Source organism: Tasmannia lanceolata, unplaced genomic scaffold (assembly GCF_043159265.1).
Source record: "Tasmannia lanceolata isolate RefF3 unplaced genomic scaffold, GAP_Taslan_0.1 ptg000044l, whole genome shotgun sequence".
NCBI classification, from domain to species: Eukaryota; Viridiplantae; Streptophyta; class Magnoliopsida; order Canellales; family Winteraceae; genus Tasmannia; species Tasmannia lanceolata.
This window is the reverse complement of record NW_027518721.1, coordinates 18913875-19165594: the sequence shown is the minus strand read 5'-3', so window position 1 is coordinate 19165594 and position 251720 is coordinate 18913875. Positions and strand designations below refer to the sequence as shown.

At 39.5% G+C, this 251720-nt stretch overlaps 9 protein-coding genes and 3 long non-coding RNA genes across 21 annotated transcripts; 7 read left to right on the top strand and 5 right to left on the bottom strand.

Annotated features, from left to right (window-relative positions):
• The first annotated feature begins 28157 nt into the window (after nucleotides 1-28157).
• LOC143863657 (F-box/kelch-repeat protein At1g57790-like) lies at nucleotides 28158-47575 on the top strand. The gene is made up of 2 exons (XM_077374391.1): nucleotides 28158-29218; nucleotides 47225-47575. The coding sequence occupies exon 1, from the start codon at nucleotides 28265-28267 to the stop codon at nucleotides 29186-29188; it is 924 nt and encodes a 307-aa protein (XP_077230506.1). The 5' UTR covers nucleotides 28158-28264; the 3' UTR covers nucleotides 29189-29218; nucleotides 47225-47575.
• Nucleotides 47576-56624: 9049 nt separating this feature from the next.
• On the top strand, nucleotides 56625-79135 carry LOC143863646 (F-box/kelch-repeat protein At1g57790-like). 5 transcript variants are annotated; one of them, XR_013240923.1, is made up of 4 exons: nucleotides 56625-57365; nucleotides 59114-60476; nucleotides 78481-78629; nucleotides 78846-79135. XR_013240923.1 is itself a non-coding variant. In XM_077374376.1 (3 exons), the coding sequence occupies exon 2, from the start codon at nucleotides 59235-59237 to the stop codon at nucleotides 60444-60446; it is 1212 nt and encodes a 403-aa protein (XP_077230491.1). In that variant the 5' UTR covers nucleotides 56625-57365; nucleotides 59114-59234; the 3' UTR covers nucleotides 60447-60476; nucleotides 78846-79135. The 5 variants fall into 5 exon arrangements, 3 of the variants coding, with proteins under 3 accessions (XP_077230491.1, XP_077230489.1, XP_077230490.1); XR_013240924.1 differs by lacking the exon at nucleotides 78846-79135 and adding an exon at nucleotides 60619-60747 and having other exon boundaries at nucleotides 78481-78831; XM_077374376.1 differs by lacking the exon at nucleotides 78481-78629.
• Nucleotides 79136-88451: 9316 nt separating this feature from the next.
• LOC143863699 (F-box/kelch-repeat protein At1g57790-like) lies at nucleotides 88452-110660 on the top strand. Of its 2 annotated transcripts, XR_013240947.1 has the most exons (4): nucleotides 88452-89190; nucleotides 90939-92301; nucleotides 92444-92572; nucleotides 110305-110660. XR_013240947.1 is itself a non-coding variant. In XM_077374453.1 (3 exons), the coding sequence occupies exon 2, from the start codon at nucleotides 91060-91062 to the stop codon at nucleotides 92269-92271; it is 1212 nt and encodes a 403-aa protein (XP_077230568.1). In that variant the 5' UTR covers nucleotides 88452-89190; nucleotides 90939-91059; the 3' UTR covers nucleotides 92272-92301; nucleotides 110305-110660. The 2 variants fall into 2 exon arrangements, 1 of the variants encoding a protein (XP_077230568.1); XM_077374453.1 differs by lacking the exon at nucleotides 92444-92572.
• Nucleotides 110661-112609: 1949 nt separating this feature from the next.
• Nucleotides 112610-117686, bottom strand: LOC143863603 (uncharacterized). Its single transcript, XM_077374319.1, has 6 exons — nucleotides 117269-117686; nucleotides 116502-116740; nucleotides 115345-115457; nucleotides 113982-114122; nucleotides 113475-113744; nucleotides 112610-112981 (listed from the first exon to the last, which is right to left on the bottom strand). Exons 1-5 carry the CDS (start codon nucleotides 117528-117530, stop codon nucleotides 113492-113494), a joined length of 1008 nt encoding a protein of 335 aa, XP_077230434.1. The 5' UTR covers nucleotides 117531-117686; the 3' UTR covers nucleotides 112610-112981; nucleotides 113475-113491.
• Nucleotides 117687-119014: 1328 nt separating this feature from the next.
• On the bottom strand, nucleotides 119015-131853 carry LOC143863559 (protein ORANGE-LIKE, chloroplastic-like). The gene is made up of 8 exons (XM_077374268.1): nucleotides 131572-131853; nucleotides 128809-128932; nucleotides 128547-128663; nucleotides 128252-128338; nucleotides 125940-126016; nucleotides 125636-125763; nucleotides 124889-125025; nucleotides 119015-119332 (listed from the first exon to the last, which is right to left on the bottom strand). The coding sequence occupies exons 1-8, from the start codon at nucleotides 131766-131768 to the stop codon at nucleotides 119255-119257; spliced, it is 945 nt and encodes a 314-aa protein (XP_077230383.1). The 5' UTR covers nucleotides 131769-131853; the 3' UTR covers nucleotides 119015-119254.
• A 1457-nt stretch (nucleotides 131854-133310) lies between these two features.
• On the bottom strand, nucleotides 133311-146108 carry LOC143863558 (uncharacterized). The gene is made up of 10 exons (XM_077374267.1): nucleotides 145977-146108; nucleotides 141105-141367; nucleotides 140015-140431; nucleotides 139761-139923; nucleotides 139401-139642; nucleotides 135862-136886; nucleotides 135345-135715; nucleotides 134995-135258; nucleotides 134664-134869; nucleotides 133311-134134 (listed from the first exon to the last, which is right to left on the bottom strand). Exons 2-10 carry the CDS (start codon nucleotides 141363-141365, stop codon nucleotides 133427-133429), a joined length of 3657 nt encoding a protein of 1218 aa, XP_077230382.1. The 5' UTR covers nucleotides 141366-141367; nucleotides 145977-146108; the 3' UTR covers nucleotides 133311-133426.
• An 11147-nt stretch (nucleotides 146109-157255) lies between these two features.
• LOC143863382 (uncharacterized) lies at nucleotides 157256-169098 on the bottom strand. The gene is made up of 8 exons (XM_077374058.1): nucleotides 168835-169098; nucleotides 160479-160895; nucleotides 160222-160384; nucleotides 159877-160118; nucleotides 159774-159793; nucleotides 158192-159217; nucleotides 157675-158045; nucleotides 157256-157587 (listed from the first exon to the last, which is right to left on the bottom strand). The coding sequence occupies exons 1-8, from the start codon at nucleotides 169096-169098 to the stop codon at nucleotides 157256-157258; spliced, it is 2835 nt and encodes a 944-aa protein (XP_077230173.1).
• A 43795-nt stretch (nucleotides 169099-212893) lies between these two features.
• Nucleotides 212894-214243, top strand: LOC143864049 (uncharacterized). The gene is made up of 2 exons (XR_013241063.1): nucleotides 212894-213161; nucleotides 213624-214243. It is a non-coding gene; the product is annotated as an uncharacterized LOC143864049 (long non-coding RNA).
• Nucleotides 214244-215968: 1725 nt separating this feature from the next.
• LOC143863751 (uncharacterized) lies at nucleotides 215969-222791 on the bottom strand. Of its 5 annotated transcripts, none has more exons than XR_013240962.1 (5): nucleotides 222598-222791; nucleotides 220235-220346; nucleotides 217588-217650; nucleotides 216516-217134; nucleotides 215969-216350 (listed from the first exon to the last, which is right to left on the bottom strand). It is a non-coding gene; the product is annotated as an uncharacterized LOC143863751 (long non-coding RNA). The 5 variants fall into 5 exon arrangements; XR_013240965.1 differs by lacking the exon at nucleotides 222598-222791 and adding an exon at nucleotides 220482-222466 and having other exon boundaries at nucleotides 216516-217128; XR_013240961.1 differs by lacking the exon at nucleotides 222598-222791 and adding an exon at nucleotides 220482-221174.
• Nucleotides 222792-224603: 1812 nt separating this feature from the next.
• Nucleotides 224604-234706, top strand: LOC143864067 (uncharacterized). Its single transcript, XR_013241072.1, has 2 exons — nucleotides 224604-224786; nucleotides 234540-234706. It is a non-coding gene; the product is annotated as an uncharacterized LOC143864067 (long non-coding RNA).
• Nucleotides 234707-236886: 2180 nt separating this feature from the next.
• Nucleotides 236887-245447, top strand: LOC143863731 (putative small nuclear ribonucleoprotein G). Its single transcript, XM_077374489.1, has 4 exons — nucleotides 236887-237021; nucleotides 237122-237144; nucleotides 244855-244976; nucleotides 245094-245447. Exons 1-4 carry the CDS (start codon nucleotides 236987-236989, stop codon nucleotides 245154-245156), a joined length of 243 nt encoding a protein of 80 aa, XP_077230604.1. The 5' UTR covers nucleotides 236887-236986; the 3' UTR covers nucleotides 245157-245447.
• A 1651-nt stretch (nucleotides 245448-247098) lies between these two features.
• On the top strand, nucleotides 247099-248455 carry LOC143863986 (uncharacterized). Its single transcript, XM_077374798.1, has one exon. The coding sequence runs from the start codon at nucleotides 247286-247288 to the stop codon at nucleotides 248183-248185; it is 900 nt and encodes a 299-aa protein (XP_077230913.1). The 5' UTR covers nucleotides 247099-247285; the 3' UTR covers nucleotides 248186-248455.
• The last annotated feature ends 3265 nt before the right edge of the window (nucleotides 248456-251720 follow it).

Below are 251720 nucleotides of genomic sequence, written 5' to 3'. Positions count from 1 at the left end.
ATTAAATATTCTTTTACAAAGAATAGATATCTAAAGAAACATGATGCACTATGCCACAACCGGTACACCACCAGTACAACCCCTCTCTCTCTCTCTCTCTCTCTCTCTCTCTCTCTCTAAACATGAATCCTGGTGGTGACTAACATCTTTGAACACCCATTTGTACTAAGGATGCAACTCGGGTCTAGCCAAACCCGAGATAGCATTCCCTCAACCCTAACCCGACCCAACCTGAGCCTCGGGTTGAGGATGGTCAACCCAAACCCAACCCACCTCCAAATGGGGTTGGGTTGAATTCGAGTTTATCTAGGGCCAAATAGAAAATACAAAAAAAGCATAATCCTAACAAAATCATAAGAAAATTAGAGGATGGAGGTCGGGTCGGGTCGGGTCAGGTTGCCAAGGGCTCAACCCTAACCCAACCTGAAATTAAATACAGGTTGGCTTTTCCGAACCCGCTTTTCGCAACCCTAACCCAAGAAAATGCCAACCCAACCAGAGCCAAAACCGGGTTGAGCCTGACCGAAGTTGCGCCCCTAATTTGTACTTGTTCTCACAAGCTCTCTCTCTCTCTCTCTCTCTCTCTCTCTCTCTCTCTATATATATATATATATATATATATATATATATATATATATATATAGGGAAAGGTGTGCGTACTCGGTCGAGTAGATAAGCTTATCTACTCGGTCGGGTTAAAAACAGTGGGGGCCCACATTTTTTGGGTGATCCAAACCATTCATTTGAAAAGCCCTTACCTAGATAGGGTGTCCACAAAAAATCAGCCCCATAGGATCATCCTAACCTATGCAACAGTGGAGGGAAAAATGGGGAAAAATGGATAAACACAGTTTCTCCACAAATCTGCCCATTTTCCCCTCCACTGTTGGATGGGTTAAGATGATCCTATGGGGCTGATTTTTTGTGGACACCCTATCTAGGTAAGGGCCTTTCAAATGAATGGTTCGGATCACCCCAAAAATGTGGGCCCCCACTATTTTTAACCCGACCGAGTACGCACACCTTTCCCATATATATATATATATATATATATATATATATTGCGGTAGAAAACAATGGATCTTACTAAGACAATTAGTACAAAAATATAAAATTATACTAACTTGAATGGAGGATGGATAACAAACGATCTTGATTGCAATACTGCCGTACGTCCTTGAACGCCCACCTTAAAGTGTTATTCGGCCCAACTCCAGTGCAAAGATCACACGACCGATCCACCTCCAGGAACAGCAGGAGAATGGATTGTTGTAATGCACCGCTTAACAATCCGATCAGGCCAACATATATATATACACACACACACTAGTAAAAAAAACCCGTGCGATGCACGGGCCGACAAAAAACTGTACTGACCACATCATAGGTTGATCCAAACCGTCCATGTGATGGAACACAACATAAATAGGTTGTGCCCCAAAAATTATTTCCATAGGGCTGATCCTAGCCCTCCAATCTATAGAGGTTTCCATAATATATTGTTCCTCTTAAATCAGATGGTTAAGATCACCCTATAGATTTTTTATTAAAAAAACATAAAGGAGGGGGGTAAGATTGAAATTATGTGGCTTTATAGGTTGATCAAAACTATCCATGTGATGGAACACAACATCAATCGGTTGTGCCCGTAAAATCATTTCCATAGGTTGATCCTAGCCCTCTGACAAAAAACTGTACGGACCACATCATAGGTTGATCCAAATCGTCCATGTGATGGAACACAACATAAATAGGTTGTGCCCCAAAAATTATTTCCATAGGCTGATCCTAGCCCTCCAATCTATAGAGGTTTTCATAATATGTTGTTCCTCTTAAATCGGATGGTTAAGATCACCCTATAGATTTTTTTATTAAAAAAGCATCAAGGACGGGGGTAAGATTGAAATTATGTGGCTTTATAGGTTGGTTCAAACCGTCCATGTGATGGAACACACATCAATTGGTTGTGCCTGTAAAATCATTTACATAGGTTGATCTTAGCCCTCCAATCGATATAGTCTGATCCTAGCCCTCCAATCGATAGAGGTTTCCATAATTGTTGTTCCTCTTCAGGTGCCCGGAATCCGTCAATATTTTGCAAGTGTCGTGCATGAGTAATATAAAGTAGTTCTTTCGTCATTGTCATATGTATTTACCTCTTCTTGGTAATTTTTTTCCGTAATTGTCATAGACAGGCACCCGTGTCGGTACTTTTCGTATGTAGACTATGATTTTACCCTCACATAGATAGTATGTACATATATGTGGGGAGGGCAAAAAAATGGCAAAAATCATCCACATCGACGTGTTAAATGGACAATAATTATCCCTTTTCTCTTATGCTATATAGTATTAGATTAGATTAGATTAGATTATATATATATATATATATATATATATATATATATATATATAGATTATCATCACTACTGTATTTTGATGGGGGCACTCCTCACTTTATTCAAAGTAAGGTATGGCCCGCACCATAAGATGATCCAAACTGTCCATTAGATGGGCCATAGTCTAAATAGGTTGTGCCCCAAAAATCATTTCCCTAGGTTGATCCTAACCCTCTGATCTGAATGTTAGAGGGTTGATCCTAACCCTCTTTAGATCGGAGGGTTAGGATCAACCTATGGAAATGATTTTTGGGACACAACCTATTTAGGACGTGGCACATCTAATGGACGATTTTGATCATCCTATGGTGCAGGAAATACGGTACTTTTAATAAAGTGAGGAGTGCCCTCATCAAAATACAGTAGTGATGAGTAATTGTCATAGACAGGCACCCGTGTCGGTACTTTTCGTATGTAGATTACGATTTTACCCTCACATAGATAGTATGTACAGACATGTGGAGAGGGCAAAAAAATGGTAAAAATCATCCACATTGACGTGTTAAATGGACAATAATTGTCCCTTTTCTCTTATGCTATATATATATAAGATAACGGTTCCTACACATATGTGTAGATAAGTTATCTACACACTAGCTTAAAATACAGTGGGGGCCACATTATTTGGGTGATCCAAACCATTCATTTTTAAGGCCCTCACATAGATAGGGTGTCCATAAAAAGTCAGATCCATAGGATCATCCTAACCATTCGAACTGCGGAGGCAAAAAATGGACTAATTTGTGAAGGTTTAAAGACATCCATTTTACCTCCACAAATCGTAGGGTTGGGATGATCCTATGGATCTGATTTTTTGTAGACACCCTATCTTTGTGAGGGCCTTTAAAATGGATGGCTTGGATCACCCAAACAATGTGGGCCCCCACTGTATTTTAAGCTAGTGTGTAGAGAACTCTCTACACATATGTGTAGGAGCCGTTCTCTCTCTCTCTCTCTCTCTCTCTCTCTATATATATATATATATATATATATATATATATATATATATATATATATATATATATATATTTGTGTGTGTGTGTCTATATGTGTGTGTAGGGATTTGCTAGCATCCATTGCATACGGCATTTCGCGGATAGACTGTTGCATGTGAGAGCAGGAAGACAAAATCTGCTGAAAAGTGAGCCTATGTGGCTGCTCTCACATGCAACAGCCCATCCACGAAATGCCATATGCGATGGCATTTCGCAGGGTAGCTCATGAGAGGAATTGTTGTTGAGAAATCTTAAAGTGGAAAAGAATTTTTGAATTCCTATGGAACCATAATAGTCTAAATGTAACCATAGTATAAAATATGGTCAGTTGACTTGTTCCAATTCATTGGTTTAATCCAGTATAAATCTAAGAATAAGATGGGATCGTCTGAAGAATTTTGGAGATTTTCACTAATCGTGGATGATTTACAATAGAGTTCAAGGTGTGCTTATATTGAGCACATACATGATAAACATAGAAAGAGATCAAGCAGACTATGGAAAGTGATAATGATGGAATATTCTAATCTAATCTACTTACTAATTAAATCTAGCTGCCTATTCTAGTGGGTTGCCTCATTAACCAACTTGCCTAATCTCCCACAAGAAGATCTAACGGTGAGATCTACACCTAATCCAACGGTGGATCTCACATATTCTAACATGCCCCCTCAAACGTATATGGATTGAAAATCGATATACGTTTGATTACATTAAAAATCCCCAATATGAAAAATAAAAACCTCCACTTGAAATTCCCATAGGAAAATAGAATCCTATGATTTGAGCACGCTGACGAATTTTGATGACGAATATCCCTTGATGTTATAATATCCTGATATTGTTGATGAAACGCCACTTGTTGATATGCCGCCAAGAGGGCTTATAAAAGCCAATGGATCATAGATCCTAGAGAAGACTCAAGCCTCGATGGGCGAGTAATAATGAGTCACTACGGACCAGTGCTAGTATGGGCAAGAAATGGTGGGTCACTATGGACCGATGCCGGAATGGGCAAGAAAAGGGTGGGTCACTATGGACCGATGCCGGAATGGCCAAGAAATGATGGGTCACTATGGACCGATGCCAGAATTGGCAAGAAAATGGTCACTATGGACCAATGCCAGAATTGGCAAGATTGCCGGAATGGGCAAGAAATGGGTCACTATGGACCAATGCCGGAATGGGCAATAAATGGGTCACGATGGACTAATGTCGGACCATGGACAAATGCCGGAATGGGCAACAAAGAAGACAAAAAAAGAAGAAGAGATTGGTGGCAATTAATGGCTTACGGCAAATACGAAACTTTGCAAAAAAAAATTGGGACATTGGAGGGAATTTTTTTATTTATTTATCAGGAGCATGTCAAATATGGGGGTATGCATTTTTTGCATATGAGATAAGGCAAGAGGGAAGTAGAAAAAGAAAAGGTACAGGAATAGGTGCCACCATCAAAATCATATGGATTGGAAAAAGGTAAATGATAAGGGAAGTGGCTGCCATCACCAAATCAAGGTTTATTGCATAAAAGCTGTGAATGAAAATACCAGCCATCAAACCCACTCATTTATGTGGGAAGTTGCAGATTTTTTTTAGCATCTAAATGATTTCCATCCTTTACTCTTTTCACATGCCTCATATCATCATTTCTCAAAAAAAAATAAAAATTTGAGGGTTTGCAACGATGGTGGCGGGGAAAGATGGACTTGAAGGAAGAGATCATGCCGTGAGAGGCAGTCCTATCAATTGTTTTCCTTTTTTTTTACAACACTTGGCCCTCTAAGACAGAGAATAGGTGGGCATGCTCTCCTGGGTTTGGGATTCAAAGAGGAATTATGCAAGGCAGTGGCGGAGCAAGGATTTATGCATAAGGTGGGCAAGCTTATACAGGCTTATACATAAGGAAGGCATGTCTTCAAATTTTAAAGGGGGCAAGGCCCAATTGAGTTGGGCCTAGTAAGGATATTGTAGACACCCCATTTTGACCGTGCCCTGCACCTCCATGTTTTGTGCTTAACTTTCCCAAATCAGTGCGTTAGGGTCCCAAATTGCACCCTGAGCTAGCTTAGGATCCCACCAAGGTCCCTGTGAAATTTCGTCAAGATCCGACCACGTTTGCCTAGCGAACGAGCTAAGTGTAGACACCCCATTTTGACAGGACCCTAAACCCGCGTATTCGAATGAAATCCCGAGGTCAGGCGGAAAATGAATGAATGTGGGGCCCGCTGATATGGGACCCGATTGTGTGGGGCCCGCTTGTGTGGAACCCGCTTGTGTGGGGCCCGCTGATGTGGGATCCGCTCGTGTGGGGCCCGCTCGTGTGGGACCCGCTTGTGTGGGGCCCGCTTGCGTGGGGCCCGCTTGTGTGGGGCCCGCTGTTTTGGGACCCGCTTATGTGGTCAAAGAGAGAATAAGGACAGTCATCATTTTCTTGGTTTTAAAAATGGGCGTAATGAGTAATTTTGGTTTTCGTATGGCATCCGATGCCATTTGAAAATTGTTTTTTTATTTTTTTATTTATTTTTTTGCAAAATTTAAGGGAATTTGGGGGGGACAAGAGGGGGACAAAAAATTCTCATTTTCTCCCATCATGATGACTCATGATGGGTCTTCTGATCTCTCTCGAGAAGAAACCAAAAAAAAGAAAAAAAAAAGAAGGGAGAACGGGAGAGAGGACAGTGAAAAAAAACCAGAGAAAGACCAAGGAAAAGAAAAAAAAGAAGAAAAAGAAAAAAAAAGAAAGAGGGAGAGAAAGAGAGAATTGCAGAGGGAGAGAGCTCATCATCTCCGGCAAATCCGCCGGAGATCCAACCTTCATCTCCTCTTCCCTCAACGGCCGCCACCACCGCCTTCTCCGGCAACCTCTACACCTCCAATCCTACGGCTTCCATTTTCTCCGGCCGTGTTCTGATCGTCTTCCCCCATTTTCCTCCGGCCTTTTCTGCAAATCTGAGATTCATTTTTTCCGATCTAAGCTCCGATCTGAGATCCTTCTCTGATACTTCTCCGATCCATCTCCGATTCATTTCCGATCCAAACCTTAGCTCCGATCGTCTTCTCCGATCTTTGTAAAAGAAGGTATTTCCCTTCATAATTCTTCTCATTTTATTTTTATATACTTTCAATGCTTATGCTTAGAACTGGAAATTTAAATCATGTTTTCTCTGGATGTTAGCTTTTCCTGTGTGATTTTTTTTTTTTATTTTTTTTTTATATACAAAGTTTATGTTTCAGTTGATTGTATTTGAGTAGATTTGAATAGGAATCTGCTTTCGTTGTTTTAATGGATGTTCCTAACAATTTGGTTAAAAAAAAATAATAATAATAATAAGAGAAAAAAACTACTGTGAAAGGAAGTCTTCGCTGGATTTTCTGAGATTTTGATATTTCTAGTTATGAGGGCCCGTTTGTGTGGGACCCGTTTACGCTGATGTGGGACCCGCTGTGTGTGGGACCCGTTTGTGTGGGACCTGTTTATGTAGGGCCCGCTGATGTGGGACCCGCTGTGTGTGGGACCCGTTTATGTAGGACCCGCTTGTGTGGGGCCCGCTGATGTGGGGTCCGCTGATGTGGGACCCCTTTGTGTGGGACCCGTTTGTGTGGGACCTGTTTATGTAGGGCCCGCTGATGTGGGACCCGCTGTGTGTGGGACCCGTTTATGTGGGACCCGCTTGCGTGGGGCCCGCTGATGTGGGACCCATTTGTGTGGGGTCCGCTGGTGTGGGACCCGCTCGTGTGGGACCCGCTAATGTGGGGCCCGCTTGTATTCAAAGAGATAAAAAGGACATCATCATTTTCTTTAGATTTTTGCATGATTTTTAAGCATTTAAATGATTTTAATTCATTATTAAATGTGTATGCTTAAAATCACGATCTGCATGAGTGTTTCAAATCCGTTTCGTCCCAAAATTTAATACGATGTTCTACTTGAATAGAGTAAAATAACTGTCAGATCGGATCGGACATTGGATCAAAGGTTTTCAAAAATTTGAGTGAAGAGTGGTATTTTATTTAAAATAAGGGTGAGTCTTAGCCTTGCTTCCCCCTTTGCAAGGGCAATGATAAGGTTACTTGGAGCCCATTTTTGTGTGTGTTTGGGAGACCCGCCCGGTCTCATTCTCTCGTTAGTCCTCTTTGTGTGCCGTTTGGTTTTGGGGAACACCCTACTCGGCTTGGCTTCATACCCCTACCCTTATGGGTATTGGGTTGCACATTTGTTGCACCCTAGGGCTAGGTAGCTGTCCGGCCCGGCTGGGTGTTTTACCTTTGCCAAATATGCACAGGGTCTCTTATTCCTTTTTACGTCATTTGTGTCTCGGAGACAAGCCTCGTCTCATATAGAGAGTTTCCCCTTTAGGAGGCTTACCTAGCCTCATGTTAGAGTGGCCTCTCCTTTTAGAGTTGAGTCTTTAACTCGGTAGTGTTATTAGAGAGTCTCTGACTCATTTGTTCCCCCCCTTTAGTGTTGTTAGTTCGGAGTTTCTCCTTTAGAGTTGTTGATTACTTCGCTCTTATTGGAGACTAACTCAGTCTTATTAGAGCTTTGCTTGCTTGGGATCTTGGATCGTTTTCTCTCTTTTTGGGACACTATCTTTCTTGTTGTGGTTTGTCTCTTTGAGGCGTTAGTTGCTTATTCGGGGTTTCCCCTTTTGGATTTAGGGCTTTGCCCTAGTTTATGGTTGTTCTTGCGTGTTCCCTTTGAGATTGAAAACATTTAAAGATTCTGAGCATTGGAAAAGCTTTAAAATCCAAAAAAACATTTGAAAACTTTAAAAATATCAAAAAAAACATTTGAAAATATAAAAAACCTTAAAAAAAATCTAAAGTGTTGAGTGTTTCTTTTAGAAGCGTAGTTTGAGAGTTCGTTTCGAACTACGTTGGCTTGATCCTCTTCCACGAGGTACGTAGTGCAGCTTGAGATTCTTATCTCAAGTCCAGCCAAACTTTGTAAATAAATGTTTTAACCCTTTTTCTTCAAAACCTTGTTTTCAACAAGATCTTCCTCTAGAGTTAGGAATTTGTCCTAGATAGAGAGTGTTAGAGTTAGGAGTTTGTCTTTTATTTGTTGTGTGCTTGTTTATGTTGTTTTAGAGTTAGGAGTTTGTCTTTTGTTGTGTGTTTGTGTTAGAGTTAGGAGTTTGTCCTAGCTAGGAGCGCCTCCGTCCGGTCAGTTGGCGATTCACATCGCCGACTGATGACTAGGTCTAGGATGCGTTAGTGATCCCATTGTTTTCCTTAGGATACACAGCCTAGTTACACATAGGTTGTAGGAACCACCTGCATTAGCCTAGGGCTAATCTGCATTTAGTTAGGGCATATAGGGTGTCCTAAAATCCACAATTCACTGGAATTTAAATAATCGTACAATAAACTTTAATAACTAGTCCGGTCTTTTAGATCGAGTCTAGGATAGGGGTCTAGGTGTCTTAGGCATCTTAGCTTAGAATAGGCGCGAAGAACTACGTTGCCTTGATTCTCGTGGAGGCGGGGATACGTAGGCTTCTTTGGATGAATACCAGACCATCCGAGGACTCGGGCTAATAATTTAGAGTCTTAGGATTTGTTGTATTGTTATTATATGTTTTGATGTGTTTTCTTACTTTCTTGTACTGATCCTGTACCTTTAGCTATAGCTTGCATGTGTTTGCACATCAGAATTTAGACACCCATTAGGCATGTCACTCATAACCTAGCTATGCTTAGGTGACACATCTTTCATTTCATTTTATGCGCTTATTATTTTATCATCAGGAAATGCATGCTTAGGTAGACGATTCCTGATGATTGTTCCCATTTCACATGATTTTTACCCAAACTTCTTTGGAGTTAATAATAAATGGCATAAGAGACCAGGTGCTTGCACTTGGGCGAATTGGGGGCGCCTAACCCCTTCCCCATTCGTCATCAGGCACGGACCTTTTGTATCTCTGGTTATCCATTGCAAACAGAGCATTTGTTTTGGTTCCATGGCATGTCCATGGATGGCGACTCTGAGTTATTTTTCAGATATGTCTCGGTTTCGAGCCCTGGCTCCGGATCGAGACATATCTCTTTCTTTTTATATCGCCACTCGAGCTATGCTGTGAGGGTGGCATCCGTTCCGAGAGTTCCCTGGTAGAGCTCTCATTCACGTTGTGGAGATCTTAGAGGATCGCAGGAGGGATCTCGCGTCCCTCGGCACCGTCCTCGGATCGGGGTCCACAGGCTGGCGACTCTGCTGGGGACTTCTTGGAACATTGCCTAACTCTATAAAATGCCATTTTTACTAACTTTGGAGAAATTTGAGCTAAAATTATTTTAAATGGGAACTCTATCGCTTAGAATTCAGGGGCACCAGACAGGTGCGTAATTAAAACAAGGGATTCACACACTACACATCATGCATTATCATATTTTTTATTTCTTTCATTGTTTTTTATTGTTTTTCATTATTGGCTCCACGGGATAGATTTAATGCGTGCCCGACTGGGATGTTATTACACCCTGATGGTACTGTTGAATCTATTTCCAAGCTATGCGCCGGTGCTGCAGCCGTAAACACTGGGCGTACTTGTGTTTACAGCAGCCGATGAGCAATGAAGCATACTATGTATAACATTGGGCGTACTTTTGTTATACATATTAAGTATGTTTCATACGCATAGTACCCATTAGATTGAGTCCGGAGCCCTATTTTGTTTTATATATTATGTATATACGTACTGACTTAGTGAAACCCAACTAGGAGGTACCCGTGTTTATATAAGTATATTGCATTCATATGGGGTTGAACATGTGTTGCTCACACATGTGAAGCTTAGAGTTAGGAGCCTTGTCCCATTTGTAGACTAGGGTAGCTCATTTTACATGGCTACAGCGCGGTCCTGGTACACTCACTAGTCTGTCGCAAGTCGAGATTTTCTCGACTCCGTTAGATTAGATTAGGGCTGGTGCCCCTGGTTAGGGTGTGTATATATATATATATATGTGTGTACATATATGTGTGTATAGTGTATTATTCTTAGATTATGGCTTATCCTTTCGAATAAGGTTTCCTTATCTATTTCAGTCATACCATCCTTTCAGACTCGGTCGATGATTCTTGCTCTTGCTTGGTCATCATCCAGATCGCGGTCTACCCTGTCATCTTTATCATATGATTATTCCTGTATCTTGGATTTATATCTGTTTTGTCAGCTGTCTGATCAGGGCCTACTTTCCACTGAGGTTTTCTGGTCTATTATCCCCGATTAGAGTTTGTTCACTATTTCTTTCTTGGATCAGGCTGATGATTCTTGTTCACCACCTTTTATAGCCTGTGTTCATTTCTTGATTCTTTGTTATCCATTCTTCTTGCTAGCTGTTAGACCAGGGCCTGTCTATTAATGAAGTTTTCTGGTTTATCCATTAGCCACATTGTTTCATTCCCCAGCCTTCGGACCTGGTCAGTAATTTTCCTCTATCATTATTCTGACTATGGTCTGCCTTTTGTCTCTCAAGTGTTTAGTTGTGTCGTTCCTTTGTACATAACTTATTTGCTGAGTCGATTTCTAGTTACCTTCTTGTACCTACACCATTTGTTGAGTTGATTGTCTAGATTAGGACCCATTTTCGGTGGGTATTCCTGGTCTAATTCATCATATCTATATTCTCTTGATTTGGTTGGTGTCATTTCCCTTGCCATTGTTGAAACCATAATCTGTCATTTCGTCCTCAGATTGTACATATCTCTTGTGTGTATACGATTATGTCGGTTGATTAGATTAGGACCCATTTCTAGTGGGGATTCCTGGTTTAATCAATTATATGTGCATTCTTTCGGATTCACCTGACGGGTGGCCCGTACTTGTCACTCTCATGGCCACATTCTACTTGCTGCCCTTTTGATTGTATATCCATTCTTTGTTGTGTCTTAGATCTGGTCGATGGCTTGTTCGGTGTCTCTATAGCCATGATATATCTTTTGGTCGCAAATCCAACCCATGACCAAGCGTCGTCATTCATTGCCAGTCTTTCATGTGATTACATCTCCATGGTGACCATATTCTGCTTACTGATTGTGTGCTTATCTTGCCATCATTATTTGAGTGCAAGTATCCTTGCTGAGAGTCCTACATTACTGAGTTTCTATTCATTTACCCTTATGTTGAGTTGTGGGGATCACCCTATATAGCCGTCACGCTGCCGAATTTTGTATAAACACCTTGAGCGTGATCGCTATCTTTTCAGAGTTATCGATAAGCCATGACTTTACTCTACCACGATCCTTTTAGGGACGTCATGCTGCCGGATTTTACTCAACTCATTTTCAGTATGATCGCTATCCTTTAGGATTATTGATAAGTCATGTGCTTACCCTACCATGATCCTTCTTACAGTTCTGCTGTTAGTTTTATTCAAGGGAGAGATGTGTTTGTATTATCTCTTGTTTCAACTTGTGTATAACATTTCCATAAGATTGCCTCATACTAAAGTCAGTGTCTGTCAATTCCATGACATGAGTCTGACCTAATTGACCTCACCCATTTGTTGAACCAGTCTCCTTTCATTTCACCTAATCAAGTCAACAGGACATATATCTGGGTTGAACCCCAAGTCATTGACATCATGGAAGAAGGTGTACTACTCATATTTTCAGTGCCAGTTCATCTGTATCGAAAAAAAAAAATGTCATGTGTTGTTAAGGTTTGTCTTTCATTAAGTTTGTACCAACTTTCTTCTCTTAGAGTTGGTAAGTCTTACTATGTTAATGTCAAAAGAAAAAAAAAAGAGTGTGTCATGTTTGTCAGTCGTGTTCATTCAGAGTCTGTCGTTTACGTCATTTGTCAAGTTTAATGTAGAGCCCATCGAGGTGCGTCCAAAAAACAAAGAAAAAAAAAAGAGTTACTGATGTACTTAAGAGTCTTCAATTCAATAAAGTTGTTGGTTTCGAATCTTTGATGTTCTATGATTCACTCTTAGATCTAATGTTTAAATAACTAAAGACACCCTCTTGGATGAGATTGCAGACGAAATTCCCCTCAAGATCTGAAAAGGTCAAACGAGAGGAAGAGCGTCTAGCATAGCCACTTGAAGAAGAAATCGAAGCTATCGATAGTGGTATCGAAATCCGAAACTCGAAAAAGATGGATTGGCAAAACTTTATCTCCCGAGGAGCGCAAAGAATTGATAAACCTGTTTAGGGGGGTTTAAGGTAGTCTTGCTTGATCCTATAAGGATAAACCAGGGGAATGCCCAGTCGTTGCTCAAAGCAAGATTTCATTGGCTTTAGACATCCAGTTGAAAAGTGAAGATTTTAAAGAGCGAAACATCAGACATCCTTTGGAGCTGATGAAATATTGAGAGAAGAGTTTCTGGCAAGGAAGTATGATAAATTTGAGTCCTAAAAAAAAAAAAAAAAAAAAAAAGAAAAAAAAAAGAAAAAGAAAGACAAGGGGTTGTGAAACCTTAAGCATAAATTCAAGATCTTCGATGTGGGAATGGAGCACAGCGGTTGAAGTTTTGCCTGAAAAACCGCCAGACTCCTCAACAAAAAGATTCAATGCCTTTGAACCTTCTTCACTCAAAAGAGCTTGTACATCAAATATATCAGGAGGCCATCCTTGGGCGTTTGAACCTTTATAGCCAAGATCCCAACGTCGTAAAATCCATTTGTAAACCTTTTGGGCCAAAAGTCAAATCAAACCCTTTCTTTCTAGCCACAATATAAACCAGGGGCATTTTTTTTAAGAAGTTTGAACTACGTTATGACCTGATCCCCACCTCTTCAGGGGTACGTAGGCGTCTGATTAATTCAGATTCGGTCAACCTTGGGGATAAAAGCTGAATGATTCCCCTTTCAAAATTTTGAAGCCTAAAGCTAAACCATCCTTTGTTTAACCCATGGTGAACTACGCGGATCTGATCCTCCATCGTTTGAACTTTAAATATCCCACCCTTTTGAACCTAAGCCCACCTAGAAAGTCCTTCTGGTGAAACAAGCAAAGATTCAAGGCAAATGAAAGCAAAAACAGAAAAAAGAGCGAGAGTCTGAAGACCCACTAGGTTGAAAACCCAAAATGGCGGCCTAAATGAAATCATGTGCTTGCTAAGTCATTAACCAAAGAAGTTGGCTTATGCAAAGGCAAGGGTAGCGGTCTGTTGGATTGAAAATTGATGAGATACCGAAGGAGTTCTTCAGTTGTGCAGAATTTTCAAAGTTTGAGTAGTGACTTCTTTTGAAGAGAGAAATCAAGGAGACGGAGAAGCATTCTCAAACAAGGCAGGATCCCAGAATCCGAGTAGTGTCGGCAAGACTTGCTTTGATACTTTTCTAAACTAGGGGCATTAAGACTGAGCAATCCGAAGGGGTTAATAACCATGACGAAAATCCCGATGACGGAAGGAAGTGCCTCTTGACATAGTTTTCGAGATTACTGTAGGAGTGGCTAGCCTTACCATAAAAAAATAACATATTTTATCTAAAGGTGAATCAAAATGTAGTCGAGTCCCTTAAATAATCTATACCTTCTTTGATAGAGTCCTTGGGAGTCTATTCCTCATTCATATTTGTTTTCTTTCAAGGTTAAAAAGTTGTATGGCACTGGAAGGAAGGGGTGTATACCTTCCAAAATGAAAGATCCTGGTTTAGGTATCCTACTCGGACAGGCTGAATATGTCAAGTTTCATGCAGTTGGTGGTGGAAAGAGCGAACCTCCAATAGTGGTCAATGAAAGGAGAAGTCTTTGAGCTTAGCCATTATCCCATCTTTATTCCAAAGAAAGAACCCATGCAAATCCAAAATTTCTTTATCTATCTTTGTTCTACTCTCCTTGGGACTCTTGTCATGGGAGTACAATGCACTAGGGGCATCTTTTATGACTTACGTCATAAAAGATATCAAGCATACAAAGGCAATCAGTGCCAGTATTTACAACAAGTTGAAGTAAGAGAGATGCGAGCACGTCTCGAGCCAAATCTCCGAGCTCTTCAAATGAGCCCTCTTTCTTAAAAGAGTCAATTCCCAAAGAAAATCAATTTTCCCACCGGAGTTTAGAATTTGCTCCCGCAACCTTCAAACCTTAGCAGAATGCTTTTCACTTGTTAAAGAAGGGTAAACACCTGAAAGCCCCGTCAAGTACTTAAGTCCGATCCTCAGCAAGGAACTCGTACTCCCATTTTTCTTAGCAAGAGACGTTTAATCCCAGAAAAATCAATTCTCCAATCAGTAAGTCTTCTGTGTAGGTCTTATGCATTCTTGGCTCTTCGTGGTCTACCATTCAAGTATACCATGGACCCTTGCTTCCCGAGTGGCTCTTCGTGATCTGCCCTTCAAGTTGTATCATGGACCCACTATCCATACTCATTCTATCCATCTCCAGTGCTTGTCATTATCCTTGTTCATTCTTGGCTCTTCATGGTCTACCGGTCAGGTACACCATGGACCCTTGCTCTATGAGTGGCTCTTTGTTATATATCCTTTAAGGTATATCATGGACCCACTATCCATGATCATTCCATTCATTCCCATTGCTTATCTTTGTTCCTATTGGGCTCTTTGTCGCTCATCGCTGCGGACCCCGGGTTTAATGCTTGGCTCTCCACGGTTTATTGTTGGGAACCCCCGATTCCTTTCCAGCTGGGCTCTTTGTGGTTGATTACCATGGACCTCAGATTTATTGCTAGGCTCTTCATGGTTTATTACCGTGGACCCTCGATTTTTGTCATCTTGGCTCTTCGTGGCATAATGCCACGGACTTTTGATATTCCCTGTGCGGCTTTTCATGGTTATTACTCTGGGCCCTCGATTTCCAGTTTCTTTTCAATTATAAAAAAATAAAAAAAATATAAAATCCTCATTGGAATTTGGAATTCAGATTTGCAATTTTCAAAATATAGGCAGAGTTTTTGGTTTACTTGTTTAAAGGGGCCAGTGCCCGCAAGATTTCATCAAATTTCTTTGAGTTGTACTTTGGGTAAAAGTCATGTTTTCCTAATCGCTTCTAGCTATGCTATGTTTTAACTATTTTTCATCCTCTCTGACCTCTAGGAGGTTATGTTAGGAGTGATCTGACCGTCATTTTCAGAATAAAAAAATTCGAGATATCATCACCCCATCCGGTATCGAAAGTTTGAGTCTCCTCAAACATTCTTTACCCGTTTTGTAATCCGGTAAAGAAAGTTTGAGTCTTCTCAAACATTCTTTACCCGTTTTGAAATCCGGTATTGAAAATTTGGGTCTTCTCAAATATTCTCTACCCGTCTTGTATTCCGGTATTGAAAGTTTGAGTCTTCTCAAACATTCTTTACCCGTTTTGAAATCCGGTATTGAAAATTTGAGTCTTCTCAAATATTCTCTACCCGTCTTGTATTTCGGTATTGAAGGTTTGAGTCTTCTCAAACATTCTTTACCCGTTTTGAAATCCGGTATTGAAAATTTGAGTCTTCTCAAATATTCTCTACCCGTCTTGTATTTCGGTATTGAAGGTTTGAGTCTTCTCAAACATTCTTTACCCGTTTTGAAATCCGGTATTGAAAATTTGGGTCTTCTCAAATATTCTCTACCCGTCTTGTATTCCGGTATTGACAGTTTGAGTCTTCTCAAACAGTCGTTACCCGTTTTGAAATCCGGTATTGAAAATTTGGGTCTTCTCAAATATTCTCTACCCGTCTTGTATTCCGGTATTGAAAGTTTGAGTCTTCTCAAACATTCGTTACCCGTTTTGAAATCCGGTATTGAAAATTTGGGTCTTCTCAAATATTCTCTACCCGTCTTGTATTCCGGTATTGAAAGTTTGAGTCTTCTCAAACATTCTTTACCCGTTTTGAAATCCGGTATTGAAAATTTGAGTCTTCTCAAATATTCTCTACCCGTCTTGTATTTCGGTATTGAAGGTTTGAGTCTTCTCAAACATTCTTTACCCGTTTTGAAATCCGGTATTGAAAATTTGAGTCTTCTCAAATATTCTCTACCCGTCTTGTATTTCGGTATTGAAGGTTTGAGTCTTCTCAAACATTCTTTACCCGTTTTGAAATCCGGTATTGAAAATTTGGGTCTTCTCAAATATTCTCTACCCGTCTTGTATTCCGGTATTGAAAGTTTGAGTCTTCTCAAACATTCTTTACCCGTTTTGAATGATCTGGCTCTCGATTCCAGGATAAAAACTCGATATATCATCATCCTTCCGGTATTGAAAGTTTGAGTCTTCTCAAACGTTCTCTACCCGTTTTGTATTCCGGTATCGAAAGTTTGAATCTTCTCAAATATTTCTTTACCCGTTTTGAATGATCTGGCTCTCGATTCCAGGATAAAAACTCGATGTATCCGGTATTGAAAATGTGAGTCTTCTCAAATATTCTCTACCCGTCTTGTAATCCGGTATTGAAAGTTTGAGTCTTCTCAAACATTCTCTACCCGTCTTGTATTCCGGTATTGATAATTTGAGTCTTCTCAAATATTTTTTACCCGTTTTAGCACCCGATAATTAGCCAAGTGATTCTTGGTTTAAATTGTCAATCAAAATCTTCATTCTTCAATGCAAGCACCGAGTTAAGAGTCAGTGAGAAGTTATCTCCCCTTTGCTTTTAGTCTTTGAGTTTCATAGTGTTACTTTGATATTTTACCTTTGTGAATACCATTTTAGAATCAAAACCCAAAAAAATTATTTTGTTTTGACAATCGGGTCGGCCAAAATGTGTTGTCTTGTCAGCTTTGCCAATCGTGTGACAAGCACACTCTGCCAAAGAGGGGCATCTGTAGACACCCCATTTTGACCGTGCCCTGCACCTCCATGTTTTGTGCTTAACTTTCCCAAATCAGTGCGTTAGGGTCCCAAATTGCACCCTGAGCTAGCTTAGGATCCCACCAAGGTCCCTGTGAAATTTCGTCAAGATCCGACCACGTTTGCCTAGCGAACGAGCTAAGTGTAGACACCCCATTTTGACAGGACCCTAAACCCGCGTATTCGAATGAAATCCCGAGGTCAGGCGGAAAATGAATGAATGTGGGGCCCGCTGATATGGGACCCGATTGTGTGGGGCCCGCTTGTGTGGAACCCGCTTGTGTGGGGCCCGCTGATGTGGGATCCGCTCGTGTGGGGCCCGCTCGTGTGGGACCCGCTTGTGTGGGGCCCGCTTGCGTGGGGCCCGCTTGTGTGGGGCCCGCTGTTTTGGGACCCGCTTATGTGGTCAAAGAGAGAATAAGGACAGTCATCATTTTCTTGGTTTTAAAAATGGGCGTAATGAGTAATTTTGGTTTTCGTATGGCATCCGATGCCATTTGAAAATTGTTTTTTTATTTTTTTATTTATTTTTTTGCAAAATTTAAGGGAATTTGGGGGGGACAAGAGGGGGACAAAAAATTCTCATTTTCTCCCATCATGATGACTCATGATGGGTCTTCTGATCTCTCTCGAGAAGAAACCAAAAAAAAGAAAAAAAAAAGAAGGGAGAACGGGAGAGAGGACAGTGAAAAAAAACCAGAGAAAGACCAAGGAAAAGAAAAAAAAGAAGAAAAAGAAAAAAAAAAGAAAGAGGGAGAGAAAGAGAGAATTGCAGAGGGAGAGAGCTCATCATCTCCGGCAAATCCGCCGGAGATCCAACCTTCATCTCCTCTTCCCTCAACGGCCGCCACCACCGCCTTCTCCGGCAACCTCTACACCTCCAATCCTACGGCTTCCATTTTCTCCGGCCGTGTTCTGATCGTCTTCCCCCATTTTCCTCCGGCCTTTTCTGCAAATCTGAGATTCATTTTTTCCGATCTAAGCTCCGATCTGAGATCCTTCTCTGATACTTCTCCGATCCATCTCCGATTCATTTCCGATCCAAACCTTAGCTCCGATCGTCTTCTCCGATCTTTGTAAAAGAAGGTATTTCCCTTCATAATTCTTCTCATTTTATTTTTATATACTTTCAATGCTTATGCTTAGAACTGGAAATTTAAATCATGTTTTCTCTGGATGTTAGCTTTTCCTGTGTGATTTTTTTTTTTTATTTTTTTTTTATATACAAAGTTTATGTTTCAGTTGATTGTATTTGAGTAGATTTGAATAGGAATCTGCTTTCGTTGTTTTAATGGATGTTCCTAACAATTTGGTTAAAAAAAAATAATAATAATAATAAGAGAAAAAAACTACTGTGAAAGGAAGTCTTCGCTGGATTTTCTGAGATTTTGATATTTCTAGTTATGAGGGCCCGTTTGTGTGGGACCCGTTTACGCTGATGTGGGACCCGCTGTGTGTGGGACCCGTTTGTGTGGGACCTGTTTATGTAGGGCCCGCTGATGTGGGACCCGCTGTGTGTGGGACCCGTTTATGTAGGACCCGCTTGTGTGGGGCCCGCTGATGTGGGGTCCGCTGATGTGGGACCCCTTTGTGTGGGACCCGTTTGTGTGGGACCTGTTTATGTAGGGCCCGCTGATGTGGGACCCGCTGTGTGTGGGACCCGTTTATGTGGGACCCGCTTGCGTGGGGCCCGCTGATGTGGGACCCATTTGTGTGGGGTCCGCTGGTGTGGGACCCGCTCGTGTGGGACCCGCTAATGTGGGGCCCGCTTGTATTCAAAGAGATAAAAAGGACATCATCATTTTCTTTAGATTTTTGCATGATTTTTAAGCATTTAAATGATTTTAATTCATTATTAAATGTGTATGCTTAAAATCACGATCTGCATGAGTGTTTCAAATCCGTTTCGTCCCAAAATTTAATACGATGTTCTACTTGAATAGAGTAAAATAACTGTCAGATCGGATCGGACATTGGATCAAAGGTTTTCAAAAATTTGAGTGAAGAGTGGTATTTTATTTAAAATAAGGGTGAGTCTTAGCCTTGCTTCCCCCTTTGCAAGGGCAATGATAAGGTTACTTGGAGCCCATTTTTGTGTGTGTTTGGGAGACCCGCCCGGTCTCATTCTCTCGTTAGTCCTCTTTGTGTGCCGTTTGGTTTTGGGGAACACCCTACTCGGCTTGGCTTCATACCCCTACCCTTATGGGTATTGGGTTGCACATTTGTTGCACCCTAGGGCTAGGTAGCTGTCCGGCCCGGCTGGGTGTTTTACCTTTGCCAAATATGCACAGGGTCTCTTATTCCTTTTTACGTCATTTGTGTCTCGGAGACAAGCCTCGTCTCATATAGAGAGTTTCCCCTTTAGGAGGCTTACCTAGCCTCATGTTAGAGTGGCCTCTCCTTTTAGAGTTGAGTCTTTAACTCGGTAGTGTTATTAGAGAGTCTCTGACTCATTTGTTCCCCCCCTTTAGTGTTGTTAGTTCGGAGTTTCTCCTTTAGAGTTGTTGATTACTTCGCTCTTATTGGAGACTAACTCAGTCTTATTAGAGCTTTGCTTGCTTGGGATCTTGGATCGTTTTCTCTCTTTTTGGGACACTATCTTTCTTGTTGTGGTTTGTCTCTTTGAGGCGTTAGTTGCTTATTCGGGGTTTCCCCTTTTGGATTTAGGGCTTTGCCCTAGTTTATGGTTGTTCTTGCGTGTTCCCTTTGAGATTGAAAACATTTAAAGATTCTGAGCATTGGAAAAGCTTTAAAATCCAAAAAAACATTTGAAAACTTTAAAAATATCAAAAAAAACATTTGAAAATATAAAAAACCTTAAAAAAAATCTAAAGTGTTGAGTGTTTCTTTTAGAAGCGTAGTTTGAGAGTTCGTTTCGAACTACGTTGGCTTGATCCTCTTCCACGAGGTACGTAGTGCAGCTTGAGATTCTTATCTCAAGTCCAGCCAAACTTTGTAAATAAATGTTTTAACCCTTTTTCTTCAAAACCTTGTTTTCAACAAGATCTTCCTCTAGAGTTAGGAATTTGTCCTAGATAGAGAGTGTTAGAGTTAGGAGTTTGTCTTTTATTTGTTGTGTGCTTGTTTATGTTGTTTTAGAGTTAGGAGTTTGTCTTTTGTTGTGTGTTTGTGTTAGAGTTAGGAGTTTGTCCTAGCTAGGAGCGCCTCCGTCCGGTCAGTTGGCGATTCACATCGCTGACTGATGACTAGGTCTAGGATGCGTTAGTGATCCCATTGTTTTCCTTAGGATACACAGCCTAGTTACACATAGGTTGTAGGAACCACCTGCATTAGCCTAGGGCTAATCTGCATTTAGTTAGGGCATATAGGGTGTCCTAAAATCCACAATTCACTGGAATTTAAATAATCGTACAATAAACTTTAATAACTAGTCCGGTCTTTTAGATCGAGTCTAGGATAGGGGTCTAGGTGTCTTAGGCATCTTAGCTTAGAATAGGCGCGAAGAACTACGTTGCCTTGATTCTCGTGGAGGCGGGGATACGTAGGCTTCTTTGGATGAATACCAGACCATCCGAGGACTCGGGCTAATAATTTAGAGTCTTAGGATTTGTTGTATTGTTATTATATGTTTTGATGTGTTTTCTTACTTTCTTGTACTGATCCTGTACCTTTAGCTATAGCTTGCATGTGTTTGCACATCAGAATTTAGACACCCATTAGGCATGTCACTCATAACCTAGCTATGCTTAGGTGACACATCTTTCATTTCATTTTATGCGCTTATTATTTTATCATCAGGAAATGCATGCTTAGGTAGACGATTCCTGATGATTGTTCCCATTTCACATGATTTTTACCCAAACTTCTTTGGAGTTAATAATAAATGGCATAAGAGACCAGGTGCTTGCACTTGGGCGAATTGGGGGCGCCTAACCCCTTCCCCATTCGTCATCAGGCACGGACCTTTTGTATCTCTGGTTATCCATTGCAAACAGAGCATTTGTTTTGGTTCCATGGCATGTCCATGGATGGCGACTCTGAGTTATTTTTCAGATACATCTCGGTTTCGAGCCCTGGCTCCGGATCAGGATGTATCTCTTTCTTTTTATATCGCCACTCATGCTATGCTGTGAGGGTGGCATCCGTTTCGAGAGTTCCTTGGCAGAGCTCTCCTTCACTTTGTGGAGATCTTAGAGGATTGCAGGAGGGACCTCGCGTCCCTCGGCACCGTCCTCAGGATCGGGGTCCACAGATATGGCCCAACTCAACAGGGGCAACTGCTCCCCTTATGCGACATGTAGCTCCGCCCTTGGTGCCAGGATGGCTCTTTGGTGGCCCCCACCTTGGAGATGCCCTAGCCCCAAAATTTCACATGTGATGAATGGTTAATTGCAACTAGTTTCTTAGAAGACTAGAAAAGTTACCAAACTCTAATGGCTTGTTTGTTTTAGATTATGACAACCGATTGTAGAGTCCCCAACCGATTGCTGGACTGAAAATTGCACTAAATTTGAATCCAGTAATCGGTTGGGGACTCCACAATCATCAGACTGTGGTGGCCTCTAAGCTTGCACGAAAAACACTGGAAAAAAAGATATTGGGATTTTTTTTCTCTATCCATTAATATGATTATGATTAATTTAGAGGGATATCACCATCGTGAGTTTGCATCCCTCTATTTTATTTTTCAAAATAAAAAATAGAAGAGCCATATATTTTTTCTAAGAAAATGATACAGCGTAACGATGGAGAGGCCAGCAATGAGAATATGCCATGTGTGCAAAAAATCTATTTTTCCCTAGCCCAGACTTACGCTGGTTACGATGATGTGGCAACAACCCATTTGTTCGGTAAAAAAGGGAAACGGAAAGGGGATTTCTATAGGGGGAGAATTTATCCCCCGGTAATTATTATTTGAGCAATGATAGATATAAGGGAGCCACAAAAGGACTGGATCCACGTCATTTTCAAGTTACATTTTAAAATCGATTGAAAAAGTAAAATCAGTTACATTTGATGACGTGGATCCAATCAAGAGCCCTTTTTTGGCCTCAAATAGGTAAAATCCTATTTGAGTCCAATAATTGGTTTTGACACTCATAATCAGTTGCAATAATCTTAAACTACAACGGCCTTAAACCTCCTAAAATTCTGACTTTTTAAATTATGTAATGAAATAATTTAAATTCTAACTTTTAAATTTCCTAAAATTATTTTCGTAGAAAGGAACCAAAGACTTTTTAAATTATATAGGGAAATGTTATTAGTATTTTGATGAGAGCACTCCTCACTTTATTAAAAGTATGGTATGGTCCGCACCATAGGATGATCCAAACCGTCCATTAGATGGGCCACAGAGTAAATAGGGTGTGCCCCAAAAATCATTTCCATAGGTTGATCTAATCCTCCGATCTGAATGTTAAAGGGTTGATCCTAACACTATAGTTCGGAGGGTTAGGATCGACCTTTGGAAATGATTTTTGGGGAACAACCTATTTAGGCTGTGGCCAATCTAATGGACGGTTTGGATCATTCGATGGTGCGGGCCATACCGTACATAGATAGGGTGTCCATAAAAAGTCAGATCCATAGGATCATCCTAACCATTCGAACTGCGGAGGCAAAAAATGGACTAATTTGTGAAGGTTTAAAGACATCCATTTTACCTCCACAAATCGTAGGGTTGGGATGATCCTATGGATCTGATTTTTTGTAGACACCCTATCTGTGTGAGGGCCTTTGGATGGCTTGGATCACCCAAACAATGTGGGCCCCCACTGTATTTTAAGCTAGTGTGTAGAGAACTCTCTACACATATGTGTAGGAACCGTTCTCATATATATATATATATATATATATATATATATATGAGGAAAATGATTGTGAGCTTGAAGCTCATATAGCTTATATGAGCTTGAGGGCCCAAACACATGGGTCCCACATTTTTTGTGGTGATCCAAACCATTCATTTGCAAGGCCCCATCATAGACAGGGTGTGTACCAAAAATCAGCTCCATTGGATCATCCTAACCCCTCCAAAAGCGAGGGAAAAAATGGGCAGATTTGTGGAAAATGATGTCTGTCAATTTTGCCCTCCACTTTTGGATGGGTTAGGATGATCCTATGGAGCTGATTTTTTGAACACACCCTACGTAAGGGCCTTTCAAATTAATGCTTTGGATCATCCTAACAATGTGGGCCCACATGTGTTTGGGCCCTCAAGCTCATATAAGCTATATGAGCTTCAAGCTCACAATCATTTTCCTCATGTGTATATATATATATATATATATATATATATATAGAGAGAGAGAGAGAGAGAGAGAGAGAGAGAGAGAGAGAGAGAGAGAGAGAGAGAGAGTGCAACCCGGCTTGTTTGAAGATCCCAACCATTTAGCATGGGTCAACCTAAATATAAATGGGGTTTGATCATGCAAACAGTATACATAGGCCTATTCCCAAAAATCATCTCCACAGGATGGATGATATATTGATCTTAATTATCCAATCCGTAGAGGCTTATATATAGTGTATTCTATTTTATAGATGGTGTTAGAACATGCAAGTCACTTTATTAAAAGTACGGTATGGCCCACACCATAGGATGATCCAAACCGTCCATTAGATAAGCCACAACCTAAATTATTAGGTTGTGGCCCAAAAATTATTTCCATAGTTTGATGCTAACACTCCGATCTATGGTTTGTTCGGATCAACCCTCTAACATTCTGTAGACACCCCATTTTGACCGGACGTAGGTTCTAATTGCTTATACAAAGCCTCGTCAAATCGGTGAGTTGGAGTCCCAAATTGAACCCTGAAGCAGCTTATGGTCCTACCGAGGTCCCCGTAAAGTTTCGGCAAAATCTACCAAGAAATGGCAAATAGGACGAGCCGGGAAAGAGATGTATTATGAATGTATAAGGGGGGTGAGTTATCTGCAGAGTGGAATATTTAGGTGAGAAGTGGGGTGAATTATCCTGTGATGGGCGCGCCCAAGCCGAATAAGACAAATCTGGCGGGCGCGCCTCATCAAGTGGGGGTGGAGATTATCAGCATTTCTATTTTAATATATAAAAAAAATCGAAGAGCAGAAGGGGACTATTCATCTTCGTAAAAAAGGCTCCAGAGAGAGAGAGAGAGAGATCTGAGAAAAGGGAAATCCCTCAAACTCATATTCATCTTCTCCGATTGGAATCTCACCGGATTCCGGCCAAGTCCTAGCCGGAATTTTCACTTTGATTACCCTATTTTCTTTCCTTCTAAGCTTCTCCGGTCGTATCTCATCACTGATACCTTCTTCTCCGTCATTACCTCTGCAATTTCTAACCCTAACTCGTTCCTTCTCTATCACTATCTCTATTTCTTAGATCTATTACAAATTATTTGAAAAATCTCTTAGATCTAAGGTATTGGAGGAATTTCTGAGGTTTGTAAAGAAGATTGAGAGAGATCTGAGAAGAGAAAAAAATAAAAATAAAAGAACAGAGAGAGAGTAGATCTGAAATAGAAACCCTCGTCTGAAACTCTAACTCTCGGTTTTTCTTATCCTCCGATCGATCTCGCCTGAGATCCGATTTAGTTCCGGCCATTCCTCTGTTTTTTTTTCAGATCTAGCTACCTCAGTTGCCACGGCTAGGATCTGACCTCCTTTTTCTCCAAGTGCCGTTTCAAAGTTTCTTCTCCGGCAAGTCATTGTTCTCCGACGAGATCTGTCGCCATTTCCGATCGAGCGCAGAAGAGTTCTTCAACAGTTAGGAATCAAGAGAATTTCAGAGGAGCAATTTCAGATCTAGAATTTTAAAGAAGAAGATCATTTTCTTTTTTTTTTGTTCTTTCTTCAAATCAGGTAAAGTCCCTAACCTGCTCTTGTTTCGATTTGGTGTTCGTGCGGCTGTCTATGATTAGAAGTTGTTAGGTAGATTCTTGAGTTTTGTTTTTAAGGCATGATTATAGTTTTTAATCTCATGATTCCGGTATTTCTTCTTAATTCGTAGTCGGAATATAGATCTAGCTAAATGTGACTGATACAGGTTGTGTGAATAGAGCTGGATGTTTGCTAATTGTTGCAATTTCTTTGAAAAATAAAAGATCTATACTTCATTTCCATTTTAGTTCCATTTTCATGGAGATTAAGATTTCATGTTGTTTTCAGCAAAGTTTTGGCAAGGTTTGTGAAGATGGAATATATGAGATGGTTTCTTTCATTGTTCTGATTTTTCCCTTTACAAAGTTATTTTGGATAATTTGTTTTGAGCTTGTAAAGTTGTATCAGCTTATAAGAAATTCTTATTGTCATTAAATTTGAGTTTAAGGTTAGAGTTGATCCATTGCATGAGGGATTCAACAACATGATTCCATTCCAAAGTACGTTATGCATAGTTCATGTGTGATTCCTATTATTACTTTTTGGGAAGAAATGTTGTCAGTTCATGGCAAAATACTGAAGCATCATAAATTTCACAAGTCATGCCTATCATTTGAATTTTGGAAACATTGACATTTGTTAATGAGAAACTAGTAAGTATAACCTTCTTCAGTATTGGAATTGACATGTGTTAAATAGTCCTATAGGCTGAATCAAATTTCAAGTGGTTGAATAAGGTTAACTGGCAGTTAGAATGTAAGAATTCAAAAGAAAAATCAATTTTTATAAGGTTCTAAAAGTGATGAGATTCCAGATTTTGAATCCATACCATAAATTTTGCCATGTACAGTCAAAACCTGTCTAGAATCATTTAACTGGAGCAATTTAATCATAGACTGGAAAGGTTCTTATCGACACAATTTACAGTTGTAATTTGTATTCTGTTCAGAAGCATCATGCTCCTATCCTATGAGCCATTTTACTCTACAGTTATGATTTGCATTTGATTAAAAAAAAAAAACAAATGTGTAATTGTTTGCCCTCTTTGGAAATGGTATACTACTACTCATGTGTGGCTGTGAATTACATTTCTATGAAATCCCTTAGCAAAGCCTCATTTGATATTCAGTCCTTGGGTAGGAGATACTTGAATGTTCAATTGTGTCAATACCATGTACAAAATTTAAAAAAATGAGGTTAATATGAATGAGTTGTTGTACTTGGAGGAGCATGGTGGTCATAATATTTTCTTTAGGACATTTTCGTAGGAAATGTACATTTTGCAACACAGCTTATGGCTTATGCATAGGGGTGGCAACGGGGCGGGTCGGGGCCGGATGTTGGGGTCCCCTTCCCCTTCCCCTCTGCGGGGAATTTCCCCCCTCCCCTTCCCCTTCCCCTCTGCGGGGATGGTGGGGAATCCCCCTCCCCTCCCCACGGGGAATATCTAATCCCCTTCCCCTTCTCCTTCCCCTTCCCCTCCCCGCATCCTTCGGGGACAAAATCCCTGCCCCGCCCCCTCTTTGGAACCCAATCAAACCAGCAAACAGAGCTTCTTTCTTCTACGTCCATTACAGACAATATTGTGATGAATGCTATGATTCTATTCATGTGATCAACAAACAGATGGACAAAATCAGAAATGCATGGATGAGACAACAAACATAAATAACAACAGGACCTCATCTTTCAGCAATTTTCTGCATAAATTATGGAATGATAAATAGGAAATGAGCACCAGGATTACCTTAATTAACAGGCAGCCAATGTGCAAAAAGTAACTATTTCAGTAGTCACAATGAACTTTAAAAGTCCATAAGTGGGCGCTCACACACGCAAAATAATGTTCATTAGTTCATTCTGTATAGCATGTTAACCCCCAGATGAGCATGAGAAATGAGAATGGAGAAGAGAACAAAATCAACAAATGACTTATTTCTTTAATTGCAATTCAGTCTAGTGCTGACATGAAACAAATTTCTAGTAGCTAAATTTTTCTTGTTGAAAATTAAAACCTGCAATCCAACCCTAAAATTTTGTTGGCACTACGATTTTTTGATAATTGCATACACTCAGCGTCTCAGGCTCTCAGCTTGTCTTTATTATTTCAACATCTGTGAAAAGGTTATTATAGTTCCCAAAATGCTCTCAGAAGCTAATTAAAAGGAAAAGACAAGCTAAGTTTATGTTTGGGGGAATCTTGTAGCCGATCCACAGAGTTTCTAGTAGTTTTCCTTAAAAAAAACACTTAAAAATTTACAAAAAAATGGCATTGATTAGCGGGGCGGGGCGGGGCGGGGCGGGGACAACTCCATCCCCTTCCCCTTCCCCTCCCCGCACCGGGGAATTTTTATAATCCCCTTCCCCTTCCCCTTCCCCTTTCAAATCGGGGAATCCCCTCCCCAAACGGGGCGGGGCGGGGCGGATCCCCGCTTTTTCGGGTGAAATTGCCAGCCCTACTTATGCACTTAGAAAACTGGGTTGTCCTTTAACTTCATGTACAAACTTCTAGAATGGATACAATTATGAGTTATGAACAGATAAGTGTGTTAATAAAGGGAATAGACACTCAATGTATTTATAGGGCTCTTCTCACTTGGCTGAAACCAATTCTAAATATCCAAAACTAATTCATAATATTTTGGGATGTTTCATAATTGAATTGATAGTGGACTAGATTTTTTGGAAAATCTAATGGTGTCCATGTTCTTCCTCTTTTAAACAACAAACATGGGTGAATGTTTATTGCAATACCTAATTTAAAGCCATGTTATTTCCTAATCTGTGCCAATGAATTTACAATTATGTCACCTGTATAATTTGTCCTTATAATATTTGCCAAGCTTTACTGTTGGAGAGAGGTTGCTTACTGATATTCTTATCGACTACAGGTAGATTGGTTCATTTGAAGAAGCAGCGGAAGAGGAAGAATAGAGAAATGCAATGAATGCATAAATTGCCATATTTCTCTTCTTCTTAGCAATTGTTTATGTTTCTGTATTTGATCCATCAATGGTAGGAAACATCTATTTTTATTTATCTGGTGACAAAGGAAGAACAAATATGAACGAGAACTTGTACAAAGGAGAAGAGACGCTTGTAACAAAGTTCCAAAATCTGGAGGAAAATATGGCTGAGGAAGGGGTTAAGAAGACTTCCTTGATGGATCTTCCAGTGGATCTTTAAGAGTTAATTGTGTTAAGACTTTTTCGAGTGGATCTTCTTCGTCTTTCTCCTCTATGTAGAATATGGCGAGAGATCGCCCTTCCAGTCCGTCCCATAGACAACACGCCATTGCTTATGTCCATCTGCGCTAGAAGAAAATTGTGTAGTTTCTTCGATCCTATTCGCAAGATATTTCACAATATACACGACTTCCCAAACTTAAAAGCTTCTACTGTGCATTACTCCAAAGATGGTTGGTTGCTAATGTCTCAATCCAAAAAAGAATACTCCACATACTTCTTCTTTAATCCTTTCACAAAGTCAAGAATCCAACTTCCTGATATGTTTGAAGATAAGGGCTTTCATGGCGTTGCCTTCTCATCTTCTCTCACTTCTTCAGACTGCAAAATTGTGGCATTGGAAGGTAGTGGTTCCACCACGGTTACTATCCGAACTTGTTGTCGTGGGGATGAGAGTTGGACTTCTGATACCTTAGATAGCAATCCATGGTTTGCTGCTTCGCACTGTAACCTGGTTTTTTATGACGACGTTTTCTATTGTTTAGGAATGGATGGACGGTTAGGGATTTTTGATCCTAGGAATGGTGTTTGGTCAGTACTTTCAAAGCCCACTTACGAGGAGTTTTGGGAAGAAAATGATGCCTGGGTAGATTTAATGCAAAACTCTACTGGTCAGAATTTCCTAGTAGAGTGTGGCGGAAAGCTTGTGTATGTGTTTATTGGTTATCATGGAAGGTCAATTAAAATTTTCTGCTTGAATCGTTCTGAGATGATATGGGAAGAAATTGACTCAATGGGAGATCAAACGATGTTCCTTAGTCACAAATCATCTTTCTCAACAATCATTCCCGTGGAAGGAATGCAAAATAAGATTTTTTTCCCTCTATTATGTGGTGGCGAAGATTGTTCCGTATTCTACTCTTTTGAGGACCGCAGATTCTTTCCCTATAAAGATTTTTCTCAGACTAAGGGGTATCGCTTTAGCACCTGGATTCAACCCAGCTGGTCTAAACCTTCGCATGAATTGCTCCACTGGTGAATGGTTGAATTGCCCGAATGGTTTGATAAGGTATGCATACAATGAACATCTTGAATATTATTTTAATTGAACAATAATTTGTTAGAGAAAAAAAGCTTCAGTTTGATATTTAGTACCATTCATTCCTTTTCTATAATCTGCATTTGTATACAATTTTATTTTTTCTACATAGGTGGCGTTGATATTTCCACCCCTTAGTTTTAGTATCTTCCACCATCTCTCCATTGAGAATTTTTTTAGAGGCTGCTACAATCCATACGACTTGTGCCATTCATTGAATGATTTTCTAAGAAAGAGAAGGGTATGAATATCAACTCAATATATTGTTGTATTTATATTTTTGTTATTTAGAAATCATTCTATTTACTTCATAGTAGTAGATAATTAAGATATCATGATTGCAATATCCACTACATCTTACATCTTGGAATTGAGAGAAAAGTGCCTGTAACTAATGATCCTTCGGATGTATTCTGTCCAAACTCAAAGCTGTATTGAGATTTGATGCACTTGTATATGCAATGCAAGCTATGACCTCCCATTAAAAAAAGCTATGACCTCCCATAAAAAGTTTTGTATAAGTCGCCTTTTGAAACACTGACGATAACCTCTCTCTAACTCTCTCACCCTCTTCATAAGGTTTACGAGTAATATTATATACCGTTGGGGCTCTAATGATTAATATTGTTGGTGTTTCTGAAAATCTGGGTCGTTACAGCTAGTGGCCGCATTTTATATAAGGTATTAGCGAGTATTAATTACAAGATAGGTGTTGTCCCTCCCCTACCCTAGCAATGTGTCACTTCTTTTGCCCAACCCTTTGTCCTTGCCCTGCCCACGGAAATGGTGCACCTGGTTTTATACTTATTTGTCAAGCAAGAAAAAACCCCATAACCTCTTACTACTACTGCCAGGAGGGTGTCTCGTCTAGTGTTGCTACCCTTCCTGCATCTTCCATTGGTTCCGTTGCCACTGCCACACTAGATGGTTACTGCGACCACCACAACGACTTCCACTAAAAAGACCAAACAACATTTACTACGTACCTGCATACATCATGTACTTACCTACAGTATGTACCTTAAACAACATTATTGTTCACATGTATGTACTTTAACAACGTTTCCTAAGAAGGTACTCTCATATATCACTGGATTTTTGTTTTAAGTATTAGAAACAATTAGAGTATAAATTATCAGCATAGGAACAATGTTGGTTCCTTGTCTAAGCATTAAGATATACGAGATATGGAGCATTAATTAGTAGAGCCCCAACTATACTTCGGTTTGAGCTAGACCTAAGCCCCCTATCTCTTTTCTAGTCTAACTAGGACACTTGAAAGATGGAACCCATCAAAACACTTAGGAAACAAGAGTATTAGGTGGTGTTTTCAATATCAAAACTAGTAGCTAGAAATGTAAGAACTGCATAAACTTCAAATTTCATAATTAATCAGATATCATAAAAATATTGATTTACCTCTAACAAATATGTTAGATGTGTGTATGTGTGTATGTTGCCTAAGGGCATAGTGGTCATTTTATCTTCTGTCTTTATATAAATACATAATTGAGGGGGAGATACTCCAACTCACTCTTTCTTTCCACTCTCTTCTCTTCTCTTCTCCTTCCACATGGTGTCAGAGCCCTAGGGTTTGGATCCCTAGGGACCAACATCGTTCCTCCTTCCCCTTCTTATTCCTCTTCTTTTTTTTTTCTTCTAAAACACTAACCCTATGCATCTTCTCTCCTCCTCCTCCCTCTCTACCCTCGCTCACCAGCCCCCCCTCCCCTGTCGGGACCTCCACCCGGCCCAAAGTCCCCTTGCCCCTCCCGTAAATAACCTCCCCCCTTCCTTCTGACCTCCACACCCCCTCTCACCCCCCGTAAACCGTCCCCTCCCTCCCCTCTCCTTGTTCCCCTCCCCACCCCCCGTAAATAACCCCCTCCCCCCGACCTCCCTGTTCCCCCCTTGCCCCCGTAAATTACCCCCTACCTCCCCGACCTCCCTGTTTCTTCTCGCCCCCCCACCCCACCCCTCTTGTTTCACCTCCCCTCTCTCTCTCTCTCTCTCTCTCTCTCTCTCTCCCTCTTATCCTCCCTTCTTCTCTTCCCCCTTCTAACCCTCTTCTCATGACCTAAATCCTCTTTACAAACCTTTTTTTTTCTTATGTTTGCGGCTCCGATTTTGGCCCATTCTCTTCGATTCATCTCTCTCATTATGTCTTCGCCGGATATATCTTGTTTTAACATCCCTCTTTATTGGAGCCGCGGTCTTCTTTGCGGACCTCTCGCATGATTCTTGTCTTTTCCTCATTTTCTTGTTCTTTCTTGCTAGTGTGGCTGTGGGTCTCTCTCTCTGATCTTTAGTTATCATAGATCCTCCTGCTCTCCCGGATCCCCATGTTAGCCCGTCCCTGCTGACAATGCCTCCACTCTACCTACGACTCTTTCCTCGAGCTACTCTCCTTCATCCTATTCTCCCTCGTTGGAGCAGTCTTTTCCTCAGATGACCTCTGAGAAATTGGATGGCTCCAATTATCTCAGCTGGCGCTACGCTGTTGAGACCTATTTTCTTGCCAAGGGTTGGGTGTCCCTTATTGAGCGTGATCCTCCTTCCTCTTCAGACCCGTCCTATGATAGATGGCGGTAGGGCGATGCTATAATCCGCACCCTCCTCAGGCAGAGTATGGTTCCTGCTGTTGCACGACTGATGATGAGCCTGCCCTCGGCCAAGGCTATTTGGGTTCACACTGCTCTGCTTTAATCTGTGGTTTATAACCTTACACGTATCTTTGCTACTTATTCACAGTATGTACCTTGAGCGTGGGAATGACTCTCTGCCCACCCACTCTAGCCCTCTTCGCCTCTCTTTGCCAGCAGTTGGACGCTTTCATGCCTCTTACCTCTTATCTCATCGTCCTTGCTCGTCAGCGGGACCAACGCAGGGCTATTCTTTACCTTCACTCCTTGGGATCAGACTTCTTACCTTTTCGCCAGCAGCTCCTTGGACCAGGCCGATCATTGTGTCTTTCTGGGACACTCTCGTACTTAGAAGGGTTACAAGTGTTACAGCCCTGGATTTCGCCGTCTTTTTGTATCCGCAAATGTTGTCTTATCGAGTCTCTTTCCTTCTTCTCTCCTCCTGCGCATGGCGCTCCTATCTCTCCTTCATGTCTCCCTCTCCCCTTTCCGGTTCTTCCTGACCTGGTTTCTCCGGATCTTCCTCCCTTAGATGCCCTTGTCGGAGACCTTTCCTTCCCAGGTTTCGGCAGTTCCTCTTCCGCCCGCTACTACGAGGGTCTATCAGCGGCATTAGCGAGCAGATCCTCCTCCATCTCCTATCGAGGCGTCGTCTCTTCAGCCGGAGATCCTGGCCTCTAACCCTCAGGTACCTTCTCTTTCTTCTGATGTAGCTGTAGATGCTCTTATTGCCTCACACACTCGTTCACGCACTACTGCTCATCTTATTTCATCTTATGTTTCGTATGATCATCTTACCCCTTCATTTCGTGCTTTTGTCTCCTCTTTGTCTTTTGTTTCCTTGCCTAATTTTGGACAGGAGGCTCTTGCTCACCCTGGGTGGCGTTTTGCTATGGACAGCGAGATGGATGCACTTAGGGCCAATCATTCTTAGGATATAGGTTCCCCCTCCTCCTGGTGGTCACCCTGTTGGTTGTAGATGGGTCTCTGCCATCAAATATTTTTCAGATGGGACGGTTGAGCGCCTTAAGGCACGCTTGGTTGCCAAAGGATACGCACAGACCTATGTGATTGACTACCATGAGACCCTCTCTCCTGTTTCGAAGATTCCATCAGTGCGCGTTTTTATTTCTCTTATAGTCAATCATGGCTGGCCATTATATCCGCTAGACGTAGAAAATGCCTTCCTCTATGGAGATTTGGCTGAGGAGGTGTACATGGAGCAACCTCCTGGTTATGTTGCTCAGGGGAAGATGTCCTCCTCCGTATATGGGCTTCGGAAATCATTGTGGTCTCAAACAGTCCCCTTAAGCCTGGTTTGGAGGTTCAGTGAGGCCCTCATGAGATATGGCATGAGGCAGTGTGCAGTTGACCATTCAGTTTTCAGCCATCAGTCGGGGCTGGTCATGTACTCCTTATAGTGTATGTGGATTACATTATTATCACAGGGAGTGACACAATTGACATTCGGTAATTGAAGATTTTTCTGTAGAAAGAGTTCTTCATAAAAGATCTTGGTCATCTTCGATACTTTTTAGGGCATCATGAGATATGGCATGAGGCAGTGTGCAGTTGACCATTCAGTTTTCAGCCATCAGTCAGGGGCTGGTCATGTACTCCTTATAGTGTATGTGGATGACATTATTATCACAGGGAGTGACACAGTTGACATTCAGCAATTGAAGATTTTTTTGCAGAAAGAGTTCTTCATAAAAGATCTTGGCCATCTTCGATACTTTTTAGGGATTGAGGTAGCTTACTCGGTACTAGCGTCTCGCTCTCACATAGGAAGTATGTGTTGGAGGAAAACAAAGAGAGCGATCTCAAGGGGGACGGAAGTCAAAGAACTCCAAGTGGCGGTCTAGAGGCTCCCTGGTGGGCCAGCCGATCAGCCTCAACATCAGCAGACCTCCACACTTGCTGACGTCGTACCCTATGGACCTTCAATCCTCTTGAGGATTTGTTCGATCGCACCGGCACATCTCCATAAGAGAGAGAGAGATCTTAAAGAGGAACCGATCTTTGGAAACCCTAACCATAGAAAATCCAAAATCCCAGAGAGAGGTATGAAAGAGGAACCACGATGGAACCTCCACCCCCCCATCAACACCACCACCACTGCTCTCCTCCACCGCCCCACTACCCCATCCCTAGCTCCAACCCTAACCCGCCTCCATCTCATCTTCCTCCTCCACTGCCCGACCCCCACCCCCACTACCCTACTCCACCGCCACGCCATCCTAACCATAACTCTAATCCTAACCCTCACCCACCTCATTCTCCACCACCGCCCCACCCCCACCTCCACTACCATACTCCTTTGCCCCACCCCTACCAACAGTTCCCTCCTCCGCCATCTCACCATCGTCAGCATAACTTCATCCCTAACCCCACTCGGCACATCTCCAATTTTTGTTGATCTCTACTGCTGGATCACAGTTGATAGGGCGAAGACCTTTGTAAGATATGAGGGGACCAAAAAAAGAATGGCGAGAGGAAAAGATAGTGGCTGGGCGTCGAATATGGTGGGACAGGGGGGATTTGTTGCACATGGATCGACGGTGGAAAATGCGCTGGATAGTGAAACCAGCGCAGAGAGTTTCGAATTACCAGTGCTATCTTGCGTTGATTCAGCCCAGCTGGTAGAAAATGGACATGTGGAGGTGACCTGTCAAGATATGTTGCTAGCTGGTGAGGAGGAGGTGATAGGTGGAGATAAAAGGCCACTTGAGTACCCTGCAAGGTATTTCGAAGATCAAGGGGAAAAAGTTGAGAGACACGTGGATTCGGGTGAGCGGTGGAAGTTGCATAAAGAGGACCTCAGAGCTGGTATGCTAATAAGTAGTGAGGGGACCAATGGAGGGCTATGGGTGGATAGAAATTCAAAATTTTGTTGTGAAGTCAATGGAGAGTGGGAATCAGAAGCATAGTAGTGGTCTGATGATGTTGACTTTGGATTGGCAAGTTTCTTAGTGGGCCATATGCATATAGGAGAGAGGCGATGTGAAGTGTGCGTGGAGAATTTCTCAAACCTTATTGGGCTAAATACCTTTTCAGACAGTACTGGGTTGACTCGGTATCGAAGGGATGTTGGGGGGATAATGTGGGAATCAAGAGGGGAGAGGAATGAGCCCTCAGAAGGAATGACAAACAGTAAAGCTTGTAAAAATGCTCCTCCGGCTTTATAAGAGAGCTTGTCCCTTTCTCTCTACAGTATATAACTCCATGGTCTACCTGCTCAAATTTATGACGAGAAGGAGTCTTTCTTTCGGGAGGTCATGGCCTTCATTCTCAGTTCATTCTCCAGCTAAGGAAGATGCTGTGGTGAGAGTCCCTTCTAAAAAGATTGCTGGTTCATCTTCTCGAGCAGAGATCGAGGTTGCCCATGCTTTGGTCCAATCTAAGTATAATGCGGCAGCTTCTGCTTCAATCAGCAATTAGTCTAGACAGGAAGGGGGGGTTAGTCGCGCTAGACTCTTTTGGACTAGGTTGGACTTTAGGAGTGCCGGGTTAGTCGGGCGCGATTTTCCGCTCCCACTCTCAAATACAGTGTTAGTCTGATGGGTAGGGATTTTGTGTAAAGAATCCCCAAAATACCCTAGCGCTTAGTAAAATCGTTATACGGAAATCCCGTCTGGAAGGGTGGAACTTGAAACATCGACCGAATTGCTCTCTCTTCTCAACCCTTGCAGCCTCTCTTTTTCCACCGAGCAAATAACTTTCCTTCCTCAACCCTAGCAGCCATCTCTCTCAAATCACTCTTTTTCCTCAACCTTAGTAGCCATCTCTCTCAAATCACTCTCCTTGCCCAACCCACTCCGAACAGCACTCAAGGCAGTGGAAGGAGCCTCCCTCTCTCTCTCTCTCTTGCGCTATTTGTGGGGCTTTTTACAGCAGAAATACATATGTATTTTTGGGCCTTTTTCTGTCATCGATCGTTTTGCAAAAGGAATACACAGATGACTCATATGCTATTTGCTGAGGACTTTGGGTTCTTGTTTGTTGAATGGGTTCTCTGTTTTTTGGTATTTTTTATCTTGTTTTGAGTGCTTGTAAATGACGGTTTGGCTTGATTTTTAATAATTTGAAAAAAACATTATCCATGTTGCATTGATGTTTAATAATATGGAAAAATATTGTATCAATAGTTCTGTGGGAAGTTGTGGCCTTATCTTTTTTATTGTTTTTGGTTTGGAGATCAGTAGGGGAAGATACCCACTAGCCGTTTGATGAAATGTCTCAGGGTATTTTAACTCTGAAACAATCTTTTGGCATTAGAGTAACCATCAAGGCTTACACTTTGCTCAACCAAGAACACTGCCTGGCTGTTGCCTTTAACTGGATTCTCTTCAGATCAGTCAGTACAAGAGACTTTGATTGAATTAAATGCAAGAAGATAGGAAACTAGTCGTGCACTGTAATTGTTGGATGGTAGCTATTCTTGTCTTCAATATTATTGAATATTTTCTCCCAATATTTCTATTTGGTCCCCTAATTGGGGTCCACAAACTCCCAAACTCCCTATGGTAATAGTGACAAATGAAAATGTAAGACTTTTTTTAGGACTTAAGAATCCTCATTTCTTCACTCTGAAATCCCTGTTCTAGGAGTCCTAGGCATTCCCAGAGTGACCAACAATCCGCTGGACTTTCCTAGAATTACCAGGAGTCCCAAGTATTCCCAGAGTGACCAAAAATCACGCACGACTAACCCCCCCGAAAGGTACGCATGGTTTATATAATAGCTATCAGTATGGATTGTTTCCTTCGTTGGTGACATGCAAAGTGCAGGTGAAGGCACAAGGATTCCCATTCCCAAAAATAGATTTGATGCCTGAGCAGTTTTAGATCCAAAGCCAGATCCAACAGTTTTCAGTTAACATGAGTATGGGTCTCTGGCAGTGGTAGAGGGGAGCACGGAATCAGAGGATGATGGGGATTTTGACGGATTGGCGATAGTGCCTCAATCGGAGGAAACACTCATGATTGCTTGGTAGAATCCGGAAGAAGACAGTTGATATTTTCGTAAATCATGTTTTGTTAACAAGTAAGATATTGGAGCTAGCTATTGTCGGTTTGGAAGAGTTTTGAGGGGCTTGTTCAGACAGGCAGAAGTAAGAGAATTCCATCAAAGAGACTCGTCGGACTTGAACAACTTGGAAGCGACAAAGATGTTAAGGGAATTAACGAGGTTACAATCAGTGATTAACTATGAGAGGGTAAACCAAAGAAAGTTGAACGCAAAAGGAAAAGAAATGGGAGGCAGAAATTATTCCTAGGGGAAAGGAAAATATAGAAATCGTAATCAGTGAAGATTCTATCTTGGATTGTGAACAGATTGGGCTCTTTAGAGAAAAAAGGTTCATGTCAAGGAGTTGGTTAGGAATTGCAAACCAGAAATTTTGTGCATTCAAGAGACTAAGATGTCAAATTGGAACGGGGCAGAGACCATAGGTCTGGGGTTACAAAGTCACTGGGATTTTGTGGCCTTGGATGAAGTAGGAGCATAAGGAGGAATCCTAGGAGCATGGGATGCATCTACTTTGGAGTTATCTGACTCATGGAATTGTAGCTTTTCTGTGTCAGTTGTTCTAAGAAACCTGTGTAATAATTCATTGTGGACATTCTCAGGTGTTTATGTCCCAATAATAAGGGAGGAAAAACATCTACTATGGGAGGAGTTGGAATCAGTTAGAGAAGCAGTCTAACCCTTGGTGTACAGGTGGGACTTCAATGAAATAAGAATGATAGAGGAGAGGATGGGGTGCAGCAAATTTATCCAATATATGAGAGCCTTTGTCAAATTTATTAGTTTTCATGAATTGATTGATCTTTCTTTAACGGGTGCGCAATTCACTTGGGCCAGAAGTGTTAGTCGTAGTAGAGTAGATCGATTTATGATTTGTCCTTGTTGGCTCGGTAGTTTTCCCAAAGTTTGTCAAAAAGTGGTCCCTCATACTGTATCTGACCATCGACCCCTTGTGTTGGACTTGAGGTTGGAGTCTTGGGGTCCTCATTTCAGATTTGAGATTGCTTGTTTGGAACACCCCAAGATGGAGGAAAGATTATGAGAATGGTGGGAAGAAGATGAGGCTTTTGGACTTGTAGATGTGATAATTGGGATTATGCTAAGAGAAAGTTAAAGGAATGGATTACGGAGAATCAGATTGATGGGGACATCAACAATGGGCGTGGATTAAGGGTTTACAAGCGTAGACGTGGATGAGACTGATGGCGGGGACTCTTGCATGGGTCACATACATTGTCATCTTTTTTTTATTATTATTTACTTTCTATTTTCGTCATTTTATTTGTAGCCTACTTTTTAGGCATCAAATCTCATCCGTTTGGCGTGTTTTTGGTATTATTAGAAAGGTTTCTCAATTAACTATCTAATGGGCCCAAGATCACATGATTTGGATGTGATTTGAGCAAGTTATGAGTGTTTTTAGGAAGTGGTATAGGTCTATTACGGGATTACTATTTAGGTAAGTTTTTATCTTTATTTAGTTTTACTTTAGATCAGATGAATGGTTGAGATTAGTTTTGAACTTTAAGTTATCTTCTAGGGTTTCTTTTCTTCTAAATACATCTTATGAAAGCAATGTAAGAGACTTTTGACTGTTGAATAAGGAATTAAAGTTTTTTTTGCAAAAGAAGCTATTGAAGCTTGGAACTTCTTCTCTTCTCTCTTCTTGGTGGCTTGGAGCCATTATTCTCAATCCCCTCTCATCTTCTCACTTCTCACTTCTATTCTCCTCTCAAATCAGCCATAAACAAGTAAGTCATTAGTTCTTCAATTTTTGTGTGTTCTTGAACCCTAAAATACAAAAACCCAAAATCCAAATATCTCCTACATCATTTAAGATCTCATCTTGAAACTTTGAAGGACTTATTTTGGGATTAAACCTTAGCTATAACAATCAAAATTCATAGTTTTACAACCCCTTTCGAGGCTAATCAAATTTTCACACCTTTCAAGCCCTAAAATTTGCTTTTGGAGATTGAAAGTGTAATCGACCAACGTAGCAGCCCACTAAACCTGAAAATCTCATTTATTTCATCATTTAAACCTATTATCTTTCAACCCACAGCAGTTTACCCAGAATTTCTAGATCTGTCCAAATTACCAAAATACCCTTTTAGCCTAAATTGGACCCATTTGACCCCGTTTTGTTGCTGCAGAAATTTATTACTTTTTTTTCATTGGATTATTGCTGATTTCTCATCAAATTAAGTTTTAGTTCATAGGTTTTGGTACTGTTTTAATTATTCTACTTGGTCGCACGTTTAAAACCCCGTTTTAGCCTAATTTTGCCCATAACTAGTTACCCGAAGGACCCTTTAACTGTCGACTAATTTGTTTAAAGTTTATTTCATGCTAATTGTGTTCTTTCTCATTATTTAATGCAAATTTAAGCCTCAATATTGCTGCTGTCCGCCAATTAATTCTGCCTTAAATCAACCCTAGTTACCCAGTAGGTGTCTTTAGCCTCTTAAGAGTTAGCCCTAAACTTTCCTAGAAGCCATTATCCCATTAGGAGTCTAGGATTTTCCCTCGTTTAGGTATTGTCCTGCATCACAGATGGTTGGGAAGAGAAAGTCGTGGGTTCTTTTTAGAATAAAGGAGATTACAAGTAAAGAGGACGATGGTTCAGCTAGTAGAGAGGATGTGGAGGAGGTTGTGCGCCTGAAAGAAGAGTACAATAATACTCCTCTTCATGAGGAAATCACTTGGAGACAAAAATCAAGGGTGGCGTGGTTAAAAGGAGACAAGAAAAACGACTTATTTTCATGGAATAGCAAGTGCAAGAAGGCGTGGTAACAGAATTGGCTCTTTGGAGGTAAATGAGTCAATAATGGAAAAAAGGAGGAATTAATTGAAGAAATTTTGGATTTTTATAAGCGGCTATACTCATATGAAAAGATAAGTCGCCTTGTTCCTGGGAATGTAAAGTTTGGATGTCTGTGTGAGGATAACAGAATCACACTTGAAAGGTCTTTCTCAGAGGAGGAAATAGAAAAGGGGTATTCTCCTTATGTGGGGATAAAGCTCTGGGACTCGATGGTTTCTACCTTGCCTTCTTTCAAAGCTGACATTTTGTGATTTTTCAAAGAATTTCATGATGGAATGGATCTAGATAAGGGAACGGGTGCTACGTTCATTGCCTTGATTCCCAAACTGAAAGGGGCATCGAAAGTAGCAGATTTCCACCCTATTAGTTTGGTGGGCTGTTTGTACAAGGTTTTAGCGAAGTCCTAGCGGAGTGATTGAAAATAGTCCCCCCCTTGATGTTTTTCCTAGCCAGTCTACATTCATACCACCATGGTTTTAAATTTCGGTTTCGGTACCGGTTTCAGACCCAACCGAAATTGAAATTTCGGCCGAAATCTGGCGAAACCAAAACAATACTATTTTATTCAGTATAAATTTCGGTCGAAATTTCGGAAAAATATTAATTTGATTAAAAAAAAAACAAGTTTTTGCGTGAAATCTCGGGGAAAAAAGAAATTTCGACCGAAATAAAATACCATTTCGGGTATTGTTGATTTTGGTGTCGGTCTCCACCCGAAATTTAAAACCATGCATACAAATCAACTCAACTCAACAAAACCTTTGTCCCAAACTAGTTGGGGCCGGCTAAATGAATCCGTCAGAAAAATTTCATGAAGAAGGTAAAAGGAATCTACCCGGCTCTAATCTCGGCTCTAGTTGGGTTCTTCTACGTGGATCATTTTCTTCCGTTCTATCCTATCCAAGGTCATGTTCTCTGTTATGTTCCTAGCTATCAAGTCTTTCCTCACTATTTCTACCCAAGTTGTTGTTTCTACCCAAGTTGTTTTCGGTCTGCCCCTACCTCTTTTACTCTATCAATTTGGCACGAGCCGCCTCTTCTCACTGGAGCATCCAAAGGCCTACGTTGGATATGTCCAAACCATCTTAAGCGGTGCTCTTTCATCTTCTCCTCAATTGGTGCCACCCCCACCTTTTTACGAATGTCTTCATTTTTAATTCTATCTAACCTTGTGTGGCTGCACATCCATCTAAGCATTCGCTTCTCCTCTACGCTCATCTTATGCACATGTTGCTTCTTGGTGGAGTTAGTGGCCGCACATTCTTTTTACATTAGACCAACTCCTCCTTGTGTGGCTGCACAGGCGGAGTTAGTCTACCTTCATACATGATAGGTAAATTCTTGATTGTTCCCTGGTTGCAAACGAGGTCGTGGATTGTTACTCTAAGTTAGGAGAAAGGGGTAGAGTCTGTAAATTGGATATGGAAAAAGCCTACGATCGACTAGAATGGGATTGCCTCGATTACTTACTAGGTAGAATGGGGTTTGGCAGTAAATGGAGATTGTGGATAATGAAATGCTTATCATCTGCGTGGTTTTTTTGTCATCATCAATGGTGACCCTAAAGGCTTTTTTAAGTCTTCCAGAGGTCTTAGACAAGGAGATCCGTTGTGGTCTTTTCTTTTTGTCATAGTGGCTCAGACTCTGCGTAGGTTGATGGAAAAAGGAAGTGCTAAGGGGCTAATAGATCGGTTTAAGATTGGAGAGAATGGGGCCATTCTATCTCACTTGTAGTTTGTAGATGATACTCTCCTCTTCAGCTCGTCCGATCCGGTAAAGATTATGAATCTCAAATCCATTTTGAGATGCTATGAATTGGTATCCATTCAAAGAACGAACTTTCATAAATTAAGTCTTTGGTATTAACCTTGATTTTGAAGTGGTGCAAGGAATTGCAGGGATTATGGGCTGCAAAGTGGATAATCTCCCTTCCATTTACGTTGGTTTGCCTTTGGGAATGGGGAGACCAAAGAAGGTGTTTTGGGAGTCTATTGTTGGGAGAATTGAGAAAAGACTAGACACTTGGAAGCGAAATTTAGTGTCGAGAGGAGGTCGCATAACTCTAATTAAGGTTGTGTTGGCTAATATTCCAGTGTATCATTTATCCCTTTCCAAATGCCCCATGAGTGTTGTGAACCGATTGGAGCAAATTCAAAGAAGTTTCTTATGGGGGTACCGACAAGAAGGGATTTCCACTTGTCAAATGGGAAGAAGTTTGCAAACTGATCAACTCGGTGGCCTTAGGATCAGAAAGATAAAAGAGATGAATTAGGCTCTTCTTGGTAAATGGCTTGTGAGATTTGGGGAGGAGTATTCTCATCTATGAGCCTAGGTGATCGAAAGTAAGTATAGGTCAACTTTCGGCCATTGGGAGTCTGTGGACAAGTATAGACACAGAGAGGTCAGAGTATGGATGGACATCCTGCGGTTCAAACAAAAATTCCAAGATGGAATTAAATTCAGAGTTTATACAGGGGACCGTTTCAAGTTTTGGCATGATAGGTTGTGCTCGCAAACACCATTGAAGGAGATTTTTCCAGAGTTATTTGCAACGGTTGCTTCGCAGGAGGTGTTTGTAATAGAGTGCTCTGATCGTTGTGAAAATAAGGTAATATGGATGCCGGTGTATAGAAGAAATTTCTTTGATAGAGAGCTCAATCTGGTGGTGGTTAGGTTGCTTGAGGCCTTAGAAGGTTGGTATGTCAAACAACCCGGTCTGGATAAAGGGGTTTGGATCTGGAGCTCCTCAGGGGTTTTTTTTCTGTTAAATCCTTCTACTTCCACCTTGTGTTTTGTCTTCCTCTCTCCAGAGTAGCCAAGGTTTGGACTTTCCAAGCTCCGCTTAGAGTTTGTACCTTCGGGTGGGCTTCTCTTATGGATGGAATTCTAACGGTGGATTTCTAGCGCAAGTGCGAAATGCTGATCATTGATCACCGCACGATGTGCATTGAGGCCGGAGAGACAACCGACAATTTGCTATAGCATTGCAAAATGGTCAAGAGGTGTGTGGGGTGGACTATTGGATAGGTTAGGTATGTCATGGGTGTTTCCAGCCAAACTAGTTGACCTATTGGAAAGTTGGTCTTTGGTTCTTGGAGTAAAAAGGAGGAAATTTTAAGGAATGTATCCTTCCTAGCAACAATTTATGTGTTATGGAAAGAAAGAAATGCCCTGGTCTTCAAAGGGCATGCTTAGAGTTGTGACCATGATTTTAAATTTCGACGAAATCCGAAATTTCGGGTTTCGGTCGGGACCGACACTGAAACGTACCGTACCCGAAACGGTATTTTATTTTGTCCGCAATTTCAGAATTTCGGTCGAAATTTCAGAATTTCGGTCGAAATTTCATTTTTTTCCAAAATTTCGTCCGAAATTCCTAAATTTCACCCAAAAACCTGTTTTTTAAATTAATTAAATATTTTACTGAAATTTTGACCGAAATTACCTAAATTTCGGCTGAAATTTAGTATTGAATAAAATAATGTTTTCATCGTTTCGCCGGATTTCAGCCGAAATTTCAATTTCGGTGTGGTCTGAAACCGGTACCGAAACCGAAATTTAAAACCATGGTTGTGACTATCTTTTTGCCAAAGTGGTAGCTCTCACGATCTCATGGGTGAAGATAGTGCCGTGCTTCATATTTGAGTCCGCTTTCGATCTTTGGCATGGGTGGAGGAGGTTCTGCTTTTGTTCGGATCAGGATCCCATGATTCCGGTTTTTTAAAACTCAATTTTGGTGGCTCCAGTTTTGGGAATCCTGGCCCTTCAGGTATTGTGGGTCTTCTTAGAGACGATTTGGGATCGGTATGGTGGACTTTTCGGGTCCCACAGGAATGGTAGACGCTATTGAAGCTGAAGCGCAAGCCGTCTGTCAAGGGATCAAGCTCCTGGAGCTAGAAAACTTGGACAAGGTAGTGGTGGAAGGGGACTCTCTTAATGTGATCCGTTGGCTTAGTGGTTCATGAAATGTCCCTTGGAGATTTGCTCCTTCTTTGACAAGATCCAAGACATAGTAAGCTGTCATGAGATTTCTTATCGGCATTTGAGAAGGTCTGCAAATAGAGAAGCCGGCAAGCTTGCTAGAGAAGGTGTCTCCAAAGAGGGCTTGAAGCCTTTTGATTTCCTCCCGCCTTGAGCTAGCTGGCAAGCTTGGTGTTGGGGATGCTATTTTTATTTGTATCTTACTTTTTTTATTTTTCTGTTTATAATTTGACCATCTCGGTCATTTATCAATGAAATGCTTTGTCATTCAAAAAAAGAGAGGTTTGGATCACACACTTTTTCCCTAGTTTTAATTTTTATTTATATGTTCTGCTACTTTTGCTCTTCTTGTATCTTTTTTTTAAGTCCGGGATTTATCTTAGCCTTTCTTCGACTTCACCCCCTTCTCTGAACAAGTTCTTGGTTGCACAGCAATTAAATAAACTAACAAAACTGCTACAATGCTCTTCATCTACTTCTTAACCATCTAAAGCCTCCATAGAAGCTTTTATTGTCCATCATTACATGACAGAACCCAATTACAAAAAGTGCACATTTTAGTCAGCATTTGATTACTTTTCATTTTTCAAAATGACCTAGATACCTGCCAAAAACATTTTTTAAATAAAATCTTTAGAAATTGATGAGCTTATTCCGATCTAAACCACAATTATTTAAATAATCATAAAATGGCAATTGCACAAAGAGAAGGAAATATTTACATGTTTCAGCTCAAAGGCCTAATCCACATCCACTATATGAAATAAACGATACAAGATTACTAGGAATTATCCCAATCCTACTACCCGTAACTTTATCATTTTTCAACTCAATGAGGTTACACTGTCTTGTTTCGTGCCCCAAAAGAAGAACAAAGACACCTCCGAGAACCATAGTTTCAAAATTCTTCCGCGTCATTGTCAACTCGATCGAGTTGACTCCCTTTAACCTTTGGTCGCGTTCCTGTCCGAGTTCACGTTTTGCCTTCCAAAGTCAGACAAAACTCCTATTACTCTTCAGAGTTATGCCTGTGTCGACTAAGTACTCATCGTGTCAACCTGGGTAATCAATCACGCTATTCCGAGTCAACTAAAATTTACTTGGGCAGGTTTTACAAGTTATTTTATATAATTAGGTTTGGCCTAAACCTAAGCCGCCCCCCCCCCCCCCCCCCCCCCCCGCGGCCGCCAACACACACACACAAACAACAACACACATGCACGCACACACTCACTTAGTCTAACCAGGACACTTGAAAGATGGACCCTATCAAAACATGTGAGAAACACGACACTAAACCCAACATAATCATAGCTCTAAAATCGAAGCAATGACAAGGAGATATATGAACACTGATTTGAAATGTTAACTGAATTAGATAAACCATAATCAAATCTTTATGAGAAAGAAAACCATAAAGCAGGATTATGTTGAGAAGGGTGAGTTTCTAAAACGAGCAAATCCTCGGTACGTATTACTATAGGGATTAATTTTTGCTTTAGTATCAGTAGGATAGGATCTTACAACCACATGACTCAGAATATTTAAAGGAACAACAATATGATGGGGTGAACAAGAGTATTAGGTAATGTTGCCAGTGTGAAAACCAGTAGCCAGAAAAGTAAGAACTGCATAAACGTCAAATTTCATAATTAATCAGATATCTTAAAAAATAGCGATTTATATGTAACAGGGTTTTTTTTTGTAATCAGATATCAGATATCTTACCGCAGATGCCCTTAAATAATAAGAATAATAATAATAAAACTCCTAGGGTTTTTTTTTTGGAAAGAAGCAGCCTCTAAACCCCTACTATTATCTTAATTTTCATGTTTGAAAGATTTTGGGTTTGCTTGAAGAAAGTAAAAACAACAATGCTAAACAATGGTATGTACTTTGTAGTTGCAACATTGCAAAACAACAGTATGTGTTATGTAGTTCACAAACCAATGTGTTATGAACATTAATTTTTAGAACCCCAGGTGTCTGCTGTTACTTAAGAAAGAACAAAGAGGATTTATTTAAACTCAAAAAAACTACCAATCAAATTTTGTTTTCTGCAGAATAAATGAATTCATATTAACACTGCCATTGCTCTGATATCAACGAGTTTTATATTCAGTTATAACTTTTTCTTGGGATATTCAAGCACTGAGTAAAAAAAGCATACCACGAACTGTGTTATTAATTTATCAAGATAATAGAGTTATGATTTGATCAGAGTGAACTTCATATGATTCAATTCTTTATCTAAAAGGTATTTGCCATGCCCGTCTTACCATTAGTTTCAACTGAATTTGATCATATGTTTTCTCACTGTTGTAGCCTGTGTGGCTGACAGACCATGCTATGCTGATTTATATTACACACTATTTTGTTTGTATTCTTCTATGGGTTAGTCTTGTGTTGCATCCTTCTTGACCTTGTGCTACATTCAATTTAGAGTGGGAGCTAACTTGACTTATATTGAAAGATGCATGTTTATATTTTATCTGTTTTCCATATTTGTACTGATATTGGAGAAAATGAATCTCATGCCCCTTATTGTCAGTCAGCTGTTAAATGCTCAGCATTCAATGACAAGATCGAAACTACAGAGCTTGTTTAGATGTAAGCTGCCCATTTGTAGATGATTTTGTTTTAAGTCAATGTCATATACAAAGAGGGCTGTTCTTGTGCATTTGGTACACACAAGGAGCAAAGTGATTTGAACATGGCTTCATATTAGATAATTTCTTCTTAGAGGAGAAATGATCTCGTTTTCTCATGAATCCATTTCACCTATCGTTCCTATCAGGCAAGTTAATGCCAACTCCATCCTATCGTTGCATTTCTTTTTCCTGTCACACAAGCATCTTACAGCCATCATTGTGTCCCTGATGAACCACCCATTTTCTATTCATCATTGACAACTGTCCGTCAGCCACCCCTTCTCTCCACCGTAATTGCGGAAGCAGCTTTGTTACTCATGTTTTTCGAGTTTTTTATTTCCCTTTTCATCTTATATCAGCTGTGGGGTGATTGCAAAATTTTCAACTTAGTGGTTGTGGGAGATCTTTTGCGATCAAAGGCTTCTTTTACAAACATCTAAACTTAGTGGTTAATTCCATTTCTTGCTTCCCTCTTTCATGAAATTTCTCTACATTCAAAACTTGTTGAGTCTATCATTGACTTGGTCTACCTCAAGTTGACCCAGTTGGCCGTACTTGGTCGATCAAAATTCATTTGATTCATCCAAATTAACCAAGAACTTGTTGGATCAATCATTAACCGAACTAAGTAATGGATTTTGCCCTTAGCGAGTTATGGACCAAAGGTGAGCTTGTAACAGTGATATTCACGACTTCCTCTACCTTGGAATTTAGGATTTCGAAATATATGATATGATAATTTAAGTATGCTCATCTATGAACTCACGAATTTGTAGCTTGCTGATTGCATTATGCTATTATTGATTTGTGAAGTAGAACATGTTGATGAGGTGTTTGTAAATGTCAGGATCAAAAGAAGGCAATCTGGGGATCAAGACTTTCGATCTGGACGAGCTCTACAAGGGTCAAAATTCTTTGTTAGTTTGAGTTTCTATCATCCCAAAGCAAGGCTGCTAGGATGAAGATATTTCAGTTTTTCAGTTTATATTATTTGTAGTAAATTCCTATCCTTTCTGATTTTGAGGCTTTTTAGGAAGTTATTATATTTAAGGAGGTAGAGCCAAAGGAAAAGTTTTATGATAGGATTTATTTTCATTTTTGGTTAAATTATTATTTTGCCATGTTCGGTTTTGTGAATAATATTTTGCATTGTATTTTTTGTTCAGATTCAAAGTTATTTAACATTTTTTTTTCGTGCTCTGCTTGTTTAAGGGAAATGTTATCAGCACTGCTGTATTTTGATGAATGATTAAGGCAATCTGGTAAAAAGTGAGCCTATGTGGCTGCTCTGTCATGCAACAACCGGTCCGCAAAATGCCTTCTGCGATGGTCCCTAGCAAATACCATTAAGATTTTCTAAAGTGCATGGTACCACAATGAAGAGGGAGGAAGGGAGGGAGTGTTACTTGTAATAAGGGAAATTTAGAGTACCAACTTATGTTTCAATTTCTCGAAAGCTTCTCTATGTATTTTTTTGGACCCACGTCTAAAATTACCATAACTTCACTTCACTTTCAAGATCAATCTTCCTTTTGGTTTTCTTCAGGAAATAAGAAATTTTCTATCGTTTGCAATAGTCTTTGAGGAAAGACAGAAATCCCACTTCTAATCTTTTTTCTACCATTTTGTAATAGTCTATGAACATATGATATCACTTCCTATTTTGGTATGATTTGAATTTTACTAGTAATACAAATCATTTTTGTCGTATAATTTTCTGTTATTGATTGTTTTACATTGCAAAAGAGAATTGGGATTTACTTTGATTTGAGTTTTTTTTTCCCATTTCATTAGATTTTGGGCCGTTTTGCTTTCTTTTGGACATAAATGTTTGAAAATCTCTAATTACATCTCCTTAAATCTCTTTAAATTAGAAAATCTCTACCTTTACATTCTCTCTCCTAAAATGTAAATTTATCTTTAAATTAGCCTCCCTCATATCTCCTTAAAACCCTATTAGGAACATCTCTCTCTCTCTCCAGTCTTAAGTTTCCATTCCTTGGCCGGTCCCAGCTCACCATTTTAGTTTAGTCCATTAAATATTCTTTTACAAAGAATAGATATCTAAAGAAACATGATGCACTATGCCACAACCGGTACACCACCAGTACAACCCCTCTCTCTCTCTCTCTCTCTCTCTCTCTCTCTCTCTCTCTAAACATGAATCCTGGTGGTGACTAACATCTTTGAACACCCATTTGTACTAAGGATGCAACTCGGGTCTAGCCAAACCCGAGATAGCATTCCCTCAACCCTAACCCGACCCAACCTGAGCCTCGGGTTGAGGATGGTCAACCCAAACCCAACCCACCTCCAAATGGGGTTGGGTTGAATTCGAGTTTATCTAGGGCCAAATAGAAAATACAAAAAAAGCATAATCCTAACAAAATCATAAGAAAATTAGAGGATGGAGGTCGGGTCGGGTCGGGTCAGGTTGCCAAGGGCTCAACCCTAACCCAACCTGAAATTAAATACAGGTTGGCTTTTCCGAACCCGCTTTTCGCAACCCTAACCCAAGAAAATGCCAACCCAACCAGAGCCAAAACCGGGTTGAGCCTGACCGAAGTTGCGCCCCTAATTTGTACTTGTTCTCACAAGCTCTCTCTCTCTCTCTCTCTCTCTCTCTCTCTCTCTCTCTCTCTCTCTCTCTCTCTCTCTCTCTCTCTCTCTCTATATATATATATATATATATATATATATATATATATATAGGGAAAGGTGTGCGTACTCGGTCGAGTAGATAAGCTTATCTACTCGGTCGGGTTAAAAACAGTGGGGGCCCACATTTTTTGGGTGATCCAAACCATTCATTTGAAAAGCCCTTACCTAGATAGGGTGTCCACAAAAAATCAGCCCCATAGGATCATCCTAACCTATGCAACAGTGGAGGGAAAAATGGGGAAAAATGGATAAACACAGTTTCTCCACAAATCTGCCCATTTTCCCCTCCACTGTTGGATGGGTTAAGATGATCCTATGGGGCTGATTTTTTGTGGACACCCTATCTAGGTAAGGGCCTTTCAAATGAATGGTTCGGATCACCCCAAAAATGTGGGCCCCCACTATTTTTAACCCGACCGAGTACGCACACCTTTCCCATATATATATATATATATATATATATATTGCGGTAGAAAACAATGGATCTTACTAAGACAATTAGTACAAAAATATAAAATTATACTAACTTGAATGGAGGATGGATAACAAACGATCTTGATTGCAATACTGCCGTACGTCCTTGAACGCCCACCTTAAAGTGTTATTCGGCCCAACTCCAGTGCAAAGATCACACGACCGATCCACCTCCAGGAACAGCAGGAGAATGGATTGTTGTAATGCACCGCTTAACAATCCGATCAGGCCAACATATATATATACACACACACACTAGTAAAAAAAACCCGTGCGATGCACGGGCCGACAAAAAACTGTACTGACCACATCATAGGTTGATCCAAACCGTCCATGTGATGGAACACAACATAAATAGGTTGTGCCCCAAAAATTATTTCCATAGGGCTGATCCTAGCCCTCCAATCTATAGAGGTTTCCATAATATATTGTTCCTCTTAAATCAGATGGTTAAGATCACCCTATAGATTTTTTATTAAAAAAACATAAAGGAGGGGGGTAAGATTGAAATTATGTGGCTTTATAGGTTGATCAAAACTATCCATGTGATGGAACACAACATCAATCGGTTGTGCCCGTAAAATCATTTCCATAGGTTGATCCTAGCCCTCTGACAAAAAACTGTACGGACCACATCATAGGTTGATCCAAATCGTCCATGTGATGGAACACAACATAAATAGGTTGTGCCCCAAAAATTATTTCCATAGGCTGATCCTAGCCCTCCAATCTATAGAGGTTTTCATAATATGTTGTTCCTCTTAAATCGGATGGTTAAGATCACCCTATAGATTTTTTTATTAAAAAAGCATCAAGGACGGGGGTAAGATTGAAATTATGTGGCTTTATAGGTTGGTTCAAACCGTCCATGTGATGGAACACACATCAATTGGTTGTGCCTGTAAAATCATTTACATAGGTTGATCTTAGCCCTCCAATCGATATAGTCTGATCCTAGCCCTCCAATCGATAGAGGTTTCCATAATTGTTGTTCCTCTTCAGGTGCCCGGAATCCGTCAATATTTTGCAAGTGTCGTGCATGAGTAATATAAAGTAGTTCTTTCGTCATTGTCATATGTATTTACCTCTTCTTGGTAATTTTTTTCCGTAATTGTCATAGACAGGCACCCGTGTCGGTACTTTTCGTATGTAGACTATGATTTTACCCTCACATAGATAGTATGTACATATATGTGGGGAGGGCAAAAAAATGGCAAAAATCATCCACATCGACGTGTTAAATGGACAATAATTATCCCTTTTCTCTTATGCTATATAGTATTAGATTAGATTAGATTAGATTATATATATATATATATATATATATATATATATATATAGATTATCATCACTACTGTATTTTGATGGGGGCACTCCTCACTTTATTCAAAGTAAGGTATGGCCCGCACCATAAGATGATCCAAACTGTCCATTAGATGGGCCATAGTCTAAATAGGTTGTGCCCCAAAAATCATTTCCCTAGGTTGATCCTAACCCTCTGATCTGAATGTTAGAGGGTTGATCCTAACCCTCTTTAGATCGGAGGGTTAGGATCAACCTATGGAAATGATTTTTGGGACACAACCTATTTAGGACGTGGCACATCTAATGGACGATTTTGATCATCCTATGGTGCAGGAAATACGGTACTTTTAATAAAGTGAGGAGTGCCCTCATCAAAATACAGTAGTGATGAGTAATTGTCATAGACAGGCACCCGTGTCGGTACTTTTCGTATGTAGATTACGATTTTACCCTCACATAGATAGTATGTACAGACATGTGGAGAGGGCAAAAAAATGGTAAAAATCATCCACATTGACGTGTTAAATGGACAATAATTGTCCCTTTTCTCTTATGCTATATATATATAAGATAACGGTTCCTACACATATGTGTAGATAAGTTATCTACACACTAGCTTAAAATACAGTGGGGGCCACATTATTTGGGTGATCCAAACCATTCATTTTTAAGGCCCACACATAGATAGGGTGTCCATAAAAAGTCAGATCCATAGGATCATCCTAACCATTCGAACTGCGGAGGCAAAAAATGGACTAATTTGTGAAGGTTTAAAGACATCCATTTTACCTCCACAAATCGTAGGGTTGGGATGATCCTATGGATCTGATTTTTTGTAGACACCCTATCTTTGTGAGGGCCTTTAAAATGGATGGCTTGGATCACCCAAACAATGTGGGCCCCCACTGTATTTTAAGCTAGTGTGTAGAGAACTCTCTACACATATGTGTAGGAGCCGTTCTCTCTCTCTCTCTCTCTCTCTCTCTCTCTATATATATATATATATATATATATTTGTGTGTGTGTGTCTATATGTGTGTGTAGGGATTTGCTAGCATCCATTGCATACGGCATTTCGCGGATAGACTGTTGCATGTGAGAGCAGGAAGACAAAATCTGCTGAAAAGTGAGCCTATGTGGCTGCTCTCACATGCAACAGCCCATCCACGAAATGCCATATGCGATGGCATTTCGCAGGGTAGCTCATGAGAGGAATTGTTGTTGAGAAATCTTAAAGTGGAAAAGAATTTTTGAATTCCTATGGAACCATAATAGTCTAAATGTAACCATAGTATAAAATATGGTCAGTTGACTTGTTCCAATTCATTGGTTTAATCCAGTATAAATCTAAGAATAAGATGGGATCGTCTGAAGAATTTTGGAGATTTTCACTAATCGTGGATGATTTACAATAGAGTTCAAGGTGTGCTTATATTGAGCACATACATGATAAACATAGAAAGAGATCAAGCAGACTATGGAAAGTGATAATGATGGAATATTCTAATCTAATCTACTTACTAATTAAATCTAGCTGCCTATTCTAGTGGGTTGCCTCATTAACCAACTTGCCTAATCTCCCACAAGAAGATCTAACGGTGAGATCTACACCTAATCCAACGGTGGATCTCACATATTCTAACATGCCCCCTCAAACGTATATGGATTGAAAATCGATATACGTTTGATTACATTAAAAATCCCCAATATGAAAAATAAAAACCTCCACTTGAAATTCCCATAGGAAAATAGAATCCTATGATTTGAGCACGCTGACGAATTTTGATGACGAATATCCCTTGATGTTATAATATCCTGATATTGTTGATGAAACGCCACTTGTTGATATGCCGCCAAGAGGGCTTATAAAAGCCAATGGATCATAGATCCTAGAGAAGACTCAAGCCTCGATGGGCGAGTAATAATGAGTCACTACGGACCAGTGCTAGTATGGGCAAGAAATGGTGGGTCACTATGGACCGATGCCGGAATGGGCAAGAAAAGGGTGGGTCACTATGGACCGATGCCGGAATGGCCAAGAAATGATGGGTCACTATGGACCGATGCCAGAATTGGCAAGAAAATGGTCACTATGGACCAATGCCAGAATTGGCAAGATTGCCGGAATGGGCAAGAAATGGGTCACTATGGACCAATGCCGGAATGGGCAATAAATGGGTCACGATGGACTAATGTCGGACCATGGACAAATGCCGGAATGGGCAACAAAGAAGACAAAAAAAGAAGAAGAGATTGGTGGCAATTAATGGCTTACGGCAAATACGAAACTTTGCAAAAAAAAATTGGGACATTGGAGGGAATTTTTTTATTTATTTATCAGGAGCATGTCAAATATGGGGGTATGCATTTTTTGCATATGAGATAAGGCAAGAGGGAAGTAGAAAAAGAAAAGGTACAGGAATAGGTGCCACCATCAAAATCATATGGATTGGAAAAAGGTAAATGATAAGGGAAGTGGCTGCCATCACCAAATCAAGGTTTATTGCATAAAAGCTGTGAATGAAAATACCAGCCATCAAACCCACTCATTTATGTGGGAAGTTGCAGATTTTTTTTAGCATCTAAATGATTTCCATCCTTTACTCTTTTCACATGCCTCATATCATCATTTCTCAAAAAAAAATAAAAATTTGAGGGTTTGCAACGATGGTGGCGGGGAAAGATGGACTTGAAGGAAGAGATCATGCCGTGAGAGGCAGTCCTATCAATTGTTTTCCTTTTTTTTTACAACACTTGGCCCTCTAAGACAGAGAATAGGTGGGCATGCTCTCCTGGGTTTGGGATTCAAAGAGGAATTATGCAAGGCAGTGGCGGAGCAAGGATTTATGCATAAGGTGGGCAAGCTTATACAGGCTTATACATAAGGAAGGCATGTCTTCAAATTTTAAAGGGGGCAAGGCCCAATTGAGTTGGGCCTAGTAAGGATATGGCCCAACTCAACAGGGGCAACTGCTCCCCTTATGCGACATGTAGCTCCGCCCTTGGTGCCAGGATGGCTCTTTGGTGGCCCCCACCTTGGAGATGCCCTAGCCCCAAAATTTCACATGTGATGAATGGTTAATTGCAACTAGTTTCTTAGAAGACTAGAAAAGTTACCAAACTCTAATGGCTTGTTTGTTTTAGATTATGACAACCGATTGTAGAGTCCCCAACCGATTGCTGGACTGAAAATTGCACTAAATTTGAATCCAGTAATCGGTTGGGGACTCCACAATCATCAGACTGTGGTGGCCTCTAAGCTTGCACGAAAAACACTGGAAAAAAAGATATTGGGATTTTTTTTCTCTATCCATTAATATGATTATGATTAATTTAGAGGGATATCACCATCGTGAGTTTGCATCCCTCTATTTTATTTTTCAAAATAAAAAATAGAAGAGCCATATATTTTTTCTAAGAAAATGATACAGCGTAACGATGGAGAGGCCAGCAATGAGAATATGCCATGTGTGCAAAAAATCTATTTTTCCCTAGCCCAGACTTACGCTGGTTACGATGATGTGGCAACAACCCATTTGTTCGGTAAAAAAGGGAAACGGAAAGGGGATTTCTATAGGGGGAGAATTTATCCCCCGGTAATTATTATTTGAGCAATGATAGATATAAGGGAGCCACAAAAGGACTGGATCCACGTCATTTTCAAGTTACATTTTAAAATCGATTGAAAAAGTAAAATCAGTTACATTTGATGACGTGGATCCAATCAAGAGCCCTTTTTTGGCCTCAAATAGGTAAAATCCTATTTGAGTCCAATAATTGGTTTTGACACTCATAATCAGTTGCAATAATCTTAAACTACAACGGCCTTAAACCTCCTAAAATTCTGACTTTTTAAATTATGTAATGAAATAATTTAAATTCTAACTTTTAAATTTCCTAAAATTATTTTCGTAGAAAGGAACCAAAGACTTTTTAAATTATATAGGGAAATGTTATTAGTATTTTGATGAGAGCACTCCTCACTTTATTAAAAGTATGGTATGGTCCGCACCATAGGATGATCCAAACCGTCCATTAGATGGGCCACAGAGTAAATAGGGTGTGCCCCAAAAATCATTTCCATAGGTTGATCTAATCCTCCGATCTGAATGTTAAAGGGTTGATCCTAACACTATAGTTCGGAGGGTTAGGATCGACCTTTGGAAATGATTTTTGGGGAACAACCTATTTAGGCTGTGGCCAATCTAATGGACGGTTTGGATCATTCGATGGTGCGGGCCATACCGTACATAGATAGGGTGTCCATAAAAAGTCAGATCCATAGGATCATCCTAACCATTCGAACTGCGGAGGCAAAAAATGGACTAATTTGTGAAGGTTTAAAGACATCCATTTTACCTCCACAAATCGTAGGGTTGGGATGATCCTATGGATCTGATTTTTTGTAGACACCCTATCTGTGTGAGGGCCTTTGGATGGCTTGGATCACCCAAACAATGTGGGCCCCCACTGTATTTTAAGCTAGTGTGTAGAGAACTCTCTACACATATGTGTAGGAACCGTTCTCATATATATATATATATATATATATATATATATATATATATATATATATATATATATATATATATATATATGAGGAAAATGATTGTGAGCTTGAAGCTCATATAGCTTATATGAGCTTGAGGGCCCAAACACATGGGTCCCACATTTTTTGTGGTGATCCAAACCATTCATTTGCAAGGCCCCATCATAGACAGGGTGTGTACCAAAAATCAGCTCCATTGGATCATCCTAACCCCTCCAAAAGCGAGGGAAAAAATGGGCAGATTTGTGGAAAATGATGTCTGTCAATTTTGCCCTCCACTTTTGGATGGGTTAGGATGATCCTATGGAGCTGATTTTTTGAACACACCCTACGTAAGGGCCTTTCAAATTAATGCTTTGGATCATCCTAACAATGTGGGCCCACATGTGTTTGGGCCCTCAAGCTCATATAAGCTATATGAGCTTCAAGCTCACAATCATTTTCCTCATGTGTATATATATATATATATATATAGAGAGAGAGAGAGAGAGAGAGAGAGAGAGAGAGAGTGCAACCCGGCTTGTTTGAAGATCCCAACCATTTAGCATGGGTCAACCTAAATATAAATGGGGTTTGATCATGCAAACAGTATACATAGGCCTATTCCCAAAAATCATCTCCACAGGATGGATGATATATTGATCTTAATTATCCAATCCGTAGAGGCTTATATATAGTGTATTCTATTTTATAGATGGTGTTAGAACATGCAAGTCACTTTATTAAAAGTACGGTATGGCCCACACCATAGGATGATCCAAACCGTCCATTAGATAAGCCACAACCTAAATTATTAGGTTGTGGCCCAAAAATTATTTCCATAGTTTGATGCTAACACTCCGATCTATGGTTTGTTCGGATCAACCCTCTAACATTCTGTAGACACCCCATTTTGACCGGACGTAGGTTCTAATTGCTTATACAAAGCCTCGTCAAATCGGTGAGTTGGAGTCCCAAATTGAACCCTGAAGCAGCTTATGGTCCTACCGAGGTCCCCGTAAAGTTTCGGCAAAATCTACCAAGAAATGGCAAATAGGACGAGCCGGGAAAGAGATGTATTATGAATGTATAAGGGGGGTGAGTTATCTGCAGAGTGGAATATTTAGGTGAGAAGTGGGGTGAATTATCCTGTGATGGGCGCGCCCAAGCCGAATAAGACAAATCTGGCGGGCGCGCCTCATCAAGTGGGGGTGGAGATTATCAGCATTTCTATTTTAATATATAAAAAAAATCGAAGAGCAGAAGGGGACTATTCATCTTCGTAAAAAAGGCTCCAGAGAGAGAGAGAGAGAGAGATCTGAGAAAAGGGAAATCCCTCAAACTCATATTCATCTTCTCCGATTGGAATCTCACCGGATTCCGGCCAAGTCCTAGCCGGAATTTTCACTTTGATTACCCTATTTTCTTTCCTTCTAAGCTTCTCCGGTCGTATCTCATCACTGATACCTTCTTCTCCGTCATTACCTCTGCAATTTCTAACCCTAACTCGTTCCTTCTCTATCACTATCTCTATTTCTTAGATCTATTACAAATTATTTGAAAAATCTCTTAGATCTAAGGTATTGGAGGAATTTCTGAGGTTTGTAAAGAAGATTGAGAGAGATCTGAGAAGAGAAAAAAATAAAAATAAAAGAACAGAGAGAGAGTAGATCTGAAATAGAAACCCTCGTCTGAAACTCTAACTCTCGGTTTTTCTTATCCTCCGATCGATCTCGCCTGAGATCCGATTTAGTTCCGGCCATTCCTCTGTTTTTTTTTCAGATCTAGCTACCTCAGTTGCCACGGCTAGGATCTGACCTCCTTTTTCTCCAAGTGCCGTTTCAAAGTTTCTTCTCCGGCAAGTCATTGTTCTCCGACGAGATCTGTCGCCATTTCCGATCGAGCGCAGAAGAGTTCTTCAACAGTTAGGAATCAAGAGAATTTCAGAGGAGCAATTTCAGATCTAGAATTTTAAAGAAGAAGATCATTTTCTTTTTTTTTTGTTCTTTCTTCAAATCAGGTAAAGTCCCTAACCTGCTCTTGTTTCGATTTGGTGTTCGTGCGGCTGTCTATGATTAGAAGTTGTTAGGTAGATTCTTGAGTTTTGTTTTTAAGGCATGATTATAGTTTTTAATCTCATGATTCCGGTATTTCTTCTTAATTCGTAGTCGGAATATAGATCTAGCTAAATGTGACTGATACAGGTTGTGTGAATAGAGCTGGATGTTTGCTAATTGTTGCAATTTCTTTGAAAAATAAAAGATCTATACTTCATTTCCATTTTAGTTCCATTTTCATGGAGATTAAGATTTCATGTTGTTTTCAGCAAAGTTTTGGCAAGGTTTGTGAAGATGGAATATATGAGATGGTTTCTTTCATTGTTCTGATTTTTCCCTTTACAAAGTTATTTTGGATAATTTGTTTTGAGCTTGTAAAGTTGTATCAGCTTATAAGAAATTCTTATTGTCATTAAATTTGAGTTTAAGGTTAGAGTTGATCCATTGCATGAGGGATTCAACAACATGATTCCATTCCAAAGTACGTTATGCATAGTTCATGTGTGATTCCTATTATTACTTTTTGGGAAGAAATGTTGTCAGTTCATGGCAAAATACTGAAGCATCATAAATTTCACAAGTCATGCCTATCATTTGAATTTTGGAAACATTGACATTTGTTAATGAGAAACTAGTAAGTATAACCTTCTTCAGTATTGGAATTGACATGTGTTAAATAGTCCTATAGGCTGAATCAAATTTCAAGTGGTTGAATAAGGTTAACTGGCAGTTAGAATGTAAGAATTCAAAAGAAAAATCAATTTTTATAAGGTTCTAAAAGTGATGAGATTCCAGATTTTGAATCCATACCATAAATTTTGCCATGTACAGTCAAAACCTGTCTAGAATCATTTAACTGGAGCAATTTAATCATAGACTGGAAAGGTTCTTATCGACACAATTTACAGTTGTAATTTGTATTCTGTTCAGAAGCATCATGCTCCTATCCTATGAGCCATTTTACTCTACAGTTATGATTTGCATTTGATTAAAAAAAAAAAACAAATGTGTAATTGTTTGCCCTCTTTGGAAATGGTATACTACTACTCATGTGTGGCTGTGAATTACATTTCTATGAAATCCCTTAGCAAAGCCTCATTTGATATTCAGTCCTTGGGTAGGAGATACTTGAATGTTCAATTGTGTCAATACCATGTACAAAATTTAAAAAAATGAGGTTAATATGAATGAGTTGTTGTACTTGGAGGAGCATGGTGGTCATAATATTTTCTTTAGGACATTTTCGTAGGAAATGTACATTTTGCAACACAGCTTATGGCTTATGCACTTAGAAAACTGGGTTGTCCTTTAACTTCATGTACAAACTTCTAGAATGGATACAATTATGAGTTATGAACAGATAAGTGTGTTAATAAAGGGAATAGACACTCAATGTATTTATAGGGCTCTTCTCACTTGGCTGAAACCAATTCTAAATATCCAAAACTAATTCATAATATTTTGGGATGTTTCATAATTGAATTGATAGTGGACTAGATTTTTTGGAAAATCTAATGGTGTCCATGTTCTTCCTCTTTTAAACAACAAACATGGGTGAATGTTTATTGCAATACCTAATTTAAAGCCATGTTATTTCCTAATCTGTGCCAATGAATTTACAATTATGTCACCTGTATAATTTGTCCTTATAATATTTGCCAAGCTTTACTGTTGGAGAGAGGTTGCTTACTGATATTCTTATCGACTACAGGTAGATTGGTTCATTTGAAGAAGCAGCGGAAGAGGAAGAATAGAGAAATGCAATGAATGCATAAATTGCCATATTTCTCTTCTTCTTAGCAATTGTTTATGTTTCTGTATTTGATCCATCAATGGTAGGAAACATCTATTTTTATTTATCTGGTGACAAAGGAAGAACAAATATGAACGAGAACTTGTACAAAGGAGAAGAGACGCTTGTAACAAAGTTCCAAAATCTGGAGGAAAATATGGCTGAGGAAGGGGTTAAGAAGACTTCCTTGATGGATCTTCCAGTGGATCTTTTAGAGTTAATTGTGTTAAGACTTTTTCGAGTGGATCTTCTTCGTCTTTCTCCTCTATGTAGAATATGGCGAGAGATCGCCCTTCCAGTCCGTCCCATAGACAACACGCCATTGCTTATGTCCATCTGCGCTAGAAGAAAATTGTGTAGTTTCTTCGATCCTATTCGCAAGATATTTCACAATATACACGACTTCCCAAACTTAAAAGCTTCTACTGTGCATTACTCCAAAGATGGTTGGTTGCTAATGTCTCAATCCAAAAAAGAATACTCCACATACTTCTTCTTTAATCCTTTCACAAAGTCAAGAATCCAACTTCCTGATATGTTTGAAGATAAGGGCTTTCATGGCGTTGCCTTCTCATCTTCTCTCACTTCTTCAGACTGCAAAATTGTGGCATTGGAAGGTAGTGGTTCCACCACGGTTACTATCCGAACTTGTTGTCGTGGGGATGAGAGTTGGACTTCTGATACCTTAGATAGCAATCCATGGTTTGCTGCTTCGCACTGTAACCTGGTTTTTTATGACGACGTTTTCTATTGTTTAGGAATGGATGGACGGTTAGGGATTTTTGATCCTAGGAATGGTGTTTGGTCAGTACTTTCAAAGCCCACTTACGAGGAGTTTTGGGAAGAAAATGATGCCTGGGTAGATTTAATGCAAAACTCTACTGGTCAGAATTTCCTAGTAGAGTGTGGCGGAAAGCTTGTGTATGTGTTTATTGGTTATCATGGAAGGTTAATTAAAATTTTCTGCTTGAATCGTTCTGAGATGATATGGGAAGAAATTGACTCAATGGGAGATCAAACGATGTTCCTTAGTCACAAATCATCTTTCTCAACAATCATTCCCGTGGAAGGAATGCAAAATAAGATTTTTTTCCCTCTATTATGTGGTGGCGAAGATTGTTCCGTATTCTACTCTTTTGAGGACCGCAGATTCTTTCCCTATAAAGATTTTTCTCAGACTAAGGGGTATCGCTTTAGCACCTGGATTCAACCCAGCTGGTCTAAACCTTCGCATGAATTGCTCCACTGGTGAATGGTTGAATTGCCCGAATGGTTTGATAAGGTATGCATACAATGAACATCTTGAATATTATTTTAATTGAACAATAATTTGTTAGAGAAAAAAAGCTTCAGTTTGATATTTAGTACCATTCATTCCTTTTCTATAATCTGCATTTGTATACAATTTTATTTTTTCTACATAGGTGGCGTTGATATTTCCACCCCTTAGTTTTAGTATCTTCCACCATCTCTCCATTGAGAATTTTTTTAGAGGCTGCTACAATCCATACGACTTGTGCCATTCATTGAATGATTTTCTAAGAAAGAGAAGGGTATGAATATCAACTCAATATATTGTTGTATTTATATTTTTGTTATTTAGAAATCATTCTATTTACTTCATAGTAGTAGATAATTAAGATATCATGATTGCAATATCCACTACATCTTACATCTTGGAATTGAGAGAAAAGTGCCTGTAACTAATGATCCTTCGGATGTATTCTGTCCAAACTCAAAGCTGTATTGAGATTTGATGCACTTGTATATGCAATGCAAGCTATGACCTCCCATTAAAAAAAGCTATGACCTCCCATAAAAAGTTTTGTATAAGTCGCCTTTTGAAACACTGACGATAACCTCTCTCTAACTCTCTCACCCTCTTCATAAGGTTTACGAGTAATATTATATACCGTTGGGGCTCTAATGATTAATATTGTTGGTGTTTCTGAAAATCTGGGTCGTTACAGCTAGTGGCCGCATTTTATATAAGGTATTAGCGAGTATTAATTACAAGATAGGTGTTGTCCCTCCCCTACCCTAGCAATGTGTCACTTCTTTTGCCCAACCCTTTGTCCTTGCCCTGCCCACGGAAATGGTGCACCTGGTTTTATACTTATTTGTCAAGCAAGAAAAAACCCCATAACCTCTTACTACTACTGCCAGGAGGGTGTCTCGTCTAGTGTTGCTACCCTTCCTGCATCTTCCATTGGTTCCGTTGCCACTGCCACACTAGATGGTTACTGCGACCACCACAACGACTTCCACTAAAAAGACCAAACAACATTTACTACGTACCTGCATACATCATGTACTTACCTACAGTATGTACCTTAAACAACATTATTGTTCACATGTATGTACTTTAACAACGTTTCCTAAGAAGGTACTCTCATATATCACTGGATTTTTGTTTTAAGTATTAGAAACAATTAGAGTATAAATTATCAGCATAGGAACAATGTTGGTTCCTTGTCTAAGCATTAAGATATACGAGATATGGAGCATTAATTAGTAGAGCCCCAACTATACTTCGGTTTGAGCTAGACCTAAGCCCCCTATCTCTTTTCTAGTCTAACTAGGACACTTGAAAGATGGAACCCATCAAAACACTTAGGAAACAAGAGTATTAGGTGGTGTTTTCAATATCAAAACTAGTAGCTAGAAATGTAAGAACTGCATAAACTTCAAATTTCATAATTAATCAGATATCATAAAAATATTGATTTACCTCTAACAAATATGTTAGATGTGTGTATGTGTGTATGTTGCCTAAGGGCATAGTGGTCATTTTATCTTCTGTCTTTATATAAATACATAATTGAGGGGGAGATACTCCAACTCACTCTTTCTTTCCACTCTCTTCTCTTCTCTTCTCCTTCCACATGGTGTCAGAGCCCTAGGGTTTGGATCCCTAGGGACCAACATCGTTCCTCCTTCCCCTTCTTATTCCTCTTCTTTTTTTTTTCTTCTAAAACACTAACCCTATGCATCTTCTCTCCTCCTCCTCCCTCTCTACCCTCGCTCACCAGCCCCCCCTCCCCTGTCGGGACCTCCACCCGGCCCAAAGTCCCCTTGCCCCTCCCGTAAATAACCTCCCCCCTTCCTTCTGACCTCCACACCCCCTCTCACCCCCCGTAAACCGTCCCCTCCCTCCCCTCTCCTTGTTCCCCTCCCCACCCCCCGTAAATAACCCCCTCCCCCCGACCTCCCTGTTCCCCCCTTGCCCCCGTAAATTACCCCCTACCTCCCCGACCTCCCTGTTTCTTCTCGCCCCCCCACCCCACCCCTCTTGTTTCACCTCCCCTCTCTCTCTCTCTCTCTCTCTCTCTCTCCCTCTTATCCTCCCTTCTTCTCTTCCCCCTTCTAACCCTCTTCTCATGACCTAAATCCTCTTTACAAACCTTTTTTTTTCTTATGTTTGCGGCTCCGATTTTGGCCCATTCTCTTCGATTCATCTCTCTCATTATGTCTTCGCCGGATATATCTTGTTTTAACATCCCTCTTTATTGGAGCCGCGGTCTTCTTTGCGGACCTCTCGCATGATTCTTGTCTTTTCCTCATTTTCTTGTTCTTTCTTGCTAGTGTGGCTGTGGGTCTCTCTCTCTGATCTTTAGTTATCATAGATCCTCCTGCTCTCCCGGATCCCCATGTTAGCCCGTCCCTGCTGACAATGCCTCCACTCTACCTACGACTCTTTCCTCGAGCTACTCTCCTTCATCCTATTCTCCCTCGTTGGAGCAGTCTTTTCCTCAGATGACCTCTGAGAAATTGGATGGCTCCAATTATCTCAGCTGGCGCTACGCTGTTGAGACCTATTTTCTTGCCAAGGGTTGGGTGTCCCTTATTGAGCGTGATCCTCCTTCCTCTTCAGACCCGTCCTATGATAGATGGCGGTAGGGCGATGCTATAATCCGCACCCTCCTCAGGCAGAGTATGGTTCCTGCTGTTGCACGACTGATGATGAGCCTGCCCTCGGCCAAGGCTATTTGGGTTCACACTGCTCTGCTTTAATCTGTGGTTTATAACCTTACACGTATCTTTGCTACTTATTCACAGTATGTACCTTGAGCGTGGGAATGACTCTCTGCCCACCCACTCTAGCCCTCTTCGCCTCTCTTTGCCAGCAGTTGGACGCTTTCATGCCTCTTACCTCTTATCTCATCGTCCTTGCTCGTCAGCGGGACCAACGCAGGGCTATTCTTTACCTTCACTCCTTGGGATCAGACTTCTTACCTTTTCGCCAGCAGCTCCTTGGACCAGGCCGATCATTGTGTCTTTCTGGGACACTCTCGTACTTAGAAGGGTTACAAGTGTTACAGCCCTGGATTTCGCCGTCTTTTTGTATCCGCAAATGTTGTCTTATCGAGTCTCTTTCCTTCTTCTCTCCTCCTGCGCATGGCGCTCCTATCTCTCCTTCATGTCTCCCTCTCCCCTTTCCGGTTCTTCCTGACCTGGTTTCTCCGGATCTTCCTCCCTTAGATGCCCTTGTCGGAGACCTTTCCTTCCCAGGTTTCGGCAGTTCCTCTTCCGCCCGCTACTACGAGGGTCTATCAGCGGCATTAGCGAGCAGATCCTCCTCCATCTCCTATCGAGGCGTCGTCTCTTCAGCCGGAGATCCTGGCCTCTAACCCTCAGGTACCTTCTCTTTCTTCTGATGTAGCTGTAGATGCTCTTATTGCCTCACACACTCGTTCACGCACTACTGCTCATCTTATTTCATCTTATGTTTCGTATGATCATCTTACCCCTTCATTTCGTGCTTTTGTCTCCTCTTTGTCTTTTGTTTCCTTGCCTAATTTTGGACAGGAGGCTCTTGCTCACCCTGGGTGGCGTTTTGCTATGGACAGCGAGATGGATGCACTTAGGGCCAATCATTCTTAGGATATAGGTTCCCCCTCCTCCTGGTGGTCACCCTGTTGGTTGTAGATGGGTCTCTGCCATCAAATATTTTTCAGATGGGACGGTTGAGCGCCTTAAGGCACGCTTGGTTGCCAAAGGATACGCACAGACCTATGTGATTGACTACCATGAGACCCTCTCTCCTGTTTCGAAGATTCCATCAGTGCGCGTTTTTATTTCTCTTATAGTCAATCATGGCTGGCCATTATATCCGCTAGACGTAGAAAATGCCTTCCTCTATGGAGATTTGGCTGAGGAGGTGTACATGGAGCAACCTCCTGGTTATGTTGCTCAGGGGAAGATGTCCTCCTCCGTATATGGGCTTCGGAAATCATTGTGGTCTCAAACAGTCCCCTTAAGCCTGGTTTGGAGGTTCAGTGAGGCCCTCATGAGATATGGCATGAGGCAGTGTGCAGTTGACCATTCAGTTTTCAGCCATCAGTCGGGGCTGGTCATGTACTCCTTATAGTGTATGTGGATTACATTATTATCACAGGGAGTGACACAATTGACATTCGGTAATTGAAGATTTTTCTGTAGAAAGAGTTCTTCATAAAAGATCTTGGTCATCTTCGATACTTTTTAGGGCATCATGAGATATGGCATGAGGCAGTGTGCAGTTGACCATTCAGTTTTCAGCCATCAGTCAGGGGCTGGTCATGTACTCCTTATAGTGTATGTGGATGACATTATTATCACAGGGAGTGACACAGTTGACATTCAGCAATTGAAGATTTTTTTGCAGAAAGAGTTCTTCATAAAAGATCTTGGCCATCTTCGATACTTTTTAGGGATTGAGGTAGCTTACTCGGTACTAGCGTCTCGCTCTCACATAGGAAGTATGTGTTGGAGGAAAACAAAGAGAGCGATCTCAAGGGGGACGGAAGTCAAAGAACTCCAAGTGGCGGTCTAGAGGCTCCCTGGTGGGCCAGCCGATCAGCCTCAACATCAGCAGACCTCCACACTTGCTGACGTCGTACCCTATGGACCTTCAATCCTCTTGAGGATTTGTTCGATCGCACCGGCACATCTCCATAAGAGAGAGAGAGATCTTAAAGAGGAACCGATCTTTGGAAACCCTAACCATAGAAAATCCAAAATCCCAGAGAGAGGTATGAAAGAGGAACCACGATGGAACCTCCACCCCCCCATCAACACCACCACCACTGCTCTCCTCCACCGCCCCACTACCCCATCCCTAGCTCCAACCCTAACCCGCCTCCATCTCATCTTCCTCCTCCACTGCCCGACCCCCACCCCCACTACCCTACTCCACCGCCACGCCATCCTAACCATAACTCTAATCCTAACCCTCACCCACCTCATTCTCCACCACCGCCCCACCCCCACCTCCACTACCATACTCCTTTGCCCCACCCCTACCAACAGTTCCCTCCTCCGCCATCTCACCATCGTCAGCATAACTTCATCCCTAACCCCACTCGGCACATCTCCAATTTTTGTTGATCTCTACTGCTGGATCACAGTTGATAGGGCGAAGACCTTTGTAAGATATGAGGGGACCAAAAAAAGAATGGCGAGAGGAAAAGATAGTGGCTGGGCGTCGAATATGGTGGGACAGGGGGGATTTGTTGCACATGGATCGACGGTGGAAAATGCGCTGGATAGTGAAACCAGCGCAGAGAGTTTCGAATTACCAGTGCTATCTTGCGTTGATTCAGCCCAGCTGGTAGAAAATGGACATGTGGAGGTGACCTGTCAAGATATGTTGCTAGCTGGTGAGGAGGAGGTGATAGGTGGAGATAAAAGGCCACTTGAGTACCCTGCAAGGTATTTCGAAGATCAAGGGGAAAAAGTTGAGAGACACGTGGATTCGGGTGAGCGGTGGAAGTTGCATAAAGAGGACCTCAGAGCTGGTATGCTAATAAGTAGTGAGGGGACCAATGGAGGGCTATGGGTGGATAGAAATTCAAAATTTTGTTGTGAAGTCAATGGAGAGTGGGAATCAGAAGCATAGTAGTGGTCTGATGATGTTGACTTTGGATTGGCAAGTTTCTTAGTGGGCCATATGCATATAGGAGAGAGGCGATGTGAAGTGTGCGTGGAGAATTTCTCAAACCTTATTGGGCTAAATACCTTTTCAGACAGTACTGGGTTGACTCGGTATCGAAGGGATGTTGGGGGGATAATGTGGGAATCAAGAGGGGAGAGGAATGAGCCCTCAGAAGGAATGACAAACAGTAAAGCTTGTAAAAATGCTCCTCCGGCTTTATAAGAGAGCTTGTCCCTTTCTCTCTACAGTATATAACTCCATGGTCTACCTGCTCAAATTTATGACGAGAAGGAGTCTTTCTTTCGGGAGGTCATGGCCTTCATTCTCAGTTCATTCTCCAGCTAAGGAAGATGCTGTGGTGAGAGTCCCTTCTAAAAAGATTGCTGGTTCATCTTCTCGAGCAGAGATCGAGGTTGCCCATGCTTTGGTCCAATCTAAGTATAATGCGGCAGCTTCTGCTTCAATCAGCAATTAGTCTAGACAGGAAGGGGGGGTTAGTCGCGCTAGACTCTTTTGGACTAGGTTGGACTTTAGGAGTGCCGGGTTAGTCGGGCGCGATTTTCCGCTCCCACTCTCAAATACAGTGTTAGTCTGATGGGTAGGGATTTTGTGTAAAGAATCCCCAAAATACCCTAGCGCTTAGTAAAATCGTTATACGGAAATCCCGTCTGGAAGGGTGGAACTTGAAACATCGACCGAATTGCTCTCTCTTCTCAACCCTTGCAGCCTCTCTTTTTCCACCGAGCAAATAACTTTCCTTCCTCAACCCTAGCAGCCATCTCTCTCAAATCACTCTTTTTCCTCAACCTTAGTAGCCATCTCTCTCAAATCACTCTCCTTGCCCAACCCACTCCGAACAGCACTCAAGGCAGTGGAAGGAGCCTCCCTCTCTCTCTCTCTCTTGCGCTATTTGTGGGGCTTTTTACAGCAGAAATACATATGTATTTTTGGGCCTTTTTCTGTCATCGATCGTTTTGCAAAAGGAATACACAGATGACTCATATGCTATTTGCTGAGGACTTTGGGTTCTTGTTTGTTGAATGGGTTCTCTGTTTTTTGGTATTTTTTATCTTGTTTTGAGTGCTTGTAAATGACGGTTTGGCTTGATTTTTAATAATTTGAAAAAAACATTATCCATGTTGCATTGATGTTTAATAATATGGAAAAATATTGTATCAATAGTTCTGTGGGAAGTTGTGGCCTTATCTTTTTTATTGTTTTTGGTTTGGAGATCAGTAGGGGAAGATACCCACTAGCCGTTTGATGAAATGTCTCAGGGTATTTTAACTCTGAAACAATCTTTTGGCATTAGAGTAACCATCAAGGCTTACACTTTGCTCAACCAAGAACACTGCCTGGCTGTTGCCTTTAACTGGATTCTCTTCAGATCAGTCAGTACAAGAGACTTTGATTGAATTAAATGCAAGAAGATAGGAAACTAGTCGTGCACTGTAATTGTTGGATGGTAGCTATTCTTGTCTTCAATATTATTGAATATTTTCTCCCAATATTTCTATTTGGTCCCCTAATTGGGGTCCACAAACTCCCAAACTCCCTATGGTAATAGTGACAAATGAAAATGTAAGACTTTTTTTAGGACTTAAGAATCCTCATTTCTTCACTCTGAAATCCCTGTTCTAGGAGTCCTAGGCATTCCCAGAGTGACCAACAATCCGCTGGACTTTCCTAGAATTACCAGGAGTCCCAAGTATTCCCAGAGTGACCAAAAATCACGCACGACTAACCCCCCCGAAAGGTACGCATGGTTTATATAATAGCTATCAGTATGGATTGTTTCCTTCGTTGGTGACATGCAAAGTGCAGGTGAAGGCACAAGGATTCCCATTCCCAAAAATAGATTTGATGCCTGAGCAGTTTTAGATCCAAAGCCAGATCCAACAGTTTTCAGTTAACATGAGTATGGGTCTCTGGCAGTGGTAGAGGGGAGCACGGAATCAGAGGATGATGGGGATTTTGACGGATTGGCGATAGTGCCTCAATCGGAGGAAACACTCATGATTGCTTGGTAGAATCCGGAAGAAGACAGTTGATATTTTCGTAAATCATGTTTTGTTAACAAGTAAGATATTGGAGCTAGCTATTGTCGGTTTGGAAGAGTTTTGAGGGGCTTGTTCAGACAGGCAGAAGTAAGAGAATTCCATCAAAGAGACTCGTCGGACTTGAACAACTTGGAAGCGACAAAGATGTTAAGGGAATTAACGAGGTTACAATCAGTGATTAACTATGAGAGGGTAAACCAAAGAAAGTTGAACGCAAAAGGAAAAGAAATGGGAGGCAGAAATTATTCCTAGGGGAAAGGAAAATATAGAAATCGTAATCAGTGAAGATTCTATCTTGGATTGTGAACAGATTGGGCTCTTTAGAGAAAAAAGGTTCATGTCAAGGAGTTGGTTAGGAATTGCAAACCAGAAATTTTGTGCATTCAAGAGACTAAGATGTCAAATTGGAACGGGGCAGAGACCATAGGTCTGGGGTTACAAAGTCACTGGGATTTTGTGGCCTTGGATGAAGTAGGAGCATAAGGAGGAATCCTAGGAGCATGGGATGCATCTACTTTGGAGTTATCTGACTCATGGAATTGTAGCTTTTCTGTGTCAGTTGTTCTAAGAAACCTGTGTAATAATTCATTGTGGACATTCTCAGGTGTTTATGTCCCAATAATAAGGGAGGAAAAACATCTACTATGGGAGGAGTTGGAATCAGTTAGAGAAGCAGTCTAACCCTTGGTGTACAGGTGGGACTTCAATGAAATAAGAATGATAGAGGAGAGGATGGGGTGCAGCAAATTTATCCAATATATGAGAGCCTTTGTCAAATTTATTAGTTTTCATGAATTGATTGATCTTTCTTTAACGGGTGCGCAATTCACTTGGGCCAGAAGTGTTAGTCGTAGTAGAGTAGATCGATTTATGATTTGTCCTTGTTGGCTCGGTAGTTTTCCCAAAGTTTGTCAAAAAGTGGTCCCTCATACTGTATCTGACCATCGACCCCTTGTGTTGGACTTGAGGTTGGAGTCTTGGGGTCCTCATTTCAGATTTGAGATTGCTTGTTTGGAACACCCCAAGATGGAGGAAAGATTATGAGAATGGTGGGAAGAAGATGAGGCTTTTGGACTTGTAGATGTGATAATTGGGATTATGCTAAGAGAAAGTTAAAGGAATGGATTACGGAGAATCAGATTGATGGGGACATCAACAATGGGCGTGGATTAAGGGTTTACAAGCGTAGACGTGGATGAGACTGATGGCGGGGACTCTTGCATGGGTCACATACATTGTCATCTTTTTTTTATTATTATTTACTTTCTATTTTCGTCATTTTATTTGTAGCCTACTTTTTAGGCATCAAATCTCATCCGTTTGGCGTGTTTTTGGTATTATTAGAAAGGTTTCTCAATTAACTATCTAATGGGCCCAAGATCACATGATTTGGATGTGATTTGAGCAAGTTATGAGTGTTTTTAGGAAGTGGTATAGGTCTATTACGGGATTACTATTTAGGTAAGTTTTTATCTTTATTTAGTTTTACTTTAGATCAGATGAATGGTTGAGATTAGTTTTGAACTTTAAGTTATCTTCTAGGGTTTCTTTTCTTCTAAATACATCTTATGAAAGCAATGTAAGAGACTTTTGACTGTTGAATAAGGAATTAAAGTTTTTTTTGCAAAAGAAGCTATTGAAGCTTGGAACTTCTTCTCTTCTCTCTTCTTGGTGGCTTGGAGCCATTATTCTCAATCCCCTCTCATCTTCTCACTTCTCACTTCTATTCTCCTCTCAAATCAGCCATAAACAAGTAAGTCATTAGTTCTTCAATTTTTGTGTGTTCTTGAACCCTAAAATACAAAAACCCAAAATCCAAATATCTCCTACATCATTTAAGATCTCATCTTGAAACTTTGAAGGACTTATTTTGGGATTAAACCTTAGCTATAACAATCAAAATTCATAGTTTTACAACCCCTTTCGAGGCTAATCAAATTTTCACACCTTTCAAGCCCTAAAATTTGCTTTTGGAGATTGAAAGTGTAATCGACCAACGTAGCAGCCCACTAAACCTGAAAATCTCATTTATTTCATCATTTAAACCTATTATCTTTCAACCCACAGCAGTTTACCCAGAATTTCTAGATCTGTCCAAATTACCAAAATACCCTTTTAGCCTAAATTGGACCCATTTGACCCCGTTTTGTTGCTGCAGAAATTTATTACTTTTTTTTCATTGGATTATTGCTGATTTCTCATCAAATTAAGTTTTAGTTCATAGGTTTTGGTACTGTTTTAATTATTCTACTTGGTCGCACGTTTAAAACCCCGTTTTAGCCTAATTTTGCCCATAACTAGTTACCCGAAGGACCCTTTAACTGTCGACTAATTTGTTTAAAGTTTATTTCATGCTAATTGTGTTCTTTCTCATTATTTAATGCAAATTTAAGCCTCAATATTGCTGCTGTCCGCCAATTAATTCTGCCTTAAATCAACCCTAGTTACCCAGTAGGTGTCTTTAGCCTCTTAAGAGTTAGCCCTAAACTTTCCTAGAAGCCATTATCCCATTAGGAGTCTAGGATTTTCCCTCGTTTAGGTATTGTCCTGCATCACAGATGGTTGGGAAGAGAAAGTCGTGGGTTCTTTTTAGAATAAAGGAGATTACAAGTAAAGAGGACGATGGTTCAGCTAGTAGAGAGGATGTGGAGGAGGTTGTGCGCCTGAAAGAAGAGTACAATAATACTCCTCTTCATGAGGAAATCACTTGGAGACAAAAATCAAGGGTGGCGTGGTTAAAAGGAGACAAGAAAAACGACTTATTTTCATGGAATAGCAAGTGCAAGAAGGCGTGGTAACAGAATTGGCTCTTTGGAGGTAAATGAGTCAATAATGGAAAAAAGGAGGAATTAATTGAAGAAATTTTGGATTTTTATAAGCGGCTATACTCATATGAAAAGATAAGTCGCCTTGTTCCTGGGAATGTAAAGTTTGGATGTCTGTGTGAGGATAACAGAATCACACTTGAAAGGTCTTTCTCAGAGGAGGAAATAGAAAAGGGGTATTCTCCTTATGTGGGGATAAAGCTCTGGGACTCGATGGTTTCTACCTTGCCTTCTTTCAAAGCTGACATTTTGTGATTTTTCAAAGAATTTCATGATGGAATGGATCTAGATAAGGGAACGGGTGCTACGTTCATTGCCTTGATTCCCAAACTGAAAGGGGCATCGAAAGTAGCAGATTTCCACCCTATTAGTTTGGTGGGCTGTTTGTACAAGGTTTTAGCGAAGTCCTAGCGGAGTGATTGAAAATAGTCCCCCCCTTGATGTTTTTCCTAGCCAGTCTACATTCATACCACCATGGTTTTAAATTTCGGTTTCGGTACCGGTTTCAGACCCAACCGAAATTGAAATTTCGGCCGAAATCTGGCGAAACCAAAACAATACTATTTTATTCAGTATAAATTTCGGTCGAAATTTCGGAAAAATATTAATTTGATTAAAAAAAAAACAAGTTTTTGCGTGAAATCTCGGGGAAAAAAGAAATTTCGACCGAAATAAAATACCATTTCGGGTATTGTTGATTTTGGTGTCGGTCTCCACCCGAAATTTAAAACCATGCATACAAATCAACTCAACTCAACAAAACCTTTGTCCCAAACTAGTTGGGGCCGGCTAAATGAATCCGTCAGAAAAATTTCATGAAGAAGGTAAAAGGAATCTACCCGGCTCTAATCTCGGCTCTAGTTGGGTTCTTCTACGTGGATCATTTTCTTCCGTTCTATCCTATCCAAGGTCATGTTCTCTGTTATGTTCCTAGCTATCAAGTCTTTCCTCACTATTTCTACCCAAGTTGTTGTTTCTACCCAAGTTGTTTTCGGTCTGCCCCTACCTCTTTTACTCTATCAATTTGGCACGAGCCGCCTCTTCTCACTGGAGCATCCAAAGGCCTACGTTGGATATGTCCAAACCATCTTAAGCGGTGCTCTTTCATCTTCTCCTCAATTGGTGCCACCCCCACCTTTTTACGAATGTCTTCATTTTTAATTCTATCTAACCTTGTGTGGCTGCACATCCATCTAAGCATTCGCTTCTCCTCTACGCTCATCTTATGCACATGTTGCTTCTTGGTGGAGTTAGTGGCCGCACATTCTTTTTACATTAGACCAACTCCTCCTTGTGTGGCTGCACAGGCGGAGTTAGTCTACCTTCATACATGATAGGTAAATTCTTGATTGTTCCCTGGTTGCAAACGAGGTCGTGGATTGTTACTCTAAGTTAGGAGAAAGGGGTAGAGTCTGTAAATTGGATATGGAAAAAGCCTACGATCGACTAGAATGGGATTGCCTCGATTACTTACTAGGTAGAATGGGGTTTGGCAGTAAATGGAGATTGTGGATAATGAAATGCTTATCATCTGCGTGGTTTTTTTGTCATCATCAATGGTGACCCTAAAGGCTTTTTTAAGTCTTCCAGAGGTCTTAGACAAGGAGATCCGTTGTGGTCTTTTCTTTTTGTCATAGTGGCTCAGACTCTGCGTAGGTTGATGGAAAAAGGAAGTGCTAAGGGGCTAATAGATCGGTTTAAGATTGGAGAGAATGGGGCCATTCTATCTCACTTGTAGTTTGTAGATGATACTCTCCTCTTCAGCTCGTCCGATCCGGTAAAGATTATGAATCTCAAATCCATTTTGAGATGCTATGAATTGGTATCCATTCAAAGAACGAACTTTCATAAATTAAGTCTTTGGTATTAACCTTGATTTTGAAGTGGTGCAAGGAATTGCAGGGATTATGGGCTGCAAAGTGGATAATCTCCCTTCCATTTACGTTGGTTTGCCTTTGGGAATGGGGAGACCAAAGAAGGTGTTTTGGGAGTCTATTGTTGGGAGAATTGAGAAAAGACTAGACACTTGGAAGCGAAATTTAGTGTCGAGAGGAGGTCGCATAACTCTAATTAAGGTTGTGTTGGCTAATATTCCAGTGTATCATTTATCCCTTTCCAAATGCCCCATGAGTGTTGTGAACCGATTGGAGCAAATTCAAAGAAGTTTCTTATGGGGGTACCGACAAGAAGGGATTTCCACTTGTCAAATGGGAAGAAGTTTGCAAACTGATCAACTCGGTGGCCTTAGGATCAGAAAGATAAAAGAGATGAATTAGGCTCTTCTTGGTAAATGGCTTGTGAGATTTGGGGAGGAGTATTCTCATCTATGAGCCTAGGTGATCGAAAGTAAGTATAGGTCAACTTTCGGCCATTGGGAGTCTGTGGACAAGTATAGACACAGAGAGGTCAGAGTATGGATGGACATCCTGCGGTTCAAACAAAAATTCCAAGATGGAATTAAATTCAGAGTTTATACAGGGGACCGTTTCAAGTTTTGGCATGATAGGTTGTGCTCGCAAACACCATTGAAGGAGATTTTTCCAGAGTTATTTGCAACGGTTGCTTCGCAGGAGGTGTTTGTAATAGAGTGCTCTGATCGTTGTGAAAATAAGGTAATATGGATGCCGGTGTATAGAAGAAATTTCTTTGATAGAGAGCTCAATCTGGTGGTGGTTAGGTTGCTTGAGGCCTTAGAAGGTTGGTATGTCAAACAACCCGGTCTGGATAAAGGGGTTTGGATCTGGAGCTCCTCAGGGGTTTTTTTTCTGTTAAATCCTTCTACTTCCACCTTGTGTTTTGTCTTCCTCTCTCCAGAGTAGCCAAGGTTTGGACTTTCCAAGCTCCGCTTAGAGTTTGTACCTTCGGGTGGGCTTCTCTTATGGATGGAATTCTAACGGTGGATTTCTAGCGCAAGTGCGAAATGCTGATCATTGATCACCGCACGATGTGCATTGAGGCCGGAGAGACAACCGACAATTTGCTATAGCATTGCAAAATGGTCAAGAGGTGTGTGGGGTGGACTATTGGATAGGTTAGGTATGTCATGGGTGTTTCCAGCCAAACTAGTTGACCTATTGGAAAGTTGGTCTTTGGTTCTTGGAGTAAAAAGGAGGAAATTTTAAGGAATGTATCCTTCCTAGCAACAATTTATGTGTTATGGAAAGAAAGAAATGCCCTGGTCTTCAAAGGGCATGCTTAGAGTTGTGACCATGATTTTAAATTTCGACGAAATCCGAAATTTCGGGTTTCGGTCGGGACCGACACTGAAACGTACCGTACCCGAAACGGTATTTTATTTTGTCCGCAATTTCAGAATTTCGGTCGAAATTTCAGAATTTCGGTCGAAATTTCATTTTTTTCCAAAATTTCGTCCGAAATTCCTAAATTTCACCCAAAAACCTGTTTTTTAAATTAATTAAATATTTTACTGAAATTTTGACCGAAATTACCTAAATTTCGGCTGAAATTTAGTATTGAATAAAATAATGTTTTCATCGTTTCGCCGGATTTCAGCCGAAATTTCAATTTCGGTGTGGTCTGAAACCGGTACCGAAACCGAAATTTAAAACCATGGTTGTGACTATCTTTTTGCCAAAGTGGTAGCTCTCACGATCTCATGGGTGAAGATAGTGCCGTGCTTCATATTTGAGTCCGCTTTCGATCTTTGGCATGGGTGGAGGAGGTTCTGCTTTTGTTCGGATCAGGATCCCATGATTCCGGTTTTTTAAAACTCAATTTTGGTGGCTCCAGTTTTGGGAATCCTGGCCCTTCAGGTATTGTGGGTCTTCTTAGAGACGATTTGGGATCGGTATGGTGGACTTTTCGGGTCCCACAGGAATGGTAGACGCTATTGAAGCTGAAGCGCAAGCCGTCTGTCAAGGGATCAAGCTCCTGGAGCTAGAAAACTTGGACAAGGTAGTGGTGGAAGGGGACTCTCTTAATGTGATCCGTTGGCTTAGTGGTTCATGAAATGTCCCTTGGAGATTTGCTCCTTCTTTGACAAGATCCAAGACATAGTAAGCTGTCATGAGATTTCTTATCGGCATTTGAGAAGGTCTGCAAATAGAGAAGCCGGCAAGCTTGCTAGAGAAGGTGTCTCCAAAGAGGGCTTGAAGCCTTTTGATTTCCTCCCGCCTTGAGCTAGCTGGCAAGCTTGGTGTTGGGGATGCTATTTTTATTTGTATCTTACTTTTTTTATTTTTCTGTTTATAATTTGACCATCTCGGTCATTTATCAATGAAATGCTTTGTCATTCAAAAAAAGAGAGGTTTGGATCACACACTTTTTCCCTAGTTTTAATTTTTATTTATATGTTCTGCTACTTTTGCTCTTCTTGTATCTTTTTTTTAAGTCCGGGATTTATCTTAGCCTTTCTTCGACTTCACCCCCTTCTCTGAACAAGTTCTTGGTTGCACAGCAATTAAATAAACTAACAAAACTGCTACAATGCTCTTCATCTACTTCTTAACCATCTAAAGCCTCCATAGAAGCTTTTATTGTCCATCATTACATGACAGAACCCAATTACAAAAAGTGCACATTTTAGTCAGCATTTGATTACTTTTCATTTTTCAAAATGACCTAGATACCTGCCAAAAACATTTTTTAAATAAAATCTTTAGAAATTGATGAGCTTATTCCGATCTAAACCACAATTATTTAAATAATCATAAAATGGCAATTGCACAAAGAGAAGGAAATATTTACATGTTTCAGCTCAAAGGCCTAATCCACATCCACTATATGAAATAAACGATACAAGATTACTAGGAATTATCCCAATCCTACTACCCGTAACTTTATCATTTTTCAACTCAATGAGGTTACACTGTCTTGTTTCGTGCCCCAAAAGAAGAACAAAGACACCTCCGAGAACCATAGTTTCAAAATTCTTCCGCGTCATTGTCAACTCGATCGAGTTGACTCCCTTTAACCTTTGGTCGCGTTCCTGTCCGAGTTCACGTTTTGCCTTCCAAAGTCAGACAAAACTCCTATTACTCTTCAGAGTTATGCCTGTGTCGACTAAGTACTCATCGTGTCAACCTGGGTAATCAATCACGCTATTCCGAGTCAACTAAAATTTACTTGGGCAGGTTTTACAAGTTATTTTATATAATTAGGTTTGGCCTAAACCTAAGCCGCCCCCCCCCCCCCCCCCCCCCCCCGCGGCCGCCAACACACACACACAAACAACAACACACATGCACGCACACACTCACTTAGTCTAACCAGGACACTTGAAAGATGGACCCTATCAAAACATGTGAGAAACACGACACTAAACCCAACATAATCATAGCTCTAAAATCGAAGCAATGACAAGGAGATATATGAACACTGATTTGAAATGTTAACTGAATTAGATAAACCATAATCAAATCTTTATGAGAAAGAAAACCATAAAGCAGGATTATGTTGAGAAGGGTGAGTTTCTAAAACGAGCAAATCCTCGGTACGTATTACTATAGGGATTAATTTTTGCTTTAGTATCAGTAGGATAGGATCTTACAACCACATGACTCAGAATATTTAAAGGAACAACAATATGATGGGGTGAACAAGAGTATTAGGTAATGTTGCCAGTGTGAAAACCAGTAGCCAGAAAAGTAAGAACTGCATAAACGTCAAATTTCATAATTAATCAGATATCTTAAAAAATAGCGATTTATATGTAACAGGGTTTTTTTTTGTAATCAGATATCAGATATCTTACCGCAGATGCCCTTAAATAATAAGAATAATAATAATAAAACTCCTAGGGTTTTTTTTTTGGAAAGAAGCAGCCTCTAAACCCCTACTATTATCTTAATTTTCATGTTTGAAAGATTTTGGGTTTGCTTGAAGAAAGTAAAAACAACAATGCTAAACAATGGTATGTACTTTGTAGTTGCAACATTGCAAAACAACAGTATGTGTTATGTAGTTCACAAACCAATGTGTTATGAACATTAATTTTTAGAACCCCAGGTGTCTGCTGTTACTTAAGAAAGAACAAAGAGGATTTATTTAAACTCAAAAAAACTACCAATCAAATTTTGTTTTCTGCAGAATAAATGAATTCATATTAACACTGCCATTGCTCTGATATCAACGAGTTTTATATTCAGTTATAACTTTTTCTTGGGATATTCAAGCACTGAGTAAAAAAAGCATACCACGAACTGTGTTATTAATTTATCAAGATAATAGAGTTATGATTTGATCAGAGTGAACTTCATATGATTCAATTCTTTATCTAAAAGGTATTTGCCATGCCCGTCTTACCATTAGTTTCAACTGAATTTGATCATATGTTTTCTCACTGTTGTAGCCTGTGTGGCTGACAGACCATGCTATGCTGATTTATATTACACACTATTTTGTTTGTATTCTTCTATGGGTTAGTCTTGTGTTGCATCCTTCTTGACCTTGTGCTACATTCAATTTAGAGTGGGAGCTAACTTGACTTATATTGAAAGATGCATGTTTATATTTTATCTGTTTTCCATATTTGTACTGATATTGGAGAAAATGAATCTCATGCCCCTTATTGTCAGTCAGCTGTTAAATGCTCAGCATTCAATGACAAGATCGAAACTACAGAGCTTGTTTAGATGTAAGCTGCCCATTTGTAGATGATTTTGTTTTAAGTCAATGTCATATACAAAGAGGGCTGTTCTTGTGCATTTGGTACACACAAGGAGCAAAGTGATTTGAACATGGCTTCATATTAGATAATTTCTTCTTAGAGGAGAAATGATCTCGTTTTCTCATGAATCCATTTCACCTATCGTTCCTATCAGGCAAGTTAATGCCAACTCCATCCTATCGTTGCATTTCTTTTTCCTGTCACACAAGCATCTTACAGCCATCATTGTGTCCCTGATGAACCACCCATTTTCTATTCATCATTGACAACTGTCCGTCAGCCACCCCTTCTCTCCACCGTAATTGCGGAAGCAGCTTTGTTACTCATGTTTTTCGAGTTTTTTATTTCCCTTTTCATCTTATATCAGCTGTGGGGTGATTGCAAAATTTTCAACTTAGTGGTTGTGGGAGATCTTTTGCGATCAAAGGCTTCTTTTACAAACATCTAAACTTAGTGGTTAATTCCATTTCTTGCTTCCCTCTTTCATGAAATTTCTCTACATTCAAAACTTGTTGAGTCTATCATTGACTTGGTCTACCTCAAGTTGACCCAGTTGGCCGTACTTGGTCGATCAAAATTCATTTGATTCATCCAAATTAACCAAGAACTTGTTGGATCAATCATTAACCGAACTAAGTAATGGATTTTGCCCTTAGCGAGTTATGGACCAAAGGTGAGCTTGTAACAGTGATATTCACGACTTCCTCTACCTTGGAATTTAGGATTTCGAAATATATGATATGATAATTTAAGTATGCTCATCTATGAACTCACGAATTTGTAGCTTGCTGATTGCATTATGCTATTATTGATTTGTGAAGTAGAACATGTTGATGAGGTGTTTGTAAAAATGTCAGGATCAAAAGAAGGCAATCTGGGGATCAAGACTTTCGATCTGGACGAGCTCTACAAGGGTCAAAATTCTTTGTTAGTTTGAGTTTCTATCATCCCAAAGCAAGGCTGCTAGGATGAAGATATTTCAGTTTTTCAGTTTATATTATTTGTAGTAAATTCCTATCCTTTCTGATTTTGAGGCTTTTTAGGAAGTTATTATATTTAAGGAGGTAGAGCCAAAGGAAAAGTTTTATGATAGGATTTATTTTCATTTTTGGTTAAATTATTATTTTGCCATGTTCGGTTTTGTGAATAATATTTTGCATTGTATTTTTTGTTCAGATTCAAAGTTATTTAACATTTTTTTTTCGTGCTCTGCTTGTTTAAGGGAAATGTTATCAGCACTGCTGTATTTTGATGAATGATTAAGGCAATCTGGTAAAAAGTGAGCCTATGTGGCTGCTCTGTCATGCAACAACCGGTCCGCAAAATGCCTTCTGCGATGGTCCCTAGCAAATACCATTAAGATTTTCTAAAGTGCATGGTACCACAATGAAGAGGGAGGAAGGGAGGGAGTGTTACTTGTAATAAGGGAAATTTAGAGTACCAACTTATGTTTCAATTTCTCGAAAGCTTCTCTATGTATTTTTTTGGACCCACGTCTAAAATTACCATAACTTCACTTCACTTTCAAGATCAATCTTCCTTTTGGTTTTCTTCAGGAAATAAGAAATTTTCTATCGTTTGCAATAGTCTTTGAGGAAAGACAGAAATCCCACTTCTAATCTTTTTTCTACCATTTTGTAATAGTCTATGAACATATGATATCACTTCCTATTTTGGTATGATTTGAATTTTACTAGTAATACAAATCATTTTTGTCGTATAATTTTCTGTTATTGATTGTTTTACATTGCAAAAGAGAATTGGGATTTACTTTGATTTGAGTTTTTTTTTCCCATTTCATTAGATTTTGGGCCGTTTTGCTTTCTTTTGGACATAAATGTTTGAAAATCTCTAATTACATCTCCTTAAATCTCTTTAAATTAGAAAATCTCTATCTTTACATTCTCTCTCCTAAAATGTAAATTTATCTTTAAATTAGCCTCCCTCATATCTCCTTAAAACCCTATTAGGAACATCTCTCTCTCTCTCCAGTCTTAAGTTTCCATTCCTTGGCCGGTCCCAGCTCACCATTTTAGTTTAGTCCATTAAATATTCTTTTACAAAGAATAGATATCTAAAGAAACATGATGCACTATGCCACAACCGGTACACCACCAGTACAACCCCTCTCTCTCTCTCTCTCTCTCTCTCTCTCTCTCTCTCTCTAAACATGAATCCTGGTGGTGACTAACATCTTTGAACACCCATTTGTACTAAGGATGCAACTCGGGTCTAGCCAAACCCGAGATAGCATTCCCTCAACCCTAACCCGACCCAACCTGAGCCTCGGGTTGAGGATGGTCAACCCAAACCCAACCCACCTCCAAATGGGGTTGGGTTGAATTCGAGTTTATCTAGGGCCAAATAGAAAATACAAAAAAAGCATAATCCTAACAAAATCATAAGAAAATTAGAGGATGGAGGTCGGGTCGGGTCGGGTCAGGTTGCCAAGGGCTCAACCCTAACCCAACCTGAAATTAAATACAGGTTGGCTTTTCCGAACCCGCTTTTCGCAACCCTAACCCAAGAAAATGCCAACCCAACCAGAGCCAAAACCGGGTTGAGCCTGACCGAAGTTGCGCCCCTAATTTGTACTTGTTCTCACAAGCTCTCTCTCTCTCTCTCTCTCTCTCTCTCTCTCTCTCTCTATATATATATATATATATATATATATATATATATATATATATATATATATATATATATATATATATATATATATAGGGAAAGGTGTGCGTACTCGGTCGAGTAGATAAGCTTATCTACTCGGTCGGGTTAAAAACAGTGGGGGCCCACATTTTTTGGGTGATCCAAACCATTCATTTGAAAAGCCCTTACCTAGATAGGGTGTCCACAAAAAATCAGCCCCATAGGATCATCCTAACCTATGCAACAGTGGAGGGAAAAATGGGGAAAAATGGATAAACACAGTTTCTCCACAAATCTGCCCATTTTCCCCTCCACTGTTGGATGGGTTAAGATGATCCTATGGGGCTGATTTTTTGTGGACACCCTATCTAGGTAAGGGCCTTTCAAATGAATGGTTCGGATCACCCCAAAAATGTGGGCCCCCACTATTTTTAACCCGACCGAGTACGCACACCTTTCCCATATATATATATATATATATATATATATATATATATATATATATATATATATATATATATATATATATTGCGGTAGAAAACAATGGATCTTACTAAGACAATTAGTACAAAAATATAAAATTATACTAACTTGAATGGAGGATGGATAACAAACGATCTTGATTGCAATACTGCCGTACGTCCTTGAACGCCCACCTTAAAGTGTTATTCGGCCCAACTCCAGTGCAAAGATCACACGACCGATCCACCTCCAGGAACAGCAGGAGAATGGATTGTTGTAATGCACCGCTTAACAATCCGATCAGGCCAACATATATATATACACACACACACTAGTAAAAAAAACCCGTGCGATGCACGGGCCGACAAAAAACTGTACTGACCACATCATAGGTTGATCCAAACCGTCCATGTGATGGAACACAACATAAATAGGTTGTGCCCCAAAAATTATTTCCATAGGGCTGATCCTAGCCCTCCAATCTATAGAGGTTTCCATAATATATTGTTCCTCTTAAATCAGATGGTTAAGATCACCCTATAGATTTTTTATTAAAAAAACATAAAGGAGGGGGGTAAGATTGAAATTATGTGGCTTTATAGGTTGATCAAAACTATCCATGTGATGGAACACAACATCAATCGGTTGTGCCCGTAAAATCATTTCCATAGGTTGATCCTAGCCCTCTGACAAAAAACTGTACGGACCACATCATAGGTTGATCCAAATCGTCCATGTGATGGAACACAACATAAATAGGTTGTGCCCCAAAAATTATTTCCATAGGCTGATCCTAGCCCTCCAATCTATAGAGGTTTTCATAATATGTTGTTCCTCTTAAATCGGATGGTTAAGATCACCCTATAGATTTTTTTATTAAAAAAGCATCAAGGACGGGGGGTAAGATTGAAATTATGTGGCTTTATAGGTTGGTTCAAACCGTCCATGTGATGGAACACACATCAATTAGTTGTGCCTGTAAAATCATTTACATAGGTTGATCTTAGCCCTCCAATCGATATAGTCTGATCCTAGCCCTCCAATCGATAGAGGTTTCCATAATTGTTGTTCCTCTTCAGGTGCCCGGAATCCGTCAATATTTTGCAAGTGTCGTGCATGAGTAATATAAAGTAGTTCTTTCGTCATTGTCATATGTATTTACCTCTTCTTGGTAATTTTTTTCCGTAATTGTCATAGACAGGCACCCGTGTCGGTACTTTTCGTATGTAGACTATGATTTTACCCTCACATAGATAGTATGTACATATATGTGGGGAGGGCAAAAAAATGGCAAAAATCATCCACATCGACGTGTTAAATGGACAATAATTATCCCTTTTCTCTTATGCTATATAGTATTAGATTAGATTAGATTAGATTATATATATATATATATATATATATATATATATATATATATAGATTATCATCACTACTGTATTTTGATGGGGGCACTCCTCACTTTATTCAAAGTAAGGTATGGCCCGCACCATAAGATGATCCAAACTGTCCATTAGATGGGCCATAGTCTAAATAGGTTGTGCCCCAAAAATCATTTCCCTAGGTTGATCCTAACCCTCTGATCTGAATGTTAGAGGGTTGATCCTAACCCTCTTTAGATCGGAGGGTTAGGATCAACCTATGGAAATGATTTTTGGGACACAACCTATTTAGGACGTGGCACATCTAATGGACGATTTTGATCATCCTATGGTGCAGGAAATACGGTACTTTTAATAAAGTGAGGAGTGCCCTCATCAAAATACAGTAGTGATGAGTAATTGTCATAGACAGGCACCCGTGTCGGTACTTTTCGTATGTAGATTACGATTTTACCCTCACATAGATAGTATGTACAGACATGTGGAGAGGGCAAAAAAATGGTAAAAATCATCCACATTGACGTGTTAAATGGACAATAATTGTCCCTTTTCTCTTATGCTATATATATATAAGATAACGGTTCCTACACATATGTGTAGATAAGTTATCTACACACTAGCTTAAAATACAGTGGGGGCCACATTATTTGGGTGATCCAAACCATTCATTTTTAAGGCCCTCACATAGATAGGGTGTCCATAAAAAGTCAGATCCATAGGATCATCCTAACCATTCGAACTGCGGAGGCAAAAAATGGACTAATTTGTGAAGGTTTAAAGACATCCATTTTACCTCCACAAATCGTAGGGTTGGGATGATCCTATGGATCTGATTTTTTGTAGACACCCTATCTTTGTGAGGGCCTTTAAAATGGATGGCTTGGATCACCCAAACAATGTGGGCCCCCACTGTATTTTAAGCTAGTGTGTAGAGAACTCTCTACACATATGTGTAGGAGCCGTTCTCTCTCTCTCTCTCTCTCTCTCTCTCTCTCTCTCTATATATATATATATATATATATATATATATATATATATATATATATATATATATATATATATAGGGGAAAGTGACTGTGAGCGGCCCCTCATATAAGCTTATATGAGGTGACCGCTAAAAACATGGCGGGCCCACATTTTTGGGGTGATCCGAGCCGGTCATTTGATAGGCCCTGACGTAGATAAGGGGTGCCCAAAAAATCAGCTCCATAGGATCATCCCAACCCTTCGTACTGTGAAGGTGAAAGAGGGGAAAATGGACGGGTAAGTGGGCAAATTTATACCCACCCATTTCCCCCTCTTTCACCTCCACAGTTAGTAGGGTTGGGATGATCCTATGGAGCTGATTTTTTGGGCATCCCCTATCTACGTCAAGGCCTATCAAATGACCGGCTCGGATCACCCCAAAAATGTGGGTCCACCATATTTTTAAGCAGTCACCCCATATAAGCTTATATGAGGGGCCGCTCACAATCACTTTCCCCATATATATATATATATATATATATATATATATATATATATATATATATATATATATATATATATATTTGTGTGTGTGTGTCTATATGTGTGTGTAGGGATTTGCTAGCATCCATTGCATACGGCATTTCGCGGATAGACTGTTGCATGTGAGAGCAGGAAGACAAAATCTGCTGAAAAGTGAGCCTATGTGGCTGCTCTCACATGCAACAGCCCATCCACGAAATGCCATATGCGATGGCATTTCGCAGGGTAGCTCATGAGAGGAATTGTTGTTGAGAAATCTTAAAGTGGAAAAGAATTTTTGAATTCCTATGGAACCATAATAGTCTAAATGTAACCATAGTATAAAATATGGTCAGTTGACTTGTTCCAATTCATTGGTTTAATCCAGTATAAATCTAAGAATAAGATGGGATCGTCTGAAGAATTTTGGAGATTTTCACTAATCGTGGATGATTTACAATAGAGTTCAAGGTGTGCTTATATTGAGCACATACATGATAAACATAGAAAGAGATCAAGCAGACTATGGAAAGTGATAATGATGGAATATTCTAATCTAATCTACTTACTAATTAAATCTAGCTGCCTATTCTAGTGGGTTGCCTCATTAACCAACTTGCCTAATCTCCCACAAGAAGATCTAACGGTGAGATCTACACCTAATCCAACGGTGGATCTCACATATTCTAACATGCCCCCTCAAACGTATATGGATTGAAAATCGATATACGTTTGATTACATTAAAAATCCCCAATATGAAAAATAAAAACCTCCACTTGAAATTCCCATAGGAAAATAGAATCCTATGATTTGAGCACGCTGACGAATTTTGATGACGAATATCCCTTGATGTTATAATATCCTGATATTGTTGATGAAACGCCACTTGTTGATATGCCGCCAAGAGGGCTTATAAAAGCCAATGGATCATAGATCCTAGAGAAGACTCAAGCCTCGATGGGCGAGTAATAATGAGTCACTACGGACCAGTGCTAGTATGGGCAAGAAATGGTGGGTCACTATGGACCGATGCCGGAATGGGCAAGAAAAGGGTGGGTCACTATGGACCGATGCCGGAATGGCCAAGAAATGATGGGTCACTATGGACCGATGCCAGAATTGGCAAGAAAATGGTCACTATGGACCAATGCCAGAATTGGCAAGATTGCCGGAATGGGCAAGAAATGGGTCACTATGGACCAATGCCGGAATGGGCAATAAATGGGTCACGATGGACTAATGTCGGACCATGGACAAATGCCGGAATGGGCAACAAAGAAGACAAAAAAAGAAGAAGAGATTGGTGGCAATTAATGGCTTACGGCAAATACGAAACTTTGCAAAAAAAAATTGGGACATTGGAGGGAATTTTTTTATTTATTTATCAGGAGCATGTCAAATATGGGGGTATGCATTTTTTGCATATGAGATAAGGCAAGAGGGAAGTAGAAAAAGAAAAGGTACAGGAATAGGTGCCACCATCAAAATCATATGGATTGGAAAAAGGTAAATGATAAGGGAAGTGGCTGCCATCACCAAATCAAGGTTTATTGCATAAAAGCTGTGAATGAAAATACCAGCCATCAAACCCACTCATTTATGTGGGAAGTTGCAGATTTTTTTTAGCATCTAAATGATTTCCATCCTTTACTCTTTTCACATGCCTCATATCATCATTTCTCAAAAAAAAATAAAAATTTGAGGGTTTGCAACGATGGTGGCGGGGAAAGATGGACTTGAAGGAAGAGATCATGCCGTGAGAGGCAGTCCTATCAATTGTTTTCCTTTTTTTTTACAACACTTGGCCCTCTAAGACAGAGAATAGGTGGGCATGCTCTCCTGGGTTTGGGATTCAAAGAGGAATTATGCAAGGCAGTGGCGGAGCAAGGATTTATGCATAAGGTGGGCAAGCTTATACAGGCTTATACATAAGGAAGGCATGTCTTCAAATTTTAAAGGGGGCAAGGCCCAATTGAGTTGGGCCTAGTAAGGATATGGCCCAACTCAACAGGGGCAACTGCTCCCCTTATGCGACATGTAGCTCCGCCCTTGGTGCCAGGATGGCTCTTTGGTGGCCCCCACCTTGGAGATGCCCTAGCCCCAAAATTTCACATGTGATGAATGGTTAATTGCAACTAGTTTCTTAGAAGACTAGAAAAGTTACCAAACTCTAATGGCTTGTTTGTTTTAGATTATGACAACCGATTGTAGAGTCCCCAACCGATTGCTGGACTGAAAATTGCACTAAATTTGAATCCAGTAATCGGTTGGGGACTCCACAATCATCAGACTGTGGTGGCCTCTAAGCTTGCACGAAAAACACTGGAAAAAAAGATATTGGGATTTTTTTTCTCTATCCATTAATATGATTATGATTAATTTAGAGGGATATCACCATCGTGAGTTTGCATCCCTCTATTTTATTTTTCAAAATAAAAAATAGAAGAGCCATATATTTTTTCTAAGAAAATGATACAGCGTAACGATGGAGAGGCCAGCAATGAGAATATGCCATGTGTGCAAAAAATCTATTTTTCCCTAGCCCAGACTTACGCTGGTTACGATGATGTGGCAACAACCCATTTGTTCGGTAAAAAAGGGAAACGGAAAGGGGATTTCTATAGGGGGAGAATTTATCCCCCGGTAATTATTATTTGAGCAATGATAGATATAAGGGAGCCACAAAAGGACTGGATCCACGTCATTTTCAAGTTACATTTTAAAATCGATTGAAAAAGTAAAATCAGTTACATTTGATGACGTGGATCCAATCAAGAGCCCTTTTTTGGCCTCAAATAGGTAAAATCCTATTTGAGTCCAATAATTGGTTTTGACACTCATAATCAGTTGCAATAATCTTAAACTACAACGGCCTTAAACCTCCTAAAATTCTGACTTTTTAAATTATGTAATGAAATAATTTAAATTCTAACTTTTAAATTTCCTAAAATTATTTTCGTAGAAAGGAACCAAAGACTTTTTAAATTATATAGGGAAATGTTATTAGTATTTTGATGAGAGCACTCCTCACTTTATTAAAAGTATGGTATGGTCCGCACCATAGGATGATCCAAACCGTCCATTAGATGGGCCACAGAGTAAATAGGGTGTGCCCCAAAAATCATTTCCATAGGTTGATCTAATCCTCCGATCTGAATGTTAAAGGGTTGATCCTAACACTATAGTTCGGAGGGTTAGGATCGACCTTTGGAAATGATTTTTGGGGAACAACCTATTTAGGCTGTGGCCAATCTAATGGACGGTTTGGATCATTCGATGGTGCGGGCCATACCGTACATAGATAGGGTGTCCATAAAAAGTCAGATCCATAGGATCATCCTAACCATTCGAACTGCGGAGGCAAAAAATGGACTAATTTGTGAAGGTTTAAAGACATCCATTTTACCTCCACAAATCGTAGGGTTGGGATGATCCTATGGATCTGATTTTTTGTAGACACCCTATCTGTGTGAGGGCCTTTGGATGGCTTGGATCACCCAAACAATGTGGGCCCCCACTGTATTTTAAGCTAGTGTGTAGAGAACTCTCTACACATATGTGTAGGAACCGTTCTCATATATATATATATATATATATATATATATATATATATATATATATATATATATATATGAGGAAAATGATTGTGAGCTTGAAGCTCATATAGCTTATATGAGCTTGAGGGCCCAAACACATGGGTCCCACATTTTTTGTGGTGATCCAAACCATTCATTTGCAAGGCCCCATCATAGACAGGGTGTGTACCAAAAATCAGCTCCATTGGATCATCCTAACCCCTCCAAAAGCGAGGGAAAAAATGGGCAGATTTGTGGAAAATGATGTCTGTCAATTTTGCCCTCCACTTTTGGATGGGTTAGGATGATCCTATGGAGCTGATTTTTTGAACACACCCTACGTAAGGGCCTTTCAAATTAATGCTTTGGATCATCCTAACAATGTGGGCCCACATGTGTTTGGGCCCTCAAGCTCATATAAGCTATATGAGCTTCAAGCTCACAATCATTTTCCTCATGTGTATATATATATATATATATATATAGAGAGAGAGAGAGAGAGAGAGAGAGAGAGAGAGAGTGCAACCCGGCTTGTTTGAAGATCCCAACCATTTAGCATGGGTCAACCTAAATATAAATGGGGTTTGATCATGCAAACAGTATACATAGGCCTATTCCCAAAAATCATCTCCACAGGATGGATGATATATTGATCTTAATTATCCAATCCGTAGAGGCTTATATATAGTGTATTCTATTTTATAGATGGTGTTAGAACATGCAAGTCACTTTATTAAAAGTACGGTATGGCCCACACCATAGGATGATCCAAACCGTCCATTAGATAAGCCACAACCTAAATTATTAGGTTGTGGCCCAAAAATTATTTCCATAGTTTGATGCTAACACTCCGATCTATGGTTTGTTCGGATCAACCCTCTAACATTCTGTAGACACCCCATTTTGACCGGACGTAGGTTCTAATTGCTTATACAAAGCCTCGTCAAATCGGTGAGTTGGAGTCCCAAATTGAACCCTGAAGCAGCTTATGGTCCTACCGAGGTCCCCGTAAAGTTTCGGCAAAATCTACCAAGAAATGGCAAATAGGACGAGCCGGGAAAGAGATGTATTATGAATGTATAAGGGGGGTGAGTTATCTGCAGAGTGGAATATTTAGGTGAGAAGTGGGGTGAATTATCCTGTGATGGGCGCGCCCAAGCCGAATAAGACAAATCTGGCGGGCGCGCCTCATCAAGTGGGGGTGGAGATTATCAGCATTTCTATTTTAATATATAAAAAAAATCGAAGAGCAGAGGGGGACTATTCATCTTCGTAAAAAAGGCTCCAGAGAGAGAGAGAGAGAGAGATCTGAGAAAAGGGAAATCCCTCAAACTCATATTCATCTTCTCCGATTGGAATCTCACCGGATTCCGGCCAAGTCCTAGCCGGAATTTTCACTTTGATTACCCTATTTTCTTTCCTTCTAAGCTTCTCCGGTCGTATCTCATCACTGATACCTTCTTCTCCGTCATTACCTCTGCAATTTCTAACCCTAACTCGTTCCTTCTCTATCACTATCTCTATTTCTTAGATCTATTACAAATTATTTGAAAAATCTCTTAGATCTAAGGTATTGGAGGAATTTCTGAGGTTTGTAAAGAAGATTGAGAGAGATCTGAGAAGAGAAAAAAATAAAAATAAAAGAACAGAGAGAGAGTAGATCTGAAATAGAAACCCTCGTCTGAAACTCTAACTCTCGGTTTTTCTTATCCTCCGATCGATCTCGCCTGAGATCCGATTTAGTTCCGGCCATTCCTCTGTTTTTTTTTCAGATCTAGCTACCTCAGTTGCCACGGCTAGGATCTGACCTCCTTTTTCTCCAAGTGCCGTTTCAAAGTTTCTTCTCCGGCAAGTCATTGTTCTCCGACGAGATCTGTCGCCATTTCCGATCGAGCGCAGAAGAGTTCTTCAACAGTTAGGAATCAAGAGAATTTCAGAGGAGCAATTTCAGATCTAGAATTTTAAAGAAGAAGATCATTTTCTTTTTTTTTTGTTCTTTCTTCAAATCAGGTAAAGTCCCTAACCTGCTCTTGTTTCGATTTGGTGTTCGTGCGGCTGTCTATGATTAGAAGTTGTTAGGTAGATTCTTGAGTTTTGTTTTTAAGGCATGATTATAGTTTTTAATCTCATGATTCCGGTATTTCTTCTTAATTCGTAGTCGGAATATAGATCTAGCTAAATGTGACTGATACAGGTTGTGTGAATAGAGCTGGATGTTTGCTAATTGTTGCAATTTCTTTGAAAAATAAAAGATCTATACTTCATTTCCATTTTAGTTCCATTTTCATGGAGATTAAGATTTCATGTTGTTTTCAGCAAAGTTTTGGCAAGGTTTGTGAAGATGGAATATATGAGATGGTTTCTTTCATTGTTCTGATTTTTCCCTTTACAAAGTTATTTTGGATAATTTGTTTTGAGCTTGTAAAGTTGTATCAGCTTATAAGAAATTCTTATTGTCATTAAATTTGAGTTTAAGGTTAGAGTTGATCCATTGCATGAGGGATTCAACAACATGATTCCATTCCAAAGTACGTTATGCATAGTTCATGTGTGATTCCTATTATTACTTTTTGGGAAGAAATGTTGTCAGTTCATGGCAAAATACTGAAGCATCATAAATTTCACAAGTCATGCCTATCATTTGAATTTTGGAAACATTGACATTTGTTAATGAGAAACTAGTAAGTATAACCTTCTTCAGTATTGGAATTGACATGTGTTAAATAGTCCTATAGGCTGAATCAAATTTCAAGTGGTTGAATAAGGTTAACTGGCAGTTAGAATGTAAGAATTCAAAAGAAAAATCAATTTTTATAAGGTTCTAAAAGTGATGAGATTCCAGATTTTGAATCCATACCATAAATTTTGCCATGTACAGTCAAAACCTGTCTAGAATCATTTAACTGGAGCAATTTAATCATAGACTGGAAAGGTTCTTATCGACACAATTTACAGTTGTAATTTGTATTCTGTTCAGAAGCATCATGCTCCTATCCTATGAGCCATTTTACTCTACAGTTATGATTTGCATTTGATTAAAAAAAAAAAACAAATGTGTAATTGTTTGCCCTCTTTGGAAATGGTATACTACTACTCATGTGTGGCTGTGAATTACATTTCTATGAAATCCCTTAGCAAAGCCTCATTTGATATTCAGTCCTTGGGTAGGAGATACTTGAATGTTCAATTGTGTCAATACCATGTACAAAATTTAAAAAAATGAGGTTAATATGAATGAGTTGTTGTACTTGGAGGAGCATGGTGGTCATAATATTTTCTTTAGGACATTTTCGTAGGAAATGTACATTTTGCAACACAGCTTATGGCTTATGCACTTAGAAAACTGGGTTGTCCTTTAACTTCATGTACAAACTTCTAGAATGGATACAATTATGAGTTATGAACAGATAAGTGTGTTAATAAAGGGAATAGACACTCAATGTATTTATAGGGCTCTTCTCACTTGGCTGAAACCAATTCTAAATATCCAAAACTAATTCATAATATTTTGGGATGTTTCATAATTGAATTGATAGTGGACTAGATTTTTTGGAAAATCTAATGGTGTCCATGTTCTTCCTCTTTTAAACAACAAACATGGGTGAATGTTTATTGCAATACCTAATTTAAAGCCATGTTATTTCCTAATCTGTGCCAATGAATTTACAATTATGTCACCTGTATAATTTGTCCTTATAATATTTGCCAAGCTTTACTGTTGGAGAGAGGTTGCTTACTGATATTCTTATCGACTACAGGTAGATTGGTTCATTTGAAGAAGCAGCGGAAGAGGAAGAATAGAGAAATGCAATGAATGCATAAATTGCCATATTTCTCTTCTTCTTAGCAATTGTTTATGTTTCTGTATTTGATCCATCAATGGTAGGAAACATCTATTTTTATTTATCTGGTGACAAAGGAAGAACAAATATGAACGAGAACTTGTACAAAGGAGAAGAGACGCTTGTAACAAAGTTCCAAAATCTGGAGGAAAATATGGCTGAGGAAGGGGTTAAGAAGACTTCCTTGATGGATCTTCCAGTGGATCTTTTAGAGTTAATTGTGTTAAGACTTTTTCGAGTGGATCTTCTTCGTCTTTCTCCTCTATGTAGAATATGGCGAGAGATCGCCCTTCCAGTCCGTCCCATAGACAACACGCCATTGCTTATGTCCATCTGCGCTAGAAGAAAATTGTGTAGTTTCTTCGATCCTATTCGCAAGATATTTCACAATATACACGACTTCCCAAACTTAAAAGCTTCTACTGTGCATTACTCCAAAGATGGTTGGTTGCTAATGTCTCAATCCAAAAAAGAATACTCCACATACTTCTTCTTTAATCCTTTCACAAAGTCAAGAATCCAACTTCCTGATATGTTTGAAGATAAGGGCTTTCATGGCGTTGCCTTCTCATCTTCTCTCACTTCTTCAGACTGCAAAATTGTGGCATTGGAAGGTAGTGGTTCCACCACGGTTACTATCCGAACTTGTTGTCGTGGGGATGAGAGTTGGACTTCTGATACCTTAGATAGCAATCCATGGTTTGCTGCTTCGCACTGTAACCTGGTTTTTTATGACGACGTTTTCTATTGTTTAGGAATGGATGGACGGTTAGGGATTTTTGATCCTAGGAATGGTGTTTGGTCAGTACTTTCAAAGCCCACTTACGAGGAGTTTTGGGAAGAAAATGATGCCTGGGTAGATTTAATGCAAAACTCTACTGGTCAGAATTTCCTAGTAGAGTGTGGCGGAAAGCTTGTGTATGTGTTTATTGGTTATCATGGAAGGTCAATTAAAATTTTCTGCTTGAATCGTTCTGAGATGATATGGGAAGAAATTGACTCAATGGGAGATCAAACGATGTTCCTTAGTCACAAATCATCTTTCTCAACAATCATTCCCGTGGAAGGAATGCAAAATAAGATTTTTTTCCCTCTATTATGTGGTGGCGAAGATTGTTCCGTATTCTACTCTTTTGAGGACCGCAGATTCTTTCCCTATAAAGATTTTTCTCAGACTAAGGGGTATCGCTTTAGCACCTGGATTCAACCCAGCTGGTCTAAACCTTCGCATGAATTGCTCCACTGGTGAATGGTTGAATTGCCCGAATGGTTTGATAAGGTATGCATACAATGAACATCTTGAATATTATTTTAATTGAACAATAATTTGTTAGAGAAAAAAAGCTTCAGTTTGATATTTAGTACCATTCATTCCTTTTCTATAATCTGCATTTGTATACAATTTTATTTTTTCTACATAGGTGGCGTTGATATTTCCACCCCTTAGTTTTAGTATCTTCCACCATCTCTCCATTGAGAATTTTTTTAGAGGCTGCTACAATCCATACGACTTGTGCCATTCATTGAATGATTTTCTAAGAAAGAGAAGGGTATGAATATCAACTCAATATATTGTTGTATTTATATTTTTGTTATTTAGAAATCATTCTATTTACTTCATAGTAGTAGATAATTAAGATATCATGATTGCAATATCCACTACATCTTACATCTTGGAATTGAGAGAAAAGTGCCTGTAACTAATGATCCTTCGGATGTATTCTGTCCAAACTCAAAGCTGTATTGAGATTTGATGCACTTGTATATGCAATGCAAGCTATGACCTCCCATTAAAAAAAGCTATGACCTCCCATAAAAAGTTTTGTATAAGTCGCCTTTTGAAACACTGACGATAACCTCTCTCTAACTCTCTCACCCTCTTCATAAGGTTTACGAGTAATATTATATACCGTTGGGGCTCTAATGATTAATATTGTTGGTGTTTCTGAAAATCTGGGTCGTTACAGCTAGTGGCCGCATTTTATATAAGGTATTAGCGAGTATTAATTACAAGATAGGTGTTGTCCCTCCCCTACCCTAGCAATGTGTCACTTCTTTTGCCCAACCCTTTGTCCTTGCCCTGCCCACGGAAATGGTGCACCTGGTTTTATACTTATTTGTCAAGCAAGAAAAAACCCCATAACCTCTTACTACTACTGCCAGGAGGGTGTCTCGTCTAGTGTTGCTACCCTTCCTGCATCTTCCATTGGTTCCGTTGCCACTGCCACACTAGATGGTTACTGCGACCACCACAACGACTTCCACTAAAAAGACCAAACAACATTTACTACGTACCTGCATACATCATGTACTTACCTACAGTATGTACCTTAAACAACATTATTGTTCACATGTATGTACTTTAACAACGTTTCCTAAGAAGGTACTCTCATATATCACTGGATTTTTGTTTTAAGTATTAGAAACAATTAGAGTATAAATTATCAGCATAGGAACAATGTTGGTTCCTTGTCTAAGCATTAAGATATACGAGATATGGAGCATTAATTAGTAGAGCCCCAACCATACTTCGGTTTGAGCTAGACCTAAGCCCCCTATCTCTTTTCTAGTCTAACTAGGACACTTGAAAGATGGAACCCATCAAAACACTTAGGAAACAAGAGTATTAGGTGGTGTTTTCAATATCAAAACTAGTAGCTAGAAATGTAAGAACTGCATAAACTTCAAATTTCATAATTAATCAGATATCATAAAAATATTGATTTACCTCTAACAAATATGTTAGATGTGTGTATGTGTGTATGTTGCCTAAGGGCATAGTGGTCATTTTATCTTCTGTCTTTATATAAATACATAATTGAGGGGGAGATACTCCAACTCACTCTTTCTTTCCACTCTCTTCTCTTCTCTTCTCCTTCCACATGGTGTCAGAGCCCTAGGGTTTGGATCCCTAGGGACCAACATCGTTCCTCCTTCCCCTTCTTATTCCTCTTCTTTTTTTTTTCTTCTAAAACACTAACCCTATGCATCTTCTCTCCTCCTCCTCCCTCTCTACCCTCGCTCACCAGCCCCCCCTCCCCTGTCGGGACCTCCACCCGGCCCAAAGTCCCCTTGCCCCTCCCGTAAATAACCTCCCCCCTTCCTTCTGACCTCCACACCCCCTCTCACCCCCCGTAAACCGTCCCCTCCCTCCCCTCTCCTTGTTCCCCTCCCCACCCCCCGTAAATAACCCCCTCCCCCCGACCTCCCTGTTCCCCCCTTGCCCCCGTAAATTACCCCCTACCTCCCCGACCTCCCTGTTTCTTCTCGCCCCCCCACCCCACCCCTCTTGTTTCACCTCCCCTCTCTCTCTCTCTCTCTCTCTCTCTCCCTCTTATCCTCCCTTCTTCTCTTCCCCCTTCTAACCCTCTTCTCATGACCTAAATCCTCTTTACAAACCTTTTTTTTTCTTATGTTTGCGGCTCCGATTTTGGCCCATTCTCTTCGATTCATCTCTCTCATTATGTCTTCGCCGGATATATCTTGTTTTAACATCCCTCTTTATTGGAGCCGCGGTCTTCTTTGCGGACCTCTCGCATGATTCTTGTCTTTTCCTCATTTTCTTGTTCTTTCTTGCTAGTGTGGCTGTGGGTCTCTCTCTCTGATCTTTAGTTATCATAGATCCTCCTGCTCTCCCGGATCCCCATGTTAGCCCGTCCCTGCTGACAATGCCTCCACTCTACCTACGACTCTTTCCTCGAGCTACTCTCCTTCATCCTATTCTCCCTCGTTGGAGCAGTCTTTTCCTCAGATGACCTCTGAGAAATTGGATGGCTCCAATTATCTCAGCTGGCGCTACGCTGTTGAGACCTATTTTCTTGCCAAGGGTTGGGTGTCCCTTATTGAGCGTGATCCTCCTTCCTCTTCAGACCCGTCCTATGATAGATGGCGGTAGGGCGATGCTATAATCCGCACCCTCCTCAGGCAGAGTATGGTTCCTGCTGTTGCACGACTGATGATGAGCCTGCCCTCGGCCAAGGCTATTTGGGTTCACACTGCTCTGCTTTAATCTGTGGTTTATAACCTTACACGTATCTTTGCTACTTATTCACAGTATGTACCTTGAGCGTGGGAATGACTCTCTGCCCACCCACTCTAGCCCTCTTCGCCTCTCTTTGCCAGCAGTTGGACGCTTTCATGCCTCTTACCTCTTATCTCATCGTCCTTGCTCGTCAGCGGGACCAACGCAGGGCTATTCTTTACCTTCACTCCTTGGGATCAGACTTCTTACCTTTTCGCCAGCAGCTCCTTGGACCAGGCCGATCATTGTGTCTTTCTGGGACACTCTCGTACTTAGAAGGGTTACAAGTGTTACAGCCCTGGATTTCGCCGTCTTTTTGTATCCGCAAATGTTGTCTTATCGAGTCTCTTTCCTTCTTCTCTCCTCCTGCGCATGGCACTCCTATCTCTCCTTCATGTCTCCCTCTCCCCTTTCCGGTTCTTCCTGACCTGGTTTCTCCGGATCTTCCTCCCTTAGATGCCCTTGTCGGAGACCTTTCCTTCCCAGGTTTCGGCAGTTCCTCTTCCGCCCGCTACTACGAGGGTCTATCAGCGGCATTAGCGAGCAGATCCTCCTCCATCTCCTATCGAGGCGTCGTCTCTTCAGCCGGAGATCCTGGCCTCTAACCCTCAGGTACCTTCTCTTTCTTCTGATGTAGCTGTAGATGCTCTTATTGCCTCACACACTCGTTCACGCACTACTGCTCATCTTATTTCATCTTATGTTTCGTATGATCATCTTACCCCTTCATTTCGTGCTTTTGTCTCCTCTTTGTCTTTTGTTTCCTTGCCTAATTTTGGACAGGAGGCTCTTGCTCACCCTGGGTGGCGTTTTGCTATGGACAGCGAGATGGATGCACTTAGGGCCAATCATTCTTAGGATATAGGTTCCCCCTCCTCCTGGTGGTCACCCTGTTGGTTGTAGATGGGTCTCTGCCATCAAATATTTTTCAGATGGGACGGTTGAGCGCCTTAAGGCACGCTTGGTTGCCAAAGGATACGCACAGACCTATGTGATTGACTACCATGAGACCCTCTCTCCTGTTTCGAAGATTCCATCAGTGCGCGTTTTTATTTCTCTTATAGTCAATCATGGCTGGCCATTATATCCGCTAGACGTAGAAAATGCCTTCCTCTATGGAGATTTGGCTGAGGAGGTGTACATGGAGCAACCTCCTGGTTATGTTGCTCAGGGGAAGATGTCCTCCTCCGTATATGGGCTTCGGAAATCATTGTGGTCTCAAACAGTCCCCTTAAGCCTGGTTTGGAGGTTCAGTGAGGCCCTCATGAGATATGGCATGAGGCAGTGTGCAGTTGACCATTCAGTTTTCAGCCATCAGTCGGGGCTGGTCATGTACTCCTTATAGTGTATGTGGATTACATTATTATCACAGGGAGTGACACAATTGACATTCGGTAATTGAAGATTTTTCTGTAGAAAGAGTTCTTCATAAAAGATCTTGGTCATCTTCGATACTTTTTAGGGCATCATGAGATATGGCATGAGGCAGTGTGCAGTTGACCATTCAGTTTTCAGCCATCAGTCAGGGGCTGGTCATGTACTCCTTATAGTGTATGTGGATGACATTATTATCACAGGGAGTGACACAGTTGACATTCAGCAATTGAAGATTTTTTTGCAGAAAGAGTTCTTCATAAAAGATCTTGGCCATCTTCGATACTTTTTAGGGATTGAGGTAGCTTACTCGGTACTAGCGTCTCGCTCTCACATAGGAAGTATGTGTTGGAGGAAAACAAAGAGAGCGATCTCAAGGGGGACGGAAGTCAAAGAACTCCAAGTGGCGGTCTAGAGGCTCCCTGGTGGGCCAGCCGATCAGCCTCAACATCAGCAGACCTCCACACTTGCTGACGTCGTACCCTATGGACCTTCAATCCTCTTGAGGATTTGTTCGATCGCACCGGCACATCTCCATAAGAGAGAGAGAGATCTTAAAGAGGAACCGATCTTTGGAAACCCTAACCATAGAAAATCCAAAATCCCAGAGAGAGGTATGAAAGAGGAACCACGATGGAACCTCCACCCCCCCATCAACACCACCACCACTGCTCTCCTCCACCGCCCCACTACCCCATCCCTAGCTCCAACCCTAACCCGCCTCCATCTCATCTTCCTCCTCCACTGCCCGACCCCCACCCCCACTACCCTACTCCACCGCCACGCCATCCTAACCATAACTCTAATCCTAACCCTCACCCACCTCATTCTCCACCACCGCCCCACCCCCACCTCCACTACCATACTCCTTTGCCCCACCCCTACTAACAGTTCCCTCCTCCGCCATCTCACCATCGTCAGCATAACTTCATCCCTAACCCCACTCGGCACATCTCCAATTTTTGTTGATCTCTACTGCTGGATCACAGTTGATAGGGCGAAGACCTTTGTAAGATATGAGGGGACCAAAAAAAGAATGGCGAGAGGAAAAGATAGTGGCTGGGCGTCGAATATGGTGGGACAGGGGGGATTTGTTGCACATGGATCGACGGTGGAAAATGCGCTGGATAGTGAAACCAGCGCAGAGAGTTTCGAATTACCAGTGCTATCTTGCGTTGATTCAGCCCAGCTGGTAGAAAATGGACATGTGGAGGTGACCTGTCAAGATATGTTGCTAGCTGGTGAGGAGGAGGTGATAGGTGGAGATAAAAGGCCACTTGAGTACCCTGCAAGGTATTTCGAAGATCAAGGGGAAAAAGTTGAGAGACACGTGGATTCGGGTGAGCGGTGGAAGTTGCATAAAGAGGACCTCAGAGCTGGTATGCTAATAAGTAGTGAGGGGACCAATGGAGGGCTATGGGTGGATAGAAATTCAAAATTTTGTTGTGAAGTCAATGGAGAGTGGGAATCAGAAGCATAGTAGTGGTCTGATGATGTTGACTTTGGATTGGCAAGTTTCTTAGTGGGCCATATGCATATAGGAGAGAGGCGATGTGAAGTGTGCGTGGAGAATTTCTCAAACCTTATTGGGCTAAATACCTTTTCAGACAGTACTGGGTTGACTCGGTATCGAAGGGATGTTGGGGGAATAATGTGGGAATCAAGAGGGGAGAGGAATGAGCCCTCAGAAGGAATGACAAACAGTAAAGCTTGTAAAAATGCTCCTCCGGCTTTATAAGAGAGCTTGTCCCTTTCTCTCTACAGTATATAACTCCATGGTCTACCTGCTCAAATTTATGACGAGAAGGAGTCTTTCTTTCGGGAGGTCATGGCCTTCATTCTCAGTTCATTCTCCAGCTAAGGAAGATGCTGTGGTGAGAGTCCCTTCTAAAAAGATTGCTGGTTCATCTTCTCGAGCAGAGATCGAGGTTGCCCATGCTTTGGTCCAATCTAAGTATAATGCGGCAGCTTCTGCTTCAATCAGCAATTAGTCTAGACAGGAAGGGGGGGTTAGTCGCGCTAGACTCTTTTGGACTAGGTTGGACTTTAGGAGTGCCGGGTTAGTCGGGCGCGATTTTCCGCTCCCACTCTCAAATACAGTGTTAGTCTGATGGGTAGGGATTTTGTGTAAAGAATCCCCAAAATACCCTAGCGCTTAGTAAAATCGTTATACGGAAATCCCGTCTGGAAGGGTGGAACTTGAAACATCGACCGAATTGCTCTCTCTTCTCAACCCTTGCAGCCTCTCTTTTTCCACCGAGCAAATAACTTTCCTTCCTCAACCCTAGCAGCCATCTCTCTCAAATCACTCTTTTTCCTCAACCTTAGTAGCCATCTCTCTCAAATCACTCTCCTTGCCCAACCCACTCCGAACAGCACTCAAGGCAGTGGAAGGAGCCTCCCTCTCTCTCTCTCTCTTGCGCTATTTGTGGGGCTTTTTACAGCAGAAATACATATGTATTTTTGGGCCTTTTTCTGTCATCGATCGTTTTGCAAAAGGAATACACAGATGACTCATATGCTATTTGCTGAGGACTTTGGGTTCTTGTTTGTTGAATGGGTTCTCTGTTTTTTGGTATTTTTTATCTTGTTTTGAGTGCTTGTAAATGACGGTTTGGCTTGATTTTTAATAATTTGAAAAAAACATTATCCATGTTGCATTGATGTTTAATAATATGGAAAAATATTGTATCAATAGTTCTGTGGGAAGTTGTGGCCTTATCTTTTTTATTGTTTTTGGTTTGGAGATCAGTAGGGGAAGATACCCACTAGCCGTTTGATGAAATGTCTCAGGGTATTTTAACTCTGAAACAATCTTTTGGCATTAGAGTAACCATCAAGGCTTACACTTTGCTCAACCAAGAACACTGCCTGGCTGTTGCCTTTAACTGGATTCTCTTCAGATCAGTCAGTACAAGAGACTTTGATTGAATTAAATGCAAGAAGATAGGAAACTAGTCGTGCACTGTAATTGTTGGATGGTAGCTATTCTTGTCTTCAATATTATTGAATATTTTCTCCCAATATTTCTATTTGGTCCCCTAATTGGGGTCCACAAACTCCCAAACTCCCTATGGTAATAGTGACAAATGAAAATGTAAGACTTTTTTTAGGACTTAAGAATCCTCATTTCTTCACTCTGAAATCCCTGTTCTAGGAGTCCTAGGCATTCCCAGAGTGACCAACAATCCGCTGGACTTTCCTAGAATTACCAGGAGTCCCAAGTATTCCCAGAGTGACCAAAAATCACGCACGACTAACCCCCCCGAAAGGTACGCATGGTTTATATAATAGCTATCAGTATGGATTGTTTCCTTCGTTGGTGACATGCAAAGTGCAGGTGAAGGCACAAGGATTCCCATTCCCAAAAATAGATTTGATGCCTGAGCAGTTTTAGATCCAAAGCCAGATCCAACAGTTTTCAGTTAACATGAGTATGGGTCTCTGGCAGTGGTAGAGGGGAGCACGGAATCAGAGGATGATGGGGATTTTGACGGATTGGCGATAGTGCCTCAATCGGAGGAAACACTCATGATTGCTTGGTAGAATCCGGAAGAAGACAGTTGATATTTTCGTAAATCATGTTTTGTTAACAAGTAAGATATTGGAGCTAGCTATTGTCGGTTTGGAAGAGTTTTGAGGGGCTTGTTCAGACAGGCAGAAGTAAGAGAATTCCATCAAAGAGACTCGTCGGACTTGAACAACTTGGAAGCGACAAAGATGTTAAGGGAATTAACGAGGTTACAATCAGTGATTAACTATGAGAGGGTAAACCAAAGAAAGTTGAACGCAAAAGGAAAAGAAATGGGAGGCAGAAATTATTCCTAGGGGAAAGGAAAATATAGAAATCGTAATCAGTGAAGATTCTATCTTGGATTGTGAACAGATTGGGCTCTTTAGAGAAAAAAGGTTCATGTCAAGGAGTTGGTTAGGAATTGCAAACCATAAATTTTGTGCATTCAAGAGACTAAGATGTCAAATTGGAACGGGGCAGAGACCATAGGTCTGGGGTTACAAAGTCACTGGGATTTTGTGGCCTTGGATGAAGTAGGAGCATAAGGAGGAATCCTAGGAGCATGGGATGCATCTACTTTGGAGTTATCTGACTCATGGAATTGTAGCTTTTCTGTGTCAGTTGTTCTAAGAAACCTGTGTAATAATTCATTGTGGACATTCTCAGGTGTTTATGTCCCAATAATAAGGGAGGAAAAACATCTACTATGGGAGGAGTTGGAATCAGTTAGAGAAGCAGTCTAACCCTTGGTGTACAGGTGGGACTTCAATGAAATAAGAATGATAGAGGAGAGGATGGGGTGCAGCAAATTTATCCAATATATGAGAGCCTTTGTCAAATTTATTAGTTTTCATGAATTGATTGATCTTTCTTTAACGGGTGCGCAATTCACTTGGGCCAGAAGTGTTAGTCGTAGTAGAGTAGATCGATTTATGATTTGTCCTTGTTGGCTCGGTAGTTTTCCCAAAGTTTGTCAAAAAGTGGTCCCTCATACTGTATCTGACCATCGACCCCTTGTGTTGGACTTGAGGTTGGAGTCTTGGGGTCCTCATTTCAGATTTGAGATTGCTTGTTTGGAACACCCCAAGATGGAGGAAAGATTATGAGAATGGTGGGAAGAAGATGAGGCTTTTGGACTTGTAGATGTGATAATTGGGATTATGCTAAGAGAAAGTTAAAGGAATGGATTACGGAGAATCAGATTGATGGGGACATCAACAATGGGCGTGGATTAAGGGTTTACAAGCGTAGACGTGGATGAGACTGATGGCGGGGACTCTTGCATGGGTCACATACATTGTCATCTTTTTTTTATTATTATTTACTTTCTATTTTCGTCATTTTATTTGTAGCCTACTTTTTAGGCATCAAATCTCATCCGTTTGGCGTGTTTTTGGTATTATTAGAAAGGTTTCTCAATTAACTATCTAATGGGCCCAAGATCACATGATTTGGATGTGATTTGAGCAAGTTATGAGTGTTTTTAGGAAGTGGTATAGGTCTATTACGGGATTACTATTTAGGTAAGTTTTTATCTTTATTTAGTTTTACTTTAGATCAGATGAATGGTTGAGATTAGTTTTGAACTTTAAGTTATCTTCTAGGGTTTCTTTTCTTCTAAATACATCTTATGAAAGCAATGTAAGAGACTTTTGACTGTTGAATAAGGAATTAAAGTTTTTTTTGCAAAAGAAGCTATTGAAGCTTGGAACTTCTTCTCTTCTCTCTTCTTGGTGGCTTGGAGCCATTATTCTCAATCCCCTCTCATCTTCTCACTTCTCACTTCTATTCTCCTCTCAAATCAGCCATAAACAAGTAAGTCATTAGTTCTTCAATTTTTGTGTGTTCTTGAACCCTAAAATACAAAAACCCAAAATCCAAATATCTCCTACATCATTTAAGATCTCATCTTGAAACTTTGAAGGACTTATTTTGGGATTAAACCTTAGCTATAACAATCAAAATTCATAGTTTTACAACCCCTTTCGAGGCTAATCAAATTTTCACACCTTTCAAGCCCTAAAATTTGCTTTTGGAGATTGAAAGTGTAATCGACCAACGTAGCAGCCCACTAAACCTGAAAATCTCATTTATTTCATCATTTAAACCTATTATCTTTCAACCCACAGCAGTTTACCCAGAATTTCTAGATCTGTCCAAATTACCAAAATACCCTTTTAGCCTAAATTGGACCCATTTGACCCCGTTTTGTTGCTGCAGAAATTTATTACTTTTTTTTCATTGGATTATTGCTGATTTCTCATCAAATTAAGTTTTAGTTCATAGGTTTTGGTACTGTTTTAATTATTCTACTTGGTCGCACGTTTAAAACCCCGTTTTAGCCTAATTTTGCCCATAACTAGTTACCCGAAGGACCCTTTAACTGTCGACTAATTTGTTTAAAGTTTATTTCATGCTAATTGTGTTCTTTCTCATTATTTAATGCAAATTTAAGCCTCAATATTGCTGCTGTCCGCCAATTAATTCTGCCTTAAATCAACCCTAGTTACCCAGTAGGTGTCTTTAGCCTCTTAAGAGTTAGCCCTAAACTTTCCTAGAAGCCATTATCCCATTAGGAGTCTAGGATTTTCCCTCGTTTAGGTATTGTCCTGCATCACAGATGGTTGGGAAGAGAAAGTCGTGGGTTCTTTTTAGAATAAAGGAGATTACAAGTAAAGAGGACGATGGTTCAGCTAGTAGAGAGGATGTGGAGGAGGTTGTGCGCCTGAAAGAAGAGTACAATAATACTCCTCTTCATGAGGAAATCACTTGGAGACAAAAATCAAGGGTGGCGTGGTTAAAAGGAGACAAGAAAAACGACTTATTTTCATGGAATAGCAAGTGCAAGAAGGCGTGGTAACAGAATTGGCTCTTTGGAGGTAAATGAGTCAATAATGGAAAAAAGGAGGAATTAATTGAAGAAATTTTGGATTTTTATAAGCGGCTATACTCATATGAAAAGATAAGTCGCCTTGTTCCTGGGAATGTAAAGTTTGGATGTCTGTGTGAGGATAACAGAATCACACTTGAAAGGTCTTTCTCAGAGGAGGAAATAGAAAAGGGGTATTCTCCTTATGTGGGGATAAAGCTCTGGGACTCGATGGTTTCTACCTTGCCTTCTTTCAAAGCTGACATTTTGTGATTTTTCAAAGAATTTCATGATGGAATGGATCTAGATAAGGGAACGGGTGCTACGTTCATTGCCTTGATTCCCAAACTGAAAGGGGCATCGAAAGTAGCAGATTTCCACCCTATTAGTTTGGTGGGCTGTTTGTACAAGGTTTTAGCGAAGTCCTAGCGGAGTGATTGAAAATAGTCCCCCCCTTGATGTTTTTCCTAGCCAGTCTACATTCATACCACCATGGTTTTAAATTTCGGTTTCGGTACCGGTTTCAGACCCAACCGAAATTGAAATTTCGGCCGAAATCTGGCGAAACCAAAACAATACTATTTTATTCAGTATAAATTTCGGTCGAAATTTCGGAAAAATATTAATTTGATTAAAAAAAAAACAAGTTTTTGCGTGAAATCTCGGGGAAAAAAGAAATTTCGACCGAAATAAAATACCATTTCGGGTATTGTTGATTTTGGTGTCGGTCTCCACCCGAAATTTAAAACCATGCATACAAATCAACTCAACTCAACAAAACCTTTGTCCCAAACTAGTTGGGGCCGGCTAAATGAATCCGTCAGAAAAATTTCATGAAGAAGGTAAAAGGAATCTACCCGGCTCTAATCTCGGCTCTAGTTGGGTTCTTCTACGTGGATCATTTTCTTCCGTTCTATCCTATCCAAGGTCATGTTCTCTGTTATGTTCCTAGCTATCAAGTCTTTCCTCACTATTTCTACCCAAGTTGTTGTTTCTACCCAAGTTGTTTTCGGTCTGCCCCTACCTCTTTTACTCTATCAATTTGGCACGAGCCGCCTCTTCTCACTGGAGCATCCAAAGGCCTACGTTGGATATGTCCAAACCATCTTAAGCGGTGCTCTTTCATCTTCTCCTCAATTGGTGCCACCCCCACCTTTTTACGAATGTCTTCATTTTTAATTCTATCTAACCTTGTGTGGCTGCACATCCATCTAAGCATTCGCTTCTCCTCTACGCTCATCTTATGCACATGTTGCTTCTTGGTGGAGTTAGTGGCCGCACATTCTTTTTACATTAGACCAACTCCTCCTTGTGTGGCTGCACAGGCGGAGTTAGTCTACCTTCATACATGATAGGTAAATTCTTGATTGTTCCCTGGTTGCAAACGAGGTCGTGGATTGTTACTCTAAGTTAGGAGAAAGGGGTAGAGTCTGTAAATTGGATATGGAAAAAGCCTACGATCGACTAGAATGGGATTGCCTCGATTACTTACTAGGTAGAATGGGGTTTGGCAGTAAATGGAGATTGTGGATAATGAAATGCTTATCATCTGCGTGGTTTTTTTGTCATCATCAATGGTGACCCTAAAGGCTTTTTTAAGTCTTCCAGAGGTCTTAGACAAGGAGATCCGTTGTGGTCTTTTCTTTTTGTCATAGTGGCTCAGACTCTGCGTAGGTTGATGGAAAAAGGAAGTGCTAAGGGGCTAATAGATCGGTTTAAGATTGGAGAGAATGGGGCCATTCTATCTCACTTGTAGTTTGTAGATGATACTCTCCTCTTCAGCTCGTCCGATCCGGTAAAGATTATGAATCTCAAATCCATTTTGAGATGCTATGAATTGGTATCCATTCAAAGAACGAACTTTCATAAATTAAGTCTTTGGTATTAACCTTGATTTTGAAGTGGTGCAAGGAATTGCAGGGATTATGGGCTGCAAAGTGGATAATCTCCCTTCCATTTACGTTGGTTTGCCTTTGGGAATGGGGAGACCAAAGAAGGTGTTTTGGGAGTCTATTGTTGGGAGAATTGAGAAAAGACTAGACACTTGGAAGCGAAATTTAGTGTCGAGAGGAGGTCGCATAACTCTAATTAAGGTTGTGTTGGCTAATATTCCAGTGTATCATTTATCCCTTTCCAAATGCCCCATGAGTGTTGTGAACCGATTGGAGCAAATTCAAAGAAGTTTCTTATGGGGGTACCGACAAGAAGGGATTTCCACTTGTCAAATGGGAAGAAGTTTGCAAACTGATCAACTCGGTGGCCTTAGGATCAGAAAGATAAAAGAGATGAATTAGGCTCTTCTTGGTAAATGGCTTGTGAGATTTGGGGAGGAGTATTCTCATCTATGAGCCTAGGTGATCGAAAGTAAGTATAGGTCAACTTTCGGCCATTGGGAGTCTGTGGACAAGTATAGACACAGAGAGGTCAGAGTATGGATGGACATCCTGCGGTTCAAACAAAAATTCCAAGATGGAATTAAATTCAGAGTTTATACAGGGGACCGTTTCAAGTTTTGGCATGATAGGTTGTGCTCGCAAACACCATTGAAGGAGATTTTTCCAGAGTTATTTGCAACGGTTGCTTCGCAGGAGGTGTTTGTAATAGAGTGCTCTGATCGTTGTGAAAATAAGGTAATATGGATGCCGGTGTATAGAAGAAATTTCTTTGATAGAGAGCTCAATCTGGTGGTGGTTAGGTTGCTTGAGGCCTTAGAAGGTTGGTATGTCAAACAACCCGGTCTGGATAAAGGGGTTTGGATCTGGAGCTCCTCAGGGGTTTTTTTTCTGTTAAATCCTTCTACTTCCACCTTGTGTTTTGTCTTCCTCTCTCCAGAGTAGCCAAGGTTTGGACTTTCCAAGCTCCGCTTAGAGTTTGTACCTTCGGGTGGGCTTCTCTTATGGATGGAATTCTAACGGTGGATTTCTAGCGCAAGTGCGAAATGCTGATCATTGATCACCGCACGATGTGCATTGAGGCCGGAGAGACAACCGACAATTTGCTATAGCATTGCAAAATGGTCAAGAGGTGTGTGGGGTGGACTATTGGATAGGTTAGGTATGTCATGGGTGTTTCCAGCCAAACTAGTTGACCTATTGGAAAGTTGGTCTTTGGTTCTTGGAGTAAAAAGGAGGAAATTTTAAGGAATGTATCCTTCCTAGCAACAATTTATGTGTTATGGAAAGAAAGAAATGCCCTGGTCTTCAAAGGGCATGCTTAGAGTTGTGACCATGATTTTAAATTTCGACGAAATCCGAAATTTCGGGTTTCGGTCGGGACCGACACTGAAACGTACCGTACCCGAAACGGTATTTTATTTTGTCCGCAATTTCAGAATTTCGGTCGAAATTTCAGAATTTCGGTCGAAATTTCATTTTTTTCCAAAATTTCGTCCGAAATTCCTAAATTTCACCCAAAAACCTGTTTTTTAAATTAATTAAATATTTTACTGAAATTTTGACCGAAATTACCTAAATTTCGGCTGAAATTTAGTATTGAATAAAATAATGTTTTCATCGTTTCGCCGGATTTCAGCCGAAATTTCAATTTCGGTGTGGTCTGAAACCGGTACCGAAACCGAAATTTAAAACCATGGTTGTGACTATCTTTTTGCCAAAGTGGTAGCTCTCACGATCTCATGGGTGAAGATAGTGCCGTGCTTCATATTTGAGTCCGCTTTCGATCTTTGGCATGGGTGGAGGAGGTTCTGCTTTTGTTCGGATCAGGATCCCATGATTCCGGTTTTTTAAAACTCAATTTTGGTGGCTCCAGTTTTGGGAATCCTGGCCCTTCAGGTATTGTGGGTCTTCTTAGAGACGATTTGGGATCGGTATGGTGGACTTTTCGGGTCCCACAGGAATGGTAGACGCTATTGAAGCTGAAGCGCAAGCCGTCTGTCAAGGGATCAAGCTCCTGGAGCTAGAAAACTTGGACAAGGTAGTGGTGGAAGGGGACTCTCTTAATGTGATCCGTTGGCTTAGTGGTTCATGAAATGTCCCTTGGAGATTTGCTCCTTCTTTGACAAGATCCAAGACATAGTAAGCTGTCATGAGATTTCTTATCGGCATTTGAGAAGGTCTGCAAATAGAGAAGCCGGCAAGCTTGCTAGAGAAGGTGTCTCCAAAGAGGGCTTGAAGCCTTTTGATTTCCTCCCGCCTTGAGCTAGCTGGCAAGCTTGGTGTTGGGGATGCTATTTTTATTTGTATCTTACTTTTTTTATTTTTCTGTTTATAATTTGACCATCTCGGTCATTTATCAATGAAATGCTTTGTCATTCAAAAAAAGAGAGGTTTGGATCACACACTTTTTCCCTAGTTTTAATTTTTATTTATATGTTCTGCTACTTTTGCTCTTCTTGTATCTTTTTTTTAAGTCCGGGATTTATCTTAGCCTTTCTTCGACTTCACCCCCTTCTCTGAACAAGTTCTTGGTTGCACAGCAATTAAATAAACTAACAAAACTGCTACAATGCTCTTCATCTACTTCTTAACCATCTAAAGCCTCCATAGAAGCTTTTATTGTCCATCATTACATGACAGAACCCAATTACAAAAAGTGCACATTTTAGTCAGCATTTGATTACTTTTCATTTTTCAAAATGACCTAGATACCTGCCAAAAACATTTTTTAAATAAAATCTTTAGAAATTGATGAGCTTATTCCGATCTAAACCACAATTATTTAAATAATCATAAAATGGCAATTGCACAAAGAGAAGGAAATATTTACATGTTTCAGCTCAAAGGCCTAATCCACATCCACTATATGAAATAAACGATACAAGATTACTAGGAATTATCCCAATCCTACTACCCGTAACTTTATCATTTTTCAACTCAATGAGGTTACACTGTCTTGTTTCGTGCCCCAAAAGAAGAACAAAGACACCTCCGAGAACCATAGTTTCAAAATTCTTCCGCGTCATTGTCAACTCGATCGAGTTGACTCCCTTTAACCTTTGGTCGCGTTCCTGTCCGAGTTCACGTTTTGCCTTCCAAAGTCAGACAAAACTCCTATTACTCTTCAGAGTTATGCCTGTGTCGACTAAGTACTCATCGTGTCAACCTGGGTAATCAATCACGCTATTCCGAGTCAACTAAAATTTACTTGGGCAGGTTTTACAAGTTATTTTATATAATTAGGTTTGGCCTAAACCTAAGCCGCCCCCCCCCCCCCCCCCCCCCCCCTCCGCGGCCGCCAACACACACACACAAACAACAACACACATGCACGCACACACTCACTTAGTCTAACCAGGACACTTGAAAGATGGACCCTATCAAAACATGTGAGAAACACGACACTAAACCCAACATAATCATAGCTCTAAAATCGAAGCAATGACAAGGAGATATATGAACACTGATTTGAAATGTTAACTGAATTAGATAAACCATAATCAAATCTTTATGAGAAAGAAAACCATAAAGCAGGATTATGTTGAGAAGGGTGAGTTTCTAAAACGAGCAAATCCTCGGTACGTATTACTATAGGGATTAATTTTTGCTTTAGTATCAGTAGGATAGGATCTTACAACCACATGACTCAGAATATTTAAAGGAACAACAATATGATGGGGTGAACAAGAGTATTAGGTAATGTTGCCAGTGTGAAAACCAGTAGCCAGAAAAGTAAGAACTGCATAAACGTCAAATTTCATAATTAATCAGATATCTTAAAAAATAGCGATTTATATGTAACAGGGTTTTTTTTTGTAATCAGATATCAGATATCTTACCGCAGATGCCCTTAAATAATAAGAATAATAATAATAAAACTCCTAGGGTTTTTTTTTTGGAAAGAAGCAGCCTCTAAACCCCTACTATTATCTTAATTTTCATGTTTGAAAGATTTTGGGTTTGCTTGAAGAAAGTAAAAACAACAATGCTAAACAATGGTATGTACTTTGTAGTTGCAACATTGCAAAACAACAGTATGTGTTATGTAGTTCACAAACCAATGTGTTATGAACATTAATTTTTAGAACCCCAGGTGTCTGCTGTTACTTAAGAAAGAACAAAGAGGATTTATTTAAACTCAAAAAAACTACCAATCAAATTTTGTTTTCTGCAGAATAAATGAATTCATATTAACACTGCCATTGCTCTGATATCAACGAGTTTTATATTCAGTTATAACTTTTTCTTGGGATATTCAAGCACTGAGTAAAAAAAGCATACCACGAACTGTGTTATTAATTTATCAAGATAATAGAGTTATGATTTGATCAGAGTGAACTTCATATGATTCAATTCTTTATCTAAAAGGTATTTGCCATGCCCGTCTTACCATTAGTTTCAACTGAATTTGATCATATGTTTTCTCACTGTTGTAGCCTGTGTGGCTGACAGACCATGCTATGCTGATTTATATTACACACTATTTTGTTTGTATTCTTCTATGGGTTAGTCTTGTGTTGCATCCTTCTTGACCTTGTGCTACATTCAATTTAGAGTGGGAGCTAACTTGACTTATATTGAAAGATGCATGTTTATATTTTATCTGTTTTCCATATTTGTACTGATATTGGAGAAAATGAATCTCATGCCCCTTATTGTCAGTCAGCTGTTAAATGCTCAGCATTCAATGACAAGATCGAAACTACAGAGCTTGTTTAGATGTAAGCTGCCCATTTGTAGATGATTTTGTTTTAAGTCAATGTCATATACAAAGAGGGCTGTTCTTGTGCATTTGGTACACACAAGGAGCAAAGTGATTTGAACATGGCTTCATATTAGATAATTTCTTCTTAGAGGAGAAATGATCTCGTTTTCTCATGAATCCATTTCACCTATCGTTCCTATCAGGCAAGTTAATGCCAACTCCATCCTATCGTTGCATTTCTTTTTCCTGTCACACAAGCATCTTACAGCCATCATTGTGTCCCTGATGAACCACCCATTTTCTATTCATCATTGACAACTGTCCGTCAGCCACCCCTTCTCTCCACCGTAATTGCGGAAGCAGCTTTGTTACTCATGTTTTTCGAGTTTTTTATTTCCCTTTTCATCTTATATCAGCTGTGGGGTGATTGCAAAATTTTCAACTTAGTGGTTGTGGGAGATCTTTTGCGATCAAAGGCTTCTTTTACAAACATCTAAACTTAGTGGTTAATTCCATTTCTTGCTTCCCTCTTTCATGAAATTTCTCTACATTCAAAACTTGTTGAGTCTATCATTGACTTGGTCTACCTCAAGTTGACCCAGTTGGCCGTACTTGGTCGATCAAAATTCATTTGATTCATCCAAATTAACCAAGAACTTGTTGGATCAATCATTAACCGAACTAAGTAATGGATTTTGCCCTTAGCGAGTTATGGACCAAAGGTGAGCTTGTAACAGTGATATTCACGACTTCCTCTACCTTGGAATTTAGGATTTCGAAATATATGATATGATAATTTAAGTATGCTCATCTATGAACTCACGAATTTGTAGCTTGCTGATTGCATTATGCTATTATTGATTTGTGAAGTAGAACATGTTGATGAGGTGTTTGTAAATGTCAGGATCAAAAGAAGGCAATCTGGGGATCAAGACTTTCGATCTGGACGAGCTCTACAAGGGTCAAAATTCTTTGTTAGTTTGAGTTTCTATCATCCCAAAGCAAGGCTGCTAGGATGAAGATATTTCAGTTTTTCAGTTTATATTATTTGTAGTAAATTCCTATCCTTTCTGATTTTGAGGCTTTTTAGTGTTTTTTAGGAAGTTATTATATTTAAGGAGGTAGAGCCAAAGGAAAAGTTTTATGATAGGATTTATTTTCATTTTTGGTTAAATTATTATTTTGCCATGTTCGGTTTTGTGAATAATATTTTGCATTGTATTTTTTGTTCAGATTCAAAGTTATTTAAAATTTTGTTTTCGTGCTCTGCTTGTTTAAGGGAAATGTTATCAGCACTACTGTATTTTGATGAGGGCACTCCTCAGTTTATTAAAAGTACAGTATGGCCTGCACCATAGGATGATCCAAACCGTCCATTAGATGGGCCAAAGCCTAAATAGGTTGTGCCCCAAAAATTATTTCTAACCCTCCGATTTATAGAGGGTTAGGATCAATGCTCTAACATTCAGATCGGAGGGTTAGGATCAACCTATGGAAATGATTTTTTGGCCACAACCTATTTAGGCTGTGGCCCATCTAATGGACGGTTTGGATCATCCTATGGTGAGGACCATACCGTACTTTTAATAAAGTGAGGAGTGCGCTCATCAAAATACAGTAGTGTTGATAACATTTCCCTTGTTTAATTGACCAAGGTTTGGATCATGTGCACTATGTTTTTTGTTTTCATACGAACCGAATGTCACAATAGATACGTTTTGCTAGCACCCATCAGAGTCCAATAATCAGTTTTAGACTTCCAATCGGTTCTCAAAATTCAAAAGAAACCCATGGAAAAGATGAAAGAAAAAAAGACTTGTGAATTTGTGAAGACATACCTTTAACTTTGCAATAGTCTCTGAGGAAAGACAGAAATCCCACTTCTAATCTTTTTTCTACCATTTTGTTATAGTCTATTAACATATGATATCACTTCCTATTTTGGTATGATTTGAATTTTACTAGTAATACAAATCATTTTTGTCGTATAATTTTCTGTTATTGATTGTTTTACATTGCAAAAGAGAATTGGGATTTACTTTGATTTGAGTTTTTTTTTCCCATTTCATTAGATTTTGGGCCATTTTCCTTTCTTTTGGACATAAATGTTTGAAAATCTCTAATTACATCTCCTTAAATCTCTTTAAATTAGAAAATCTCTACCTTTACATTCTCTCTCCTAAAATGTAAATATATCTTTAAATTAGCCTCCCTCCATATCTCCTTAAAACCCTATTAGGAACATCTCTCTCTCTCTCTCTCTCTCTCTCTCTCTCTCTCTCCAGTCTTAAGTTTCCATTCCTTGGCCGGTCCCAGCTCACCATTTTAGTTTAGTCCATCAAATATTCTTTTACAAAGAATAGATGTCTAAAGAAACATGATGCACTATGCCACAACCGGTACACCCCCAGTACAACCTCTCTCTCTCTTTCTCTAAACATGAATCCTGGTCGTGACTAACATCTTTGAACACCCATTTGTAAATTGTACTAAGGATGCAACTCGGTCCGGTTGAGGCTAACCCTAACGAAACCCGAGATAGCATTCCCTCAACCCTAACCCGACCCAACCCGAGCCTCGGGTTGAGGATGGTCAACCCAAACCAAACTCCAAATAGGGTCGGGTTGAATTCGAGTTTATCAAGGGCCAAATAGAAAATACAAAAAAAGCATAATCCTAACAAAATCATAAGAAAATTAGAGGACGGAGGTCGGGTCAGGTCAGGTTGCCAAGGGCTCAACCCTAACCCAACCTGATATTAAATCAGGTTGGCTTTTCCCAACCCGCACCCAAGAAAATGCCAACCCACCAGAGCCAAAACCAGGTTGAGGCTGACCGAAGTTGCACCCCTAATTTGTACTTGTTCTCACACAAGCGCTCTCTCTCTCTCTCTCTCTCTATATATATATATATATATATATATATATATATAGAGAGAGAGAGAGAGAGAGAGAGAGAGAGAGAGAGAGAGAGAGAGAAGGGTTGCTGCGCTCGAGCACAGAAACAGGGGCGTGGGGCCATTGGGGGGTGATCCTAAGCATTCATTTGGAAGGCCCCATCATGGATGGGGGGCCTACCAAAAATCAACTCCATTGGATCACCAATGGCTTATGAATACAATTTATTGTGTAATGATTTACACGTTTGGTTTTGGATATATAGTTTAGCTTTGTCATATTGGAGTGGTTTCATTGATAATTGAGTCGTGATAAACCAAACACAGAAAAAGTTTTTCCTGAAAAATATTTTCCTTTTCACCCTATCAAGATGGGCCAAACAGCAGTTGACTGAGCCTGGATAAACGAACACCATCAGATGTAGGTGCCCATGTGGAGCCCGGCCAATTAAGGCACCAATCGGAAAATTCTAACAGTGCGATAAGTCATTTGAAAATAAACATCTGCAAGGAAAATTACAACATGACCCACAATCAACAAGCAAAAGCCAATTTATCAAAACTGTTTTGATCACTGAATCAGAGCAACTTCGGGCCCATCGACGGTTGGAATCCTATCAACAAGCACAAGCATTTTGCACATGTATGATGGAGATGCAACACATAGCAACGTTCATTCTTCGCCCTACAAAAGACATTATAACTTATAAGTAACAAATTCTGATGAAGAATGGCGGATTCTGTGTTTTGAATTTGGGTTTGCATCGTAGTAAGGTAGGAAAGAACACTGATATTGTTCTTGGTCTAGTGAAGGTTTTTCTACAAATTTGGATGAGAAGGTGGTTCCATTTTCATTCTTGGCCGGGCACGGAGAACTGGAAAAGTTCAGAAATCGGTAATTTCTTACATCGAAATTACATCTACTTGGGGTCACTGACAGTTGAGGACCTTGTAAACGAAGCTGTGGAATGGAATGCAGAAGAATTTAAGAAGCAAAAACATGAACCTCCAGATGGATTAGGCGAATTTGTCAGAATATGATACCAAAGTTTAGTGTATGATAACAATATAAATTCTGAATTTTGCAGAAACAACAAGGAAGAAGTCTAACATAACACTTTGTAGTTAACTCAATCATAATCGAACAAATGCCAAATGAGACAGATTTATTAAAATACCTCTTGAATTGGAACAGTCAGTTGATAGAGATGATTTTAGGAGCAATGATCTCGAGCAATCCCTTTGGATTGTCCACGTGGACCCAATGGCCAGAATTAGGAAGAACATGAAGCAACACCTTCCCCTTCCCAGGTCCTTCCCCTTTGTCCGCAAGAATTTTGAGCCGTTGAAGCACATCAGGAGACCACCTGTCGCTGTTTTCCGCTTGAACGACTGTGATTTCTAAACCTTTGGGTGGGTGCTCTAACAGAGACCAATAGCACTTTTCCCTGTCATTTTCAATATCTTAATCCAGTGAAGAAACAGGCAAAATAAGGAAAAAATGATTCTGCGCATTTGTGGGAGGAGATCTTCATAATATTTTGTTGTCAAGGGTGCATTTTTTTCGACATAAAATGGGAGTAAAACATATTTTAAGCCCATTTCCAGTTAAAAATCGGCATAAAACATGATTCAGACCATCTTACGTCGAAAGAAACAGAGCCCAAGGAAATGAGATTGATCACCTGTAGGAGTTGAACATGTCAACAGCACCTTGAAGATCAAAAGCCCAGGACATATGCTCCCCTGTCTTCTTTAGGTTGCTGCCAATCCATTCAGAGAGTGACTTGGAAAAGCCGAGCTCACACATGTGGTCCACAAGCCACCTAGAGACAGACATGATATATCAAAAGATCAATTGGTATTAACACATGAATATCACATACAAAGCACAAAACACAAAATTCACTTCTCTCCATATTCCAATGAAGAGCAAAAAATCAAACTTTTCTGGAGGAAGGATGCAAGCATGCACCCTGATGCAGTGCTTAAAAACGCGGATGCGAGTCAAAATGCAGCCAAGAAAAATACTTGTTGACTTGGTGCGGACGCGGCCAAGAACGCGGTTGACGTGGCTAAGTACTTGGTTAACGCGGTCATAACTCAGCAGAGTCATACAAGTTTTTATTGACTATGTAAGGCAAAACGCGGAACGCGGCCAAGGGAAAAGGGAGTCGACTCGGGGGAGTCCATGATGACATGGGCAAGCTTTAAAACTATGCCCACATCTATTGTTGACTGTGTTAGAAATTGGGTACCTCCACATATTTAACTTTTTTTGCTATTTTTGAAGCAACGAATTCAAAGCCCCTATTAGTCAGGCACGCTAGGTGTTTATGTTTTTCGGCTGGCTTCAAAGCCCCTAGGCGTACAGTGAACTATAATTGTGAAAAGGTTGGAAGATCCAGTTAAAGTGGTTAAATCCATCTCGAAAGAGAATAAGTTAAAATGGTGCATCTCTACCTATCAACTATTGAGAACCAATGCTATTACATATGTGGAATAGTAAAGGAGTAATGCTTGTGAATTTCTACTGAAGGACTTGAGGTGGCTGAAATACAGTTAAATCTGCCAACTAGCCTGTTTCCTTTGAATGTATGTGATGCTATTTATAGGTTTTTGAATGTCTTCCAAATCGAACGTCCAAGAGATTCAACCTGCAATTTTTTTTATTGACAATGACAACAAGTTATTCGACTAAACAGAAACAGGGAATGCATTACAGAAGGGGCAGAGATTGCAATGCAATTTGCAGTAAATAAAGGGGCAACCTAGAGTGAAAGTTAGGCGATGTTCACTTGCAAATTATGTGTGTGACAGTGAAAGAATGGAAATGAAAAATCAATGCTTATGAGTTATGATCTACAAGATTTAAAAACGGCAGGATGGATATCATTTCTTTTCCACAAGGTTTCCAGTTTATATACACTGTAACAAACCATGATTCAAATCAGTGAAAAGCAGCTCCCAATCACAAACACATGTGTAGCTCCATACACACCCACCCACCCACACATACATGGGTAAAGATAAAGAGAGATGATATACTTCCGTGATGGAAGTGAGGGAGGTAAACTTTGCAGGGTTTGCAAAACCTTTTCCACTTCACCATCGCTGTTATCTGGGTTCACTTCTCCGGGGACGGAATCCAACACCCACAACTGCTCTGCAACAAGCAAGGACAAAAAACCTCTCATACATATGGATGAGCATCATAGCATGAAACAAATTCAGTAATAAAGTCACTAAGGGGCCATTTGGATACGAGGATTTTAGAATCCAGGTTTTAGTTTGAAAACAATGTAAAAGAGGGTTCAAGATCAAGCTGATGTATGCTGTCCTGACAGCATTTCTTGGATTTTAAGTAAGAAATCCAGGTTTTAGAAATCTCTCCCCCATGGCGAGATTTCTGAAACCTGGAGACATGGGATGATCTCCTGCTCTCTTGCTGCCGGAAAGAAGGGCGAGAAATCAGAAAACGACGGCCGGTCTCTTTCTTCTCTCGTATCCCACTACAATTTTGAGGAAATCCAAGATTTTAAAATCCACGTATCCAAACGGCTCCTAAGTAAACAAGTTACATTTTGGCTTAGGAAGGCTCACTCGGAATTAAAAAATCATAGAAAATGGTTTCATGCTTGTAATTTTTTTTTTTGGGATGGTGATGCTTGTAATTTAAACAGCATAAAGTCCAACAAAACAGTGAATTTGAAAAATATAAAGATAGGTTTAAATGTGCCAGGACAATAAGGCGCTTATGGAAAGATAACATGGTTTTTTGGGCAACTGAACTACATTTAAGCAAATCGAAACCATGATGATTCCCAGTCAAGAAGACAGATTACAACATCAAGAAGTATTTTAGCTATCTAAATGTGGAAGACCGCAATGGCCTGTGACACTTTTCAATCACTAAAGGTTTATTGTCTGTTGCAGGTAAAAAATAGCCTATATTATAACCTGCTCCACTGGGACCACTGCAACAACATTCATAATCCAAGAATCTATATAATCAATGAGATGATGAAACCCCATTATGTTTCAGAATAACACATGTATAACCAACAAGCCAACAACTTCTGAGAGCAGTAATACCTCTGGTATCAATTAAAATGACGGAAACAACCATGGTGGCATTGCTAAGAGAATAGAAAAAGCAGAGATGATGATCTAAGACACCAATGAAGTTCAAGTGAAGAAAATACATGTTTTGGCAAGGAAGCAGATTCTCCATAACATCCGTGAGCACAGCTCTGTGCAAATTCTAAGGCAACTTTTCCACCCATTGAATGACCTATAACAACATCAGGCCAAGCCCAACCTTGAGACTTGATCAAATTAGCCAAATCTCGGGCAGCATGCACCATATCATGAGGAGGATCCAACCCTTTAATTTGAGCTGATCTCCCATGATTCCTCAAATCAACAAGAACCATCCTCCACTCTGCAAACAAGTAGCCATAAACATCCCTTAATTTCAGCAACGAACTAAGAAGCATAGATCCCCAATAGCTTAATTCATTAAAAAAAAAGGCCCAATAAGACAATCAAAACCACCAAACCATCGATTGCATCAAGAAAACAAAAACCCCCCAGCACCACAAACTTAAAAAAAAAAAAAAAAAAAAAAACTTTGGAAAGTTTCTTCCCCAAATCATAAGCTACCCAAATCATGAACTGCAAAAAGAAAAAAAACCCAAAATCCTGAATTGCAAATTTTGACCAAAAAAAATCCTCAATGGAAGCTAAAATCCAAAATCCACAATTATAAAAAAAACCCAAATCACCCTTGACTGTAAATAGACCAAAAAATCGTCAATTGCAAATGGAATCAACAGAAACAATATAAATCACCCCAAAAACATAAATTCCTCAAAACCCTAACCTAAAAAAAAACAACCCAAAGAGCTCCCAACAAGGAACATTCGTAAATAAGAATTAAGGAAGAAAGAAATAAGGGGGCAATGATTACCAGAAGAAGACTCTGAGTTAGCGATTTCTGAAGCGAGATTTCGAGAGAAAGTCTTCCAATTCCGTCCAGATCCTAAAAGCCCATGAAGAATGAATGCTGTTGAAGTGTAGGGTTTTTCTTCCGAGGCTCGAATTTCTTCATAGGCTAGGGTTTCTAACAACCTCGAATGCTCTCCATGAAACCCTAACGGAGATCTACAGGTAGAGCGAGAAAAGAAGAGAAACCCAGATCGAATTGCGACTTCTCTCAGATTTCTTGCCATCAAAGCCTATCTGTTAATCTGTTCTCTCTCCGAAAACACGAGATTTGAAAATGAAAGGAAAAAGGGTACTGATATTCACACTACCTTGTTTTGATAGTGAAGAGAATTCAACTTGTCTTTAAGGTTTTAATTGGTTGCAAAGGCGACTGATATTCACACTACCATGTTTTCATAATGAAGCGAATTCAACTTGGGCGCTCTTATTCCCCCTCCCCCCGCCCCCTAAACGGATAAAATCCCCCCTTGTAAACGGTTTCTGTGCGAGTGGTTCACTGCTTTAGGATAAATTCACTCCCCGTAACGTTTTTCTTTGCCTTTAAAACCTAACCAATAACGTTAGGGGGGGGGGGGATGAGAGTTTTTTTGGGAATCTGTGTAAAAGCATTTAACATCTAGTTACACAGAAATGACAAGGTGAGTTCGCCTCATTATGTTTGTGCGAATATCCGCACAATGCAGCTTGGATCAAGGTTTAAAATTTCGGTTTCGGTACCGGTTTCGAAATTTCAACTGAAATTTTGAAATTTCGGTCGAAATCTGGCACAAAACCCGAAACTAATATTTTATTCAATATTAAATTTTGGCCGAAATTTCGGTGAAATATTAAATTATTATTTAAAAAACAGATTTTTTGGGTCAAATTTCGGAAAAACCGAAATTTCGACCGAAATTCCAAAATTTCAGCCGAAATAAATGACCGTTTCGGTTTTAATCAATTTCAGTGTCGGATCATATCTTCTACTTAATAAAATAATAACAGGCTGATAATGGTACGAAAAAAAAAAAAAGGAGGTAATTTTCGGACATTACGGGGAAGGGACCATGGCCTAGAAAATCTCACGCATCACATGAACTCACCCACAAATATTGTTCCTTCAAGGCATATATACAGTGGGGCTAGCATGTGTATATTTTGGAGAGGCATGGCCTACAGAATTGATTGAATTCATCAACTTGTTGAACACCATGAGTCCAAATCATTGATGCCAATTCCTCAATGATCAATTGATCCTAGCCCTTGATCAATAAATTTAGGATTTTGATTTTCAAATCCAAATCCATGGGACCAAATTCACTGCACATCCAAAGAAGGCCATAAAGGTTTTGTCTTGGAATGCTTGAACTTGTAAGTTGTAAGCATATGGATCTTTTCCAACAATCATTTTGGACTGATAGAATGTGTGAAATCCTTCCTGTGACTGCATTAGTGGTTCATGCTCATTCAGGATAATTTATGGGCACGTTTGGCTCACCCTAGCCATGACACAATGCTGAAATGGGAAGGTGAACTCTTCTACAACTCATCAATGGTTCTCTCCTTTTAAACAATCTCTACTATTTCTGCTTTTGTTTTTTTGGGCCTTTCAGGCCAAGCCATTTCTGAGCCGTAGTTCATATCAATCAATGCAAGACCCATGTGCAGGATATAGCTAGCAAGTATGATACTAGGATGCATCTAGGAAGCAGTCGATCAGAAGGAAAAAAAAACCAAAAATCAAAGCCGTCAATCAAACTGATCATTAAAAGAGGCTAGGAAAGACTCCCAAATACATAGTTCAAGTTCCAAACCTTGATTACTCTCATATCATTAGGTTCAGTCACAAACATCTAATCCGCTGTTGAAATGATTTCATGATCTTGTGGGTTGCTGGTTGAATATGGAGAAGCTGCATCAATGGGGCATGAAAATGAGACTTCTTAGTGAAGAAGATTTCTGTCCATTCTCAGTCAAATGGATCTATGCGTGGATCATGTTCGCTCGCCATTACCATTCCAGTGCACAGGCATGTCGGGCACATAACCTGGAGAAAGCAAAATTCCAAATGATAAAAACAAAGTCAATTGAGGACAAATCGATCTCTATAAAAAATCAGCTTAACCAACTTCTCTTCAGTCATGCCAAGGATTAATGTCAATAGCTATGGAAAAGAACTACTTTTCACAATTGATGTGATCGACAAACATCTACACAAGATTATATCCCATATGTGCAATGCAATTCCAAATGCGGCGAGTGCTACAGACCTCAATGATAACAAGCAGAAGAATTTCCACCAATTGGGAACAAGAATAACAATTCCAAGCTTGGAAGGAACTCAAAGGATGAAATTTCAATCGATGTTGGATGACCAACGATTTGCTTTTTTGTGTCAGGACACGATAGACTCATGAAAAGATGAATGATGTCATTAAGTCTAAAGATCAAAACAGCAGCAGATTATCTGAAACTACAAAATTTAACTACCTGTCCTTATCCCAAACAACTTGCTAAACTCAAATCCCAATAATAGAAGCCAAATTACATTAACTTGCAAAGTAAACAACCTGAACTCTAATCCCAAACAACTTCCTAAACTCAAATCAGAAAAGTAAGAAACCTGTACTTTCCTAAACCTGATTTCCCTAAAACCAATCCCTAAGGCTCCGTCCAGTTGATCCATTTGCTGTGGAGAAGAGGCGAAAAAGACCCCCTTTCCCCATCAAAACGTGTTGACCACATGTTCAATTGCCTTGACTGGGATTTTTTTTTCAAGCACCGGGCTGGATCCTTGTCGGCTGATGTAGGACTCCCTGTGGGTTGTCATTTCCCCGCTCCCTGTTTTTTTTCTCTTTTTCTTTTTTGCCAAATCATTTCCTGGAGTTTTCTGAACCAAGGGCGCAACTGTACGGAGCTACAAAAAACTTCAGAAATGATAAAATATAAAAATACATACTGCTTTGGAATTTCTCTTTGATTGATGACTTGCAGGAACTTAAGGTCCATTCAATTTGAATCAATTCCTCAGTTGAAGTGATATCGTCCTCAGGTGCAACTCCTTGAATGTTATCATCTTCCTTTGATCTAGTTTTTAACATACTCCAATTTTCCCAGGGATTGTCTATTCAAGATCATCAATACTTTCCACTGATAAATCAAATATGGAAACACCTCCTCCATTGGTTGAATTAATACAACCTCTTTACATTATCAATAAAGACAATTTCTTACACAATTCTGTTTTATACTCTTTATCTGACAGGAATATTGCAAACTCTTCTTTAGAAGATTTTATTTAAAATCCTCTTTCAACCATGGTTTTAAATTTCGACCGAAATCCGAAATCCGAAATTTCGGATTTCGGTGGAGACTGACACCGAAATCACCCAAAACCGAAACGGTCATTTATTTCGGCCGAAATTTAATATTGAATAAAATATTAATTTCGGGTTTTGTACCAGATTTCGACCGAAATTTCGAAATTTCAAGGTCCGAAACCGGTACCGAAACCGAAATTTTAAACCTTGCTTTCAACGAGGCAAGTGTTGATGTCACATCATCTCTGACTACGTGAATGTGTTCCTTCTCCCAAAGCTTCTATTCACCGTGCTTTCAAATTGATTCAGCTGCACTTTCACTCCTCTAGGTAATTAAAAAAAAAACATACGTACTAGCCCACTTTGTTTCGGATAAAGAGAAGGTGAAGGAGATAAAAGAGAATCACATTGTTACAGATGAAACAACATTTAACATTACCCAAAAGTTGGATAGAGGATAAGTTGTCTGTCCACTATAATCCTTCAAAGTACAAGCTTCAAACCATATAAATATAAAATATCATCCAAATCAAGAGGTACCTTAGATGAATCATCCCCCTAAGCTTATATAAGCAGGAACTAATTACTTGGGACAAGTGACAAAATATATGAAAATTAAACCTATGCAACCTAAGAACAATCTACAATGCATGGAGCATTGAAATATAATGCAATCAACCTAATTATAATCTACAAAGCATGGAGAAAAGTAATACATAATTTCAATGCAGTCAATCTAAGGAAAATGCAACTCTCATAACCACCAATCGGGGCTCCGAACAAGTGGTCGACGTATATTAACCACCATTCTTTTATTAATAAAAAAAAAACTCTTTTATGCTAATTGTCTTTCCCATAGTTACCAGTTTGGGAAACGGAAATGGGAAACGGTACGTGAAACGGAAAGGTGAAACGCGTGAAAAAAATCAAAGGGGAAACGAGAAACGGGAAACGATAGAGAAATGCATGTGAAACGCATTGGGAAACGTTTTGGGAAATGTTTAGGAAACGCTAGTGAAACGTACGTGAAACCTAAAGGAAACGCTAGTGAAACACATAAATGTGAAGGTAACACACATTAATAGGAAAATCCTTTTACTAGAATCTTGAATATAATATATATAATTCTAAACTAGATAGGGCTGTCCACAGTAAACTAAAGGGGGTTTAATATATCCTTTTAAAGTCTTAAAACTCCAAGAAACGAGTTTCCATGGAAATAAAACGCCTGTGAAACGTTTGTGAAACGCGTTTCCCGTCGGGAAACGCGTTTCACAAACGTTTCACAGACGTTTCACAAACGTTTCACATACGTTTCACAGGCGTTTCACAATTTTTCGAATAGCGTTTCGTACCCGTTTCGGAAACGCGTTTCCCCCCCTCCCTAGGCGTTTCCTGCATCTATGGTCTTTCTGGCCCTTTTTTTTGCTCTTTTTCATTATGTCCCTTTTTATTAAGGTTTCAGGTTTGGGTTTCAGTACGTGTTTCAGTCTGGATGGAAATGGAAACATGTCGGGTTTGGGTGGAAATTTCGGTGGAAATCCTGTAGAATTATGGAAACGTATAAAAAAATATGCAAATGATGAATCGGAATTCATAGACAGGAAAGGAGAGAAAAACAAAGCAATGCCAACAACGGAGACAATCCCCTGTCCAAGGATAGACGAAGCTCTTTCTTTTTCATCTCGTGCCAGATGCAACAAAAGATGACTCATTTTCCTTCTTGCAAACCACAAGGGTGCCTAGCATAATTATTAATAGGGGGAGCAAAGCTTATTTTCCTTTCAGGGTAATGAGATGACAAAAAAGAGAGCTTCGCATGCAACAAATCATATAGATTTGATTGGGAATTACCTCCCCGGTATCACAAATGTCATTAAGGAACCTGGAAAACTAGACATCCTCCCAACTTAAGATAAGTTTTTTTCAAAATTTCCCTCAGAAGTCATAATAAATATTGCATACTCAACTCAACTTCAACTAAGCCTTTGTCCCAAACTAGTTGGGGTCGGCCAATGAATCCTTTAGAAAAATTTCATGAAGAAGGTGAAAGGATCTACCCGGCTCAAATTGACTAAGTCTAATCCTGATACTAGTTGGGTTCGTCTACATGGATCATTTTCTTCCATTCTCTCCTATCCAAGGTCATGTTCTGTGTTATGTTCCTAGCCCTCAAGTCTTTCCTCACTGTTTCTATCCCAGTTGTTTTCGGTTTGCCGCTACTTCTTTTTACTCCATCAACTCGGCACGAGTCACTTCTTCTCACTAAAGCATCTAAAGGCCTACGTTGGATATGATTAAATTCTGTCTTCTTGGAATGCTGGTAAATTGCATACTAAGAGAGATCATTAGCAGGCAGTCACGTACCAACGCAAAAAAAAATAATACCGATAACAATGAATCCCCCGAAACTGCCTCATTTAGCCCCAGGTCTGCCCTAAAACACCACATAAGAGCAACACCGACAATACCGTCTAACAAATGAAATGAAAATAAAGTGCATTGTACAATCACACATTTAAAAGTCCCATGATTAAAAATAGGGGTATTCTCTAGTTAAGTGGGAAGAAGTTTGCAAACCTATCAAGGCCGGGGACCTTGGGATCAGAAAGGATAAAAGAAATGAATCGAGCTCTTCTTGACAAATGGCTTAAGAGATTCAGGGAGGAGGTTTCTCACATTTGGTCCAAGATAATCGTTTGTAAGTATGGATATGCTTTCGGCCATTGGGAGTCGAGGATAATTTCAGACAACGAGGGATCACGGTTTGGCGGGACAGCTGGCGGTTCAATAAAAAATTTCAAGCCGGGATTAGATTCAGAGTTTATAGCGGCTATTGTACAAGGTTTTGGCTTGTTTGTTGGTGCACGGAATCACCTTTGAAAGAGATTTTTCCAGAGTTATTTGCTATGGCAGCTTCACAGGAAGCGTCTGAATCGGAGCATTTTAATAAGGTGGTTTGGATGCCGTCATTTAGAAGAAATTTCTTTGAAAGAGAGCTCGCAGCTCTAGCCAGATTGCTAGAGACATTAGAACTTTAGAAGGGTGTTATGTTAAACTGACCACCTTGGGATTTTTTTTGCTAAATAATTTTATCTCCACCTTGTGTCTTGCCCTCTGCACTCTAGAGTAGCCAAGGTCTGGACTATCCATGCACCGCCTAGAGTTTGTGTTTTCGGATGGACTGTCCTTCAGAATAGAATCCAAAAGTGTGGATTTTTTGTGCAAGCAAGAAATGCTGATCATCGATCATTGCACGAAGTGTATTTAGGCTGGAGAGTCTACCAATCATCCGCTTCTGCATTTCAAAATGGCCAGAGATGAGTGGGACAAAATGTTGGACAGATCTGGCATGTCACGGGTGTTCCCTACCAAACTCGTTGATCTGCTACAAAGTTGGTCATTGGTCACTTGGAGGAAGAAGGAGAGGATTTTATGCAATGTATCCCTATTAGCTATAATTTGGGTGTTATGGAAAGAAAGAAATGCCCATGTTTTCAAAGGGCACTAAAAGAGTTGTGAATTTCTTTTCACTAAGATGGCTGCCCTTACGATGTCATAGGTGAAGATTTTATCTAGCTTCAAATTTGTGTCCGCTTACAACCTTTGGCATGGGGGGAGGGAGATTTGCTATAGTTCAATCCGGGATTTAAAAAGGGTGCAAAATTGGGATTCCGGTTTCTTAGAACTCAATTTTGATGGGTGGAGTTTGGGGAATCCTGGCCCCTTAGGTATTGGCAGCATTATTAAAGATGACTTGGGATCGGTTAGGAAGGCTTTTTCGGGCCCCATAGAGGTAGCAGACGCCAATGAAGCTGAAGTGAGAGCTGTCCTTCAAGGGATCAAGCTCTTGGAGCGAGAATCTTTTGATAAGGTGATGGTGGAAGGGGATTCCCTGAATGTGTTCTGATGGCTTGCCGGTTCATCTAATGTTCCATTGAGATCCGATCCGTTCCACGACGAGATTCAAGATATAGTTAGCGGTCTCTCTCTCTCTCTCTCTCTCTCTCTCTGAATGGTAGCGGTCATGGGATCTCTTATCAGCACGTAAAAAGATCAGGACGCAAGGGAAGGAGTTTCCAAAGAGGGTTTGGAAGTTTACGATTTCCTCCACCCTTGACCTCCTCTTATCTGGATCATGGGTTTCTACCTATTATTGTCTTTGTATCCTTTCTCTTCTCTTGTATTTTTCAGACCATCTCGGTCTTCTTATCAATAAATTTGCTTTGCCATTAAAAAAATGAAAGTTCCATGATTAAGCTGTTATTGGTGAAATTCGGTACCTTTCCAGCCCCTGAGCAGTTTGAACACCTTTGAGTTGTAGGTGCCCGCAACGGACGATCAGAGCCACCGGAAATTGAAATTGGCTCAATGCTTAAAGAAACACCACTTGCGGAACATCGAGCACATGCCAAATATCCTGTAACCCACAATAGCATGTGTCAGTATATTCTTAAACATAAAGAATAATTTCAGTTGAATAAATGACCCAATACCATACATGGAAGATAATATCCATACATGGATGACAATTTTTCACAAGACAGAACAATATCATAATAAATTTACACAAGACTTAGAACATAATCATAAACTGAAAATAATCCATTCAATTTCCATCAGATATAGGAAACTAGAAGGTTGAATAATGTATATTAAGATCCCAGGCGCCCTTGTTGATAATCGTAAACACATTTGAACAGCAACAATTATTGAAATTTATCATAAATTACGGTACTTATAATGACTAGGTTCAAGAAGGTCAAACTAATATGGCTATCATCCTATCAACTACCATCAATTTTATTTTTTCCAAATGGTGGGCAAATATCATTAAACCAAAAAGAGCAAGAGAAGCACCGAGACTGAGGAGGTCTTGAAAACGAAAGGAAGAAACAAACTAAACTACCACTAAAAAAAAAGCAACAAACTAAACTAAAAAATATAAAAGCCACAAAACACAAAAACAAATGGGTTATTTGCAGTTCAGTTGATAAGAAGGTAGGAGTCCATTATGAATTCATGTATACCGGTTCCAAGGCAGTACTTGCATCTTTTCTTTTCTTGTTGCTCAACATTGTTGACCTCAACCAACATTAATGCTGAAATGACTCCCACTGCCCCACCCGAAAAGGATGCCACGATGGGATCGACCTGACTGATTCATAGTTCAAAAAATTGACTTTCAGTGCACTGAACATGAAACACAAGATCTCTCTGCAATATTATATGGGACAATCCATGAAAGATTCATAATAAACAAAAGAAAAGAAACAAATTCTTGAACCAAAACTAAATTATCGCAACAGAACGCAGCTGAATTTCAGCTCATACCTTAGTTGCATTGGCAAGTGCAAGTTGCGTATAAAATCTTCATATGAGGTACCTCCCAATCCAAGTTTCAGCTCCAGCTGCAACAAAAACAAATTAGTCTTATTTGTGTCACTAGAAAGAACGTAACCACCTCCTTAACCAATTCACCATGATTCATGACAGCCTGTACTAGAATCGTGTGATATTAAAACCAGAATCAGAAGTAAACCTATATATTGTGTTACCACATACGAGATCTCCTGCATTGGGCAATACCTTTTTTTTGAATGATAATGAAATCATTAAAAAAAGTTAATAAAAAGACCGAGGAGGAATAAAGGAACATAGAAAAAGAAAACAGAACCAACAACGTGAAGAAAAGAAAATAGTACAAATCTCCTTGAAGAGTTAGAATTGCATTGATAACACTAACCCTTCGATTTGTGTAAAGTTGTTTTCTAATTTTTTTGAACCGGCCATTTTACACCATACGATATAAGAATTTAGGATCTTCCAATGGAGAAGATTTTGTGGCATGGACAATCTATGGTGGGACAGACAAATGAACGATTAGTATCTTAGTTATCAATTCCGATCCGTTTTGTCCGGAAAGTTCGGTTTCATAATGGAAAATAGAACAGAATTGAAAAAGGAACTTTCCGCCCTGCGTTCTGGTCTGTTCTGAACATTCCGGACAAAACAAGAAGGAACACCATAACACCATATAGTTATTCTAAATGCAATCGCTACATAAGTTGATATTTAACATAAGCTAGTCTTTATACTCTATTAAATATATAATGAATTCTCCAATATTGCATAACAGATGAATGCATAGATGTTCTCACTTCCTAATTTTTTGAGAACCAACACTTTCTGCTCCAACTTCTTTGCATACTGGTGTATATAACTATATATAAAAGTCAATACAGGTTTTTTTTTTTTGAATGATAAACATCAATACAGGCATAGTTGTCGACTCGTGACTCGTTTTGTTAATTTTCTGACTCGTGACTCGTAAGAGTTTTTGACAAGATGAGAAATTTAGTTGAAAAATTATAATTTTATCATATATGAAAAGATGAGGGCATAAAGCACATAAAAGTAACACCTCATGAATAAAGACAAGATCAATTAAAAACTGAGTACGTGTGGATGCTCTCTCATGCAACAGCAGCCCTGCTAGGGGCCACCATGAATAATACAATATCTGAACATGAGAGCAGACACCTCATGAATAAAAAAACATCTGTTGAAAAGTGAGTACATGGAGGTGCTCTCTCATGCAACAGCAGCCCTGCTAGGAATACCATGAATAAGACAAAATCAGTACATGAGAGCCGACACCTCATGCATAAGAAAACATATGTTGAAAAGTGTGAGTACATGTGGATGCTCTCTCATGCAACAGCAGCCCTGCTGGGGACCACCATGAATAAGACAAAATCTGTACACGAGAGCAGACACCTCATGAATAAGACAAAATCTATTGAAAAGTGAGTTTGTGTAGATGCTCTCTCATGCAACTACAGCCCACGAAATGCCTTCTTTGAATTGCCCCTAGCAAATCCCTTTTATAAAAATATACACTAAAACCTAGATTTTATCTAAAACCTTGATATCTATGTTTTATCTGATATAGAGAGAGAGAGTCTGGAAGAGGGATATATGGGAGAAGGGAAGCGAGATCGAGAAAAGAGAGTACCAAGTGCCAGCCTCGATTTGGGTTTTGCTAGGTAAAGTCTACTTTTTCTTCTAATCTTCTTCTTCTTCTTCTTCTTCGTCCAATCTTCTTGTTCTTCTCACAGTCACACATACGCACAGGGAGATCGAGAAACTCATGCCGTCCATATTCTTCCCGTAATAAAAAAGCCAGAATTTTTTAGGCTTTTGATTATGGGAATTGATATATATATATATATATATATATTCACCCCCTTTAGTTAACTGGTACAGCCCCCTCTATTTTATAATTCAAAACAGAACAAAAAATATGTCTTAAATAAAACTCGTACGAGTGCTTTGTTTTCGAGTCGAGTCAGTGTGACTCGTCCGAGTCAAAACATGACTCGTACGAGTCTTGGGCACTGGCGAGTCAACTACACGAGTCGACTAAAAAACTTCATGATTCGACTCGACTCGTGACTCGTACGAGTTTGATAACTATGAATACAGGTAAACTGATAAAAAAAAACAAGAAAATGCTAAATATTAGGTGAGAATGCTTAGAGAAATTCCAACAACTTTATTAGGGTTCACAACTGGCATGAAATATTTCAGAAAAAGGCATTAAAAGCATTATAAGAACATTATATGCAAAAACTTCAACTTACAGATGGTGCAAGTAGGCCCCCAAAGACAATTATCCCAGATATAAATGAAAAGCTTGTCAGGTAGAGCTGCTTCAATGTTTTCATTGTCTACTTCAAACAAAAATGAACAAGGTTATTATGAAAGGTCATCAGTTAAATATGTCAGTCATCCAATTCCCTGCAAAAGATAGCAAATAAATCTCCTTTTTTTATGGGTAACCTGGGGTTTGGCGGAGACCCCTACCTGTTTATTTGACAAGGAGAAAGATACCAAATAAATCTAATATGGAACATATGGAAACATTAATAAAATCACCATATTTGGTAGAAAGGGTATAGATGATGGAATGTCTAGCATCTCATTCTCCGCCTCCCTGTTCTCGTAGATATGGTCAGCACTCCTAATGCGTTCTTGTATCCTCAATCTCCTGACCTAGATGGATTTATTCAAAAATACATATAGATTAGATTAGACGGAGTTAGATGAAACTAAACACCCATCATGCATAAACATACACTTATAGAGTTATAGATGAACTTAAACTAAGAACGGAGCACTATCCTTCTAGAAACCTCACCTCTTCCATGAGGAGAAATATTTTGTTCCTACGACTTCGTATGTTGTCTTGAACCTCTTGCAGCTGCATCTGTACGAAGTTCTGAACAGTGTCTGGTGACTCTGGTCCTTCTATAATGCAAAAGCTGCCAAAAAGAGGAATCACATAAGCAAAATGCTAACTGAAATAATTTCAATTACCGTAATAATTTCAGATACAATCTCGCAAACCAAAACCCACATAATATCAGTGACAATCTTTTAGCTAACAAGATCTAAATAATAATTGTACGTGCACAAAGCTGCAGAAGATGGAAACTTCTATTTGCTGTCAAAGCCTAAAGTTGGTTCTTGGAACGCTTAGAAATCCCTTCAATTTTCCAAGCATAAAATTTAATGTTCAAAAGTACTATTAGGTGTATACTTCTAAATACAACAGAGTCCAAAATCACTACTGTTAAACTCTAAAATCAAAATTTCAAAAGTTCTCTCTAGTCTCTACTGAATATTCCCAATTATAATAGTTTCACAATCACTTCAACTTTCAAAATGTAAAATTTCAATTTTCAACCCTTATAGTATCACTTCAAGCATTCACGTATTTGAATATTCCTCAATACATCAACTTCCAAAAACGCTCTAAACATCAACCTTCAACTTCTAAACTAACGTATATTTTGTAATAAGAACAGTAATCAGAAAAGAAACCCTACTTCTAACTACAATTCTAACAGAAATTCACTATTAAATCAAATTGATTTGATTACGCAAAATCATAAATCTCTCCATGCTAACTAAAATCAATCATCGATTTCCAAAAAGAGTACACACTCAAAATAAACAGAACCTCACTAAATAAAATAGAAATTTGATGAAGCAGAAAAGTGACCAGATTTTCATCCAGAAGTTCGTAACTTAAAAATCGTTAGAAAAAACAGAGAATCAACTAACATTTAAAACAGGAAAAACTCAAATCCTCCGAAGAAAGTCAAATTGAAAGAACATAACCAGAAATTTACATTCAACATCCAAAAAAACCATAGAAAGAGGGAAAAACAAAAACAAGAACATAGAGCCTAATTCTCTTTATAAGGAAGTGATGGGACATAAATACGGCGCGATCCTCGAAGCTCACCACGTGTCATCCATGCACCGATGGAATCTAATATAATTAAGTAGGGCATTAATGAGCGACAAGACCGCGTAATCCTGCCACGTGTCACCCTCCCGCTGCCCAAACCTCATCATCACGATTATGGGCGAGATTACACGGCAAAGCCACGCGCGCCGTCACGCTAGAGGGAGGCAGCCCAATCCGACGAATGTGGTCTCTGTCTGAAATGATGAAAGGGTCCGCATGGCGCCCTTTAAAGGATTCCCAAGCAAGAATAAAAGAGGGGAGCGACAGGAGAGAAAAGGGAGGAGAAGGGCGGGGGAGGAGAAGAAAATCTCATCCCTCTCAAGGCCACCAAAAGGAAGGGGCAACTCCCCGAAAAGCGAGGCGACAACAAAGGAAGTAGGGAGATTAATCTTGGGGAGAAAGGAAAAAGGTGCTGGACGCCCGGATTCCTTTCCTCCTCTTCTTCCACTTCCCACTCGTCGCCTCCGACCCGTCCACCTGTGCACCGAAAGAAGAACCTGCATTTTGGCCTTGGTAAACCTGATTGCACCTCAGCCTTTTCTTGCTGTCCTTTATATTGTTGGTCCAGAATCTGACTTGGCTGTCGAAGTGGTCGTCCGGGACCCACCCTGGACCGCCCTAACCCCTCTGTTTGTGATTGCAGACCCCCGCAGAGGCTCTCTACCCACCGCGCAATCGCAGACCCGGATTCCGACGCTATCAGGAAGAAATTACATTTAGCAGTAAAACAACAAAAATTCACATTAATATCAGCAAAAAACCCTAAACAACTAAACAAGAACATAGAGCCTAATTCTCTTAAGTAAGAAATTACATTTTGCAGTAAAAAAACCAAAAATTCACATTAATACCAGCAAGAAACCCAAAACAACTAAACAAGAACATAGAGCCTAATTCTATTAGGCTTTGTTCACTTCTTTTCCCCGGAAAGGAAAGGCCTTTCCTTTCCTTTCCAGATGACATGGCAGAAGGGAAAGGAATGAAGAGGAAAAGGCTTCGTTTTCCATGGAAAGCCTCTTTCCGATATATTTAATCGGAAAGCAAATCTCAAGTAACAGGGAAAAAGTCAATTTCCACGTTATTTTTAGCTTTTAAATAAGAAATTCCACATCTGATAATAGTTTCCCTGGAAAAGAAGTGAACACAGAAATTCTATCTTGTCAGGGAAAAAAAAGGCTGTTTTCCAGGGAAAACAGCACCAGGGAAAAGAAGTGAACAGAGCCTTAGGGAAGAAATTACATTTTGCAGTAAAAAAACCAAAAATTCACATTAATATCAGCACCAAACCCTAAACAACTAAACAAGAACATAGAGCTTAATTCTCTTAAGGAAGAAGTTACATTTAGCAGTAAAACAACCAAAAATTCACATTAATATCAGCACTAAACCCTAAACATCTAAACAAGAACATAGAGCTCAATTCTCTTAAGGAAGAAATTACATTTCGCAGTAAAACAACAAAAAATTCACATTAATATCAGCAAGAAACCCTAAACAACTAAACAAGAACATAGAGCCTAATTCTCTTAAGGAAGAGATTACATTCAGCAATAAAACAACAAAAAAATCACAATAATATCAGCACAAAACCCTAAACAACGCCAAAAAAAAAAAAAAAAAACCCTAGAAATTGAAAAACGAAACCTGGAGGAATTCTCGCCTCCGGAGGGATTCTGAGACGGGGAAGAATTCTGTCCGGAAACGCAGATTCGAAGTGAACGAGGATTTCTTTGGAAGAGAAAAGATCGTCTGGATTCCAAATTTCCATCGTTTGAGAGAAATAGGGTTTTGGAAGGAGCGATTAATGGAAGAAGAGGCGATAAAAGAGTGATGCAATTCATCTCTTTCTTCCTCTTCTTCTGCTTGGAGGCGTTTTTTTAGCAATGGATTTGGGAATCAGAATCAGAAGAGGAATCTTTGGCCTGTGGAAGAGACAAATGCATCTGTACGGCCTATCTAGTGGGACCATGGTTTTAAAGTAACGTATCGTACATGGGCCCCACATATTAGCCAAATATAGCAATCATTTAATCCAAAAATCCGGGACGATATAAGACGTATCAGACGTGTAAAAAGGGGTAAAATGGTAATTTAATTTTCTTCGGAGCCTGATCCGTATAAGAAGAAAAGACATATGAGTTTGTGCAAATATCAAAATATGGTTGTCCTGATAACATTTCCCGTTTTTTTCGGGCAATGATTTATTCTCCCCCTTTTCTTCCCTGGGACAGCCCCTTTTCTGCTTATGACTCTGCATTAGGGTTTTTTCCCTCTTTTTTGTTGTTTTTTAATGCCTGACTCTCTGCTTACCAGGTTTTTTTTTTTTTTTCCTTTTTTGATGTGGTAGCTATTTCATGCTTTAATGGTGGTGGCTGAAATGGGTTTGGATGTGGTGGTGACTGAAATGGGTTTGGTAGAAGTAATTTTCTTCACATTATTTGTTGTGAAGTAATGTTTGTTCCATTGATTCATATTATTATAGTTCATCTTGAATTGTAGGGGCTCAAAATTAGAAATCTACGTTGTGCATTGTGAATGGTTAAAAAGCATCAAGCTCAAGAAGAATTTAGGCATCTTTGCCACCTATAAAGTGATCATGTCCCAAATCAGATTGTTTGTTTGAATGTAGTTTCTTCAGAATCACTGAGTAAGTGTTAATGGGTTGCCTGATTACAAGACATTTTTTTAAGTAGATGTTGTTGATTATCCATCTGCTTGAAATCAAATCCAAATCCAAACCAAAGTGCATCCAAACAAGAGATTTGAAATTATTGGATTTGAAATTCAAATTCTCACATGGTCATCCAAACAGAATTTTTACAAAATTATAAAGTTTGGAATTCTAGATTTCAAATCCACAAATTTCAAAATCTCAAATCCAAATATCAAGGCTATCCAAACACATTAAGTACTGACAATTGCTCAAAATTGTTATAATCAGCATTATCATGTAAAAATAATATGATAGTATATGTTTAATTAAACATAATATTGATGATCGTCAACCTCCAAATTAATTGAGTAGGTTTGAAATAAAGAAAAAAAAAAGGGTGGTCAAGTGCACGAGGCTCCTGCCATTGCGGCGTCTGGGGAGGGCTAGATGTATGCAGCCTTACCCCTGCTTTGCAGGAGGCTGTTTCCTTGACTCGAACCTGTGACCACCAGGTCACAATGGAGCAACCTTACCGTTGCACCAAGGCTCGCCCTCTACATCTCAAATAAAGCTCCTCTGAAAAAATCATATCATGACGAGGGAAAGCAGGCAGTAAATTACAGCTCAATTTGGTTGTTTTCGGGTAAAAAACGATTTGATTATGGGTAAGCTGATTGAAAATTCGGGTGAGCAGGTGGTAAATTTACTAGATATCAGAGGTTATCTGGTTTGACGGGATCTTCTCTGAGATCTAGTATTGTATTCTCATTTCATTTCATTTTATAATAGTCAAAATAGTATTACAACATCAAATGATCACGATTTACAGTCTTTCCTTCATGCAAATTACATACAGGAAGAAAACATAATTACCATCAGCAAGAAGAGCAATAGAAGGATCACAAAAACTCCAGTACCAAATCCCCCTTCTCCATCCTCTGCATTTGCCCATGACAAGGATTCCTTACTGTAATTGGTTTCTATCATGTTCATAGCACCATTACTTCCTTGTTCAACTAGTCTCAGGTGTGATATGATGTGGGGGAAGACTTTTTTATAAGAATTTTCTCCAATTAAAAGATCTGAATGCCCAAATCCATCCACCACCACCCTTGTATGATGAAAACCAGGTTGGTGCATTCTCATGTACTGGTTAGCAAGAAATGATGTCTGTGGAGTAACCAAGAGACTCCTTCCGCCGGAGATATAAAGTGTGGGGAGCGCCATTCTCTCGGGATGTATCAGATATGAGTTCTTCCCATTAGAGTCGACGATGAAACCCGTGATGCAGATCTTTCTAAGGTGAGGGAAGGCTGACATGGGAAGCCTTGGCAAGCTTTGCTTGTTCATCCAGTGATGCATTGTATGACTGATGTTGTTGTGCCAAAATGTGTTTCCGAATATACCAGAGAATACTTCACACTCAATGCAAGTGCATCTCTCATAGCGGGGGATCAAGCAGGCAACTGATTTGAGAAGCCGGTGCCGGAAGCTATCCTTTGAACTTTCAAACATCGGTAAGATTCTGTTCTTACCGAGTATCGCCATGGAGATCTGCATGTTTATTTATAAAAAAAAATTTCGGTTTAAGGACACGGTAGATTCTATCCCAAATATTAGAGAGAGATGGCGAAGAATGATAAGTCAAGCGGATTCAGAGACAGAACTTATCTCCAACCTCAATTTGAGCTCAGCGTGACCAGATTTTGTGATATATTATTTCTCTTATGTACCAGATCTATTTTTGAATTATGTTATTTATTTAATATATTTCATATCACCAGGATATCAAGATATAAATGTTTGTTAATAGACTTTAGGATTGCCACCCTAAAAAACTAGGCATTTCACACCCATGTCAATTTGTTTACAAATAAAACAAACTTACATGGCGTGGAAGTGCTGAAGTCATGAGTGGCGGTACCAGCCCCTATATATAGGAAATCATTTGCATAATATTATGGTTACCGAATGGAATCAGGGGAAAAGAAGACACCACTTATCTTAGAGAACAGTCATCCTATATATATATAGGATGACTTACAGGGGAGAGGGAGAGAGGGAGGGAGGGAGGGAGACTTACAGGAATGAGAGGAAGCCTCATCTTAACTAGTGATGAAGTAGTGAGCTTGAAGAACATAGAAGAGTTGGTACATGACAGAGATGCGATATGAGTTGCAGAGATATGACCGCCCAAAAGAGCAATATGAATTGCTAAGCCTCCAACACAGTGTGCAATCACATGAGCCTTCGCAGAAGGCCCATGCAACTCAAAGATCTTTGCGAGCACTGTCATAAACATAACTTACTTTTAATCTCATATTTTCTTAAAATCACATTCCTAGTTCAAGTGGGTAGAATTCTGAATTTAGTTCCTTAAGCTATAATCAACTATAAAGCATTTCGAATTTTACCTGCAGGAATGTCAAACTTCCCTACATCTTCTATCGTGAACTCATTTGAAGGATTCAGAGGATGTAGTCTTGGTTGAAGAAGCCATGTCTCAAATCCTTCTTCTAGTAAAGTCCTAACCAGATCTTTGGGTTCAGTTGGTAGGTAGTAGCTCTCAGTGGAGTGCCCATTAAGAAGGAGAACTGGATATGGTCGTCTTTCTACTTCAGACCTCCATGTATTTTGACTACACCTCCATTGCTTGCAACTGATTATGAACCCATCATCTGTATGATTAACAGGAAACACCCATTAAAAATTTACAGCCTTAAATGAATAAGAACATATGAAGAGCCTTAATCTTTTCAAATACCTGTTTTCATCTCATGATGAATGCATGGTGGGTAAGGCCTTTGGTTCATATCCAAGGGACCAAAGTCGACATGTCTCGATCTAGGTGTCTGCAAGATGTAAGTTCTGAAGAGACTTCGTAGAAGGAGATTTATAAACCTTCTCTTTTGGTTCCCTGTCATGCTTATCAAGCTCCTCACTAGCTCCACTGTGGACAGATGAAGCTCACCCTTAAGATTCACTGTCTCCTCTGTTAAGCCACGGCACCTTTGGTGCTCGATATTGTCAATTTGATGGATTGTTTTGAGCGTCACATGCATGGTTCTAGACTCTCTCCAAGCATAAGATGCCAGAAGATATGGGTTCATTATCTTCTTACCCTCAAGAATAAATCTGTGTTATAATTTATTATTATTAGATACATTCAATATAGCATTTCTCAAACTGGAAATTGCTCGAGGAATAGTGAACTTAAAGAAAATAGAAAAAAATCACTAGAAGGCAATAACTTAATAAGTTCTGCAAGTGAAATTCCATACCTTGAACCCGAGGCCGACGCTAGGAGCAGTTGGTAGCACATGTATTGTGTATATGGAGTTCTGCTATCTATGCTGCACATATCCACCTTCCCATCTATAACATAGAGTTTATCCTTCTGTAGAGCAGGAAATTCAATATACCCACCAACCTTTCCTCTTAGAAGTGGGTGAGGGCCACCCGCGGTGCGACTTCCTTCATCCCAGCCTTTCTGGTCTCCAGAATTCATTTTCATTATGAGATAAGCTGTGCATGGCATTGCCCCCACATATCCTCTCATGATTTCACGTACTGTCACCATCTTGCTAGTCCTCCTCATGGAAACTTTACTTGAAGATCTGAGGCCCTTCCCAGATTTGCTGTTGATTCCGGACTGTTGATCCAAATCAACCGATTTGTCTACAAACTCTCCATCCTTCTGACTAGCATGACCTTTTGATTCTTTGACTGGAATAGGGATCAGCCTATTCAAGCTCTTATACTTCAAGACATCCTGCACTAGGTGCCTACTAACATACTCTGCAGCAGTAGCAATCGTAAGGCATGGGTTTATGCCTACAGAACAAGGGATCATGGAGGCATCACAAACATATAGTCCCCTGTGCGCAGTGGGAGATGGATTTCTCGGGTCAAAAACCTGGCCAGTGGGGTTACAAACTCCATGTGAAGGATCTGATGCAGCATTGCACCCTCCCAAGAGATGAACTGATGAACTCCGGTACCTCGACATGAACAGTATCGCTCCTAGTCTTTTAGTAATCTTTTGAAATGCTTGAATCTTTCTAGGAAGTAATGGATCGTGGGGAGGAGTGAAGCAAATTTTGTCTGTGACCTTGTCTAATGTAATTCTCCCGTCACTGGCATCGTATCCCATTGCGTTGAGCACCATGGATTGACTAGATTTTAGCCCCAAAATGTGCTTCCACTTATCAATTATGCCATGTATTAACCAGTAACCGCTAGGCCATCCATAGGTGCTAATTCCCTTAAATAACAAGTATGGATAAGCTGTTGGAAGCACTCCACTCTGCAGAATCCAGAAATGTAATGTTATTATAATGTTTCAAACGGCATGATCTAGCAAAGAGGAATTCTCCTTTACATAAACTATATGTTGAAACTCAGTGCATAAACCAATTGTACCTTCTGATCAGTGCATGTACCCATAGATCCAGACTATTCAATTGATAGGAAAACTCTTGGACATGCCATAGCCAAAAAATTCAAATCAGCCAAATGATTCCAAATGTCAGATGGACTTTTTCTGAACCATTTCTCATACCTTTTTCAGGGCACCCAATAGATAGATCAGATGGTTGGGAATATTCAGTTGCTTGTACTTTTAGGCTACAGGGCATCCAAGGGATGACACATCAGCTCGATGGTCCAGATCGGGCATAGTTTCCAATAGTTTATACAGCATGTTTCAGTCTAGTTTATACAAACGATAATATCTAGTTAATATGTATCATTTGTAAGGTGAATATAACAGTGTCGAGGGTACGTCAATGGCAAATTATACACAGCATGCACACTGCACCCTTGAACACCTGGTTTCCGCGCTCGCTACTGTCTGCGGATGATGAAGATTTCAATTACAGGTTCAATTCCATTAGCTTCATGGGGAAGGAAGGATAGATTGTTGGAAAGCCTGCGATTTTGTTACACACAGCGGATTCTGGAGAAATTTGGGAAAGGATACTGTTAAGCAATCAAATAGTGTGGGCAGAGGATGATTACAGTGTCTGCGGACTTCTCTAATATATAATAATCTGGACCTTGGGTGGCACCTTGAGAGGGAAGGGATGGCTACCAGAGTTGGATCATGGTTAGGCTTGCTGCCTGGAGTTGTCACTGTATCCTTAGAAGCTATGATTTATGGACACGGACACGAGTGTCGCGTGTCAACACTGACACGGAGTGTCGGACGCGGCGAACCCCCAAATTTTAGAAACACAGCTAAAATAGAAAGCACATATAATCATAGTTTGTCGATATGGATTTGTGTGTCGAGTTTTGACACGGATATGAGTTATCTAATATAGCAACATCTAAAAATCTAGAAATGGTGACACGTACATACACATAAAATTATTGATTATTACACAGTTACGTGTCCACACACCCACATTAGCTCTAACACTCCTAGGCTCCTAGCAATACATTTAAAAGTGTCCAAAGGAGTGTCGACATGTGCAGACACATTTAAACTCAAAGTGTCGGCTAAATCATTGCTTAGAAGCAAATAGTGTGGCAGGGGCTGTCACAGTTTGCCTGCTAACCGTTTGCTGCAGGTCTTCTGATTTCCAAAATATTTGCATGAGTGGGTCATCTTGTCCCCGCCTTTGTAATCTTGATCAGGAAATATCAGTAGTTACCTTTTAAAAAATGTCAAGGAGATATGGTAAGTCTCTGGAAGAGTATCCAGCTGGAAAATTTTCTTGGGTACTGTTGTTTTTCGTTTGCACTTTCGGGATAGTTAGTTTCACAGCATGCAAGAAGCATTTCTTCATATACACCAAACCTTGTAAACTAAATAAATGCATTGTGTATCATCAATAACTGTAAATAGATTTTGTTGGGCAATCTGTATGCGAGTCAACTAGGTAAGTAACTAACTTCTGATGCACACAGTTCACATTTTGGGAGGAGCTAGAACTTTCCATTATTATACGCTTAGTCGCTTAATAGAATGTTCTTAGTGAGGTCAGACCGGTTGTGGGCATGTACCCATCTGTGTTTCAGTCAGGGAAAATTTGACTGCCGCTGGTAATGGGAGATGGCATATATATTGGATTTATTTTTAAGTAAGAGGTTATGTTATTTTTCAGTAGTTCGTGGATTTCGAATGGAGGGAATGGACCTCCCCATTTGATCGTAATGGTGTTAATTTGGGAGAATCTTTCTGTTGGATGCAATTTCTAATACACGCTGATATACCTGATACTACATTGCACTCAGTAAACCTGAATCACCAAGATACTACATTACAGTCACAAGATGAACCTTTTTTGTCACTTTCAGAAAAATCATTTGAGTGACACTTTGATTCATTCTTTGTTCAAAATTTTTGAGTGGTTCAAGCTTCCCATGAAGTTTCATCCTAAGGAACCATAATTGATATTTCTGTCACCATTTCTGCAGGTTTATATAAAAGCAACCGGGGATATAAGTGCAGAGATGTTCACTGAAGAAGGAGCAATTTATGTTACGTCTAACAGAGGATACAACTGGAAGGTTGCTGTTCAAACACTGTTTCAGATACTATTACAGGTATATTTTTACTAGAAATTAATTTAATTCGAGGAAAATAATTTGAGCACACCCAGGGAGGATGCCAGAGCTGGGACTGCATGTGAATATACATGTTCATATTTGTATATGTGTGTATGTATGTATGTGTGGGTATGTATGTGTGTGTGTATCTCTATGCACCAACATATATAGAAAACCATACTTAAGTAAAATTATAGGTAACGTTTAAGAGATGAAACGAAGAACTGTTTCAATTCTATGACCCGAGTCTGCTGAAGTCTCAAACCTGAATTGTGAAGCCCAGAGAAGAAGTATAGGATGAAGAAATCGTGGGCCCCGGTCGGTCTTGGAAAGGAACTTTAGAGAACTGCTTTTTGTTCAGACCATAAGCATTCAATGGTGCCCGACTTCCAGCCACATAAGCCACATTGTTCCCATTGCAGCTAAATCCAAAACCAAGCTTTTCAGAGAGCCTTAATCCTCTTCTTTCTGATTTTAACAATATTTCTGCTGTACCCAAAACTCCAGCTTCAAGAAAACAACATTTCAAATTACTTGAGTAGCCTTTTGTTGGCAATTAAAATAGGACTGAAACCAAACAATGTAACATCTCATTCACTGAAAAGTCATTCAGATAAGATCTTACCAGAGAGAATTACAAAGTCACAGCACATATATTCGAGGTTGTCGAAGTAAACCCGCCATCTTCGTTGCTGTTTTTTTCTGATTCCACCCCTCTCTTTGTAATCTTCATCTGGGTTTTTTACAACATACTGAACTTCACATCCTGTTTTCACTATACATCCAGCCTGCAATAGAAAGGAAATAATTCAACATTTGAAATATTTTTTCATACATAACCAAGGAAATGATGTCAAGCAAGTCTAGTAGAACTTTTACCTGAATTGCCGATTCTAAATAGTTCTTGTCTGTAGAGTTCTTAGCATTGTAAGGGCACCCAGACATACAATTTCCACAAGCTAGACAGTTTCCCAATTGTTGAGTTCCTTTTGAGCTGGGTCCTTCTTCATGATCAAAATTCATGGTGAGCTTGATCGAATTCATGCTACTCTCTTCAATATCTTCGCTTATTTGTCTCATGACTTTGGCATTAGCAAACTCTATTGGAACACTTTGTGGTCTCAACATTGCTAATGCAGATGCTTCACATACCTCCCAATCCATTTTCCAGTCCTTTGGCCATTTCGGGTTCTTTCTTGTGCGAACAGGTGTTGACACCATCACTCCTGCATTTACTAGAGAGCCTCCACCTAGTCCACAAGTCACCCCTGCTAGCGAATCATCTTGCACGTGTATCTGCATTGCTCCAAACAAATTACTTTCTGGAATACACATGAATTCTTTGAAGATGACTCACTTTCCTTTACACTGCTCTGAATTGCGTGCATCCATAGGGATAAGTCCCGGCCTAAATGGCGTGGGGATACCCTATGTCATCAGAAGAAAAAAAAAATTCTTTGACTTCTGGTTAAACATAAAACGAGGTGAGTACGTCCCATTATTAAAACCATGTTTTGATACTTGAAAACTCACTTTATTCTACCTGTCTCTTATTGTTTCCATTATCTCTTGCTCTTCCATTGTACTTATTATGTATTTTGACCATCTCGGTCTTTATTTTAATGAAATTGGCTATCATTCAGTTAGAAAAAAAAAACTCACTTTCCTTTACACTTCTCTGATTGGCTGCTTAGAGTTTTTTTTGTTTTTTTGGAAATTCTAATATCCTTTGACTCCTGGTTAAAAAATGTAAAACAAGGTCATTTCGTCCCATTAACAAAACATGGTTGTGCTCCTAATATCGATCCCTTTTGTAATTGAGCTGTTAAAGGATGTTACAATTCCTATCAACTGACAAGCCAAGTGAATGCCTCATGTATATGTAAATTACCAAGTCTTGACTTCTACTTGAACAGAAAAAATTGATACCAAACCAAACAAGAAATTGGCAAAAAGACACGAAGCTCACCTGTATCAAGGCATCTTTGGGGCCAAAACTAACACCCCAGTTCCTCATTTCAATCCTCACAGAAGACATGAGCTGAAAACTGTCTGTTGGAAAGTCCTTTGCTTCCCACCGGCGACCTTTTTCGATCAAACACACCTTAATTCCGGCCATCGACATTCTACACGCAGCCACTGATCCACCATAGCCAGAACCCACCACTATGGCATCAAAACTCTCTCTATTTTCATCACAAAACCACTCTATATCACTTGTTTGCACCATATCTGTGGTTCCCAACAAGAAAGATATCAATGCTAGTGTTTTTCATTTATAACCGAAAGTATAATTAACAACAGAGAAAACCAAATGCAAAAAACAGGCCATTAAAAACAAAGAAAAAGAATGGAAGATAGAGAATTCAAGTGCATATTCCTATGACTTTTTGTATTGAATGAAAGATTCCAAATCGGTTAACATCCTGCCTTCATGGATTTCACTGCATCTACCTTTCTGTTTTTAATGGTTTCTTTTTTTTGGCTGATATGGATTTGAAGATGAAGATACCTTGTTTCTCTTGATGAATGGGGTGAAGATTACAAAGCTTGGAAGGTTAATAGCAGACATGGCCTGGAATGTTTGTATGAGACAAGGGGGGTTGGGAAAGAAGAGCTTCGGTCTATGCTCCTTAGAAATTATTGAAAAAGGCTGCATTTTGAAATAGGGGTGTTCCTATCAAAATGTAGTTGGATAACCATGTTTTGATAATTGCACTAACAAATCTATTTAGGATAAATTATATGGTGTGTGGCCGTATAGTCCAGTATTTTTCAAAAAAGTACTGCATGGTCCACTCATAGGAGGATCCAAACCGTTCATTAGATGGGCCACAATGTAAATAGAGTGTGCCCCAAAAACCATTTCCATAGAATTATCCGATTATGGAAACCTCTATAGATTGGAGCTGTGGAAATGACTTTTGGGCAACAACATTGCCAAAGCTCATGGAGGTGTATCTGTATTTGGCGGAGTAGGCGAACATACTGGTTTGGCCCACCAAATGGACAGTTTGGATCATCCTATGGTCTGGGTCGTACAATATTTTTTTTTAAATACTGAACTATATGGCCCCACACTGTATAAAAACTCTATTTAGATGATCCACCTCGTGTGCCTCAAAAAATCTTCTCCATAGGATGATCCTAACCCTTCAATTTTTTATATTTTAAATTTTCTTTAAAAAAAAAATTCTTAGTCTTCTATCTTACACTAAACATTCGTGAGGGTTACGATCATCCTATGGAGAAGATTTTTGGGACACATCCTATCTACATCAATTATTGAAAATGAACGGGTTAGATTGTGTGCACCAACAAATGAACGGGTTAGATCATCGAATTGGTGATTAAGAATTAGTGTTAATTCATGGTGTTATCAATGTACTCTATTCGTATCATGTCCACCCACAGCTGGTTCACGAATCTCCTAATAAGTCAGATCCTACTTTTGATATTTGGGTGGTTAATATCAATTTCAAATGGGGCTGTCCTAATCTAACGACAAAAGTTAGAGTAAAACAAATTTTGGTTCCTGGGACTTTTGTGGAATTTCCGCAGAAAACCCACGTTTGGTTACTGGGCCTAAAATAATCCAAGGAACCAAAATAACCCCGCACGAAACCCTACCCTGGAAAAATAAATACTCCCAGGAACCAAAAATAAGGTTGCAGAAGAATTTTTTTTCTTTCTAACAGTTCAAGCAACCAAACAAAGCATTGTTTTTTCCCACCATAGTCCAGTCAACCAAACATGGAATTTTATTTTACCGGGATACTTCCAGTGAATTTTTTTTTTCCACCAATCTCCCAGGGAGTTTTTTGTTCCACATAAATCCCAAGAACCAAAAAAATTCCGGCAACCACACGGAGCGGGGCCAAAATGATACCCAAGACCAAGTTTTGAGTTTTTTTCTTGTGGAAAAAGAGCTAGACCTTATATGAGACTAAACAACCAATGGAGTTTATCTTTGTTTAACTCATTTTCTTACATAAATACCCCTCATTATATAGCTGTACATACTAAATACTGAGGGGCATTTTTTGTACATATATACATTATTACAATTGGACATCGTACAGTCCCACAATTCACAAAGCATACACTTGGTCTGGATCAATCCATCATGATTTCGAATGATGTCCGAGGCATCTCGCTGAAAACAGTGATCTTTCAAAAGATTTTTCTCTTCATTCGTTGAGTTATTAACCATTTCTTTATTACTAGGGCCCTATTCATTCTGGATTTTGAGAATCGATCTTAGACCAAAACCAAAATCGCATTAATTTTGAGTCAAATAGTAAGCTTTAAACTCAAAATCCTTTCTTAAAATCCAAAAGAACAAGGCCTTAGTCTAGTTTATATGGAAGCTTTAACAATTTATTGGACTGAAAATAGCATTAGTGCTTTTATTCTACCTGGATATGGCCTTCTTATGCGCGATCCATACCCAGTCTATTGACATCCATGTTCAAGAATAAGGTAAACCAAAGCGAATTTTTTTTTTTTTATCAGGTGCATATATTGGCTTAGAAGATTGTTGGAAATGTTGCCTCTTGAAGATAGTTGGAGCCTCATGATTGTGCAAGGAATTTAGGTGACACTATTTCCAAGATTCAACCAAGCTAGACTCGATCTTTTTCTTACTAATGTTTGTACTAACCAAGATCAGTTTACTAGAGTTTCTTTCTTTCGAATGCCTTAAAATTGATTTAAGTCCCAATATCTAATTTACAAGTACAGAGATTAGCAGAGTTATCACTATGCCAATGGTTGGGAATTTTTATTATTATTATGGAATATTAGCTTACCAAGTGTTGAGAGACGCATAGGGAGAGTGGGAGGGGGAAAGACTTGAGAGGGCATGAGTGAGACATGGTGCGAAGTGGCGAAGAATAGAAATCCAAAAGATTCAGTCAAAGGAAACATTGTTTAATAATGTCTTGATCTGTAAGTTGTCAATTCAAAAATATTTAGGTGTGATGTTTTGACCTATTACATTATCAAATTCAAACAATATAAACACAATGAAATATTGATCTAAATGAGAAGAAAAACTATTGCATAAGCCAAACACAGGTCCAGTTTTGTCTTTACCTTTGTCTCTATAGACCTCTAGATGTTAGGCCAGGCAACAATCCCAACTGATACACAGGACTTTACACTCAAGTGAAGTACACCACCTACCATGAGGACTATAATGCGCCTCAAATCGATAAGCTTATAAACCAAAGCAAGATAAAAAGATTAGGGGCCGTTTGGATACGCGGATTTTAGAATCCGGGATTTAGATAAGAGAGAAGAGAAGAAGCTGGCCAGCCGTCGTTTTTACTCGTTTTTTACTTGTTTTTGACTTCTCACCCTTCTTTCCGTCAGCAAGAGAGTAGCAGATCCTCCCATATTTCCAGCTTTTAGAAATCACAGGATGTAGGCAGGATTTTTAAAACCTGAATTTCTCACTTAAAATCCAAGAAACGCTGTTAGGACAGCATACAACAGCTTGATCATGAAAAAAGTTCTAATAGAGCCTATGTTTTCAAAATAAAAACCTGGATTCTAAATCGACAACTTGTTTTTAATGGAGAGGGGAGTGTTGGATCTCCAATGGCCGTAGATCTGATAGAGCCTATGTTGGATCTCCAATGGCCGATTAAAAGCAATTTTAAAACTTGCACAAAATAAAGTTCTTCAACAGGCCGAAGGCAACACATCCTTACCCACCTCAAGGTCCCAGAAGGCAGCTAGCCATGAATAGAACCGAGGATTCTTCTCAATTTCAATCAGCTTTACCCCAGTGATCTCTTCAAGGACCATATTCCTAACAGAGCTCGGACCCACCACCAATGAAAAAAGTAATGCTTAAAATCCAATAAAGTGCCAAACTCCAAAAGAATGAGAGCATAATCAGATCAAAGTGAATTAATCTAAACACTGGGAATTCCCATGCAATTCATTGCAAATGGAACCGACGATTTCTTCTCCTTAGTAGATTTTAAAAAAATGAAAATAAACATAGAGATTAACTGAACAACAAGATAAAAAGAACATCACACTATACAAGAATCCAAATTTAACAACAAAATCCCAGCAAGAACAAACTCTAGCAATGAATAATCCATCAAAACTTGGGAGATGAGAGCATACTTGGCTACCACGCTTTCAATTCTGCCTGGCTGGTTTAGGGAAGGAGATGGATGATGAGCTCCACGAGATTGAACAATGAAGGGACTAATCTTTATTCTACCATGCTTTCTATTTTTCCATTATACGAATAGATTTGCAATCTTCTTTTTCCAACTACACACTGACAATCTGGTTTAAGATATTTCAAAGATCTTCCAAATATCTCATTCCAGAGAATTTGGTTAGAAGTCGACTAGGGTCGTCTACTCGTCTGACAACACTAGAATTGGAATCGTGACCTGTTTACGGAGGGAATTGGAATTGGATTGTAATCTGATACGTATACCTATACCGATTCATGATTCCTGCGATCCAAACACACCCTTAAAAGCCAACCAAACATGGAATGGCATTCGATATTCCACCAATCTCCCTATATTCTTCCACGGTTTTGGCAACCAAACACTGCCAAAAATAAGGGATTTGCTTGGGGCCATAGCTCAAGGCATTCCACGGATGGGCTGTTGAATGTGAGATGTGCCACCTTAGATCAATTAAATGAATAAGACGAAATTTGAGCCTATGTGGCAGCTCTCAATGCAACAGCCCAGCCGCGAAATGCCTTCTGTGATGGTCCCTAGCAAATCCCAAAAAATAAAGACTATAATCACACATTGAATAAATGATTTTGGGGCAAATATGTTAAAACAATTCTCACCTTTTAATTAAATAAAAACATTGATGTTTTCAGGGCCGGAAAATGGGACCGGATTCTTCGGTTGCCGGAAAATACAAAGCAGTCCATATGAACACATACTTGTGTCTTCTCAATAGTAAACTCCAATCTAACTCCACCTTTTAAACCTCAATTCCGCTACCAATCTCGTTATTAAATTTACCTAAAATAGAGAAAAGTAGGCTCGTGGACAAGAAGATTTGGGAAATGATATATTCGCCCCATTTTCTTCCCTGGACCACCCCCTTGTAGTTTAAAAATAGTAGTCTTAAATACACTAGAGGGGTTGAGTATATCATTTCCCAAAGCTTCTTGTCCACCAACGTACTTTTCCCTATTAGATAGGTATTTTTTATATGACATAAACGCATGCGTGTTGTAGTTATTTCTCACAATACTCTGATCATTTTTCATGTGATAGGAGTATTTTAATAATTTTGGATGAGATACGGATATTTTGGTCATTTCCATGAAGTAGTTATACTTTGGTCATTTTGGATTTGCTAGCATCCATCGCAAAAGGCATTTCGCGGATGGTCTGTTGCATGTCAGAGCAGCCACCTTGTAAATGAGGACAAAATCTGCTGAAAAGCAAGCCTGCGTGACTGCTCTGACATGCAATGCCATCTGCGAAAAGCCTTCCGTGATGGACGCTAGCAAATCCCTAGAAGTTATATTGGCATAAACTTTTACATCTATTATTGTAAACATCCTACTTTTATTTCTTTGGACGTAAAAATCTGGCTTTTTTAATCCTGTTGTATAAAAATACAATTTTTTAATCTTATTGGTGTAAAACATTGACTCTTTTATCTTATTTAGAAGTCTATTGGATTAAACTTGCAAAACTTTATAGGAGTGAAAAAACTAACATTTTAATTTTATTGGCATGAAAATTTTAAAAGGGAAGCTCGCTTCGAAGTCTAAATTATTCTTGGTTCTCAAATTTAAGCGAAGTGTGCTTCCCATATGCTTCCTATGAGTTTACTTCCTATTTAACTTAGAGAAAAGTGTTCCTGCGCTGCAGCGCAGGGAGTTCCATGCACTGTAGTTGTCTATAACACCTCCCATTCGTCAATTTTTGTGGGCCCGCAAAGGTGGACCCGCTTAACGAACCAATGGGAGGTTTTATAACACAACTACAACGCAGCTGCAGCGCAGGAACACTTTTCTCTTTAACTTATTACTTTTTACTAAAAGAGTATTTTTCTTCTTTTGATAATAACAAGGGGAGTTCTAAAATGGAGGGCGCACTAGCAAAATGGGAGTGAAAGGACGCCCCCATTGGATGAAAATTGCCAAGGTGCATTTAATGCTCGTTGACTTTTCTTCCCATTTAATGCACTTGGGTGATTTCAACCAATGGGGGTGCCCTTTTACTCCCTTTTTGCAAGGGCACCCTTCATTTTAGAACCCCTCTAATAATAAAGGCATGTATTTAAAATTTAAAAACTCATCTTAAATTTCAAATTAAACTTTATCTTTTTTTCGAAAACATGACATTAAAAGTTTTCATTACAATATATATATATATATATATATATATATATATATATATATATATATATATATATATATATATATATATATATATAGAGAGAGAGAGAGAGAGAGGAAACTGTTGGTGAGCTTAAGCGCACCAAACTTATAGTGCGCTTAAGCTCCCCAATCACATGGGTCCCACATTTTTTGTGGTGATCCAAACCATTCATTTGCAAGGCCTTATGATAGATAGGGGGTGTACCAAAAATCAGCTCCGTAGGATCATCCTAACCCCTCCATTTGTGGAGGACAAAAAATGGGCAGATTTGTGTCTGTCCATTTTTGTCCTTCACAAATGGAAGGGTTAGGATGATCCTATGGAGCTGATTTTTGGTACACCCCCCATCTATGTAAGGGACTTGCAAATGAATGCTTTGGATCATCCTAACAAAGTGGGCCCCCATGTGATTGGGCGCTTAAGCTCACCATAAGTTTGGTGAGCTTAAGCGCACCAACAGTTTCCTCATATATATATATATATATATATATATATATATATATATATATATATATATATATATAGAGAGAGAGAGAGAGAGAGAGAGAGAGAGAGAGAGAGAACATTTCCTACACACTTGTGTAGGTAAGTTACCTACACACTAGCTTAAAATACAGTGGGGGCCCACATTGTTTGGGTGATCCAAACCATTCATTTGAATGATCCTCACATAGATAGGGTGTCCACAAAAAATCAGATCCATAGGATCATCCTAACCATTCAAACTATGGAGGCAAAAAATGGACTAATTTGTGAAGGTTTATACACGTCCATTTTACCTCCACAAATCGTAGGGTTGGGATGATCCTATGGATCTAATTTTTTGTGGACACTCTATCTATGTGAGGACCATTCAAATGAATTGTTTGGATCACCCAAACAATGTGGGCCCCCACTATATTTTAAGCTAGTGTGTAGGTAACTTACCTACACAAGTGTGTAGGAAATGTTCTCTCATATATATATATATATATATATATATTTTTTTTTTTTAAAATAAAAATAAAACTCATCTTAAGTTTCAAATTAAATTTGTATCTTTTTTTTTAAAATGTGACATTACAAGTTTTCTTTACTACTTGTAATCCTTACTGCTTGCTGTCGACACTAATTCTATATAAATTTGGGATCACAAAACTCGGAAACCGATTACAAAGAAATTGTATTTAATGAAGAGTGGTACACTTTCTTGTATCCTCCGATTAACAATCAATATGGTGAAGACTAGGGCTTTCGCAATGTGTTTCTCGTTCTTCGATGTTGAAAAATGTGTGAGCTTCACTCTGACTTCGCGCTTTTATCCGTTGTGAAGAAGTGTGACTTTCCTCTGATGAAGGGCCTTGTGTGTTGGCTTGATCTTCTAGGAAGATTTCTCCGTGTACCTGATTGCCTTGTTGAAGTGAGTGCTTTTCTTCCCTTGAGGTAGCTTCCTCTCTGGATCCTTCTTGAATTTTCTATCCTCCTTTATAAAGAGAGGAAAATGCCTTTATATTGTCCTTTCTCATGCAATAACTACCCAAACCACATTGCATAGTGGTGCAAGTGGTTGTGGTCCCACTACGTTTTTATGAATTGGCAACCTTTGGACGGCCTCTTAATGGGCCTCCCTCTTGGGCCCAAGTGAGAGCATTTTTATGTGAAACCCTTTTTATGTGTATAGGGGCCACTTAAGGAATTAGGCGTAATTTTGTAACTTAGTGGACCTCTTAATGGACCTCCTACTCAAGATTTTACTCAATCTCTTGCTCTATGTAGAACTTGTCTTGCTTCTTGCCCATCATCCATGCTAAAGGATTTTATTACTTAGTATATTGTCTCGTTTCCGATTCAAAATCAAGTAACTTATGATAATGTATCTCCAACATACTATGCATTTTATAGCTCCATTTCCAATAATCTAGAACCCATAATTATTTTGAAGCCAATTTCCCACCTGCGTGGTGGAAGGTCATGAAAGAAGAAATTGATGCTCTTCACTAGAAGAACTAAATGCTCTTCACATAAATTACTCATGGGAAATACTCATGGGAAATTGTCTAATTTCCTTATGGCAAAAGACTAGTTAGTTGTAGATGGGTTTTTAAAACAAAATTTAATAGTGATGGCTCCATTGAAATGCACAAAGCAAGATTAGTTGCCAAGGGAACTTAGACCTATGGAGTGGACTACAAAAAAGATCTTTGCTCCTGTTGAAAAAATAAATATTTTTAGTGTCACATGGAATTTAAAAATATTTTCCTGCACGGTCACGTGAAAGGCGTCGATATGTATCTTCACCCCAAGGAAAATTAAGGAGAATAGTCTTGTGTGAAAATTAAAGAAAGCTTTGCATTGACTAAAACAGTCTCCTTGGGCATGTAATACTAAAATATCTTTGGCATTATTGGGTGCTAGGTTTTGTAAAAGTAGAATTGACTCTTCCTTTTTCGTGCGGGGCAATACCATCTCCCATGATGAAATTTTATAAGATTAGAGATTCTCGATTTTATACATAGGAAGCAACTTAGAAGCATGAACCGTGTGCGTTGGCGGGGCCGACGGGGGAGAGGGAGCATGTGGGTCTAAAAGAGTCTAAGGTTGGGAGACCCATGAGAGCGTTTATGTAATATTATCTTTATATATTTTTCAAAATTCAAGTACATCAAAAAATAATAATTTCTAACCATATTGTTAGAAGTGTGTGTGGGTGTGTATTGTAGCCATCAGGGCATAGTAGTCTTTTGTATGTTCTCTTTCCTATAAATACATAAGTGAGGGGGAGGATCCCTAACTTATTCTTTCTCTTCTTCCTCTTTCTTTCTCCCTCTTTGGTGGCTTCTAACATGGTATCAGAGCCCTAGGGTTTGAGGCCCTAGGGACCACCTTGCAAGCTCCCTTCCTCCTCCCATCTCCTCTCCTCCCACTCCCTGATACAGTAAACCGCTATAGTAACCCGCTATAGTACCCGCTACAGTTCCACCACTACCACCACCACCCTCCACCTCCTCCTCCACCACCACCACCACCACCTCCTCCACCCCAACCTCTACCATTTGAAGCCTTACATATTCTAAAACCCGAGTCATCTTCTCCTTTTCTTCCTTTTTCTTTTTTTTTGTCCCTTTTCTTCATGGCCTAAATATTTTAGTCCCCATAACTCTTTCTGCGGCTCCGATTCCTTTGTATATTTATGTATTTCTCTCTTCGAGGCCTTATCATGTCTCCCGCCTCTCTCGGTTGTAGTGGTTGTCATCAGAGCTGCGGTATTCTCTCTTGGCTCATCTAGTAGCCCCTCTTCCTTTCGGGCTCTGCAGTCATAGTGCTTGAGCTCCTTCTTCTGTCTTTCTCTTCATGGATCATCCATTTATTGTGGATCCCTCTCTTAGCCTAACCATTTCGCTTCGTCCCTCTACATTATCTTCAGTTTCCTATTTACCCAGCTCTTTTTCATTGGTGGATGGTTCATTCCCACCTCATTGTGTGCCCTCTCTCATGGAGGGCTATTCGAACACTGAGCTGTGCCTCGTTAGCGCCTCTACTCATTCTGATTTCTTTGATGGCTCTACTATTGCTGCTTATAGCACTAGTGATGGTGCTACCCGTGGTGGCGGTACCTTTGGTTGTGGTCGTCGCCGTAGTATATGTGTTGGTGGCCGTGATCTTACTGGCGGCCACGATATTGGTGGTCGTCCCCATCCATATTGTTCTCATTGTCGGAGGGGGACCTTATCTTGACACTTGTTATGCTCTTCATCCCGAGCTCCATCCGCCTCCTGAGCCTCGTATCATTCACTCTGTACACCATTTGGCTTCTGCTCCTTTAGCTATATTGGCTTCCTCTTCACCGCATAGTACAACCACCCCTTCTGAGGCTCTCGCGCTGACTATGATGAGTTCCAGCGCTTTTGATTATTCCGTCGCCCGCAGAGTGCCGTCTTTGCCTAGTTAGGTAGTTTCCCTGCCTCTTTTCTTTCTAGCTCGAACTCCTGGATCATTGATTCTGGGGCATCCAACCATATGACAGGTTCTTCTTCATCTCTTAGTTCCTTTCGGCCCCTATCCTCGCAGTCTATTACTCTTGCTGGTATTGACAGTATTTCTCCATGCCCTGGCCTTACTATCCTCTGTCTTATGTGTTCCCAAGTCCACTTTTAGCCTACTTTCAGTTAGTCAGCTTACCAAACATCTTCATTGCTCTGTCTCATTTTATCCATCTTATTGTTTGTTTCAGAATCTCTCGACTGGGAAAATGATTGGTTCGGGATGTGAGGTGGATGGGCTTTATCGTCTCGACTGTGGCCCTTCCAGTACTGTTTTGCACAGCTCCATCGATGCCTATCAGTGGCACTGTCGCCTTGGTCATCCTTGCCTCAAGCGTCTACAACGGACCTCCATTGTTCCTACCCCCATTCAGCCGTTTCAGTGTGAGGCCTGTGAGCTTGGCAAACACCGCTGTGTGTCGTTTCCTCCTAGACTTGTTAGTAGACTCTCGTACCCTTTCGAGTTAGTACACTCGGATGTATGGGGTCCTGCACGGACTACCTCTCTTTTTAGATACTGATATTTCATTGTCTTCATTGATGACTTTTCGCGCATGACTTGGCTTTATCTGCAAAGACAGCTCGGCGGTTTTCTCTGCCTTTCGCACATTTCATGCCGAGGTTACAAATCAGTTTGGTCGTTCAATCAAATGTTTGTGCACTGATAACGCTCGAGAGTACTTTTCACAATCTAATGGCCTCCAAGAATTCCTCTCTACTCGTGGCATCATCCACCAATCTTCATGTGCTCACACCTCCCAACAAAATGGTGTGGCAGAACGTAGGTTGAGATCTTTACTGGATGGTACTCGTACTCTTCTCATTCAAATGCGGGTCCCTAAGACCTATTGGGGTGATGCCCTCCTTACAACCTGCTTCCTTACCAATAGGCTTCCTTCCCCTGTCCTTGGTGGTTCATCCTCATTCGCCTTGTTACATCCCCAGTATGACCATTTTCCTCTCACCCTTCGGGGCTTTGGTTGGGTGTGCTTTGTCCACAACCTCGGCCTTGGATTAGATAGCCCTCGGCTGAGCGATGTATCTTTCTTGGGTATTCACGAACCCAGAAAGGTTATCGGTGTTACAGTCCTCGCTTACGTAGGTCATTTGTCTCTGCCGATGTCACCTTTTCTGAGTCCGAGTCTTACTTTATCACTCCTCCTGAGGATTGTCCCGCAGTTCTTGATTCGGACATCCCGCTTCCTCGTCTAGCTCTTCCAGACCCCATACCTTCTCCTTCCTCGTCTGCTCCTTTGCCGGTCCCTGAGTCTTGCACACCTTCTCTTTCCTCGGCTCCTCCTTTGTCGGTTCCTCCATCTAGCACTGTTTATGAGCCCTCCTCTTCATTACAGGCTCCAGAGGCTCCTCCTCCAACTCCTACGAAGGCATATCAACGCAAGTCGATGTCTACAGCCCATCAACATCCTCCTGGAGATCACGACTACCTCTTCTCAAGTACCTGTAGATTCTCTCATTGCCTCGCGTACTCATTCTCATAGTACTGCTCATCCTATTTCCTCAGTTGTTTCCTATGACTCTCTGACCCCTATGTTTCGAAGTTTTGTATGTTCTTTATCTTCTGTTTCTATGCCACAGTCATTGCCAGCAGCTCTTGATCATCCTAGTTGGTGTGCGGCTATGGACCTTGAGATGGAGGCCCTTCAGGCTAATCATACATGGGATTTGGTTCCCCTTCCACCTGGAGCTCAGCCCGTCGGTTGCCGCTGTGTTTATGTCGTCAAACACTTACCTGACGGGACAGTTGAGCGCCTTAAGGCGCACCTAGTTGCCGTTATACCGGAACAGTTGAGCGCCTTAAGGCGCACCTAGTTGCCAAAAGTTATACTCAAACATTTGGAGTTGATTATCATGAGACATTTTCGCCGGTTGCCAAAATAAAATCTGTCAGGGTTCTCCTCTCACTTGCAGTTAACAACGGTTGGCCCCTACATCAGTTAGATGTGAAGAATACCTTCTTACATGGAGAGCTTATTGAGGAGGTGTATATGGAGCCTCCTACGTATGTTGCTTAGGAGGAGATGTCCTCCTCAGTGTGTCGGTTGCGACAATCTATATATTGCCTGAAGCAGTCCCCTAGAGCTTGGTTTGGCCGGTTTAGCGATGCTATCATGCGCTTTGGCATGAAGCAATGTGTTGTTGATCACTCTGTCTTCAGTTATCAGTCGGGTGCTGGTTGTGCTCTATTGATAGTGTATGTTGATGACATTATCATTACAGGCAGTGATTCAGTGGCGATACACAAACTGAAGACATTATTGCAGAAAGAGTTCTGAACCAAAGATCTGGGACGTCTTAGATACTTTCTTGGCATTAAGGTTGCCCATTCTACTAGAGGTATCTCTCTCTCTCTCTCTCAGCGAAAATATGTGTTGGATCTTCTTGAGGAGATAGGTTACCTTGGAGTGAAACCTGCCTTAGTTCCTATGGACTCAAATGTGAAACTTCTTCCAGAAGAAGGGGATTTGTTAGATGATCCTGGCATATATAGGAGGCTAGTGGGTAAGCTCATATATCTTACAGTCACTCTTCTAGATATATCATATGCTGTTGGTGTTGACATATGAGCTCACCCAGTACTTCCCACCTGGGAGCAATTATTCAGATTATTCGCTACTTGAAAGGGGCACTAGGGAAAGGCCTCCTATTCAAGAAGCATGGGCATACCAGGATGGAAGGATTTAGTGATGCAGACTGGGCGGGATCTCCTGCAGATAGGAGATCCACCACTGGATATTGTACTTTTGTTGGTGACAATTTAGTGTCATGGAAGAGTAAGAAACATGACATTGTTTCTAAGTCTAGTGCCGAGGTAGAGTACCAATCTATGTCCCATACTAGTGGAGAACTCCTTTGGTTACGTTCACTCCTATCTGAGATTGGTTTCTCCTCATCTTCTCCGGCTCAGCTTTATTGCGACAATAAGGTTGTGATTCATATAGCTACCAATCCTGTCTTCCATGAGAGAACGAAGCACATAGAGGTTGATTGTCTCTTCATTCGCCAGCGAGTTCATGGAGGCCAGATTCATGTTTCCTCCACTCGGTTTGTGGGCCAACTAGCCGATGTTTTCACTAAATCCCTTAGTAATGCAAAATTAAATGACATCTGTAACAAGCTGAGAATGTATAATATATACATTCCAGCTTGAGGGGGAGTGTTAGAAGTGTGTGTGGGTGTGTATTGCAGCCATAAGGGCATAGTAGTCCTTTGGATGTTCTCTTTCCTATAAATACATAAGTGAGGGGGAGGATCCCTAACTCACTCTTTCTCTTCTTTCTCTTTCTTTCTCCCTCTTTGGTGGCTTCTAACACATATCTTTCAAAATCCAAGTCCATAAAAAAGTAGTAATTTCTAACCATCTTCATTTTCATGCCCTCTCTCCTCATGCCTTCTTAAGACGCCTTTGTGCTTGTTCTAATGAAGTACTTTGAAGTGTTGGATGAGTTTGATGCAAGTTAGTTGGTGATAGTAAGACTGAAGGAATAATAGAAATACGTTGGGAGCATCGTGGGAGCGGTTCCCATCCTAAGGAACGCTGAATCACGGTTCTAGCTTGGGAGCAGCACCCATGAGGAAGATTCCTGCTTCTAAGGGAAGCAACATGATTGAAATAATTTTATTAGATATCAGAGGTTATCTATTTTAATTGGATCTGCTATGAGAGATTATTTAGGGGTTATCCATTTTGATGGGATCTGCTTTGAGAGACATTATTGTATTCTGTTAAAGTATAAAAGATAAATAACGCCTTTATCCAAAAGCTTAAGCTTTTGGAGAAGTTGGTAAGTTAACATGGTATCAGAGCCAAAGGTCTCAAGTTCAAACCTCCCAGATAGCAAAATCCACATGCGATGGTCGGCCCAAAGTGGGACCACATGTGCCACGCGTTTGCCAAGAGGGCCACACGTGCGGGGGAGTGTTAAAGTATAAAAGATAAATAACGCCTTTCTCCAAAAGCTTTGGTAAGTTAACATGTTCTCATCTCATTTCATAACAGTCAAAGAACATTACAACATCAAAACATCACGATTAACTAATTGATCTTTCCTTCATGCAAATTATATATAGGAAGAAAATATAATTACCATCAGTAAGAAAAAAAATATAAGGATAAAAAAAATTCCAGCTCCAGATAATCCTTTTCCATCCTCTGCATTAGCCCATGACAAGGATTCCTTACTGTAACTGGTCTCTACCATATTCAAAGCACTAATACCCCCTTGTTCAGCTAGTCTCATATGCGATATAATGTGAGGGAAGACTCTTTTATAAGACTCCTCTCCAATTAAAAGATCTGAATGCCCAAAGCCATCCACTACCACTCTTGCATGATGAAAACCAGGTTGGTGCAATCTCATGTATTGGTTAGCAAGAAATGATGTCTGTGGAGTAACCAAGAGACTCCTTCCACCGGAGATATAGAGCGTGGGGAGTGTCATTCTCTCAGGATGGATCAGATATGAGTTCTTCCCATTAGAGTCGACAATGAAGCCATTGATGCAGATCTTTCTAAGGTGAGGAAAGGCTGACATGGGCAGACTTGGCAAGCTTTGCTTGTTCAGCCAGTGATGCAATGTATGACTGATATTGTTGTGCCAAAATGCATTGCCGAATATGCCAGAGAGTACTTCGCACTCAATGCAAGTGCATCTCTCGTAGCGGGGGATCAAACAGGCAACCAATTTTAGAAGCCAGTGCCGGAAGCTATCTTTTGAACTTTCAAGTATCGGTAAGATTCTGTTCTTACCTAGTATCGCCATGGAGATCTGAAAGTTGATTTAGTTAGCTATATAAACCAATTGTTATTTAAACATGGTAATTTCAAGTTAAAATATTGGAGTGAGATTGGGCGAGAAGATAATTCAAGTGGGTTCAAAGACAGAACTTACTGCAACCTCGATTTGAGCTCAAGTTCAGATTTTGTGATAGATTATTTCCTCTTATATGCCCAATCTAATTTTGAATTATGTTATATATTTAATATTTTTATGTTAGGGTATCAAGATATAAACATTTGTTAATAGACTTGTATTGCCACCCTCAAAACTAGGCGTTTCCCACCCATGTCAGTTCGTTTACAAATAGAACAAGCTGGCATGGGGTGGAAGAACCTAATTCATGGGTGGCAATACGAGAGCCTTTAGGAAATCATACGTCATAATATTATGGTTTTTTTTAAGCTGTCATAATATTGTGGTTACCAAATAGAATTATGGGAAATGAGAACAAAAAACTTGTTTTGGGGAAGTCACCCTACTGTTGTCATCTGTACGAAAGTACTCAACTTGCCTTATTTAGTGGGGATTTACTTAGGTCAAATGAATTCCAAGATAAATTGGTTTAGATGATAGTCTGGATTTTTGAACCTTGAATATGTGTGTGTGTGTGTGTGTGTGCTTATTTGGAGAGAGACTTACAGGAATGATAGGAAGCCTCATCTTAACTAGTGATGAAGTAGTGAGCTTGAAGAACATAGAAGATGTGGTACAGGATAGAGATGCGATATGGGTAGCAGAGATATGGCCACCCAAGAGAGCAATATGAATTGCTAAGCCTCCGACGCAATGCGCAATCACATGAACCTTCATAGAAGGCCCATGCAATTCCCAGATCTTTGAGAGCACTGCCATATGACATGACTTATTGTGAATATTATATTTTCTTAAAATCCCATTCCTAGTTCAAGTGGATAGAATTCTGAATTTATTTGGTAAAACTCTATTCACGTATAAAGAATTTCGAAGTTTACCTGCTGGGATGTCAAACTTTCCTATATCTTCTATCGTGAAGTCATTTGAAGGATTAGAGTGATGTACTCTTGATTGAAGAAGCCATGTCTCAAATCCTTCTTCTAATAAAGTCCTAACCATATCTTTAGGTTCAGTTGGTAGCCAATAGCTCTCAGCGGCGTACCCATTAAGCAGGAGAACAGGATATGGTCGTCTTTCTCCTCCAGGCGTCCATGTATTTTGACTACACTTCCATTGCTTGCAACTGATTATGAACCCATCATCTGTACGATTAACAGGAAACACACCATGAAAAACTTACAACCTTAAATGGATAAGAACATATGAAGCAGCTTAATATTTTCAAATACCTGTTTTCATCTCATGATGAATGCAAGGTGGGTAAGGTCTTTGATTCATATCCAAGGGACCAAAGTCGACATGTCTCGATCTAGGTATCTGCAAGATGTAAGTTCTCAAGAGGCTTTGTAGAAGAAGACTTATAAACCTTATCTTTTGGTCCCCTTTCATGGTTATCAAGCACCTAACTAGCTCCACGGTGGACACGTGAAGCTCACCCTTAAGATTCAGCATCTCCTCTGTTAATTCATGGGACCTTCCAAGGTTGACCTTGTCAATTTGATGGACTGCTTTGAAAGTCACATGCATGGTTCTAGACTCACTCCATGCATAAGAAGCCAGAAGATAAGGATTCATTATCTTCTTACCCTCAAGAATATATCTGTGTTACAAATAATTATTATTAGTGGGATCATTATAGCATTTCTAAAACTGGAATTTGATCGAGGAATAGTGAACTTGGAGAAAACAGAGAGAACCCCACAAAAAGCCATTAACTGAGTAAGTTCTGTAAATGAAATTCCATACCTTGAACCTGAGGATGATGCTAGTAGCAGTCGGTAGCACATGTGCTGTGTATAAGGAGTTCGGCTCTCTATGCTGCACATATCCACCTTCCCATCTATAATATAGAGTTTATCTTTATGCAAAGCTCGAAATTCAACATACCCACCAACCTTTCCTCTTAGAAGTGGGTGACGGTCTCCCATGGTCAGATTGCCTTCATCCCAGCCTTTCTGATCTCCCGAATTCATCTTCATTATGAGATAAGCTGTGCACGGCATTCCTCCCACATAGCCTCTCATGATTTCTCCCATTGTGACCATCTTGCTAGTACTCATCATGGAAAATTCACCGGAAGATCTCAGCCCATTACCTGATTTTCTGTTGATTCCCGACTGTGGGTCCAAATCAACTCTTTTGTCTGCAAACTCTAAATTCAATAGTCTAGGGTGAGTTTTTGATTCTTTGACTGGAGCATGGATCAACATATTACAGCTCTTATACTTCAAGACATCTTGCACTAGGTGCCTACTTACATACTCTGCAGCTGTAGCAATCGTAAGGCATGGGTTTATGCCTACAGAACAAGGGATCAAGGAGGCATCACAAACATATAGTCCCCCGTGCACGGTGGGAGATGGATTTCTCTGGTCAAAAACCTGGCCATTGGGGTTACAAACTCCATGTGAAGGATCTGATGCAACATTGCACCCTCCCAAGAGATGAACCGATGAACTTCGGTACCTCGACATGAACAAGATAGCTCCTAGTCTCTTAGCAATCTTTTGAAGTGCTTGAATTTTTCTTGGAAGTAATGGATCATGGGGAGGAGTGAAGCAGATTTTGTCTGTGCCCTTGTCTAATGTAATTCTCCCATCACCATCATCATATCCCATTGCGTTGAGCACCATGGATTCGCTAGATTTTAGTCCCATCATGTGTTTTAACTTATCAATTATGCCATGTAAGAACCAATAACCACTAGGCCATCCATAGCTTAGAATACCCTTAAATAACAAGTAAGGGTAAGCCCGTTGGAAGCACTCCACTCTGCAGAAGAAATCAGAAATATGTTGTTACCATAATATTCGATTTGCCATGATCTAACAAACTAGAATGATCCTGTATATATATGTTTCAACTCAGTGCATATATCCACCTGTACATTTTGATCAAACCATATGCCCATAGATCCAGACCATCCAATCCATAGACAAACTCTAGGATAGGTCATAGCCCAAAACTCAAACCAGCCAAATGATCCCAAATGTCAAGTGGACTTTTTTTGGGACCCCAGCTCACATACTTTTCAGGACGCCCAATAGATAGATCCAATGGCTCGGAATATCCTGTTCATCATGTCAGCTTGCCGGTCCAGATCGATGGCCACGGTACTAGTGGTTTATATAGCAAGTTTCAGTGGATAGAGTATACACAAGGCATTCCCTAGTTAATATTTATCAAGAGTTAGGTTAATGTACCATATGTTAATGATTCATTAACAAATTTTTTTTTTTTTTGAAAGGTTCATTAACAGAAACTCTACACAGCTTGTACAATGAAGCCTGCATACATGAGTTACATATACATGAATGTGCATATATACATCTGAACAGCTGATTTCATCTGTAAAGTTATAGGTTATGTTTAAAAATATAAATGAAATGATTGTTTCAATTCTTTGAACAAGGTCTGCAGAAGTCCTGGACCTGAATTGTGAAGCCCAGAGAAGAAGTATAGGATGAAGAAATGGCAGGCCCTGGTCTGTCTTGGAAAGGTACTTTCGAGAATTGCTTTTTATTCAGACCATTAGCATTCAATGGTGCCTTGCTTCCAGCAATGTAGGCCACATTGTTCCCATTGCAGCTAAAGCCAAATCCAAGCTTGTCAGAGAGCCTTAGCCCTCTTCTTTCAGACTGTAATAATATTTCTGCTGTACCCAAAACTCCAGCTTCACGAAAACAACATTTCAAATTACTTGGCAATTCAAATAGGATTGAAACCAAACAAAGTAACATGTCATTAACTGACAAGTCATTCAGAAAAGAGATTACCAGAGAGAACTACAAAATCACAACACATATATTCAAAATTGTCAAAGTAAACCCGCCATCTTCGTTGCTGTTTTTTGTTGATTCTACCCTGCTCTTTGATATCTTCATCTGGATTTTTTACTATGTACTGAACTTGGCATCCTGTTTTCACTATACATCCAGCCTGCAACATCAGAAAGTGAATAACCTGATATCAGAAAGAGCTTTTCATATATAACCAGGGAAATGATATGAAACAAGTCTAGTAGGATTTTTACCTGAATTGCGGATGCTAAATAGTTCTTGTCTGTAGAGTTCTTAGCATTATAAGGACATCCAGACATACAATTTCCACAAGCTAGGCAGTTTTCCAATTGTTGAGTTCCTTTTGAGCTGGGTCCTTCTTCATGAGCGAAATTCATGGTGAGCTTGATCGAACTCATGCTACTTTCTTCAATATCTTCACTTATGTGTCTCATGACTTTGGCATTGTTGAACTCTATTGGAACACTTTGTGGTCTCAACATTGCTAAAGCAGATGCTTCACATACCTCCCAATCCATTTGCCAGTCCTTTGGCCATTTTGGGTTCTTTCTCATGCGAACAGGCGTTGACACCATCACTCCTGCATTTACTAGAGAGCCTCCGCCAAGTCCACAAGCCACCCCTGCTAGTGAATCATCTTGTACATGTAGCTGCGTTGTCACCCAAACAATTTTCCAGAATACACATTAATTCTTTGTTCCAATTTCAATTCCTTAATCAAGATCATCCACATCAAATCAATCACCCAAACAATTTTCCAGAATACACATTAATTCTTTGTTCCAATTTCAATTCCTTAATCAAGATCATCCACATCAAATCAATCACCCAAACAATTTTCCAGAATACACATTAATTCTTTGTTCCAATTTCAATTCCTTAATCAAGATCATCCACATCAAATCAATCGGATTATTTCTCAAATTGGTTCTCCGTAGGAATACTGGCGACGACTTGGCTGATCATGTAGCCAAATTGGGTGCATTTAGAGACTCAAATCATTTTTGGGGCATGTTTTGCCTCCAGATATGAACTTGCAACCCCCTTTTTTTAAATGAAAATAGGATGATCTTTCAATCATGTGATCTTTTTCAAAAAAAAAAATGTAAGAAAAAAAATCAGCCCTTCTCTCAAGCTTACTCTATGAGCATGTTTGGATGTACATAAAGTTTTTTCTTGAAAAATATTTTTTTCCGACTAAGTTCTATAATGTAACTCAGCCTGTGTTTTTCACAGCTTGTCCCAAGCCAGGATAAAGGAGGAGGGTTGGCGCCAGGTTGGCAGCCGGCCGTAAACTTGGCCACTCTTCAATGAAATGATTCAGAGTTGCACCAATTACAGGGGAATTAAGCTAATAAGTCACACCATGAAGCTTTGGAAGAGGGTATTTGATCATAGACTAAGAAAAGAGACTAGAGTGCCAGAGAATCAGTTTGACTTCATGCCCAGACGATCGACTATGTAAGTTATCTTCTTGATTAGGCGGTTAATGGAGAGATTTAGAGAAAATAAAAAAGACCTTCATATGGTTTTCATTGATTTGGAGAGAGCATATGATAGGATTCCCAGGAGTGTTCTGTGGTGGGTCATTGAAAGGAAAAATGGCCTTCTAAATATGTTGATGTGATTAAGGATATGTACGATGGAGGCATAACTAGTGTTAGAATTACAGATGGCATGTTTAGTGAGTTTCCAATTACAATAGGACTGTACCAAGGATCAGCTCTAAGCCCTTATCTTTTTACTCTAGTTATGGATGAACTTACGGCTGGTCTCCATTATGAGGTGCCGTGGTGTATGTTATTTGCAGATGACATAGTATTAATTGATGAAACCAAATGAGCAGTTAATGCTAAGTTAGAGTTATGGAAAACTACTTTGGAATCCAAAGGTTTTAGACAAAGTAGGACTAAAAAATAGTATATGGAGTGCAACTTTAGCAATGTAAAGACGCGAAGCGAGAATGTAGTAAATAAGACTAGACAGGAGATACCTAAGACGGATATCTTTCGCTATCTTGGTTCAATCTTACACAAGGAGAGATTGAAGAGGATGTTAACCACAGAATAAGAGCAGGTTGGTTGAAGTGGAAGTATGCTTCCATAGTTCTATGCGACGGTAAAATACCTACCAAGTTGAAGGGAAAGTTTTATAAGACCGCTGTGAGGCCAGCCATACTGTACGGCTCATAATGTTGGGCCACCAAGAAGCATCATATGCATAAGATAAGTGTAGCGGAGATTCGAATGCTTAGATGGATGTGCGGCAACACAAGGTTAGATAAAATTAAAAATGAAGACATCCGTAAAAAGGTGGGGTTGGCACCAATTGTGGAGAAGATGCGAGAGCACCGCTTACGATGGTTTGGGCATATCCAACGTAGGCCTTTGATGCTCCAGTGGGAAGAAGTGACTCGTGCCAAGTTGATGGAGTAAAAAGAGGTAGGGGCAAACCGAAAACAACTTGGGTGGAAACAATTAGGAAATACTTGATGGCTAGGAACATAAAAGAGAACATGACCTTGGATAGGAGAGAATGGAAGAAAATGATCCATGTAGGCGAACCCAACTAGTGTCAAGATTAGACTTAGTCAATTTGAGCCGAGTAGATACTTTCACCTTCTTCACGAACATTTTCTAAAGGATTCATTAGCCGACCCCAACTAGTTTGGGACAAAGGCTTAGTTGAGTTGAGTAGTTGAGTTAAGAAAGTTCTATAATCTATTCTTTTTTCCTGGATTTTTTATTTGCTGTGTGTTACACATCCTTAAAGTTTCTAGAATTTAAACTTGTACTGTTTGGTTGATGTTGGTCAACATTTTCATGGAAAATTATTTTTAGGCAACTCTACCTCACAGAAAATGACCAAAATAACCTATCTGAAAGAAAATTGTCAAAATGCCCTTAGCTCATGAAAAATGAACAAAATTTGATCTCCCATGAAAAATGACCAGATACCTCTATCTCTTAAAAAATGACCGAACTAAATGATCTCATGAATAATGACCAAAATACCCCTGAAATCTGCAACGGGGAGGTAAATAAGGACGATGGTATTTTGGTCATTTTATATGAGATAGGACTATTCTGATTATTTTCTACGACGTAGAGGTATTTTGGATCGGAGAAATTGTATGGTGCCCGACCGTGAAGTGTCTTGTGGGCAGTACTTTGAAGTACTGACCTTGATATTTGATCCAACAACAGACTCTGAAAAAGTGGTCTGCTGTTGGATCAAATCTCAAGGGTGGTACCGCTAGCAAAGTACTTGACGGTCGGGCACCATATAAAAACTCTTTATATAGTTTTCCATGTGAAGAGGATATTTTTATCATTTATGAAGAGATAAGGGTATTTTGGTAATTTTATGAGATGTGGGTCTTTTGGTCATTTTATAAAATAGGAGTTTTCTAACATTTTATTTTTTTCTTAGGATTTCTATTTTTTTATTTTTTTTATTATATCTTGGAAAAATTCTCAAAAAATTGTGATTTTTATCTGAAAATCTCAAAAAAAGGGTAGAGTTGGCTAATTTCTCAAAAAGGGGTGAAACACATCCCAAGGAGTGTTTAAGGACAAAAATGCCCTTATGTTACCTTTCCCTCCAAGAAAGTAAGCAACAAATTCCAATGCAATTCACCTACCATTTTGACTTTTTTACCTTCTTCTTCCCATGCCAAAATCAAACTCCATTGGCTGTTGTAAAAATTCCAAACGAAATTCCATTGCAGAGAGGTGAAACTCCCCTCTCCTAAAATGTAGATTTTATTGGATCTTTTATTTTTCTTTGGCTATCAAACCTAAGGTTCTCAAGTAGGTCAATTGTGATACATTTGCATACATTTAACATGTTCCTTACACTGCTATGGTGTATTCTCATCATCTTGTTTACTTGTTAGGGATTTGTTATGGTTGTGTTAGGCATTTGTTATTGTCATCATCCTCTTTCCAATGCTATGGTGTATTGTCATAATCTCTCTATCTCTCTATTGCCCTCTATGTTTCTATTTGGAGTAAACCGGGATGAAACTCATGTCTATACAATTACAACCACTATTAAATGTGTAGAAGCAATATTTTGTTCTTGGAACCATTGTTGATATCTGGGAACCAGTATTTAAACACTCAGAAGCAGCAATTATACCTAGGAACCACTATTTACCACTATGTAGTGGTTCCAAGGTATAAATAGTGGTTTCAGAGTAGAGATATTACTTCAGACAATCTAATTTTACTTCAGTAGATGTCAAAGTTGCAATGAATTTATGAATAATGGGTTAAATAGTTGTCTAAACAGTAATATTTTATCGTGGTTCATAGTTTAGATGACCTAATACTTGTTCCGTTCCAAGAGTTTAAATTGTGAGAATGAAATAGTTATGCAGTCAAAACCACTATAAAAAGTGAGAATGACTGTATTTATTGGATTTTAAACACTCGGAACCACTAATTAGACCTAGGAACCACTAATTATACATAGGAACCACTAATTTTACATAGGAACCACTATTTACCAGTATGTAGTGGTTCCAAGGTATAAATAGTGGTTCCAAGGTAGAAATATTGCTTCACACAATCTAATATTACTTTAGTGGATGTCAAAGTTGCAATGAATGTATGAACAATGGGTTAAGTAGTTGTCTAAACAGTCAGATCTTATCATGGTTCATAGTTTAGATTGCCCAATACTTGTTTCGTTCCGAGAGTTTAAATTGTGAGATTGAAATAGTTATGTAGTCAAAACCACTATAAAAAGTGAGAATAACTGTATTTATTGGATTTTAAACACTCGGAACCACTAATTATACTTAGGAACTACTAATTTTACCTAGGAACCACTATTTACCAGTATGTAGTGGTTTCAAGGTATAAATAGTGGTTCCAAGGTAGAAATATTGCTTCACACAATCTAATATTACTTCAGTGGATGTCAAAGTTGCAATGAATGTATGCACAATGGGTTAAATAGTTGTCTAAACAGTCAGATCTTATCGTGGTTCATAGTTTAGATGGCCTAATACTTGTTCCATTCCGAGAGTTTAAATTATGAAATTGAATTAGTTATGCAATCAAAACCACTATAAAAAGTGAGAATGACTGTATTTATTGGATTTTAAACACTAGGAACCACTAATTATACCTCAGAACCACTAATTTTACCTAGGAACCACTATTTACCAGCATTTAGTGGTTCCAAGGTATAAATAGTGGTTCCAAGGTAGAAATATTGCTTCACACAATCTAATATTACTTCAGTGGATGTCAAAGTTGCAATGAATGTATGAACAATGGGTTAAATAGTTGTCTAATTAAACAGTTAGATCTTATAGTGGTTCATAGTTTAGATGGCCTAATACTTGTGAGAATGACTGTATTTATAGGATTTTAAACACTCATAAACACTCATTATATCTAGGAACCAATAATTATACTTAGGAACCACTATTTACCATTATGTAGTGGTTCCAAGTTATAAATAGTAGTTCGAAGGTATAAATAGTGGTTCCAAAGTAGAAATATTACTTCACACAATCTAATAGTACTTCATTGGGTGTCAGTGTTGCAATGAATTTATGAACAATGGGTTAAATAGTTTTCTAAACACTCGGATGTTATGGTGGTTCATAGTTTAGATGGCCTAATACTTGTGAGAATGAATGTATTTATAGGGTTTTAAACACTCAGAAGCACTCACTATACCTAGGAACCACTAATTATACATAGGAACCACTAATTATACGTAGGAACTACTATTTTACCATTATGTAGTGGTTCCAAGGTATAAATAGTGGTTCCAGAGTAGAAATTTGGGGGGGAGGGTGTGGAAGTGGTCTTTATGGGGAGTGGTTTTCGCAAACGACGTTTGGTTTTTTTTTTTTTAAATCGCATTGAACCGATAGACCCGTTTTCACTTATTTTACACCTGTCTGACGGAATGGTAGAAAGGTCGACCTGCAGGTCGAACTGTAATTAGTCTTCCTACCAGTTTGGTCAAATAGTGAAAGGTCGACCTGTAGGTCGACCCATTAAGCCAATTTGGCACCTGTTTGCGAAGAATGGAAATGAACGACCTTCCGACGAAAATCTCGTCTTCTCCGGCCAAGAGCTCGTCGTTTCAAGAGGAGGGAGATTTCAGTTTCAAAAAAGAGTAAAAAATAAAAGAGATAAGGGAGAAGGTAAGAAGATGGTAGGTGAAAAGTGCTAAAAGGGCATTTTCGTCCAAAAACACTCATGGGATGCGTTTCCCCCTTTTTTGAGAAATTAGCCAACTTAACTATTTTTTGAGAATTTCAGATAAAAATCACAATTTTTTGAGAATTTTTCCTTATATCTTTTATTTTTCACACTTTTTCTATTTTTCTCTAATTTACCATAGTATGAATGATAAAGCGAAGGACACTCTTGCAAAAGGCACCCCAATTGGTTCATCTCAATAAAATGCATTTATAAGGCCACAGAAAAGTATAAGAATGGTTGCCATAAATCTACTACAATAAGATGGGATGAAAAGAAGAGAGTTTTTTCCATTATTTTGAAAATTACGTGAGAATTACACCTCACATATTTTGACTTTTTTGAACAAATGCACCCATTCAACTCATATAATTTCAATCCTACCCCCGCCCCTCCTTTATGCTTTTAACAAAGGCACCCATTGAATCATATAATTGCAATCCTACCCCTCCTTTATGCTTTTAACAAAGGCACCCATTAAAGCCGTATAATTTTGATCTTACCGCCCTCCTTTATGGTTTTTTAATTAAAAAACTATAGGGTAATCTTAACCATCCGATTTAAGCTAAGAGGAATTATGGAAACATCTATAGATTTGAGGGCTAGGATCAGCCTATGGAAATGATTTTTGGGGCACAACCTATGTATGTTGTGTTCCATCACATGGACGGTTTGGATCAACCTATGACGTGGTCCGTACCGTTCTTTGTCGGCCCGTGCATCGCACGGGTTTTTTACTAGTACACACTTAAATGAGCAATAAATGCCCTTTGTTGAGATTGACCCATGGGGCCACCATTGTGGATGGGTTTTTGCAAGGGCTGTCTATCATTTCTCTTACTATGGATAGACAAACTTATCATGGATACACAAACTTTGTGTAAAGGTATTTTAGGCATTTTTTCATAAAAATAGATATTTTGGTTATCTATATATATAAATAAAGCTGAATGTGGGAAGCTGAGGCTGCGCCACGTGTCACCCCCACTGCATTCTGAAATTTAATAACGCATCAAGGGGATGTGGCACATCATTTCACACGTATTCCTGTATCACACGTAACCTTAATAATGAAATTTCAAAACGTGTCAAGGGGATGTGGCACCCGGAATTTAAAATGCCTAAAATTAAGGAATGGAAAAATCGCCAAAAATCAAGGATTGATTAAAATAATATCTTTCCACAGATTAAATCTCCTAAAATAGTAAAATACGCTTCTTATTTTGGATTTGAAAAAAAGGCTAAAATCAAAGAATTGAAATATCGCCTAAAATTAAGGGTCTATACACAGAACTAGCATGTATTTTTTCTCTCTCTTAAAAGAGACGATACATAGAAGTCGTGTGTATAGATTAGATACACGCTATATTTATGGAGAGTAATGCCTATTGGACTTCTATGAATAGATACACACGAAATTATAAAAAAAATAAATTGCAATTCCGTAGATAGAGAGAGGGTTATAGATAGTTTTTTAGAATACTAATTTTTCTTCTCCCCGTGCATCGCACGGGACTGCAACTAGTTTTATAAGATAGGGATATTTTGATCATTTTCCGTGATATAATGATGTTTTGATATCAATTATTAGACAATGTTATTTCAATCATTTTCTATGAGAGGAGTATTTTGGTCATTTCCTATAAAACAAATATGGTTTCCCTTCTTCGTTTTTTTCTATTTTCTTCTCATTTTCCGTCAAAGATAATGTGGATACACAAATAAGAGTGTTCTACAAGATAGGGGTATTTTCTTTTCCAAAATTTTCTGTTCTTGGAAAAGAAAATAATAGGTATAACTAGATTTTTGTTTTTTCTATTTATTGGAGAAAATTCTAACCAAGGAAAAAAAATCCTAGGAAATGAATTAACCAATGATATTTAATTTTATAAAAACTACACACTTCTTCACAAAAAAAATAATGAAATAAAAAATAAAACAGCTTTTAAAGTGCCTCAAGCACTACCAAAGCACACCCACATAGTTTTGCTTTTATCTGAAAATAGATTCATAGGCCCTCAAAAAAATGGTAGGACTGTTACAACACTTACTGGAGTTCTACAGAAAAAAGAAAAGACATATATCTAATAAATCTACAGAAATTCTTCGCGCCTTTTTATCACGATTAATGGCTTAGATTCATCCAGCCGCGATGATATCATGATAAACCATGCTAATTAAAAATCCATGGGAAAAATATCCTAGGTCCAGTGTTAATAAAAAATTCCCAAGGAAAAAATTCCGAAAGAACCTTGAAAAAAAAATCCATTATAAAAATTTCGTCCCCCAAGTCAATGGAGCCTTGACATGAAGACTTACATGGATATGAAGAACATAAACAGATATGAAGACTCACATGGATCAATGCATCTTTGGGGCCAAAACTGACACCCCAATTCCTCATATCCATCCTCACAGTAGACATGAGCTGAAAACTGTCTGTTGGAAAGTCCTTTGCTTCCCACCGGCGGCCTTTTTCGATCAGACACACCTTAATTCCGGCCATCGACATTCTACACGCAGCCACGGATCCACCGTAGCCCGAACCCACCACAATAGCATCATAACTCTCTCTATTTTCATCACAAAACCACTCATCATCGCCTGTTATTTCATCCATCTCACTGGGACCCAACAAAAAAGATTTCAATGTTACTGTTTTTCAATTATAACCCAATAGCATAACTAACAAAAGATAGAACAAAGTGCAAGAAAACATGCCATCCATGAGAAAAACAATGAAAAATTCCTACTGTTTTTTCATTTATAACCCACTAGCATGATTAACACAAGAGAAAACAAAGTGCAAAAAAACTAGCCATTCATTAGAAATACAAAGGAAGATGGAAAATTCAAGTGTGTATTCCTATGACTTTTGTGTTGAAAGTGCTTCCATATTGGATACGTTGCCATGACGGATTTCACAGAATCTACCTTTGTTTCTATAATGTTTATTTTTTCTTCGGATATGAATTTGAAGTTGGTGACAGCTTGTTTCTCTTGATGAACGATGTGGAGAAAACAAAGCTTGAAGCTGAAGAGTGGAGATGGCCTAGAGCGTTTTTATAGGACAATTGTGTTTTAAAATAAGAGATTTGGTCTATGCTCCTTTGAATGGCCTAGAGCGTTTGTATGGGAAAAGGGTGTTTTAAAATAAGAGATTTGGTCTTATGCTCCTTTGAATTTATATTTGAAAAGGGAAGGAATGCTAAACTCTGGGCACCCCATTGGGTGAACGTCACCAAAGTCCAATTAATACACATTATAAATGTACTGTGATTTTTGCAAGGGCACCCTTGAGTTTAGCATTCCTCTTTTGAAAAAGGACATGTAGTTTGACTGTTTCAAATAAGTGTGATCCAGAGTTATTTTTATATGAAACGTGGGCGTTTATCTGAATAAGATACAAGCCTAAAAAAAGTATAGTTATTAAAGCAAATAAAAGAATGAATAAAAGTTCCGCCCCCAATGATGCCTTCATCAGCAAAGAAGATGAGATGTAACTCTTTACTTTTCTCATTGAGGAAAATTACGGATCATGTTCTCACTCATATTTTTTAGGTTTTGTGATGAAATAGGAAGAGAATAGGTCAATGGACCTTAACTTGGTCAAAATTTTATGAATTGATTCCTCACAATGGCCTTAGCAAAGACATCATCAAGTTGATCTTTACATGGACTGCAAGGTGTACTGATGATCTTCAATTCGAACTTTTCACAAATGAAATGACAATCAACCTCGATGTGTTTAATGCGCTTGATGTAAACAATAGCTTGGTTATCCCTGAACATCTTAATCGGATGATTCATTACAAACCCTAAGTCTTGTAAGAGAAACATTAACTAAAAGAGTTCGTTTGAAGTTCTGAAACATTGTCTTGTAGTAAGCTTCGGCACTTGATCTTGCTATTACATTTTGTTTTTTTTGCATTTACAAGTCGCCAAGTTCCAGCCAACCATAGTACAATACCCTATAGTAGATCTTCTATCCAACCAGCTTCCCCTCGAATCAACATCTGAGTGGTTCGTCACTTTTCTCATTAAGGAAAATTACACAGTTCATGGTTCCACCTTTATTTTATAGGGGTGCAACTCGGGTCGGGTCGGGTTGGGTTGAGGCCAACCCAACACGACCCGAGGAACCCTTTTTTCCAACCCGAACCAGACCCGACCCGACTTCCAACCCGATGAGGTTCAACCCGACCCGATCGGAGGAACCCTTTTTCCAACCCAACCTGAGTTCAACCGGACCCAATCCGATCGAGTTTTTAAGCTTAGAAAAAAATCATAAAAAATGTCGGATTTCACTCGAGTCGGGTTGCCCAAACCCTCTACCTGAACCCGACTCGAACTCAACATGACTCGACCCGACTTTTTTTGGGCTGAACCTGTCGCGTTCGGGTTGACCCCGACCCGAGTTGCACCCCTTATTATTTTATGAGTTTTGTTGAGAAGAAATAAGAAGAGATGGAATTAATTTACAAGCAAGTTAGAAGTCTACCCGCGCTGTGTTCGTTGAATGCGTATCCATCATTCTTATTGATTTTTAAGTGACTTCATGAACATATCCTTCTCCTTTAGGTGACGTGCAAGTCGCGTCAACTTTGCAACAGTTATGTCCACCTATTTAGGTCAACTAACAAGTTCTTTCCTTGGACCCCGTGATAGCTAGGTCTGGGCCTCAGAATTCTTTTCTATAGGATGATCTAATCCTTTGATTTGTAGAGGTTTTGAGTCTATATTACCTAGGGGTGTAAACGAGCCGAGCCGAGCCGAGCTTGGCCAGGCTCGGCTCGGCTCGTTAAGCTCAAAAGCTCGGCTCGGCTCTGTCAAGCTCGGCCAGGCTCGCGATCTGCTCGCGAGCTTTACCGAGCTCGGGTTATATTAAGTTCACACCCATCATCTTCCCTGGACAGCCCTATCTAGTGTAATTTGACTACTTTTTTTACACTATGGGGGGTGGTCCAAGTAACAAATGGGGTTCCAAAAATGAAGTGACATATTTTGCCTCCCCCTTTCACTCCCTGGATAATCCTTTTAGTGTATATATTAATATATAATATATATATTTAAATATATTAAATTCTTAACGAGTCTTAACGAGCCGAGCCGAGCTTGGCCTAAATCGGGCTCGGCTCGGGTCGTTAAGGATTCGAGCTCGAGCGAGCTTCTGAGCCCGAGCCAAAATTGACACCATTAATATTACCCTAAAAACATCTTAGGGTTAGGATCATCATATGAAGAAGATTTTTGGAGCAAGGTTTATTTACGGGTGGACTGACAAATGAACAGTATAGATCATCTAAATAGGTGGGCCCTACTTTACTTTTTGATAGGCTTGTGAGTGACTGCGTGCCACAATCATTGGTAGCTAATATGGAAAATGTGCTTGGCAGGACTTGTTAGTTTGATGAGCTTGGTGATCAGGAGTGTTAATCTGATGAGCATATCTGGGGTGACACAGTGAGTCTGGGTCCAGTCCCAAGCAAAGATCTCATTCATGAGATTATGGGGTGCCAAAATTACGGCTTAATGACATCTTAAGTGATGCCTTTTTCATCACTTTTTATTAAAAGTCTAGAATCATCCCATGAGGATGGGATTAACAGAACTATGTTAGACTAATCACAGTCCTGACAATGTACTAATGTTCCTTTTGGATCCTATTCCTACTTTTGTTGCCTGGATTACAATTCAAGTGGTTTGGCCACGAGTTGCAGACACTGATATGTTCAGCCAAGGTACCTCAATGGAGGGCGAGAACAAAATCTTAGTGTGAGAAAGCAATAAAACAGGATTACAATGGTTTTATTACAAAGCCGCAAACCAGAATCATTTCTTTCGTCTTCTTCAACTAAGAGCACAAAAATATAGAGAAAGAATCTCCTCTCAATTTTCTGGCCACAAGAGAAAACCTCAAGAAGAAAACTCTCTCTCTCTCTCTCTCTCTCTCTCTCTCTCTCTCTCTCTCTCTCTCTCATGATCATATGATTTTTCTCCCCTCATATACATAAACCTAGACCTAGTCCTAAGACTAGCTAGGAAACCTAACTCACTCTCTTTACCCTACTTATTCTAGGAAACAGGACACCATTCACAACAAAAACAATGAATGTTGATTTTTTTTCTCTCTTCATTGATTATTATTTACTCAAGATCCTATTGAAGCTTTAACAATCTATAAGACTGATCATAGCATGAGGAGTGCTTCAACCAATGGGGATGCCCTTTCATCTTATTTGTGCAAGGACGCCCTTGAGTTTAGCATTCCTCTAATAACATTTGTGCTTTTAGTATGTCTGGAAGCAAAACAACGGGTCAATTCAAATGCCTCTAGCTGTGATGTTCTGGTCAACTAGATGAGTCAAAGTGAAACACAAAGAATATTCATCCAAATAAGGAGAAAAAGTGTTGCATTGATGTAAGAGGAGATCAAAACTTCAAAAGATCCGATGAAGACTAAAATTGTATAAATGTTCGATTGATTTGAAGTAGTCAATGCAAATACTTTTAGCTGTGAAGTGTTGATGTAGTTGGTTGGTCAAAGTCTCGAAGAAACATTTGTCCCGTTTTGTCTCTGTAAGGCTGACAAGTGACAATAACCTCAACTAATACACAAGACTTTGTACACCGAAGGGAGGTGTTCCAATAGGGAAAGTATCATTCCCATAGGTTGATCCTAGCCCTCCGATCTAAATAGAAACAGCATATTATGGAAACCTCTATAGATTGGAGGGTTGTGGTAGGTTGGAGGGTTGTGATCATCATAGGGAAATTATTATTGGGGTGCAACCTATTTACACTGTGGCCATCAAATGGATGGTTTAGATCATCCTATGGTATGGGTCGTACAATAAAATTAAGGCCCAATTGCAGGCCTCACTCATATTTTTCAAAATGAAGTGTATGGTCCACACCACAGGATGGTCCAAGCCATCAATTTAATGGGCCACAACGTAAATAGGTTGTGTTCCCAAAATCATCTACATAGGATGATCTCAACCTTCTTATCGATAGAGGTTCCGTAATATTCAGTTTCTCTTTAGATTGGAGGGCTAGGATCATGCCGTGGAAATGACTTTTTGGGACACAACCTACTTATGACATGGCCCATCAAGTGGATGGTCTGGATCATCATTTTGAAAAACATGGGTGGGGCCTACCTTGCTCAAAGATTTAAACAAATTAATTGTTGGGCCCATAAACCATTCATATTGGAGAGAGAGAGAGAGAGAGAGAGAGAGAGAGAGAGAGGAGTAATGTTGCACCGGCTGTGGACCAGAAGAGTGGGGGGGAAGAGAAGAATCACTGCTCTATTTTTAATATAAGCCTTTTTAGCCACACTAACATAGGTAGTATTATTTGCTATAATTTTAAATTCATCGCTAATGCTTTTGCGCGGCGCCAAAATATTAACTGTCGGTAATACAACTATAGCAACCCAACCATTTGTCGTCACTATAAGTGTTATTAGCGACCCTAATTCCAAATTCGTCGCTAATGCTCTCGCGCCACAAGGCACCAATTTTTGGCGCAAAAAAACACACTTTTTGCGACCAAGTAATACAACCATCAGTGACCCTTGTTTGGAGTTGTCGCAAAAAAAAAAGTATCTTTTTAATTTGTGGAGACAACATTAGAAAATGGGTCCGAAATTTAGGTGAGGACCAAAACCGAAACGTTCTGAAAATGAAATTGCTGAAATTTGGTAAATCTCGGTCGAAATTTCAGAAATTTAGACGAAATTTTTGATAAAATATTATTTTTTTATTCCTTTACAGAATTTCGGCCCAAAAAAACGACATTTCGAGCGCCTTTACAGAATTTCGGCCGACATTTCAGGATTTCAGCTAAAATTTCGGTTTCAATGAGGACCAAAATTACCCCGAAACCGAAATTTAAACCTTGCCAGGTACCACGTGGACTATAGTGCTCCTCAAGCACCCATGTCACACACGCTTTCAGATGGGTACTTGGTACTGACTCTTAAGTGAGTCCATGCATAGAGGAGCGGAGAGGAATCCATTAAATCCTCCAAACCACTTTGCCCCGATTTGTTTTGGATTTTGAGAATCCATTGTTAGTCCAAACTGATTATTGGACTCGAAATTAAACATAATTTGAGTCTAATAATGAATTTTGCTTACAATCGGTTCTCAAAATCTAAAACAAACAGGGCCTTTGTGAATTTCTCATTGTAGGAAGCGTAGGACCTAAAGGAAGATCAAGAGATATAGTTTATAAAAAAGGAATAATTTCTAGAAAACTAGAGGGAGGGAGTGGCAAAAATGAAGATCTTTCTTTTGAAATCTCCTCCCAAAGCCAAAACAATTGAATGATCCATTGAATCAACGGTCATGATTACTCACTCTATGTGTGGTTTGTACATGATGGAGATTGGTTTGTATGGTTCGAGTGAGACATGCTAACCAACATATCCTTTTCTCGTGTAAAAGCGAAAAATGTGAATACTACGACAATGGAAAAGTGTTTGACTTTGATTTCTAGTACCAGCAACGTAAAAAGAAAATAAAACAAATCTACTAGACTTTAGAAATATAAACATGAATTAAAAGTAAAGGTGCAATGTGCAGCGTAAACGGTTGGATAAAATGATCACTTTCGATCATTATAGATCTGAGGCGATCAGATGGTGGGATCAACCAAGCTAATTGATACCTCTGGTATATGGCATGAACAAACTTTATAACTACTATGAAATTGTGATTAGCGACCGGCATGGTTTTAAATTTCGGCTTTGGTATATGGTTTGGCCCTCACCGAAACCAAAATTTCGCCCGAAATTCCGGAATATTAATATTTTTTTTAACTCCGAAATTCCAAGATTTCAATAGAACTTTGGTAATTGGTGAAATTTGGATTTCGGCCAAATTTGGGTTTTGGACCCGACCGAAATTCGGATGAAATTTAAAACCATGGCTATCGTTAAACATTGTGAGTACATTCAAACGTATTCTTGTTGTTTGTACAGTACACATAATTCAAATGTATTCCTGAAAAATGTAAAAAGCCCAATTCCGTTGAATTAGTTATCGGATCTGTCACACTTGTGTGTATTTAATTGGATCAAATATCAAGGATGGGATGCTGAGTACGTGTTCATAAGGCCTTTCATCATATAAATTCTCTTGATAAAGAGTCTAAAAATGTAAAACAAGGTGATTCATCAAAAAATAGCGGCTGATGTACACGGTTACTTCCGACAATTCCCATCATCAAAACTTCACTTTAACATTTAATTAAGGTTTTTTTTTCTTGCAAAAGAAGTCTTCTACTTTGATATATTTGTAGAAAACATGTCTTCTAGTTTGACAAATTAACAATAGAGTCTTCTAACTTAGGGCCCGTTTGGATACCTCCCATTTTGTATTTGGATTTGGAATTGAGTTTTGGATACAAAATGAGTAGATCCGGCAGCTCATGGAGAGGGAGAGTGAGAGAGGGAAGGGGGTACTTCCTAGTGGAGAGGAGAGGTTGAGGAGCAAAGAGGGTGAAGGAAACTGCCAAATCTGTGGATTTCCAATTTCTTATTTCCACAGCATATTTATAAATCAAATTTTTTTCTCTGTCAGCTGCTGAATTAGAAATCCAAGAATTTGATCGGATCCAAATTACAATGCAAAAAGGGCTGCAAATGTGAGAAATCCAAATCCAAATCTTCTCGGCATCCAAACGGGCCCTAAGTGAATTTTGCAAATCCGGTCATGCCATCAATTTGTGACCAAAATTCCTATGCTGGGCCATGCTATACATCTGTGTAAAAAAATGGGAGAAAGACATATGTACAGTGATCTGCCGCACACTAGATGCATGGGTTTGAGTTGAGTTGGTGAGACCGTCCCTATAAAACATATCAGTGAGCATCAGGGTATTTTGTCTTTTAACAAGGCAAATTTTCTCTTTTCACATATAAGAGCATTTGGATCTTTTTATGAGTCAAAAAATCTAGCTTGATTATTTTTGTCACAAATTGATGGCATGATGTGATTTGAAAAATCTAGTTAAATGTAAATTGTCAAACAAGAGCACTGATTTGCAAAAGGTGAGATAAAAGAGTTAGGAGAGGGTAAAGGAAAGTGTGAGACCTCTCCCTTGTATACCATTGGGTTTTTTTCAGGAATTGACAGAAGTTTTCCAACTAATATCAAAAGTGAGGGAGTTTCATCTTCGTCGTGACTAAGTGCGACCCCCCTAAAATCAGCCCATTCACTTTCCCGTGAATGACTGGTATCTGTCCATCTGAAAAACTGTTTTCTAAATTTCAGCCATTCAGGGGAAAGTGAATGAGCTGATTTTTGGCGACACACTCAGGTGGTTAGGCCCTGTTCGTTTGAGATTGTGAAAACCGATAGTGAGCCTCCAAACCGACTGTTGGACTCAAATTACATTAATTTTGAGTCCAATAATCGGCTTGGAGGCTCACCATCGGTTATCATTATCTCAAACAAATCAGGCCTTAGGCTAATATGCTTAATATCAAAACTATTTTTGACAAAGCACAATCAAATTAGTCAAATACTTGTGTTTCAAGAATCAATGGAAGCTTTTCAACCGCTATTAGTTTGGTGAAATGCCGTTGACAAAATATAGGTCGGATGATCCTAGGCCCTTGATACATCCAACCCTGTTCATATCTCCGACAAGAAATTAAAACTAAAGCAACGGGATTTCTGTTCAAGATGTTTTATCGGGCAATGACTTGAAATTAAACAATAAGCTGGCCGTTTTTCCTGATATCCTCCTAAGCACCAACGAGAAACAAGAAATTAAACAATGACTTCGTAATCTTCCATCTCCGCCTTCGGTAGTGCAAGTGCCGGGACTGTGTCGGTTCCGAGCACTGTCTTTTCGACCGGCATCGATGATGGCATCCTTGCCAAGTCATTCAAGACCGACGTCGCCACTGTTGAGAAAATCAAGGCTGGGCTGGTACCTAAGCCTTAATGTTGTTGTTCTTCTTCCCTTATTAGTCATTATGTTTAGCTATGCATTTTTTTGTTAAAGTGAATAATGGTTCACTATCTTTCTTGGGTATTAATCAACATGCCATTTTGATTAATTACTCTTTCTCAATTTGTTTTTCTTTCTTTGAAATGCCAAATAATGGGTTGGGTCTTTAATTATTTCGCCTTTGCTACTAGACGAGTGTTCAACCCACAGGGATCCTAGCTTTTGTGATTTTATGTGAACTAACCTAATTAGTTCAAGGACACGACCACAATGGTGAGTAATGGTGAGTAACCTGTCGGAAAGTGAACTAACCTAATTAGTTCAAGGACACGACCACAAAATATATAGCAGTGATGATAGGACCTGCGGACGGAATTTTTTGGCCTTGGAATGTGGTACTTTGACTGTTCCGTTAGGGTTTGTCTGAAGGGATCTGCTCGTGAAGATTGTTGACTTTGTGTTTAAGGAAGCACATGGATTCTGTGTTGTTCTCTCACACTGAAATGTACCCATTTACAACATGTGAAAATACACACACGTATGACGGATTCGATAACTAATTCAATGGACTTCGGCTTTTTATGTTTTCAGAAATACGTTTGAATTGTATGCACTATAATATAATAGTTAATACATAGTTTATTTCACTAGAGAAGTTGTTGTGGCGAACTCTTGCGTATGGGACATATAGTAGTACTACACAGGACGGCCTGACGAATGTCCATACTATGAGTCATTGCAATGTGCTGATCATAGTTGAGGAATTAATAATAGAATTTTCAATTATTCGTTGTTTAATTATGTATTTAATTTAAATGTGTTTAGGGTACCCAACAGATGCACGATAGATAAATATAATTACTCTGATTCTACTTGATGATCGATATCAACCAAAATTGAATTTTTTATTAGAATATTTTTTATAAAACTAAGCGACATGATTTTTGTAAAATTATTATATTATTAAATATTATTTTCTCAAATAAATGTGTCTCGATTTTTTTAAAAAAATAGTCTAACTTTTTGAATGGTCAAGCCGATGAACAATTGAATTGAGAAAATATTGAAATATACGGAATATTAGAAAAACATTAAAATCCCATTGTTTAACTAAATTCAAAATGGGGGTTTAATAAATATATTTGTGATGGGGTATGCAAAACAACCCCAATCGTCATACGACACGTGGCACCAGGGCAAACCCCTAAAAGCCCTCATCTCCTAAAGGGTATTCTTGTCATTGCGCCAAACCAAGATGGAATCATCTGTTCACCTCACCCAACCATGGGTTGACACTTGTCTAAGGGCAAAGAAACAGAGGCACAATTTGGCTCAATAACAGGACGACACCTGTCCCAAAAGGATAAGCAAACTTACACTCAAAGTCCCGCTATAAATAGCCCTCATAAAGACAAGGTAAATGACTCGAATCCCAAAAAATCACTATTCATCACTTTGGCAGTTCAGTTTCACTGACTTGAGTGTCGAAGTGCCCGTCCGGAGCAAGGACTCTGGGTCGGCCTTCTGACCTCGTGTGCCGTTGTGCAGGTTATTGCCTCTTTATCAACTCAGCTATCAGGATTCGCCAGATCAGATCTTACGTCACTGCCTTATCTGTTACCAATTCAAGGCGTAACAGATTGGCGCCATCCGTGGGACCTGAACAAGAAGCCGTTCTAAGTCTCAAGAAAAATGGCAAGACGGAAGAGTACCAGAGCACCTCCTATTCGGACAGTCCGACCTACACCACGTCAAAACGCTAGGGGAGAATGACTCGCCTCGAGGGTCGTCATTCTTCCGACCACAGCGGAGCCAGGCCCTGCTCAGTCGACTCCAGCTTCGGCTCCTAAGCCCGAGCAGGTTCAAATCCTTTTTCAACAAATGACCATGTTGGTCGACCATTACAAGAGCTTAGTCCAGCAGGTCCCTCAAGACCTTCCCCCTGAGGTCTCTGCACCCCCGGAGGTAAGGATGGATCCACCAGTGGGCGAGCTCCTAGTGCCCCGCCGCGATCAGACTCATCATTCTCACTCGAGACATGACCATCACTCTCGGGCAGGTCTAGCGCAGACTGAACCTCATAAGCGATATCGGTCCAGATCCGTGCAGAGGCACCGGCCCCAAGCCGCTCATGCAGAGAGAAAGAGATCCAGCCGTCACAGAAGACGTCCGGAGGGCCGCTCGGATTCACTGGCAAGCCCCACTGTGGAAACAAAGGCCAAACCGTGCAGCCGGATAGGAAAGAGAGCTGATCCCGTACTGCGAAGATTTGAAGAGATTGACCATCGGATCGAAGAACTGGCCAAAAACCACAATCGGTCCTCCATAAAGCCGTTCTCCAACGGACATCCTTTCACAGATAACGTGCTAAACCTGCCGGCTCCAAAAGGATTCAAAATGCCTCTGGTCCAACAGTACGATGGGACCACAGATCCCGTAGATCATCTGGAGACATTCAGAACCATGATGCTCTTGCACGGAGCTTCGGACGGATTCCTCTGTAGGGCATTTCCAACCAGCTTGACTTGAGCTGTAAGAGATTGGTACTCGAGGCTCAAACCGAACTCTATAGATAGTTTCGAAGAATTTGCGGACGACCTGGTCAGGCACTTCATGAGAAGTCGAAGGCCGCGCAAGACCGCGGCGTCTCTAATGGCTCTTAGACAAGAAGATGGTGAAAGCTTAAAAGTGTTTGTCAACCGATTCAACAGAGAAGCCCTGCAAGTCCCGAGCTTAGATCCCTTTGCCGCTGCAAATGCACTCCTCGCGGGTGCTAAATCAATCGAATTCCGCCGAACTGTACCTCGTCGGAACCCACACTCATTGGCAGATCTTATGGCGGGGGCGGAAGAGTACATCTCTATAGAAGAAACGTTGGCAGCCTTGGACTCAGGGAGGAGAAAAATGGCGGAAGAGGAAAAGAACCCTACGAGACGTAGGGACGATAAGCTCCTAAGGAGAGAAAGAAGCCCGGAGCGGAGGGAGCAAAATTTCACGCCCCTCGATACATTCAGGAACCGCATACTGGCCGCGATCAGAGGAGAAGACTTTCTCAAATGGCCGGACAAAATGCTAACTAAGGGGAACAAGCGAGACAAATCTAAGTATTGCCGGTTCCACAATGACCATGAGCATGACACTAACGAGTGCAAGCATCTTAAGGAAGAAATCGAGCTATTGATCCAAAGGGGATATCTCAGGAAATACGTTGAGCACGGCGGTCACAGAAGAGAGCGTCAATGTAGACACCCCATTTTGACCGTGCCCTAAACCTTCCAATTTTGTACAAAACCCCATCAAATAAACTGGGTAGGGTCCCAAACTTTACCCTAAGCTAGATTAAAATCCCACCAAGGTCTCTGCGAAATTTCGTTGAAATCCGAGCACGTTTGCCTAGCGAACGAGCTGAGAGAGGACCGTAGTGTAAGCATGAAAGAGGGGGGGTTGATTTAATCAGGATAGGGGCTGTCCATGGGGGAAAAGGAGATAGAAGTATCATTTTCATATAAAATGGGGCTGCATAATCCCGTCTGGGCTGTGCTTGATTCACGCGCCCATCAAATATTGGCGCGCCCACCATTTCTGTGCGCCCATTAATTTGAGGTGTGCCAATATCAGCAGCTTTTGTTTTAAATATATAAGAAAAATCAACGACAGAAATAAAAGATCTGTTCATTTTTCATAAAAAGTCGAGAGAGAAAAATCTGAGAGAGAAAAATCCCCAAATCCCTCATTTTTTCCGATCGTTTTCCTCGGCAAGCTCGCCGGAGCTCCGATCAAACTCCGAACATTGTATTCTTCTTATTCTCTTCCTTATTTCTCACTGTTCTTCCTTTCATTTGCACAAACCCTAACATCTTCATCTCTTTCTCTTCTCTAACCCATCTCTTCTTTTCTCCGATCGGATCTTTCCTACTCCGGCCAGATCTGGTTGTTCTCCGATCATCTCTTACCTGTATCTTCTCTTTAATCACTTGTTAAAAATTTGATCTATCGTTTTACTCATTTTCTCAAACCCTAACTCTGTATTTCATTTCTGATCTTCTTTTTCCGGCGAATTTACCTGAGCTTAGGTCAAGCTCTGTTAGATTTGATCTTACAAACGCTCAATTTGTGTGTTTGAACTTTAATTACTCATAGATCGAAGTTGTTCCTGTAGTTTTCAAGAGGAATTCTTTCTTTTTCGGTATTCTTATAAATCTAATTTCGTTCTCGAACCATTTGATCTGTGCTCAAGAGACAAAAGTGACAAGTTTTCCTTCGATCTGGTTGTTTATTCTCCGGATCTAAACAATTTCAACCAGATTTGATGATTTCTGCAATTTTCAAGTGTGAGCATTCCTCTGCAATCTAAAAAAAAAAGGAAAAGAAAGAGCATTTACAGATCTAGTTCATATTTGGGAGATCGCTAAGATCCGGATAAGTGTCACATTTTCTGACATTTTAAGAAGGAGAAGAAGAAAAAGAGAAGTTCAATAGTTATTGTCAAGATTTTCTTAAATATCTTGCAATTGCTAGCAATATCAAAAGGTTTGTGAAGAGGAAGAGCATAAAGAAAGATAACAGGTATTTTTCATAGTTTATTAGGAATTATTTTTTTATGTATGATATAATAATTTTTCTTGATGATCATCTCATGTTTCTCATTAGCTGTTATAATTTCATTCATTTGAATTCAATGATTTCATTGTATGATCTTAGATTTTGCTTTGATTTGATCTTTGAATTTTTGAAAAATACTTGGATTAGTTCCCATGCGTAAAAATTTAGATTTCTTTTCATATAGTTATCTGCATGTTTAAGAAGTTAGAAACAGTTCTGGTTTGATGTTTTTTTTAGTGTCATCTCTGTTGCTTTTGTATTTCGGTTCACATTATATTGTCTCTTTCATTTTCCTTGTTAAAAATTTCAGTTTAGTACTAGAAACCGTAGATTTATAATCCTTTCACTATTTTGATTGTAAATTTTTGTTAATCATAGTAGTTGATATTTAGTGTTCATCACTGTTTGTTGAAAATCTTATGCTTTGTCTTGATTCGAGTAAGGATAAAAGAAGGTTTGAAGAACAGTTGCTTTAATAAATTTTGATTTATCTACTTAGTATATATATATATATATATATATATATATATATATATATATATATATATATATATATATTGTTCTTTGATCAATGTTAAGATTCAATAGATGAGGATTGAATTTGTTTTACAAACTGAATGTTGATTCCAGGAAGGGTTTACACGTTGGGATACAAGTCTGTCTAAATGATGCATGCATTGTTTATCTGTCGAATGGTTTGAAAATCCAATATTTTATCCCTTGTAAAGCATGACTTTGATTTAGACTCGTGGTTGGTGAAATAAATGTCTAAAAGCCTTGAAGTAGGACACTAATTTTTTAGCCCAAACATTACAATAATATGGGGCGTATGTGTGTGTCGAGCTTTATCTCCGTGTTCATTTTGATTTTTTTTATATAGTAATTTTCGAAAATTCTCTTTCAGGTAGATGATGACAGTACTTCGTTCCAAAATACTTTCCTTGAAATTGATTTTTGTGCTGGAATTCATCTTTTAATTCTGTCAAAGATGTTTGTCACTTTATGCTCTCATATGCGTGTGCTATTTTTATATTTTAAAGGAGACCATAGAAAGTTGTGATTGTCATTTAAAATCATTAGTGCTAAATTGAAATGAATGATACTATGTCCAGATGTGTGAATTGAAAATTCTGAGTTGTTTTGAATGGTTTAAAAAAACGAAATGCTACTTGAGTTTCAATATTCATGAGATTATCAAATGGTCTCGATATGCAGACTTCGTTTTTCTTCCTGTTTATGTGCATAATGATTTTTCTTATGAATGTTGTCTCATGCCTTTATAAGTACTGTTACAGTGCTGCTTATAATTTTCCAAACAGCAGGATAAAAAAAAAGAAGAATTTACAATTTCATCTAAAATAGAATGTTTTGATGTGGTTATCTCCTCCTTCTTGAGTGGCTAAACAAAACTAATTAGTGCTGGTATTCATGTTGATGTAATTTTTGTTTTAAAATTATATGACAGCAGTTTTTGTGTCATAGATTCTAGTCTTTTGGGTGTTAACGGGTAAGGATAAAATTGCTTAAGCTTTATTTAAATGTGTTTGATGTGACTCTCATAGTTATGGGTAATTATTTAGACTAATAGTAAGTGTTAAGACTCAAAGTTTCTGATGTGTTACTCAAAAGCAAGCAAGAGAAGAAATTTTAGCAATGTTTATGTTGGCATGCTTCAACTAATCCCTTGTTTAGGTTCCTCTGAAACTCAATCTCTGGTAGGTTGAGGTCAAGCTGCATGTTCTAATGGATTAGAGTTTTGAAATAAGGGAAACATAATGTCATTTCTATTTAATGTGGGTAGCTCGAATCCAATTTAGAATTATTCAAGATTAACATTGAAGTGTTCAGTTTTTTGAATTTTGGGTTTTCAAATATTAGTATTGGCTGCTACTATAAGGCCAAGTAAAAAAAAATCATGGTAGAAGACATGTCAAAATATTATTGTATAAAGAGATGTTTGTATAGGTTTTTAGGGTTGGCATTGCTGAATGTAAATGATTGTACAATTAGTCAATCTATGCCGTCTCCATTTGCTTCCCCATAGTTGAATTACCTTGATAGTTTGAGCACAGTTTTCCCCTACTTCAGCCACTTGTTTAAGCACAATTCAGTCCATAAATCCAGCCCATGATTTGGCACCTGTTTCAAAACAGATTCACACAGATTCTGCCCTCAAATTTGTCCATATTCAGCACATTATATGCACATAAATCTATCTCTGTTTGGTATAGTTCCTGCACACAAATCTATCCTTGATTTAGTCTCAAATTTCGACATACAGCTGCTGTCCTATAAGCCTATATGCTTCACTGCTAAAATTTTGTTTGACAAAAGTACAAGGCTGCAACCCCAATAACTATATACTTAATTGTTAAGACTTTGGGGAAGAAACAGAAGCACATAATTGCATATTTGCTGTCCTGTAGTTGCTATACTTTAAAATTGTGAGTTTGGTTGAACCAAAAGGGACATGTCTGCTGCTCATTAATCTATAACTGCTGTCCCAATGTGACTATTCATTTCACAGTTATAGTATAAATGCTGTCCTATTGTTTCAATACTTTGCAAATTGTAATTTTGGTTAAGGTTTCATAATTATGATATTTGTACTCTTATAACTAGGCTATCTGTGAAGATTAAAATATTAAATTGCTTATGTGCATCATACCTGTCTGGTGTTTGGAGAATGAACGAATTCTGACTCTTCATTACAATATGTGCAGCACTCATTTGGTTTTGATATATGTATCTTCACCTTGCTTTGACTCGTGCATGCCTATGTATAAGTGAGCTATGTATATATGTATAAGTATGGCTATATGTGTGTATTTATGTCTAATAGTATGACTTTTATAATAATGGACATATTTAGAGTTGCACAAAATTCAAGATAACTTTGTGGCTTACCGAGCTGAATTTGAGCATGGAACTTGGGAAACTTTGACCTTTGAAATTACACACATAGTTTCTCTTTGAATGAATCATTCCTTATTTTATAAAATCAGCCCATGCTTTGATAAAATTCAGCCCTTGTTTTGACTAATCCAGTCTATGTTTCACTCTTATTTTTGACACAATTCTATCCATAGTTAGCCCCAATTTCCTTGCAATTTTGTTTATAGTTCAGGTTCTCGTTGGCACAGCAAGTCCATGCTTCATTCCTAGTTTTAATTCAATCCAATTCATGCCTCAGTCCTCCATTTCATGGAAAGCATGGTTGCTGTCATAGTAAATTCAACTTGGATGAAAATGAGGGCTGATACTTGTGCCTTTTCACTTTAATAAGGTCAACTTACTATGATTGTTTTTGTTTAGGGTGTATAAATGCTCTGTTTCATTTAAGGCATCTCATCTTGTGGTGATTTATACATTATAAGCACTTTTAAGATAGAGGGGAAATACTCTGTATGAGAATATATGCGCATAGCTATGCATGCATATGTGATTATAAGTGCGTATGAAGGAACATATATATGAATCAATGCGCATGTAGCTGGGTATAAATGAATCTGTATGCAAAGGAGTATGCTTGTGAGTGTGTCTTTGGAATAGTTGTTATTATTTTACTCTTTTATAAGAAAAATGTAAAGTTGTAGACACCCCATTTTGACCGGACTCTAAAGTCCCCAAAATTGAATAAGATTCCCAAATTCCGAGTCCTGAGATGTCCCAAAATTAATCTCAAAATTCATGAAGGACTGGGCTCAAAATGAGAAGAAGGTTTGAGTCTTGGGGCATCTTATTGTGCATATTCCTGGGTACAAATTCCCCAGGAGGTTGTTGGTATTCTCAAGAATCCCCCTGCAAAATTTCAGGGCAATCAGGCGAAAAATGAAGAATAAGACAGGTGAAGTATGTGTGATAATCAAAGTTGGGTTATGGTAGGGTGAATTATCAAAGCAGGGTTGTGTGGATATCACCCTCCTTTTTTCCAAAAAAAGACAAGATATTTTGTTTGGCAAAATGGTGATTTGCCATCCTTGGAGGGGCGATTTTGGAATTCCAACAATGCTTAGAGTGTAAGCAAGCTTTATTGGCCATTGGATCAAATCAAGGGGTTAGGATCATTCGAGGAGAAGGGAATCTTTCGCCCTATTTTCTACCTGAGGCCCTCCTGGTAGTATAAAGGAATGGTCAAAATGCATTAGGAGGGGCTGTCCAGGTAAAGAAGAGGGGGTACGAATTTATCATCCATTTTCTTTAAAAAACCCAAATCGATTAGGGTTTAGGGAGGGTTTTTCATTTTTGCAAGAGGGTGAGGGAGAAATCAAAAAGTAAGGGAGAAGCAGAGGGAGCCCAGCCGCTAGCACCATCTTCCCCTCCGGCCAGCCCAAGCATCTCCGGCCGGCCACCTCCACCTCCCCCTTTATTTTCGCCCCAACCACCTCCTCCTCCATCTTCTCCGGCAAACCTCCCCCGCTGCCACCACCATCAAACCCTCTTCCGTAGCCACCCATCATCTCGAAAACCTACCCTAACCTCCATTAAAACCGCCCACCACCACCACCACCTCTACCATTTTTTATTTTTTCTGCAAACCCAAAACCCATTTTCAAAAAACCCACCCCCATCTTCTGCCATTTCCATCTCCATCAAAACCACCCATCACCACCACCACAACCTATTCATCTCCACCGAACCCTCTTCAATTTTTTGCCGAACCACCACCTCTGCAACTCCACCTCCACCATCAGCCACCGTACCCCACCACCTCTGCAACTCCACCACAACCCACCCAAACCGCCACCTCTGCAACTCCTCCAGCCCCAAAGCCCATTTTCGAGACCAAACCCTTTTCGAAAAAAAAACCAAAAACCCGACAACCGCCACCACCCACACCACCATCAGCCACCGAAACCCACTGAAACCCTCTCCTCCACCTCATTGCTTTTCCCAACCCCCATTAAACCCCAAATCTCTCACCCCATTCCAAAACCCATTTCGCCCCTTTTCATCCTCTGTAATCCACGACCATCTCAACCACCAAGCCTCTCCACAACCCACCCATTTCCACCGATCAACCCAAACCCCCCATTAAAACCCAAACAACCCAAACCCATTTCGTTTTTCACCTTCATCATCTTCACAAAACCCATCTTCACCACTTTTAACCCATCTCTGCGACCCTAACCCAAATCCAGCCGAATCCCCTGTAAATCCGACCCTGTTACCTCCATTGTAACCCACCTCCACTACTTCTATCCAAACCCACTCTCAAAAAAACCATTTCTCCACCTCCATTAAAACCCCAACTGCCAAACCCACTTTCAAAACTCCATTTCCCCACCTTCGAGCTCACCATTATTAAAACCCTAACTCAAGACCTCAAAACCCTGATTATTTTCTACTTTCTCCTCCGGTCTCCTTCTCAGGCAAGCTTGCCGGAACTCTGGCCAGTTCCTCTTCCCTGCTGGGATTTTGTTCTACCTCAGTTTCATCGATTCCAAGCTTATCTTCATCAGATCTGCCGGTTTTCATCGGAATCCGGCGATTGCTGCAACTTCGGAGGATCCTTAACAAATCTGGGAATTATCTTCTTCACTCCGATCATCACCTGCTATTGTTTCCACTTTAAAAAGAAAGAGAAAAAAGAAAAAAAAGAAGAAAGAGACAGAGATCATTCTAAACAGGGGTAATCTTCTCTTTCTCTTTTCAATTCATGGTTAAATGGAAGCTCTGTTTATTGTGAGAGTGTTAGATTTGTCATTCCTTAGCATTTGCAATTCAAATATCAGAATGGTGTAGTGTCTGCATCAGTATCATTTAGACCTTTTTGAGAGGTCGCACTGCACTCTCTATCTCTTTGCAATATGATTTTATTTTTTATTTTTTCTATCCATGATTTGTGATTTGAAGTTTCCTCATCTCCTGACTCTTTTCTATAGTGTTGTCTTTCATAATTTTCCTTGCTAAGAATGAAATCAAAAGAAGTCTGTGATTGTCATGGAGGGATTGTGCTTTAAAGATTTTAAAAAATAAAATAAAATGAATCACCTTGATTTTGGCCTTAGCCTCATATTGATTTTGGGTCTCTTTAAGTAAAAAAGAAAAGGAAAAGATTTTACTTCTTCGACTTCTATTACAAACAGGTTTCTAAATAATCTTGGTTCTCAATAGCACTGTGTGAGACGTGGACATCTGATTTAATATTCTTCTTTGAGCTCATACATTGATATCAACTTCATCCTTTTGGTTTCATTTTATCATGTCTAATTTTCTGCAACCTGTGTATTTGGCATTGTTCTCTTGACTCTCTTTAGGTAATTGTTGTGGTTGTAATTGATAGTTGCGATTGTTGGGGCAAAAATAAGTACAAGAGATCAGGGAACTTGGCTATGGTGATGTTACTTTCTTAAGATAAATACAGGGAATCAATATTCATTTTATTAAATTTCAATGATTTGTTTTTTATCTACTGTCAAGGGTTGTCCCTCCTGTGAAAAGATTTCTTTGCTATAACCAATAGTGGATTATATAAGTGTGTAATAAAGCATGAAGGGCCATCTCATTGTTTTCTAGCTTCTAAAATCATGCCTTAGGGTAATGGAAACACCTTACCATTGTTATTTTCATGGCTTTTGGAAGATCACATAGGCAAAACCATGTTTGGAAATTCACAAAATTTTAAATTGCGCAATTGCAGAATGATATTAGTTCAATCATATCATGATGATTGCAAGCCTAGCTAGAAGGTTCTGTTTTATTTTCTTAGGAAAAGGCTGCTTGTATACTCATGCTTTAGTGTTTGCGCAAATTCATCTTATCTTTGCATTTTTCCTGATTCAAATTCGATATCCAAGAGGAGAAAACCTTGTTCATGATTGATATTGTCATTATCTAAATATATCGTAATGCAGGTGTTACTTGTTAGCTTCTAGTATTGATTTGGACGGATTTGTCTTGTCTCTTTCATCTTGGGGCGATGAAGGCGCTAGCCCAAGCTCATCATTAGGGGACTTGCTCAGTTCAAGTAGCGCTCCCCTCTTCTTTTTAAAAGACTTGCCCAATCTTTTAGATGTATATTCCTTAAACCTTAGGTCTGTCTCATTGCAAAGGCAATGATGGCGCTAGTGGGAGCCACCCTTTCAGAGAGACAAGCTGTGTCTCAACAGAAAAATCAAACCCTTCTGGAGACAGGCTATGTCTCATATAGAAAAAGTCAAGCTCTCTGGAGACATGCTTTGTCTCATAAGTGAATCAACCTATAGGAGACTAGCCCAGTCTCATACTAGAACTTTTACCCAATCATTTAGAACCCGTATCTATCATTGCAGAGGCAATGATAAGGTTACCGGGAGCCCATCTCTATGTTTAGGAAGCTTGCCTGGTCGCGAGGACACCCTTATTTGTCCTCTCAGAGTTTTGAGACAGGCCATGTCTCATAGGCATCGGCTGTCAGTTTTCTTTTAGGAGACTAACCTAGTCTCATTAGCACTCTCCTCTTTGGGTTGTGCACTAGGAGTCAGTCCTTTCGTATATGAGTCTGTCCTTAGCATAGGAGTCGGTCCTTCAGTTTTAGGAGTCTGTCCTATCATCATAGGGGTTAGGATTCTGTCTTACCTCTCATCAAGTCATGTGATTTTATCCGCTCCTGCAAGGTATAGGATGCTGTCCAACTCTTGCAGAGTCGTGATTCTGTTCATTTCCCCCGCAGAGTATAGGATGCTGTCCAACCTTTGCGGGATTTCAGGAGTCTGTCCTACGCTTATGATGATAGGATTCTGTCCTCTTGTGTCAAAAAGAAATAAAAAACATCTGAAAAACCAAAAATCTCAGAAGTCTTGAGTCATTAGGAGTAGTTAGGAATTCCTAGTCCGAACTACGGATGGCTTGATCCCTAGCTGAGGGGTACGTAGGCAGCTCAAGCGTGCAGCTGGCATCCTGAGTTCAGTCACAACTTTCAAAACTTCTATAAGCTTCAAAACCTTTCAAACCTTCCACCAACTACAAAAATTCTTCAAAATAACCTTACCAACAATTTTCAAAAGATCTTCACATAGAGTTAGGAGTCTGTCATGTTTGTGTTGATATGCTGAGTCCTGTCGTGTGAGTGTCCTCAAAGTTAGGAGGCCTCGAGTCGTGGTCGGTTAGACACTTAGTCGAGCCGATGGCTAGACTAGAACGCGCTTAGATAGCTCATGGTTTTCCTTAGGACGCGCAGCCTAGTCACACTTAGGGTGTAGGTCCACCTGCATTAGTTAGAGCATATAAGGAGTCCTAAAAATTACCATTCACTTGAACTTAAGCAATGGCGCAAGAAGCTTTAAAAACTAGTCAGGTCTAGTTGATCGAGTCTAGGATAGTGGTCCTAGAGGGTTAGGCATTGTAGTTTAGCATAGGTCGCCGAACTACGTTGACTTTGATTCTTCCCGAGGCCGGGATACGTAGAGCAGCTGGGATGGACGGCCATCTCGGTCCGAGTTAAATCCTCCATTAGAGTTTTAGGATTTGTCTTGTCCAGTCATGTATATAATTGATCTGTGTTGTTGTTTTGTTGTGTTTTCTTACTTTCATGTACATATCCTATACTTTTAGCTGTAGTCTGCATGTGTTTGCCCATCAGAACTTAGACACCAATTAGGCATGACACTTATAACCTAGCTATTCTTAGGTGCCATGTCTTTCATTTCTTTTGTGTATGCTTCTTATTCATCTCCGAGACATGCATGATTAGCTAGACGTTATCTCGGGGATATTCGTTCCCATTTCTCATGATTTTCTTCCAAAACTCTTTAAAATTAATAATAAATGTCATAAGAGACCAGGTGCTCGCACTTGGGCGAATCGGGGGCGCCTAATCCCTTCCCCATTCGTCATCAGGAGCGGACCTTTTATATCTCTGGTTATCTATTGCGACAGAGCACAGCATGGGATCCAGGGCCCACTTCCTTGGATGGCGACTCTTTCTTTGTTTAAAGTGCGTCTCGAATCCGGGCTAGTCCCCGAATCGAGAGGTATCTCACTTCACATCGCCGCTCATGCTGTGAGGGGCACTCTTTCGAGAGTTCCTTGGTGGGGCTCTCCTTCACGTGGATGATCCTGAGACTCGCGTGGGGACCCGTCCCCCCGCCTCTCTCGGATCGGGGTCCACAAAAGTATGAAGGATGAACCAAGTTCCCTGATTAGTTTAAATCATAGCTTCTTGTTTGTCCATACGGGTTGATTATGTAATTTGATATTGGAGACATTATATGAGCGCGCTATTAGTCATAATGATGTGCAAATTAGTGTACACTTTTCTTTGGGAAAGAGCATCAGCTTGATTTTGCTAGGGTAATATTATGATCACAATTTAAAGATGATTTGATATTATTATTTGTACGAAAATTACCTGTTCATTGACTTGTAAGCTCGTATTTCATATTGTGATGGTAAAAACAATACCGCCTGTTCATTGACTTGTATACTCGTATTTCATATTGTGATGGTAAAAAGAATGCTACTTGTTTATTAACTTGTATGTTCATATTTCATATTGTGATGATAAAAAAAAATGTTATTTGTTCATTTGCTTGCTTCAGATTAGTAGAGATTCTCATTTAAGTTTAATTTCTTTGCATTGATTTGATATTAGTATTCCTTGTTGTGATGTTTGCTATGAGAAAAAATGATTTTTCTTCAATGAGGGCGATGAAGGTGTCAACCCAAGCCCATCCTTAGGGGATTTGCTCAGTCCAAGTAATGCTCCCCTCTTCATTTAGTAGACTAACACAGTCTTTTAGACACCTCTTAGATAGTAGAGCCCTCATTAGGAGACAAATTATGTCTCGTTAGATAGTTCTCATTTGGAGATAATCCTCATTAAAAATTTACCCTTAAGGAGTGTACTTTGGTTTAATAGAGAGATACTCATAGGAGGCATATAGTGTCTCATTTATAGAAACTCTCCTACTTATACCTCAATTTGTAACCCCTCTTTAGTATTGTTTGGTTTAGAGGTTTATCCTTAGAGACTAGCTTAGTCTTATTCGGGTTTGACTTGTTAGGAACCTTATCCTTTTTCTTTTACTTTAGATGTCAGTTACATGTTCTGTGGTTTAGTTCAAGTGTCTTTGACACTAGTTTGCTTGTTCGGGATTTCCCCGTAGCTTTAGGGTTTTGGCCTAGTTTGTTGTTTTGTGTGTTCTCTTTAGGTCTTTGACCAAAAGAGTGAAAACGTTTTAAAAATCTAAAAAACATTTAAAATATTTTAAAATTCAAAAACATATGAAAACTTTAAAAAATATCAAAAGCTTTTAAATCATTTGGAGTGTTAAGCTTTTTTAGTGGTAATTAGGAGAGTTCGTTTTCGAACTACGTTGGCTTGATCCTATTCCACGAGGTACGTAGCGCAGCTTGAGATCCATATCCCAAGTCCAGCCAAACTTTTGTAAATAGATTTTTAAATCTTTTTGAATAAGCAACTTTTAAAACCTTGTTTTCAAAAGATCTTCCTCTAGAGTTAGGAGTTTCTCCTAGATAGAGAGTTTTAGAGTTAGGAGTTTCTTTTGATAGGTTGTTTGTTTGTTTGTTTGTTGTGTGCTTGTTTTAGAGTTAGGGGTCTGTCCTAGAATTATAGGAACGCCTCCGTCCGGTCAGTCGGCGATCCACATCGCCGAGTGATGACTAGAGTAGGATACGTTAGTCCACCCTTTGTTTTCCTTAGGAAACACAGCCTAGTTACACATAGGTTGTAGGAACCACCTGCATTAGCTTAGGACTAATCTGCATTTAGTTAGGGCATATAGGGTGTCCTAAAATTCACAATTCACTGGAATTTAAATAATCATACAAAAAACTTTAATAACTGGTCCGGTCTTTTAGATCGAGTCTAGGATAGAGGTCTAGGTGTCTTAGGCATCATAGTTTAGAATATGCGCGAAGAACTACGTGACTCTGATTCTTGTGGAGGCGGGGATACGTAGGCTTCTTTGGATGAACATCAGACCATCCGAAGACTCGGGTTAAATCATTTAGAGTCTTAGGATTTGTTGTGTTGTTATTGCATGTTTTGATGTGTTTTCTTACTTTCTTGTACTGATCATATACCTTTAGCTGTAGCTTGCATGCGTTTGTCCATCAGAACTTAGACACCAGTTAGGCATGTCACTCACAACCTAGTTGTCATTAGGTGACACATCTTTTATCTTACTTTATGTGTGCTTATTATTTCATCCCGGAGTCACGCATGATTAGGTAGACGTTCACTCAGGGATATTTGTTCCCATTTCCCACGATTTTTACTCAAATTTCTTTGGAGTTAATAAAAATAGCATAAGAGACCAAGTGCTTGCACTCGGACGAATTGGGGGTGCTCTTCAGACCTTCTCCATTCGTAATCAGGCACGAACCCATATATTTCTGGTTATCCATTGCACAGAGGATTTGATTTTGGGGTTCCATGGCGTATCCATGGATGACGACTCTGAGTTTATTTTAGGTATGTCTGGGTTTCGAGCCTTGGCTCCGGATCAAGACATATCTCTTTCTTTTTATATCGCCACTCGTGCTATACTATGAGAGTGGAATTCGTTTTGAGAGTTCTTTGGTAGAGCTCTCCATTCACGTGGATGATCCAGAGGGTGTTAGGGACTCATTCCCTCCCCGTCCTCGGATCGGGGTCCAAGCGGTCAAGGCAGAAGAAGCCCCCAGCTGCCACGGTCACCCCCAGCTGTGGACCCTGATCCTGGGAGAGAGGTGAGGGACGAGCCCCCAACACCCTCTAGATCTCCACATGAAAGAGAGCTCTGCCAAAGAACTCTCGAAACGGTGCCACCCTCATAGCATAGCACGAGTGGCGATATAAAAAGAAAGAGATACCTCTTGATCCACGGATAAATCCTCAAACCAAGATGTACCTAAAATAACTCAGAGTCGCCATCCATGGATGGGCCATGGAACCCCAAAATCAAATCCTCTCTGCAATGGATAACCAGAAATATATATGGGCTCGTGCCTGGTTACGAATGGAGAAGGTCCGAAGAGCACCCACAATTCGTCCTAGTGCAAGCACTTGGTCTCTTATGCCATTTTCATTGACTCCAAAGAATTTTGGGTAAAATCATGTGAAATGGGAAAAAAATATCCCCGGGAAGACGTCTACCTAATCATGCATGACCAGGGGATGAAATAATAAGCACATACAAAACAAAATAAAAAATGTGTCGCCTAATCACAACTAGGTTATGAGTGACATACCTAACTGGTGTCCAAGTTATGGTGGACAAACACATGCATGCTACAGCTACAGGCATAGGGCTTGCACAAGAAAGTAAGAAAACACAACAAAATATACAATATGACAACACAACAAATCTTGAGACTCTAAATGATTTAGCCCGAGTCCTTGGATGGTCTGATGTTCATCCAAAGAAGCCTATGTATCCCCGCCTCCACGATAATCAAGGCAACGTAGTTCTTCGCACCTATTCTAAGTTATGATACCTAAGACATCTAGACCTCTATCCTAGACTCGACCTAAGAGACCGGACTAGTTATTAAAACTTCTTGTGCGATTATTTAAATTCCAGTGAATTGTAGATTTTAGGACACCCTTTATGTCCTAACTAAATGCAAGTTAGCCTTATGCTAATGCAGGTGATTCCTACAACCTACGTGTAACTAGGATGTATGCCCTGAGGAAAATAAAGGGTGGACTAATGCATCCTATTCTAGTCATCAGTCGGTGATGTGAATCGCTAACTGACCGGACGGAGGCGCTCCTATAACTCTAGGACAAACCGCTAACTCTAAAACAATCACAAAGAAGCATACAACAAATCAAAGGCTAAACCCTAACTCTAAAAAAAAAACTCTCTCTAGGATAAAGTCCTAACTCTAGAGGAAGATCTTTTTCAAAATCAAGGCTGTAAAGTTGTTTATTCAAAAAGGTTAAAAATGCTATTTACAAAAGTTTGGCTGGACTTGGGATAAAGATCCCAAGCTGCACTACGTACCTCGTGGAAGAGGATCAAGCCAACGTAGTTCGAAAAGAAACTTCCTAACTACGCTCCTAAAAACTCAACACTTTAGATTTTTTTTAAGGCTTTTGATGTTTCCAAATGTTTTTGATGTTTTAAATTTCTAATGTTAAAATTCTTCAATGTTTTAGGACCTTTAAACGTTTTCACCCTCAAAGGGAACACGCAAGCATAACCACAAACTATGGCAAAGACCTAAAGCAAAAGGGAAAACCCTGAATAAGCAACTAGTGTCAAAGACACACAAATAAACCACAAGTAAACAAGCCCCCCAAGGAAAACGAAAACGATCTAAGTTCCCAAGCAGGTAAGCTCTACTAAGACTGAGTTAGTCTCTAATGTAAAAACCTCTAACTAACCACACTAAAAGGGGAGCGCAATTGAGTCAGGAACTCTCCAATAGCACTACCAAAATTTGAGGGGAAATAAGCCAAAACTCTCTCCAGAAGAAAGGGGGGTCTAACATGAGGCTAGGTAAGCCTCCCCAAAAGGGGAACTCTCTAAATAAGACAAGGCTTGTCTCCAAACAAGAACTCTATAAATGAGGCAAGTCATGCCTCCTATACACAAAGGTGGGCTCCAAGTATCCTTATCATTGCCTTTACAATGATGGAAGGATTAGGCAACTAATAGACCGAGTTGATCCTTAACTAGTAGGGGGGCTCTATTTGAGACTTGGATAGTCTCCCATGTGGTGACTCACCAATGAGACAAAGCATGTCTCTAACTGATATGACTTTGCTTGCACTAGACATAGCTTGTCTCCCTAAGGGCAGGCTCCAGCTAGCGCTATCATTGCCCTTGCAATGAATAAGAATGGTACAGGTGACTAACAGACCAAGTCGGTCTTCAACTAATAGGGAGGTGCAACTGCATATGGGACTCAAGTAGTCTCCTAATGTGACTCTCTAATGAGACCACAATGGTCTCCTGAATGGAAAACTCTTCTATTGAGACAGAGCATGTCTCCTAAAAAAGAACATTCTAATGAGACAAAGTGTGTCCCCTAAAATGAGACTCATGGAATTTGGAAGGTATGGACATGATTTGGAAGTGATTCTAGGCGTTTAGATGTCTAGGTTGACATCCGGCACGGGTTCCATTCATTTAACATTAAAAAAAATTGAAAGCACTCTACACAACATGCAATTTTCACAAGTAAAGCTCTAAAATACAAAGTAAATCGTGAAAATTGATCAATATATGATTGTGACTTGCTAACATGCTCATCATATCCCAATACAAGCATTAGAATCAATATAGGCTCAAAACAATCTAAAAAAAAGAAAGATGTAATTTCCACCCAACATGCAATTTTCACCAAAAAGGGTAGAAAATGCCAAACAATTCATGAAAATTATTCAATAAATAATTTAAAACTTGCTACCAAGCTCAAAACATCCAAAACAATCATTGAAATTGAATAGAGCTCAAGTTATCCATGATTTTCAAGAAATAGCACAATTATGACATATAGTGTGAAGAATGCAACTTTGGACTGACTTTTGGACCCCTCAAACATCAAAACCATCAAAAACTCTACTAATCAAAATTGTATATCTTAGCATAAGAGACATTCGCTCAGTTGACTACTTCGTTTGGATCTGTCCAGAAGTGGCCGGAAAATGGCCTCTTCCGATCCATCGCCATTAAAAGACATATTAGTGTTTTAACTGAAAGTTCGGGCTCAGTTTTAACACTCAAAACATCATTTCTGAAAAAATTCGCTCAAAGACAAAGTATTAGAAAATCTTGTAAAAAACATTTTTTCCTTCTACTGCTTCAGACGAAACAGACTTGAAATAGCCTAAAAATGGCCAACAAGCTGCTGTTGCAGAAATGACAGTTTTTTCAGAAAAACTGAAGCTTGTAAGTAGTTTTTGACATATTAAAAGGCATTTATGTAAAACTTTGCTCAATAAGAAATTTTTAGGAAATACTATAAGAAACACTTTTCCAGTTGACAATTTTGAACAATTCAGGCCAAAAGCAGCCCAAAAGTTATTCGACACGATAATTTCTAAAAAACTTGAACAAAAACAGGGTTATGGACTGAAAACTTTAAACGGGCACAACTCTTCCGTTCCTTGGCCAAATTTGGACCGCCATATGTCGAACTGACCGGATCGACGAGATCTACAAGATTGAAATGTTTTTTTTTTTTTAGTTTTGATCATTTGAGGTCGAAAAATAGAAAATTCAGAACTAAGGATCACTATACCTAGGAGAACACATACACATACACATACACATTCAGAGACATACATCTATTTATAGACATGGGCATATATATATCTTCTCACATACATCCTCATTCAAACACATAGTCACAAGCTCACACTTACATGCCTGCAAATAAGTGTACATCCACATACATTCACTGTATTGACAAACCTGTACATAGATTTAGTGATACTTTTACTTGTACATGATGAACTTATACAATCTCTATGAACTGAATTTTGTGCTAAACAAAAACTGATTTCATAGGCTGAATTACAAGTAACTGGGCTGATTCCATAGCAGAGAACATGGGCTAAACAACAAGAGAGTGAACTGTCATTGCATTACATCAAACATGGATTAAATCATGACTGAACTATGGGCCGGACTTATGCAAAACAGGGTCTGAATTGTGCTGAAACTAGGACTAAACCATGGGCTGAAATGTGTAAAAATCTGTGACGGAATGGTGGGATAAATGTGCAAAACAGGGAGCTGAATCTTGAACTGAACTTGTGCAACAACAGGGGCTGAATCTTGGACTGAATCTTGTGCAAAACTGGGACAGCAACATGGACTAAATTGTGCGCAAAACAGGGGCAGCAACATGGACTGAACTGTGGACAGAATCGTGCCTCAAACAGGGGCTGAAATGTGCTTAAAATGGGGGCTGAATTGTGCTTAAAAATGGGCTAAATCATGGGCTCAAAATGTGCACAAAAGTGGGGTTAAATCATGGACCGAATTGTGTTAACAGTGGCTGAACCATGGGCTCACATTGATCATTGACCAAAACACAGCAGACCCAACCTTTGATAATCCCGACCATTCAAGATTCATGAGCATCTCATCATTGCATTACATGGTTTAATCCCAAGGGGTCAAAGGATCAAAATCATCTCATGAATAAACTTAGCTAGGCATGCTCTATCCTAATTTGAAATAAGATAATGAATGGCTTGGATCACTCAAACGCTATATGTCTGATTATGCTTTTTGAAATTACATGTGCCCCAACAACACTCAGTGTAACTTTCAAGTGATCTCAACCAAGTAAATCAATTTCAAATTCACTCAAAACAAGCTCAGCTTATTAAAGCCAAACAAAATCCATGCCCTTTATGCAAATCTTGGAAAACAAATCGAACATTATTGAGAAGAAATGAAAATTAGATCACTTACATGTTCAATTCAGTGGGGATTCCAACAAAAATTCTGTGAGTCTAATTGCTATACACCCGGAGATGACAGACCTTGTCGGAATCAATGGAGGAAATAGAGATAGTGATACTCGGATTGGATTTGGTAGAGAGTGAGATGGGGGTGGCTGAAGCTGGGTGGTGGTGGTGGTGGATCTAATGGTGGCTGCAAATGGGTTTGGGAAAAAGATGAAGTGGGTTTAGGGGATAGGGAAGATGGTGGAGGTGAATGGAAATGGAGGTGATTATTAAAAGAAGAAAATGAAGAGAAAGATGATCGGGGGGTTGCAAATGGCCGGCCGGAGCTTGACCGGAGCACGGCCGAAGAAGATGAGAGGGGGAAATGTTAGGGTGGAGATGTGGGTGTGGGGGAGAAGAAAAAGTAGAAAAAGATGAGGAAGAAGAAAATGGTGGTGGCTGTGGACCCCGATCCGAGAGAGGCGGGGGGACGAGCCCCCAGAGAGTCTCTAGATCATCCACGTGAAGGAGAGCTCCACCAAGGAACTCTCGAAAGAGTGCCCCTCACAGCATGAGTGGCGATGTAAAGTGAGATACCTCTCGATTCGGGGACTAGCCCGGATTCGAGGCGTACCTTAAACAAAGAAAGAGTCGCCATCCAAGGAAGTAGGCCCTGGATCCCATGCTGTGCTCTGTCGCAACAGATAACCAGAGATACAAAAGGTCCGTGCCTGATGACGAATGGGGAAGGGGTTAGGCGCCCCCAATTCACCCAAGTGCAAGCACCTGGTCTCTTATGCCATTTATTATTAACTTTAAAGAGTTTTGGGCGAAAATCATGCGAAATGGGAACGAATATCCCCCGAGATAACGTCTAGCTAATCATGCATGTCTCAGAGATGAATAAGAAGCACACACAAAAGAAATGAAAGACATGGCACCTAAGAATAGCTAGGTTATGAGTGTCATGCCTAATTGGTGTCTAAGTTCTGATGGGCAAACACATGCATGCTAAAGCTAAAGGTATAGGGTCTGTAATGACTAATGTCTATGATCATCTGTGGTCATGTTCTAAACAGAATAGGAGCATTAATGAGATCAATAAAATCAGCCATAGGTTTTAAGTGACATCACTCTTTTGTGAGTTGTGATTTCTATCATTACACTATAGCATGAAAGTCTTTTGCCATCATTTGTTTCAGTCCATTTTGTTTAAGGTAGGCAAAGAAAAATATAATGGTTCATATGATTAATTTAAAGTGAGCACTATGACGTGGAGATACTCGTGATAGCTTATTCATTTGTATGTATAAGTATGTCTGTGAGTTTATATATGAATCTATGACAGTGTGTGTGTGTGTATAGATGTGTGTATGTGCGACTGTGTGCACGTGTACCTCTATGAATATATATTCTTGAGTGTGTGTGTGTTAATTTGCTTAAATTCATGATTCACTGAAAAGTGTCATTGTTGTAGCTGTTTGTCCCTTACCTTTATAATATAGTCATAGCTATACTTTTATAACTAACAAAACCATTCATTAATGTAGCCCCTGTTTTATCCTCATCTAAGCTTATTTTTCTTTATTAGTGTTGATTTTTTTATGGTGATGAGAGGAAGATGATGGTATAGAAGACAAGGTGAGGTTGTGGAAACATTAAATTGTTATGGATCAAGAATGAAGAAATAGCAAACCCCATGCTGGCTTTGAGCACTATTTTTTTTAGCGAGGATATTTGTGAATAGGCTGAGGATTTTTGTTCGCTATAACATGTTAGCGCCCTCATTTGTCCCATAGTCTTTGGTATTGAAGATATTATGCTGTGATAACTACTCATGATTAGTTCAATCTTTTGACAAATGTAGAGGGCAGTTATCAAAATGAGGAGGTGCTTGTATAAGCATCTTCGGTTGGTGATATGAGCACTGTAACATTTTGATAAATTCAAGGAGTTTATTTTATTTGTTTAGCTTGTTCATGGTTTTAAAAGAAACAGACTTCATAAAATAAAAACAAGAGTAGAGAGTGTGGCAGTCTTTTGACTAAGTGATACTAAGGGCATCCAGTTTTGATAATATCACTAAATTAGATCATATTATTCTCAATAAATCTATTTGAAATTCTTTGTCTTGATAATGGTTCTTTCTAAAATTAATGAGAACATGGAATTTGTTAATCATATTTTGTCATGATACTTGTCTTACTCAGTTGTGATAACGGCCCCAAATCTGTTGCTCCAAATTTGTTGGATTACTTCACTTTGATAATAGCATATCTATCCTCTTTTAGCTACACATATATGGATGGATATTATTTTGCTGATATGATATGTTTGACTATCAAGTGTTATTTTTATTTTTTTTTGTGACCAAAGGTATCAAATAAAATTGGATTTGAAGGTATAATTAATTGGTTTATTTCAAGGATTTAGATAATATTTAGATGTTCAGCTTGAACTCTTGGAATTTTATGAGCTAATGAATGTAGTCTGTCATGTTGAACAGGTTCCAAATTTATTTGTATATTTAGTTTTGTTTACATAATGAGCTTCATAAATGTGGTAGTGTTATCATCCTTGAGATATGGTAGAACAGAAGCCAATTGCTTGCTTCGCTTTTAATTTTATAGTCACGTAAAACCATATTTCTATGGTCATAATCCTGGGACTACTGACCCTGTCACTTTGCAGCTAGGATTTGTATTGGTTTAAAAGCACATGGCTTTTGTCTTATAGTTTTTCTACAGTTTGTAGCTATATTTTGTATTTATTTAGAAGCATATAGTGGATGTCTTTGTAGAGTTTTATCTTCTCCGGTCACGATTCATCTTGTTGTCTCTGTTGGCCCATTACAACATTATAATATTCCTTTTTAGTATATTGATCTGAATCATTCGTTTCATTCTAAGAGTCTTCTTTTGTAGTTGTACAGAAAATGTTTTTGGATATTCACACCGTTAATGTTTTGAGTTACTGAAAAAATGTAAGATTGTCTTTTGTGATGAGTATTTTGGTTATCATTGACCGCATTGTTTTTAAAGGGATTTATAATGGGTCCAGTTTGTTTAAACTGCTACCCATTTAGAATTTTAATGTAAGAGTATTCCTTTTTGTCCAGCCTCATTTATAGAATCCTCTATATAGTTGAAGACCAACTTGGTCTGTTAGTTGCCTACCCCTTTTATCATAGCAAGGGCGATGAAGACGCTAGCCCAAGCCCATCCTTAGGGGACTTGCTCAATCCAAGTAGTGCTCCCCTCTTTATTTAGTAGACTAACACAGTCTTTTAGACACATCTTAGATAGTAGAGCCCTCATTAGGAGACATACTATGTCTCATTAGGTAGTTCTCATTTGGAGATAATCCTCATTTAAAATTTACCCTTAGGGAGTGTACTTTGGTTTAATAGAGAGATACCCATAGGAGGCATACAGTGTCTCATTTATAGAACCTCCCCTATTTGTACCTCAATTTGTAACCCCTCTTTAGTATTGTTTGGTTTAGAGGTTTATCCTTAGAGACTAGTTCAGTCTTGTTCAGGTTTGACTTGTTAGGAACCTTATCCTTTCCCTTTTACTTTAGATTTCAGTTACTTGTTTGTGGTTTAGTTCAAGTGTCTTTGACACTAGTTTGCTTGTTCGAGGTTTCCCCATAGCTTTAGGGTTTTGTCCTAGTTTGTTGTTTTGTGTGTTCTCTTTAGGTCTTTGACCAAAAGAGTGAAAACGTTTTAAAAATCTAAAAAAAAACATTTGAAATATTTTAAAATTCAAAAACATATGAAAACTTTAAAAAATATCAAAAGCTTTAAATCATTTGGAATGTTAAGCTTTTTAGTGGTAATTAGGAGAGTTCGTTCCGAACTACGTTGGCTTGATCCCTTTCCACGGGGTACGTAGTGCAACTTGGGATTCACATCCCAGGTCCAGCCAAACCTTTAAAAATAAATTTGTCAAACCTTCAAAAAAATACAAAGCTTCTTTAAAACATTTTTAAAAAAGATCTTCCCCTAGAGTTAGGAGTTGTCCTAGATATTTGAGGTGTTTTAGAGTTAGGAGGCTGTCCTGATTTGTTTGATATGGTGTGTCTTATCGTGTGAGTGTCCCTAGAGTTAGAAGGTCTCAAGTTGATCGGTTAGACACTTAGTCGAACCGATGGCTAGACTAGGAAGCATATAGTCAGCCCATGGTTTTCTTTAGGATGCACAGCCTAGTCACACATAGGATGTAGGGCCCACCTGCATTAGCTTAAGGCTAATTAACTTGCATTAGTTAGGGCATATAGAGAGTCCTGAAAATTACAATTCACCTGAACTTAAGCAATCGTGCAAAAACCTTTAAAAATCAGTTGAGTCTAGTGGATTGAGTCTAGGATAGCGGTTCTAGATGGTTAGGCATTGTAGTTAGAATAGGTCATCGAACTACGTTGACTCCGATTCTTCCCGAGGCCGGGATACGTAGAGCAACTGGGACGGACGGCCATCTTGGTCTGAGTCAAGTCGCATTAGAGTTTTAGGATTCATCTTGTCCAGTCATATATAGAGTTGATTTGTGTTGTATGTTTTGCTGTGTTTTCATACTTTCATGTACAGATCATATACCTTCAGCTGTAGCATGCATGTGTTTGCACACCCGAATTTAGACACCAATTAGGTATGACACTCATAATCTAGCTATTCTTAGGCAACACTTATTTCATTTCTTTTTATGTGTGCTTATTATTCATCTCTGAGACGTGCATGATTAGAGAGACGTCTTCTCGGAGATATTCGTTTCCGTTTCAGATGACTTTCGCCCAAAACTCTTCAAAATCAATAAATAAATGGCATAAGAGACCAGGTGCTTGCACTTGGGCGGACGAGGTGCTCTTCGGACCTTCCAAATTCGTAACCAGGCACGAACCTTTCTTTTATAATCTCTGGTTATCCGTTGCAACAGAGCATAGTATGGGATCCTTGGCCCACTTCCTTGGATGGCAACTCTTCTTTGTTTAAGGCACGCCTCGAATCTGGGCTAGTCCCCGAATCGAGAGGTATCTTCCTTTGTATCGCCACTCATGCTGTGAGGGGCACCTTCTTTCGAGAGTTCCTTGGTAGAGCTCTCCATTCACGTGGATGATCCTGAGAGACTGAGACAAGTGTGGGGCCCATCCCCCCGCCTCTCTCGGATCGGGGTCCACAGACGACACGCGAGGTCAGAAGGCCGACCCGGAGTCCTTGCTCCGGACGGGCACTTCGACACTCAAGTCAGTGAAACTAAACTGCCAAAGCGATGAATAGTGATTTTTTGGGATTCGAGTCATTTACCTTGTCTTTATGAGGGCTATTTATAGTGGGACTTTGAGTGTAAGTTTGCTTATCCTTTTGGGACAGGTGTCGTCCTGTTATTGAGCCAAATTGTGCCTCTGTTTCTTTGCCCTTAGACAAGTGTCAACCCATGGTTGGGTGAGGTGAACAGATGATTCCATCTTGGTTTGGCGCAATGACAAGAATACCCTTTAGGAGATGAGGGCTTTTAGGGGTTTGCCCTGGTGCCACGTGTCGTATGACGATTGGGGTTGTTTTGCATACCCCATCACAAATATATTTATTAAACCCCCATTTTGAATTTAGTTAAACAATGGGATTTTAATGTTTTTCTAATATTCCGTATATTTCAATATTTTCTCAATTCAATTGTTCATCGGCTTGACCATCCAAAAAGTTAGACTATTTTTTTTTTAAAATCGAGACACATTTATTTGAGAAAATAATATTTAATAATATAATAATTTTACAAAAATCATGTCGCTTAGTTTTATAAAAAATATTCTAATAAAAAATTCAATTTTGGTTGATATCGATCATCAAGTAGAATCAGAGTAATTATATTTATCTATCGTGCATCTGTTGGGTACCCTAAACACATTTAAATTAAATACATAATTAAACAACGAATAATTGAAAATTCTATTATTAATTCCTCAACTATGATCAGCACATTGCAATGACTCATAGTATGGACATTCGTCAGGCCGTCCTGTGTAGTAGTATATGTCCCATACGCAAGAGTTCGCCACAACAACTTCTCTAGTGAAATAAACTATGTATTAACTATTATATTATAGTGCATACAATTCAAACGTATTTCTGAAAACATAAAAAGCCGAAGTCCATTGAATTAGTTATCGAATCCGTCATACGTGTGTGTATTTTCACATGTTGTAAATGGGTACATTTCAGTGTGAGAGAACAACACAGAATCCATGTGCTTCCTTAAACACAAAGTCAACAATCTTCACGAGCAGATCCCTTCAGACAAACCCTAACGGAACAGTCAAAGTACCACATTCCAAGGCCAAAAAATTCCGTCCGCAGGTCCTATCATCACTGCTATATATTTTGTGGTCGTGTCCTTGAACTAATTAGGTTAGTTCACTTTCCGACAGGTTACTCACCATTACTCACCATTGTGGTCGTGTCCTTGAACTAATTAGGTTAGTTCACATAAAATCACAAAAGCTAGGATCCCTGTGGGTTGAACACTCGTCTAGTAGCAAAGGCGAAATAATTAAAGACCCAACCCATTATTTGGCATTTCAAAGAAAGAAAAACAAATTGAGAAAGAGTAATTAATCAAAATGGCATGTTGATTAATACCCAAGAAAGATAGTGAACCATTATTCACTTTAACAAAAAAATGCATAGCTAAACATAATGACTAATAAGGGAAGAAGAACAACAACATTAAGGCTTAGGTACCAGCCCAGCCTTGATTTTCTCAACAGTGGCGACGTCGGTCTTGAATGACTTGGCAAGGATGCCATCATCGATGCCGGTCGAAAAGACAGTGCTCGGAACCGACACAGTCCCGGCACTTGCACTACCGAAGGCGGAGATGGAAGATTACGAAGTCATTGTTTAATTTCTTGTTTCTCGTTGGTGCTTAGGAGGATATCAGGAAAAACGGCCAGCTTATTGTTTAATTTCAAGTCATTGCCCGATAAAACATCTTGAACAGAAATCCCGTTGCTTTAGTTTTAATTTCTTGTCGGAGATATGAACAGGGTTGGATGTATCAAGGGCCTAGGATCATCCGACCTATATTTTGTCAACGGCATTTCACCAAACTAATAGCGGTTGAAAAGCTTCCATTGATTCTTGAAACACAAGTATTTGACTAATTTGATTGTGCTTTGTCAAAATAGTTTTGATATTAAGCATATTAGCCTAAGGCCTGATTTGTTTGAGATAATGATAACCGATGGTGAGCCTCCAAGCCGATTATTGGACTCAAAATTAATGTAATTTGAGTCCAACAGTCGGTTTGGAGGCTCACTATCGGTTTTCACAATCTCAAACGAACAGGGCCTAACCACCTGAGTGTGTCGCCAAAAATCAGCTCATTGACTTTCCCCTGAATGGCTGAAATTTAGAAAACAGTTTTTCAGATGGACAGATACCAGCCCATTCACGGGAAAGTGAATGGGCTGATTTTAGGGGGGTGCACTTAGTCACCCTCAGTCTTGATATTAGTTGGAAAACTTCTGTCAATTCCTGAAAAAAACCCAATGGTATACAAGGGAGAGGTCTCACACTTTCCTTTACCCTCTCCTAACTCTTTTATCTCACCTTCTGCAAAATCAGTGCTCTTGTCTGACAATTTAAATTTAACTAGATTTTTCAAATCACATCATACCATCAATTTGTGACCAAAATAATCATGCTAGACTTTTTGACTCATAAACAGATCAAAATGCATGCCATCAATTTGTGACAAAAATAATCATGCTAGAGTTTTTGACTCATAAAAAGATCCAAATGCTCTTATATGTGAAAAGACAAAATTTGCCTTGTTAAAAGACAAAATACCCTGATGCTCACTGATATGTTTTATAGGGACTGTCTCACCAACTCAACTCAACTCAAACCCATGCATCTAGTGTGCGGCAGATCACTGTACATATGTCTTTCTCCCATTTTTTACACAGATGTATAGCATGGTCCAGCATAGTATATATAGAAATAATTTTCGGGGTCATGCATAGTTTGGTCTTTTCAGAGAGTATTTTTTGTCTTTCCATATATAAAGACATTTTGGTCTTTTATGAGTCAAAAAAATTTACCATGGGTATTTTGGTCACAAATTGATCGCATGACCAGATTTGCAAAATTCACTTAGGCCTCATTTGGATACCAACAAGATTTAGATTTGGATTTGGTTGGTTTTTGAACTAGATCAGATCCTTAGAATTTCCAAATCAGTTACAACAGTGGCAAAATTTTCGATTTTCAAATCTTTTTGCGAGACATTATTTGGAAATCAACGTTTGTGGCAACTTCCGTCACCATCGCTGCTCCTCGACGTTGCTCCGGTAGCAGCGAGACATCCCCCCCCCCCCCCCCCCCCCCTCTCTCTCTCTCTCTCTCTCTCTCTCTCTCTCTCTCTCTCTCTCTCTTAAAACATGATCATGAAGATGATTGATGTGTTTTGTATCCAAAACTCAAAATACAAATGCATGAGGTATCCAAACGGGCCCTTAAGTTTGAAGACTGTATTGTTAATTTGTCAAACTAGAAGACATGTTTTCTACAAATAAAGCAAAGTAGACGATTTCTATTGCAAAAAAAAAAACCTTAATTAAATGTTAAAGTGAAGTTTTGATGATGGGAATTGTCGGAAGTCACCGTGTACATCAACCGGTATTTTTTGATGAATCACCTTTTTTTACATTTTTAGACTATTTATCAAGAGAATTTATATGATGAAAGGCCTTGTGAACATGTACTCAGCATCCCATCCTTGATATTTGATCCAACAGCAAAAAGTGAGCTGCTGTTGGATCAAATATCAAGGGTTGGTACCTTTATTGTACCACCTTTAGATGTTCTTACGGACTTTCATCGTATAATTTCTCATTTATCAAAAGCTATTATAATTCCCATAAAGCTCTCACCATCCAACTAGCAAAAGAAGTGTAAAACAAAGTGATTCGTTGCATTATCAAAGCGCGGTCGTGCAGATATCAATCCTCCATATCAAATTTGATGGAGTGGCGCAAATCCCATGTCGAATTCTTTGGAATATATATTAAATCCAACAGAGAGCGATTGATTTAACCAGATTTTTAAATAAATGAGAAAAATACAAAGAGATTCAACAGTAGGGCATTATCTACCTTATAATATTTTGTTAAGTATGCTTCTTCGATGTTTGAAAAGAAAACCCCAGAAGTCTATTCATAGATTTCTAGGTGTTGTGTAGCTATCAGAATTGGCTAACCAGAGCCTTTCTGGCAGTTTCAGTTGCTAATAGGCCTTTTTAGCACGGCGATGGCAAGAAATGCTCGAGCAGGGAGTTAGTTGCATCGGACTTCAGGGAACTCTTAGGGACTTTAGGAGTAATGCCTTGGTCGCATCGGACTTTTGGCTTCTCTGATTATTACTCAATTTTGGGCTCAAAACCAGTTCTAAAACCCGAAAGGAATAAAAGTAATTTTGAGTCCAATAATTAGTTTTGGGTTAGGAAGAGATTAATACCAAGATGCAAACCTACAAAATTGTGCCAATATGTACCTGCAAAAGTGCATTTCTCAGTTGTCAGGTCTATCCCATGAAGAAATTTTTAAAGAGAGGCCCTTACCAAACAAAACAAAGGGTTTGTAGAAAGGCAAAGGAGAGTATGAGTGGTCCCTCATATAAGCTTATATGACGTGACGGCTAGAAATACAGTGGGTCCACATTTTCAAGGTGATCAAAACCATTCATTTGATAGGCCATGACATAGATAGGGTGTCACCCAAAACTATTCAGCACAAATGAGTCAGAGACTCTCTAATAGCACTATCAAAAGAGAAGGCAAATAAGTCAAAATGAATGTCATGGCCTATCAAATGAATTGTTTGGATCACCTTAAAAATGTAGGCTCACCGTGTTTCTAGCTGTCACCTCATAAAAGCTTATATGAGGGGGCCACTCATACTCACTTTTCCCATAGATATCAGTTCCAAGTATTAATTTTACTCATTAGAACAAGGAAAAATTGATGATAAATAAAAATAAAACTACAAATTAAATGCAAATTTTAATTTCCCAGTTAAAAGAAGCAAAAGAAATCTTGCAAAAATTTGCAAAAAATGTATAATGGAGGATAAAGATTACCCAATGGATATTGGTAGAAAAAAAGGGGAAAAAACAAGTATTATCATACATAAGAAATGATGTTAGAAGATACAGATTTTTCTACCAAATCTACAAGAAAATGTTTTACTGAGCTCAAGTTTATATTTTACAGAAATAATGTAGGAGGTGAGAGACTAAGGAGATAGCACGATCAAGATCTGTGGTGATGATAAACTCTAGGATTCCAAATAAGGATATGCAAGTGAAATCAAAACCATTGATCTTGTAAACCATCATGAAGCAACTAACATGGTCTCGGTGTAAATCTTGCAGTAGCGAGAGGCTTTTCTGGTGTCTTAATATGTCTCCCTCAACATCAAGAGTACACGTAGAACCTCTAATTTATGTCTCCCTTTCTTTTTGCCGAAGTGTCATGATGAACCGAATTATTTATATGGGATTCAATGGTTGAATTGTACTTCGCAAAATCTAGATTTTCCACATTTAATATTGTTCAATGGGTACGTTTAAATAAAATCGCAATTACATTTATTATGGTTTTAATAAAGTATAATAAGAAAATGGATTTATATTTTATAACCAAGCACATTTTTACTCTTTTTGTAAATAATAAGGGTAATATCAACTTTACTTGCAAAAAATGCTATTAGGCCATGTCTGGATTGCAAGAAAAACATTTCTGATATAAGTTTTTTTTCCATTCTAAGATTTAGAGGGAAATGATGTGATTATGGATTATCATAAATTGAAGACCCCTCTAAGTAAAAAATGTACGAGGATTGTCCAAAGAGACCGTTCTTTTCGACATGTGACCTTGATATTAACTTAGGAACGGTATGCGGTCTCTTCTTTTTTTCTTTTTTTCTTTTGAATGGCATTGAAGTATACTAATGAATTGAAAAGAACATGGGGTACCCCTGCGGATTGAGATAATCAAAGCAATACGAGAAACAAGAACAGAAACACCACAAGATACAGCTTAAGGGGGAAGAAATCCAAACAATTCTAACTCCGGCCTAGAGCACCCTTCTGTTACTAACCTATTGGCCTCAGAATTAGCCAACCTCCTAACATGGTGATATGAGATAGAATGACCCATCAATCAATCGTATATTTCATCAATCCATCGAGCAAACCTCCAACAATCATATATTTCATCAATCCATCGAGCAAATCTCCAAGGAGGAGATGATAAACCCTTCAACCACTTAATAACATTTAAGAAAGGGAAATGATAAATGTGCCCCTTTTCTTTACTAGGGACAGCCAGCTCAAGTGTACGTGGCAGTCAGGCCTGTTGAATCCTTCCCACTTGAAGTACATCAGCTCCTATACAGTCGTAGATATATCTGAGCTAGCTGCCTCAAGTAAAAAAAGGGGCGGACATATTACTTCCCTTGAGGAATCACCCTCCACTTTATCATTAGTTAAACGACTTTGCTCCAACATCAATAATTCTTGATGCGCAGCACCATCTCTGCATCATTTGAGTCTGCTACACCAGTAGAACTCGAAAATGCCCATAGAGTATCCCCTTCCTCATCCCTAAGGATTCTGCCAGTCAGTGGGTTGTCCAAACTTGATCCATCAAAATTCAATTTTAAGAAACTGCTCCTAGGAGGCTCCTAAACTTGAAAAATCGCAACGCTTGCCTCCCGACTATTACAAACCAATAACCAAGCTTGTCATAATTCATATGGTCTATTGATAGATTAAAAAACCATTGATAGTTTTATTTTATTTTTTGTTAAAAAGACATATTACTATTACATGTGGTGTAAAAAACAGCAAAATAAAAATCCTAGCTACCTTCAACACAGGCAATATTTTCAACATTTTCCGGTGCTAATTTATTGCCTCACATGCCTTTGTCTCTGTCATCCTTAAATACACCTTCAACACTGTTGGAACTAAATTTCTCGCCTCAATCAACCTATCTCTCCACCATCTTAATGAAATGAATGACCAAAAACAAAGAAGTGGACAATTCATTCAATTTCCAACAGCTTTTTCTTCTCTACCGGTACGGCAAAATTCACTCACCTCCTCTGCCATTCAACATTTTAATGAAACAAATTATCCTTTGCTCGAAAAGTTCATATGTCTCATAATCGGAAAATGCTGAAAGGGAAGGCCTTTAGTTAGTCTCCTTCCTAACAGCCAATTGAGGCCCACTTGCCCTCGTATCCGTGGTCAGATATATTGATCAGAACGATAACCATAAGTCCAGCCAAATGCCGATAAGAACACCTTTATACATCAAGCATCATGGGTTCTGCTTGTAGTTCTTTATCTTTCACATGGGAAGTTCGTTCAGAATAGGAACAAGACAATGTGAGTCTCATCATAATGTTGTACAAGATCAACAATCCTAATTTTACATTCATGATCCCTTTATGGGACTCAAATATTGTATCCCGGAGGTGACTTTCTGGGTAATCATTCTCATTTAATTTTGAGGCAAATAATCCTCGTATAACCTTTACTAGAGGATTTTGTCTCTTTTACCGTCGATCTGTACATAAATAGGTAATCCTGTCTGTGGGTGGAGGATAGAGAAGCTAGCTTCATGCATTTAATATAGTTTACCCCAAAAATCATCTTTTAAATGAAGTGAAAATTTTCCAAATTAAATGACACCATACAAATACTAGGGGTGCAACTTGGATCGGGCTCAACCCGAACCCGACAGGTTCAACCCGATTTTGGCTTGCGTCGGGTTTGCATTTTCTCAGGTTGGGTTAGGTTAGGGTTGGGTTAGGGTTGAGGCTTTGGTAACCCGACCTGACCCAAATCCGACCTCCGTCCTTAATTTTTCTCATGTTTTTTTAGGATTATATGCTTTTTTTCTTGTATTTTCCTATGTGAACCCAAACCCAACCCGAACTCAACCTAACCCAATTTGGAGGCAGTTGGGTTAGGGTTGACCATCCTCAACCCGAGGCTCGGGTTGGGTAGGGTTGAGTTGGATTGGGTTAGGGTTGAGGGAATGATATCTCGGGTTGGCCTCAACCTCACCCAACCCGTTCTGAGTGTACCCCTAAAAAATAGCACATTAATACAAGATTAGAAGTTTGTTGATTTTTTTAATATTAAATAATTGATCAACAGTCCTTAATATCAAATCAGTGCACCTTTATCCTGTTGAATACAGACAATAGCTTTTTTTTTTTTTTTACCTTTTTCTTAACAGTTCATTTACAAGTCACAATATTGAACAACTAATGTGGTCCGATCTCAAAGATTTTGGGCTGTAACCCATCCATGTGGTGGCCCACCAGATCAACGCTACGATCCACTATCAGTGCACCACTTGTAAAAGATGGTGACAAGTGTAGCCATTGATTTTCTATGCCTCGAGGTTTAAAGCTAATACAAAATAGGTAGGTGGACATTACCGTTGGGGTTAATGGTGACAATCAATTTTAGGGTCCCAAGCAGGGCAATTTTCTTCAGTTAATCTTGTAGAACATAATAATGCAATCCGGCCACATTCTCTTTTCCATCGGATATCCATAGTGATGTCATGTTCCCCCACCAGTTTACCTTACCTGCAACGTTACCGGAGTATCATCTCCATCAGACAGCTACTACACTAAACTGTATGCCATGATTTTTTCTGTTCAACAATAACTACATGCATTGTCCAATCGATGTGAATACAACTATGAATGGTTTATTTATCTTTGATTCGTAAAACTCTAAAAAAGACTTAATAGATCAAGGACCTAGGATTATCTGATCAAGGTGTTCTCACCGGTTCCGATTTATGCCTACAAGCCAGGATTAACAGTTCCGACCACAGAAGTGGCACACGCAAGGTTGAGGAGTGTCCGTTAGAAATATGTTGAAGTATAAATGATTAAATAACACCGACTCTAACAGCCTAATTAAGCTTTTGGAGTAGTTGGTTGTTTCACATGGTATTAGAGCTATTTCCTCTCCCAAGTCTTGATTGTTAAACATGCAACCAATTACTCCAAAAGCTTAAGCTGTTGGAGAAGGCAGTATTTAAACTTTTATACTGTAACACTCCCCCTCACGTGTGGCCCTTCTTTCTAGGGTTGGCCTAGACGTGGCACATGTGGCCCCTTGGTCGTTGCATGTGAATTTTTGCTATCGAGGTGTGAAACTTACCAATTACTCCAAAAGCTTAAGCTGTTGGAGAATCCAGTGTTTAATCTTTTATACTTTAACACTGATTGGGCACCTTCCTTTTAGCATTTTCTAAGTTGAAATTAAAATCACATTTATATAATTTTGATATGGTGTTAAAAGCCTGCTATATATTGATACCATTAAATAAGAGAAACAACATGGTGCAAGACTTCCAAGTATATGAGTGTTTTTACTATTTTAAGGGGATAAAGGTGTCGTTTTCACAAAAATAGAGGGTAAATTAGTCATTTGACATTTTAGCTACTCTGGTTAACAATCACCCCTGCTTCATTTATGACACTCTCTATCTATTTATAGGTCATCTTGTTATGTCTTCTTGCTCATTGCCATCTTCCAATTTTCTTCTTCATGGCTCTCCCTTCTGTGATGATGGTGCTTCTCTTTGCGTTGTTTCTCGTACGTGTGGACGTCTCCATGTCTCACGTAGTGAAGGGCTCGGTTTCTTGCCTTGACTGCTCTCATCACCACCTACCCGGTTTCTCTCTTCTTCCCCTTCAATGGCTCCCTATTTTTCTGTTTATCCCTTTGGAGAGAGAGAGATATTGGCACTAGCATGTTTTGATAATTGCAGAGACTCAGCTTGTCTTTTCTTTTTTAATTGGCTTTTCAGAGCTTTTTGGGAAGTTTATAAATAATTAAGGCTACTGATATTTGCACTACCATGTTTTAATAATTGCACAAACTGAGGTTGCCTTTTATGTCTTAATCGGCTTATGAAAGCTTTATGGGAACGGCAAAAACTTTGAGTGGGCGCAAATTTCACTGAATTCCGACTTCTGTTTAAAAAAAAGACAAGCTGGGTTTGTGCAATTATTAAAAAAAATAAAAATAGAAACCTGTCGCTCACATGCTTGCATGTGCTTGCCAATCTGGTGTCTGACTAATATTTAACTAGTTTTGACTAACATTTGACTAGTTTTCTACTATTTTTTTTCAGGTGTTAGAGTGGCAGTGAAGTGTGGCCAAGAGAAACGGATGGAATATGCATTAACAGACGAGGAAGGCTCCTTTGAAGCCAAGCTTCCTTTGAGTGCATCTTCTACACCTCTCAACTGCTTTGCCATGCTCCTTGGTGGGCCCCAGAAACTTTGCTCTTACAAGAAAACCCTAGTTTCCAAGATTGTAAAGGCCCAGGATTCAGACTCCTACACTATCTCCACCCCTTTCACAGTCTTCTCCAAATGTCCTTCTGAAACTTCGAAAAGCATCAGTGATAAACCAGGGATTAAGTCATCCAAGATATTCGATCTTCCTGTGCCACCAGAGTGGGGCCTTGCTCCCACAAGCTACTACTTTCCTTTCTTTCCCATAATAGGAATACCTTGATTCTCATGGCAATATAAGCTCTTTGAAATTATATACATAGTCCTTTGTGGTTGTTTTTATGTTGTCTTTCATGTAGTTCGTCCTTATGTGAGTTTCTCTAATCTATTCTAGCTAGTTCTTGTATTATGTGACTATAAAAGGTCTGGGTTTTCTTTAATCTATTCTAGTTCTTGTATTATGTGACTATAAAAGGTTTGAGTGTTAATTAAGATATGCTTCTTCTTGTGTAAATTGTGACTATAAAAGGTTTGAGTGTTAAAGATATGCTTCTTCTTGGTGTAAATTCTTCTTGGTTGTGGGTTATGGTAAGGTCTCGATTTGGATAACCGCTTCATGAATTAAACTAGTTTTTCAAAATGGTGATGTGGGTCAAAACGCGGCCAAAGCAAATCTTAGTCTACCGGGGCAACGTGGTTGAGTACTCGGTTGACGTAGTCATAATGCAGGAGATTCAAAGGAGTTTTGATTGACTTTATAAGGCAAAATGTGGTATCGAACAAGAACAGGGCCAAGGTGAAAGGGAGTAGACAGTCTACTAAGGGGAGTCCATTATGTCGGGCGGGTGTTTTGAAACATCACCCATAAGATGATCCTAGCCATATATCCAATTGGTAGACTTGTTTGTGGTCTGTTGTTCAACTTTTTCACAAAGATGCATTTGTTGGTCATGGCAGGTGATTAGGATTATCAGTTCTGATTGAGCCAATTCGTAGGCAGGTCTAATCATTGGTCTGATTTCTTATTACTTGAGCTTTTGACTAGATAATTATTTGAAGTTGCTAATATGACCACATAAGTGTGATTCCAAAAGTATACACCCAGTAGGGGTGTTGTATGGTTCCCACTTTCATTGACACTTACCAACTCTTCATGCTTTCGGCTTCTTCCATTCCTAATAGCTCTCTCTTCCCTCTTCTTGCTTCTTGTAGTGGCAACTTCAGAAAATTCCAAACAAGAACAGCCAGTGGGGGTCCTCAAAAATTGTGCTCTCATATGAAATTAACTAGATATATCATCTCAAGAAGGGAGCAATATGTACCAAACCCCTATTTTTTATGTTCACACCCTCTCCTTAATTTTGTATCTACACCACTCTCCTGTGCATGAAGAACAGAAAAAAAAAAAAAAAAAAAAAAAAAAAAAAAAATTATACGAAGGGGGCCCAACATATGAACGGTATAGATCGCCCAATTCTGTTGGCCCCGCTATTTTTTAAATTTCATTTCCGCAACGTCACCGTATAAAAACTCTAAAAAATGGTTGAAATTTTTAAAAGAACCTGAGAAGTGTATTTATACAGTGAAAGGCTGTCCATGCAAGTGTACCAAAACAAAAAAAGGAAAAAAATGTTGTAGGGCTCACATTATTGGGTGATCTAAACCGTTCATTTGTTGGGCCTTGATGAAGTAGATAGTCCATACTCCAAAAGTTTTCCTCAGAGGATGATCTTAACCCTCCGATGTGTGGAGGTTAAATCGGAGGAGTAGGATCATTATATAGTTAAGATTTTGGGGCATGGCCTATATACTCTGGGCCCATACAAATGAACAGTTTAGATCACCCAATAATATGGGTGCCACTTTTTTTTGGTAAGCCTCAACTTTTATCGAGGTGGGCCATTGGTATTCTAAACATTATAATATGGCCTTGTCATGTGATTGGAAATGAAATTTTATATATATAGAACTTGAAATAGCCAGGAACTAAGAATCATCCATTAAAATTGTATGATCACCCTGTGGATCGCTAGATCAACGGCCTTGATCACACCACACGATGTTGACGTCCATAATGGACATACCATACATCAATAAAAATGGTACAATTATGTAGCTATAACTGGGTGTAATGGCATGTTAGAGGGACCGAATGCAAATACTTCGCCAGCGTGTCTAATAAATTTCAGCAAAGTTTTTATGTACTAGTAAAAAGTGCACGTGCATTGCGACAAAGATATAAATAACAGAATGGCCTGAATAAGTAAAGTGAATATCAATATGGAAGAATACAAGAGCACTTTATACAGTGTCAACTTTTAATGCTCAATATGCATTATAAAACAAGGCTCACTTTTCATGGAATTGACTTGATTGATATGATTCTAGGGATCCTTCAGCTTTGTTTCTAGGTTAAAGGAAAGAGGATGTTGGCCTCAACAAATGTTCAAAGATCGCCACGATTTCACAAATGTGCTCAAATGCATCTATGGTGCCTCATCTGCTACTGGATGTGATGATCTGTTGTATACACTCCATGACTTTGGTCTTTCAGGGCTGAAGCCATTCATAATTCGTATCGGTTATTCTTGCAAAACAGAATTTTTCTCAAAAAACCTTTGCTGCAAAACATCAGACCCAGGAAGAATTTGGTTCTTATTCATAGTGAACATGCATGAAAAATCTAATTCATATCTATTACCGTTAAAAAAAAAGATAATCATACCAATCAAGTCACTTTTAGAAAAAAAAATCAACTCGCACATATATTAGCAGTGTCCAAATACCTTCCAATGTATCTCAAAGACTTTGCAGATGAACCATCCTTATGGAGCTTGCATTTCTCCAAATAGCTAAGATAATGTTAAGCAAGAACAGCTAAGAAACTAATAAAATTATAAGAAAGTTCAGAAAACTGATTTGTATGTACTTTGCGGTTCATCTTAGTTCTTGGCATATCCTTCGATCACTGAATAATTTTTTCCTTTCTTTCGAATCTATTTTGTATGAAATAACTCTAATAACTAATGACACACTGGATTACAACTTGTATTTCTCCAAATAGCTAAGAGAATGTCAAGCAAGAATAGCTAAGAAACTAACAAAATTATAAAAAGTTCAGAAAACTTATTTGTATGTACTTTGCTGTTCATCTCAGTTTTTCGTTCACTGAATAATTTTTTCCTTTCTTTGGAATCTATATTGTATGAAATAACTCTAATAACTAATGATACACTGGATTACCGTACATACCACAAATACATGACTGAAAAAAGAAAAGAGATGCAGAAATATATGAATGGGAATAAGATAAAGTTAACCATGGGAAGTGTTGGGGATGGTGAGGCCACCAAACATATTCATCAACAAATCCAAATCCCATATTGCTGCTGGGTAAACCTGTTACTGAAACAAAAATAGAAGATAGTCTTTGGAATTTAAATGGAAAACAATACAAAAATTTGAATGCAACCCAATTTTAACAACCTGTGCCACTGCTAATCTGATTAAAAGAAAGACCAAGAAGTATAAAAAGATTATGGCGAAAGCATGCATAGCAAATGAAGAAAAGCGTGCCAAAATGCAAGAAACAGTAGAAAGATCATCTACAACTGCTGCTTTGAAGTTATTTCCTATTATCCTAGCCACTGCTGGTTTCATCCAGTCTAATCTTATAGTATTGCTTAGGAAGAATCCTTTAGAAATTAACTTCCTAATGAAGCACATTCTTGTATGCCAACTGCCCATTTCTCCATTTCTCAAGTCAAATCCAATCTTATAACTTCACCATTACAAAGAAAATGGAAATTCTAAACCCAAGAAGAAAAGAATGAAAGATAATTTATTCACAGATTTTACCTGGAAAAAGGAGCTTTTCTTGAAAATCTCGAGTTATAACAGCCCAGTAGCCCCCTTCACACCCTTGAAATACAGAAAAGAGATGAAATAAAGTTTGTTCGAATCCTCCAAATCCAATGCTTTAATAGTATTATGCATCTACCCAAGGACTTCACCTTACAAAGGCCAGATCTTATGCAAGGGAAAAATATGTAGGTGAAAGGAAGACCGACTCAAGAAAATAGCAGTTTCAAATGAAACAAAAGAAAGACACGATTCTAATGGTAAAAAGGAAGAAAGCCTAGGATATTAAGAGGAAAATAGGGAGCTTTGCTGAAGTACATGAAGATCTAAAATGGAAAAAAATAGCCATGCCTTCAAAAAAGATCATCCAGAACAGAGCAAAGATCAAATGGAAAAAGGAAAATGACTTATGAAAACATGCATCTAAGAATAGCTACTCATAGAACCATAGTCACTGAAGAATCAACTTCAAATATACAATTCACTTAAACTATACCACTCACCTCGGGAATGAAAGAAGCAAAATCTGAATAGGAAAACTGTATATTTAAGTTACTTCAATTGTGTCCATGTCAATTTATAGACAAACATATACAAGTTGAATAAGGATCAAGGATAGAAAAGGAAGAATGTATCAAATCAGGTTCTCTGACCTGATGCCGAAAACTCAAAAAGGTCCAGTAAACTTTAGTGGGAGATGTACTCATTGTGAAATTAAAGATATCTTCATCTAAAAAGTTGAAAAATGAAAATCAAGAAGCCCCTCTAAACAAAAAGAGTTACAAAGAGGGGATCTTCTTTGCAACAACCTATTTCTATACCTACTGGTTAAATTTTCAGGAAAGGAAATGTTCAGTGTGTCTGACTTAATTTAGACACACTTACTTGTTCGAACTCATTTGGTTTAATGAGATTGGTCCCTTTCACCAGATGAGTCAAATATAGACACATGAGGGACCCATTGTACAGTGCATTTCACTTTCAAGGAAACCCATTTTAGGTTTATCAATCTTCCTCATTTTACTCATGCCAAAATCAAATGCTTCAATTTTCAATGTCACAACTTTTCCGACATCAACCGACCGACCATAGTACCAAAAACCCTAGATTTCTCTTCCTTCCAGATCCAATTCTCAAATGCTCGAAACCGACAGTGGATCGACCGACATGAATAATTTTAGTCTTATGGTCTTTTAAAAACGAACCCATGGATTTACAGATATGTTCATCGTCTTATGGTTTTGGTTTTCACCTAGTTTCCATTTTCGTCAAGGTTTCACCGGTTGTTTGTTTTATATGGTTATTTTTGTCTGATATTTCCATCTTTGCTTGGTTTCAATTTTTCGCTTGGCTTCCATTTTCTTCTTGTCCTGGTTTTCATCGGATTCCAATAACGCCCGGTTTCCATTTTTGTCTGCTTTCCATTTTTACGAACCAGTAAAAAGGGGTTTTCATTTCTCTCTGGTTTTGGTTAATTACATTCCATTTTGTCTGCTTTTCATTTTTACAAACCAGTAAAAATGGGTTTTCATTTCCCTCTGGTTTTGGAATAATAACATTTTCTAAATTGGATACAGAGAATGGTTTGGAAAACAAAAAAACAAACCCTAGTTCCAGGCATTTACACAAAACCAAGGACAAATGAATCAGGAAAAGAAAATGAAACAATATTAATCCTACAAAATAAAATGAAATAAGAATAACTTTTAAGGACCTTAGTTGAAGCCAACCATATTCTCTATGTCCCAACGAGAAAAAAAGCTACATGTGTTGCTTTGTGGGAGGGAATGAAAGCGGTGGCATGGGAAAGAAAGGATATGGATTACAGATGGCGTGTTTTGTGTACGTATCTTCAGAGGCAAGGCAGCAAGGAAATGACATAAACACCCTGGCGATATTGGACGTAGCTGGAAGAAATGAGGAAGGACGGGCAGGGAATTTTGACTAAAGATGTAGTATTGAGGAGAGAGGAAACTGCTATAAAGATTCAAAAAACCATGTTTCAGGAGATAAAAGTTCATTGGCTGAGATCAGCGGTAGTGTCAGGAGACAAATACGCATTGGTAGAGATGAACGGTGATATTTGGACGGTTCTATAAGGGTAATTGAGGAGACAAAATGACCAAAATGGGTTAAAGTTCAGACGCATGAGATTGATCTTAAGAAATAAGGGGAGAATCGAAGGTCATCGGAGCATGACACAGCTGGAATTTTTGGAGAAGTTGGTTGACGAAATTTCAGGCTTTACGCTTTTAGAATATAGATCTATATATTCATTTGACTGGACTATCATTCGAGCTTTTTTCCCTATCAATGTCGAAATAATTGATAGCATTCCATTACAAGTTGGGCCACTTGTTCAATGATCCAACCTATTTATCTGCATAGCAAGACCTTGCAAATACATGGTTCAGATAATTGAACATGTGGGGCCACTTGTACCGATGCTCACGCACCATATAACAACTCCTAAATGAATTACCCAATACTCTGCATAATGAAAAAAGAAACACATGAAGGAGAATACACAATGTAACATTAGAGACGTTCAGTTCCAACTACTATTAAGAAAGCATTTCTTTTCATTCACTCTAAGTTAGCAAGATATAACCAACAACAACAACTGGCAGAGATAAGGGCATACCTCATCTCCAGAATTCCAAACAGAATTTTCTAAAGTGCATCTCCAAAGGAATTTATTTCTAACAGTTATGCCTTTCTCTTCAACCATCACTTTTGCCGCCTCACCAAATGGCCTGTCAAAAGCATCAACCACAGGAACATCGTTCTCAATTGAGCTTCAATCCCAAATATAAATCATGCAGGCTTAAACTTTCAAAGCAACAATTTACATCTCGTGTCGAGAGGATTGAGGGTTGGGAGAGACTCACCTGCTGACCAAATTAGAAATCAAAATCTTCTGCCAATGTCATCGTCCAAGTGACATACACAAATACTATAACAATAAAGACACAGATGCAAGAGGTAAGGTCACGAAAGCCCATTCGTTGGACTGTAATTTCACCTCACAAATTCAATGGAAGGATCTATGGAAGGATATCACTGTGAAGACGATACATAATTTAACAACATGATCTCTGAAAACCCACACCAATAATTGAATAAAAATATTAACAACCCTCAAAGGATGACACCCAACTTCAACTGAAAACTGAGCTTCAATCCCAACAACCGAAGACGAAGATGGCTAGACAGAACCAGATCAATCTTATGTAAAAAGAGAGAAGTAATATGATCATTTCAAGTGAAACATATCTCTTTTCTTTGTCTAATACACCCAGAAAACTGAAAGAACTTGCATGTATTGCTAGATTTGTTACTGGGGAAGGGTTTGTTTTTTGATGTACGGACAATTGCCATTTGGGGGCACAACCACATACATTCCGAAGCATAGAAAAGGGAACCATAATTCCATTTACATATGAAAAAATTTCAACACCAAAGTTCAAAGAAAAAAAATGAGAAAGAACGAAGGAAGAAGGAAATGAAATCATTTTTCCCATAAACCATTTACCATCCAAACCTTAGGATAAAAAAATACACCCATATAATGCATAATTAGAAACCCTATCAAACAGGGCCTAAAGGCAATTTTGAGTCAATAATCAGTTTTACACTCAATCAGCCTAAAGACAATTTTGAATTCATAATAAGTTTCACACTCAGATCAATTCACAAATGTGAAACTACCAATCACTCCAAAAGCTAAAGGCGTTTTTAATCTGTTATACTTTAACAACAAATTCCAAAATGAACAGAGCATCATTCAAAGCGAAATTAAATATTGTGATTATCAGATTGCCCAAAGGCAAGAAATGATTCTAACCTAAGGTAATTCGCTAAATAAACTTGCTTTAGCAAATATGATGTCTCAGTGAGGATTTCTAAAATTTGGAATCAGAGGCCTTGGACTTATAACTTTGTGGTCAAGCTTTAAAATCTTAAAACTCAACATTGCCTTGATGAGGCTAGGATCCCAGTTGGTTATAAATTTTGTGTAGTACTCCATAAATATTTCAAGTTTAAAAGCTTCTACAGTCTAATCATTTGAGTTTACAACTGCTCAATCAATCAAATGTTTCCGAAACTCTGTTAATTTAATACGATTCTCCATCAAGTTGTGTGATGCAACACAACTTTCCTAGAGATTATATTTAATACCCACTAACCATAGGCATTTCCCATTTTTTTAGATGAACTTTGTGAAAATTTCAGCAGAAAAGGGGAAAAAGGAATAGAAGTTTCCACAAACCATTGTCAATTGAAAGTCAATTCTCTCAATCGAAAGCGATAAGGAAAATGACAGTACTTTTAATACTTTCATACGAAAAAAATCATAAGAAATTTCTGAGTAAATAATGGTCTGTCAGAAAAAATGAAATGCAACACAATTTTCCAAGAGTTTACATTTAATACCCACTTACCATAGGCATTTATTTTCATGAAATGAATATTGCTCTTCTCGGCACTTCAATGATACATAATCTCTTCTTATAAACCAAAGATTTTAACATATCTAGATATTGCATTTGAAGTTTTATTAAAAAGATAGACACTTGAATAAAAAAATTTAATTCGAAAATATAAACTTAATAAATTGATGGAAATGACTTTAAATGAACAAATAAGAAATTTTACAGGAACTTAATTGTGAGGAAAAAAATCTATTGATAATCTTTATAAGAGGAATGATAGACACAAGGGAGCCCTTGCATAAAGAGCCAAAAAAGGGCTCTTCATTGGATTTACAAATTTATTTGAGCAAGCAAATAAGATCCAAACAAATTTATAATATGTGCAACAGAGAAGTAGTCCAACCCATCAGAATATTGAAAAAACTAAATGGAAACTCTTGGCCAAATCCAAATACTTGGTGAAATTATGGATACAACCCATGGATCTTGCTTTTGAAGCCAAAATCCACACCTCCAGATAATGAGAGAGTAAAAAAAAAATACTAAACTGAGATATATGGAGCAGTTGCACCTTCAATCAATGGATTTTTAAGAGCCACCCTGTTTGGGTTTACACATAAGGAGAACTTGCAACGACATTTCACCCATAAAGAGAGAGTGAGAGAGTATCTTGAGCAGTTCGGTAGAATAAAAAATTACAAAAAACCGTATTTCCGAAAAGCTTCAGAACTTCTCCTTGCATGTTCTCTAAAAAGCAGAAGACGGTATGCAGGGAAACCACACTTTGCAAAAGCATGCATAAGATGGCCAGACACCTGGTGGGACGGGTGATAAAGTCGAGAGAATAGGCCATGGTGATTGGTTGAGACTGCGGTAATTGTTTGGATACTTCTGCAGGGGTAATTGGGGAGACGAAAAGACGAAAATAGTATATGGTACGGACGCGTGAGATTGTTTTCTAAGAAATAAAAAAGAGAATCAAAGGCCATAAGATCAGGATATAGTGGGAATTTAGGGGAAGATGGTTGACGAAATTTCGAGGTTTAGGCTTTTAGAATAGTTAGGATTTCTATTAATTAGGGGAGGCGACAGATGTTTGGACACAGCTGGTATAGTGGTATCATAGTACCCTCCCACGATACTACCCAAGGTTCGATTCCCTGGATGCGCATAATTTTCTTATCTTTACTTTTTGGTAGACCGGGCAAAAAGTGACCCGGACCGCGGGTCCACCCAAGCCGCCCTTAAATTAAGGGTCCAGGTCACCAATGTGACCTGTTTGAAATTGACCCGTGGGTCCACCCAGCCCGTCAATGCTCGGCCGGGTGGCCTTTTTTTCCGTATAATTTTTGAATTTTCCGTGTAGTTTTTTTTCTGTAATTATCATATTTTAGTACATTCTTTTGGTATTTTTTTCATAATTTTTCTATTTCCTTCCATTTGTCTGTAATTTTTCATTTAAAACTCAGTATCCGCATGATTATTATTTATTGCTAGCCACCTGTGCACAAATCGTACTTCTGCTGATCTTTGCAGGATGGGCGACAAGCCGACAAATTGCCTCCGCAAAGGTTGCTAGCAAATCCCTATACAAAAAAAAAAAAAAAAAATCTTAAAAAATACGTCAAAAATCCAGTGACCCGCGAGTCGACCCGGCCCGGGTGCGGGTCCAAGTTCAATGACCCGTAAAAATTCCTGGTCATTTTGACCCGGCCCGGCCCAGCCGTTTGCTAGGTCTACTTTTTGGGCTTACTGTTCCTGGTGGGCCCACATTTTTGGGGGATTCAAAGTGTACTTTTGGGCTCACTGTTCCTGGTGGGCCCACATTTCTTGGGGATTCAAAGCATTCATTTGATGCGCCCTATCATAGATAGGGTGTGTACCGAAAATCCGCTCTATTAGATCATCGTAGCCCTTTCATTTGTAGAGGGAAAAAATGGGTAGATTTTTGGACAAACAGTATCTGCCCATTTTCCCCTCCGTAAGATGATCTGATGGAGCTGATTTTTGGTACACACCCTATTAAAAAATGTGGGCCCACCCTTGTTATCCGGTAAGTAAAATGTTTTTTTAGGATTTGCTAGGGACCATAGCAAAAGGCATTTCTCCGAAGGTCTGCTGCAACAGAAAGCAGCCACGAAAAGGCTCACTTTCCAACAGATTCTGTCGTTATTAATCACGTAGCTACTCTCTGATGCAACAGACCTTCCGAGAAATGCCTTTCGCCATGACCCTAGTAAAACGAGATTTTATACGGTGTAAGCCCTTATAGTCCCTTATTTTTCAAAAAGTACTGTACGGACCATATGATAGGTTGATCCAAACCGTCAATAAGATGGAACACAATGTAAATAGGTTGTTCCCCAGAAGTTACTTCCATAGGATGATCCCAACCCTCCGATCTATAAAGAACTACATACTACAGAAACCTTTATAGATCGGAGGGCTAGGATCATCCCATGGAAATGACTATTGGCGAACAACCTATCAACATTGCGTTCCAACTTATTGACGGTTTGGATCATCCTATCAGTGTTCCGTACAGTACTTTTTGAAAAAACCTCTATTAAAACGCTCTATCTTGCCCTAAGAAGAGTTATAAGAAAGCAGAGAAAAAACAGAAGGAAGGGATTTGCAGAAGAAAAAGGAAAAGAAGAGAAGATGATATACCGCAAGTGGAGTCTTATGATAACCCCTCCGCTCATTATAGGAGCGGTCGTAGGTGCCACCCTTTTCTACAACTTTGTTTTGGGCGGAAATGTATGTCTCATTCTTCTTCTTCTTCTTCTTCTTCTACTTTTTCTCTCATCAAAACATCCATTTTTATGCTTTGTTTTTTCTTCTATCCATCTCATTTTCTCTTTCATTCTCATTTTCTCCTGCTTGGTCTGTAACTACTTTTATTTATCTTTTTCTTAGTTTATTGTTTGATGAGAACAGTGAATTGTTTTAAGCTGGTGATAATAAATTGGGAATAATCTTAGTGGAATCAATATTTATGATCTAAATGAAATGAATTATTTTCAAGCCTTGCAGCTAATATTTCTGTTTTTTGATTCATTTGAATGGAATTTGGGATTGGGTCTTTTTGATTTCTTTGGGTGATGAGGTGGGTGTGTTGATTCAAATGAGCCAACCTACCCATACGCGAAACGCTATGAAAACTGTTGCATGTTTAGAATTAGTTGCCTCACTTTTCATAGGAGTGTTATTTGTCAAAAATCAGACCCTTGCCATAGGGGTATGTCTAGCTCAAATTTCCTGAAAAGCATTAGTGGTATCAGTAACAAAGCAAGCATACCCCCCACCTGTTTTAGTTTGAGCATATCCAGTTTCATCGCTTCTCCGTGGGGAGTATTGAGCTTCCTGAGTGGATGACCTTTCACCATCTTGCCCGGACCCAAGCCCATGACACTACGAAGGATTCAAAACTGACCGCATCCGTTTTATAATCAACCAACTCAAAGATCTCGTTTATTTTACTGGAGATCCAAGTGAGCAGTTTGATACACTTATCACGTAAAGAGGAGTGGTAAAGTCATCTCGAAGACCAGTTTCTTTTGTTTAAGGCTTTAAGCATCAACAAACACCAATGTTTGAATCAATGGAAGTTGCCCGAGCGAAAGCATCCTTGCCAATTTCTCACCCGCCCATCTAGGGAATCAGAAAAATGGGTGTGTAATAGGTGCATCGGAGTGAAATGGCATGCCGTGTGTCTATCTTGAATTGCCCATGTTTAGATATGATAGCTCTATCAACCTTAAGCAAGTCTTGTGGACTTGAACTACTTGAGATCATGGTTAAATGCAAACTATATGATGATGAGTGGTGATATCAGCTACATCCAATTGGCATCAGACCCTGTTTATTTCTGATTACTGAGTATCTTTAATGAGGTGCACATCCCATTTCAATGGAGAGGTCTCACACAACAAGTAGATTTGAAGTGGATCATTATTTCTGAAATTGTTCAAATTTCATAAAAACTCTCTTTAGTCTCTCATATACCTCAAATTTTATTAGAATGAAGAAGGCAAGTGGCAAGTGGCCCTTAACAACTAGTTGAGTAGTCTTCTTCCCTTGTTTCCAGGATCCATAATTTTCTAGGTGTCTGACGGGACAATGATCCAAAATTGTCTTAGGAAGAGGAACCTCCAACTACTCAGTAAACCAAGGGCTCACATCTGACAAATAAGGAATTTGTCCAGCCTACTCCTATAGTGATTCCTACCCCAAGTGAATTGGGCCCCATTTAGAGGGAGATCCGTCAACATATTATTGCCTACATATTCCGTGAAAGTCTGTATGCTCGCACAGGTCCCGCCTCTTGGAATCCTCTCATCACTAAACCGAGTGAAGTTCAAATATCCTCCTATGTACCAAGGGATTGGCCATCTATCTCTAATACCATCCAGTTCCACTCACATTGCTTTGCGTAAACCCAGATTATTTGGATTGTAAACTGTCAAGAAGGCACACTCTGAGTTATAGATTATCCTTCCCAAGAAAATAGATATTGAAAACTGCCCAATAACCTCCTCTTTAAGATCCATCATTTCACCATCCCAAACCACCAAAATACCTCTCGAGGCCACAACCTCTAAAGTGGCAAGTAGGTGCTCCTACATTCCACCTCCCTCAAAATTGATCTAGGCATGCTAGAGATCTTGGTTTCTTGATTACAGAAGTAAATGGTTTATGCTGCAAAAGACATTCCTTCACAGGGGCCTTTTTTCTCAAGTGTTCCCAATCCCCTAATATTCCAACTCAACACCTCCATGGACTAACTAATAGAGATAGAATTCCATTCCCTGGTTGATGCAGATTGTAGGCCCAATAAGAGGCATATTTGCCCATTAGGATCCCATTAGGATTTATTTTCATGGTATTTAGTTTCTAGGATTTTTATTTTCGTGTTTTTAATTTTTTTAGGGTTTTTCTTTTCCATATTATTTAGAGTCAGCAGAAAACAAGGGAAAACAAGGGGTGATAAATTGTTATTGGTTAATGGAAGGGGGTGTGCAATGGAGAATTGAGGGGGGTGTTGAGAAGTCTTTTTTTTAAGTAATGGAACAAATGGATTTTGAGAGATAAAAGAAACCAGCTAGGGTTTTCTTTTTTTCCACGGATATGCTGGAAGGGATGACAGTGGAATTGCCGGCGGAAACGGGTTTTGGGGGCATTAGACTAATAGGGCTGAGAGTGCAAGAAGGAAACTGGATTGATTTTTATGCGTGAAAAACTAATGGGAAAAGTTGCAAATTGGCTGGACTTCTAGGTTGTACATGTGGGTAGGAAGGGTGATTTTCAACTGCTAATAAAAAAAGGGTGTATCTGTAGACACCCCATTTTAACCGGGCCCTAAAGTCCCCAAAGTAGAGTCGAAGTCTTGAAGTCGAAGAAATTCCCTAAGAGTTAGACCCAAATGCGAAGGAAATCCGAAATTTTGTCATCTTGTTGTACCTATTGACAAATGTAAAGTTCCCAAGGTATGGCTAATGTTCAAAGGAAGTTACCTGCAAAATTGTGAGCAAAACCGATGAAAATTGCCAAATAAGCCGAGGTAGGTTTGGGTTAGTGTCATTCGCAGAAGGGGAGTGAATTAACCTGTTGAAGTATGCCCCATTTGGTGGAATGATGCTCTAAACAACACAACTATGCTGACATCAGCTTGAGATACTTGGTATAAAGGGGGGTGTGTCATACAAGAAAGGGACTGCCAATACCAGTTCTCATTTGCAAAGAAAAAAGAATTTATTTTCTCTACCCTGAGCCACCCCCCGGGAGTGTAAAAAGAGCTGTCATAGATGAAATAGAGGGGGGCTGTCCAAGGAAGGAAAGGAGGGTCAAGTATATCATTTTCCCTTTATAGGGGTACTGTTCAAGGAAAGAAAAAAGGGAGCAAATATATAGCTTGTGTTTTTAGGGCCTGTTTTCATCTCAAACCACCCATGTAGTGTAAAAGAAAGTAGTCATAAATGCACTCAAAGGGGCCGTCCAAAGTGGAACAAAGGGGGCAAATATATCATTTCCTTTGGCACACCCTTCTTTCTCCCCAAGACACTCCCCTGCTGAGTGAAAAAGTATTCAAAATAAACTTGAGGTGGCCGTCTAAGCAAGGCAGAGGGGGCGGAAATATCAACTCCCTTATGAAATCCCCACCGAATTAGGGCATGAGGTGGGGCTCCCTATTTTTCGTTTGGGGAAATTGAGACAGCGGGAGAAATTGAGAGAGAGGGAGAGGAGAAGCCACCGTCCACCATCTTCACTCCCAACCACCATCTCCTTTGCCCCATTTTCTCCCATTTACAGTTACCACCATCTCCACCATCACTCCATCATCTTCCTTTTGTTCCACCTCCATCTGCACCACCAAGATTTTCTACAAACCCTCTTCTATTTAAACCTTCTCCTCATCATCATCTCCAACAGACCCCTTATCTCCCTCACCATTGCAGCCGCCTCTACGCTTTTGTTCCTAAATATGGCCGACCTCCATTAAACCCAAATCAGCCACCATCACTACCCTCTTCATCTTCTTCATCATCTCTTTCACCTTAGATCCGGCTATTTCCACCATGGATTCCGGCAAACCTCGCTGACCTCCGACCTCTACATCTATCTCTACCATCAACCTTTGCTACCTTCAAGATTCACTTCAAACCCATCTGATTTTCTACTTGAAGTTTGCAGAGGGAAGTAAAGAGGATTCCGACCACCTTCTCCACCGGATTTATCACCATCAGCCCTCAAACCCATCTTCTCCATCACCATATATCTCTAGATCTAGTTGTAAAAGGGGGTTTCTTCTCATTTGGAAAAAAGAGGTAGAGGGGAGCTCGGATTAGCAATACACCCAGGTGATATCTTTAACATTTTTCTACTTTGTTAGAATTTGTGTAATTGTTTTACTTCATTTTGACCCCCTTCTTGATCGAATGGTGTATGGCCTATGGGTTTGATTTCAATTTGAATCTTAGCTTTAGGTTGATTTTTGTGTGATGATCTAATCTCATAAACTGATTTTGGTCTTAATGTCCTGCGGTTACGAATTGAATTCAGTTGTAATTGTTTGTATGACCTGTTGATGATGGAAATCTAGTGATTAGTAATTGATTTGTTGATATTCGTACAGCCCAATTGGTTTAATACAGGTAACCCTTTCTCACAAAGGCCTCTGGCTATATTTGGTATATCGAGTTAGAGCACTGATAATGCTAGGCCATTTTGCTTGATTCGTTAGTTATATGGCAACTTATTAACGCCCATTTTCTTTTCGTTCTCATATGCGATTTGCCATTTGTTTGCGTACATTGAAAGTCAATCCTACCCATGTTTGAGCTGTTAAATGTAAGAAAAAATGTTTTTGCTATTCACTGTTGAGGAGACTCTTCTTTGTTTCCTTTCATTCTTTGAGAATAATATCAATACAACTAGGTTTATTATGTTTACAAGCCCGGCTGATCTCCTTTATCTCGTTTTCATATTTTGGGGTACGTAGGCCTGCATCTTTCTAAGGCCTGAAATTGGTATGACCATGTTTTGGTTAGACATAGCAATTGGTAGATATTTCTCTGTTTAAAGAGTTGTAATGACTTATTTGGGTAGGTGTTTGACAGATGAGTTAGGAGTTGTTGTGAGTTGAAGCTTTGGTGGTTTAATTAAGATAAGGCTTAGTTGTTTGAATTTTGTCATACCATTTCCTTATCTTTGGTTTGGAAATTCACTACTAGCCGAGCTATATTTTGTATTGACTATATGAAGGAGGAATCAGATCTATGTGCTTATCCTGGTATCTTGGTGTGGGCAACTTTGATTCATGACCAAGTGTTGTGTTGTATGGCTTTGACTTTTATTGATTTTCAACACTAGCTTCTCAATTTATCTCCTTTACTCTATAGCCTATAATCTTTGTCTGAGATGTCCTGCTTGCTATTAGGGGTGAGCTGATTGCTTTTCTTGGCCTACTTTCTGTGATCCATGTACTTTGAATACTGTGCAATCACCATCCAATCAATTCGTGTTTTCCCTTATTTTTTCTTTCCCTTCTCGGGATCTCTATATCGGGTTCGGGGTTTCCTTCATTTTCACGATTTCAGAGTTCTTTCCATTTGGGCTATGACGGAAGGATTCTTGTGTCAACCCCTCTCCTTTCCTACCTGAGAACTTTCGCAGGTTGACAGCCTTCTTCCTCTTTAGGGTTTTTCCATAGAGAGTTAGGAGTCTGTCCTACCGTCGTAGAATCTTAGGAGTCTGTCCTACTTTTCTAGAGTCATAAGATTCTGTCATACCTTCATAGAGTCATAGGATTCTGTCCTATCTTCATAGAGTTATAAGATTCTATCCTATCTTCATAGAGTTATAGGATTATGTCCTATCTTCATAGAGTTTTAGGATTCCGTCTTATCTTCATAGTGTCATAGGATTTTGTCCCACCTTCATAGAGTCATAGGATTCTGTCTTATCTTCATAGAGTCATAGGATTCTGTCGTATCTTCATAGAGTCATAGGATTCTGTCGTATCTTCATAGAGTTATAGGATTCTGTCCTATCTTCATAGAGTTATAGGATTCTGTTCTATCTTCATAGAGTTATAGGATTCTGTCCTACCTTCATAATGTCATAGGATTCTGTCCTACCTTCATAGAGTCATAGAATTATGTCTTATCTTCATAGTGTCATAGGATTTTGTCCTACCTTCATAGAGTTATAGGATTTTATCCTATCTTCATAGAGTTATAGGTTTCTGTCCTACCGTTGTAGATTCATAGGAGTCTGCCCTACCTTCATAGAGTTTAGGATTTTGTCCATTAGTCCAGGAGTCTGTCCTCTTGAGTTGAAAACTCATTTTTTAAGTAAAAATAACAAAAACGGTTTTCGAAAAGCTTTCTGAACTACGTTGGTTTGATCCTCTTCCACGAGATACGTAGGCAGCTTGGGTCCTCCCAAGTCCAATCAAATCCTGTAAATAAAACTTTTTCAAACCTTATAAATAAAAATTTTCGAACCTTTCAGAACAAAAACTAAAGAATACAAAAGCTAAAAATGAACTAGGATGGTGATTGCCAGGTCAATCGGAGCCCTCTTTTCATTCCATTTCTGATTTTGATCGTGGTTTTCCGGTTTTCATCGGTTTTTCGACGTTTTATCGAGTTTTGGGACAGGCGATGACGTAGCGTGGCCCCTTCATAGGGATTGTCCTCGTGAGCCCAGGGGCGATGACGTAGCATGGCCCCTTCACAGGGATTGTCCTCGCTGAGCCCAACGATAGGCTATGACGACCGCGAGACTGAGATTTGTCCGATCTTTAGCGGATGAGGATCGCTGGGCTTGATTCTTTTAGAATCGCTCCCTGAGCCTATCGTATGTCTCCTTTTCTTTTCCCTGGCATTTCTGGTCCTTGCATACCGTCGATTTTCCGATTTCTTCATTTCCTTGCATCTTATAGCTTATCGCGTGTTTGTCTTTGGTTTCTTATATTTTTACTTTCAGCTTGCTTACTTTTCTAGCATGTGATTAGTTACTATTTTCTTAGCATTATCTCTTGCATAGGCTCGCGTGCTAGTGTATTTATTCTATTGCTTTGGTTGTTTACTATTTTGTATTATCTTCTGCGTAATTAGGTGCATATTAGTGTGTTTACTTCTTTATCTTAAGTGTTTACTCTTTAGATATATATCTTTTGAGCAGTTTCACATACTTATTCACATGCTTAGCTGTAGCATTTATTTATTCATCTTATCTTGATTATCTGCTTAGACATAGCTCTTTACTGTTTTTCCTGCTTATCTCATCATATTTGTCATTATCTGCTTAGCTGTAGCTGTGCATGTGGTTGTTTACTGCTTTCTTAGATGTGTTGAGTTAGGATTAGACGTGATGAGTTAGGATTTGTTTGCTTTCTTTGCCCATCCCTCGGTCATGCATGATTAGGTAGACATTTTCTCAGGGGTGCCTGTTCCCATTTCTAGGGGTGTAAACGAGCCGAGCCGAGCTTGGCCAGGCTCGGCTCGGCTCGTTAAGCTCAAAAGCTCGGCTCGGGCTCGAACCAGGCTCGGGGAGCTCGGGTTATATTAAGTTCACACCCCTCATCTTCCCTGGACAGCCCTATCTAGTGTAATTTGACTACTTTTTTACACTATGAGGGGTGGTCCAAGTAACAAATGGGGTTCCAAAAATGAAGTGACATATTTTGCCTCCCCCTTTCACTCCCTGGACAACCCTTTTAGTGTATATATTAATATATATAATATATATATTTAAATATATTAAATTCTTAACGAGCCGAGCCGAGCCTGGCCTAAATCGGGCTCGGCTCGTTAAGCTTAACAAGCCTGGTGAGCCGGCTCGGCTCGTTAAGGATTCGAGCCGAGCTCGAGCGAGCTTCCGAGTCCGAGCCAAAATTGACACCCTTACCCATTTCACATGATTTTAGCCCAAAATTCTTTGAAAATAATAAAAATGGCATGAGAGACTGAGTGGGCTCGGGCTTCCATGGCCTTAATCCATGGATGGCGACTTTTCTTCATATTTAGGTACATCTTGACTCCGAGCTTTGACTCTGAATCAAGAAGTATCGTATATACCGCCATTACTCATGCTGTAAGGGCACTATATTTTTTAGAGAGCCTTGACAAAGCTCTCTATCGTGTGGTGATCAAGAGGCCCCCTCGGGCAGCCTCGAGGTCGCGGGTCCACAGTATCTTGGAACTGCTATCCAGCTGAACAAAGGGTGGATGAGATTGAATGAGGTTTGGGGCTGTTGGAAAGAAGGTAAGATGGGAAGATTTGGGTGGTGTTTTGTAATACAAAATCAGAAAATTACTGGTTTTGAAAAGTTGATGGCGGCGCAATGATCAAGCAGAGAAGGACTTGTGGGGCAGAAACATTGATTGAAGGCTGGTGGGTTGATGAAAGTGCAGACTTTCTGCACTTTTTCCGGACAGATCCATAGCATCACAGTTACCTTATATAATATAAGGTAATTAACCCCCTCATATTACTCAGACCACCCCCCTTTTTTATTCCTATTATTTACCTTATAAAACAAGGCAAATAACCCCAGATTTATCCTTTTAGGATCCAAAAAAAATATCAGAAAAAAATTAACTCAAGCCTAATTTGAATCATCATTTCCTTCTTCTCTCGTCTATCTCTAGCCCTAAACGAAAAAGAACCCTAGCCGATCTGGCAAAAGAAGAGATGCTAACCCTAGCCGATTGAACACTGCGAACCTTAACCGAGAAAGAAGAGATGAGGTCGTGAGCAAGGGAAAAACATCATTCTTCGAGGGTATCGATTCCTTAAAGGAAGCTGTAGTGTTGGACAATAACAATATTGAACTGGACTCCTATATTAGGAAATATAAGGCAACCTTGCCTGAAAAGGTTATGTGTGACTTGCATAATCTACAGCTACCCAATGTGTAGTTCCCTCCGGCAATGATACTCAACATTTGTGTTTGATTGAAAAACAGCAAGAGGAGGCCCTGAACACCACTAGATCCCTTAAAGCACAGTATCCTTTTGAAGCATTCAAAACTAGTGGTCTGAAGAGATCAAGCCGTGAGGATGAGGAGGAAAAACGCCTGCCAGCCAAGGCGGCAGGGGATAGGGACAGTGGAGACAGTGTTGGAGGCGGAGGGTGCACTGGAAAGACACGGCAGGGGATAGGGACAGTGGGGATAGTGCTGGTGGCGGAGGGCGCACTGGGAAAGATTCGGCAGGGGATATGAATAATGCTGGTGGTGGGCCTGCAGGGGATATGGACAGTGTTGCTGGTGCCGCACGTGCTGCCTTGCTGGTGCCACAATTCCAGTATTTTTGTTTCTTGTGCAATATATTTTTTATGCATTTTAGTGTGCAATGTGTTTGTGCCTCTACATTCAAAGGTAAATTGAATATTTCAGTCAGCCCACGTTGTTCCTATTGATGTCATTAGCAATGAGGGGGAGATGAGCCTGGCCATTACAACTCATAATACATATGCACGATCTTGACAGTTCATTAAGTGGTTCCCACCCTGGAGATAGGTCATGACCCAAAAATCTTCAAGAGAAGATAGATCCTAAGCTCACAGATTTAATGGCCGTAAAAATAGATGGCTAAGGGAAGTTTGAGTTTTACGTCGTAAAGCCAGTGATCATTGGATCAGCAGAGAAGGAAAACTTCAGGGTGAAAAAGTTTAGCATATAAAAGTTTTACTTAGACCATGAGGAAATAATTTAACTTTCTTTTGGTTCCCAACAAATTCTTTTTAACTCTAGCATAACTGAAGTTATAAAATTGTAATTTTTCTCTTTTCCGTTTTTCTTTTCAAGCGGCGGGATTCTCTATCAGTCTTGACACCGAGTTTATTGACAAAATTATAATTTTCTTTTGGTGTGTGGTTAAAGGAGGCCCTCTAACCAGTGTTGTCAAAATGCTTCCTTTTTTATTAGATAATATTAAAGTTCACTCACACCATTAAAATCATGATTTCCTTATCAGATGGCTTTTTTTCATGGATTTGCAGGAGCGGTTTTTCGAGAAGTACAGAGAGCAGGAGACACCTCCACCCACCAGAGAAACATAAGAGAAGGATCATATCTTTGAGTGATTTAGCTTTCTGTGCTTGTTGCAAACTTATGTTCAAGTTGCAGACATGAAAAGTTTTGTTTAATAACATCCTGTGCATGGTAACAACTATTTCTGGATATGTTTTTATCATAACTCGAATACTTGATGCTTTTGGTTCTCATCATTGTAGCATCATAATGCGAAAAAATGCTTGACAGAAAATATTCAGTAAGTTCAGCACAACCAATTGAAGACAGAAAATATTCAGTATGTTCAGCACAACCAATTGAAGGAGATATTTGTGAGGGTGAGAGTGAGGGGAGTATGAAAAGTTCTTGAAAAAACAGGGGGAAAAACCCAATTTGAAGTATAGTTTTTTTTCCCCACTGGTTTTTAGGAATTTCTTGCCAGTCTCCATGCTCACCCTCACTCATGGCCTCTCAATTCTCCCCCCCTTCCATCAATCTCAGCTCTTCCTTCACAATTGGGCTCACAGATATTCCATGGAATATTTTTTCTTGGTTGCCAAACATGCCCTTGCTGTTTATCAAGTCTGTCGATTTTTCCCAATTATGGGTCCCATTTTGGAATGACAATAGTCTTGCTTTTGTCCTCCCATGTTCATCAACAGTATTGGATGTTAGGATTAGATTATTGGCCCGATTTTTAGTCCATAAGATCCATAACAACTCCGATAAAATAACCGGTTTGCATTAATCAAAGGTGAGACTCAACATGTAGCGTAAGGCTCTGTTCAGTTGTGTAATTTGATTTAGAAAACTCCTGTGAAATGACCCAAACATGGAAATTTTATTTCATGTGTGCACTTGGAGTATATTATTTTTCAAAAAATACAGTGGGGCCCACTTTTTACGATGTTCCAAACCGTTCATCTGATGGGCCACACCGTAAATAGATTGTAACCAATAGGATGATCCTAACCCGCCATATGTTTCTATAGATCGGAAGGCTAGGATCAACCTATGGAGATGATTGGCAGGGTACAAGCCTATTTAGGGTTTGGATCATATTAAGAAGTGGCCCCCACTGTACTTTCTCAAAATTACTGGACTTCACATGCACACATAGTATGAAATCTCCCAAAACATGTTTTGTTAATAGAAAAGAAAAAGAAAGTACACATGGCATTGATGAGAGAGATGTCTTTAGTCTCTATTTGGTTGCACAAAAGCCGGGATGACTTAGGGGTTTTGGTTGGCTAAATAAGTACCAGGTTAGCCAAACTCCTTGTTTGGCTGTCAATATAGCATTGAAATCCCTGGCGTCTCCTAATCATTGCATCTCGCTGATGTGCCACCCTTGTCACCTCGGAAAGAAATTCAAGCTTAAAACTAAAAAAAGTGAAATTTTGCTTGGATTTTTCAAGAATGATGTTTTTTCTCTTTCTCTGTCTTCTCTCTATATTGGTAATGACACTTCCTAGTCCCTACCAATACTCTTCGAAGTTGACCACTAAATGCTACTTACCACTATTTTACTAGGTAAGTTGCAGCTAAACCCAAGACTTGTGTCCTTCATGTGGACAACCAAACTAGACCTGGCAAACGCGTGGGCCGGGCCAGGTTTCACCCAACCCGTACGGGGCCGGGTCTTACAGTCCGGGTAAAAAAAGACCCGGAATTTTACGCGTCAAAATTTGGCGAACCCAACCCCACCTGTACATGCCGGGTGGACCCGCAAGTCACCCGTTTTTTTGTATTTTTTTGCTGTTTTTATTCCCACACTATAATAGAATGATCCAAGCCGTCCATGTGATGCACCATAACGTAAATAGGTGGGTCCAAAATATCATTTCCATATGATGATCCTAGCCCTCTGATCTATGGAAGAATTGCATATTATTATTTATGGAAACCTCTATAGATTGAAGGGCTAGGATCATCCTGTGGAAATGATATTTTGTGGGTGACCTATTTACGGTGTGTTCCATCACATGGACGGTTTAGATCATCCTATGATGTGGTCAGTACAGATTATGGTGCTATAAGGGCTTACACCATGTAAAATCTCGAACATTTGTGTTTTTACGGGCACCCGACCAGACCCAGTTTTTACGGGTTGGGCCGGTCCGGGTCAAATTTTCAACGTGCCGTGATTTAGTGACCCGGACTCGTAAATTACGGGCGGGCCGGGTGGACCTGCAGGTCCGGGTCACTTTTTGCCAGGTCTAAACCAAACCCTATAATACAATTTTTCCGAGGGAAAGCAACTGAACGCGTTGTGAGGGGAAAAAAATAAAATTCCGTCCCACTAATACCAAGAAAATATCTCCCTTCTTCAAGACAAAAGATATTCGAGAGGAAACGAAGAAAAATAAGGGGTTTAGGGTTTAAAGGGGTTTAGGGTTCAAACAGGACACTTCGATCTCCCTCTCTCGTCGCCATGAGTAGGTCAGGTCAGCCTCCAGATCTCAAGAAGTAAGATTCTCGAATCTCAATCTTCATGATCTTTCCCTTCTCTTTTCGTTCTTTTGTTTTCTTTCTTTGTCGTTGATCTGAATTTTATCTGCTATTACAGGTACATGGACAAGAAACTCCAAAGTAAGTTTTTGATTCCAAACTTCCTGTATTAATTCTTTTTCATCTTCAAGTATTATTTATATCGATATAGTTAGGGTTTATGTATTTATACCTTTTGTATGATGTCAATACGATATTTCCCTAAACTTCTCATATTCTCTCAAACATATTTAGGTAAAATTGCTTGAGTTATGTATAATGCTTTTTTAGTTTTTCGTGTTGCGCGTTCCATTTAATTGCACGATTGTCTTGCATCCTTGATGTTGAGAAAATCCACCAGGCGAAACCAATCTGATCGTGCTCAAATTAAATAGAAAAGTAAAAGTAATAAATCGAGCCACAAGATGAACGCTAAGATTTTATGTGGTTCGGCCAAGCCTGCTCCACGGGCGAGAAACATGATCTTTGACTATGAGAAAAACAATATACAAGGATTACAATGGATTTAACCCAAACCCACAAAACCGCAACCCTTTCCTTGCTTCACTCAAACCTAGGTCGTACACCAGAGAAACTTGAGAAAAAATCCACAACAGAATACCCGAGAAAACGCCAAGAGAAAAACGAAGAAGGAAACCCTCTTCCTCCTCCTCTCTTTTTCTCTGCCTCTTCTCTCTCTCTTTCTCTCCTTTACCTTGAAGTAGCCGACACACTCCAAGCCTTCTTGCCGCAGCCCACAAGCAAGAGGAAAACATTCTCACCTTTTATAGATTAGGTTTTTCAAAAAAACCTAAAAATGACACTTTCTGTTTTGCCTTTTACTTCCCACGGAAGTGTTGGGAAATAAGGCAACTTTCCCCAACACTTCATAACTTAATCACTCTGTATAAACCGTTGATTTTACTTATAATTCGGACAAATCTTGTTTTTCTTTTTTTTGAAGTAACATATTTTTTGTTAACACAATTTTTGTTCGATGATATATTGCGGAACATGGTTATTCTGGTTACGTTTATTTTCTTTTACATTTTGTTGCAATATTCTTGGGTTTTCTCCCTTGCTTTCTATAGATGTACTTCGTCATCACATATTACTAAATTTCCTTTATTTTCATAGACTATTGCCTGGTACAAATCTGTTTCTAGTACTAAAAGAAGCTGTGAAAAGCAATAGAGAAACTGATGAGCTCCACTTGAGTTGACTGTGATTATCTTTTTTTTTTAAACACGTACATAATTTTCTGAAAGCATGCATACTAAAGCCCCAAATTATTCTTGAAGGAAGGAACATATGTTGGGATTTATTGGGGAAATGGTGTTACTGGTTTGGGATAGATTAAGGTCCTTTGAGAAAAATAGTTGGGGTTAAGTGGGAATTTGGGATGCATGTTTGGGGTGGGATGCCAATGTTGCTTCTAGGAGTAGGGTCTTGAGGCTGTTTGGTCGAATGAGGTTAGAGCTTAAAAGGGGGGACTAGATTCTGAGTTAGGAACTTCAGGATTGGTGATAGTGTTAGATGTTGGGAAGGTGTTCAAAAATGAAAAGACTTTGTGTATGGTATTTTCCCAAGGTTGGTCGGTCAAACGCTATGTAGAAGCATAGTTTTAAAACTCCCTCGTGGACTCCCCCAAGTCGACTCCCTTTTACCTTGGCCGTGTTCTGCATTTTGCCCCACAAAGTCAATAAAACACCTCTAACTTTCCCAAATTATGACCGTGTCAACCGAGTACTCAACCAAGACAACTAGGATTTTCCTCAGCCGTGTTTTGACCCGCATCCACAGTTTGAAACAATGTAGAAGTATAAAGGTTAGTGAGAGTATTGGCAAAGAGGGGCAAGTTTGTGCAGTTCCTGCTATGACTAGAAACTTGCATTATGAAGAGATTCCTATTAGATTATTGCGTATACTGTAGCATTGTTTCAAATTTCGGTTTCGGTCCTTACGGAATCCGAAATTTTGGCCGAAATCTGACGAAATCAATTCAATGGCTATTTTATATCGTAGTTTATTTTTTCTGCAATTTCGGGATAATATTAAATAATTATCAAAAATCGAGAGAAATCCCTTAAATTTGGGACAAATTTCGGGATAAACAAAATTTCGGTCGAAATTTCAAAATTTCAGCCCAAATAAACTACCGTTTCGGGTCTAATCGGTTTCGGTTCGGTTTCGTTATCGACCGGTCAAAATTTAAAACCCTGGACTGTAGTGGATCAATGTACACAGCAGATCAGCTGATATGAGGGGATGGAGATCTGAGAATAGTTACTTATTCTCAATTAGGCCATTTCATTTAATTCTTAGTGTTAACATGTATGTGTATAGGGGCAAGCATTACTGTTATTTTTTTTTTGGATAACCTTTTTAGGAGTAGTGTATCTTTATCTTATTCTTTATTTGTAAAAAGTATTGCAAGGTCCTAAGTAGAGTTACCGAGATGGTTTATCTCCCCCAAAATGTGCTCTTGGACAAGTGCTATGGTCTTATATCTCCCAAAATGTGTTCCTGGACCACCACGATGAATCTTTTGGCCTAAGTATTCACTGAAAACTCTTAGAAAGGCACAACGCATATCGTAGAAGATGTAAGCTTCTTGGAGGGTAAACTTAGACGATTGCCCTTGTTGTCCTTCATAGCTCTTTTGGGATCGATGAGCAATAAGATTCTTCCTTATAGTTCTCATTTATAATGTCGAATCCCGTTAACTTCATAGGAAAAGTATCCAAAAGTAGCAAATTTTGACTCAATTTCTCATCCACCTTGTTTTGTGACCCCAATTTATGTTCAAAGTACAAAGATGTATTCTTGGAGGATGACAGAAACTCCCGATGAAGAAGATGTCTTCAATGTGTCAAAGCCTTGATAATGGTCTAGAACTCCACGTTGTAGAGTATCCCCTTGGGCCCTGTTAAGCTTTTTTCTAATGTGATGTATTGCAATCAACATCTTGGTAAAGTTTGGAGGAGCTTGTAGAGGAGCTTGTATCATTTTCTTTTTCACGGGCTCGAAGTTCTTTTTTGTTTCTTTGGTCCACAAAAATTAAGTCTTTCCTCATGCATTTGATCATGGTGGCAATAAAGGTGCTAACATTTCGAATGAATCAATGATGGGATGTTGCCAACCCATAGAAACTTTGTACCTCATCTATGATAGTAGGTGTCGACTACTCGAACGTATCATGTATCTTCCCTTGTACAATCTTGACTCCATCAAGTGGTACCTTGGACCTGAGGAAAATCACCCTTGGTTGCATGAAAGTGCACTTCTTCAAATTGATATGGTGCTTCTCCCGCCGAACAATATCCATGACTTCCCTAAGTGGTCCACATGTTTCTCTTACACTCAGGCCATACACGAGAATGTTGTCAAAGTGAGCAACCACAACCTTGCCTATGAGACTATGTAGTATCTGGGTCATCATGTGCATGAAGAAGCTTGGAGCATAGATCAATTCGAAAGACAGAACACGGCACTCATACAATTTTTTCTTGATCTTGAAGGCCATCTACCACTTGTCAACCTGTCTTTATGCGGATTTGATGATACTCACACTCCTTTAGATCAATTTTGGTCAAAAAAACATAATGCAGTGAATATCATTCAACATGTAGTAGAGACCATTATTTGACTATGATTATTGTTGATCACACCATTATCCACATGCATATGCTAAGAGCAATCTTCTTCTTCGTAAAGCTGGAACTGCACATGGAAGAGGGCGAGCCTAGGCCAACGGTAAGGTTGCTCCATTGTGAAGTGGTGGTCACGAGTTCGAGTCACGGAAACAGCGTCTCTGCAAAGCAGGGGTAAGGCTGTGTACATCTAGCCCTCCCCAAACCCCCGCAATGGCGGGATCCTCGTGCACTGGGCCGCCCTTGGAACTGCACATGGTCTGAAGTTTTCCCATATCAATCTTCAAGTTGCCTGCTTAGCTCGTTGTTCTTGATTGAAACTATTTCGTATGCATCTTGATTTGGTAGATTAGCTCCCATCACCAAATCAATGGCATTTTTTTTTAAAAGTAAACTTTTATTAAAGAGAAGAACCCATGTACAAAGGAGGGGACAAGATGTCCCGCACTGCAGTTACAGACATAATATTGAATGGCTGTAATATCTGCAGCCCCACCGCCCCACCGTAAATACAAACACCGGCATCAAATTAGTTACCAACTGCATGCTTTGGTCCAACAGACAAGTGGAAGCATAGATGTCTCGATTGACTGCAGCACTTGGGTAGGAAGGAGCAGAAATAGTCCGTTCCTCTGGAAAGTCACTGGCATGTTCAATGTTGTGCATTGGTTACTCCATGAGAACCAAGTTTCTAGTTATAGTTGTCAACCCGTGACTCGACTCGACACATTACTCATAAGAGTTTTTGACAAGTACAGAAATTTAGTTGCGAAAAATATAATTATATATCAGAAGATGAAGCATGTGAAAAATATAACCTAATAGCACATAGATAAAGCATTAAGCCAAAAATATAAATAACTATATCCTTGTAACTTGCATGCACAGAAATAATTAAGTTCCAACTTCCAACTTCCAAATTTTCAACCATCAAAACAAGAAAGCCCAGGCCCAGCGACTGGGCTCGACTCGTAAGAGTCTTATTTTGTCTAGTCAACTCGCAACGACTCGCTTCAGTCACCAGACGACTTGTAAGAGTCTTAAACAGAGGCGCGAGTCACCCATGCGCCTCAACTCGTGAGTTGACTCGTGCAAGTTGTAACAATTTGACAACTATATTCGTAGTCATTAAGCACTCATTGAATCTCTGTCAATGCACTCTTTAACAATAAGAGGAGAATCTCCGCCAAATTGCAGTGGAAGTGGATCCAGCAGACGGAGGTCGTAACTAGGAATCTGTTTCTTTACTCATTAAAGGTCTATCGATAAGCCAAGTCCTATTGAGGATGGATTCTCTGCTCTCTTCACTGAAAAGTGATGAGTCGAGAGGTTTTTCGGAAGTGCTCAGCAAAACAGGGCACTTTTGGTTTCCTGGATTTTCTCTCTGAAGGTTGGATCACTAGAACATTGGATTTGCTGGGTCTTATTACCCAGTAAACAGGGTTTCCTCCCATGCAAACAGAAGGGCAGACATGGAGAGAAAGAGAGCTTGGCGTAGACATTTTTTAACGGTTTGACTGCCCCTTCCCAAAGGAATTGTGAGCTTGGAGGTTGAAGCTTGGAGCTCATGTTTAAGTTACTTGCCTACTTTTATGGTATCTACTCTGCTTGTTGACGGGCCAATGTTGCTGTTCTTCCTGATGTCTAGATATAAAGTTTCTTTTCCTTGGAGGCTATGTTGCATGAGTACGGATACTAGTGTCCGGATCTGACATGGGTATCGAGTGTGGGATACAGTTAACCTCGGAAAAAAAAGGATTTTTGGATTCATCTGATTTGATTTCTTTGACATGATAATATGGTTATATATTGGGAATTTTTGTAGATTAAGTAAATATAATGTTTTTTTTTCATATAAAAAAACTTACTATTCGGATAGATAAAACTCAAAACACATGGGAATTTCAAATTTGTTGTAGTATTTAGAAAAAATAAATTTAAGAGACCTAGAAGTGCAGCAGTGACTCCAAAAGTATTGGAATCCAACACGTGTCGAACACATATACTTCACTGGTTCAAAAGAATCCATTTAACAATGCTTGCAGCTATATTGCAAGTGCACCTTGAGTATCAGCCTGACTCGAGCACGTCCCTGCCAGGGAACCATTTGATGGTATAACCATTCCAATGCCAGTAATGACCTTCCTTTCCATGATTTTCTCCGTCTTCACCTTCACATGTTCAGCCCTGGATAGACAGAGCTACTCTCTAGAAACACTTTTGCAGCCTCTAGTGCCTGTTTCTGGTTCATTGAACTTCCCGGTTTCCCCACCTTACTGTTCAACCTTTTCTTGTTCTTCATTACCCAGGCATGTCTTGTCTCGCTTGGTGAAAGAAGGTCCAAAGAGTTGTAGGTCTCGATATCCTTTTGGTTCAAAGTTCAAACAGTCCCCAGTCTCCACCTCAAGCCCTATATCTGTCAGCTCCCAACTCCACCATCTCCATTTTCCGTGCATCTATCAGCCATCCTCACAAGGCCACAGAATCTTCATTATCTCTGCGCCATCATCAGCTCTTTGTGCAATGGTACTCTTGTTTTTTTTCTTTTTTTTTTAATGAATGGTACTGTTTTAGTGAGAATATCATCTATTTAGCAAGGTAAGAGTAGTCAAACCCGGAAATAATTTTAAAAACCAAGAGGGGGGAGCGGGGTTAGGGTGTTCCCTTTGAGATCCTAGGACCTCCATTTCCCTTAAACGCAAGTTTCCATCTTTAGATCATTGATGCTATGCATTTGAACTGAGTACGTTCAATGATCCCTTCATAATTAATCAGTGATACTCATCTAACAGAAATTATATGGTGTAAGGCCTTAAACCAATAAGGCCTTTGTACGGTGGAGGTACCATCCTTGATATTTGATCCAACAGCCGCTTCTCAAAAAGTGAGCTGCTGTTGGATCAAATATCATGCTTGGTACCTCTAGCGTATAGTTGTAAGGCCTTACACCATATAAAAACTTTTCAACTAATACTTTTAGTCGGTTATTGGAAAAGTCATGCTCGACGGATGCCTGCTGCAATAGATGGAAACATAGCACTCCTAACATTAGCAACAATAACTGCAGTTAGCATACCTACATCAGGAAGTTTGCAGGTCATATATGATTTCTAATTGGCTGTAAATCTCACACAAAATATTTGATTCCAAAATCCAAAGTGCTTTATTTAGGAAACCCAGTGTTATGGGTGCTATAAATCATCTCTGTTATGGACTTTTTCTTCTCTCCCCTAGATGTCCATCCTACCTCTCAATTAACCAAGGTGAGTGAGAAATGCTTTAGGTTCTTGATTTCAAGGCATAAAAGTCCTTGGGTTCATTGTCAGTATCTTTGTTGTGGAGGCCGCATGGTGATGCCTGGAAAGGTGGTTTCTGAAAATTCAATGCAGGGTTGAAGGTGTAAGTGTTTTGTGAGGCTGTCCTGATGATTGAAAGTGCCCTGGGGATGTGGATGGAGAAAGCCTACATGCAGTTTTTTATTTCTTCTTTTATGCTTTTTTGGGATTCAGGAGTATGCTCCTGGATCATCATACTATGTAATCGCTAGAGGGACTTACTGGTCCCCATGTAAATTCCATGGTATGAATATATCAAGTCACTTTTTCCATACATCTACTTTTGTTCTCTGTATTTAATAGGATTTTCATACATCTACTTTAAAAAATAACAGAATTTTACGTGTGATAACTCATAAATCCATTCGAAATGATACATTGAAGTTGCGAATTACCACTGCTGAAGTATTACTAGAGAAACTCAAGCTATTGTCCAATTTTTTCCAAGAGGAAACCATATTAATTGATCTCTCCGATCTGCTCTGGTGGTTCTCGCAAGTGCTACTAAGTTAATCACAACAATCTATTTTTGTCATCAGATCTATTCCAGTTGTATCTTTTTTTCCCAAGTTTTCTAAACTCCGTCAAGTTTGTAAGTTTTGTTTCTGTGTAATTTAGAACCAAAGTAAAGCCCAATAGGTACAGATTGGTCTGACAGGGGGGTCTTGGATTGCCTTTTATTGGTTTGTAGGCTCAGCCAAATTTTCATTGTTATTCATATGTAGCTTCTGATTGTCACTATTATTAATATCGCTCTCGAGTTACCTTAGTGTGCATTCCCTTAAGTGGAGCTAATGTATCTAAACTAAAATTCATTGTTGCAGTTAAGTTGAATGCGAACCGGGTTGTAGTTGGCACCCTTCGTGGGTTTGACCAGTTCATGAATCTCGTGGTTGATAACACACTGGAATTGAATGGCAACGAGAAAAACGAAATAGGGATGGTGGTGGGTTTCTGTTGTGCTTTGCACTTCTCTAATTGTTGCCCATTATTTTGTTTTGTGCTTGGATGATCTTATTCTTTGCCACTGTTTTGTTGATTTAGGTCATGTCTTTTCTTACAGGTTATCAGGGGAAACAGCGTAGTTATGATTGAGGCTCTTGAACCAGTTAGCAGGACTCAATAGCTGTTTTTAAGGTGAGATTGACAATTTGTCTTGTCATCTACAAGTTTCTTTTGGACACAAATGGTGGTTTAGAAGAGAAAAGGGGTCTTTAGTTTATGGATTAGATGGAGGTTGGATTTTCCTTCTTTCCCTCTGCATTTTCCACTGTTTTGAATTTATAGGTGGTGTAATGGAGTGAATTGTTTTTGTGGGTTGGGGTCGATCTTTGTCCTGCTTATGTCTGCTTCTTATAGTTTAACTACTTGCTGACCTGATGATTTATCTTATGACAGAAATATGAGTTCTAGGAAAGTATTGTGTTCTAACTATCCATGACTGCATTATAGGATCCAAAAACTTTTTTGAACGTTCAAAAAAGCAGGGCTTGCTGCTGCGATATGGTAATGGGTCATCCAAATGGAAAAAATTAATTCAAAAAATTTCAGTACAAATTTCATTCCGACTAGGGTGGAATCAGAATACCACCTCTTGGGGAGGGTTTTTTCATTTTTGCCCCTTTAATGTTGATTCCGTCCATTTTTTTTTAACCAATAGTTGGAATCAGAATGGGATACTGATTCCAACACCTGATTCCGACAATCCAAATGCATCCTAAAGAGCCTAGATTTTGAGAGGATAACAAGTGGGGGATCTTTATCACGAGCTTATGTATACCTGTCTCGGTGCCCTTTCGTGTGCATATGGCAAAATATCCATTGGGACCCACAATATTGGATGATCCAAACCTATCTCAGATAGACCATGCTTCAATAGTCATATCTGTAGGAAGATTCTAATCCCCCGGATCAGAGGGTTAAGATCAACATCCCAGATATTTAAGTTAATGGTTTAGATCATCCAATAGTGTGTGTGGTTCCCACCTTTTTTTTTCTTTTTTTTTGGGCTGAAAAGACTTGTAATTTGCACTAAACCAGCCATTACAATTGCTTTTCTACTATGACAAAACCATCACAACAATAATCTTATAATAGAAGACTCTACTACTGATCAATTTCCCTTTTCTTCTTCTACTTTATCTTCTCTTTCTTTCTTTAGGGTGAAAATGATTTAAAAACTCCTTCAATAAACCCGTCTACGTAACTTAGTTTCCTTTCCTGCGACTCCAGAATTGACCAATGGTGATGGAACATCACATGAATCCAATTCGAAATAAGATAAATATAGTATTCTGTGTTTGAAAGGAGAGACGACCATTGAAGTATTCTATTGAACTAATATCTGTTCACTGGAAAAAGACGATTGAAATGAAGAATGTTCCAGTTCCAAATCAAAATATATAAAATTTAAATATCTTCACCACATGGTACGCTAGGGTTTCCATTTCCATTTTTTAGCGATTTGAATTGCTGTGTGTACCATGTTTGGGTTCATGCAAGCCATATCACGGGATTGGGGGATAGTGACCCTGGTGACACTGGATCAAATCCATGCCTTGTAGGGGTGGTCCATGTCCTTATCCTTTTTTATTGGCTATCATCGTATGATAGCAACTGGTAGCTTTGTTTCATATCTAGATTCCTGAAAAGCATAATACCCATCTCACTAGGATCAATTTTTTTAACAACAGAAAATTTAACTATATTTCCCAAGAGAATTACAATAACCAAAGCCTAATGTAGCCACATATGGACAATTTGGATCACTTTCTGACCTCCACATGCATCACCTAATCTAAATCTGAAATGGGAATGGGCATGCCAGCTAAAGGCTTCAACAAAATCAGTAGTGGGTAAAGTTTAAAAAAGAATGGAACAAAAGAGAATCCCCAACTCTCTTACAGAGAGGACCTAAAAAAAGATATCTGGGATGTATTGAAGAGATCCCTTATTTGACATTTTTAACCAAGTATAGAAGGACTTGAAATCCACACTTCACAACCAATCCTTATTTGACATTTTTAACCAAGTATAGAAGGACTTGAAATCCACACGTCACAACCAATCCTTATTTCCCTCAACTGGAATCCAAACAGATCATAGCCAGTAATAGCATCTTCCCACCACCTCATTCTAAGCCAGTTGTTCTTCCATATCTGTCCTTTCTTTTCTCCATATATTTCTCTTCTCCTCTCTTAACCCACTATCTATCTTTACAGATTTCTCTCTCCTTTCTGTTTCAAGCTCACAACCATGGCTGCCTGTGGTAGCCTTCAACACTTTTTCGAGAACCCGATGCCCGAAAACCCAACACTCCTTGAATCCTTAGCCTCATGGAAACAGATGAAATCCATGAAACCAATTGAGCTCTCCTCATTTACAGAGATCTTCGGCGAACTTCACTTCAAGGAGAAACCCGAATCGCTTGCTTCCCCACCTCCTTCATCATCCTTATCCTTAGATCAAAACCCGCCATCCAAAGTCGAAAATTTGGATATAAAAAACAGCAAAGAGAAGAACCCATCATTGGATTTTTTGTTTGGTACCTCCAAAAATCAATATACAGCTTGCTCCAAGAACAGCGATTGCTTCTCATCGAAGAACTCTGAAAGTCTACAGCTTTGTACAGAAGGACTTGGATTCGAGAGCTCCCGCGAGGTCGAGGACTCAAAGAACAAGAGTGGAGATGATTGGGACAATCATGAGAAGGAAATATTAGAAAAATATGGTGCTTTGAAGCTTCCATTGGAGAATCAACATGGAGGCTCAAGGAATGTTTTTTACTCCGCTGGCGGTGGAAGTTATAAGAGATCAAGCACAAATGGCAGCTTCCCGCCGCCGATTTCTTGTATTGGGAGGAGTGGAAAACCTTGGGTTTACTTTAGATCTTATAGGCATGATGGGAGGTTTGTTCTTAAAGAGATCAGAATTCCCACTCAGGAACTTTTGCACGCGTCCAGAGAAGATGGGCGTCTGAAGCTGCATTTTGTTCAGCCTGACGCAGAGATCGCCGAAGAGAAAGAAGAAGAAGAAGATGATGATGTTAAAGAAAAAGAAGAAGAAGATGATGATGATGAAGAAGAAGAAGAAAAAGGAGAAGAATATCCAGGGGAAGATACCAGTGATTTGCTAATGGGTAATGAAGTTTCCTAATTTATCGGTCCTAGATGCAAATAACATGCAGTTTTATGGTTTGATTTTCTTCCACCTATGTAGAAAAACAATAATGAGAGATTAAAGGCCCTTCAAGTGATGGTTTTTTGTTGTTGGTTTTCTGAAGCAATTCTGGTTGTGAAGAGATGATTAGAACTTTTGGTTTCTTTGTTCTTGAGGAGAGCTAGACATGATGATGATCCAGTTCATCAATGTGAGTTGCTGCAAATTTTAACCAAATTTATGCAATCTGGATTGGATTCGAGGGAACTTAACATTAGCAATTTGTTGCAATTTTATGCAAACTTTGATCTGATTTGGTCAGCTGTTGGGTACCTAACCAATAGGGCAAAAGCTCTAGGGCGGATGGAATGCGTAGGTATAAGCCCTTTAAACCTGTCCCATACCAGGCTGGGTTCCATCTAGTCCCATGCCTAGGCAGGCCCCTACCCAGGACCGTAACATTCCACCATGTTTCTATGTCCGCCCTCCACGACGGCCCACTCTGTGATAGCTTTCACTTTGGCCTTTTTTCTAAGTAGCCCTTCCACAGGTTACCCCTTCCATGGCGGCCTACTTTGGAAACTTCACTCTGGCAGCTTTCACTTTGGCTTTTTTTACCAGGTAGCCCTTTCCAGGTAGTTCGCTCCACATGTCGCCTCTTACGTGACTCAAATATTGGACATGATGACTGCTCTAATACCAAATGTTAGGTACCAAACCAATACGCCAAAAGCTCCATAGAACTCGTTAGGTTAAGCCCTTTAAACTTGTCCCACAGCAAGCTAGGTCCCACGTAGTCCCATACCTAGGCAGGCTCCCACTCATGACCTTCACCAAGTTTCTTCACCCGCCGTCCTCAGTGACCCACTCTATGACGGCTTTTACTCTGGCCTTTTTTCTAGGTAGCCCTTCCATAGGTTGCCCTTCCACAACGGCCCACTTTGTGGAAACTTCACTCTGGAAGCTTTCACTCTTGCTTCTGTGCTTGGTAGCCCTTTCCAGTTAGTTCTCTCCACAAGTCGACTCTCACATGACTTGAATGCTAGACATGGCGAATGATCTAATACCAAATATTAGGCACCTAACCAATACGCCAAAGGCTCTAGAGCTGATGGAACGCATTAGGCTAAGCCCTTTAAACATGTCCCATACCAAGCTGGGTCTCACCTAGACCGGCTCCTACTCTTGACCGTAACATTCCACCACGTTTCTTCATCTGTTGTCCTCTACAGCCCACTTTGTGACGGTTTTCACTCGCCTTTTTTTCTAGATAGCCCTTCCACCGATCGCCCCTTACACGATGGATCACGTTATAGAAACCTCACTCTAACTCTTTTACTATGTGGCCCTTTCCAGTTAGTTCTCTCCATAAGTCGCCTTTTATGTGACTCGAATACAAAATGTTGTAACTACTCTAATAACAAATGTTAGGAACCTAACCAATACGCCAAAAGCTCCAGAGCTAATGGAACACATTAGGCTAAGCCCTTTAAACTTATTCCATACCAAGCTGGGTCCCACCTAGTCCCATACCTAGGCCATCCCCACTCAGTACCGTAACAGCATCCCATATGTTGAATTGTAACTCCAAGCAAGTTGGGTTTTTCTACGTGATTAGCTTGTGTTAAACATGCACTAAACACATTGAGGATGTCAGGATGTGCCATTGTTAGGGGGGGAGTACAAATTCAGTAGACACAGGACTGCAACAAACTGGAGATACTGCATGGGAGCCAACATATTTAGAGATAGTCGAAACTAATTCATGAAACCAGAAAGAATTCATTGTCGGGAAAAGAACCAATCTTCTCATTCTACCTTCCACTCTTTTAATTCTGGCTTTGATGTAGATGAATGGTTTTTCCAAAACAGTAAAAGGAGGACATGATAGTTCTACATAGAAAAGGAGAAGCTGCTATTTTCATGGACCGAGGATTAGTCATGATCTATTAGAGGGCATTTTTATTTTTATTTTGAAAAAGGTGCCATTTATTAATAAAAGAGAAGATTACGAGTACACTTGGGGCCAAAGTTTAACCCACATAAAAGGATCTCTACCTCCTCTATATCATATGAGAGCCTCAATACCTCGTATTTATATGGGGAATGATCCATTGGTAAGGGAATCTGCATCATACCTCCTCTATATCATATTAGAGCCTCAATATATTCTAGGGAAGTCAGCTTAAGCCTGATTAGGAAAGACACCTTGAGGAGTTAACATAATCCTAAAAGGCTTAGACTCTATTCTACACTATAAAAAAAAGGGGTAGACTAGGGCTGCAACAGGGTCGGGTTTTTCAAAACCCTAGCCCAACCCTAGATCCCATTATCTCGGCCATGACCCTGAGTCAGGGTCGAAAAACCTCAACCCATACAGGGCTCAGTGCTGGCCCTAGCCCGCCCTGATTGGCCCTGATTGGGCAGGGCCGGCCCTGATTGGGCAGGGCCGGCCCTAATTGATCCTAGTGCAAATACCTGTTAAGAGTGCCAAAAATAAAGCAACCACTTATCATAAAGAACAAAATGATCAATAAACAGAGAAAGGGAACAAAATAAGACAATATGAATTCAACAACATGACGGGCAAGAGAGACAATTAATAATAATAATCTAATGAAACATCAATCCAAGATAATAGAAAACATTAGCAAAAGAAACATGCACAGATGGTTCAATTATATAATAGAAAACTTAGGGTCGGGCCGGGTCACGGTACCCGAGGCATTAACCCAGAACCTGACCCGACCTGAGTCAGGGTCTAAAAAAATGAACCCTGACAGGGTTGGAAAATCCAGCCCTGACCTTGTTTCGGCTCCAGGCAGCTCAGGGCGGCTCAGGGTTGACAAGGCCAAACTTGCACCCCGAGGGTAGACCCCATGGTACGCACTCTCATTCTAAACCTTTTTGTTGTTGTCGCTCCTAACTTAAGCATCGGAGAGCCTCACCTGGAGTCAATTCCGGTGCTCTTTCTAACTGATCACGTATGTGCAGGTTTTCTTCCAATAGTCTGTTTAAGTTTCAATGGCAACAAGAGGTTCCATTGAAACAAGAACAATCACGATAAAGATAGTTTGTTAATGAATCACATTCAAGTTACAAAGTTCGTATTGGGGAATAATTTGGTGAAACAAACGTTCTAGTGACATATCTGGAGCAAATTTTCCCTTCCCCCTGCTTCTAGGTGGTCGAAAAGTGAGTTTTAAATCTGAACCCTCCTCTTCTTTATCATCATTATTTCAAGCAGTGGCCAATCGATGATGAGAATCCGAGTCAGACACAAGAGGGTCATTCAGACCAATTGATTTATATGATAGTGGGGGCATTTCCAACTGGTAGTTTCTCATCCACTTATGTTGGGGAGGCTACCAATCCTATAATGGTTGAAAATAGGGGCCAACCAAGACCCCTTAATAAGGCTTTGTTCTATAAAGCAAACGATTCATTCCGACAACTTACAAACAAAAATAAAAAAATAAAAAATTCACCGATCAATTAAGATCATAGATTTCATAAAATATCGAGAAGATTC

Excerpts from the sequence above, each read along its gene's own strand:
- LOC143863657 (XM_077374391.1), top strand. The coding sequence starts at position 28,265 with ATGTCCATCTGCGCTAGAAGAAAATTGTGTAGTTTCTTCGATCCTATT.
- LOC143863646 (XM_077374376.1), top strand. The coding sequence starts at position 59,235 with ATGGTAGGAAACATCTATTTTTATTTATCTGGTGACAAAGGAAGAACA.
- LOC143863699 (XM_077374453.1), top strand. The coding sequence starts at position 91,060 with ATGGTAGGAAACATCTATTTTTATTTATCTGGTGACAAAGGAAGAACA.
- LOC143863603 (XM_077374319.1), bottom strand. The coding sequence starts at position 117,530 with ATGGCAAGAAATCTGAGAGAAGTCGCAATTCGATCTGGGTTTCTCTTC. Across the intron at positions 116,741-117,268 it reads TAACTCAGAGTCTTCTTCTG|AGTGGAGGATGGTTCTTGTT; the intron begins GTAATCATTGCC and ends ACTTGTTTGCAG. Across the intron at positions 115,458-116,501 it reads CTGCTTCCTTGCCAAAACAT|TTGTGGGTGTTGGATTCCGT; the intron begins GTATTTTCTTCA and ends GTTGCAGAGCAG.
- LOC143863559 (XM_077374268.1), bottom strand. The coding sequence starts at position 131,768 with ATGAATTGCATCACTCTTTTATCGCCTCTTCTTCCATTAATCGCTCCT. Across the intron at positions 128,339-128,546 it reads TACCCTTTCTACCAAATATG|ACAATGAAAACATTGAAGCA; the intron begins GTGATTTTATTA and ends TGTTTGAAGTAG. Across the intron at positions 125,026-125,635 it reads CAAGTACTGCCTTGGAACCG|GATATTTGGCATGTGCTCGA; the intron begins GTATACATGAAT and ends TGTGGGTTACAG.
- LOC143863558 (XM_077374267.1), bottom strand. The coding sequence starts at position 141,365 with ATGGTGCAAACAAGTGATATAGAGTGGTTTTGTGATGAAAATAGAGAG. Across the intron at positions 134,870-134,994 it reads GAAGTTTGACATTCCTGCAG|TGCTCGCAAAGATCTTTGAG; the intron begins GTAAAATTCGAA and ends TGTTTATGACAG. Across the intron at positions 134,135-134,663 it reads TGAGGCTTCCTCTCATTCCT|ATCTCCATGGCGATACTCGG; the intron begins GTAAGTCTCCCT and ends ATAAACATGCAG.
- LOC143863382 (XM_077374058.1), bottom strand. The coding sequence starts at position 169,098 with ATGGATGAAATAACAGGCGATGATGAGTGGTTTTGTGATGAAAATAGA. Across the intron at positions 158,046-158,191 it reads GCATCATCCTCAGGTTCAAG|ATATATTCTTGAGGGTAAGA; the intron begins GTATGGAATTTC and ends TTTGTAACACAG. Across the intron at positions 157,588-157,674 it reads TCATCATGAGATGAAAACAG|ATGATGGGTTCATAATCAGT; the intron begins GTATTTGAAAAT and ends TTAATCGTACAG.
- LOC143863731 (XM_077374489.1), top strand. The coding sequence starts at position 236,987 with ATGAGTAGGTCAGGTCAGCCTCCAGATCTCAAGAA. Across the intron at positions 237,022-237,121 it reads CAGCCTCCAGATCTCAAGAA|GTACATGGACAAGAAACTCC; the intron begins GTAAGATTCTCG and ends CTGCTATTACAG. Across the intron at positions 244,977-245,093 it reads AAAACGAAATAGGGATGGTG|GTTATCAGGGGAAACAGCGT; the intron begins GTGGGTTTCTGT and ends CTTTTCTTACAG.
- LOC143863986 (XM_077374798.1), top strand. The coding sequence starts at position 247,286 with ATGGCTGCCTGTGGTAGCCTTCAACACTTTTTCGAGAACCCGATGCCC.